General features: G+C 46.1%; 3 protein-coding genes across 8 annotated transcripts; 1 reads left to right on the top strand and 2 right to left on the bottom strand.

Annotated features, from left to right (window-relative positions):
- Positions 1–8,338: 8,338 nt before the first annotated feature.
- On the top strand, positions 8,339–165,458 carry ABTB2 (ankyrin repeat and BTB domain containing 2; the record flags this gene model as incomplete). Its single annotated transcript, XM_084247455.1, has 17 exons — positions 8,339–9,221; positions 124,410–124,556; positions 133,448–133,661; positions 150,808–150,960; positions 152,039–152,204; positions 154,904–154,993; positions 155,433–155,534; positions 157,124–157,220; positions 157,489–157,624; positions 159,080–159,309; positions 160,597–160,775; positions 161,134–161,239; positions 161,412–161,514; positions 161,957–162,047; positions 164,159–164,227; positions 164,752–164,865; positions 165,261–165,458. 17 exons carry the CDS (start codon positions 8,339–8,341, stop codon positions 165,456–165,458), a joined length of 3,078 nt encoding a protein of 1,025 aa, XP_084103581.1.
- Positions 165,459–170,457: 4,999 nt separating this feature from the next.
- Positions 170,458–202,102, bottom strand: NAT10 (N-acetyltransferase 10; the record flags this gene model as incomplete). 2 transcript variants are annotated; one of them, XM_084243637.1, is made up of 28 exons in its annotated part: positions 170,458–170,585; positions 172,097–172,180; positions 173,461–173,534; positions 173,925–174,023; positions 174,407–174,526; positions 175,027–175,199; positions 176,089–176,199; positions 176,276–176,378; positions 178,687–178,735; positions 178,928–179,061; positions 180,147–180,263; positions 180,795–180,869; positions 180,965–181,066; positions 181,563–181,658; positions 182,441–182,537; positions 182,810–182,960; positions 183,365–183,489; positions 186,197–186,333; positions 188,907–189,005; positions 189,153–189,246; positions 190,327–190,460; positions 194,882–194,989; positions 195,084–195,198; positions 196,549–196,610; positions 198,162–198,284; positions 199,328–199,499; positions 201,242–201,333; positions 201,995–202,102. In XM_084243637.1, the coding sequence occupies 28 exons, from the start codon at positions 202,100–202,102 to the stop codon at positions 170,474–170,476; spliced, it is 3,066 nt and encodes a 1,021-aa protein (XP_084099763.1). In that variant the 3' UTR covers positions 170,458–170,473. The 2 variants fall into 2 exon arrangements, with proteins under 2 accessions (XP_084099763.1, XP_084099762.1); XM_084243636.1 differs by having other exon boundaries at positions 181,563–181,679.
- A 6,935-nt stretch (positions 202,103–209,037) lies between these two features.
- CAPRIN1 (cell cycle associated protein 1) lies at positions 209,038–243,804 on the bottom strand (the record flags this gene model as incomplete). Of its 5 annotated transcripts, XM_084255147.1 has the most annotated exons (19): positions 209,038–209,102; positions 210,603–210,666; positions 211,069–211,169; positions 211,641–211,835; positions 215,686–215,836; positions 217,575–217,724; positions 218,209–218,319; positions 218,793–218,854; positions 220,649–220,757; positions 220,839–220,991; positions 223,289–223,375; positions 223,460–223,512; positions 224,932–225,069; positions 228,270–228,352; positions 228,438–228,676; positions 232,238–232,324; positions 232,438–232,500; positions 243,235–243,453; positions 243,738–243,804. In XM_084255147.1, the coding sequence occupies 18 exons, from the start codon at positions 243,451–243,453 to the stop codon at positions 209,038–209,040; spliced, it is 2,130 nt and encodes a 709-aa protein (XP_084111273.1). The 5 variants fall into 5 exon arrangements, with proteins under 5 accessions (XP_084111273.1, XP_084111270.1, XP_084111269.1 ...); XM_084255144.1 differs by lacking the exon at positions 243,738–243,804 and having other exon boundaries at positions 220,649–220,730; XM_084255143.1 differs by lacking the exon at positions 243,738–243,804 and having other exon boundaries at positions 211,069–211,166.
- Positions 243,805–288,358: the final 44,554 nt, after the last annotated feature.

Below are 288,358 nucleotides of genomic sequence, written 5' to 3' on the forward strand. Positions count from 1 at the left end.
GAAATTCATATGGAATCACCAAAAACCCCGAATAGCCAAAGCTCTCCTGAAAAAAAAAGAAGGGAATGGAGGCATCACACTCCCAGATTTCAGGCTATACTACAAAGCCATAATCATCAAAACTGCATGGTATTGGAACAAGAACAGACACACAGACCAATGGAATCGAATAGAAAATCCAGAAATAAACCCACAGATTTATGGTCAACTAATATTTGACAAAGGAGCAAAGAATATGCATTGGAGCAAAGAAAGTCTGTTCAATAAATGGTGCTGGGAAAACTGGGTCGCTCCATGCAAAAGAATGAAGCTTGACTACTACCTCACACCATACACAAAAACCAACTCAAATTGGATTAAAGAACTAGACATAAAACCTGAAACCATAAAATACATAGAAGGAAATATAGGCGAAACACTACGTGATTTGCACATCAAAGACATCTTTACAGACACATCACCCAAAGCAGTGATAGTGAAGGCAAAGATAAACAGCTGGGACTACATCAAATTAAAGAGCTTCTGCACAGCAAAAGAGACAATAACAAAAACAAAGAGAAACCCCACCAACTGGGAGAACATTTTTGCACACAACACTAATGATAAAGGATTGATCACAAAAATCTGCAAAGAGCTGATGAGACTCAACAACAGCAAAGAAAATAATCCAGTCAAAAAATGGGCAGAAGAGCTAAAAAGAAACTTCTCTGAAGAGGAAATGCAAATGGCCAACAGGCATATGAAAAAATGTTCAACATCACTTGTCATCAGGGAAATACAAATCAAAACTACCATGAGATACCATCCTACACCAGTGAGAATGGCACATATTAAAAAAACTAGCAACAACAAATGTTGGCGAGGGTGTGGAGAAAAAGGAACTCTCCTGCACTGTTGGTGGGAGTGCAAACTGGTCCAACCACTATGGAGAGCTGTGTGGAGATTTCTGGACCTACTAAACATAGAGCTTCCATAGGATCCAGCAATTCCACTCCTAGGTATTTACCCAAAGGACACAGAAACATCAATTCCAAAGAACACCTGCACCCCTATGTTTATAGCAGCACTGTTTACAATAGCTAAGCTTTGGAAACAGCCCAAATGCCCAAAAATAGATGACTGGATCAAGAAGATGTGGTACATATATACCATGGAATATTACTCAGCATTCAAAAAAGATAAACACATGCAATTTGCAGCAACATGGATGGCGCTGGAAGGAATCATGCTCAGCGAAATAAGCCAGAAAGAAAAAGAAAAATACCGGATGGTCTCACTCATAGCAGGAATCTAGAAAACTTAAATAAGGGACCAGGAAAATGAATAACTATAAGAAAGTGAAAATCAAATTCAACAAAAATCTATGAACCAGAGACACTTTTGGGGGGGTGGGTGGAGGGAGGGGAGGGATTGGGGTCAAAATGGGGGGGTTGCAATTGTATGGGGAATATAAAAATAAAATTTATTATAAAAAAAAAGGTCAAGGGTTCGGGAGAGAGATGAACAAATAGAACACAAAAAAATGTTTAGGGCTGTGAATCTATACTGTATGATTATGAAAAATACATGTCATTATACATACGCCCAAACCCATGGAATACACAACACCAAGAATAAACCTTAAGGAAAACTACAGAGTCTGGGTGATAATGACATGCCAGTGGTGGTTTATCAATGGTGACATTGATGGAGGTATATTTCATCAAATGTACCTCTCCATCAAGGCTGTGCTTCTGTGAAGGGAGAGTAACTGGGAAATCCCGATTTTTCTGTGAACCTAAACTATGAAAAAAAAAAAAATGCAGATGACAGCAAAGATAGAGTTGCCTACTCAGTACTATTACATTAATTACTCCTGAATTGTTTCATAAAGCAGATTTTGTGGGTATTTAGAAATTCTTTGTCATAAAATCTTAACAAGCAAAATGCGTGCAGCTGTTGAAGGGTGTAGGGTAAAGAAAATATCAGGCTTTTCTGCCCTTCCGCCATCAGGATAGATGATGGATCCTTGTCCTGAATGCATGCCTGATGGCGGGCACCTGGAATAGGGTGTGGGCATAGGTAGATAGGAGCTAAGACTGTGCTTTTAAGGGCGGCGTCACGGGGACGCCAGCAGCAGCAGTAGAAGCCGAAGCAGAAGCCGAAAGAGAAGCCGAGAAGCAGCAGAACGAACGCCAGAAAGCCCAGATAGAGTGAAGACTTGCTGGGAGCTGGGAGGGCTGCCAGCCTCCCAGCCCCCCAGCCAGCACCCCTGCCTGCCATATGCCTGGTGAACCCCAATAAAGGACCTGCAAAACTACTGAGGACTCTGACTCCTCCTTTACCCGGTCTGCATGGGATCAGAAAACCTGCACTGTGGCCTGTCCTGCCCTTACAAAGGGGTTCAGAACAAGCCTCCCTAAAATATACCATTGTGGTAAATTTTGAATGGAGGACCCAGAAGACTCAAAAGCAACTTTTTACCTCCTCTTAAGTACCTAAGAAATTTTACATAGGAGGTCTGACCCAGAGAAAGAACCAACACTTTTATCTGGATGACCTAACAGTACGGCAAGGCAAGCATCCTAGTCACCAAACATCTGTTTTTCTCTTTGCCCTGAATCATTGTTCTCCCCTTTGAAGTCCCTCAGCTGAATTTAATGGAACAATTATTTATTGAGTGTCTATTCTGTGTTTAAAGTGTGCTAGGCTCTTGAGGAAAAAGGATATGAAGCAAGAAGATATAAACAGGGGTCTTTGCCTTCAAGAAATAAGGGTTGTAAATGAAAAGAAAAGTTATACACCTACGAAACAATTCAACCACATTACTGGGCACATGTGATAAATGTTATTCATTCATTCACCAAGAATATGAAATGTTTCTTATGGGGCTGTGCTAGGCAGGAGCTGGAGACACACAGTCAAAAATGAAATAAAATCTCTGCTTTCAAGGCAATTACAGTAAAATAGGAAAAGGAAAACAAACCACATAAATAACTGTTACACTGCATCATGACAAGTTACCCTCAGAGGTAGATTTATGGTTGTTAGTATTTTATTTTCATTTTGTTTTTGCAAATCCAAAATTTAAACAAAGAAAGACATGTAAGAAATAAAAATAAAGTTACTATCCTAAATTGTTAGTATAAACTTTAAAAGCTCCTCTTTTCTTTGGGGATTATAATGATTTAAAAACCAAAACTCATACTCAGGGGAAAAGAAAACATTTATTTTAGCATTTCTCCATTGTTTTATAGATATGTACCCCTTTGATAAAAGGGGGTAGAATGGCTTCAATTCAGAAAGAAGGAAACAGAATAAACCTGATAACACCTTTTTACATAACAAGGGAAATTAATGCCTAACAAGTATAACTTGATCCCCATGATGGAGAACAGAGTCCACAGTTGTGTCTTCTTGATTTAGGGGGTTTATTTTATAACCATGAGGTGTATTTTCTTAATATGGAACCGTCAGGATTCAAGGACACTGCCATTAGGTATGCCCAAACCACTGAGTCTAACCCCACAGTTAGACTTTCATGGATGTTATTCAAAGTAATGATATCTGAGATGTTCAAAACACTGGAGATCTTGCTTTTCAATCCATCATCTGCTAAATTAAGACACATATTTGCTGCCTTAATTCTGCAAAATCAATTGCAGTCAAAGTAATTGTGATTGAAATGGCTAAAAAGATCACTGTCTGAACTCTGAAGATCATTCCTTCTGATCCTATCTACAAGTCAGCCATCTTGTGATTGGGACTATCTGCTAACACTACTGATATTGACCATCCTTGCTTACCAGCAGACAGAGAGATCTTCAAACTTTGGAAGGAAATAATCAATAGGAATAGTTATTTGGTCCCATTTCTATCCACTTGGGAGATCTGAAACTTTTTCAGTCCTCCTCATGGATAAATTGACATTTTAGGTGCAAGTTTTTAGTAAAATGAGTGAGCACGCCACCTGCTGGGAATACCTGGACTTCCTGTACTTGTGTATTGAACCTCAAGATTCCTGGACTGCTTACATTTGAATTACCTGAGACCTTCCTGTTAGAAATGAAATTTAATAGACTCTCTAGGCTCTAGTCCATTGAATCTTGGCAGGTGGAGCTTGAGAATTCACATTTTTAAACAAGTCCTCACTCACTTTAAGGTTTAAGAGCCAAATACCTTAATTCTCCAACTTATAAGAATCATGAGAAAATGCTTGCTTAAAGTACTTTTACCTGGATCACACTCCAGGCTTCACTGATTCAGAATCTTTAAGAAAAGGACTTGGGCTTTAAATTTGTAAAAAGAGTGTCAGATGAGTCTTAAAAAATGAACATTTGATGAGCTAAAAGAGGGGGGAAATCCCATCTACATCAAAAAAGAGTTAAACACCTAGAAGTAAACTTAACGCAGGAGTTGAAGGTCCTATACAAAGAAAACCATAAGACGTTGCTAAAAGAATTAGAAGCAGACACAAAGAAATAGCAAGATATTCCCTACTCATGGATTGGAAAAATTAACATTGTCAAAATGTTAATCCTACCCAAAGCAATATACAGATCAATGCAATCCCTTATCAAAGTCCCAATAGTACTCTTCAAAGAAATAGAATGGACACAATAATAATGGCAGGACCTTTTCTCATGCACTTCCATGGAGTCTACCACAGTAGGTTTTCAATAAATGTTGGGAGAATGTACCAAAAAGGATCCACAAAACTTGGCCACTCTAAATTCAAGGCCATAATCTACCTTTCTCATAAAAGGGTTCGGGCTACATAAATAATTGGGAGCATTAACTTCCTCCCTTTCAACATAAATTCAAGGGCATTTTGTCCCCAATCTTTAGATTGTTTCTGATATTATAAGACACCTAGACAAACATCAGACCTAGCCCAAGTAAAGGTTTCTAAATTTTACTTGAAGTTTCCTTATGTAACTTTTGCACTGGCAACCCCAGATTTTTATTCGTTTGCTCCACTGGGAATTCCCCCAAAATGTGCCAGGGTTTCATCATGCTCTGTTCAGCTTGTCCAGATACGTGACAGTTGTTTTTTTCCAAAAATTATGTTTGGGCCAGGCCCGAGTTGGGATAAAGCTTTCTCTTCCTCTAATATTATCTGCATTCCTACGATTAAACATATTATGACTAGATGGATTTAATCAAGCTCACCCATGTGATTTCTTTCCTTGATCCAAAGTTTTAAAATGTATGTGGTCTGCCAACTTCCAGAGAGACTAACTGAAATCAATCATTTCTAAAATGACTTGGTGCATCTCGTCCTCTCTCACTCTCTTCCTCCTTCGCTTTCTCTCTTATCACACAAAACACAAACATAGACACACTCAGGCTGACTTTGTTCTTTAGCCCTCAAGTGAACTATAGAAGACTTGAGGAAATATGTTAAGAGGAGAGCTACAGTTTTCATCATCTTTCACAATGCTGTAGCCTGTCTACCAGATGTTTCCATAAACTCTTTTCTTCTTTTTTTTAAATAGAGAAAAACAAAATACCTGCTTTGGTGTTTGTCTCTGAAATATAAGCACATTTAACAAACATAGCCACACCTTCCATTGCCACATCAGAAAAGTAACAATGATTTCATAATAGCAAATCTTCTGGCCAGCTCTGGATTTCCCATTGTTTCATAATGTCAAATGTTTATTGATTAAAAAAAAACCCTGAAATCCAGATAAATCCCACACCTTGTGATCGGTTGCTTAAGTCTTTTAATTCTCTTTTAGTGAATTGGTTTTCTCTCCATTTTTCTTTTTCCTTGTAATGTACTTATTCGTGGGACTCAGTTGTCTGTGAAGTAGCCTTTCCCAGGTCTGAATTTGGCTGACTGTATCCTTGTGGTGTTAAACTGGATTCTGACATTTAGCTGTAGGCACGTTTCATTTATCTTGATACGTTTAAATCATCGAGTAAATTGAATATATAAGATAAATCCCATTTTCTCTTTACCACGAATACGTCAGATCGTTTCCAGATAACTTCTCCATTCAGTAAGGTCCCTGTTGTGAATTTTTTGTTAAGTGATTTTGTCTACTTTTTTATGACTTTTTTTTTTAGAGGCATGTATTTTTATTTATTTATGATTTTTTTTATTTATTTGTTTGTTTGTTTTGTTTACACATGCACTGGGTACAGTCAGAAGCACGGGAGGGTGAGAGAATTCACCAGAGCCAGAGCAGGGAGCAGAGCAGGCAGAAGGACCGAAGTACACTGCTGAGGGGAGCAGCGGGGGCGCGAGGGGGGTATGGAGAGCTGGGGAATTAATTCCTGCAAGACATCCACTAGAGGGAGACATTTGCCTCAATATTATACTTCCCCTAATGTTAGGGGGAAATGATGTGCACCCCGTTTTGTATCGGGCTTGCTCTACAACACTAATAGTTTTAAGTTGCATCAAATTTGTTTTCTCATTTTGACAAGTCGATCCTCATTACCTGCTTTGACTTAGGTTCTCATTTCCATAAAATGTAGTCACATTTGGTGTCCTCTGTTAATTTCACCTCTGCGGACTTGTATCTTTCATATTAGGTCCATCTTTGACTCCATTTCCAGCTACAGCCAGGAGGTGGTGATATTGCATAAATAAAAACCTGCAGACAGGCATTAAGACGCGAAACTGCCAAATAAAAAGGAGTTTCACGAGGAAAGGGGCCATTGATTTAAGAGGAAAAGAGACAAACCAGACATTTCTAGTTCGTCTCCAAATCACGGCCCAAGATACAGTATGAAGGGGCCTTTCAGGAGCGGGGGAGGGTGACTTGGGGGAGTCGCGTGCACAACCTCCTCCTTGATTTCCACGGGCGGGTGCAGATTCACGCTCGTGCACGTGCGTGTGAACAGTTACAGGGCAGCAGCGAGCACCGTGGACTGGGGCGGAGCTGCTGGCACCAATATCGCCCTGACTCAGCGCTCCGGACACACGCTCTGAGCCAGGTTTACAAAGGTGCTGCTCAGAGGTCAGCACTCTGTTTCACCTGAGGGGGCACAGGGCTCGCCCACGGGTACCTGGTTAGGAAGTGGGGCATTCAGCCAGGTGTGCTGAGCCCAGGCCAGTGGGCCTGGCCAGAGGGTATTCCTCACCTTGGCATTCTTCCTGCAAACGGGCCCCCCTCTTCCACACGCGCTTGCACACTCTCACCCGGACAAAAGGCATTCACCTGACAGCGAACAATGTGTCCGGAGAGGACAGGGAAGTCACGGGTCCTTCTGCAAATTTGCTGCAAGAGTAATACTCAAACTGCGTGCTTGACTTCACATGCGGGGGTGGGGAGGGGTTCACAGGCCTCCTGGAGCTCGTCCATTTATCAGCTCGCAGGTTAGGCAGAAATTCCGTTCTGCAGCCCATGCAGCAACGTAAAGAAAACCAGACGGATTTGGGGCGAGAGGCAAGCAGAGGAGTCCCTCCTTCCTCCCAACACGACGGGAGTTTCATCTCGGAGAGCAGGAGGGCCTTGGCGCACAGTCCCGGAGGGTGGAGCCCCCTCCCCCATCCGCAGCCCCCCCCAACAAGCTGGGGACCCGCACCCCGCCCCCCGCGACCATGCTCCGCAGCGGAGGCTGGACAGGGAGCCTGGACGGGGGATGGGGCAACGCTCAGTGGCTTTTCCTTTACGTTTCACTTTTTTCAATCGCCAGTTCCCGAGCTTAACGTCTCGCCCCCCCCCCCCCCCCACTTTCGCGGTCCCGGCGCCTCGCCCCGCCCGCGCCTTCCCCCCGCCCCGCGTCCTCCCTCGTCCACTCGGCGGCCGCGCCCGGCCCCGGGCCCCCAGCCCCGCCCCCGCCGCCGCAGGGCTGCCCCCGCGGCGGCGTGGAATCTGCATAGTAACCGCCCCGCTAGGAGGTCATTGGTGCAGCCCCGGCCCATGGCGGCCAGCGATTGGTGGCCCGCCCCGGTAATTTGCATGCGGGCCGCGGCCGGGTACCCAGCTGTGCGCCCGGCCGGCGGGGCTCAGAAGTTTGCGGAGCGCGCGCTCGCCGGCTGCGCCCCGACTCTCCTCCGCGCGCGGAGCCGCCGTCCCGCCGCCCCCAGCCCTGCCTGGATTTCTCCTCTGGGGAGCAGACGCTCAGCCTGCGGGACGTGGAGGTGGACGAGGGGCAGTGCCGAGAGGGAAGGCGGGGGGCCCTTCCGCTGACAGCCCCCCGCCAGGACGCCGCGCGCGGGGCGCGCCACCTCGCCGAGGGTCTCGCCCACCTCCCCGCGGCCGGCGGGCGGGCGATGCGGCCGCCCCGAGGCAGGAGGGCGCCCCGAGGAGCCTAGAGCTTCTTTCTGCCCCCTGGAGCAAGGAGACATGGAGTTGTGAGCGCCCCTTGTTCGGCGAGGCCGCCCCCCGGGAGGCTCCCCATGGCCGGGACGTACAGCTCCACTCTGAAGACGCTGGAGGACTTGACCTTGGACTCCGGGTATGGGGCCGGGGACTCGTGCCGCTCGCTCAGCCTGTCGTCCTCCAAGTCCAACTCGCAGGCGCTCAACTCTTCGGCGCAGCAGCACCGCGGGGCGGCCTGGTGGTGCTACTCCGGCTCCATGAACAGCCGCCACAACAGCTGGGACACGGTGAACACGGTGCTGCCCGAGGATCCCGAAGTGGCCGACCTCTTCTCCCGCTGCCCGCGCCTCCCCGAGCTGGAGGAGTTCCCCTGGACCGAGGGCGACGTGGCCCGGGTGCTCCGCAAAGGCGCGGGCGCGCGGCGGCTGCCCGCCTTCTCCGCCGAGGCTGTGAGGCGCCTGGCCGGGCTGCTCCGCAGGGCGCTCATCCGCGTGGCCCGCGAGGCGCAGCGCCTGAGCGTGCTGCACGCCAAGTGCACCCGCTTCGAGGTGCAGAGCGCCGTGCGCTTGGTGCACAGCTGGGCGCTGGCCGAGAGCTGCGCGCTGGCCGCGGTCAAGGCGCTGTCCCTGTACAGCATGAGCGCCGGCGACGGGCTGCGCCGGGGCAAGTCGGCGCGCTGCGGCCTCACCTTCTCCGTGGGCCGCTTCTTCCGCTGGATGGTGGACACCCGCATCTCCGTGCGCATCCACGAGTACGCGGCCATCTCGCTCACCGCCTGCATGGAGAACCTGGTGGAGGAGATCCGGGCCAGGGTGCTGGCCAGCCAGAGCCCCGACGGCGGAGGGGCCGGGGGCGGGGAGGTGTCTGCGGAGGCCCTGGAGATGGTCATCAACAACGACGCTGAGCTCTGGGGCGTCCTGCAGCCCTACGAGCATCTCATCTGCGGCAAGAACGCCAATGGTAAGGGCACCAGGGGACTCCACGCGAGAAATCCCTCCCAGGACCACCCTGGGAGTGTAGGGGTGGTGGGTGCGCCGTCAGCTGGAGGAAAGCGTTTGGTCTGAGGGTGGAGTTCAGCACGTGATTCTTGGCATTAATTGCTCGCGTGGAGATTGAGTTTTGAAGGATAAAGTGGTCGATCTTGTTCTGGTGTAGCGTCGCTATCAGCTGGGGGCTGTTCACTGATCGAGGCTCTTAATCAAGTCTCCCAGCACTCTTGTTTGGGTCTATAGTTGGCGTGTTTTTCTCAACAGCTGTGCAGATTGACGGTGGTGCTAACGCTGGATCGCTCCTGGCCAGGAGCAGTACCCAGTGTCAAAACTCTGAGACCTGAGGCTTGGATGAGTGGGATGGGAGCAAGAGAGCCTGGGTTTGCTGGGCTGCAGGAGGTCCTTCAGGTCTTCTCCTGCAAGGTGGAGAGGTAGTAGTGGGTTATTGTGTGTCCAGGAGTGATGGAACCTGGTGGCTCCTGAACTCCCTTCCCAGGGCCTGACTTTCTAACCTGTCACCAACCAGGTGAGCGATTACAACTTCGTTGTGTTAAATGTACAACCCTATGTACTTTCCTGATAAAAACCTTGACCCAGGAAACCATGTGATGGGAAAGAAGTAGGGACGTGGGTAATGACCTGGTGACAAGTCTGGGAAAGGATAGTTGCACTTCTCTAAAAGATGACATAGTTTCAGTGCACAGGGTGGAAGGAAAGCACTTGACCTTCTCCCTGGTAAGGTTAGGGTGTGACATATGTTCTACAGCAAACTGCCTCCCAGACTCCAATTTCAGGAGTCAGCAAACCATAAATTATTTAGAATGGTGCTATGACTGGACAGCCTTCCAGTCAGATCAGAAGGCCATTTGGGGGGCAGCTTTCAGTGGCAAATAAGAAATCAGTGGAAGAGGCCAGGAATTTAAGAGAGGAGTACTAGCAAGGGCTAAAGGTAGTCAAACACATATGGTTTGACATTCATGGGAGCTAAAACTTAAAGTGAGTACTTAACTATGTGTCGGCCTCTGTCCTAGCATTTTATGTTTGCCCAAGTAATCTTACCAACCCTACTGAGCACCTAGAGTATTGTCCCCATTATGAAGATGGGGAAACCAAGGTACCCAACAATTAGGTAATGTGCCCACAGTTACACAGATATTAAGTGGCAAAGCTAGGATTTGGGACCAGGCCATCGCCACAATTCAAACTTTTATCCCCTAGAAGAGAAGAAGCAGCTTTGTTTGTGTTAGTCCAATTTCCACAAACAACAGTTGACCTTTGGTCTCATTTTGAGGACTGTATGTACCTGTATGGCTGACTTTGACATTCATTTCATTTTTCATTGTGGCACTTCCAAAGGAGATGCCTAGGTTGGGAGAACGTTTGTCTTTTAATTTTGTCCTCTTAGATCAGGGTTGAGGTCAGTTCAGAACCTCAGTTGATGATGTCACTAGCTGATAATCATGCTTTGCCCTCCAGGTCTGTGGCATCAACACCAGGGACACCAGTTCCAGAAGAGGAAGTAGAGGGTGGGGTATTTCCATGCACTTCTCATAGCCCAGAGGAAGATTTCTGTACTTGAAGTGAGGGGGGAGCCCAGCCTGAACTCAAAGTAGAGTCTTAGGAGAAAAGACTGGCCCTGACTCTATAACCCAAACAAGGTTAGGTGCCAGTCAAACAAGCAGAACTTGCCCATCATGCATAGATAGTGCCCAGCAGGTTGAGGAACTTCTTGTTTTTTTCCTAACTGCAAATTGAGGCCAGTATGAGTAGTAAGACCAGTGTACCCCAAAGATGCCAAGGGGCCAGAATTGTGAGAAGACCTTTAACTTCTATGAAGGTGCGTATCCCAAAGGGCCATTTCTTATCTAGGGACCTTGCTCCTTGGGATTTTCTTTAAAGTTTTTCACTCTGCAAGCTGACCTCTTCCCTACACACACACACCCCTCATTTTTGTCCCCTTGTTAGGGGGAAATGATGTCCTGAGATAATTCCATACAGGCTTTGTGGACCCCACCCCCACTCCAGACTAAAGCCATCAAGACTCTGGGAAAGACAAATCCCATCACCACCAAGGGAGGGTGGCTGGGACCTGAGGGTGGAGTTGGGCAGCCAGGTTGGATATAAAAAACCAAACACGTGGGCCTTGGGCTCGCTCTCTGGCTCGCGATCGCTCGCCTCCTGGCTTCACCGCTCCTGGCTGGTGGCCAGCTCTCAGAGCGCCATTTTGGGATTCCTGATCGGCAGATCGGGTAGGACTCACTTAAAACTTTGTCTCCCACTTTTCTCCCTGAGCTGTACATTTCCTCATTTCCCCTTCCCTTGTAAATAAACCTTTTATTAACCTTTCGCGTGTGCCTGCAGTAGAGCATTGATAAGTCCTTTTAAGCGCGCGGGTGAGGACCCACTGTCAGGCACCCCGTTTTGTATCGGGGTTGCTCTACAACACCCTCATTCTAGTCCTTCCTAAGCCATTATAGTCAAGAGAGATGAACTCTAGTGACAGGAGAAAGCTCCCTGGATGTTCAGAGTCACTGTCTCCCTCCGTGTATTCCTGGTCCCAGCCAGGGAACTCTTGCAGACAAGGTGGCCACTGACTTCTTAGTAACATGGATGCTCATTTTTTATACATGACAACCTGGGGTGGCCTCAGTAAACAATAACTCGGCTGATTTATTAAAGCTCTTTAGACAAAGTGGAATGACTGTTTAGTAGAGGAGCAATGAATGGCTGATGCCTGAAGGCTGCCTTCAGAGGGAAGCATAAACTGCTCAGGGAAGAAATGGCAAGATCCAAAACTTGTTTCTCTAAAATAACCCCAAGGCCAGCCAGCTTACCCTTTGCACAGGGAAGACCAAATGCAAATGGCTCTGCATGGGAGGGAGAGCTCTGGTTTGTGTTCTTGTCCTGCTGGTCTTCCCCTTAAATTATATATTTTTTGTTGTTATGCCTGCTAATTATACAGCATCGGCACATGCATTTGACTCAGCTATATAGGGCTCTTAAAGTTTTAATGTCTTCCAACCAGGAATTTAAGGGCCCTAATCCATCTATCCCTGTCTATTACTCAGAGTGCTGGGCAGATATGGTTTTGCTCAGCCCAAGATGGATGATAAAAGTTCTGTAGTGTTTATAAAACATGATCTCAGCTTCACAGAGCAGCAGGAGTTATATATTGTGTGCTCATTTAGTATTGATGTCCGTGTTCCCAGGGCAATGTCATTAAGCGATGATATCTTTGTGACTGCCTTGTGGGAGGCAAAGAAACCAGTGTCATAGAGTAGTATTTCTAAACAGGGAGCTGGCAGAAAATAGAAACTTCTCCCATAGACGGAGTGCTTGTATTCACTCATATTCAATCTGTCTCTGTCTCTCCCTCTCCCTCTTGCCACCCACCTTCTCTCTCCCTCCTGTTTGAAGTACCTTTGAGTTTCTTCTCAGCCATTATTTTCACAAAGCTTTAATGAGTTCCATGGCATTTGAGAATATCTTCAATTCTGAGGCTGTAAGTTAAATGATAGGATTTTGGTGAGAATATTCTTACTCTACAGCTGTAACCAGGATGTACTTGTGGTAAAGAACATAGATTCTGGAATCCCCAGTGTGGGTTTCACACTCATTTCTGCGATGGATATGAGTGTCCTGGGGCAAATTTCTTAACCATTCTAAGCCTCAATTTTGTCATCTGTAAAATTTGGGGGGGGGGAGGGTAATAACAGCACCTCATAAAGTTGGTATGTGGATTGGGTGAGATCATAGATTTAAAGATCTTGGCATGTAGTAAATGCTCAGTAAATAGTAGCACTTCATTTAACAACTATTTATTGAGCACTGACCCTGTGTCCACCACTGTTAAAAGCGCTGCAGATTAAATAGTGAAGGGAAAGAGGTTCCTCCTCCCATGAAGCTTAAAACAAGTAAACAAATAAGGATTTACTCTTAACAGAAAGAGTTAATTTAAAAAAGACATGGTAATGGGTTGTGTGATAGGGCTAATTTAAACGGCAGCCCAGGAAGGCCTCCTGAAGTTTCATGAGTAATAATCAATTATATCAATACTGCTGCTGTCTAAGGACATCTTGGCAAAAAAAAAAAAAATAGTGAGGAAAGACTTCTCTGAATTATTCAGTTATTAGTTGAAACTAGTCCCAGCATACTCACTTGCAGCTGAGAAATTAAAGGGCTACATCTTCAACAGGGAGGAAAACTCTTCTAGTTGGAGGATGCCTTTCCATTGAGATAACTGACTCCAGAAGTGTGGCTTCCTTGAGCTGCTGGTTGCTGTTTAATCCATTTCCACACCTGGACAGCCTGAGGGAGGAGGGTAGCTTCCCTGTTCATTGACTATTTGAAGCCAGGGGAACTGGTAAAAGTAAAAACAAGCAAACTTTGGAAATGGGAACTTATTTTCCTTGAATGCCTGAGAAATGCATCCCTAGCCTTAAGTTAGAGGAATAAGATAGAGTTGTTCTGCTTCCTCCAGAAAGCTTTATCTGACTCCTGCACCCTAACTACAAAAACTGGAGGTTCCTATGCCACCCAGCACATAGTCCTGAATCATCTTCTGTTTGCATCTGTCTCTTCCATTAAATTCTGAGCTCACAGGCATCCTTGTCTCCCTGGTACCTTTCATATGATTAATCCCACTATATGGATGTGTCGTGTTAAAAATTTAACTTAAATTCCCTGAAGACCTTGGAAGAACCTTCCCCACTGCCTACCATGGACATTTCAAGTTGTTACTGAAATAGAGGTAGCATTTTTGGAATACCCAGACTGTAACGGACATCACCCATTCTTTAAAGATTCTAAATTCTCTTCAGTTTCCCAGGACTAGCTATGATGAGTGGGTTGGGAGGGGTTTCAGGGTGGGGGGATTCCTTTAGTGGGAGGTACCCAAAGTGGGGATTCCATAGCAGAAGTCTAATAGGCAGCAGATAAATCCACAGGAGATAGAGTTGAATGGCAGAGGCAGTTATTTCCCGTAAGAATGGCAACACCCTGAAGAATCCCCCTCTTACCAGAAGAGCTTGCCAAGGGGGCAATCTCTGTTGGTTATATTGCTCAGAAGAGATTTCACCTGTGTCCCACCCCCACCTGCCACCAATCTGAGACGAACCAAGGCAATTAACTGCTGAGACCTTCTTGGGATGCATAAACACTTAAGGTTCTGAAGCAAGCCAGCCACTTTGATGCGAACCCTCAGGTGGGTCCTTGTCCCACCTCACCATCAGTCTCTGCTTTTGCCCAGGAGGACAGTAGATGGATGCATTAGCCCCTGTTTCCACTACATGCAACTAATCTTTGTGCAACCTGTAAGTGAAATGATCAGGCTTTTACACCTCTAGCCTCTGTGGCTATCGCCTGCGGCCTTGAATGCAGAAAGGGCTTGAGAGCGTGAGCTCAGGGCACACGTGCCTGATGGTGGACACCTGGAGTATGCTGTGGGCATGCGTAAGTGTGTACACTTGAGCCTAGAGGCTGAGGTTAAAAGGGCTACACTGACATGTCAGTGGTGAGAGGAAGAAATACGAGAGAATGCCAGAGAGAACCCAAAGAGAAAAGGTGAAGATTCAGGGGCTGGGGGGGGGCCTGTCAGCCTCTGGGTCCCTGATCCCCCCACCCACTCTTTGCCTGGTTACAGGCACTTCAACTCCCTTAAACTTTTTCTCGTGTGATCTCGTTGGGTCCCCATAAAAACTCATTGAATGGAACGCCCTTTCGCAAAGGGGTCTCTGGGAGCCCAGATTTCCGTGTAACAGCTGGGCCAGAGCCAAGCCCATATTGCTCAAGTCCCGGGCCTGTGCTTTTCCTGTGAAGAGTCACAGAAACAGAGGTGGTGAGGCACAGGTCAGTATTTGACTCTCTTCCCAAGGCCACGAGGGTCAAGCTCAGCAACAGCGGTGCTTATCATGGACCCTGTTTGTTAATGATCTGCTGTGTCCAGGCACTTTAAAAGCATGTGGAATCCGTTAGGCCAGTGAATCTTCAAGACCACGGTGCAGCCCAGAGGTGGGTCTGTCTTTCCTTCAAAGGATGCTGTTGCTCGGTGTAAAATGCTGCTTGCTGACTGTCCCAGAGTGTGCCCCGCAGGGGCCATTGATTTTTAGGAGCCATTATTGCTGTTCCTGAGGGGGCAGGGAGCTCTCGCTGCCCAGAAAGGGCCTTCCAGTGTCAGCTGCTAGGTGATCAATAAGCTTAGCCATGGGGAAAGACTGTGTACGCCTCCGATGTTCTCTCTAACGAGGGGGCGTCAGCTCCGGGAAGGAGCTCGTGTTTAGGCTGCTCGTGTCAGGAGGCTCAACTCACTTGCAGAAGTGACTTGGCAGAAAAGCCTTTCTAAAGGGGGCTTTGATTTCCTAGAGCCCACCACAGCATGTCCGGTGGCAGGTGAAATCTGCCTTCGAGTCCTGCAGGGCCCCTGCTGAAGTCGAGTTCCCCATTGCTCTGCTTTTGTCACCAGACTCAAGCAGGTCCATTCAGGGCTCCCTCTCCTGTGCTATAAAATGAAGAGCAGGCTCTTCCACAGGTGTGGCTGTGCCTGGTGCATGCGCTGTGCTTGAGGACTTTTCTGGGGCTGGGCATTGGGAGCTCAGCACGGGGTGGGGCAGCCTGGGTGTAATTCCTGGAGATCCCATTTGGGAGATGTGTTTCCTGGGCAAGTGGATTGACTTATGTGCTTTTGTTTCTTCTGTAACAGGGTTTCTCGGCCTTGGTACTCTTGACATTTTGGACTAGGTAACTTCTGTTGCAGGACTGACCTCGTCATGGAGGGAGGCTGAGTAAATTTCCCAGCCCATACCCACCTCATACCAGTAGCGGCTCCCTTCCCTCGCTGCCAGTTGTGACCAAAAAATGTCTGTGGATGTTGTTCGATGTTCCCTGGGGGGCAAAATCACCCCTAGTTGAAGAACGCCATTCTATGAGGACTAAAATAGTCCCCAACTCATAGGATGGTTGTGAGGATTTAACAAGAGCCTTTTGTGACTTTGCACTGTGACTAGCACATAAAATATTAATTGTAATTATTTTGCAAACTTGTGACCCAAATCCCAGGGTATCAAGGATTAGTCACATGGCTTCCTGGTGACTAACAGGTAGGAAGAAGTGATAAAATCTGAAAAAGGCACTTCACTCAGTTATGGCACAATTGCCCCCAGATGAATGGAGTGGGTGGTTTGATCAGACCCCTCCCTCCCATCTCTCCCTTTTATGCCCCCCACCCAGGATGACAGCAATAGTGCAGACTCAAAGCTCAGGGCCCAAGGGAGCAATTTTATTGCAGATACTAGACCCTGCTTGCCGCAGCTGCCAAGGCTTGAGCTCCAGGACAGCAGGTGTTTTGTGTTTTGCTGGCCTGTCATGTAAACACTTTGTGGTTGTCTTGCTTGTTTTAAAAAAAGGCCTAATGGTTTTGCAGCTTTGACGATATGTTAGGAGCTGCATGCTGAATTGGGAAGAGAAGGCTAAGATACACAGCCCAAGTACGCCTGAGAAATGCCACGTTGGCCTCATTGATCAGCTGCTTACCCAGCACCAGCTACACACAGGCTGTGGAGACAAACTAGAGAACAAGAATTGACCTTGCCTGTCTGGGAGTTTAGAATTTAGCAGGGAAAGCAGAACACACACATGGCTCCTTTCCTATATGTGGGTCCTTACAAAGAAGTTAGTGGTTGTTGAATTCCAATAGCAGTGGAGATGATGCTGATAGCTGCTACTCCCAACTTGACAGTGCCCATCACAGGACTTTCCAGGACCTGTTTGTTTTGCTCCTCCCAACCCCTCTGTTGAGTAGATGTCCCCTAGATGGGGACCTTGAGGCCGTTGGTGACTGGACAGCTGAACGGGCAGAGATGTGTCCTGGGTGAGTGGGAGGGCGTTAGGACTGCTCTGCAGGGATGTGGCAGGGGAGTCAGTGGGCACTTGGGCAGGCAGAGGTGAGACTGGGGAGGGGAGGTGGTGCAGAGAGCATGGACGCTTCCAGACAAAGACAGCAGGGTGAGCAAAGACCTGGAAGCCAAAATGTGTGTGTCAGAGAACAGCAAGTAACCCTGTTGGCTGGAAGGTTCAAGATGCATAACAAGGAGGAGCAGGGCAGTTAACACAGTAAAAAGGAAAACTTTCCCACATCTTTTATCCAGATGTTAAGGAGCCTGCCAGAGTGCAGGAAAAGAGTTTTCCAAAACTTATTTTTATAATTCAGAATCGAGTGTGTCTGCTCCCCAGTTCTTCTTAACCACAGCCCCAGACCGCCCATTACCCCTCTTGTTGATTGAAAGTTTGACCTCAAAAATGCACCCATCCACTGTCCTAGCAGTACAGTAATGAAAGAAGACCTTAACTGAGTAAACTTGGGTTGAAAGGGCTTGAAGAACGCGGCTTCGATCAACCTCGACTTCTCCCTTTCAATTTGGCTTCTCCCATGGCCCTGAAACTAACATTTCAAGCCAAAGCAGACCCAGTATGGAATGAAGGTCAGGACCGGCAAACTCGTTAAGTGAGGCCATTGGGTTGGCTCTTGCCAAGAGTCAGCTGACTCTTATCTTTAAAACGCGGAGGTAGAGAGGACATAAAATAAGATGCGCTAAGAGGGTCTCAGAACTTTCTTTGGTTATAAGTCTGCCCTGATAGTCAATTTCTAGTTTAGAAATTAATTTTGGAAAATAACAGCTCAATTCTCAGAAAGGCTTAATCACTTAGCAGTTCTTGGCCAAGGTGTTTGCAAAGCATTGATGATAAAGCATTGATGATAAAGACGTCAGTCATTCTAAATGTTTGATATTGTGGAACCACCTGACAGCTCAGTACCATCTGGATTGGATTCCCAAGGGGCCACTGACATAATAATTACTGAAGTAATAAATGATAGCTCATAAATGGCTTAGCTAATAACTCGGGTATTAGTGTTCTTTCTGACCCTCATATTATACAGGAATTTCCTTGTCATTTGAAAGAGAAATCTCATGATTATTTTGCGTGGATGCATAGGGAGTTGTTCATGGCTAATGACTTGATGCCCATCATTTGTTTTCTACAAGAGAACTGAGTGGGGTCAGGCCCACAATGGAAAAATTGAACAGGAAAACTAATGTACTGGATGTACAAGTTTAGGGCTTGGGAGAAAATAAATTGGACCTTAAAGACTGTTGAAGCAGGCCTTTTGGTGTATGTAAAATCATCCCTAAAGCTGAGGCCAAGCTTTGGTTGAAAACCTTAAACTTTGTTTTAAGTCCATACCTCTTAAATTATAAAACATCAGTATTTGCTGTGAGGAGAGCTGTTAATGAACACAAGCCGAGGCTCACACACCAAGCCCGTCTCTGTACACAAGCTTCGAGGACAGTCCAACTCAGAGAGCCAAGGATTTGGATCCAGAAAATTCTGGGTTGGAACCTGGCCCCTTCTGTGACCTGAAGTGAATCACTCCATCTTCTTGGCTCTCTTTCTTTATCTGTGGTGTGAAGAGGCTAGACTTGATTCTCCAAGGACCATTCTGTCTCTGATAATGTTTCAAGACCCCCCATGGACACTGTGAAATCATTTTCCTGAGGTTGAGCCCATCAGGATCCTTGGGAAGGAAATGGCCCGGGATGGAGCTGGGCACTCTCTCTGAAGACCTGACCTCGCACTGGACTAAGCCCCATCCTTGTATATTGGGATTAACTGATTATAGGTTCCCCCCGCCCCCACTCCCTTTCCTCAGAGGGATGAGTTCTGTCTACTTTTGACCGACCTAACGCTTCAGCTCAACAGCTGGGTCTGAGCCCTGGCAGGCCTATGTTAGGGTGAGATCCCACTCCGAGGTGACTTCACACAGCCGGTGTTTGCAGGCCGCCTACCCAGACGTGGGTATTTATAGCCGGGGAACAGCTAGAAAAAAAATTAAATATGCTACACCCTTCCTTATACTATGTGGGACAGAGACAGGCATTGTGAGGAATTTAGAAGGCAGGGCTGTATAATCCAGCAAGATATTTTTAAATGCTGTGTGTTGCAGTTGGCAGGGCCGGTTTTTCAAAGAGGAGGGAAAGTGAGAGTAACAGAGGATGACAGGCTGCCAGCGGTTCTGAGTTGTGGAGCCCCGCACTCCAAGGTGCAAGGATTTTCTGAGCCCCAATTTATGTCATAGCCACAAAGCTCAAGCTGGGCTTGGGAAAGTCACCAGGCCGGGCTTGGGAGGCTGGCATGTGGGCAGCTTGTTGTCTTTCTTTCCCTCCAGACCGTCCGCCTGTGAGAGTCCCCAGGGTGGAAATTAATAAAATGTTCTGGAGAAGGCAGAACATACGGCCAAAAAAGTTACTTCTGTGAATACCCCAGTGCCTGGGGCTGCTGCTCTAACTCAGCTCAGCCGCTGGGTAAGGGAGGTCTTACATGAGGGCACAAAGGAGAAGCGGTCACTTGCAGCTGTTTCTCTGGACATAATCCTCCCAGGACCAACTGGGCAGGCCAGGACTGTGCTGGGGCCCAAGTCAGTAGCAGGTGAGGGAGTCTGGGGAAGAGAGAAGCCTCTGAAAAGGCATCACAGTGATCCCCGCCTGTCCAGTGAAGGCTTGTCAAGTAGTTTTTTACCCCTTAAACAACTCGAGTTCAAGGTACAGATGGCCTGGGCTGTTGACCGTCCTCCTGTAACTTATAGTTGATCCTCTGAATCTGCGGGTTACCCATCCCTACTGACATCTGAGGTTGGTCGAATCCATGAATGTGGAATCCTATAGAAAAAAACTGCATGTAAGTGGCCTGTGGAGTTCAAACCTGGGTGTTCAAGGGAAAGCTGTGTTTTAGAAGAGGCTGGTATGTTTTCTACTGTGTTGGTCTTTGAAAAGACAGATGGGGTTTCGATGGGAGGCTCTGGGCATTAGGAGCAGTGACAGGCTGAGTTTAGTCTGGGGGTATATCTACTTGGTCATTCAGCACCTACTTCTTAAGGACTTCCTGTGTACCAGGCGCTGTTCTGGGCCTTGGTGGTTAGAACAGATGAGTGTAAGAGACCTGAAGGAGGGGAGAGGAAAGGCCTTGGAGAACAAGGGAAAGGAAGGCATGCTGAAGGAACCATAGTGAAGCCAGGCTGCCTGGAGAAGACAGATCCAAGCCTAGGGAACATCAAATGCCCTGTGGGTTCCTGGAGACCAGTGTGACTGGTGGAGGTGGCAAGGACTATAGTAGGAGATGCCATTGGGCAGGGAATGATGGGCAGGTAGGGACTTGTAGGCCATTGTGTGACATCTGTTGGGAGCCATTGGAAGGACTTAAGCAAATAGTCACATGATTTGATTTGCATTTTAATAATCACCCTCTCTTTTAAGAATGCAGCATAGCATTAAGCATAGAAGTAGGGTGATCACTTAGGAGACTTTGCTGTAATCCAGTTGAGAGAGGATGATGGCGTGGACAAGTCAGTAGAGGAGGTTATGGATGCATTTTGAAGTTAGAGCCAACAGGATTTGCCTACTGCTTGGATGGCATGAAATACTGAGGTTTGTGATTCAGTACCTGAATGAAGCCAGTGGTTTTTGTTTGAAATGAAACAGCTATGTGTGGAGGAAGCGGGATCTTGTCAAAGATTGGTGTGATTCTGGTTGCTTGTCTCAAACTTAGGATAACTAACCTCATTGGTGTGAGGACTTTTTTGAACCCCTCCACTTCTCCATCTTAATCTACTCACCATGAAGATGATGAGGATGAAGACCTTTATGATGATCTACTTATAGTATTATTAGTATTTTCTCTAGTTTACTTTATTGCAGGACTATAGTATACAATACATATAACATACAGAATATGTGTTAACTGAAATTTATATAATCCATTTCTAGTCAACAGCAGGCTCTTAGCAATTGAGCTTTGGGAGTCAAGTTATATGCAGATTTTTGACTGCATTGAGGGGGGGGGCAGTACACTTAACTCCCTCATTGTTCAGGGATTGACTGTATGTAGAGATGGCAAGTAGATACTTGGCCTCCAGATCCCTTTGACTGGGAGGAAAGGCCTTCTTGAATATTCTGTCACTTGATAGATTAAAACTTTGCACTTCAAGAGGGTAGGCACATCTGTAGGGGTGAGGAGGACCTCAGGCAGTAGAGATTTAATTTTCAGTCTTATAATTCTTTGGTTGATGGCCTTAAGAGCCGCCTGATTTTTGCTCTCCTTCGAAGGCGGCCAGAAACCTATAATGAAGGTCATCAAATCTGCTGTTTCCTGTCATTAGCATGGGGGTCTGTTTAATTAGGTCCAGTTGTTCTGTGGATCACTGTGACTGTGCTTGTGTCATTCAGTTCCGGGAAAACGAGACTCAATATTCAGGCAGCTTTGGCTTCCTGAGGTCAAATATGGGTCAGAAATTTAACCAGAAAGGGAGCCCTTTTGGGTGGTTTGCGAAGGCACAGGGGCCAGGAGTGGGCTTGGAAGGCTTTAGGAATATCCAAGGGCCCATTAGATGGTTTCACCTCCATCCCCCAGGAGGATCATGGCAGCACAGAGTGGCTAAGAGCTGGAACTGGAGAGTCACCACTGCCTGACTGCCAGCCAATTCCTTGGTGTCTGTGAACCTGTTTCCCTCTTCTGCTTAATGGGCATATTGTGGAACCCTATTTCATAGATTTAGCCCAGTGGCTCATAGCCCTGTGTTCATATTAGTATCACGTGGGGAGTTTAAAAGGGTATGTTTGTGTGTGTCTTATGCTCTGGAGTGAGGCCCAGACCATGTGGGTAGAATTCTGGACAATCTGGTGCTCAGACATTAGCTAGTATTAGTGGTAAAAGAATCATTGTCTGGAGTGCTCATTTCTGCCCCACCCAGGATGCTGACTTTTCCTTCACCTCACAGCTAGGCTGTGAGGCTCTTCCTCATCTGCAGAAACTACCAAAAGTCACTCAGAAAGAGCTTGAATTGTTAGGTTTGCATGGAAAGAGCAAAGTTAGACCTACACGGTTGTGATACCACGTAATGTTGTCATTAACCCAGTCGTCCATCAGGTCGGTACTATTAAGTCCATCTTTTGAAGAGGAGAAGCTGAGTCACAAGGGGGTTTAAGTAACAAAGTCACAAAACTAATAAGATAGTCTGTAATCAAATCCAGGTCGTCTTACTCCAGATTCTCTCTTTCTGGACACACTGGGTTCCCTCCCCAGCCAGAGAAGCCAAGAGAATGAATTCTCACCTTTGATCCCCAGCACATACCTATACTACTTGTCGAGCCTTCACAGAGTACCTGACCCTGTGCTGCCTGTTCCACCTGTATTATATCATATCATTCTTAAAATCAAAGGAGGCATGCACTCTTCTTACTCCCATTTTTTACCAGGAGACTGAGGCCCAGAGAAACCCAGGTCACATAGGTAATAAATTCAGAATTCACACCAAGGGGTCTGTGAGCTCCAAAGTCCTCATCCATCCTGCTGGCCCTGTCCTTCCCAACCTTTCTATCCTGTCAGGAGTGGCCTGGGTGGGGAGGAAGCAATTGCAGTGTTTTTGTGAGCAAAGAAATTAGTGGGTTGGTCCCAGAGGAAGAAGAACTAAAGCAAGGCCAAAGCATTCCTCACTGCTTCTGAACAACTGAGCATTTAAGGGCCCGAAAATAGTACCATCGCTCAGCTGAGACCAACCTGACCGACCGGGGTGCTTGTGCTGTAGGTATTTGTTTCTCTGCTGCATGTTTAAAGATACCTCCTGCCATGCACGTTACTTCTCCTCTGCTGGTGTGAATGAAATAATGAGATTGTGTTGGTTGCTTAAAATAGTTGAAGAGGAAGAATGTTTGGAAGCTGTTAGCTCCTTGAGTCTTTCCTCTTGATTAATGACACCGTAGAGAATGCTGGGCCTCCTCTTGTTTACCTTCTGACTTTTCCTTTCCACCATATTTTAGCTCTTGTGTCATCAAAAGCTAAAGGAATTTGTCACCAGAAAAATTGACGACCTTTCCTAAGTAATTTAACTGGGCACTCCTTACACATTTAATCTTTTATTTTAAAAGGAAAAAATGAGGTGAGGCCATTTATTTTGGAAATGGCCATTTCTCTCTTTGAGCTGCTGAGATTCTAAGATCATAGCTATGGCATTTGCTCTGGGACAAGAAGAATTGGTTTTATTTTATTCATTCATACAAAATATGCTCTGGGATGCTGTGAGTTTCCTTCTCGCCTTCATTGAGCAGTGCTCTGGGGACCCAGCAGGAGTCGATGAACTGCCCTTCGATACCAGGGCCACTGGCCATGAGAGGCTGTTTCCATGTAAATTTAGTAAAATTCAATAAGGTTAAAGAATGTCCCCTCAGTCTAGAAAGTCGTATTTCTCGTGCTTCCCTGTCACTTGAGGCTAGTGGCTACCCTAATGGGCAATGCGGATAGGGAATATTTCCATCACTGAAGATAGTTCTATGGGACGTGTGGTCATTCCAGTGGGTCAGTGGTGGGTCACTTGGGGCCAGCTTTCTGGGTTTTCGCAGGTCTCAAAATGTTAACTATTCTCCAGCCTCTCTAAAGCCCTCTGTTTGCAAAAACAAGAAGATTCATGGAAGTGGAGATTAAGGCCATTGATTCTTGTGGCTCTAACCTCTGAACCCTTGACATGAGGTCAGGGTTTATGGTTTCCAAGCTGCCCAGCCTAGGGCAAGTCACTTCGCTCCCTGAAGTTGTTTCCTTGTCACTGAAACGTTGATTTAGAAATGCCTCTTGGGATTTTGTGAGGATTAAATAAAACACTTAGCAGAATGCTGGCCACATAGTAAGAACTTGCAGGGTTAACAAAGCTTTCCATCCTTTTTCTCACTTGAGGCACAAGGCATTCTCTGAGCTAGATTTTGTTGCCATTTTCAAGATGATGAAGCAGGCGTCTGGGAGCCAGACTGCTCCTGCTGCTACTGAGTCACACTTGAACTTGAGTTCTGCTTTTTTCCTCCAGGGTTTTTCTTTCCTCCTGGACTTGTTGACTGGCCGCTGGTAATAAGTCAGAGAATGATCTTTTGAACTAGGAACTCTTGAGTTCATGTTCATTCAGGAAGGGCCTGTCCCCTGCTCTCTCGAGAAGTATCTCACCTAGAAGCAAGCCTGCCTAGGTAGCCACCAGGAGTGCTACTGCCATATCCCTGGCCTCCTTAAAACTTGAAGTTACCGGGCCTCCGCTGGTGGCGTAGCGGGTGAGCGCTGGGTTGCGAGGCTGCCTACAGCCTCTGCAGCGCCAGTTTGATTCCCAGCCACCAGCGAAGGTCCCACCAAAAAAAAAAAAAAAAAACAAAAACACAAAAAACTTGAAGTTACCCCAGAGGCTCTAGCGGTTTTTAGGGCCTTACCTGCCCTGTGGTCTGTGTGCCTCCTTTGCTGTTGAGTCTGAGCTTAAGAGAACCCTGGCAGCAGAGAGTGACTTTGAAAGGAGCAGGATGCAGAGTCACCTTTCTGATGCGCAGAGAGTTCTGAGGGGGTATTTACTCATCCCTGGGTATTTATTCAGCCCAACTCCACTATTCACTCGCCCAGGTCCTACAGCTAGTTGCTTTCCCTTTCTGTGCCTCAATTTTCCCATCTGTAAAACAGGGATAATGTGAGAACTTACCCAGCATGGTGATTCTGAGGCTTAAATGAGATGATGCAAAATAAAGCACCTCTCTCAGTGTCTAGCACCTAGCAAACCCCAGGCCGTTCCTTCTCATCACCGCGGCTTCCAGGCAGTGGCTTTTGGTGAGCTTTCACTTTCATGTGCTGTCTGCATTTTCTACTTGAGGATGTATTATCTGTCTAGTCAGAAAAAGTGACTGGGGGGCCTCCTTGGTGGCGCAGCGGTTGAGCGCTGGGTTGCGAAGCTGCCCGCAGCCTCCGCGGCACCGGTTCAATCCCCGGCTGCTCCCCGGCCACCGGAGGAGGGTCCCACATGGCGCGCAGACCTCTCCTGCCGCCCGCTGCTCCCCTCAGCAGTGTACTCCGGTCCTTCTGCCTGCTCTGCTCCCCGCTCTGGCTCTGGTGAATTCTCTCACCCTCCCGCGCTTCTGACTGTGCCCAGTGCATGTATAAATAAATCTAAAAAAAAAAAAAAATCTATAACATTTAAAAAAAAAAGAAAAAGTGACTGGGAAGGTGTTAAAGTGAATGACAAAATTAAATTTGTGTATCATGAGTCTTCATGTGTTTTTTTTCCATCCCTATTCCTTCCTTCCCCCAGCTGCCCCTACCCCCACCCCTGATGGTGGGGGTTAAAGGTGTGACTGCAGTTGTCAGCTATCATTTCTGCTCTCTCTCATATGGCAACCACCAGCTTACTTTCCTCCTCCTGGTTTGGGTTGTGTAACCAGTACCACCCCATAAACAGTGTAATTACAGCTGGATTATTTCTATAGGATTAATTTGTCCTGTAAAATGCCCATATAGTTATGTAATTGCCACTCATTTGCCCACATCCAGAATGTGCTAAATCTGCGGCTTGTATTGAAATCCAGATAGCTTGGAACCACATGTAGGGGATCCAGTAATTTTCATCACAATTGTTACAAGAGATGGGCTTCAATTAGGGGAATCCAAGTTCCATGGAGAAATGGTGATTTTCCTGTTTCTACATATGGTTCTACTGAGGGAGGCACCGATTTCAAGGAGACATGAGAGAAGAAAGGAAGGACAGTGGTGGGTTTTTGTGAGACCCTCTCAGGCCGCCAAACCTTGGGCCTTTGTGTGGCTTCCCTGGCACTGACAAATCACTCACGGTTAATGGATAACTTGGACTTTCTTCTTAGCAAGTCGTTGCTTTGTTATATGTGCTGTGGGCTCCTCTGTTATCAGCATGGCCCCTCAAATCTCAAAAGAGTGAGAGAGAGAGAGAAAGAGACTGTGTGGTTAGGACAGCTAAACAGGGGGAGATGGAATAGGGTGTTGCTTTGGAAAAGGTAATGGCAGAGGCAGCCGACATTTATGGGATGCTGTCTTGTCTCATACTCAGCCAAGAGCTTCACAGGCTGATATTTGTTGAGCACCTACTCTGGGATAGGGTAAGATTCTAGGTGATTTCTCCTGAATTATCTCACATAGAATCCGCACGACAGCCTCTGGGGGAAGGTACTTTTACTTATCCCCACTTTACAGATGAGGCAGCTGAGGCCTGGAGGTGGTTAAGATAACTTATCCAGGGTCACACTGCAGGTAGCAGAGCTGGGATTTGAGGAGAGTGCTGACTGGAAAGCCCATTCCTTCCACTGCTGGAGGCTCCTAAGGCTATCAGGAGTGGGTAAAATGAGGATCCTGTGTTGTAAGTGGAACTGTTAGTTTTTCCAGAAAAGACCTTATACCATCTTTCCTCAAGGCATGGTGCTTTACCCTTTCCGGCCTGACTTTCAGAGTCTGGTTATTTGCCTCCACAGACCAGGTCCAGTCAGTGATGACGCCCTAGCTGGAGGCAGTCTGTGTGTTGACCTGCTGCTCCTTCTTTTCACCCCCTTCCTCCTTTCCAACTCAGCCTGAAGACTGCTCTTCTCCTAGGAGAGAGGCTAGAGTTGGGGCCTTCCTCAATAAATAATAAATAAATCTGGGAGATCTGCACAGGTGAGAGCTCAGCACGTGTGCATGCTCAGCACGGGCCTCATTCTCTCCAGCTTCTATCTGAGTCCCCTGTGCTCAGATGCTTGACATCTGTGGCCCATGCAACATTAGCTTTGTGACTAAGGGGTGGTGTGCAGCAGGATTGCCAGAATAGAAATCTTGGATCTGCTACTTCCTTGACAAATTTCTGTATAGACATGTGTCTCAGTTTGCTTGTCTATAAAATAGAGATATTGTTGCTTTCCTTATATGGTTGTTGCACTGATTAAATGAATTTACTTTCTAAAGTGCTTGGGCAGTGCCTAGCATGTGTGTCTAGTTCCTCAGCCGTGGTAGTGGTGGTGTAGGTGATGACAACTATTTGGGGTAGGGGACGGGGTCTTTGGACACCCTTCCCTTGGTATGATGAGTGAGCCCACTCATGTGAGCACATCCTAGTGTTACAGTGGAAACATCGAGTACTTTGGAGACAAATCTGGGTTTCATCCCAGCAAAGCTGACTTTTTAATGTGAAACTGGACAAGTCCCTCAGTCTGTTTATTTTGGTTTTTTAATCTGTACGGTGAGAATGACAGCAATATCTGCCTGTGGTGTGGAAAAGTGAAATGCAAAAAATGTAAACAAAGCTTCTCACCAGGCGCGTGAGCTCAGCTGGCAGTGAATAAATAGGAGAGAAAATAGGACCTCAATGCATGCATATGGCATGCTACAATTTTTATAAAGTTAAATATATGTATGGAAGTCATGTCACAGGCACAGTACTACCAAGGGGGAAGTGAGGGATGAACACAGAATGGTGATGTGTGGGGAAAGGGAAAGGTTAAACTGAGGAGAGGAACACGTAGTTAGATCCAAAGGGTTGTCAAAGCTCTAGCTCTTGTGTTTGGAGGTAAGTTCACATTATTAGAACTAAATTTAAAAAATGGTCATGAACCAAGGAGTGTGATACAGCCAACATATGCACCTGAGGTTAAAAAAGTAGTGGGTCTTCAGAAGGTGGAAGCTATTTATGCCGAGACACCTGGACTGTGCCACAGGCCACCATTCACACCCTTTGACATCGCCTGTCATCTGTGCAAACTACCCTGAGAATGCGATCTCCTGCCTCCAGCCACAGTGGCTTCCACATGGGGGGCACAAAACAGTAGAGACATTTAAGTTGCCTTGTTCCTTAGGTTTGGTGCAGGTTTGGGCATAAGAGCCTGTGTGTCTAAAATAGCCCAACAAAGACAGAGTTGTTTTGTCCTAGCTGTGCCAGATATAAAGGCTTTCATTAAATTCACTTTAGAAGCATTCATGTAGCCAGGAGGTTTTCTTTCCAAGGGAAGGGAACGTTTGGGTTGGATCTGATGGTGTTTGCCTTGGTATGATCTGAGACCTCTCTGCTTTTATTGCCACCACCAAGCATCTTGACCTTTGCCTGTGGCTGTTCTTACCTGTGGTTCCTTCTCAATGGAAAGGGAACCCTTGAGGGCATTTGCAACACCCCAGCTTTTTAGTTCCATGGCATTGGACTATAAGTGCTCCTTGCATCCTGCCCCTCTCATCTGAATTTGTACTTTGAGCAGCCTGGTTTCAATTATGGGATTTCATTGTGTGATTTCAGAAGAAGCATTATTTGTATTTCCTTATTTTAAACTGAGGTGCATCGAGCGTAGAATCTTAACCGTATAGCTTGATGAAAGTGTACCTAGGCATACCCTTATATAAGCTTCCCAGGTCAAGATCAAGATCCCACCCCAGGAAGTGCCCACAGGGCCTTTGCTTGTGAGGCACCCATCCTTCACCTCAAGGAACCATCATTCTGACTTTTGTCACTGTCAAGTTGGCCTGTTCTTGAACACTTAGGGATGGGTCCATTCTCAAACCTTTCTGAGGCTGTTTCTTTATTTTTAAAAGCAAACTTGTGGTGTTTGTGTTATAGCTTCAAGTTAAGATAATCAAAGGAGACAGCACCTTTAAAGTCACTAGTAAAATATTTGTGAAACAGTTAGCACTTCATCAGGTAAAGCTGTTTATTTGTTATTGCCGTTGTTGACTTCAAAGTCTGCCTTTTCTCACCCAGGCCTTGTGCTTCTCCTGCCCTTCCACGCCTTCTGGCCCTCTGAACACACTTCTGAGATGGGCCCATTCATTTCTACTGAAACCAGTTCTCCTTGCTTAATAAGGCAAAGGAAATGGGCGGGAAAGCAGGGCTCTGCTGCTTTGCCCCTTTTCCAAAGAGGGTCTGTTTGCTCTATTAGCAAAGTCAACTCAACAGAGGCTTTATTGGGCAGGGCCTGTGCTGAATTGACTCCTCTAGGAAGAGGGGAGGGGGCTCCCCCAGTGCCAGGTTTGCTGAAGTGCCAGGAGTGGTTCGCTGTGAGGCTTCAGAAACATTAGGAGGAGCCTCCTCTTCCAGCTTCTCCTTAAAAAAAAGGGGGGGGGGCACAAAACAATCTACCTCTGTGACTGCCTAAAATTCTACAATTCTGCAATTCTAACCTCCCGAGTTGAACTAACTGCAATTAGTAAGTGGCATTAAAGAAAGAGGAGGCAAAGAGAGGTTGGAGGCAGCTTCTCTGGATGTATGATGTGCTGTAGGACTAGGACTGTCTACAGACTATTCTGCATGCACAGAATACCTGCTAGATGTCAAGTGTTGTGTCAGAATAGAAGCAAAAAGTTGCAGTCCCTTGCCCTTGAGGGAGAAGCTTTGTGTTAGGCAGCAAGAATTAAACAGGCATTTGTCATGCAGTCTGTTATGTGCTGTACTTGGAAGAGCATGCCCCTAAACCAGATGGGGGGCACAGGGTTATCACAGTCCTGAAAGCATTTGGGTTGAGGACTAAAATATAAAAGGAAGTTTAACCCTCAAACAGCTGAACTATGGGACACAGCCGTGTATCCTTGGGATTCTCAGAAAATACTTTTACAAGGACAACTTCTGTCCACCCCGGACATGAGATCTGGAACTACTTGACACTTGCTAGTGGCAAACCCACAGAGATTTTTTTCCAGCAATAGAATTTTGAATACATGGCTTTGCAAAAGATTTTCGTTTCCCTACAAGGTGGGTGGGAGAGGTCCATTTGGAAGATGAAGACTTAAGTTTATGAGTAGGAGAGTTACCCTGCCACAGAACCAGAAGAAAGACACATGGCTGTTATGGAAGAAGACACCGCCTGGCATTACTCACGTGGCCGGCCATTGCGTATTGGACCGGCACGCCAAATTTCTCCAGTTACCATGGGACCCAGACTTAGACAGGAAATCATGGTAGGATGGGAAAGAGTCCAAAATACACACGGCTGGTATACAGACTGCAGTTAGAAGAGAGAGAAAGAGAACAATCTATCTATTTTCCTGAACGAGTACTGCAAAATCCAGTGGGGTTGTTTTTCCAAGACTCCTTACATTTTATGGACCTGATTTTCAAGCTTTAATTTTTTCCACATTAAGCAATACTTAGGTTATTTGAAGTGACCTTTTGGTATGTTGATGATGAGTTCTTCTAAAGATTGTTATGTGGTGGCTTTTTGTTGTTGTTGTTGTTTTTTAAAGCTTCCAAACTGAAAAAGAACCAGACTTGGGGGACTTTTTTCCTCCATCACCTAGAAGGAGTATCTTCCTGGTTTTACTGTGGTTTTCTCTTTCCTGCAAGCAGACCCTTTGAAACCTTGCACCCCCTCATTATATGGGATGTGCCAGTGGAAAATAGGAGGGGTCCACTGCAAGGCAGCACTCCACACAGCTGGGGTTCTTGGAAATCTTTGCCACCAACCAGCAACTGAAACTTCTCATTCATAAGAAGCACATTTTCATCCTGTCTGTGAAGTTGTTAAAAGAAAGTGAAAAATCAGGAAGGGGATCTTGTGGTTTTGCAGATGTAACTCTGGAAAAGTTCAGAAGGGGCTGGACTATTCACAACTTGGGAACAGTTCCAGGCCTCCAGAGGAACATTTAACAGGTCACTATTGATAGCATTTTCCATGAACTGCCCTGATATATTTCTTGGGGAATGTGCTAAACTGTTGAAGAAATGACAGTTATAACATGGTTTGCATCCCTATGCCCATTGACAACTCCCCCCAACCCCCTTGTTCTCAATTTTCTCTCCTCCTCTCCCCCCCACCCCCTGCCATCCCATGGGTAAGGTACAATTTATTGGTTGAATTCATTTTATTGCATGTTATTGCCTTAACCCCACAGTATGATACCATAACCATGGCCAGTGTGGGAGTGAGAGGTGATGATGATAATCCCAATATGGGTACTGTGCCTTATGGTTTTTATAAAGTACTTTTACATTCTTATTTGATCTCACAGCTATTATGACTAAGATTCATTGAGTCTCTCTCTCTCTCTCTCTCTCTCTCTCTATATATATATATATATATATATATATATAAATATAGCTTTGCAAACTTTATTTAATCCTGAAAATGATTCTGTGTGATGATACTCATTTCCATTTTGTAGATAAGGAAACAGATTCAGAGATTAAGTTTTTACCTGAGATCACATAGCAAATGTAAAGTAGGTACTGGAACCCAGATCTACCTGACTCAAAGCCCACATCACTAAATACCTTGTGAACTGCCTCTAGTTCTCCCTGTGTCTGAAGAAGCAGAGGCCAGGAGGGTTTGTGTGAGCAAGGGGTCCAGCTGGGGTCAGAAGTTGGGTCTCCTGAGGGACCAGTGCTTTGTCATTACTCAAGATGTGAGCAGTCTTACCTGAGTAAGTCACCAGCATTTCTAAGCCAGCAGCCACGTGATCAGAAATGGCCAGTCCTATGCACCTGTTCTTAGGACAGGCAGATGGGAAAGAATTCTGGGAATCCAGTGTGTTACTCTCATACTCCAAGTATTTTGACTGAAGCTAAGAAGTCATAAAGTTCGTACCTCTCAGTGTTCTTAATGTTAAAAATTTCTGTATCAGGACTCTGTATCATGCTCTTTAAAGTAACAGGATACTTAAAATCCTAAGTTAGTAAGGTCAAGTAATGCAAAGTTGAATAAGTAATTGTCTTATGCTGCCTTGCTGAATTCTCTTACCAAAAATATTTTTATACTTTCAGTAACATGTTAAGCGTAAAAATAAAGGTAACAAGAAATATAAAAAAAAAATAAATAAAATCCTAAGTTAGGGTTGGCTTCAGAGGTATGCTTTGATTTAGGGTTCAGTGATGTCTTTAGTATCCTATTTTCTCTTGCTTGCTTATTCCTCTGGATTCTGCTCTTGGGTTGGCTCCATTATTCAACAGCCCTAATCTTGTGATTACAAACTACTGCAGCAACCTCAACTTTCGGATCTAATAGAGGGAGCAAGTCAGCTTGTTGATAGCTGAAGTAAAAACCTAGATTTGAGGGACACTGGCTCTGGTTGACCTGGATTAGGTCAAGTGGCTGCATGGAACCAATCACAGGGTTCACATGCTCCACTCATGCTCCACTCACACTGGGAGGGAAGGCTGGGAGAACTGGTCTAGAACCATATGTGGAGTGTGGAGACCAGATGATGGGATCGGGGAGCTGGGAGGCGGAGGAAGGTAGGCTGGGAGATAGAATGGAAAATCCAGCCTTCTAGAGAAACACGTCAGCTACATTAGGCTAGGCAAAGGTCACATTTTTATTAGGGTAGAATTTCAGCCGATCATTAATGAGAATAAGAAGCTCACAACTATCTTTTTGTTGCAGTTATTAGAGCAATTATTTTTTATTATATTCACTGGCTTCAGTGGATATTTCTTCTAATATAACCTTTCCTCTCTGGGAGAAAAGCACTTCTTTGGAGTCGCTCTTAAATATTCAGATTATAGGTTTGAGGGAGAGAGTCATTTAGGTCCTGAATGGCTGGCAACTGGGATGATTTTTCTGCCTTAATGGTATCTTAAATTATGCTAGATGAACTGAAGTGCCACTTCCCTTTTCTTCCAGTCTGCCTCCAGCTCAATGCCATCTTAATGTGCTTTAGGTTTTAGGGACACCCTTTGGTCTAAGCTACATGTTGTTCAAATATCATAGACAAATTCATCTCACAGATTCTTGTTTTTAATCAACTGCAGACGCAAATGGAAGGTGTGACAATATCAGAGACCACATGCGTCCAGGATCTGGGATGGCTGGGTGGCTAATTTACTTTCCATTTCAGAACTAAACCAGACAAGCAAGGCTGTTATTAAATGCTCCGTTTGAAGTACCTACAGCTAAGTAGATCCAGATAGTGCAACTATTTAGCCAACAAGAGTTTCCTTGAATGCTTGCCCTGTGGCCGGCATCTTATGGGCATCATGGAGGACATAGAAGGAGTGGTTTCTGCCCTGGAGGAATGACTGATCCTGTTGCAGTAACAGCAGGAACTATTTATGCAGCACATGCTTTGTACTAAAGCAGTGCTAAGAATTTGACATGCAACACCAGTGTGAGGATTGGCACTATCCCTGGGTTTGCAGAGGAAGCAACAGAACTGGTGGGGAGAAGCCAAGGCCCCCACCACAGCAGCAAGGACGCAGCAGCAAAGCCAGGTTCACACGGACTCTGCAGCTGTGACACCATGTCCCTCACCCAGAGCCGTGGATAGAGACTGTCATGGCAGCATTTCTCAGTCAGAAACCGAGTTCTCCCTGATAACAGATTTCATCACTTGTGAAACTGCAGGCCTGGGAAGAAAGAAGATTGCCTGCCTGCTGAGGCCAATGGATTTCCAGGAGGAGACTGGGGGTGGGTCTTCCGACAGCCTGCCCGGCCCATGTGATACTTCCATCTGTCTGACTTTTGACTCTGAGCTGCCACTCCAGACTGCCTGCAGCCCCCCAGAGCTGGACCCGTCCAAGCCTGGATCCAGTCTTTAATTCCAGAATTGGGAGCGTTCAGGGCTGCCCAGGGCAGCTGAAGTCCCCTTAATCTTGGTATTGTCACACACTGTACTAGATGATGCATTTGAGAGGCAGGCAGCGTGGGGGCTGGAGGTGTTAAGCAGACTGTGAGGAGTCAGGTCTGGGAGGCCAGACGGCAGGCAGGCGCATCATAGCCACACACACACACACGCTGCCGGGGGCTTGTTTAAAGCAGACTTTGCCAAGGTCGTCCAAGCTGTAAACACAGTCCAGAACCCCCTCTCCTGGGCAGCGACACCCATTCGGTTTGTAATGTTTTTCCTGGTGGTGTTTCTCTGGGGAGAAATATATCTGGGAGAGGCAAAGGAAGAGAAATGCAGAAGATGGAGAGGGTTGAGGACTTACCAGAAGGCATGGGAGGATGGTTCAAGGCTGGGGATGGCCTTTTTGACAAGGTTATTGGCTCCTGTCACTTGTAGGGTTGCTCTTCCTCAAAAGCTAATTGAGATTGTGTCTGAGAGCAGGGAGTGAGAGCCAGGCTGAGCTACCGCCCGCTCTGGCAGCTGTGGGGAGTAGGGTGGAGAGGAGAGAGTCCTCCTTGGTCACTGCCACCCCAAGCCCCAGAAAGTACATCTTCTCTGCTACTGTGTATAAAAGCTAGTGGTATAATGTCCACCTTTACTCCTGGTAATTGTCTTTGAAGTCTGCTTTATCTGATAGCAATGACAGCTGCTCCAACTTTCTTTGGATACATGTTTTGCATCATCCTTTTTCCTTGGACATTTAATTTTAACTGGTTTATGTCATATACCAGTAAGTTTCTGGTAAACAGCATATAGTTGCATTTTGGTTTTTATCATTACAATCTCTGTCCTAGCTGATGTGTTTAGACTATATTTAATATAATTATGGATGTATTTAGACCTACAGTCAACTGTTTTATTTTCTTTTTGTCCCCTCTGCTGTGTTCTCTTTCCTGTTCCTCCCTTTAAATTATTTATACATTTTCAGTATTCCATTTTATATTTTTGACTCCGCACTTTTTGTGTAAGTTTGTTGGGGTTTTTTTTTTTTTTTTTGAGTACTGTTAGGTTTAAAAAAATACATCAATTCTATGCTCAGTGAAATAAGCCAGAAGGAAAAAGAAAAATATCAGATGGTTGCACTTATAGCAGGAATATAGGGGAACCAAATAAGACATCAGTGTAAAAAATAATAATAACAACAGTACAAAACACAACAAAGCAAAAACAGACAAGTATAAACCAGGGACATCCTGCAGGGGAGGAGGAGGGAGAGGGATCAGAGGAGGAAGGGAGGAGCACAGGGGACTGTGGTGATGGTGCACGGGTGCCTTCGGGAAGGAGATTCTATGGGGACTCAATCTGAGGGGGTGGGAGGAAGCAAATATTGTCTAAAAAAAGTAAAAAATGATAAATGAAATAAAAAAATGAAAAAGAAAAAAAGAAATATTGAATTATCCTTAGGGAAAAAAATACATCAATTCTCACAGTCAACTTAGAATCAATATTTTCCTAGCTCAGGAACAATGTGAAATATTCACCATGCAGTTCCCTTTACTGGAAAATCTAACTTTGAAGGAAACTATTCTAATCTATCAATCAGATAAATGTTGAGAGGAAGAAAAACTGGAAGGACTGCAGTGTGATTTTACCGTGTTAATTCACTCGGTAGCTCTTAACCCAGCATCCGGTCAGGCAGCAAAATCCCCTTGCTTCTGGGTTGGATAATCCAAGGACTAATATTAGTAGGAGGAGTGTAATGGTGATAGCTATCTGAGCACTTACTATGCACTGATCTAAGTTCTTTACAGGCTGTGCTGTTATTCCAGCAACCCTAAGAATTAGGTATATGTATTTGTACCTTATAAAGGGCAAAACTAGGGCACTAAGAATTTAACTTGCACAACATCACCTAGCCAGTAAACAGAACTTGGAATCCATTGATTTATCCCATTATCACAGGGATTTTTATCTCATTATCCCTGGGAAAAGAATATACTGGAAGGTATACAAACTCCTAGCTCAGTCTAAGGGAGCTTGTACTCGCCATCACATTCAGTCTTCATCTGTTGGAGCCCAATGTGGTCCACTTAAGAGACCCCTTTGTTTCTAAAGTGGTTTTCTTCTTCCACCTATAAACATACATAGGTGACCTGCTCTGTGCCAGGGTTTAAGCATATTCCACCACAGCTCTGAAAATGGACCATGAATCTGAACTGGGAGGGACTCTGTGGCCTAAGCAATGCACTTTTCAGGTCTGGAATCTGAGGTGGGTGGGGATAAAGCAGGAGAGGTGTGGGCACGCCAGGAGAGGCAGCGCCTGGGCTGGATGTGGCCCCTGACTACTCCTTTTGGTCTTTGAGCCTTTGCGTGCTTTCTTGACCAAGGTTATGGGAAGCTGAAGAGTAGCAGGCCTGGAAATTCTGATCTGCTACTGACAGGGACAGCCAGCAGTCTCCACTGGGGCGCTCTTCCCTGCATGCCAAGCCTCAGAAAGCTTTGGCAGCTAAGCTGTGCTGTTTAATAACCTTCTGGAGGCCGAGCCAGTGATCTGACAATACCACTCTTCAAAGTTTATTTGGAGCTTTAAGTTTTGCATTTCCTGAAGAGGCAGGAGTGGACCCCAGAAAGAACTTTTGGAAAGGCAACAGAGTCATACTGGTACCTGTCTTTTAATAGCAAGACCTAGAATGAGAATGGCAAGTAGATATCACCTCGTGGACTGAACCTAATCAATAGATGATCATTGCCTGAAGCACTGTGTTGATTGAATCCAGGCTCAATAGAAGGAATTTAGGGATCCATTGGGTGATTCCAGCCCAAGAACAGGCTGGAAGTTTGTCTGTCAGGTATGTCTCCCTGGATAATAATCATAAGATATTGTGAGTATTAAATAAGAATATATGTAATGCTCATTAAATGGTGATTTTCTGAAATTGTTGGAAGGGCTTTTAAGGAGAGAGAAAACTGTTTATTCCTTTGAATATGTGAGTGGCTTCTATATGCCTGTTGCTGATTTGGTTCTGGGGAAAGATTGTGCAAGATATCCCAGGTCACTCTCCTTACAGTAATTGTTCTCGATGGAAAAAATAGAAATAACTAGTAAACAAATAGGCTAACTTCAAGTAGTGATAAGAATATTGAAGAATAACAAAATCAAACTAATAAGATAAATAAGGATTGTCAGGGGTTGGGAGGAGTCAGTCCTAGTGAGATGACATTTGTACAGAGCCTGAATAATACAAAGATCTGGGAAAATATTCTGGAAAGGTGAGGGGAAAGTGCAAAAGAAGTAGAGGAAACATTGTTTGAAGGCATGGTAAGCTTTCAGAGGGCCAGGTCAGAGATATTAAACCTACTTACTAAATATTTAAAAATTTTTGTTATAAATCTTTTTTCAAGCATTTAAAAAAGTAGAGACTGATAATAAAACTTCTGTTTGGGGTGATGAAAAAGTTTTGGAAATAAGTAGTGATTTTTGCACAACGTTGGGAACATAATCAGTGTCTCAGAAACATATGGTTTAAATGGTTAAAATGGCAAAATTTATGCTGTAGGGTTTTATAATGGACCACTGTCACCGCATTCACCCAGATCCAGCATTTACCACCACTTGACGCTCTCTTCATGTCCTCTCCTTTTCCTGGGTGAAGTAGATTAAAGTCTATACCAGACATCATGACATTTTTATCTCTTAGTACTTCAGCATGTGTCCTTTAAAAACTTAAGTGTTGGCTTATTAATTATCACAATGTCATCATCGTGATAATAATTCCTGAATATAATATAGTTCCTAGTCTGTATTCAGATTTACTGATTTGCCCGCAAAATATCTTGTAAATTGGTTAACTTGAGTCAGGTTCCATGGAGACCAGGTGCTCATATTACAAATTGTCATTAGCCAACAATGCATTTTCATGATGAGCAGATGAGAAAGGTATTTGACTGAAGCCCTGCACTAGTGGGATCTTTTTTACAGGCCCTTCTGTTCTGGTACATAGTCTAAATTGTTAGAAGGCCTGGAGGCCTGTGAAGTAGGTATTGTTAGGTTGCCTCCCACACTGACATTCAGAACCCCCTGCCTCATCCTTTGTTCTCACTGAAGACTGCAGCTCTGTTCAGGAATCAGAAGCAGCATGTGTCGTGAGACTGAACTTTTCCCGTTGTCCCAGAGGTGAGCCCCGCTGTCTCACAGTGACTGATGTAGAAACGGGCACGGGGCGCAGGTCAGGCCACTGAGGAGGTCCGCTGGTGGGGTTGTAGAGTGGGTTTTTCTCTCCCAGTGGGATGACCTAGGTATGGCATCATCCTCTTTTTAGATGTGGATGTTCTGTAAGGATATTTGGACTGTGGCAACAATCAACTAATGACCCTGTGGGGAAAAGTCAGACAAAAATTCGCCATCCTGACATAGATCTAGGGGAAGAAAAGGAAATCACTTGGGTCCTTGATAACAAATCTGAGCCACAGATCTAACCCAATCTGAAACCACCCTACCCAGGACTTGCTACAAGATACCACCTTACTCTTTAAGTAACATTTTGTTGCTTTTTGTCATTTGTGTTATACCCATGGATACATATTCCTAGTTCATGGCATCTTCCTGGGTAAAGTGTTAGTCGTCCCTAGTACGCTTAATTTTCTTTGGGTCACAAAAGGGCCTTCAAAGTCTTATCTATTCACCAGAGGCTGCCTTGTAAGCTACTTCTGAAGTATAACTGCTTGGGGTGTGTTGCCCTCAGCCCATTGGTGGCGTGTGTCTGACCCCAACCTAGGTTCCCCATCCCCTGCCTCCTAGGCACTCGCCTGCCCAGCTGTCAGCTGGTCCTGCTTGGACCTGCTCTACTATGACAAAATTCGAAGAAAACCCAAATGAGCCTTGCTGAGTATTCTGTGACCTTCTCTCCTGGCTGTGGGGTGAACATCTGGAGCCCCGGAGATTGCGGGGGGGGGGGGGAGGCTTTGAAGCAAGGTTTCCTGTCTATGAACCCTGCCAGTGGAGCTTTAATGCACTCTTGCCCCAGTCTTTTGCTCCTAGGCTTAAGAGTGATCCCGGCTTCGCTGCTATTGCTGTTACTCTTCATGGCTAACAGGATGTTGTCAGTGGGTTTAGAGCCTTAGCTGTCACTCTTGCTAAGGCAGTGCTGGTCTCTGGCCTCAGCAGACTATGCTGGGAATGAGGTACATTTGGCAGTATGGCTGCTTCAGACTGGGGCAAGACATGCCAGCTTCCTTCCTTAACTCTGACATGATACTTCTTGGCATTTCTTCATCAACTTGTTTCTCTAAAATGCAGGTTTTGTGGATTGGCGGTTAAGCTGCCCAGGGAAGATCTGAGAGCAACGTGTTGTGTCCTTATCACACTCTGGGTCACCTCCCAACTTGGAGCACTGAGTTCTATCTCCACAGCTGGCACAGACTGGGAATCAGCCCCTGGGCTTGTGGACTCTGTACTTACTTGGTGAATCACTGTGTAGTAAACCTACCTTCTTTCAGATGGTCCAGAAACCAAAGTGGGAATTTCGATGACTACTCCATTGTGTAGTTAGTAACAGCCCCAGTCATGTCCTGACTCTGCCACCAGCTGGCCCAGCCAGTGATCTTTGGTCAGTCCCTGGCCCCCTTAGCCTATGTTTCCTTCTTTGGGAAGTGTTGGAACTTGATTTTTCCAGGTGGTCTTTAAAATTAGCCCTTCTTAATCTTGTTGATCAACAGTTCCTCTTTACTATTCCTCTTTCAATTTTTCTCTCAGTCACTACCTCAGTCACTCATTAAGCAGTCTGTGGGCCGAGTTCTGTCATTGCAAGTAAGAATACAATGTAGGGGAGAGAGGACACATTCCAGCACCCGTGCCCATGGGAGATTATGGTCTCTGGGGTAGACAGGCCTGTAAATATGTCAGTGACCATGATGACATCTGAACAGAGGGCAGTGGACTCAGAGGTCAAGGATTGCCTAAGCTAGGCCTTGTCAACAAATGTAGAGCTACCCAAAACAGGTCATGGTTTTATTAAACATCAAACTGTCCACCCCATGAAGTAGCAAGAGTCCTTTTATGCATTTCTGCTTGAAACTAACTCCAGCCCTGTGACTCCAGTTGCCTACTAGTAGGCACTCCTTTCCTGCCCAAAGCTTCTCCTATGTTGTATTGTTTGACACTGATGAGGCCTAAGTGTTCCTGTCAGGTCTTTTATGTTCTTTCCCACATGCCTCTGGGGCTTTCCCCAATGAGATCATTAGCATGTGGAGAGTGGGGACTGTGTCATAAACTGATCACATATCCCAGGCCCCCATATTGCCTAAGGCATGCATGGGTGCTTAATGTAGTCAGGACAGGCCCAGCCAGGTTTTATTTATTCTTGGAGACTCTCTGTGCAGTTTTTATTATTGCCATTTTATCACATTCATGTACACACTACATTTTAAAATTATATATATGTATATATGTACTGAAACTCAATTATTGCTAAAATTGGGTTTCAGCAGCGAAACAGTAAGTAGGTGTTGCTATTTTTACCACTTGGTCTGATTCATTTGTCATTGATGACGAAATCCTTGAGGCTATGTTTGCACTTGGTCACTGACGTAAGGAATTCATGGGGGAGCAAAGGAGCAGAATGTAGATGATCCAAAGAGTGTCTTTGCCTCCTGAAGCATCAGGAGCTCAGATCATGAGCTGGATTAGACCTGGAGCTGAGTTGAAGTCATTTCTTGGAAGGGAGAACTTACCTACTCAGGAGTTCTTGTCTATCCAGAAGACCCCAAGTTGCCATAGTTAGAGAAAGGAGAAGAGGGAGCACTTGCTCCTTTCCATATACCCATGTGTCAAGTGCTGCTGTGATAACAGAGACTGGGGCTGCCCACCCCAGAACACCATCCCTCATTGGATGCCCTGGGCTGAGACCTGTCACCATGTGACTTCTCTCCTCCACATCCCCACCCCCCTCATCAGAGGCTGGAACAGCAGTTCCCATCCTGCTGGGTGGGTGAAGCAAGTCACATGAGCATTTCTAGCTGTTTTTACAAATCTTGTCACTTGATCCCAAAGTTGATTCTTTTTCATGTCAAGTGTTGGGTCAATGCAAAACATTCTTTTTCTTAAACTTTGAAGTGCAAACTGGAAACTTTAATTGCAAACATTAAATTAGCAGCCTGCTACTGATTGTTTAGAAATGACTGCATGAGCTGGCTGGGCCACACTCTACACCACCTCAGGGCCCTGCTCTCAAAGGGACTGAGCAGCACAGTGTTGGGTGATCTGTCTGTGGCGAGAGCCCTGGGATCCTGCCGTGGGAGACAGTGTCAGTCCTGAGGGGGGGCTGCTCCTGACACTTCTGATATGAAAAAGGAAATTGAATTTGAAGAGACCTGTGCACTTAAAAACAGACTCATCGCGAAAGAAAATGACTGAGAACCACAGGCAGGCAGCCGAAGTGCTGGGTCTGCTGAGGCTGTAGCTGAGCTGGGATTTGGGGAAAGGATGAAATAGAGAAGGGAGCTGAATGGGGAGAGGAGAAAGTGAACCCAGAACACTCCCCTGGAATCAGACTAATAGTTTCCATTCCTCCTCATGAATATTTGGGGCTATATTCCCCCAAAGCTCTTTGGCTGCCCAAATACAGCTTTCCATTGTTTCAGAGTTTCCCAGAGATTTTTTTTTTTTTTTTTTTTTTTTCCAAAACCTGGGCAAGCCAAACCCTAGACCCTTCAGAGCCCCAGGTCAGAAAGGCTCTGGATGCAGGTAATTTCAGATGGGCTCATTTCTCTCCCTCAGCAGAAGCCAATCAGCCTGAACTGCGTGTGTTTGTTTGGGGAAATCCAGGAACCTCAGGCCACTGGTTTTAATCAGGACACTTGCTCTGTGGTAATTGGGGCTTCTTAACCAAGGATCTGGTCCCACTTAGGTTTCCAAATGCCAGGCGAGCTTGCTTCCACAATAGTGTCTGCGGCTCACGTGGCCTCACGCACACGTAGACTGTGCAGAAGACAGACTCACTGATGTGCAGGCCCCTTTTAATGTGGAATTTTGAACTCTTCTGGCAGGAATTTTTCCAGTCTTTGTTTTTTGAGAGGAGGGTAAGATAATATGTGCTGGCCTCTCTGGAGAAGTCATTTGGAGAGATGACTGGAACTTGGCAAAACGAAAATCGATGGGGCCACTGTAGAGCTGGTTCTGCCTTGTAAATAAATTCTGTGCCTCCCCCTTGGCTTATTAGGGCCGGCCTCACAGGTCTGCAATCTGGAGGACCTCATAGAGCCCCCACTCAAGGAACCCATGTTAATAACCTCTTGCTGCTGCCTTAAATCTTAATTTTTGAATGAGCCCCATTCCCCTTTTTCATTTTTCCTGGGCCCCAGAGTCCTTTAGCCAGTCCTCCTGAAGATGGTTTGGACCCTGGGGTGAAGGTTGGGCTCTGCCCCTTACCAGCCCTGAGACCTGGGCCACAGGAGACACTGACTTCTTAGTCTCAGTGTCCTCCTTTCAAATGAGACCCCACCAGTATTTCTCCCCTAAGCCTGCAATAGAGAGAAGAAAAGGAATTCCCCGCAGCACTTAGCACATCATGTGGCAAGAGTGGACCCTGAAAACACACATGTTTGGCCTGCCTTTCTAGTCATTGCTTCCTTCCTGCAATTAATACTATCAAACAACTACACTGTGGACCAAATTGTGCCCCCTAAGTTCATGTGTTAAAGCCCTAAACCCCAATGTGAAGGTATCTAGAAATAGATAGGGTCTTTGGGAGGTAATGAAGATTCAATGAGATATAGGGGTTTGGTCTTAGAGGGAAGGAGACATCTGTCATGAGCTCCTGTTAGATCTTCATCTTGGACTTGCCAAGAGAAAGTAAATTTCTCTTGCTAAGCCAATCACTCTGTGGTATTTTGTTATAGCAACCCCTGACTAACACAACATCCTGTGTGCCAACACTGGGTCAGACTTGGAATATAGATACCTCATTAAAGAAAGCAGACATGGACTCGTAAGCTGAGACTCATGCACCCCTCCCCAACCAAATTGCAGAGGTGAGCCCAGAGGAACAGCTTCGAAGTCTGGTGGGACCGTGCAGGGGACCTCCAGGGTAGGTGCTTCATCCAACCTTGCATATGTCCCTCTAGGATGGCCTAGCTGTGTTTGGGATGCCGGGCAGCAAAGATTTTAACAAAGTAACCTGCTTGGGAAAACCCCAGGCAGTATTTTCCCATCATTGCTCTGTCATTGGCCCCTCCTCTTTTCTGTTGTAATTTTGGAACCTCAGGATTTATCTTTGTGCCCTTCACCCCAAAGCTGTGTGTAGCCATGCCCCCACCAGGAAAATTTGGCCTGAAGTGGGTGATGCTGAGAGAGTTCCCTCTTTGAGGCCAGTGGGGGAGTTGAGATCGTGATAGAGTGAATCTCTGAGTTTTTGCAACTCATTGCAGGGGTGGTAATGGTATAAGGAGAGCTAGCAGCACTTAATGGGGATGAGGGCCAGGTACTTTTCAGGGTGCTTTACCCATATTGGCTTTCCCATAGTTGCAAAGTCCTACTGTTAACACAGTTTCACCGATGAAGAAACCGAGGCAGGTGACTCCTCACAGTGGCATCCCTCCCATTTACGTGGCTTGACTGATACCATCGTCTGCTTGGCGTGTGCACATGCGACACCAACTCCCACTCTCTCCCAGGGTGTTAGAGATAGCGTCCTCCAGATAGGCGCCGTCAGATGACCTGGGTTGCAGTGACTAGCTTGTTTACAAGGGCAGGAAGGGCCTGGACCTGGAAGCCTGGTTCCAATGGGGCAGGAGGCGGACTCTCTGCTGAGTCTGATGGTGAGGCAGGCTGCAGCTCAGGTGCTGGCTCACCTCCTGAGCCAGGTGGCCTGCAAGGAGCTACCAGACACTTGAAAGAATGTGGTCAGACCACATCCTACTCAGGAGACAGCCCAGGCACTGGAGAGCCAGCCAATAGGGAGCTCCCGCTGTGAGCCAGCCCTCTGCAGCAGAGAATGTTTGGGGTGTCTGGTTGTCTTCTTACTCCTCTTCCCACTGCCAGTTGCTCTCCAGCTGCTGACCTCATTCCACAGACGGTTCCAGAACTCCATGCACAAGAAAACGCATATGGACTCCTGTATATATTGCCTCACTGAAAATGAGTTCTTATTCACCTTTTTGGTCCCTGGCCCATTTCCAAATCCAGAATATAGATTTGATTTTACATGTATGTACATCTCACTTGCTAAGGAGAAGAAATTCTTTATAAGTTACTTAGCCTCGCTGAGGCTTGTTTCCTCTCGGAAAATGAGAATAATAGAAGCTATTATAGGGTTGTTAAGAGGATTGAATATTACAAGGCCTGAAACTCACTTGCATAGCCCTTGACTTGTTAGTGCTCAGTAGGCATTTGTTGTGCTTAAGCACAGCCTGAGATAGTTGAGAAAGAGGAGAGGTGTTAACTATGAGGACTGCAAACTGTTTTTGTTAGAGGGAGAGGATGTCCTGAGCAAACTCCATACAGGCTTTGTGGACTCCACCCCCACGCCACTGGGAACTACAAATCCCAGGATCACCAAAGGGAAGGTTGCCAGGACCTGAGGGCAGAGTTAAGCAACTGGGCTCTCTGTTTGAGTGTTTAACTGGCCATGTGGCTGGGGGATAGGGGGGGAATTGGGGGCTTGGCCAGAGGTATGTTAAGTTTTTTCACCAGCTCAGTGGGTCATTGGGATTCCAGGTCAGTGGAACGGGTAGGACGCATTTACGAATTTATCTCCCTCTTTTTCTCTGAGTTATTCATTTCCCCTTCCCTTGTAAATAAACCTTTTATCAGCCTTTTGTGTGTGTCTGCAGTTTAGCATTAATAAGTCCCCTTTAAGCGTGCGGGTGAGGACCCACAGTCAGGCAACCCCATTTTATATCGGGGTTTGCCCGGTAACATTTTGATCTGGGGAACAGTTTGGAGTGATCTCTGTGTCTAGAAATAAGAACATACCCAACACTTTATGGAGGCTCTAGTGCTGCAGATATTCATCCAACCATCCAACCATCCAGAATACCTGGCAAAGTGTGTCCTTGAGACAACCCCCTGTGATCATCACCCTCAGTTTCCAGTTGAAAAAACTTCCCTGCATTTGCAAATTTAAACGGAATCTTCTGACACCAAGTTTAGCATTTCTCATCAATTAGAGACCCTCTGAAAAGGACTGGAGAAGATGGGTTTCTTGGGGTTCCAGTATTGAAGCAGCCAGGGGACTGGGGTGGGTGTTCAGGACTGCTCCGTCAGCTCCAGGACGCCTTTCCAGGCAGAATGCCTGAGAAGCTGTAGGATGCTCTTGAGTCACTTTCTCTGAATGAACTGGCAATTAGAAGTCCTCCCCGAGCAGAGAGAAGTGTAGTGGCTGATTGCACCCTCCTTTACTCAATAGAGAAATGATGTAGTTACCCTAAGGCAGAATGCTAGTAACCAGGACTGTATTCACAGAATTGTCTTCCTCTGAGAATAGACACCTTATTAAATTTTTTTTTCTTTTATACTCAATCCTGGAGAGCAACCTCAAGTACTATCCCTAAAAGAAATGTGTGTGTCAATTAAAATACCAGTGGCAGCTCCAGAATTCCAGCCAGAGAGGTTGAGACCTCTGACTCAATCTGGTTTCAGGGAGTGGCTAAAGGATTGACTTGAAGCTTCGTGTGCATTGCAGGAGGTTTTCTTTTAGAGTAAGTTGGTTTAGAGCTAAGGGTAACCATGAGGACAGCTGAGGCCTTGTCCCAGCCACTCTGGTGCTTACACAATTCAACATCACCTTTAGTATTTTTAGGCCTTTCTGTGGCTGGTAAATTTAGAAGCACTCGCAGCATGCCTTCCTGGATCTGTGGCCTGGAAGTGTTCTGTTCCTGTGCAGCTCATCACACAGGTCATGGGGCTCAGAGGAGGGAGGCAGCACTTCCGGGGTCTGACAAGCCAGGGTGTGTGTGACGCCTGCCAGGATCCACTGGAATGAGGCCCAGGGCCCTGGGGCAAGCTGACATCGAGAGAGCTCGGCAGGCAGAGGTCAGAAACAGAGAACAGTGGAAGGGTGGGGCTGTGCATGAAACTTCAAGGAGATAGAGATGATCTGCGCAGTTTCCCTCAAGACCGAGTATCTTCCCTCATGCATGGGCTGAGGAGACTGACCACCAAGGAACTGCCCTTCCAAAATTATTACATCTGTGCACATATTTGTTCCAGAAACTGTTTTTGCATGTTCTGTGTGGGAGGAGCTGGAGACAGAACATGTGGAAGGGCAGGGTGATAGTCCACAGGTTTCATGGGGGGAGATATGCACTAAGCAGCAGCCCAACCTGGAGGAGAACCATGTGCTGCTTGAAATGGGGGCGCCCAACCACATGGGCCAGGGAAGGTTCCTGGAGCCAGCCTCTGAGGTAGAGAACTTGACTAGGGACTTAAAGACTAGTTTGGCAGAAGCTAAGTATAGGATTCCTATACTTTTATTTAGAATACTTAGTAACATTTTTTAATAACTTTATTGTGAGAACACAATACAATACATATAAGATAAGCTATACATTAGTCAACGGTATTGTCAGTAAGTCAGCAGCTGATTATTTGTAGTAACTTTTGGGGCAGTCATAAGTTACACCCAGATCTTTGACAGTAGCAGGAGGGAATTCAGTGGCCCTGACCCTCTAGTCAATTATAGATAGTTGGAAGGACAGAGCACAGTAACAGATCTGGAGAAAAGGGTCAATCAGGATGTAGATTTCTGGTTTTCAAAGCAGAGCAGACACTGAGGCTTTAATGAGAGGGAGGAAAGGATCAGGTCTGGGAGGAAAGACTGAGTTTGTTTGGGGGTAGGCTGAGTTTGGGGTATCGGTGAGATTTTTAAATAAAGTTGTAAATGACAAGTTGGATAATGGATCTGCAGATAAGCACTTGTAAGTAATCAGCATATAGATGAACTATGTGTAGAGGTACTTCTTGAATCCTTCCTGTGCTCTCAGACCTGTCTCTGCCTATCTCATTTCATTGACAAGCATCACACACACACTTGTTTCTCCCCTTTTAGAGCCGAGACTGGAGGGCCCTGTGGTGTGGAGGAAGGAACCTCCCAAATCACATGGTAATTAGCTCAGGGTCAGGCTCATATGCTCAAAGTTCATGCTCTGCCACCATCCGTTTCAATCCAGGATTTGTGTTTTTAAAAAATCCACAAAGTAGAAATGCAAGCTGAGGTGTTTTTTAAAAAATATTTATTTTTATTTATTTATGCATACAAGAACTGGGGAGTAGGCTAGAGGTGCAGAGTGTGAGAGAATTCACCAGAGATAGTGTGGGGAGCAGAACAGGTGGATCTACTGAAATACACTGCTAAGGGGAGCAGTGGGTGAGACAGGAGAGGTCTGCTGCGCCATGTGGGTAGCTCCCTGGCTGGGGAGAGAACTCATGCTGCAGTGGCTGGTGATAGCTTGGTAGTACTGAGACTGTAATAAACCCCTGTGTCACCAAAGAGGCCTGCAAAGTGAGGTTTTAATGCAAATATTTATTTAGAATGAGAAAAATACTGTAACACACCTGTAAAAAGTGACACACATTCCCAAATCCAGAAAAAATCATTGACTGACTGACATATCATGCTAGTACTTTCTCCCCACATTTTTGGCTTTGTTCACATCTTCATAGGACCATGATTCTATACTATTTTCAATGGGAATAATGCAGCCCTCTGTTTAGAATGGTAAATCAAGAGGTTGTATTTTTGTTTTTTGTTTTTTTTTCTATTTTTAAAATTTTTATTTATTTTAATATTTTTTTATTTTTTACATCATTGTTCATTTTTTTTTAAATAATAAATTTTATTTTTATATTCCCCATACAATTGCAGCCCCCCCCATTCTGACCCCAATCCCTCCCCTCCCGCCCCCGCCCCCCTAAAAGTGTCTCTGGTTCATAGTTTTTTGTTGATTTTGATTTTCACTTTCTTATAGTTATTCATTTTCCTGGTCCCTTATTTAAGTTTTCTAGATTCCTGCTATGAGTGAGACCATCCGGTATTTTTCTTTTTCTTTCTGGCTTATTTCGCTGAGCATGATCCCTTCCAGCGCCATCCATGTTGCTGCAAATTGCATGTGTTTATCTTTTTTGAATGCTGAGTAATATTCCATGGTATATATGTACCACATCTTCTTGATCCAGTCATCTATTTTTGGGCATTTGGGTTGTTTCCAAAGCTTAGCTATTGTAAACAACAGATTTATGGTCAACTAATCTTTGACAAAGGAGCAAAGACTATGCATTGGAGCAAAGAAAGTTTGTTCAATAAATGGTGCTGGGAAAACTGGGTCGCTACATGCAAAAGAATGAAGCTTGACCACTACCTCACACCATACACAAAAATCAACTCAAAATGGATTAAAGAACTAGACATAAGACCTGAAACCATAAAATATATGGAAGGAAATATAGGCGAAACATTACGTGATTTGCACATCAAAGACATCTTTACAGACACATCACCCAAAGCAGTGATAGTGAAGGCAAAGATAAACAGCTGGGACTACATCAAATTAAAGAGCTTCTGCACAGCAAAAGAGACAATAACAAAAACAAAGAGAAACCCCACCAACTGGGAGAACATTTTTGCACCCAACACTAATGATAAAGGACTGATCACAAAAATCTGCAAAGAGCTGATGAGACTCAACAACAACAAAGAAAATTATCCAGTCAAAAAATGGACAGAAGAGCTAAAAAGAAACTTCTCTGAAGAGGAAATGCGAATGGCCAACAGGCATATGAAAAAATGTTCAACATCACTTGCAATCAGGGAAATGCAAATCAAAACTACCATGAGATACCATCTTACACCAGTGAGAATGGCACATATTAAAAAAACTAGCAACAACAAATGTTGGCGAGGGTGTGGAGAAAAAGGAACTCTTCTGCACTGTTGGTGGGAGTGCAAACTGGTCCAACCACTGTGGAGAGCTGTGTGGAGATTTCTGGACCTACTAAACATAGAGCTTCCATAGGATCCAGCAATTCCACTCCTAGGTATTTACCCAAAGGACACAGAAACATCAATTCCAAAGAACACCTGCACCCCTATGTTTATATTTTTGTTTTTTTTAATCACTGATTGCATAGAAAACTTAATTTTGGCTTTCTGATTTATTGACAATGTCAAGTATTTTATAGATTTGTTGTCAAATTTGGGGTAACAACAGTCACTTTTCTTTAATTTATGAGTGATGAGATTTGAAAGAACTTCCCAAAGACCAGCTTTGCCTCTGTGAACTTTGAGCTTCTGTTCTCTGCCACTCCCCACATATTTCTGGTGCTGAACGTGGCAGTATAAGTTAATATCCTGATGTGCCCCATGCCCCTGTATCAGGGCATGTTGGACAAATTGGAGTACTTCAGGATGCCATTGGTACACTGGTACAGCTCGTGAGAGATTACCTATATGTGTAAATGACTGCTAAGTACTAAACCCCGCCGACTGTATCCCTAACTCAACTTCCTTGCACTAGTCTCCTGGAATGCACCGGATGCCTGGGGACATGGCCACTTCAAGTGAAAAGAGACAGTGGTTTTAACTGATTGGGTTAATCTTACCATGGTCAAATTTTATGCAAACACATGACCTCCTGACTATATTGCTAGAGCCACTGAAGGTTCTGGAAGGAACCCATGCAAGCGGGAGTTGCCTAAAGTTTAAGCTTCCTTAGCTTTGCAGAGAAACCTGTCTCTGCTGAAATCTCAACCCATCAGACCAGGGGGTGCAGGTCGTCCATCTGCACTCTCATGTTCTCTAAGCGCCCAAACTCTGTCATTAGAACAACAATTTCTTGCCATTTAGGACCAGCATTTTAAAAGCATTTGACACAGTTTTCTGTTTTCTAGAAAAGTAAACTTATCAACATGAATGTGTTCCTGGTGGCTCAAGGTTGTCATCTGAGTATTCTGACAGCACTGTGCTTGGTCTCAGGAACTGATTCACCCAGGGACCCTAAGATGTGGCCAGGTGTTGAGCCCAATACTGCATGACTCTGCACTCAGTCTTGTTTGAAGTTTTTACATCTGTTTTCTTTTCTGGTGCATTTTTAAGCCCTTCTAAAATAGTTCGGTGCCATTTCTTGTTTTTAAACAAGCAATGGTCTAAGAAGCAAAACCAGCCAGCTTCCTTTCAGTGGGCTCTTAGCATACCTGCACACCTGCTAGGGGTAGGAGTGCACATATATGCTTGATAATAAGTTATGTTCATTGATTGGTTGCTCTGATTCAGGTGTTCTAAACCCTTCCCATGTGTCTACTCATGTAATCCTCATGGTAATCTCTGAAGTGGGTGCTGCTGTTATTACCACCTCTTGCAGGTGAAGTGGCTGAAGCTCAGAGAAGTGAAGTGACTTGTCCAAGGCCACAGAGAAAGACATACAGGGCTGGCATTCCATTCCTAGTGAACTGGTTCTAGAACCACCCTGTTGACCATTATGCTCCATGGCTTCTGTATGTAATCTCTTGTCTCACAACACCCTTTATAGATTGTATTTTAAGTATAAAGAAATCAAAGCTCATAAAAGTTAAGTAACTTGCCTGAGGACACCCATTTCAAAACACCCACCTTTTTTCAATTCCACTGTGTTGTACCACAGAGATTCATCTCCTTTGGGATCAAACTCATAACACTTGTAAGAATCAGACCCAGAGAACGTGATCTGCATCCCCTAGGAAGTGACACTCTTGAATGCGTGTGAGAGGAAAGAGTTGTGGTGTGCAGGAAGAGCTGGGCTCCAAGGCATTTCTGACTGCTCAAACACATATCCTTTCTTTCCTGGTCACTGAGTTCTGGGTTGTGGAGCTTGCTGACGAGCTGGGTTCTGGTGGTATCAGGAGGGATCTGGATGGCTTGGGACATCCTTGTGAAAGTGTGTAGTATTCCGAGCTCTGAGTAAGTGATGCGTTCAGGGAATTATTCATGCAGGAAGCTACCCCCATACTCAATGGTCCCATTCTGTCCTGCTTGAAGTTTTGCTTTCTTTTCTTTTCTTTTCTTTTCTTTTCTTTTCTTTTCTTTTCTTTTCTTTTCTTTTCTTTTCTTTTCTTTTCTTTTCTTTTCTTTTCTTTTCTTTTCTTTTCTTTTCTTTTCTTTTCTTTTCTTTTCTCTTTTCTTTTCTCTTTTCTCCTCTCCTCTCCTCTCCCCTCCCCTCCCCTCCCCTCCCCTCCCCTCCCCTCCCCTCCCCTCCCCTCCCCTCCCCTCCCCTCCCCTCCCCTCTGTCAGATACCCCTATCATGCTATTAAGTGTCACTAGGAAACCAAGTGAGTAAGCTTTAATTCAGTGAGGCATGTTTGAGTACCTGCTGTTTTGTTGGACTCATCGAAACTCTCACAGTGGAATTTTTTAAATAATAAAGGTAATGTATTTTTATAAAACAGAATACATAAGAACTAGGCAAAAACTAGACTCTCTCTAGTCTTTTCCAGAAGCAGAAATGCTTTTAGTGTATGGCGTAAGGCAAGAACACAAGCTAATAGTGGAATGACTTTTTATTTTATTATTTTTTAAAGATTTATTTATGCATATAAGAACTGGAATACAGGCTAGCGATCTGGGGGGTGAGAGGATCCACCAGAGACAGAGTGGGGAACAGAACAGGCAGAACGACAGAAATACACTGCTGAGGGGAGCAGCGGGCGAGTCAGGAGAGGTCTGCTGCACCATGTGGGTTGCTCCCTGGCCGGCCGGGGATCGAACTGCAGAGGCTGTGGATTGCTTCATAGTGTGGTGCTTAACCCCTTGTGCCACCAGGGAGGCCCCAGAAGTTGTTTTTAAAAAGTCATTCCAGGGCCTCTCCTGACTCGCCCGCTGCTCCCCTCAGCAGTATATTTCTGTCATTCTGCCTGTTCTGTTCCCACTCTGTCTCTGGTGAATCCTGTCACCACCCCCCGCCCCCCGCATCTCTGGCCTGTACCCCAGCTCTTGTATGCATAAATAAATAAATCTTCTTAAAAAAATGAAAATAAAAACAACTTCCCAGCTGTGTAGTGGGATCCATACACTCTGAGCTTTAGCTTCCCTTCTGGTTCTGCCATGTTGTCTAATGAGAAAATTAACTTCGTGTCATGATGCTAGGACCTTGAAAATACTTACTCATCATAAGAAAGTTATTCTATTCACCACATTATACTTAGTGGACTCTGGTACATGTTAGAACTAATTTTCCCTGTAACAGATTAATTTGATCCAAATTTTATCACTTTATTTATTTGGAGTGTTACACAATGTTATTAGAAGTAAATATAATATGGACTGATATTAGGTAACATTATGTCTGTTAATGTTCTCCATGATGACAGTGTTATATAGAAGCATTGGCCTTGGGAAGTACTTGCCAGGATGTTTGATAGAGAGAAGCCACATTTTTGCATTTTTCAAGTGGTTCAGCAAAAAACAAAGAGAAAATAAATGTGGCAAAATGTTGACAGTTGGTGAATTGGGGTGAAGGATATATGGTATTTATGTATTCATTGAACTGTTATTTCCATTTCTTTGTAAGTTTGAACATTTTCAAAATGAAAAGTTGGAGGGAGAAGAAAGTACAGTAGGTACAGTTTGGTTTCCTTATGCTGATAAAAAAGATTCTACATGTTTCACTTAAAGTCACACTTTCCAAGAACAGTAAGTGAAGACTGTCTGTAAAATCCTACTCCTTTTGTTCTCCAGTTTAACTGCATCTGAAGGCAAAAATCATCATGAATGAAATATATTGAGATAATAGATCTTTATCTCCTCCTATTCCTCTAAGGAATAAGAAAGCCTCAAAGAAAAAAGCCACCAGTAGCATTTTACATGGTGTGCCAAGATTATTTTCTACCAGGAAGACAAAGCCTCAGGAACTGCTCCATTGACCTGATTTTTCGGTTTGCTGGGAAAGAGGTCCATGGGCATTCCTAACCTTGGTGATGTCTTCTTGAGTATCAGGTGTTCCAAGGCTTTCTCCCTTGAGGACAGAAAGCATGCCGTGTAAGAGCAGGAATGTGTGCACTTGGGGATAAGCTCATCCTGAGAAAGACTTCGCACTCACAGGCTTCAGGAAAACGCTGCCTGGAGTTCCCGTGTGGTCCCATGCCAGGTCTTGTATGTGCTACTGAGTCTAGTGTGGGCACTCAGCTGGACATTTTGACCTTCTGTCAGGGCCTGAGCAGACCTCTTCTAGATCCAGTGCACACCTACCTTTGTGGCATTTTCATTTAGAGTCGACATTTTCTTTGACCTGATGTGTGCATGGATATGGATGATAGTTGATCACACTTTCATGCTGTTCCAAACACTGCTTCTAAGAAGGCTTGTCTTACCTCAGGCTCAGCCTTGGGCTCTGACGTCAGTGCACACAGCAGAAATCACATATAACCAAAATGTCTCCTGAAAGTCCCTTACATGGCTCATAAAGTCTAGCACAGGCTCATGTTCTTGATCATATTCATTCTGGGCCTCTTCCCTTTGGCAACCCAAGTGCCAATTTGCAGGGCCATGCCACTGTGTGGTAGGTTAAGAGGCTCTGTTGTTGGACTGCCCGGGTTCCAATCTTCACCCCACCACTTCCCAGCTTGTGTCCCTGGGCAAGTGAATTGACCTCTCTGTGCCAGTTATTCTCATCTATGAGACGGGAATCACACCTAACTCTAATAGGATATTATGAAGAGTGAATGAACTCAGTTATTGAGCATACTTGCAGCACGCTGGCACATAATTAGTTTCAAGAAATATTTGCTACTGGTATTGTTTATTCCTTCAGGTGTTTATATTTGAATTCATGTAGGTGAAATGCACTTAAAATGCAACTGCACTTAAAAGGTAGAGAATGTGCATTGGGACTGGCAGCTGAAGAAAACATTTGATCGCGTCCTTCTACACTACACTGTGTATTCTTTGCAATTGATTAAGGTTGCCTTAGATGTGAAGAAGCTGTTTCTGATCCTCTTATCATAGCATAAAGTGAAACACGCTTGACTGTTCATAAAAGTGAGAGATGGAGTAAGACAGGAAGCATTTGTAATCTGGGAGGTGGAACTTCCCAGAACAGCAGCCCGTGGTTGACGGTTGGCTGACCTGCGCCTGGGTCCTACTCTGAGGAAGTGCTTGGCACAGAAAGTGACCTTTACACTCACTTTTTCTGCTCCTTCTTGTGATTTGCCCCTTGATCAATGAAGTGAGCCGACCACTGCTCACATCAAGCACCCTAGATCCAGTAAGATGTTAGGGAAAAGGAGAGGCTAAATGTATGGTATCTCTGGTTCCCACCTGAGAAAGTGTCCTGTAGCCTCTACCTTAAGTCAAAGACCCAGAGGACAGAAATGTTGGGAATGAAACCCATTAGAATAAATCTGCCAGGGCCTTGAAATTAAGTTGAAGGTGTCCTGTCAGGCACTGATCTTAAATTAACCCTGTTTTCCCAAAGAAGAAGCAACAACCCGAGATTCTGATATGATTCCATTTACAACAGGAGGTTTGACAGCTCCAAACCCCAGAGGAGCCCAGAATCCCCTGGGGAAACTGTGATACCTCCTGGGTAATAAACCCAAATGCCAGGAATGTCCCAGCTCCCATCTGACTGAGGATTTGGGTATGTTTCCTCCATTTAAATGCCCCTTTACAAAGCTTCGTGAGGACCTGTTTCTGTACGATCAAGGATCCTTAGCATGAGCTGGTCACAGGGAGAATCTTGCTTTGCTTGTTGCCCAGAGGTATTTTCAGGGTCCAGACATTGCACTGGTGATGGAAGGAGTGGGTCTACCCCAGTCTTTGAGTTTAGGCCACGGTAAACTTCCTGATATATCTTGAACCCCTCTGTGGCCAGGGGAGCCTGTGGGCCTTCTTATACCAGACACACCATCATGGGAGAGCACCGGCCCTCAGGTCTCCCCTGTGGTGTATCCTTCAATGGATTTGAATCTGTCTGGTCATGCATTTCAGACAGAAAAGTGAGAGTTTAATTTCAGAAAAGAAGCCAGGGAGATTTTTTAATTCTTGTCTGCTTATCATCTGAGAATGGTTAAGTAAATCTTGGCATATGGATATGGTGAAATTTATGCAGCCATTAAAAAAGACACTTTTGAAGGAAAAGTAATGGCATAAGGGAGCACTAGTCAAATGTCCAGTCATGGCAGCAAGAGGGTGGGGATAGGAAACTGTGTATACTGTGGTCCAGTTCTGTAAAAACATATAGGAAAACATATAGTCGTGTGGAAACGGAGCAAGTGTTACTAGTGGTTATTGTGGGTTGGAAACACACATGATTTTTATTTTCTTTTTTATACATTCTAATATTTGTCATACTTTACGCATGTTGCTGAGCATGTACTGTGGTGAGATGTTTTCTCGTGCTAAGTGTACTGTAGTGAGGGTTTTGAATACTCAGGATGGATCCCTCCCTGGATTACAGACAGAGGGTGAAGCTACAATGTGTTCACCAGAATGACAAAGCTCTGAGGCATTTTCCTCTTCCTTTCAGCTCTGAGGCTAGGCCTTCATGCTTTGCTGGTGGATGTGGTTGCACTAATTTACTTAAGCTCTTGTTTATGTTAGCTTTTTGATAGGCAGGAAAAGTACACATTCGTTGATTAAAAACAAAATCTTGATGTAGGCAAGATAGTCATTTGGAAGATCCAGTTCACATCCACAGACTGTTATCTGCAAACCCATAATCTGGAAAACACTGAAAGCACCATTTATTCTCTTCAGACCTATTGATGGTATGATGGGGGGGGGGGGGCAGAGCGGGTGACCTTTGAATGGCAGTAGCCGCTGGAAAAGAGGGATGTTGAGGATCATGTGGTCAGATTCCTCTTCCCTGGTATCCTTTTGACCAGTGACCCAGGTTAGCCAAGTCACTGTCAGAGGTCTTCAAGGTGTGAGTTTGTTTTCTGTAACAGCTCTGCAGACTGGAAGGCTGACAAGCTATAGAATTGGACAGAAAGATAAGACCACAAAATGCAGGTAAGTTGCTGCTGCTTCGTCTTTCTTCATGCTTCCTTGTTAATGGCAAAGATTGAAGACAAGCATATCTACCCACTGGGGTAAAATGGAAGTCACCTTCCCCCTCCCAATAAATTGGATCTATAGAGCTATAAGTTAGCCCACCTGGGAAAGAGTTTACAACTCTCATTCATTTCATGAGAAACAAACAAAGGCAGAGCAAAGGAAGGAAAAGAAAGGGTAGACACATTTACAATTTTTAATGGGGTTGTTGCAACGTAAGACCTCTTCTCTTTATTGAGTACCATGGTGAGTCATCCCATAGTCCTAGTTTCTTCTTAAAAAAAAAAAAAAAAAGATGAAAAAGCTATGTAGGAATCTATGAGCTCTGATTATGCCCAATTACATTTGGCTAGCCCAAGACAAAAATTAATGGGACCAGGTTATTCTTGTGCACGAGATGCAGTATTGCCCAGCCTAACGATTTTAGCTCTTGCCATCCCATAGATCGTCAAACAAATTAATAGCATGCTAATGGGTGCTTTTCATGCTTCTCGTTTATATTAATGAGTTCCACTCCAGCCGATAACCAGTGATTTATAGCACTGGAACTTGGAGCCTGGCTGTAAAGATTGTCTTTTGTCACTCTTTCTGGGGTGGAGCAGCCAGCCTAACAAGCTAAATGGTAGGGTTTTGTAATTGAATTCTAAAATGTGAAACGCCTGATGCGAGAACATTTCATTCTGATCATGGCTGTGGAATTGAAAGGCCTTCAGCGTGTCTCCCACTACCCGGAGCTGAATGCAGTCTGATTTGGGTTTCCGCAACTTGTGAAACACAAGTGTGACATGATTCTTAATGCAAGGGTATTCATGCTGAGCTAGCAGGCAGTTAGATTCAGTGGGCTGTAAAACAGTTCCTCGAAAAGAAAACAATGTATTTTTAAGAGCCATAAAAGAAACCCCTTCCTAAGCTTGAAAATGCTCCCACCCATCAGCTCCCCCCACCCCATGAGTAAGAGGCAGGGCACTATGTGCCAGGCACTATGTGAACTATTTTGTTCTTGTCTCATTTAATCTGCCCAGTGTCTCTAGGAAGTAGGTAGCAAGTAGTAGTCCCATTTTACAGAGATGAAGCTGGAGCACAAAGAAGCTAAGTAGTTGACGCTAATTTTTAGAGCTGCTAAGTGGTACAGCCTGAATGCTGACCTGGGCGACACCTGCTGTCTTCCAGACCACCCCCTTTTTTCCTTCCCCTAGGAGAGCAATGCAGACTGGGAGCCCCAAGTGAGTAAACTCTGAACGAGGCCCCAAAGTGTAATGACTGTCAGTTTGAGCCTGGGACTAGAAAAGCCGGTCACTGATGAAAAGACCCATTTCCTGGAGGCTTCAGGCAGGGGTCATTTACTGGCCATCAGAAGTGGGGGGCTAGGCAGGTTCCACATGCAATCTCCTTGGGCTTTGCAAACAGCCTCCTCCTTTGTTTTCCATAAGGAGTACACTGTCGTGACTTTCCAAATGCAAAGTCCTTCCAAGCAATTTCAAACAAGGGAAACCGATCCCCTCGGAGATTTTGGCTTAAACATCACAGGAACATCTTGCTTAAAATGATTATTTTCTTACATCAATTTCAATACATTTTCCCTTGCCCATGACTACTGTGGATAGCCATGTCCTCGAAATGATCCGAAGACAGCTTATTTTTCATTAGCAATAGTCTGGAAATTTAATTGATAGGCCATTCCTGCCTCCCAATCCAAGCCCCGGGCCAATCCATTCTCCTTACCTGCTTTGACTTTCTGTTAGTTATTCCTATTTTACCATCACCGGCCACTCCAAAAAAACATCTGCTAAAAAGATCTATCCCCTGTAGTGGGAATTAAGTACATATTTTAACTTCAGACAATTTTACTTAATGTTTTCTCCATTGCGTAGAGCAGAGGATTAATGCAGACGTCCCTGAAAAGCTCCTATGAAGCCTTAAGCTGCATCTTCAATCACTCAAACCATTCAAGGGCCGGAATTTGAAAGAGGGTGAGGAAGCACTGAGAATTAAATTAGAACAGGGATCTTTATTAATTTAAACATTTATGCAGGCCCAGTTATGTGTAGGAACCACTAATCTCTCCTGCTTTGCTGTACCCAAACCAAACACCATGATTTGTATGGGAAGACCAGAAAGTAACGTGGCTTTTAAAAGTAATTGACTTCAAAGAAGAGAAAAGAAATGAGATTTTTCCACCCCAAATTTCTTTCTGTAATCTGTTTTAAAGGCAGACATTAAGACCTGAGTTTTATGTTATGGGTATGCCAGGAGCCATTGACTCAGGTTGGTCATACCGCAATGAAATGTGACATACTTTTTGTGTTATCTATTGGAGTGGTTGGTTAGTTGGTAGCCAAGAGTCCTGAATTCAGCCAAGAGTCCTGAATTCTAGCTCTGTTTCTCATAAGCCGGTGGTGAATTTGGTTAAATAACTCAGCCTCTCTGAATCTGAGTGAGATGAAAAAAAAAATGGATAAATTGCTCACAGTCAGCTTGAAAATTCCTGCTTATGGGATGTTTTCATTTTAAGATTGTCTACTCTATAAAGTACATTGGGAAAAGTGAGCTAGCATTTGACTGGCATTATTTACATTAACCCTGGAAGAAAATGTATGTAGTTGAAAAGACTAGAGGGGGGACAAGCACCAGGGATAAAGGCTTCAGAGGGGTGAGGGGTCTTTAAGGAAAAGCAAATTCATTCCTAAAGTCCCAGCACATCTGCCATGTGCCAGGAAAGAGGTAAGGAAGCAAGGATGCAACATGAAGTCTATGTAAAGTGCTGGAACTCCTTCCTTCTTTGGTGAAATTCTTTTAAAAGGTCTTTCCTTTGCTTGAACCACCTACACATGGCCCAATTATCTTTGTAAATAAAAGCCTGACTTACTGAAAGTGTTCTTAAAACTCACAAGTGATGGTAAACTTTTTTTAGCTTTTGAGCAAGTCAAAGTTGTCCAAAAGTCCAACTTGAAAAAAAAAAAACCAACAACTTTTTTTTCACCATCTTGCTATAATTGAAACCTGCCCATGTCTGGCAGACAGTGCACTCCCTCTGGCCTAAAAGCGGTGGTTGTTTCTTTCTGCCACACTCTGTGTACACAGGGCCTGGAGACAGGTCTGGATTTCCATTCCTTATTGTCAGCCACACGTTTCCCTCTATTTTCTCCTACAGCGTTGCAGACGATGCCCCCTGCCATCCAGCCTTATTTTTGTAGCCAGTGTACAGCACTTTAGAGCCCCACCCACTTCCTTGAAAATGTAGGCCTCAGAGAACACTTGCATCTTGGGTCCTTAATGGCCTCACTACTGTCCTTTACCTGACTTCAGCAACCTGCCATTAGGGTCATACCTTTTAAGCCTCCCTCTTACTACCACCCCATCTGTCAAGCTAACACTCTTGGTGCTGACACTCTATTCAGTGGCTCCCCCATTCAATGGGACCCCCCTCCCCGCCCCGCAACCCACTGACCTCACTACCCAGGAACACCCTTCATCCTACAGCAGTGCTTCCCACCACCTCAGCTTTTATGGCTCTTCACCATCCTCACTGCCTTGCCTTTCACTCTATTTTATCCTTTCTGGAAAATCCTAACCTTGGTTAAACCCAACTCTGCCCCCTCCATGCTAGCACCCAAGCAGCTCAACGTGGCTGGAAAAGAACACACACACCCATCCTAATTGGATTCACTTTCTATTTATGGCTGAATACCTCAACTGAGCTTTATGCTTTGCTTGGCAATCCCATTACATTCCATAGTTAGTTAACGCTTGTAGTTTCCTACACCTCCTCTCCTCTTTGAAACCTGAAACACCTTTCCTCTTCACATTCAGCTGCTGGCTTTGTTTTATATATCACTGAGAAAACAGAACCAATCAGAAGGGAATCTCCTTATATTTCCTTTGCCAAATCAAATGGTCCCTGTGCCCATGTGCCCCTTTCGGAGGTTGTCTCAACATTTGACAAGGCTGGTCCCTTTTTCCTTTTTGGAGCAATTCCTTCACCTGGCTCTGGGATACCACACTCTGGCTTCACAGTCCTTTTGTGAGTTCTTCCTCCTCCCGCTCCTGAGCTCACCCTTGGAGCTCTCCAGAGCTCACCCTTGGAGCCTCTTCCTCTGTGCTTATTCCCCGGGTAATCACATATGCTTGAGACTCTCACATTATACCTTCAGCCAGAACTGACTCCCTCAACCCCACTCTTTGCCTGTCTCCTCAAGTCTCGTTTAAATGTCGCATGCCCTAACTTGAGGTCTTGATCATACCTTCCCTGCTTCTCACCCAGTGTTCCCCATGTCAACAAATGGCACATTTTAGTCACTGCCAAGAACCTAGAGTCCTTGATTTTTTCTTTCCTGAATCTCACATCCTGCCCATTCTCCTATTGACTCTGCCTTCAAAGACTCCTCTACTGCACTGCTATTATTCTAATCCAAGTTTCCTCTCTCATCTTCTATGTCAGCATCCTCCTAACCTGTTTCTCTGACCCTACTCTTGCTTCCTGAAAACCAGAGCCTCCCACGCCACTCCCCTTGGCCAAAGACCTGTCATCACACTCAGAATAAAATCCAGGTTCCTTCATGGCTTATATATCATTTGCGATCTGTCCCCTGCCCTCCTGGGTGACTCTGTTATTACCCCTTGGGACTTTTTACCTGCTGTACCCTCCACCCAGACCACCCTTCACCCTGGTGGCCTTGTCACAGTCTCCCTCACTTGGTACAGATCTCTACTGCCACCTCCTCCAAGAAGCCCTCCCTGACCCACCTAAGAGGGAGCTACACTCCCCCTTCCTTCTCCATCTTCTTTCCTTGATTTGTCTTCATATCCACAAATTCTACCTGCCATCTATGTTTGCTTATTGTCTATCATCCTACCCCTAGTATGTAAGACCCTAAAGGTAGGACTTTTGTCTGTTTACTATAAAATGCCCTGGAACATAAGAATAGTTGTTGAACAAATAAACCAGTGCTGTGCAAAGGCAAATGACTGACAGTATTCTGAGAAGAGTGACGCTGGCCAGGTTGTCATTTTCACAGACCATGATTAAAAGTATCCTCCAGTAAAGCTGGCTGGTTTCAGGTTAAGACCAACACCTTGCCAATTTGCAAAAGTAGGAAAAATCAACTTGTGCCACAAGGCAAGTACCTTCTTGCAGCTGTTTCAAAAGTTTTCAAGTGAGTCTTTGCTAAATCATTCCCAGCCCTCTCGTAGAACACTGTGGTTTTCCCTCCATCACTGGGGAGGGAGCATGGTTATTGGCTGGATGGAAGGAATGCATCCTTGGACCCGAGCCAGTGAACTTTAGACCAGGGTCTCAAGCAGAATGAAATATCTATTTGATTCAAAGTCCATTATATTTGCGTCCCAATTTCCCCAGATCACTAGCTCTAGAAAATATATGAACTGGGTATGGGGTTCAACAAATGCATACAATGCCCTACCTTTTAGATGTGTAAATCAGTTAAGTTCAGATTCCTGGTGCATTTATTTCAGTGGTACCTTTGCATTACTATTTGTGTAATCTGTTTGCAAAGTCTTTTTTAAAAACCCTACCTCTAATTCGCTACAAACCATTTTGCCTAATTCAAATCCCATTTGTATTAAATGATATGAAAAACAATTCTAAAAATTCAGTATAGCCCAGATGAGTTAGAGGAAGTCTTCAGTCCTGTGTCCCACCCCCAGAGAGTATGGAGCCATGTCTGTCCTGGCCTGGGATCTCTCAGAGTAGAAACGCCAGTTTCACAGCCCATGTGTTCAGCTGACAAAGGGCTCTGCAGTGCTGCTCTTTCCAGTCTGAGACTGTTTGCATCCCATTCACCACACCGTTGTGAGAGACTGGCAGGGAAGCAGAAGCTGGTCCACTTGGGATGAAGACATCAAAGTGGATTCTGATCCAATTAGAAAAAAGATACTATTGTCTGCTGAATTCCCAAAGTTAGCGGGCAGTTATGAACACTTAGCCAGTTTCCTTGGGGATCGCTGTGGCGTGGAGTTAGATCTGCAACTCATTGATATGCACAGATAATGACAGACCCCAGTCTCCCCGGTGTTCTGGGAGCCTGGGAAACCCAAGGAGCACTTGCTCCCTTGCTGCTGGGTAGATGAAGTTTTTCAGGGTTTGCACAGTGGCTATAAAATGCTATTTTTCCTCAGTTGGTCTTAAATGAGTGTTAGTCTCTTGCGTCTTAGAAAGTAGAATGCAAACACTTTATTGGGGAAAAAATGTATAACTGTTTCCATTTATAGCACTTCAGAGAATGAACATGGGAAATAGTTTAAGCTGGTAATTTTAGCTATTAGTCCTGGCTGTGGAATTCCCAGAGACACTTATCCGTCTGTCTTCAAGTTGCAATTATTCCATCCTCTCTGGCACATACTTTTCCTTTGTTCCTTTTTTCCCCCTCTGATGAAGCTTTTCTTGAAGGCCACCTGTCCTTGATGATGTCTTGATGATTTTCATATCTGCCATATGTGGCTAATGAGCTTCTTAAAATAGCTTTCTTCTGTTACTGCCACCTATCACAGAAGAGAACCGAACTTTAAAGTTTAGAAAGGCTTTTTCTCTGGCATCTTGGGTAAGAATGGGCTGCTGAGGTTAGGGAGGAATTAGCTACCTTAACAAGAGAAACTTGGGCTCTCTCTGCTCTTGCTCACCCTGTAATCCTTCCTTGCAGCTACCATCTTGACAATGCAGATGATTGATTGCAAATGGGACTCCAGGGAGGGTAATTACCTGAGCCTGCATCCAACCCCACTCTGGAAAGATACTTGTCTTAGTTCAGTTATTGCTATGCTTCATCATTTCATGATTCTATCCATCACTAAATATCACTCGACTATATTTTACTCAATATTTTTATTTAAATCAATTTTTAAAATTCAGCCTTGTTTTGGGTGATACTGTCCATAACACTTTTTTAAGATTTATTTATGGATACAAGAGCTGGGGCACAGGCCAAAGATGCAGGGGTGAGGGGGTGGTGATAGGATTCACCAGAGACAGAGCAGGGAACAGAACAGGCAGACTGACTGAAATACACTGCTGAGGGGAGCAGAGGGAGAGACAGGAGAGGTCTTCTGCGCCATGTGGGTAGCTCCCTGGCTGGCCAGGGATCGAACTCATGCTTCAGAGGCTGCAGACTGCTTTATAGTGCAGTGCTTAATTAACTCCTTGTGCCACCAAGGAGGCCCTGTCCATAACATTTTGATGACCTTGTTACATTTTTTCTAACACAATATAACATTAACATTTTTGAAACTATTACTCCAGGGACTACTAAATTTCAGGCACTATATTTAGAATAATATTTCTTTCATCCTGTAGTATAAAGGCTATTTTTCTACAATAACAATTTAGAAATAATGTTGGGGGAGTCAGAAGGTATTTAGAGTATACACAGACGAGAAGCCCCATTCTGATTTCAGAAATGCAGAAACTCAAGACAAAAAATACACAAAGCCCATTATAGTACTACACAAAAGTGAGCCAGGGCCCTCTCTGAATATAGAAAAATAGAACATTTACAAGCATTGTGCAAGATAGAAACAAAATAAAGATTAGAATAGAATCATTAGGGGTCCCCACACTATTTAAGTTGTTTAACTCAAAAGGAAAAATAAAAGGCTAAGAAAATGGTTCATTCAATCCAACCATCTGTCATGTGCCCCACTACTTAGGTTTGTTTTGATATTTGGATCTCTCTTATTCTTGCTCCCTTACAAATAAGCATAACTTTAACAGCCAGCACGCTGGCCCAGGTGTCTCAGATGGTGCCTCTTTTGCCAGCTGCCCTACACATACAGTCATATCTCACCCAAGCAGTTCCTGTTATTGTATGATCCCATGTCCTATCCTGAGACTCCTGCTAAACTTGACATTCTTTTTTTCAAAGGGAATGTCTCTACTGATTTTTGTCTAACAATATTCAGACATTGTAAAAACTTATAGAGAGAGCAAGTGTATTCCATGGTCCTGCCTTCCAGAGCTGTATCTAAACTTCAGCAGTATTCATTGTAAATAAAATAATTTTTTCTGTCTTCACTATCTTTTTTGAGCTGTGGTTAAGACCACAAATTTAGGTTTTTAACCCTTTTTAGTAACCATTCAGTTAGAAGTAAATATATTTCCCTTGTTGTGACACAATTCTCCAGAACTTTTTCATCTTGCAAGTCTGAAACTCTGTACTCACTGAACAACTCCCAGTTCCCTGGTAACTGCTCAACTTTCTGTTTCTATAAATTTGAGGAGTTACTCAATCATACCATTATGGAATCATAACAGTATCGATCTTATTGTGTCTGACTTACTTCACTTGAGTTCTGAAGTTTTATCCATGTTGTAGCATGTGGCAGGATCTCCTTCCTTTTTAAGGCTGAATAATATTCTATTGTACATAGACTTTATGCTGCATTTTGTTTATCAACTCTTTGATTGATGGACATATGGGTTGCTTCCACCTCTTGGCTGTTGTGAATAGTGCTGCTACAAGCATGGACATGCAAATACCTTCTCCCAGACCCTATTTTCAATTCTTTTGGATGCATACCCAGAAATGGGATTGCTAGATCATGTGGTGATTCTATTTTTAATACTTTGAAGAGCACCATACTGTTTTCCACAGCGGTTGTACTATTTTACAATCCCACCAGGCAGACCTGGGTCAATACCAACTTCACTGCTTGCAAGTTGTATAGTTCTAAGGAGGCACATTGCTTTGTCTCTCTAAGCCCGATCCATATCTACCTCTGAGAAGGAGGATAATAATGACAATGATAAACAGGTTGTCGTGAGATTGAATAAGACAATGAAGGAAAGTGCTTACTTAGCACAGAGCACAGCATTTGTCAGTCCTACCTTAGCTTTAACCATGTCTGCAGGGACTTAGAGGCCTTGTGGATGTAGCATGGTGAACTCCTAAAATTAATTACAAAATGTTGGGCTAATAGGCACTTTGTTACTCCTGAGGGGAAAAAAAGTTATTAACAGTCATCCAATTCTAAAGATGGACCAAGAGAAGAGAGAGTGGGACCCTGAAGTGAAGGGACACTGAGGAAGCTGTCCCAGGACTCAGATGTTGAAGAACTGATAAGCATGACCCCCTGGGCCTAGAAGTACAAAGTCAGGCTAGGTTGGCTCCTGATGCCATGAGCCAACTTGACTCATCATAGATTGATGCCATTGACTCACTTTCTTCAAGAGCAGGCCCAATTTTCCAGGTGGTGCCTATGTTAAAATTGAAAAAACAGATTTCCATTCAGCCGATGCAACTGCAATCAAATAGCCACGTTGCTGCTGTTTGAAGCAGGGGTCTGGATGAGGGGTAGGTGATGAATAACCCCAGAGGGACTGTGAAGGTCATGGTGGATGTCATGGCCAGATGCAGGAGTGTCCAGAGAAAAGCTGTGCTTCAAGTTGGGGTGATAAAGTGAAGCATTTCCAAGAATAATCTGCTACAATCCTTCCTGCCACCTTCCTCATGCACTGGGGAGTGATTTCTGCAGCAACACAGAAGCCTGACTTCTAAGGGAGTGGCTTGGAAATGTGGCTGAATGCTCCTTCATTGTCATCCCTCTGGACCGTGAGCTCCCCAACCACCCCCTCCCACCACTTTCCTCCTGGGCAGAAAACATGACTAAGAAGACTAATGAGGCAGAGGGGAAAATGCATCCAGTGCTCAGTTCGATTCTTTCAGACTAATTCAGAGTGCTCAGAAAATTCTTCCAAGGTGCCTAGCTTCTGTGGGACCCAGATATCGGAAATCACTAATTATCTGTGCACTTACGGTAGCGCTACAGTGTCCCCGTCTCTACAGTGTCCCCATCTCTGGTGTGTGCCCTTTGTTTAAGCAGAGGGGTGATTTTAGATGATTGGATAGAAAATGATGAAGAAAAAATCTGGATAGATAGAAGGACAGACAGACAGATGTGGTAACACATAGCAAAGCACAAGTGATGCCTGTGGCCTACTTTAGATGGCCGTTAGGGTATGTTTACTCATAAAATGTATTGACCTTAAATATGAGAAAAACAAGTTAGCAGACAACTGAAATTTTGTTTCACATTTGTTAGGAAATAACATAATTGCAATTCAGGCTACACAGATTTAAGCAGAAACCTAAAAAGTGTACAAGGAAGAACATATCCCAGGTTAGGTGGTCTTAGAGAAAAAGAAAGGTGAGGTCATTGAGGATGAGGTGATAGATGAAGGAATCACAAATTAAAATGGAGGGGTCGGAAGGTAAAAAGTTTGCTTTCACACAGGAGGTTCTCATTCTTGTTGGCTTCTTGGAAAGGTAGCAGGAAGGCCTAAGTCTGAGGGTGAGATCCAGTTTACAGAGGACAATGAAGTAGCTTTTCCTGTGGTAGTTTTCTCTAGCCTGATTTTAATGTGGCTCCAGAAATGCCAGCTTTTCACAAAAGCCTTCCGCTTTGTTGTATATTTGAAATTTTTAATAATAAAATGGGGGAAATTTGTTGAAATATTTGGGTGCAAAATATTTAGAAAGTGGCAAAAGAGAGTTGTTATGGCTGGTGTGATTCTATCTTTCCTTTGTTATCCCTTCCACCCCCATGGCTTCCCACTTTATTCAAGTGTTGTCTTCATTGTGTATTCACTCCCTTTTGGTTACCTTAAGGTGTTCCAGGTGACGTTGATAATGATGGCAAGGAAGGTGATTCTATGGCCATAGAACACACATTCTTTCTCTTGGGGAGCGAGGAAGAGGTGGGAGGGCAGGCAAGGGATAGTGAAATGTTTCATTAAAAAAATGACAACTTGGAACACAGGGAGGAGCGGATTGAGCTGCAGTGGATAGAAGGCACTGCCCTGCAGGGATGGAGGGACAAGTGTTGCAGGTGGGGAGCAGCTGGGGCAGAAGCCCAGAGGTGAGCACAAGAGTGTGGTATTTGAAGGAAAACGAGAGTAGAAAGGAGTATCTGGGAGCCAAGGTCAGGGCTCCCAAGCTAGGCCTAGACTGTTCCTCTGATTGTAGGAGGCAGCCTTGGGGAGGGGACTGCAGACCACTGGGCTGATCTCTGGGTGCCCCTCACACTCTGCAGGGTGAACAGCAGTTCCCAAAGTCCAGTAATGCATGGGGAGGCCCTAGCAAGGGCAGAGAAGCTTGTGTGTGTTGTAGAAAAGCAGTCTCAGAAATTGAAGAAATTTGAAGTGGCTCTATTTAGTGACTGGGATCAATCAATCATTCATAATGGCAGAATGTCCCGACCTCTGTCCCAGGAGAAGATCAGTTCTGTTGGCGCATATATTTTTTAAATTATCACACAGTAAAATTGATAATTGGCAATGGGTATACCGTGCATGTAACCATGACCACAGCCAGAATGCAGAACAGTTCTAACACTCTTTACAGCTCCTCCTGTGTGGTTTATACCCACAGTCCCTGACCCCCAAGCCCCTGACCACCTCCAGTCTGCTCACTGCCCTGGGAGTTTCAACTTTGGACACTGTATATACATGGAATCCTACTGTCCAGCACCTTTGAGACTGGCTTCTTCCATGCCGCAGTCCTGCTGCATGAATATGTGAATATGTCTTCAAGCCTTCAAGGGGCATGTTGAGAAGAATAGTTAAATTTTACTCTTGTTTTGCTGGGAGTGAGGAAAGGGGAAGCAGCAGCAAGAAAATGGTGATGGATGGTAAGAACCCAAAACAGGCACGGGTGCCCTAAAGGTGGGCCCTGGGGCTGCTGGGAGAGGAACATGGGTTTGTAAAGGGTGAGCTTATTAAGTTGTCTTCCAGTGGCACGCAGTGTAAATCTCCTCTGATTTCCCCCAGGAAACCGTCAGTACCGTTGGGTCATGGAGTTGAATTTATTTGAGAGAATGATGTGCCAGAAGGCCACCTCCTCCCAGGGGCATGTAGACCGAGGACAGAGATGCCCTCTGGGTTCTAGTTCGTCTCAAATATAAGCTGCAGGGGCACAACTTTGGGCTCATTGAAACAGGAAACAATGAAATAAACAGGTCAGAGACTGGTTGCCTCCCTCTGTGCTGGGTCCACATCCCTGCAAAGCTGTGTAACCAGCCCGCCAGGCGCTGGAGCATCTGGCCAGAGAGGCGCTGGAAAGCACTGCCCAGCTCTTGGGAAGGCTGGACTCTCTGAGTTTGTGTAACAGTTTGTGCGCGTGTGTCAGGACCAAAGGTTAGGTGCCTGCCTTCTCAGCAACATTCAAGTATCGACCCAACTCCAGCCTCCCTGAGATGACGTGTAAGGAACGGCTTTGTAGACTACAAGCCTTTTGTAATCTTTTTATTGTTACCGGCCATTTCTGTCCCTTCATGGTGAAGGGGCTTGCAAGATAATTAAAGGGGGTGGGCGGCAACCTGTTTTTCCATAGGCAAGGAGGCGTTGCCATGTTCCTCTGGTTACCAGCAGAGCAAAGCATACCCTGGGCCCTGCTGCATAATGGCAAAGCCCCTGAGACGCCCGATAGTGATCGATAGCACCCGCCTGACTCTGGGGCCTGCATAATGAGCTGTGCGGCCCTGCCAGAGTCACCAGCCAGCCTCAGGGGAAACCTCCCCTCCCCCACTGTCCACAGCCCTGACAAATGCCCCCCTCCCCACGAGCCACCTCGGTTGGGTTTCCCTTTGATTGGCAGAAGCCCTGTTACTTCCGCCTGGGTTGTCTGACAGCCCCTCCGCCTGGTCTAATTATGCTGGGTCTATTCTTGGGCCATGGCGACCCCAGGAAGGCTTTATCAGATTGTCCAACTGACCGTGACCAGATCTCCAGCACCTGCCTCCCTTGCTGATTGAGGATGGAAGGTGTTTATACACAGCAGAGCCGGGTGTGATTGACTGGCCAGGGTCCCGGGCTGCGGACTGCCCGTCTGAGTGTCAGTGATGAAAAATGGAGTCGCCTCACCACCCAGCCTCATTAACGCCCCTCTGGAGCCAGACTGCATCAAGTGGGGTGTGGCAAGCACGCCGCCTGCTGCCATTGTTCAGGGGCCTCTGGACAGGTTTCCTCCAACTGCAGCCATGTAACTTGCATCCATCTTATTGTTTTTATTGTCCTGCTTTCTTCACCTGTCCTGTTAATTCTTCTCTAGCTCATTCCTCACCTTTGCCTTCCATTTGCACACTTTTCTTCTAGTGTCAGCTTTCACAGAAACCAACCAGTAGTTACTATTTGGGGGGTTAATTTATTGTTGTCATGAGTGTACTGTTTCTGAATGGAATCTTTAGCGTGCCTGCTTTTTTCAAGCACCCAAAGGTGTTTCTGGTTTTACAGAGAGTTCCTGTCAGGCAGTCCAGACATTGGGGCCAATCCCTTTGGTAACTGTGGCAAATGACCCATTTTGATAGGAACATTAAATCATCAAGGTCCTTTAGGGATCCTTTCAGATCATTTGCTAATTTCATCACTACTGGCCCAAGCCAAGCAATTTCTCTCCTCCTGGATTATGGGATTGGATTAATTGTCTCATTTAACTTCAGCACCCCTGGGCTGAGCCTAGCTCCACTACCTGAGAGCTGTGAACTAGGCCTTACTGCTCCAAGTGTGGTCTCTAGACCAGCAGCATTGGTATCAGCTGGGAGCTTGTTGGAAATGCAGAATCTCAGGGCCCATCCGACCTTCATCAGAGTCTGTGTTTTGACAGATCTCAGGGATTATAGTGCAGTGGGAGAAGCCCTGGGTAAATCCGGGTCTGGGTGCCTTCCTTTAGATTTACCCAGAAGTAAGAGAACTCAGCAGCTTACTTTCATAAATCTGACTGGTAAAGAGCTCTCCCTTCCTTCCAACTCCAGAGGGGATCTTGTTAGGAGAGAAGAAAACCAATATGCAACATGGTTACTGAAAATAAGGAACCAAGCGTGGGTCTTGAGTCCTCTATACTGAGCTTCTAGGAACAGCTTCTCCTTACTCTCAGGAGATTCTTTGGCACTGAGAGAAGGAATTGGAGAATTCTTTTTGGTGTACTCCAAAGGGATGTCTGAGCCTGTGCATCGGAATGGGTGCATACTCCTGGTTAGGAAGGGATCCTGTTTAGTGTCACACCTTTGTTGACACCTAAGGTGGTTGTAAGGGTTAGAAGTAATGACATATAAAGTATGTCATTAGTCTCTGGCTGGATAGAGGGTGCTTATATTGTTCATTATCCCTGAGGGCTTAATGTAGTCTAGTCTGTAAGGATTGACGGATCTTTGTCTGTAAGCAGATCCCACTAGACATGCCTGTTAGGTTAGTAATAGGGACCCTGAGGTCAAAAGTCTTAGGACAGCTATCCTGCCTCCCAGACCAGAACTGGGAAGACAATCACCGCTGAGAGGACGTAGAGTTGTGCCTTTCTGAAATGGCAAGGAGAGAGAAAGAGGGGCCAGGCAGCTCTTGCAGCCTGGAAGGCTCTGAGAAGGCAGTCTTCAGAGGAGGGCATCTGAACCTGCTTAGCAGGGACTGTGTGAAGTCCTGCTCTCTAGCCTGTGTTGGAATCAGCCTAGCAGCAGCCAGGCAGTAGAGCCATAGCCCAGGGGCACAGGCTGGCCTCACTGTCTTAGCTCCAGCCTCACCATGGCCTTCCTTTGTAAAACTGTGGTGTAGCTGTCAAGCCTGCATATGGCGGGGCCCAAGCCAACTCCATCCCTCCTGCTGTGTGACCTTGAGACAGTTCTTAACCATTTTGTGACTCAGTGTTTCCATTTGTACAGTGGGGTTTCCATTTGTACAAGTAACTACCACACAGGGTCCTTGTGAAGATCAAATGAGCTTATAGTGCTCACTAGTGTCTTCTCTGTCTTAATACCTCATTCTTTTTTTTTTAATCTTTTGTTTTTTTTAATTTTTTAATTTTTAAAAAAATTTTTAACATTTATTTATTTATTTATACAAGCACTGGGGTACAGTCAGAAACATGGGAGGGTGAGAGAATTCACCAGAGCAGAGAGCAGAACAGGCAGACCAACGAAATACACTGCTGAGGGGAGCAGCGGGCGGCAGGAGAGGCCTGCGCTCCATCTGGGACCCTCACCCTGCTGCTGGGGATTGAACTGGCGCTGCAGAGGCTGCGGGCAGCTTCGCAACCCAGCGCTCAACCGCTGCGCCACTGGGGAGGCCCCATCATTTATTCTTGAGAGCAGAATCCCTGATGGACCCATTGAAGCCCCCCAGGACGTACTACAGAGTAAGGATTCCTAAATATTCGTGAGATGGACAGGTGGGAGAAGCTCAGGCAATGGTCCCACACAGACCTGGGTTCAAATTTTGGCTTTGTCCCTAACACTGGACATTTGATTTCTCTGACCTCATTGCCTCATCTGTAAAATGGCATAAAGTTGCAGAATCCTTATGGGGTGAAGATTAAAGGGCACACAGAGCGTTTGGCAGTGCTGAGCTCTCAGGAGTTGGCAGCACTGGTGCTGGTGGATGAAATAGTGCCTCCATAAAGCTCATTTTACCACATTAAGTAGGTGGTTCATACATTTGTTCAGGTTTCATTTTGGAAGTAACAGCATGATTTCTGGTTTCTGTTTAGTTTTCCCCAGTGACTGTCAGAACACTAGGAAGAAAACAGAATCCCTATGTGCACACACCACTGCCCCATCTCCCACAGCTCTGCTGGGTGGGGTGGGGGGTGATGCATTTCTGAGTATACCTTTCTCAAGCCATTACTAGACATCAGACCACCCTAGAGTTTCATTGTGGTCTACGGAGTCCACTGTTCATCCATGGTGGCCAGGATCATTGGACATGTATCTTCCCAACTGTGTGATGGGAGCCTGACTTGAAGCATATCTCAGTATTTCTGAGTCGGTGTTGAGTCTCCTTGGAAATGCCAGTGCACAGCTTTGTGTGTGAGTGATTTGGCTCTCAGCAAGGCACTGGTGAAATGTCACTCCCACTAGGGTGTTGGACACTAGGGAGACCTGGCAGACAGTGTGTTGTGTTACCAACAACTCAGACACTACACGTGCTGTGGCAAGTCAGAGAGAGGACGTGATTCTGTATCCACAGGGGCTGGAGATGCTCAGCTGTTGCCTCAGAGCATAAGCCAGCATACTAGACAGCTTAGTTTCCCTGTCTCTGAGTTGGGAGTGATGATTATTAACCGGAGGACTTAAACATCATCCAGTCCCCAAAATGATTCTCACAACACTTTTCACATGAAAAGATATCACAGGAAAAAGTTTCCATGGCCAAATATGTTTGGGAAATGTGTCATACTGCTATTTCTTGGTGTTTTATATTATAATACAATTTCCCATATTCAAAACTGAGAATTCCTGCAGTAAAGAAGTTAACATTTTTTAACTGACAGTGCCCAACTCAAAGTCACCATGACCACTTTTATTTTGCCATGTCACAACTGTGAGCATCCCCCGGAGCTAAGTAAGAATCCTGAAGATATTCTGAGCTATCTACTTACCCTAAAAAGGTTTATAGTAAGTGATATGTGAATATTAAGAGTCTTATCTTCGTAATAAGACATTTAGAAAATGGTGGAATTAAAAGTATTTGGCAAAAAAAATACCCATTTGGTATTTTTTTGGTTGCCAGTATCTTCTAGATAGAAGCCAGAGGTACGGGGGTGAGAGGATTCACCAGAGACAGAGTGGGGAACAGAACAGGCAAATCTATTGAAATACACTGCTGAGGGGAGCAGCAGACAAGCCAGGAGAGGTCTGCTGCGCCATGTGGGTCAGCTCCCTGGCCAGGGATCGAACTCATGCTGCAGAGGCTGCGGATAGCTTCATCGTACTGTGCTTAACCCCTTGTGCCACCAGGGAGGCCCTGCTTTTAGGTTTAATCATAAATATTCAATGTCTCACCAACTCCCTGTCCTCCAGAAATACCAGGGCAGTAACACACTGGAAGATGAAGATAAACTTTGAGATTCCAGAGATGCTTTTTACAAGGCCCGGGATCAACTAGGGTTGTGCACTTAAGAAGTTTCATCTGAGTCTTTAAACACAAATTCTCGCCAAGCAGACATCTCCCAAGCCGGTGCTGACTCAGTTGTTATAGCTCTCAGACTAAACTTTGGAACAGGATAAAGTATCCAGGGTGCTAGGTTTATCCTGAAAGTGTTTTTCATATATTTTCACTTCTTAGGCAATAATACAAAATTGCCTCACATGGAATTGCTTTGATAAGAATCATTTGCAAATAAGAGCATCCTCATAATGCTGCACTGTGGAATCGCGATGAATTACCAGACCCCCCTGAGCCTCATTGCTCACTTCCCAGAATGTTGTGGCAATGGATAGAAATGTGGACTGCAGGTCAGCTTTATCCTGGATCTGAGAGGCCATTCGGCCACTTCTGAAACCTCTGTGCCAGCAAAACGAGAAACAATGGATCCTCCACAGCCTTTGTTTATTATCATAGTCTCCAGTCATGCATCCCTCTCACCACGTCACTCCTGTGGCTGGTCAAGCTAATTTGATTTGACATCCTGGCATTTGAGATTTGTCAAGTATTGTAACCCTAAGCGGTACTAATATTGAAAACCATACTGAAATTTATGTAATCCAGATGTGCATGCCAATAAAGCAGAGAGATGAAATGGCAAGCTTGGGGGGAGTGAGGGGGTTTGGGGGTGGGCGGGGAGTGTGTGTGTGTGGAAGAATCATGTTGCCCTATAGTTTTTCCACATGGTATATATAGTCAAGAAGGATTTTATGTATTAATATTTTCCCCTAAGAGTAGTAACTGGATTATGAAGTATAACTTTAACTAGGTACCAGCATCGTTTTTATTTGCAGCCAAGAATAACTTTAAATTTTGGGGAGCAGGAAGGAGATCTATTTTAAATGCCTTTAAAAACTTTTAAATTGGTCAGGACCCTTCAACAGCGCGGTCTTGGGAATTATTAGTCACACCGAGTCAGGGTTTTTGACTTGATTCTCTTTAATGTCAATTTTTTTTCTATTTGAACATGTCATCTTTTTAGCTTAAGGGCCTGTGGTGTCATTCAACAGCTTCCCCCTCCCCCCAACAAGAAACAAAAGCTTTGACCGGAGTTGTCATCCAAAGTCACCCTCACTGGTAATGCCCAGTGCTATTTCTACTTCCTAGAAGCTCACTGAGTAGCTGAGTTAAAAGTGGAAAAGTCTGTTTAGGTGTTTGCTGGCAGCCTTGCTTGGTGGACTTGCTGAGAGTCTCTTCCCTCTGCCCTGAGCTGTGGCCCCTTGTGTCATACCCACGGCCTCACCCACCCGTGAAGAGGACCACAGGGCTTTGCCCAGCTGACCAGAGAGGAGCAGGTCTCATAGCCTGCTCCACAGGGAGCTCTGGGTGGAAAGTTTAGGTGTCTTGACATGAAAGAGTGGCGGATGTATTATTACTCCTTAGCAGGCTGTACTTAATTAACAACTACCCTTACCTAGACCTGGTAGTCCAAGGAAAACTGGTCATACCAGCTAGTTAAAGCAGATGAAAAATGATACAGGAAGGGAAGCGCAGAGCTGGGATGCACCCGAATAGGGTGACTTCGGGTAGATGGGGTTGTCCATAAAACCTGCAGTTGGTACCAGCGTCTCTGTCACTTTCTGGCAGGAAATCAAGGGCCAGCTTGCTATTTTAGCCCCTTCTGAGGGCAGAATAAAAGGGGAAATGATGCCCGGGATTGGGGGGAAGCTGCGGCATGCTGTTGTGCCCACAGTTCCCCTCAGCCAAAGGGCTTTAGGGAAAGTCTAGTGTGTGTCATGTCTGCAGCTAGGACGGAATGTTCCTCCCCGAGGTGGGAAAACCGTTTTCAGCTTTTTCCTTTGTCAAAATGTATAACCCTCATCCAGGATGGCAAGGGGCACGATGCCTATAACTTGACTCCTTTAGCAGCCCCTCCGTCTCGGCTCCGGCCCTGTTCTGACTCAGGTCTGGAGTGAGGAATGCTGTCATGGACCCATGCCAAATAGATTCCAAATGATGGAGTCTGATTTTTTTTTTTTTAAGTTGGTTTTGAGGAAAGGGAGTCAGTGTGAGGTGTGATTAGGCCCGCATGGTTTTCCTCATGAAACTGAGGGTGCGGGAGGAGGGAGGGATCTGCAGCAGGCTTGGCCAGCATGGAGCATAGGTGAGTCATCACCCCCCTCCCCACCCAAATGTCCACCTCTTCTGGGAGGTTCAGTGTGCGAGGATTGGGCCCCCAGGCAGGAGTCAGACGGTCAAGGCTGCCGGTCCAGTTCTCTCTACTGATGTCATCACCCCATAGTCTGGACCAGCTGGCAGCCTCGGCCTGGGGGGAGAGAGCCGGCTGGCAGTGGAAAAGCAGGAAACGTTTCCCAGTTGGGAACTCACCATGGACTTTCAGGGCACGTTGCACAGAACCGAGCCCAGCTGAGCCAGTGTGGGCTGACCACACCACTCATAGGATCCCAGGGCTGAGATGGAGTCTGCAAAGCCACTGGTCTGACCTTGTGCCTCCCAGTCCAGAACACAGAGACCTGCTTGGCTAAAAAAGAAAAAATGAGCAGGATTTTCCTTTTGTTTTTAATGTTCTCCAGCTGAGGTGCACTGTTTATTTTGTTTCAGTGTCTATAACCCATTTCAATCCACTTCCTTATGCAGGGGTGCATAGATCATACTGGCAGGATTGTAACCAGAACTGAGCCAACCATAGGGTCACAGCATTAGCAGAGGACAGAATGAGAGCCCAGCTAAGAACTGCCAGGGGGTGGAGGGTGTGGCCTGGTGACTGAGAGCCCCACTGTGGGGGAGTGCTTGAGCCAGGTCTGAATGCTGGCTAACTCTGGCTTCCTAGCTGTGACCAGCTTTCTGTTCTCATACTGTGCGATGGGTGATAGTACCAAGTCATAAATCGGTCAGAACTGAGTGCGCCTAGTAAGTAAATGTTAATAAATGGTAACTGTTAGCATAATTACTGCCTGAATGATGCCTGCCATGCAGCAGAGTATGTCTGATTTCCTTCCTCTTTTCTAAGTCCTTGCTTGGATGCCGGTTGCATTAGTGGGGGAGGGGTGTAAGTTCTTAGGAACTTTGACCTTGAAGCCAAATGTGTGGCTACCCTCAGTTCTCCTGTGGGCCCATTTCACTCATCTGCTAGTGTTACTTGGCCATGAAGCCCACCCAGGGGGGGATACCATCTAGATGGGCAGAAGGGTCTTTCAGAGAAGGTGTGAGCACTCTGGGGTGCTGTCACCTGAGGCCACGCACTGCCATGGGTGGGGCTGAAAGGCCAGCAGAGCCAGCCAGCTGGGCCCTACCCATGTCCCTTGCCATAAGTGGTGAACTTGCAGTCGGCCAAAGTTTCCCTAGACCTCAGACCTTCCAAAGCAGACTTGGCCCTAGACAGCCTGAGTTTCCTCTCAAGATTGTAACATGGGTTTCTTTCAAAAAAAAAAAAAAAAAAAAAAAAAACCACAGCAACAGAAGCAGACCCCTGGGCTCCCTTGGTACCCTTCTGGAAAGCATCATGAACATTAACCAAAAAAGGGCCTGAGCCCCTTAATAGAATACAGGCCAAGGTTATTCCCCTCCCCCTTCCTGGGTCTCAGGAATAAGTAAAAATAGTGAATTAATAATAGCTAAAAGTCAGAGTGTCCTCCTGATACTGTTTAATCACTTTACTTATATTGTTTAATCTTCCTAACAACCCTATCCGAGAAGTGCTATTTTTGTTCCCCTTGTAACTGCACAGAGCAGTTAAGTAACTTGCTGAAGGTCACACAGCTAGTAATGCCAAACCAGTTTTAAAACTCAGACTGTCCAGAATTAGAGACTGTGGCTCTATATAATTAGTTACACAGCCCTGTACAACCTCTTATGATAGTTATAAATTATAAAATAGTTGTAATTATCAAAACAAACCTTTTATACATGTGACACAATGCCTTAGAGCTATAAATACACATTGTTGTAATGTCAGTTTGAAAGTGTGGCTGTTATACTATAGCTGTGTAGGATGTAACCAGCTAGGGAATTACCCAAAGGCTACTAGTCCAGGACCTTTCTGTACGATTTTTACAGCTTCTTATGAATTTATAATTATTTCAAAATGAAAAGTCCAAACAAATAAACTATGACCAACATTGTATTGAATTCTTGTTGTGTCAAACAGGGTGCTAAGTGCCTTGCATCCACGATTTGATTTAATCCTCCCAATATCCCCTTTAGGTGTGGGTGCTTTATTATCTTCAGTTCCAAACTGAGGTTTGGCAAGATTAAATATGTTGTATAATATGCAGAATGGTAAAGCAGCTAGGTCTTTCTGATTCCAAAGCATGAACTCAATGCTTGGTAGAAGTTGGAAAACTTAGAAGGTTTGCGATGTGGGCCAGCTCTGTGTGGGGTTCAGCTGCAGAGTGGGTCAAGCCCTTCATTTGACAAGAAGCTCCTTGAGCACACTTGAGAAGGAATGGAATCAGTCCCTTGCCATCATCTTTCCTCTTTCACCACCCTTCCTCCTGGCAGCTTCCTTTCTTCCCATCAAGCCAAGTAAGTTCCGTGCCCCTTGGGGGCTCGTCTTTGCAAGTGATCCTCATGTCCCAGTGAAAGAGCAGATTTCAGACTTCGGTTCCCATGTAAATTGACTTCCTTCTAGCTTTTTGGGCTTGAGAAAGTTGCTCACACTTCCATCTGTATGGCAGGAATAATAATAATACCCCCACCTCCTTGTTTTATTACAAACATCAAATAGAACAAAGCACCTGGTATCTGAATATGCCATAGTGTTGATTCTCGTGTGCTTGCTCAGCAATCATTGAGCCCTGCTCAGTGCGCCCCACAGTGTTGCATTAGCCAGTGGAGTCCTTGCCGAGATTTGGTTCATAGGATGTCAGAGATACAAGGACGACGGCAGCATGGTTCCACCGCCAAGGAGCTCATTGTGGGTTGTGATGCAAAGGCAAAGTTACAAGTACTTAGAGTGTGGCTCAGGAGGGGGGCGCCTGCCTAGCCCAGAGCTCCTTCCTCCAGATTCTGGATGTTGGACCCAAGCCAGGGATCTTCCTGGGATTCAAGGACACTGCTGGGGGTTAGAAAAGAAGCATTATCAGTCACTGTGTTGGGTGGCATCAGTGATTATCATCTTTGTTTTCATCAAAGGTTTCTGTGACAGGAGATTGCCAAGTTCAATTTTGTCTGAATCAGGACATGGCAAGGACTTACTTTCTTTTTCTGCCCTGGGCTGAACCCGTCTTGAATAATTCAATATTCATTTACTTTCAAACACAGAACTTTCTTTTCCTTTCCTGTACTGCTTTATTCAGGGTCATGTGTTTGCTTGTTTCTCCCTGTCTCCTCTCCAGAAACCCGCCCTTCCCCACCTCTGGTTGCCAGAAATGATGTTTTTAGGAGAGGAAAATCAACTTTGTGCATGTGTTATAAGGTGATGTCGGCTGCCTGTAATCTTGAGACCGGCTGCAGGGCCGAGGCCATCCATGGTGACCTATAGAAATCTTTTTATCTGATAGATCCTATGACTTAAGAGTTATTTTTCTATCATCTAAAGATTGGGGGATTTCCAGGTCAGCAACCATTGCCTAAGGCTAAGTAACATCGGCCCCCTTTAGATGGGGCAACTATGCTCCAGTTTTTCTATAGTCTCTTCCTCTCCCAACTTCATGCATTTACCTTGCATGCCTGGACCCCATAAGCATGTAGTTGTCTGTTTCTAACATAGACAAAGATGATAGCCAGTTGGGTACCACCCCATCTTCAAAGGGGTAGCCAGTGGCATGCTTCAGGAGCCAGTGGGCCACAGTTGGTCCTGAAACTCTGATTGCTTTGTGGGAATGCAGAAGAAGCAGTGGGAGGCTGCTCACCTCCCAGCCTTGTCTTGGGGCAGTGTCACTCCTCGTCCTCTTGGTTAGGAAACTGGGATTCCAGAGGAGAAATCTCAGCTCGGCCCAAATACCCCAGTGTGGCAGGATTCTTGGGAAGGTAGCTTGGAGGATGAGAGATGCTGACTTGGGGAGTTGGAAGTACATCCATCTGTGGAGAAATACTTGGCTGAGACTATATTGGGATGATGTGGAATATTAGTGAGGGTACCAGACAAGCAGCCAGATGTTGGAAGTTTCAGGCTGACTTCACCACTTGCTAACTTGACTTCTTGGTGTCTTGGTTTTCTCATCTCTAAGGGGGGAATAATGTGTAATGTTCCTACCAACAAGGTATATAAAAGGAGCAGGTTACATGAGCCTATGAAAAACGTTATGAAGTATAAAATGATACTGAGTTCCTGGGTGATTTAGCAGCAGTGTTGTGCTGAGGAAGAACACCCAACCTCAGTGACATTTGGTAATATGTCAAGCAAGGGTCAGCAAGCTGGGGCCCACAGGTCAGAAGTCTACCCTTTAAGAATGGTTTCTACATTTTGAAATAGTCGAAAAACAATCAAAAGTCAAATATGTACCATGCCACGTAGACTTTGGATGAAGTTCAACTTTCAGTATCCACAAGGTTTTATTGGCACACAGTCACACCCATTTGTTCACATATTATCTATAATTGTTTTAAGGCTACAGATAACAGAGTTGGGTTGTTGTGACAGACCAGGTGATCCAAAAAGTGTAAAACACTGACTCTTTACAGAAGAGGCTTGCCAATCCCTAGGGTGGTCATAGACAGTGACTCTGCCACCCAGATTCAGCTGCAATGGCAGGTAGGTGGCTGAGGAATATTTTCAGATTATGCAGATCCTCCACGGTCTACCCTTCATGACAAAGCCAAGAATTTCTCTTGATTTAACTGTCATAGAGCAATGCTTCCATTTTCTAGGCTCCAGCTAAGGGCACTTCCTGATGAAAGCCACAGCATTCTTTCATAAAACCAATCCCCCTTTTAACAGTAACCACAAAAAGAGAAGAGGCTGCTGTTCCTGTCACGGTGGGCATTTTGCCAGCATATTAACCACCAAATGGGCCCGACAGAGCTTCCTCCCCTCAGCTACCAAAGGACAGAAAGCAGCTACCACTCCTATAAGCCCACAAGCGCAGTGTGAAGGCAGAATTATGTCCCCAAAAAGGGTTATGAAATACTAACCCTTAGACCTCATATGTGACCTTATTTGGAAAAAGGGTCATTGCAAGTTTACTTAGTTAAGTAACATGAGGTTCTTACAGAGTAGGATGGGCCCCTTTCCAATATGACTGGTGTCCTTATAGTGAAAGGCCAATTTAAATGCAGAGAGACACATCAGAGAACTCCCTGTGATAGTGGAAGCAACATGCTGATAAACAGGAGTGTCAAGGATGGTAGCCACCCTCAGAAGCTAGGGATAGGCAAGAAGGGATTTACCTGGAGTGTCAGGGGGAGTCGGACCCTGCTGACACCTTTATCTCAGACTTCTGGCCTCTAGAATATACAAGGGAATAAATTTCTGTTGCTTAAAGCTGCCCAGTTTGTGGTATTTGTTACACAGTCCTAGGAGACTCGTATGGGCAGCTCAGAATGCTTACTGCAGACTTCTAATGCCTTTTCAACACCTTTGGCATTATTTTCATCCAACATAGATATGGCAGTGGATGTGCAGCAAGTTTCAGCAATGTGCTTGAGGTTTTGGCAAGTGGTAGAGCAGATTCAAACCCAGGCCCTCTGGCTCCCGGATGCTCCAATGGCTTGGCCTTCTGGCTGGTCTGCAGCATCCCTGCAGAGGGCAGGGCGTGCTGGTGCCTTCTGCCTTGTGAAGCTCTCTCCAGGAGTTCCTTGTAGAGAATTTCTTTACTATGTTCACCTGAACTTGTTTTCTTGCGCTTTCAAATATGTTAGAGGAAAATCCATAGCTAACTTTCAAAAAGAATGGGAGGGTTGATCTATTTTGCATCTGTATGTGTGTTATTTACAATTGTTAAATTAGGAGAAGAGTAGACTGTCACTTTCTTAGTCTCCTTTCAATGTATCTGAGGAAGGCGCCTGAGAGCTGTTCGCGGGGGCACCCCAAATAAAACCTCTAGTTGGAAGGTGGTTTAATAGGGGAAGTCTCCAGGGGCCTCCTGGAAAGCAAAGAACACTGATACTTCTTAGGTAGCACCTGGCTACCCCAGCTCTAGTGTAACAGACGCAGTAAAATCAGCACCCAAAGGTCCAGACAGGCTGTCCCTCCCTCCTCTAGGCTGATTCCTTTACATCCCAGTGACACCCTGGGATGAAACTCCCTGGCAAGTGAAATCTTACCAATAAAAGCCTGGTTTGTTTGTTTTTTTCTTTATTATGAGCACTTTCAGGCATACAGACCAATGTAGAGAGCTGTATGAAGAACACCAGCATGCCCACTGCCCAGGCTTGGCAGTGATCCTGCTTTTGCCCTACTTCCCGTATTGCTTTGTCCAGCTTGCCACTGAAAGGCGTATCCGGCATCATGCCGCTTGCCACCTTCCTGCTGTAGTTTGCAACTTTTAAGAAAGTGTTCTAAGCAGTGACAGGGAATCCTTGCTGTCAGTGCACCCCGCTGCATGTTCAGAGTTCAGGTCCTACACTTCAATTACATGTGGAGGGATGTGGGTGAGGACAGGTGGGGAGTGATGCCATTAGGATGGGCTAAAGGCTGGAGTGGTCCAAGGAAGAGCCTGAAAGAAGCCCTCTCCGACTGCGAGGGGCCTTGCAGAAAGTCAGCAGACGGCTATTCCTGCCGGGTAGAGTCTTTCCCCCTCTGCAGAGTGACCCAGGTGTCTCCATGGACTCCCGCCAGCATTGGCTGGCCCTCCTGAGGGCTGCTGCCTCGTGGACACCCGAGAGTTGGCTGCCCGGCCTCACTGTGGAGGACTCAGCGTCCGTGACATATGGCTGGCAGCGCCCTGCTGGGTTCTTCTAGTCGTTGCCAATAAAGAGAATTGTTTCTTTCTCTGAACAGTGTTCGTTTACATCCAGAGAACTTCCCTCTTCCACCTCCAAGGCCCCCTCTTCAGAAAAGTGGGGGGGGGGGAGCTTTTTTGGAATTTGCTTTTAGTGGGCTCTCTCAAAAGGAGCTTTATGTTTATTTTTTGAGGGGCTCTCTGGACTGTTGCGTCCATTTATCATGCCTCACTACCAGCCCTCCCCCATCGCTCCTTTACTCTGCAAACCTAAACTCCATCAAACTGCTCCTAACGACTACCACATGTCCAGGGGGGTGCGGGGGGCGGGGGAGTGGGCGCTGGGGAAGGACGGAATCCTCCAAGGAGCACAGTAGCATATTAAAATTCTATGGCTTAGTCATCAGAGTTTTCAGCCCAAGCACTGAAGAAAAATAAATGAATGGTCTATAACAGTCTTGTGGATCTCAGAGGAAGGGGGTGGCAGGGGGAGAGAGGGAAGGGGAGGTTGTGGTTTTTAGATAGAGGAGTTCATGCTGTAGAGAACAATTAGGGCCTTTGCTCAGAAATAACAAGACACACCACTGTTTCCCCGCTGGATAGAGGAGCGACAGTGCCAGGGCTAGAACGGGTTGCCCTGATCGCCAGCTCAGCTCACAGATGAGGAAACTCAGTCCTGGACGGGGAACCTGACTTCTGCAGGGCCCTCTGACCGATGCGCACTAGAGGTGGGGCAAGATCACAGGCCTCGGTGCTTCTCTCCCCCCCATAGAGGGCATTTTCCTTTTGCTGATGGGCCTGAGTGGAGTTTCTAGAGGCGGGACCCCTCTGGGCTTCCTGTGGGCTTTAAGAGCATTGTTGTTTGGGCTGAGTACTGCCAAGGTGTCCCAGAAAGAGTGGGACTCACCCAGGCCTCTTTGGAGCCTTGTAGGAGTGTGGATAAGGCCTGTTCCCGCCTCTCTTCTCTCTCCGCGGGAGAGCGGGGACTGGCAGGTAAAGGAGAGCTGATTCCCGTGGCCCGGGTGCTGAGGACCGTAAGAGCCGTTGACTGGTTGCATTTGCTTCTAGCCTTTCTTCCACCCCCGCATCTTCCTTAGGAAGAGCACGCCAGATTGCCCTCCCTTTTGTGGTTCTTAGATGAAGCAACTGAGTCATGAGGAAGTAAGATAACGTGGTAAAGCTGACTCGTGGAAGAACCGGCTCAGTCCCTGCACACCCTCCGCTCCCCCAGCCTCCCTTCTGGTTTAAGACCATCCCCATTTTGGTGACCAAAGACACTGAAGGGTGGAGGGATTGCAAAATAGGCTGGAAGGTTTAAAGGAGAGTAGAGCCAAGCTCCTTATTCTGAGGTCGAGGGAGCAGAGCCCGGAAGGACTCCAGTCTGGGGTCTCAGATGGTATCTCAGGACAGTAGCCCTGGGACATACTTCAGACAGTTCAGCATCCCCAGGGATCTGAAGGATGTCCAGACTTTGACCTCCACTGCTGATCCTGTTCAGGGGGAAGCTTTGTAGCTGACCAGAGATTTTTATTCTCTATTTGAGTTTCTTTGATCAACTTGAGGTGGGGGGTTCTGAAAGAATGAGGTAGAGAGTGACCAACTAACTCAACTCCATGTTGGCAGGCAAAAGTCAAACAAAATTAGATTTTCTGAATAAGTTTGGAAGATCCCCTAGAGTACCTGGGCAAATGTCCATGAATTTGGACCATCAGTGTAATTTCTAAAGTCTTTAGTCCACCGTCACTTCCCTGAATGTTGTAGAAATCCCAGCAGTGTCCAGATCTCTTATTGTTCCTCTTCCTCTCCGCAGTACCAGGGAGGACCCATGGTCCACATGTCACCACGTGCCCTTGATGTGCCCTGTGTAATCATAGGGGCAGCATAATCGAATCTCCCATTTCACCAGAGAGAATTTAAGACTGAGAGTGAAAGAGGATTGTACCCAGGAAGAGTCTAGATTAGAATCCCTGCCTCAGGCTCTGCCCACACTGCACTCCCCTCCGAACTGCTGCTAAAAGACAGGTAAGTCTTGGAGGCCCTCTTAATGGACCTGGAGCTGCCCCCCTTTTTGTCTAGCTGTAGAAGCTCAGTAAGACTTGGGTTGCCTCCCTCAGAGAAGGTACTGAAATCTTTCTCTGGCAGACCGTTGATCCTACAGAGCAAGGCCAGTCAGACTCCATGAAGATGTAGAAAGAAGAGCTGCCAGGGCCCACACTCCCCTAAGCAGCCTTGTTAGCAGGTGTCATGTTCTCCCACCCCCCAACCCCTCCCATCACACCTGCCCAGCAGATGTCTTGAGGGGGCTGACATGGATCAGGGTAGTGGTGGTGTGCATGTCAGATACACCTTTAATTTCTGAGCACAGTCTTGCTCTGTGCACTTGGGGGAAAAGGCTCCAGGGACAGGTGTGGGCTCCTGCATCTTTGTTTCCCCACTAGGGCTAGAAATGAGCTCTGTCATGGAAGGTACTTGTGACCTATTAGAGTTAACAGGGCATAGTTGTTTCCCCAGTTCTGTGCATCTGCCTGACTTTGCAGCCTTCCAAGAATGAACCAACCATATTATGAATGGGAATCTACCTCTTCCAACACAGATATGCTTTCGCTACCTTGGCCTCTAACGGGTGACAGTAAAGGTACAGCATGAGCTGACCTGCTGTGTGAAGGTAAAGGTGAGTCCTCTGTCGCCAGAGATAGGCTAATTAAAAACTGAGAACTAGCAGAAAGAACTTAGGTTTAAACCCCAACTCCATATCCACACTTCCTCATTCTGTTGGTTATTTTGGTTGCAATAATAACCACCTATTTCCTCTACTGAGCCTTTATTCATGATTTTTAGCCAGAACCCCAAGTTTGGTGCTGTGAAGGGATGAACCTGCACTTATGCAACCATTTGTACACCTGGACTCCCACATGTGAGCCTGAACACACAATGGCTCCCCTCTGCATCCTCTCCATCATAAGCTCAGAGGTGAGCCTAACCTGTCAGGGAAGGCTTCCACAGGCTCAAAGTGCCTAATGAAAAGCAGAGCTTCCCCCAAAGCATTCCTGATGCTAGAGCACTCCCCGGAGTTGTTTAGTTATGAGCTCTGGGCTGTGAGTGAGCTCAAGTTCAAAACAAACCTGGGGTCCATTATCTGCTTGTCCTGGTTTTGTCTCCTGTGGTTGCCTCGTTAGTCCTCTGCTGGTACTCTGATGTGTTGGGGCCTTCTCTTCTGTCCAATTTTCAAGGCCCTTAAGAACCTAATAAGATGGCGGGTAGGCAGCATGGAGGGGGAGGGCAGTGCAGGGTAGCAGCGCCTTCAGGAGCTGAAGGTTTGCAGGTGAAAACCTGCAGGCGGCAGGAAGTAGCCTGGCATTGGTCTGGCAGGCCCTCATGGAGGCCCTTGAGAAAACAGTATTGCATTATTGTTACCATTAATAATAGCTCTTTATTTGAGCCTGGCTAGGACAATGCTCCAAACAAAGCCGAGAGGAAGAAATGGTCCCTGCCGAGGGGCCTTGCCATTTATCAAGGCTAATGGAGGAAGAAAAACCCACTGGGAGAGGTTGTGGGGGTGCCCAGGGATAGATTTGCTAGTTGCTGGAGGTGTAATTGGAAAATACCCACAGCCTTGCTAAGCATCCCTGTTTGCTTTGTTGCATGATGTTTTCAGCCTTTCCTTTGTCTTGTCTGTTCCACTTGTTCTGAGACTTTTAAGGCTCGGAAAATAGAGAATAAAGTCAGGCTGACTAAGGTCTAAATCTTGGCTCCCATGCAGCAGCGTGACCTTGGGCATATCTCCAAGATCCCTCATCTGCAGGAGAGCGCCCAGATCAGAGACCCTGGGAGTGTCCGCCCCTTGCATTGCTAAAGCAGTAAGAGCTACACAAAACAGACGACAGGAGTGTTGATGAAAGAGTCCTTGCTAGAAATGTCCTTGCACCCTTAGAGAAAGGCTCCAGATGCACAGCATGGTCCTAACCAGTGCCACCATTTATCAGGAGCCTGCTGTGTGCTGAGCACGAACCTGTTGCATTTCTGGGCCTCATTACTTCTCCATGAAAGACTCGTCACAAGAATGATTCCCTTCATGCTTTTTTAGATAAGGATGTGAGCCTGGGTCATTCTCTTGCTGGGGACCGTGTATACCGTGCCAGGGGTGCAGTGGCATGTGTGGGCTGGGGCGGGGGGGGGCTCTGTGAAAGCCAGCCGCCCACCCTGCCAAGTCGGAAGTCGTGCTGGTGTCCAGAAACCTGGCAGCCAGTGGCTGCAGCTGTGTTGCAACAAGTCTGATTTAATTTAGGGGGTGGTACCGACAGCACTGTGTGGTGTTTGTTAAAAGCCAGAAGAATGTAGCTTATTCACCAAAATGTGAAAATGGCTATGCCGGGGACAGGGGCGCCAGAGGAGTGTGGGATAGCATTTTTTTTCCCCAATGTTTTTTTGGGTTTTTTTTTAAATATATTTTTTGCATCATTTTTCATTTTTGCACAACGTATGCATTTTCATCTTGGTTATAGCATTTTAAAAGAGCGAAATGCTGAGAATTACAAATTGACTGTCAGGCCCACGTGTGTTGTCTGAGTGGATTAATTTATTACAGCCCAGCCAGCGTCAGAGTTCCTGCAGGTCTCTCAGTTTTCTCTTCTGACCTCCCTAACCTGCAGGGTAATCATTAATTCATTATTTGTCAGTAACCATTATCTTCCGTCACCGTCCTTTTATCACCACCTCAGTTTCTCATTAATAAAAATCAGGGGGAAAAGTACATTTTTCATGCAATGCAGTTGGTATAACCCCAACAATGTGGGAGTGGGGAGATTTTTGTAAGTTAAATCCTCTTTCAAATGCATGAGAAAAACAGGCCACTTACTGGAATCCTAGGATAAGTAGTTCTGTAAAGCAGCGAAGCATCTGTGTATTTAGGTAAACCTGGATTTGTCATATTACACAGTTTTTACACTGTACTCAGGCTAACACAGCACCCATTCTGGCAGTAGTTTTGTTTTCCTGGTCTCTTATCTTCTCTCTGGAAAATGTTTCAGGTTATTAAAGCTAGGTGAGAGTGACTGAGGCAGAAGGTATGCAAGAGCCATCGGAAGTATCCTTGGACTTAAGGCTGCTATAAACCCCCAGGACAGGAAAAGGCACTTGGAGGAAGTGTGTCTGTGGGGTCAGGTGGAAGGAAGCCTGAGCTCCCCTCTGCTCTACCCTCACCTTTTGTATGACCTTGAACAAACACTGGTCTCCAGGGCTTCCGTCCATTTCTGTATCTGTAAAATGAGAGTGTTTGGATTTGAAGGTCTAAGAAAACCCATGAAATAAGGTGCTATTGTGGTATTTTTTTCAAGGAGGCCAGGTTGGGCCAAACATCCACTTAGAAATCCCTGGCATCAGTGTAGCTTTATTCCCTGGAAGGGTGGAGGGGTGTTTGGGGGGAGAATTCTAGGGCCTTCTGAAAGCCCCGCTGTTGTGTGCTCAGGGGCCAGTGCCCTGCCCTGTGCAGGTGCTTTATGGGTTGTCATCGGGGAGGGGGGGAGAGGGGGTGATTGAATTCAGAAAATGCTCATTTTGTGTTCCCTGACTTCTCCCTGTTGCACTTGACCACAGTCCTCATAGGCTCTAGGGGCCTCTGGGAATTTTATAGGGAAGCCTCAAGTGGTCGATGGTGGGGTGCCAAGGAGGCAGTCTTATTTAGGGGTGCCAAGGAGGCAGTCTTATTTAGCAAAGACTTTTTTTTCCCCCAAACTCATTTTGGGGACAATCTCTGGGGATTCATCGACTAATCCTAACTCTCTAGGGGTGCCAAGTTTTTGAGGACAGCAGAAGGACCCAGTGATCCAGCTAGTTCTGAAAAGCCATTGATTGGTTCTATTCCCGAGCATCTGAGTGTCACTAGTCACCATTCTGTCAGGCCCCAGACCAGAGGTCCCCTGCTACAGGGAGGAAGGAGACAGAAACCCCGCAACCCAGATCTTTGAATGTCAAAACCAAAGACTGAACGAACGGAAACAAGTTTGTTTCTTGTTTCTGGGACAGAAGGGAAGTGACTAGGGGGGCGATTTCAACAGAGTTGTACAGCCTCCCCTCCCCCCAAACGGAAATCCAATCATCCTTTAGAAGTTTCTAGGACAGTTCTTACCTGCTCTTCAAATTATGTATAGGATTATAGGGGTTTCTGGCTGCAATTTCTTCTCTTTTCACCCACCTTGCTCCAGGTGTAAAATCTTCATACCTAATTCAATGCACAATGGTAAAATCTGACCCATGCAGCGTCATTCAGGCTCAAAGGAGGATGCCATTGGCACACAGCCTCACCACAGAGCACAGAGCAGAGGTTGGGCAGGGATGGAGAGACCCACCAGGCAGTTAGGCCAAAATGCTGGCAAGCCTGACACCAGCAGTGGTGGCAATAGTCATGATTGATAATGGCACCAAACACATTTGAGCACATGAACCTCACACATAGGCTAATACATCCAGAAAGATGATTTATATATCTATATAACCAGGCACATAAACAGAGTGATGCCCCTTTTCCTGCACCACATACACTTCACAGCCTTAAAAAATACATTAATCAAAGGTATATTGCATTGTAACGGTATATATGTATCAGGCGTGCACCATTTAAAATCAACATGTATGTACCACATTCAGCTCACTATTCAAAGTCCAATTCTGTCTTTCATTGGATATTTGAGCCCTTTATTCCAAACTTTCCACCCCTTTTCTCCCTGCATAGACACGTCGGTGGCGCTTTCTCTGCGCTAGATACAGTTCTAAGCACTGTACGTATTTTAACACAACAATCCTAAGAGGCAGGTGAGGGACCTTCCTGGTGGCACAGGGGTTAAAGTCACAGTGCTATCAAGGTATTGCCAGCCACTGCAGCATGAATTTGATCCCCAGCCAGGGAGCTAACCTCTATGGTGCAGCAGACCGCTCTTGTCTCCTGCTGCACCCCTCAGCAGTGTATTTCAGTAGATCCGCCTGTTCTCCCCACTCTGTCTCTGGTGAATCCTCTCACCTCCACACCTCTGGCCTATGCCCCAGTTCTTAGATGCATAAATAAATAAAAATAAATCTTAAAAAAAAAAAAGAGGCAGGTGAACTTGCCCAAAGCAACACAAGGTTATCCTGTCTTCTACTGGGTCATTAAGTCCACCTCTACAAACCCTTAACAAATGTTTCTCATCTATAAAATCAGTGTGGTGGTGCCTCTCTCTGTGAGGATTAAATGGAAAAAAATATAAAGTGGGATGCAATTCATAAGTTCTCTTTACCCACATGAGCTATGGGGGAACTTGTGAGAGGCAGACAGTGAGGAAGAATAGCTGCTGGAATGAGCAACCTAATGCTTATAGGCCAACATGACTGCCCATAAAGTATGCCATGGGACTTCATCTTAGCCTTGAGATTTAATGGGGCTAAGCAGGTTAGGGGTCTTGAGGGGGCACCAGCTGTGGAGTTTCTGGGGTCACTCTGCCAGGGGACTGTCTCTCCTGGGCCTCACCTCCCACAGGAGCTCTGGGCTGGCTGGGGAGAGGGAGGCAGCATGGCCCATGACCAGTCGGGACATGCTTCAGAGGGATGTGGTGACTTGTGTGAGTGCAAACAACCCTCTGGTAGATACTGTCACCTCTTCAGGGTCCATCTTGGCTAGAAGGCAGCTGCCTCTGAGAAGGCCTCCTGGGTTTTGTGATGGGTATTCTGGGGTTAGAAGATGAGAACTTGGCTAGTGACCCAGAATACCTGGGGTCCCAGTGACCATGAAAGGAAAAAGAAAGAATATGTCAGGTAGATTTGCTGGAGACAACTCAGTGTTTTTCATAAACAGTCATTTGAGGTTTGATCTTCTTATTGTGCTGTCTACAGCAGTAGCCACCAGCCTCATGTGACTATTTAAATCTACATTTTAATTAATATTCATTACAATTAAATTTTCATTTCCTCAATCACATGAGTCCCTTGGTCAGATCTCCATAGCCAGATTGGACCGGTAACCACTGTGTTGGACAGCTCGGAGACAGAACATTTTCATTATTATTATTACCTGATTCTTCTGGGAGATGACAGCTGGTCTGCTCTTTCTGAAGCTGGGTTTTGTGGTCCCTTCTAATCTAAAAACTCCTCTTCCCTTTGTGGAGTCCCAGTGGCCTCCTGGGCACTCAGTAATTGCTCTTTGTTGCTTTTGACAACTACCAATTCTAGATTTTTCTGTTGTGTGTTTTCTTCTCTGATGCCAAAGATCCAGGTCCTCTTGAGTCTCACTTGGTTCTTGGGTTCGCTTTTAATTTGTCCCTTGCAGTGTTTGTTCATCACAAGCAGTTCCCCTCTGTCTGTGTTCAGAATGGGCTCAGTGTAGTCACGTCACATGGACATGTTGGAATTCTTGGTCTTTTAGGGCCTGGGAATTACCAGTCTTCATTTTTTTTTTTTTTATATATAGAGGCATGTTTTTATTTGTTTGTTTGTTTGTTTGTTTGTTTGTTTGTTTATACATGCACTGGGTACAGTCAGAAGCGTGGGAGGGTGAGAGAATTCACCAGAGCCAGAGCGGGGAGCAGAGCAGGCAGAAGGACCGAAGTACACTGCTGAGGGGAGCAGCGGGCGGCAGGAGAGGTCTGCGCGCCATGTGGGACCCTCCTCTGGTGGCCGGGGAGCAGCCGGGGATCGAACTGGCGCCGCAGAGGCCGCGGGCAGCTTCGCAACCCAGCGCTCAACCACTGCGCCACCGGGGAGGCCCCAGTCTTCATTTTTAAAAAGCCAACTTGCAAGATCAGGACCCCCAGCTTGCCAAGCTGGCTCTTGGGGATCCTTTCATGTGTGAGGAATAACCAAGTGTTATTGTATATGTTGAATTTTTAGTTTCTTAACTAAGTTCCTGTTTAAGCAGCTGAGCTCCTGAGAAAACCTTTGACTGCTGTGAGTGGCTTATACCGGGGTGAGCCGTGGGGCGGTGGCAGTTGAGAGCAACCCAACTCTGTGCTGCAGGCAGGGCACGGTGGTTCCTTCTTGCAGCCGCGGTCGCCACAGTCCACAGAGTGAAAAGGAGAGCTGACCAGCAGATTCTTCAGGATGTCATTTTCCTTTTGGATAGCCCAGTGCTCCCCCACTCCATCCCCTCTGGAGGAAGGGACTAGGAAAACAGACTTTGTGAACATGTCTCACTTGGGGAAGACTCACTGGCAATTTGGCTTTGAGTGTCTGGAACCTGACACCAGCCTCGCTCTCCGCCCTGGAGCCTCCACATGTCATACTGTACAGGTTGCCATTGCTGCGTCTCGGTACTGACTTGATCCTGCCCCCCAACGCCCGGCCTCCTTTCCCCAAACAAACCCCTTCCATCTCGAAGGTCAGAACCCCGGACAGCTTTTTACACAGCCACCATATGGTGTTTGCTTTAGCATAGATCCACAAATGATGTGTTATTATAGCGGAGGTGCAGAAAATTATATGACAAAACCGGGTTTGTTTCTCTGCGAGAAACCCGAGGCTGAAATACGGCAGTGGTGCTTCAAGTCTGACTCAGAAGACGAGAGGGAGCTTTTCCCAGAATTAGGGGGCATTCACCAGAGACCAGAGGGGGAAAAAAATAACATTGCGCTGGTCACTAGTGGCTGGGCTGGTGGTTTATTTTCTGTCTGTGTTTTATTAAATTCACACTTTCCACTTGATTGTACCTCATGTGATTTATTTCTGCCTCTAGTTGTCCCCTTGCTCCCCAGGAGATTATAAACTGTGGTATAAAACTATGGCATGGTGTGGTGTGGGCATAGTATGATTGTAAACTGAGATTATAAACTGGCATATGGGCATTACAGTTCGCTGAGACTCGTGGATTGTCTTTTATGAAGAAACAGGAGGAACAGGAATGGGAATAAGCATTGAGTTAGTGCTGGGATATTTTGTAAGGACTTGATGCCTGCCCAGTGGATGATGCCGCTTTTGGTCAAATGGGTATCCCGAGGATTAGATTGATCCTAAAGGAAATGATCAGGACTTCAGTTTTATTTAAGGAAGTGTGTCCTTGGAATGTCCTGGAGGATACTGGGGTCATACTCTCCCCACCCCCCAGTTGTGGTACCTAGGACAAGTCTGCTGGAGGAGGGATAGAATGCATTCAGTTTCTAGGAGCCTCGCTGGTGGCACAAGGGGTTAGGATGCAGCACTATGAAGCTGTCCGCAGCCACTGCAGCCTGAGTTCGATCCCGGCCAGTCATTCCACCTGTTCTGTTACCCACTCTGTCTCTGGTGAATCCTCTCACCCACACCACTGGCCTACACCCCAGTTCTTGTATGCATAAATAAACAAATCTTTAAAAAAAAAAAAAAAGACTGCATCCAGCTTCTGCCTCACTTTCTTCATTTTCAGAAAAGTAATTTGGAACCACACAGAAGTTTGGAGGATCTTGAATCCTGACCACCTGTCCCTTTGGCCTGAGGAGACCATGCCCCTATCTCTCACGCCTCTGCTGTGCATGTCCCTTCCTCTTACTCCCCAGTGTGTGCGGGGGGGGGGGGGGGGGGGGAGGTATGGTGGGGGTGGTGGTGGTAAAAAAAAGCCATGTGTCAAGTTGAAGGTAGAGCCAGAATTGGGCTCTGTCAGGACCATCTCTGTCTGACCTTAAGGCCAGAGGCCAGGATCTGGAAAAGTTCATGTAGGGGAAATAGAGAATAAACTGTTGGGAACTTAGAGAATAAACTGTTTAATCCAATTCAACTTGAGCAAATCTGTGAGCTTCAGCATTCTCATCCTTAAATGGGTTAACTGCTTTGCCCATGTGCCTGCAAATCGAGTGATACAGTGTCCAAAAGTGCTTTGTACAGAGTCTGATTTTATTCCCATGTCCACTATGGTAACCACTAGCCACATGTGACTGTTTAAATGTAAATTAGGTAAAATAAACGGAATGTAAAATTTAGTTGTGATGTTCACTGGTCTCACGGGCACACTCGGCTAGTGGCTGCCCTACCCCCAGTGCCACCAAATGTGAGTGTAAGGAAGTAGGTGGTGAAAGAAACTGTCCTTCCTTCTGGGCTCAGAAAGTGGGGGCTTGTGGTGAGGAAAATACAGCCATAGGACGTGGGAGGTCACCTCTTCTTTTCTGAGCCACATCTGCTCGTCTGTAGCAGGGAAAACAGAACAGTGCTTTCCTTACAGGACTGTGGTTCCATGGAATCGTGTTTGTCAGGCCATTGGCTCAGTACCTGGCATTTCAGTAAGTACTCAGAGGATTTCCTGAGCACTGAAGTTATTACTTACGAAGCTGTGGGCCCTGCTATCACCGAGATTTCTATACCTTGTAAGGAAATGCAAATCTACAGGGCCTGCACCCTCAAGGTCTACCCAGGGAAGGGGCAGCAAGCTTGACAGAGGGAAGTACGAGGGGGTGATGACCGAACAAGGCAGTTTGGTCTCAAGAGCCATGAACCCCACAGAAGCATCCTTCTTTGGGGGACAGTGAGGAACACGTTGAACTGCCTTCCAGTGGGTAATGGAGAGAGGGAGGGGCACTGCTCCCAGGCAGGAAGAAGTGAAGATAACCACTTTTGCTTCCTCGCTGGCTGCCTGGAATGGGTCTGGCTGGCTTCAGTAGCAGGGGAGGGCCCCTCCGTGCTGAGCTGTGACCATCTGTGGTGAGGCAGGGCCGTGAACCCTGCTCCCAGTCCTTCTGAGGCCTCCTGGGGATATGAGTGACGGGGATATGGGTAAGAGATGGGAGATATAGAAGTGACCTCCCAGCCTGGAAGAGGCCAGGGCTTTGATTTAGCCACAGGCAGCCTTGCTGTCATCTGAGAAGAATGCAGAGGAGAGGTAACTGGGGCTGGGTCTTCTCCAGGTTGGAGATGAGGATTAGCTGGAAAGGGAAGGAGCTCTCCAGGTGTCCTGTGCTCCTCACTCCCTGAGCACTCAGAGTGGGAAGGGGTGAGGAAAGACTCTCCTCCTTTGGCTCCGAGTTGTTCTGGACACAGGCAGAAGTGAGCCAACCCAGCGCCATTCAGTCTCTTCCCTTCTTCCAAGCTCTGGTTTCTGTGGTCTGTCGTGGTCATCCTGGTCGTCCTGGTAATGTGTTTCACTTATTTCATGAGGGACAGCTGTGTCCTCCACTCCATTTTCCATTTCTCGGGGCCTTCTACGTGGATGTGCTCCAATTGGAAGTGCTTTGCATTTGGAGGCTCATAGAGATGCATATAGTATGAAATAAAGTCAGTAGGTACATCTCCTTTTCTCCGCTCATGTCGCTCTCATGGTGTGTGAGAGTCTTCCCCCAGGGCACCCACCTCTGTAGGGCAGGGAGTGGCTGTCAGCAGTGACCGAGGGAAGGAGGAGGACAGGCTCTTCTCAACTAAGTCAGTCACCCAAAAGCCCTTCGTGCTTGGGGGAGATTGTGTGTGTCTATTTCTCTGTGCATTCGCCCTTCCTCCAGGAGCCTCCCCTTCTGCAGCTCTCATGGCAGAGCAGAAGTAGTGCCAGAACTGTCTGAGCAGGCACCTCGCCCTTCACCGAGGCATGATTCATGCAGGAGTGATGCCCTCTGAAGTCAGAGCGTGGAGCCCACACCCACCTCTATTTTGCTTTTGGTTGTCCTAGTAGACTGGCAGAGCCACCTCCTGGCCTCTGACAGGCTCCTCCTACCTTCCCTCTCGGCAGCCAGGGCTGGCCTCTGCTCCTAAGCCAGGGTGCAATGTTCATCTCAGCCCACCACCTTTACTTGCTAGTTCCGTGGGCACCTGTTCTCCTTCTCTTCCTCCTTGGTATAGTGCCAGTGATTCAGAGGGGAGATTAATAGAGAAATTAAAAACATGAAGACAGACTGGTGTTAGCCCTGCTCTGCCTTTCACCAGCTGTGTGACCTGGGGCAAGTTACTTAACCTTTCTGAACCTGTTTTTGCATCTGTAATACAGGATGATGGTATCCACCTGTCCATGTGATCCTGGGGAGAAATGAGTGGGGGTGGTTTGCAGAGTGCCCTACACATGCTAAGATCACAGTGATGGCAGCTGCAGTTTTATCAAGGGAGGCACTTGATCTTCCTGCTGCAGAAAGAAGCATGGGTACTCTGCCTCTTTCAAGAGGGCATCCCAGTGAAGGCTTCTGGAATTTGGGAGGAATTGGTGTGGAGACCAGAATGATTAAGAGTCTTTCTTGCCATGACTTGTTCACTTTCCACATCAGCCCCCCTCTCCCAGAATGAAGTTTTGTCCCCAGTGTAGACAGAAAGCTGACCCCCCTGGGGTCATTTGAGCAATGGCTTCAGTTGATCAAAACTCTGTGATATGGAAAAATTATAAAGCCTTCTTCTATGCCCCTCCCACCCCCCCGCCGCATTCCCCCAAGAAACTCTTGCCCATTGGTCCCAGGGGGAAGGGATTCTGGATCCACCTTTAGCATCCCCTTGTTCAGCGGGTACTTATTGAATGTGCCCCATGTGCCAGGCTTTTTTGCAGGTACAGGGCTGACTCTCTGAACCCTGTGGAGCTCAGTATAAAATAGTGCCAATAGTAGTCTTTCTCATAGAACTGTCAGGAAGATTAAGTGAAACCATCAAGGAAAGTGCTTAGCAGAATATCTGGATTGCAGTAAATGCACAAATCAGCTATTGCTGTGGTCAGTGGTAAGAGTCACTGGTTTGCTAAAACTTGGCAGTTTGCTTTTCGGCCCCAGTCAACACACGCTCCTCAGTACAGGGGTCTGGTGTTCTTCAGCTGTGGTTGAGGGGAACAGAGGCAGTGGCATGAGAAGCTACAGGACAGCCCATAACAGTGGGGCCCCAGCTTCCCAACAGGCCAAGACTGATCCACACAGGTGGCCTCAGCCCAGCTTTTTAAGAAACTGAATTTCTCGCAAAATAGTTTATTTGTTGAGCATTCCAAGACTCGATACAACAAAACTGTTTGTGTGATATAGAGAGGGCGTGGAAACCTGAGAGAGTATCTGGGGAAAGGGAACCGCCTGCATCCTAAGCACATGAGTGAGATTTTCTGTCATATGAGGGTACGAAGAAGTTGGAACAGGTAAGTATGCAAACATTGAAGAAAAGACTTAGGGAAACAAGGCCTGTCTTTAAAAACAAGCCAAAAATTCCTTTTGTGGCAGATTGGACAAGAGCTGGCCCAGCCCTGGCCACTTGTTAAACTTGTTTAAGAAACTCACACAGTCGCCTGATTGGCTTCTTGCTGTTCTGTTTGGCTGAGCGTCTCCATTAGAACAGAATTCTTTTTTCAGGAAGGAAAATAAGGATTGACAGCCAAGTGATATCTCCTGTTTTAAGGCCCTTAACCCTCCACTGTTCCAGCACACCCTATCCACAGCCCTCATATCCTGCTAGGGGTGTGTGCCAGGCACTGCTCTGGGGTTTGGGCCATGAGTAAGACCTACTGCACGGTCCAGGTGCCCAGTGTGTCTGGTGGGAACCAGCCACTTCAAAACACAGCTGAGCTCTGCTGCCAAGCTAGATCCCAAGGGTCTGGATGTGAAGGGCATTACCTGGGGCCAGGTGTGCGCTGGGAGTAGTAAGGGCATCAACTCAGGATGTTGGCAGGGGAGAGCAAAGGTGTAGGTCCCAGCCAGCCCCTCTGTTCTTCCTCTGGCATTTGTGTGGGAGGTCTGCTGATGGATACACATTGCTAGAAACCAGCAGCAGAGACCAATCCATAAACAATAGAAACTTGCCTCACCTGACACCTGAGAAAGGGCCCAGGGAGCACAAGGCCTCTCTCCTGTGTGGGGGTCCATGTGCTCCTGTGGCTGCAGGTTCTTCCCTGATTTGTCATGTAGTGCACAGCAGCAAAGTGCCTCCAGACCCGGGGGCGGCCTTGGAGGGGAGCTGTGGAGGCACCTGGGCTTTTCAGCCCTGCCAAGATGTTTTTCAGGTAGATTTTTCACCAACTTCCTACAAATGACACCAAGCACACTAATTTTTAGAAAGAAATCTGCTTGGAGGAACCTTTCTGTCCCTCAGAAGAGGTGTTCGTCATAAAATTTTCCAGAATTGGTGGTCTAAGGTAAAGCAAATCGGGTCTGAAACCAGGCGGCTTGTGTTTGCCTGGCTTTGCCTCTTAGCCGTGGAAGCTGAGCTGAGTAATGTCACCCTCTGTGCCTCAGTTTCCGCATCTGTAAGTTGAGGATGGTGATATAGTGGCAAACGCTTAAAGATCATTTTCTGCATGCCTGGCTCTCTTCTAAATACTTAGACTTAATTCCTTTTTTCCTCTTAACCAGACTATGAGGCAGTCCCACTGCCATCACCTGTCTCTATGGAGAGGCATGATGTGTCAGTGATAAGCAGGCAACAGCAGTGCCTGGTCATACTGAGTTCCCAGCAAATACCACTCACTAATTTCGTATTTCCTGTTGGCTGCCCCCTTTCTGTCTTTCAACCTCATAGACAGGGTTAGACTTGGTTTATTCTTTGACTTGAGAAACCTCAGGGGCCTGGCTGATGAGAGATTTTAAAGGTCAGGCTGCAAAGAACAGCTCTCTCTCTGTGATGGAATTTCCAGCTCTGCCATGAAGATGCCCATCAAGGCTGCCAAAGCACCTTGATTGGCCAGTCCCGGGACTGGTGTCGTGAAGCTGGAGGGGAGCTCAGGGACTTTACCCTCCTTCACGTAGACCCTGGCTGTCAGGGTGCCATGCCCTGCTCTCCTCCTTTCTCATGTATCCCTCAGGCTCTAGGGCACTTCCCCAGGCCCCTAGACTGAGTGGGAACCCTGCTCTGAGTGTTCACAGCACCACCTCCTCCTGTTTGTCTGTAGTACTCAGTCATTCATTCAACAAATGTTTACCAAGTGCCCATGCTGTATCATGCACCATTTGGGTGCTGGGGTTTGACAAAATGCAGGGTAGACCTCTGCCTGTACATCCCAGGGAGGTGTGGGGAGGCACGAAGACCACCTACAGTGAACACGTGAACTATATGGTGTGTGAGAGGTGCCTGTGGTGAGAAGTGAGCAGGGTAAATGACACCTGGGGATGCAGGAGGTGACACTGGAGTTTGAAATAGTATAGTCAGAGTAGTTCTTCATGACTGTTGACACAACCTCAAATGAGGTGAGAGAATTTGCCACATGGAAACCTGAGAGAGTATCTGGGGAAAGGGAACTGCCTGCATGAATTCCCAAAGGCCTGGAAAGTTCCAGTGAGGACCACAAGGGAAGTTCTGGGGTCCATCAGCATTCTAGACCTGATAGGGCATTTTCAGGACTTGAGTTGAGTGAGACGGGGAATCCTCAGAGAATGCTGAGCAGAGGGGTGACACTCTCTCAGGTATCTGTTGAAGGGGATGCTGACTGCTGTCTGCAGTGTTGAAGCCAGATTCGGAGCCACCTCATTAGTAATTGATGTCTTGACTCTATCTCTCTCCTTTTAGACTGTAAACCTCATGTGGGAGTGGCTGTGGCCTTGTTCCCACTCCGACACCAGCAGCTGGCAGACAGTCATTTGTTTTCCTTGAATAAAGGAGCACTGTGCTGAGACCTTTTGTCACAGGTGTGCTGGGTGTGATCTCTCACCTAAGGATGCCCCCTTCTCCCTGGGGGTGGATTAGCTCTAAGTTCTGCTGGAAGAAGCCAAGATGTGGCCCAGTGGTCAAGGTACAGGCAGCACTTCAGCAGAAACTCCTATTTGTCTTACTTATGAGACTCTGATTTGGAAGGGAGCCTGGGGGTGTAGACGTGTACAAAGAGGCAGTGCAGTGGCTGGGAGGTCTCCCTGTGAGTGACTCCGACATCAGCTCCTGCTCCGACCTCCTTCAGCCGCCTTTGGACCAGAGGAGGGAAACAAACGAAGCCCAAGGCCACTAGAGATAAACTGCTATTTCAAACACAGTTAATCGCGCTGTACTTCCAATGTCTAGGCAGCTCAGGAAAGCCATCCAGGCCTGCTGCAGGTAGCTGAGTGCCAGCTTAATCAAGAGCCTCAGGTTTGTCAGCATTTCTAGAGGTGGGTCTGCAGTTTGCTCTGTAGCAGGATCCCGAGATGGGTCGCAGCTCCTGGAAGGTTTGCTTTGGGAGCTGATTTTCTAATGGGGAGAGTCAGCAGCCCTCTGCCTTCAGGGAAGGTTTTGTAGGGAGCTGACTCCAGGGAGGCAATGTAGGGAAGCACCTTGCACAGAGGAAACTGGACCAAGACTGAGTCAGTTCTCACCTTGGCAAGTTTCAGTTTTATCATGTATAAAATAGAGATGACACATACATCATTATCATCATCAACATAGCTAACATTTATTGAGGACTTGTGTCCCAGATCCTAAGTCAAGTTGTTTATTTGAATTTATTTACTTAACATTTAAGGTACTCTTTTAAGGTCGGTTGAACAGGGTGCCTGAAGTCCCACAGCCAATAAGGTGGGTTAAGGAAGGTGAGAGGAAAAGAATATTCAGAATAACCCATCCAGCCTGACTGTAAACCCTCACTGTGTATCACTAGGGTGAATAGTAGATGAAGTTAAATGAGGTGATCTATGTGAAAGACTCAAAACAGGCACAAAGTAAGTGTTCACTCAGTTGTAATGAAGGCCACTGGTTATCCTGGTTTCCTGCCTGCTTTATTATCCTGCATTTTGTCTCGGGACCCAGCTGCAGATTATTCCAGTCACATGCTAAAAATGTGCAGGGTTTTCAGTCTCTTTGTGTTGTGGGTGAAACTGCTGTTTATCTGCTTTCCTCCTAGGCCTGCTTCGATTTTCGCTTTGAGCTTTCACAGGTCACAGCAGTCCTGACAGATGGGCCTTCTATTTCCTCAGTGGTTTAGAGCTGTGTGTTCATTTAACAAAGTGACATCCCCAGAGCTCAGCATCCAGGTTTCCAGGCAGACCTGCCAGTACCAGAGCTGGCTGCTTAGAGAGCAGCCCTTCGTGTTTCTCTTTGTGTTTCCAGGACTAGGGCAGGACCTGGCCTGGGCCAGGTGAGGAAACAGGCTTTGTGAATTACAGCAGTGGGGCCATTCTGCAAGGCTATAGGGGGGGCTGATTCTTCCAATTCCATCCTCTCTCTGGACACATCAGCTCTTCTCCTGGGGCACAGAGGGTCTTGGCCATCATTCGGGCGGGGGGGTTTCCAGATTAAGTAGCCAGTGAAATGCCCTATGATGAATCACTGTACAGTACCTGGGCCTGGCCTGTGTCCTGGAAGAAAGAACCCTGCTCTCCGCTCTGAGTCTTTCTGGCTCCCGGACCCCCAGAGCTGTCCATGTGCTGCAAATGTTTACCTTTCACACCCTGAGTCTGTGCCAAGCACATTCCATAAATGATCTTATTAAGTCATTTATTCATAGACATTGATTCACAGAAGCCTTATAAGAAAAGCAAGATTCTCACTTTCATAGATAATGACCTTCTGTACAGTGGGGGTAAAATTAGGACGTATCTCCTAGGGTTATTTTTGAGAGTTAAATGAAATATTGAATGAGAAATATTTAGCAAGGGTGGCTAGCATGTAGTATACTCTTCCTAGATATTAGTGCTTTCTGTTGTGGGGCGAGGGTGGTTATATATGAGGAAAAGCTGAGGTTTGGAAGGGTTAAGTGATTTGCCCCAGATCCTGAGGCCGGGTCATCCTTGGCAGAATTGGTTTGTATCTCACACCTCTGTTCCCCATTCAGAGTGGAGATAACAGCCTCACTGCCTGCAGCTCCAGGGTGTTCTTGAGAAGCCAAGGTTATCTTGAGTGTTGATGACTCCTCAGAAGGTACAAAGTTCCTCTAGCAGACATTTTCCCTTCCTCAGTTCCCGCTTCCTTATCAAGCTCCCTGATGTGGGCTGCCAGTGTGGGGCGTGGAGAGAGATTAGAGGGGAAACCTAGAGTAGGGGTGGCAGAGTCCCAGGTCAGGAGGAGCCAGCTCCTCCCCTTTCTTGACCCTCTTGGGGTCAGGTCTGAGGCAAAGTCCTCAGTAAGTTACCTGGAATTCCCCACTCGGGTGACTTGGGCAGGTATTTGCTAAACTTCAGCTCCCTCTCTGGAAAATAAAGACAATGGAGGGTGGGGCTGGGGGGATTGTATAGAGATTGGTGAGCAAAACCTGCTCAGTGTACACTCAGACCCTTGACAAGCATCCCTAAGCTGGGGGCTATTAGTTAGCTCTGTCACATGATCATGTAACAGGGAAGGCCGCTGTGGTCCTCTTGCCAAAGTCTACTCCCTCTACTCCCCTAGGATGCCAGTACCTCTCCTCTCAGTTGCAACTGCTTACAGTGTCCTTACCCCTCCCACCACCTCCTCTCCCAAAAGGAAGCATTTCCTTGATCCAGCAACAGCTCGCCAGCACTGAGCTCTGTGTGGAGTGGTGCGTCGCCAGCGTGATGCAGGTGTTTGCTGAATCATCACCACGCCATCACCACCACGACTGTCAGCTCCTGTGTACTAAGCACCTGACAGTCATCTCTTGTAAAGACCAGGCCATACAATTCAAGAGTCATAAGCAGCCTGGGAATTCTGAGTGATGAGAAATGGTGTCCTTTGGCCCCTGCGATTCAGGTTCTATCACAAAGCCTGCGATCAGGAGGGTGTGGTAAAATCTGACTCATGGGTGACACAGAGCTACCTCACAGACTGGCGCTCCTAACCTGAAGGCAGAATCCAGTTCCATTTACACAGGGCACAAGCCCCGTCGTCATGTGCAGGGTCAATGCAGCCTGAGAGGTTGGGGAATTCCAGGAGCACACTTAGGGTAAGGATGCCTCTGCAGAAAGATTTCAAATGTGTCTGTTTTTGAGGGGTGGAGGCAGCACCTCTGCTTTTCCACTTTCTCATTTGTTGGAAAATGAGGGGCTGGGACACCTATGGAGCCTTCATAAGACACCTCAGAAGGCCTTAGCTTCTCACGGAAGCTTTTTGGGAGCTGTGGCCTGTTTCTCACTTCAACTCAGCCTTGGATCCTGAAAGCTTGTCACTGTTCAGTGATGATGACGTGGAAAATGCTTGCATCTTAGAGCAAAAGATAACTAATCTTCCATTCTATCCAGGTCAACCTGATTTTTAAAAATAGTAAAACTGGAGTTCTGAATGTCAGAGATGCAAATCACACCTGCAGGGTTCTTTTCTCCTCTCACATCTGGACTTATAGAGAGATGCCCCTGTGGTCCATTATGACCTTCCATACCTTCCACTACCTCGTGGCCTCACCCCTTCCATGGAACTTGGGCCACAGGGATGTTGTCAAGTAGGGAAATCAGAGGGTGGCAGAGGCACCCTTGGGCTGCACTAGGTGAGCACCATTACTCTCCTTACTCCCTACACAACCCTAGACACACACAGAGTATTTATTGCATTCTCTGTTTCCCCTGTTAGGTTTACCAAGCATAGGTATTCACTCATTCAGTCCTCCCAGCACCCTCTGAAGGATAAGGAAATGGAAGCAAGGAGAGGTTTAGTCATTTGCCCGAAGTAACTGGTAGAATTAAGACTGGAGCCCAAGCCATCGGCTCGCAGATCCTTCCTTTACCTCTATGCCGTAAATGCCGCGCTTGCACAAAAGAAGGCAACTCTGACTTAAAAGTCTCCAAACTCCCTCTGTTTTGCCCCCCCAAACTCTGTGAACTTGGCCTCTCCAAAGATAATCAACCCAAGCATCAAGAACAGGATCCTCTGACAGGACTGGGCATAGGAGATCGTGATCTCAGCTTCTATTGATGTGTGGTTAATCCATTTATTAGAACATCTTCCCTGCCTCTGACTACCCAGTGCTGATGGGGGACCCTCTTTGAGAGGCTGGCCGGCAATGAAGGGAGCAAAAACTGAGTTCTAGGGTGAGGTCATCCCATGTGCTCCTGCCAGACGGACCTCCAGAGTCCCCAGGATCCTGGCTTCCAGCCTTTGAGCTGTTTCTGTCAGCAGTGTGGCTTCACTGCCAGCAAATGTAGCCGCTTCATCAGATGGAAAAGTTTTGAAAACTGTGGGAAAGAGAGAGGGAAGAGCACACACAACTTTTTCTTCCCAACTGTTCTCAGAAGACCAGGAATAAAATGGGCTGTGATTCGTAGCAATTCAAATCATGATGATTTTCATATGAATTGTCAAATCTGTGTCCATTAACTACCTTTTGTGGTAAGGAAATTGACTGATTACCTGAAATAAGATACTCCCCCTTTTAAGTGAAAATTCAGTCCCTCAGACTCTCCCCAATATTCAAAAACAAAAAACAGTAACACTGTGGGAGATAGACAACTCAAAACAGTAACACTGTGGGAGATAGACAACTCGCTTGTCTGGGAAAAGGGTCCATTCAGACTAGAATGTCTTCCTGCCTTTGGCTGGAGGTAGAGCTGTAGTGGGTCCTAGCCAAGAGCTGGGGGCTGTGGTAGGGGGAGAGTGACAGCTACAGTTAGCCCCGCAAATGTCACTTCTTCCCGTAGTCTCTTGTCAGAGAGACTTACCTTGTCTACAGGAAAAGGCCTGTCTTGTAATGTTTGGGTAGTTTGTTCTTTGTTGGCAGAAAGCCTAGAGTGGAGGTGGATTGGGAAGGAAAGAGGTAGAAAGGCCTGGCAGTGAATTCCTGGTCAATTCAGTGTTGAGTAAACTGCTTTATTTGCTCCTGAAAAGCTCTTTAGGTGGGAAGGCAAATGCAGAAGCTAGCAGATTCCCACTCCACCCCCACTCAGAGACCACCTCATCTGTACCTTTGTCCTTACCCAGAAATATTCATTTCAGGGTTACTGAGCACCTCCTGGTACCCAGCACTGTCCTGGGCACCAAGGATGGAGTTGATGCACTGGGCACACACAGCCTTGGCTCATGGAACTTTCAGTCAACAGGCAAAACAGCTGCCAATGACCACAGCAGGACATGTTGAGTCAGAGGACCAGACACTATAGAAAGAATAATAGCTCAACTCAGTCAGTAGCCCATGTCTCAGCTTCATCATATTTAAGGTAGGGGTCAGGGCCTTCCTGATGGCCTAGGGGTTAAGCCTCAGAACTATCACCTCTATGGCCTGAATTCTATCCCTGGCCAGGAAGCAAACTCACATGTGGCGTGGCAGACTTCCCCTCTCTTGCCTGCCACACCCCTCGGCAGTGTATTTCAGTAAATCCACCTGTTCTGCTCCCCACTGTGTCTCTGGTGAGTTCTCTTACCCTCCACACATACCTCTGGCCTATGGCCCAGTTCTTTTACAAAAAAAAAAAAGATAAATAAGACAGGAGTCAGGTCTCCCCTGATAGGCTGCTACCAGGCTTAATAGGATTGTGTCTGTTAAGTGGCTAGCATATGGTAGGTACTAGATTAACAACTGTACAAACATAGATGAATGTGAATATGGTCATGACAAATCTCCATTCATTCACCACTTATTAAGCACCCACTATATATCCCAGGCACTGTTTCAGAATATATCAGTGAATAAAGTAGACAAAAACCTTGTATTCAGGGAGGACAGATAATACAGTTAAGTAGAGAACATAATTGTATTGATCATGATCAGTATATGGAGAAAAATAATGCAGAGAATTTGAATAGGGAGAGAGAGCCAGAGGTGGGCAGATACAGGTCAGGGAAGATCTGGCTGAGAAGTGACATTGACGAAAAGTTCTGAAGGAAGTAACCATGTAGGTATCTGGAGGGAGGAACATTCAAGAAAATGAATGACAAGTTCAAAGGTCCTGTGGCCACAGCATGCCTGGGAAGTTTGAGAACAACCAAGGAGTCAGTGTTGTGTGGCCGTGTGGGGGTGACACAGGGTTTTGAGACCAGTGGGCACAGGAGGGCTTTCAGTTGAAGAGGGGCATGACCAGCTTGGCTTTTTGGTTTTAGCAGGATCCTTAGTCCTTTGGGGGATGGAGCACAGAGAGAGCAGCGGGGTGGGGCGGGCGAGGTCAGCTAGACTATCGCAGGGAGCCAGGTGAGCAATGGTGGCCTCTTGGACCAGGTGGTGTCAGGGAAGATGGGAATTGACCTCTTGGAGGTACGTACATTTCTGGGTAGAAGTGGCTGCTGTCTCATTCTAACTTTCCCAGATGCCAGAGGAAGTGGATGGCAACCATAATTCCCTGACCCAGGTTGCCTTGACTCCCTGCCAGCACACTATTGAGGAAACCAAAATGGTTCCAAAAGTTTTTCTCTCCAAGGAACAAGAGAACTACAGAAATACATAGAGGCTAGAGTTGACCTGCCTTGGATGGGTTGTTTCCAAGATTTTATTCCTTTGGTTGTGGGTTTTGTGTTCCTGGGGACACCTTTCACAGGTGTTTATACCTGTGGTCACATGCTTTCCACATAGGCAGTTGTAACTTAGGAGATGGTGGTTTGAAATGAGAACACCCATATGTAATATAGTGAGGTTATAGTGGTGGTAATTATTAGGAGAGCTGCCAATATTGAGTGATTATTCTGTATCCATTAGCACATTTAATCTCAGTTAACAGCCCTGTAGAGGTGGTGCTATGGACTGTTTTACAGAACACACACACACTGGATTCATTGTACACACACACACACACACATCCCTGGCTTCAGTAACTTGTCTAGAATGAGTCAGAGGTGGATGATCTGTCCCTAAAGCCCCAGCTCTTGGCCATGACTTCCTCAGATACCTCTAAACAGCTTGTTTCCTTGATAGAGTTTAAATGATTTTGTCTCAACTTTCTCATAAACTTGAGGATCACAGATTATAGCTGTCAAAGCATTTCCACAGAATCCAGAGAGAATCCGAATCCCTGAGGGGTCCCATATGGCCCTCTCGGACCCAAGATGCTGAGGCTTTCTAGAATGATTAGGGTAGGGGAAGGTGCCTATCCATCAAGGAGAGGCACTTTGCAGCTGATGTGAATCATTTATCTCCCCTCCTTGCCTCTTTGTGTCTTTATCCTCCAGGCCCTGCCAACAGGCCTGATGTATTGGCATCTCAATCACTTTAGTTCCTCTGGAGATCAAGGCCTGGCCTTGGGCCCTGAGGCCTCCCAGAGCAAATCAGTAATTGGGGGGAGGGGTACAGGGAAGCTATCAAAAGAGAATGGGGTCCTCTTTGCTCCCAGCTACCTATAATCTGCTGCTTATCATATCCTAAAGATGGAGAAAAAGGATCCCCCATACTTGCAAGCAGCTAGCCTGGGAACAAAGTCTGTTTCCAGTCCTAGAAATAAGCCCCATAGAGGAGCCTGCCCAAATCAGAGAATTTTTTTCTTAAAAAAATACATTAAACTGAATCCAGTTTTCCACCCTTTGCACACACAGGCCAGGGGTAGAAAATAAGTGAGTTCTCTAAACTTTACTACAAGAGCAAGGGAAGGAGAAAATTTCCATATTTTCTCAGCAATTTCAAAATGCATTTTTTTGATTTGAGATGAAAGACTGTTCCCAATGACCTCTTCTTTCAAGGGAAATAGCTTGTTCTATTTCAATTCTTTAATGTTCCTCCCCCGTTTCTCCAGCTTCTCTCTCTCTCTTCCATTTTTAATCTCCCTCTCCCTACCAGAATCCCCAGGGACTTCCCACCAGAACACTCCTCTGCACCTTAGAGCTGACCCACAGTCCTGGCAGGTGGTCCCTGCTGGAGGTCAGCCTGCCCCTGGGGCTGGCAACAGAGGAGCCAGGTGCCACCCCTGCTCTCACTACAGCTCTCTATTGAGGGCTTTGCTACCTGGAAGTTTGGTTCTACTCTGCCTTCCTGGCAGCATCTGTTATCTGGAGCCCAAAGACAGTTCAGTCAGCTAACAGAGACCTCCTGCAGCTGCTTACTGCCTTTAGCTAAACTGAACAGCCTGCACCAGCCTGGACCAGGAAAAGCTTTGCAGAATGGCAATTGGTGACGGGCTAGGAGTGCTGTCAGTGGAGTGTGGCTTTCTAGCCCAAAGGGGCAATCGCTGTTCTGATAGGCAAATCCTCTTAGGGAGGTGGGAACCTACGCCCCTGTTCTTTTGACCTTCCCTTCTGGTGTCCTCTTTCTATGGGGTGATTGAACTAAAGCTAATTTATTAAATACCTGGGGTGTGACTGGCTTTTTTTTTTTTTTAAGATGTATTTATTTATGCATGCAAGAACTAGTGTGTGTGGGGAAGGGGAGAGGATTCATCAGAGACAGAGTGTGGAGCAGAACAGGATGATCTACTGAAATACACTGCTGAGGGGAGCAGCAGGCAAGACAGGAGAGGTCTGCTGCTCCATGTGAGTTAGCTCCCTGGCTGGCAGGGGGATTGAACTTGTGCTACAGTGGCTGGCAACAGCTTGATAGTGCTGTCTGTAATCTCTGGAGTATGACTGTTAACTGAAGCGTCCTGGATCCTTCTCACCCCGGATGATAACAAAAGTCAGGGTGGGGGGATGTTGTGCAACCATCCCAGGTCAGGTAGGTTAACCATCGGTTCAGACAGCCTGAAAAAAGAACCTTGGAGTCCTTAGCATCATCCCCACAGATTTTTAATATTTAGTACCCAGGGGAAATAAGCCAGCAGGGAGGCAGCAACTTGGGCCCCCTGCGAATCTCCATAGGCTCTTTTCTCTGGGCTCCCTTACGTTCATTCCCTTGTGGTCTCTTCTGCTCACCGCTCATCCTCTCATAGCTGTTGCACTGTAGCGGTCTCTGAGTAATGCCACCCTGTATCCCTGACCTCTAGGCTAGGTGCGCACACTTACGCATGCATGCACATCCTTACTCCAGGTGTCCACAACCACACACACATGCCCCACGACCAGCTCCCAAGCGCCCTCTGAGACTACACAGTCAAGGCCCACAGGGAATAGCCACAGAGGCCAATGTGAAAAAGTTGGACCTTTCACTTACCCTACAGGGGAGTATTGGTTTATTGAACTCTTAGAGCTTTGTGTGCATTTGTCTTGTTCTTGTCATGACCACTGAAGAGAAAAAATCATTTTATAGGCAAAGAAACTGAGGTCTAGAAATCAAATGACTTACCCGGGGTCACAGTCAAGCAACTAGTTGATGGCATTTCTCTTTTTCCCAGAAAACTTTTATTGAGTATCTACTATGTATCTGACTTGGGTCAGGCAACTTTTGCCATGAAGTTGACATTTTGGAGGGGCTAGCCAGGTGTTGGGCAGCTAGACAGATAAACAGCAATCTAGATAAATGCTTCAAAGGAACTGAAGGGCTGTCTTCCATGGCAGAGCCAGGATTCCAGAGTTCTCTGAGGTTGGCAGGAACAGATAGTATTACCCGGAATCTGGAAACCTTGTCAGGAGACAGTCACCTGAACGGTGCAACGCTTAATGTGGTAGCCTTGCATTTTCATTAGGAAATGATTACGTGCAAAGAAAATTGGCCTTGTTTCATGAGAGGCAGACCAGAGCTGGCATTTGGGGTGTTCCCACGCTGCTGGCTCTTTGAGGCACAAAAGAGAATTGCACCTCCTCTGCAGCAGGGAGCCAGCCCCAACTCCTCCCTTGCAACCTCACCCCAGGTGTAGGTAGGTAGTCTTGTTCTCAGTGAAAGTAAGCCAGGAATCTCCCTGACAGGGAAGTCCTGGGTAATTTACAGTGGTTCAGATTCCAGATCCAGCTTCTGTTCTAGGCCTGGGGAGGGGAGAAGTCATTTTCAGATATTACTGCTCCCTCCCTACCTGGAAGCCCCCAGCCCTTCCCTCCTGCCACACTGAGTCAGCGCTCAGCTGGCCCCGCCAAGGTGTCCACAAATAGCTCCTCAGTATGATTTCACCCCAGAAGATCCTGCCTGACTCATAGGCACTGCCTCCAGGGAGAGACTCCTATCTCTGCCCCAACCCCAGCAGGGGAAGAGCCAAGAAAAGGGGAAATCCCTTCCAGAGTCATGTAGGAAGCCAAGGCACCCAAGGTAGAAAATACCTGAAGGCCCAGATTGGCTCTGCCTCAGGTGCCCTGACTGCAACCAACCATTGCACCAGGCAGCTGAGAGGCAGGCACCTGTTGTTGACAGTTCCAGTTTGAGGAGGGGATTGTAGCAATGAGGGGCCTATAAGGTCAACTTTAGGGCCATCCTAATCTCCTAGGACTGAATTCATATTAAATGTGTGCGTTTCACTGTGCTTCTTCCTCCTTCTAAGGAAGCCCATTCTAGCATGGAATCATTGCCAACTACTTTTTTTTAAAAAAAGTCACATGATGAGATATACACTAGGATGTTTAATGAAAGAGACAGTAACAGGTGTCGATAAGGGTGTAGAGGAATTATGGGACCCTCATCTACTGGGGGTAGAAACAAAAAGAGGTGCAGTCAATGCAGAACACAGTTTGGTGCTTTCTCAGAAAGTGAAACATAGAATGCAATTCTGTATCCTTAAGAGAAATGAAACTCTATGTTCTCACAAAAACCTGTATGTGACTTCACAGCAGCGTTATTCATGATAGCCACAAAGTGGAAGCGATCCAGTGGGCACCAAGAAATGAACGAATAAAATATGTCAGCGTCATACAGTGGAAGCTCATCAGCCTCAAAAAGGAGTAAAGTCCTGATACAGGGCACAACGTGGACGAACCTACAAAACATTATGCAAAATACCTTATTTTGTATGGTTTATAAACTGTCCAGAATAGGTAAATGCTTAGAGACAGAAAGATTACTGGCGGCCAGCTTTGGAGGTGGGCATAGTGGTGAGATGGAGAATGGGGTGTCATGACTAACGAGTATCTGGGGTGTCTTCTTGGGTGATGAAATGTTTTAGAATTAAATAGCGATGTGGTTTCACAACTCTTTGAATATACTAAAAACCATGGCATTGTACATTTTAAAAGGTGAGTTCTTTGGTATGTGAATTATGTTTGAATTTTTGTTTTAATCAACCAATTTTGACTTATAAATGCTGGGTCTGGGTTCCCTATCATGGAGCGGTGACACAGGCTCTGCTGCTTCCTAGCTGTGTGATCTCAGCCAAGTCCTTTAATCTCTTGGTGTGGGGCACTTTGACCACATGTTCTTCCTCCATGCCCTCGCCTGGTGCAGCTACCTGCTCCCTAAAGAGGCAGCTCTGTCTTAGGTATGAGATCTTGGCTTTGCTTCCTACCCCCACAGGTCAGCCCCTCCATTAAAACTGCCCCCTCCCGGGCCTCCCCTGGTGGCGCAGCGGTTGAGCGCTGGGTTGTGAGGCTGCCCGCAGCTTCTGCAGTGCCAGTTCATTCCCTGGCCGCCAGCGAGGGTCCCACAAAAATAAATAAATAAATAGATAAATAAATGAATGAATGAATGAATAAGTGAATGAATGAATAAATAAACTGCCCCCTCCCTACTATGGGTGGGTTGGTGGTGGGTGTACCATGGTGGTCATGCCTGATGAGGGTATCCAAATATCACCTCAATTAAAAATAAATAAATTAATTTTAAAAAAAATAAGATTGAAGCAAAAAGTAAAAATAAAAATAAATAAAACTGCCCAAAGACGGGTCTCCTGGGATGGTGGTGGGGGTGGGGTGGGGTCAGAGCAGAGCTTCCTCCCAAACCATTTCCAATGTTTATTTGAAGAAATGAAAGTTAAATTGGCAGTGGTTTGTTCTAGAATTTGTAGTTAATGGAAGTGTCGGGGGCTTTGTAGCTCAAAGCCTTCCCATAGCGCATGTGTGTATTTTTTCAGGCATGTTCTTCTCTCTCTCACTTTCTGCCTTCTCCCACCTACCTCTCCCTCTCTGTGTCTTTCTCTCTTTTTAAGGGAAAGGAGAAGGGAAGCTGTGAGCCAAGAGGGTGGGCTCTGCAGTCTGCAAGCCCAATCCAAGCTGTTGTTTACACCGGCAACCTCACCAGCACAGCGGCGGCCCGACAGACCACACTCTGCTCAGGGCCCTCTTCTTTGGATCAGGACCAGGACCGGGGAGGGCTGAGGGTGGAGGCCAGACTGACACGCCCTCTCTCTTTCCATTCTGCCGTCAGGGCTGTGCCAGACCGTCAGGGCCTGTGGGCCGCTGCCTTCTTGGAAGTCCACCTCCTAATTGCAGGAGACGGGTGTCACAGATAGTGGTTTGTTCTCGCATGCGTAAGGCCTGCGGAAGCCCAGGCCATCATATGTTTTGCCCCAGTGTCCCGTTTTCACTAGGGCTTAAAGCTAAAGTAGATTTGTTTTATTTGAGCATGGGGCTTGCAAATGTTTAAGCACTTAACTCTGTCTTGGAACTCTAGAGATGAGCGAAGGAAAGAGGGCCATGAAAACATAGCTTTTCTTGACCTAGCCATCTCGTAAAGGGTTGCCACAGTCACAGATAAATCCTTCCTGGACCCCGAGAACCAGGTCGAGGAACAGAGTGCAGTGGGGGTTACAGATGAGAATGAGCCCAGTCGGCAGGGACAAGGCCCCTCCATCTAGTGGGCCCACCTGCCGGGCCCTGACCGAGCACACTGTGCAGTCTCACTCTTGTTCTTTGAAAGGAGGTGTTAGCCCATTTCACAGATGGGGAAACTGGGACTCAGAGGAGGTGTCTCTTGTCCGAGGCCACATGGCAAATAAGTGGTGCCGGCTCCACCTAACTAGTGACCACTGCACTGTTGGCAGGGGAGGCCCTGTGAAGAAGATGTCTTTGGGTCGAAAGAGGTTGGACAAAGACTGGGAACGTCACCAATGTTGAGGCTGCTGTCATAAACATGGCAGAACTCTGAAGGCGGGGCACCGAGCACCCTCTTTTCTATTGAACAAATCAGATGGACACAGCATGTCCCAGAGCTGTGCATGAGTCCTGGGCTCCCAGGTTTAATGGAAAAGAGATGTGGCACACTAGCCGAGGAAGGGCTAGGTTTACTCATGGGGACACAGGAAAACCGGAGGGCAGAGGAAGAATTGGATGAAATAAGGACTTTGTAGTAGTTGGGGCTGCACTGAGCACTCTTAGAGGACCTCATGAGTTTGTCCCAGGCACCATTTCCTCAGATGACCTCTGCAAGGATTGCATGGTCAGCTGGCATGCTGGGTGTTGGGGAGTGAGGACAGATAAGGCACTGGCAGCGTATTGTAGATGGATCACAGGTAAACATGAACAGGGTTGGAGGCTTTGTGGTTTCTCTAGTCCCTTCCAGCCTTGGCTGCATAAATATATGTGGTAATCTGGCTTATTTCAGGGAGTGGTGTGGGAGAAGTCTAGTTTGTGTTTGTGTCTGTGTTTTAATAAAGCAGTGGGACCGAGAAATTATCTCCTAAACTTCATCAAGGGGGTTAAAAGATTTTGATTCTTTCTCATCTTTGCCATCTGGCTGGTGGCTTGGAGGGCTTGGGGGTGGGGGTGGATGGTAAGATTTCCGAGGTGACATATTGCTTCAGCCTGGGTGTAATTGGGGACGTGCTGATCAGTCACTGATTTGAGTAATGAGACTGAAGCTGCCGTGCACTCACCCAGGCCCACCACCTTGGAAGTGTGACCCCTCCCAGGGGCCCGAGCTACAGAATAGAGGTGACAGGGCCAGAACAGGGCCACCCAGGCAGAAACAGCCTGTGGACAGATAAGGTTAATCCGCTCAGGACTTGAGTGAGAATGTGGGGGGGTGGGGGGTGTTGGCAGCAGTCTCTGCGTGTAGTGATGATTGGGGAGGGGGGATGTAAATAGAGCTGGGGCGCTTCAAATAAAGAAGTGAGAAAAGACTGAGGGGAACAGGATTGCAGAGCAAAGCAGCAGCGATCCTCTCCCTACCCCCCCCCACCCCCTTCATCAGCTGTGCTGCTCAAATCCAGAAAAGATCCAGCCCAGCTGTCTGGGAAGGACTTCCTCGAGCTGCCTCTTCTCTGGCCTGTTGCCAAGGCAGCTTCATTGGGGAGGGCCCAGGAAAGGGGTTCTGCCCCCAACAGGCTGATTCACTATTTCCACTGGGTCCGAGCCACCTTGGTGGGCAGATCACACGCCAGCCTCATAAACTCACTCTCCGCTTGTCCGTGTGACGTTTATAGCCCCATGGGGAGCTGGCTTTTTAATGAGCCTAATTTGAGACTGTAAGTAGGAGTTTGTAAAACAAACAACGAGGGACTCCGGCCAAAGCCCAGAGTTGCAGCTTAAGCACACAGGGTCACACAGAGCTCTACAGACAGTCCGAGACCCCGCTGCTTGCAGGGCAGCCGGACAAAGCTGCTCCCCAAGAAAAGGCGTGCCTTCCAGGAAGCTTGTTGCATGCACAGTCTTAACCCCGGAAACCCATGGAGATGTCAGAAAGAGATATTCCCACTTTAGTGGAAAGCACCAGAGCGTCCTGGCTTTACCAGTGGAGGAAAGGACCCCAATGGGAGTGGGCTTGTGTGCAAGTCAGGGTGAGATGTCAGTGGACCAGAAGGCATCAGTGCTTCCCCACCTCCCCGGCCCCCCAAAAGACACCCCAGAGCCAGCCCTACATAGGAGGCCTCTGAGAGTGAGTCTATAATCCAGACACCTGTGAGGGAACTCCTTCTCTTCCTTAGCTTTAATTCCATTTGCAAGAACTGGTTTTCAAATTAAGAATGGGGGCCTCCCTGGGGGTGCAAGGGGTTAAGTCTCAGCACTATCAAGCTGTCACAGCCACTGCAGCACGAGTTCCATCCCCGGCCAGGAGCTACCCACGTGGTACAGCAGACTTCCCCTGTCTTGCCCGCTGCTCCCCTCAGCCGTGTATTTAGTAGACCTGCCTGTTCTGCTCCCCACTCTGCCACTCCCCCACACACATACACATCTCTGGCCTGCACCCCAGCTCTTATATGCATAAATAATATTTAAAAAAATAAGAATGGGAGGGAGGAGGCAGGTATCTGGTGGGACATCCCCTCTCTATAAATGGTCCAGAAGAGGAGGAGGTCCCTCACCTCCCCCATCGCTGCTGAGGGCTGGGTTTGAGGCCTCTCTTCAGAGCTAGAGGTCTGGATTGGATGTAACTCAGGGGCCTTACTCCCCCCAAAATCGTAATACAGGGGTCCCTCCTGACTCACCCAAAATGCCAGCAATAGGTGAGTCTCTAGATGGCGCCTGCCTCAGCCACTAAGAGTAGTGATGAGAAACAACATCTGGGAAGACAGCCATGAGACGCTGCTAAGAGGGGGAGGTCATTCAAGTCATTCCTTTTCTAAAATTGAAAGTACATATATGGACACTCAAGCATCTGTGCATATTCGGAAGTCTGAAAGACTGTCAAACCATAATGTCAGTGGTGGTTATCGCTGCATAGTAAGACTATGGTGAATTGTGTTCCCCTCTTTTTGACTCTGCATTTTAAAGGCAAACTGTAAGTGAAGATCTACAAATACTCAGCTGGCCGCAGCTGGGAAGGGAACTTCCAACCCTTATTTTGGAGCTGAATGAGGGCTGGAATGGATGTTGCTAACCCAGGCCCTCCAGGAGCTTGGCTTCCCAGGCCAGAACCATTCTGTTGTCAGCAGTCCGAGGGGCCATTCCACGGCCAGGTGGGGTGGATGGGGGCTGTGAGCAGTCGTCTGCAGCCTCCATGAAGATGTTGAGGCCTTGAGCGCAGGGAAGTGGCTTTCTCATCAGATTTTCCATCCGATTTCATTTGAAGAAAGGGTTTCATGGTTTAAAATATCTTTTTGAATAAAGGTTTACAGAAACCTGATGTAGTAGAGAGAGAGCTTCATCTGCAAGTTACAGAAAACCCAATTATTAGGGTGTGAATTGTATCCCTCCCAAATTCAAAATTTATACCTGGAAGTCCTAACCCTCAATACCTCAGAACGTGACTGCACTGGGAGGTAATGAAGGCAAATGAGGTTGTCTGAGGGGTTAGGGGGTACTAATCCAGTATGACTCGTGTCGTTTTAAGCTAAGACTCGACACAGAGGGGAGATGCCATCTGCCAGCCAAGGAGAGAGGCCTCACAAGTAACCTACTTTGCCAACCCCTTACTCACAGACTTCTAGCCTCCAGAATTGTGAGAGTAAATTTCTATAGTCTAAACCTCCTGGCTTCTGTCATTTCCTTCTAGAGCTCCAGAAAATGAACATACTTAACAATAAGGGGGGGGGGGGGTGTCTTTTTTTTTTTAATATATAACAAGAAGGTCAAGGGCTGCAGTTGCAGTTTCTGTGGTGGTTCACTGCTCCATGAGACCAGACCCTTTCTACCCTCTGCTCTGCCATCCTAAGCAGGTTGCCTCTGATCTTGCTCTTGTGCCTTCATGCAGACCCTTTCCACTGCAGTGCCGTGGGAACTGGGCCCGGGCTCCGGCCTGGACAGCACATGTTCTGCCTCCTGGTTGCACAACGGCTGCTGCTGCACCTTCTTCCAATCATGTGTCACATTCACGGCAGTAAGAAGAGCGAAGGTCCTTCCACCCAGCCCAACAGCCTGTCCTCTTAGATCAGGGAAAGCATCATTCCAGACCCCAGAAGCTTTGCATTGATGTTTCATTATCCAAAACTATGTTGCACATCTGTAAGGGACCCTGGGAAGGGGTCCCCCGTGGCTCATCTTGCATAGTCATTCCGGACAGAATTGGGGTTCTGTTTGCCAGGAAGGAGGAGTGGCGCTGGACACGTCATTGGGAGGCCCAGCATAGTTTCAAGCATCAGTTTTTGTGTATCTTAGCAGAGAGAGAGCTTGGTGTCCCTCAAGATCCTGGGAGTGACACAGGGAAGTTTGAGATGGGCCCATCTGGGAGTGAGCATTCTGCAGGGACTTCCTTTCCATAAATGACCTTCCTTCCCTGTGCCGCCTCCACACCCTGCAACCCACATTGTCTCATTTTGCTCAGCTGCAAGATGGCCAGCAACCGTGCTTCTCAGAAAGTCTGTAAAATCCCCTCGGAGTTCTTGGAGTAAGTGGGGGCTTTCTGAAACATCCTGTTATTTTTTCCTCCCTTGCTGGTGACCACATATGGACAGAGCCCTCTCTTTAGACTCCTTTTAGGCTTTTAGTACCAGTGACAGACCCCTCCACTAGTATTTTATCATAGTGCATTGGAGTTCTTTGTCTACGCGTTTCTCTCCCCTAGGAACCCGGGCCTTACCGTTGTATTCCCAGCGCCATGTTCAAGGTAATTAATAGGCAAGTGAGGGACTTTAAATAAGTAAATTAATGATGCTGAAATTTCCCTGGCCTGTTCAGATACTTCAAATTTGAAGCCATCAGTTAACCATGGACAATTTCCAGGGCCTTAAAGAATTCTCTGTCTATAGGGGGTGGTTCACTGCCTGCAAGCAACCCTTTCTGGGAGGAGGGGCCGGGAGGTATGTGTGTATATGCTGTGAGTGTCCCCAGCACACCTAGCTCTGGCTTGTCCTTCTTCTGGCCCAGATTTGAGGTAGGTATTATAAAAATACTGTTCTTTGTGATCCGCTGTTTTGAGCCATGAAGGCTAATGGGTTGAAATCTGCTACGTGCTTAACATTGCTTCAGGAGTGTCACCAATTTTAAAGGTAGTCAGATGTCGTTTTCACTTACTTGGGCTTAAGAATTAATGCATCTTAGTTCTAAAATACATATATTATGTGCTTTCTTGAACTAAGATACCCAGGCAGAGGCCTGGGTGGATTTTTGGAGTATGAATCCCACTGGCAAAGAAGGTGTTATCAGCCAGCAGTGGGGCTACCCTCCATCCTTTTCTCCTGCTGCTGCCTGATTTACCTGTCTAAATGTGCCTGGGACCTCAGTGCTCAGCTGTTCACCCCCTAAATCCCTCCTGTGGGTCCTCATTGCCCTCAGGACAGAGTCCAAGCTCCTTGGACCCTAGCATCTGCCACCCTCCACGCTGGCCGCTCGCCCAGGCCAGTCACATTTGACCCATTACCCCAGCTACCCCCCAGTCTCTCCAAGGGGCTCTGGGTTAGCACAGGGGTCAGCAAGTCTGGCCCAGGCCACAGCTGACCTGCTGCCTGTTCCTGTATGACTGGCAAGCTAAGAATGAGTTATACATTTTCCGATGGTTGCTAAAAATTTTAAGGAATATTTCACGACTTGGGAAGATCCTATGAAATTCAAATCACACTGTCCCTGGAACAGAGCCACACTGACTTGTTTACATATTATCTTTGCACTCTGCCCTGGCAGAGTAGAGTAGCTGTGACAGAGACCACCCGGACCACAAAGCCAAAAATATTTAGTCTCGGACACTTTACAGAAAACGTTTACTGACCACCCTGGCTTCGTTGTCTTTCCAAGGCTGGTAGCAAGAGGGCAGTGACCCCCGCTGGCCACCTCCCAGGCTGCCCCAAAGAAACACAGTCTAAGTACAAGTAACGTGCTTGTTCTACACACACAGTTGCATGACAAGCCCTGTAGGGCCCCTCTCCAACCTATCACTGTCCCTGTACTTTCCAGTCAGGCTTTTCCTCTACTCAAAAGATCCGTCCACTTCCTCCTCCAGACTGATACCTTCTCAGCATTAGCTGAGATGTCCTTCCTCCAAGAAGCCGTCCTTGGCCACTCGACTGGGTCCTCGGCCTTACAGACCCTTCCTCTGGCCGCCTCGTGCTGACTTTAGCTGTGTGCACACAAGATAGACTTGGCTGCTAATCTGGCTTTCCCCGCTCACTGGACTGCAAACCAAGGAGGTGGGGACCCTGTCTCATTCACTTTTATGTCCCCAGAGCATAGCTGCTTCTGGCACATTCTTAGGTCATCAATAAACAGTTGTTGAATAAATGAGTGAGAAGCTGAATGCAGACTAAATGACCCATCTGTGGAGGGTCACGAATAAGAATATTCCCAATTACTACATGTATGTATCTGGCATTTTGCTGAGTGCTTACTTACTTGACCTCTTTAAATCCTCCCAACAGCCCTATAAGTTAGGAACTATTGCTAGACCTGTTGCACGGATGAGCAAATTGAGGCTCAGAGAGGTTAAGTAACTAAACCAAGGTCACACAGATAATAAGAGGCAGAGCTGGGATTTGAGCCCTCGTTCTCTAACTCATGCTATCAAGTCATTTGGATCATCTACTTCCTTTGGAAGCCAATGGAAGCAGGTTATTTTTACTAGAAGGACTCTAGCATGGTAAATTTCTGACTAGTGCACTCATGTTCTATTAATATTTTGCACATTTTCCCTGTACCTTGTAATATTTGCTGCTTTTTTTTTTTTTTTAATCCCAGGGAGTGACTTGTGCTCGTACTGTGTGCTCTGGGTCATTTACCTTTCTCCTCCCCTCTGGACTTAGGGACTTGGCCTGCTCCTTTCTTTCCCGCTAGCACCACTGCTCCAGGGACAGACATGCAGCTGAGAAATCATTTATGGCACTGTCTTGGCCTCCTCTTCGACCCCCCTCACCAATGCTGTACCCCTGTCCCAACATTGGTGAAGCTCCTTTCCCATGGTGGTGCTTTTGGCCAAGTGACAGGAGACTTTCCCTAGCTCTGCCTGTCGTCGGACAAAGATTACTAAGTCGTGTCTGTCTGTCTGTCTGTCTCTCTCTCTCTCCATCTCTCCCCTCACTGTACCAGTGATCAGTGATGCCCTGGACTCTTGGGAATTGGTGTGCTCACCCACCATGGGAGTGGACAGCATTGAACAAAGGACCATGGTCATGTGGATTTTTCCAACACTCATGACTCTGGGTCATACAGTTCTTGATGTGTTACATCAACTCTTTGGAGAGAGGCCACCCAGAATCTCTTAAAAAATATTCTACACACCACGGAGACCTTTTTCCACAGGAAAAAGCTGCCTAGTTCACATGTGCGACTTATGCTCCACACTGCCCAGTGTTGTGACTATTACTGGTTATTCCAGAGTTCACCTTTAGGTTTAATTTCCTGAAATTGATCTACGTGGTTACTCTGGCTTTAGTTTACTCTCTTGCAAAGAAGAGAAACGTCAGTGAACAGATTGAGTCTTATTAGGTTTTTGTCTCCCTTTCTTCCCACCCCCAAATTAAGCAGCAGGGCATGATCTCTGCTAGTTTGTTCTCTCTCAGTCACCCACCGTTCTCTGGGTCTGTGACAGAACCAGTTTGTGCCCTCATGAAACCAAGTGTCAAAGTGCCAGTGAGCCAGGGTTCTTGGTGGAAATTCTGGGGTTGCCCTCATTGCTTTCTTGGGCTGTGAGTGTTTTTTGATTGTCCTTCTTTTCCCCTTAAATCCTCACCTCGCCCGGACCACCCCTGAGAATAGGGTGGCTGACCCTAAGGGAGAGGTCAGAAGTGCTGTGCCAGCTAAATGGGTGAGGCAGCCCCCAGGCCGATGCCCCTAGCAGGCCCAAGGCTGTCAAGAATTCCAAAGGGAAATGAATCCCAGCCCAGAATCCGTGGTAACATTTGCTTTTTTACCATCTTTTTAATGAGAATTGGAGGTGCTGGCAATGAGCATGTTGTACTTCAGCAGCCTTTGATCCTTCTCTGGCCTCTCTGGCCCCAGCTCCCTGGGCAGCCCTCAGCGTGCATTCTTATTCACCGTTTAATACTCAGCTCCCGGCCCTTTGGGTCTGACCTAATGCAGAAGGCCACCGCTGGCCACTGGTGTTCTGATAACTTAGCCACGCTGTGGTCTTAACCAGAGCCTGATGGACTTGCCTTTACTTTTAAGAAGGAGGGCGAGGTGCAGTGCTGATCAGACTGGTGCAGACGGTGGTGACCACTGCGGGCCCAAGTGTTGGACAGGCTGATGCTCACCTCTGCCATTTTCGAGCTTTAGGGCCTTAGCCAAGTGACCTGCCCCATCAGAACCGCAGTTAGACTAGGGTCTAACCCACTGCCAGGGTCCTCGTGTGGGTTCAAAGCCGGCTCACCCCACCCCTGGTGTAGAGTACTACCGAGTACACAGACGCAGTCTCCCTTCATTGTCAGCCCTATCCCCGCTCCCCAAACTCCCCCCATCTTTCCTCTCCTTGTCTCCCAACATTTTCTCCTCACTTGAACTCTTGGGCCTCACTGTAATAGGGTTCTGTCTTCAGATGGGTTCTAGCCAAGCACTGTTTTGAGTTTTCGATTATTCTTGATGAATCAATTTTACACAGATGACCGACAACTCATTGGTCAAGCACATTTCATTTCACTTTCAGGGTTTCCCTCCTATTTCCTTCATCTCCCCCTTGCTTTAGTAACCCCTGCCCCCCTCCCAGCACTGTGAATTTAGAATGTCAAGGCCACTAATAACGTTTTTTTTAGTTCTCTCTCCTTAAGTCCCATTTGGGTCTCTCTGGAAAATACTCATGCTTCAAGTTTTCAGCACTTGGTTTCAGTGTGACTAATGTACAACAACTGGACATTAAACATACTATATATAAAATTCCAGCTCAGAGAATGGAAACACTTTTTTAAAAAATAAAGTGGGTTGGATTATGTGGGCTCTTTGGAAGTCGTTCAGTGGGGCAATATAATTTTTATTTTCAGAAGCTTATGGATTGAACCCCACCCAAGCTTTCAGCTCCTAAGAAAACTGGCAGAGGACGCCCTGCTGAGTTCCTCACTAGGGCAGTAAAAGAGTAATCCTCTGTGTCCCGGCTTTCATTTTAAAGAAACAGGAGACAGGCGGCGGCCTTTGCTGCCTCCACACACGAGCTTCCCTGAGTCTGGCAGACAGCGTCCGGGGCAAGTGGGGGGGCGTGGGGGGGACTGGAGGAGGCAGGGGTGGAGGTGGTGCTACACACACGGCTGGGACAGGCACCTGGGCCCACCTTAGTCACAGTGCCCCACGAGTCTGGGGGAGCTCTGGGGATGGGTTGCTGAGTTGGCAAGGTTGTGTTGCCAACAGTCTCGACAGCTTTTTTATGACTGATCAGAAAAGCTGAGCTGGAATATCCAGTTTCCACCAAAAAATGGCCTCTTCTTTAAATTTAATATTGTGGGGATGGTGGGGGCTGCTGTGAAGCTGTGGGGGCAATTCAACCATGGAGAGCAGGAATAACAGAATCTATTTGTTCCCACTGTTGACAAGTCTGAATTCAATGGTGGAATGAAGTGGGGGCAATGTTTTGAGGGGCACACACATGGGCCAGTTGGAGTGGCTCTCCCCCTGGAGACGACTTGAGAAGCCGCTTAATTGACCCCCATGTTTTGTAGAGAAGAGAATCTAATCCCGTCTGATTTGGCTTGTGGGCTAAGCCCTGCTTCTGAAAAACCCTCGCACCCTAAGTCTGTCCACCCAGTGTGCAGTCCATCTGCTCTGGCTTGGTGCTTACGTGGGGGATGCAGTGCCTCTGCAAGCTGACCCCAGGTTGAATTCCTAACAGGCAACCCCAACTCGGAGTCACCTTTCCCAGCCTCTGCAACAGGCTTCCCACCTGAGGCAAGGGCGCCCTCTCTGTGCGCTGGCGGAAAGGCCCAGGGAGAGAAGGAAGCCTGCTGCTTTTGCAAACCCAAGGCTGGAGCAGAGCCAAGTGACCGGCACTCTGCAAACAGCTTAGAGAAACCGGGATCAGGTGTGCGTAGGCTTCTTCGCTCAGCTGACTTCCTGTGAGGTGTTGGGAATTCCCCATTTACTAGAATCATTTTCCTCCATACATTGCAAAAAGAGGGGCATAGCATTTATTCTGAAATATAGAAAGGAGTTCGGACTTCACGAGAGCAGGGGGAGCCCCTTGAAGAGAACAAAGCCAGAGTTGTGAGAGCAGAGTAAGGGATATTGGGGGTGGGGTAAAGCTAGAGGCAAGCACCACCACCCCCTCACCCCAGGAGGCTGCTGCGGTGTCCACTGAGGGGAGATGGTGGTCTAACTAGGATCAGAGCAGTGGCAGATTTTTGAGCTGTTAAGGTACTAAAAGCAGCAAGGCTTGGGGGCTGAGTGGATGTGGGGTGGAGGGAGAGCTGATAACGATGACTCATAGGTCTGTTCTTGGGCAACCGGTGGATGTGGGGCTGTGCTCAGAGAGGGATGGTGGAGGCGGTGGTGGCAGCTTTGGGGAATGAGATAATGAGTCGGAGATTCAGGGGTTGGGCAATCAGATTGAGAAAAATTGAGTGATGGAAGATTAAGGTTCTGTGTGTAGATTGAGAAACAGGGAAACTTCACATGCAGTCAGAGCACATTGGAGGGGAGCGTTGTTTCCACAGAAATACTGACTTTACAGAAGAGGAAGCAAGGATCACTCCATCATGCTTCACTCTGCTTCACACTCAACAGTACAGTTCAGCTCACTTCCCAGTAACGTTCTGAGCGATGCATGTGGGTTTTCTCTGTAACTCTACAGAGTCCACCAGGGACTGACTTAGGGCCTCCTTACTCACGAAGAAGTGAAGCATCCCGGTGGGCTTGCTTTTCCATCATGACTGAAATAAACAATTTTTCGTAAGGATTTTACTAAATGGCAAAAAGAGAGATGCCATCTCTTTCATTTCCTTGAAAATCCCTTTCTCCAGAATGACCTTGCCCCTGGCCCAGATCATAAAGCTGGAAATTTGTGTGGGGAAAAGAAGGTGTTGAGAAAACGTAGGGCAAATATTTTCCATCTCCAATGAGAACTGCTTATGTAGGAGAAAAAAGAATTTTGGATTGACGTAAAGAAGGTTTTCTTAAGGGGCACATTGGGAAGAGTTGCTGTAGAGCTGTGTTCTGGAAAGATCAGAGGGACTAGGGGAGACAGCCTTCCATCTGCAGAGTTTCGTGGGAGGCCTCCAGGGACTCTTGGTAGGAGGTGCCTGGAAACCCATTAAAAGGAAAGTGATATTTCTGGATCTTACTTTATATTTCCTCCTATCAAACCCCAGGCCCAAAGACAACAGAACCCTCCTTCTCGCAAATATACTGAAGGACAAGGTGGCCAAGTTAGAGAGCCATTTAGTTTCAACAGCTTGAGATCAAGAAATTGAAATTCTATCCCCAGTTTTTTGTTTCCAACTCTCAACAACCAAGTCACTCAACTTGTGGGATCAAGTCACTCAACTTGTGGGATCCCTTTGGTTTTCTCATGGGTGTAAGATGGCTGCAAAGTGAATGTCCTGATGTCTTGGGGGTCACATAAGAGCATGTACAGTTGTCACAGTGCCCATAGTTAGCCCTCAGTACAGGTCAGATCTGGCTGTTGCTGCTGAAGAAATTCCCTACCCCCCTGGCTGGGGGAGTAATTGCTCACTATTAAAAAAAGTCTCTTAAAAGCAAAAGGTATTTTGTCAAGGTTGCAATGCTATCAATGAGCATTATTAGTAATAGTTTCATAATTACTTTTGCCATAGTGTTAAGTGAAAGTCCCTTTGGGTGGGTGATGACTGGAAATGGGCACTGTTATTAATGGATCTGCCAGCTCCTGTTACTAGATCTATTGACATAATATTCCTTTCTGGGAATCCTTTGACAAATCAGCTGAATTTCCTATTCCCTGGCCCCAAGCACTGTAAATTTGATCCACATGTCCCCATGTTGTTTCCGTAGATTAATAATGGAGAAAAGAGTCTGCCCAGGACTCGTGGATATGCATGGGAGTGCTCCCAACTGTTGGGCTTTCTGTGGGTTTTAGCTTATAGTGGGGTGGGGGAGAGGAGCGTTCTCTCTTTTGTTTGACTCATTTTCATACTCAGAGCCAACTCTTCCTAATGTGTTTGGGTACTCAGCTGTCAAGGAGAGTTTCTGCTTTGGGGAACAGGGCCCTCAGTAGGGGAAGGGGAGCCAGCCGGAGGAGGGCCCAGTCACGCCCTCCATTTCTTCCTCCTCCCACTGGAAACATTGAGGAAGTGCTCTGATGCTGTGCTTTGCTGAGTCAGCACCAGATGCAATGGGAGAACCTCTGCCCTCCTGGAGGGACCGCAGAGAGGGTTGGGGGGCAGAGCAGAGAGGCAGCATGGAGGCGGTTGGGTCAAGAGAAGGGCAGGCCGTGCGGGCAGAACTGACTGTCAGCTGAGCCTCCAAAGTGGTCAGAGAAGAAGGACTGCCCAAGGGTATTTGCCCCAAGAAATAGAAGCAACCTAGGCTCAATAGGGGAGGAAGGGATTCAGGGGTAACTGACTCAGGCCAGCCCTGGGTTCACCCCATTGGTGTGCTGGTGGATCTGGCTTACAGAGGGGCAAGTTTGCATGTTCTAGAGCCCCCTCAGACTCGAGTTTGAATCCTAGCTCTGCCACTTAGTTGAACAAGATGCTCGAACTCTGAATGTCAGTTCCCCAAACTCTAAAATGGACTCAGCTGTGCCCACGTTGTTGAAAGAAGAAACGAGATGCTGTAAATACAGCCAACATTGTCAACACAGTGAAAATGATAGTGACAGCAACCCCCAGAGCACTTAGTCTAAGCCACCCACCTGTCATCCCACAGTTCAGTCAGCTCTCATTATCTGCCCTCAGCACATGAGGAATCTGAGGCTCAGACACGTCAAGTCAGTTGCCCAAACTCACCCACTGGCTAAGTGACAGAGCCAGAATTATGAACCCAAATTTCCAGCTCCAAGGCCCTAGCTGCACTGCTCGGTGCACACTATGACTGCTGTTATCTGTGGTACGTCTATGTTCAGGACAGGAGGTTCTGACCCAGGTCCAGCCAGGGATCTGTGCCAGAGCCCCTGGGGCTCTCCAGGGATCTCAAAAAATTTCAAGAGAGCTCCCTCAAAGTGACGACTAAGATTACTGTGGGTGTTATTCTTTGCATGGGGGGATGGAGAGTTGGACAAAGACGTATCTATCCAACAAACAGCAGTGACACAAGTTGGGAGGCTCTGTGGACACATGCTCTTAAGAACCAACATGTAATTTAAGTCAGTCTGATTTTGCCTTTCTGGTGCTTCCTACGAAGCCACGCCATGAGGTGAAGACACAGACAGGCTGTCACCCTCTGGGATTGAATCTCACAGCTCTGCTCCTCTGTCATCAATGTGCTAATGAAAAACACTAATTGGACTTGGACAGTGGTTGGGCTGTATCCCTTTCTTGGGGCACAGAAGGCAGCACCCCTTTCTCCACGGTGTCTCCCAGCCCCCTGCTTGGCTGAAAGAAGGAAAGGGGCATTGGAGGACGTGAGAGGACTCTGAGGTGATGCTGCCTTTTGGGTGCATGGGGTAGACCTTTGCACCCCCGAGCTTCACAGAGACAATGCTGGTCTCTGTGTCACGCCCACATCCTGAATGTAGCACAATGCCTGCCAGCCAGGCGCACTGTAATCGCCAGTGAATGAGGAAGTAGAGGAAGGAATGAATTCCTCTGTGGCCCCTGAGCCTCTGTAGACCAGTTGCTCTTGCAGCTCCAAGAAAGCATGCTCTCCACTTGCTGAAAATGACATCCGCAGCTGGGCCTCGCCTCATTCTGCCCCGTAGTACCATCCACAGTGAAAAGTCCACTCACAGCAGAACCTTGAGACCTGCCCCTGACCCCCAGGAGAAGGAGGGCAGGACTGATACCCGAGGATCTTGGCTTCCTTCTTGAGGTGACCTGTCTGCCTTGTCTCCACACAGGTGTCCTGTCCCTCCCCGCATACTTCAGTCCCTACAACGGCAGGTCGCTGGGCCACGACGAGCGAGCCGATGCCTACGCTCAGCTGGAGCTCCGGACCCTGGAGCAGTCCCTGCTGGCCACCTGTGTGGGGAGCATCTCAGAGCTGAGTAAGTGCGGCCTCCACGTCTCGCTGATTGGATGGGAAAAGCAGGCAGGAGCTCACCCTCTGGATTCTGGCCTCCTTCTTCTTCATACTTCTTGCCTTCTCTGAAAGCCAGATCCTTCTAGGCTGGAGTTGGCACACCTATATGGTCTGGCCACATGTGGACTCAATCACACACAAATCTGAATTTCTGGTTTCTCTTGAAAAGTCAGATCATCTGGTGACACTACCCCCGGTTCCTCCCTGGCAGAGATGTGGAAGCTAAGTAGCCACCAAGTGGACAGTACCTATTCCCTGCTTTGTCACAAACCTTGTCACTTTTTAAAAATCTGAATTCAGTTTAATTTCTAGCTTTCAAGTGTGAAAAGACTGGCTTTACAGAAGCGAAGTTAGAAATAAGCAGTGAGTCAAAATACATGTTTCTCTTTCATTTTATTTTAGAAACAAGAAACACCTCTCTGTGTTCATGAATTAGGAACCCTCAAGGCAGAGGGTCCACTGGAGAGCACTTAGGTTTTGTTTTGCATTCTATCATTTTCTTTGCTAGAAATACGACTTTAATTGAAATAACATTTCATTGCATTCTAACATTACCTACGTTTCAGGCGTGCCTCATTACATGCCTTGTTATCTTATAGTTGTCTCAAATATTTGTTTTATTTTACCTGTCTTAACTACAGACTCTGACTTGACTGGTTGTAACCAGTATTCTTTCTGGAAAGAAAAATCCCTCCTGAAACCCCACCAGAGAAAAAGGAAAATGAGAAACAGCCGCTCTGGCTGAAGGAGGGGTGAGCAGGACCTCAGGACCCTGGAGCACTCTTGGAGACCTTTTGGTCCAGGTCATTACTGTTTGATAGCAGTTTCAAAAGCGTGCGCTTGGAGGCAACAAAGTCCACGCATCTCCTGATCGCTCCCTCTTGTACTTCAGTTACGCACAGTCTTCCTCCTCAGCTGTCCCTCTCTGTCCTGCTTGCCAGTGGAGGGAGTGACACAACCCAAGTCACAGCACTCAGTACAGAGCCAGATGGAGCTCCCCTCCACGCCGGCCTTTTCCATTTGTGATTTCTTTGAGTTTTCTGGTCCCTGAACTATGATTGACAAGCCTTTGTGTTTCTTCAGGACATAACTTCCTTCTTTCCTCCCTGAATTCTTCCTCCTTCCTTGGTCAGGAAGTGAAGGTGCTGGTTCAAGGTCACAGAGCACATTGGTAATGGGACAGGGAGAGAAAAGGAACTTCCTGCTCTCTGTCCCTGGGAGCATTGCAGCAGCCTGGGCCGTGACTGGCGCCGGTGGCAGGCATGGCTGTGTGATGTGGTCTCCACCCCTGACGAGTGTGCATGGTGCACATTCTGTCTTTGGTGAACCCTCTGCCTTGAGGACAGGGAGAGATGCACTCAGCCCTTGGGCCACTGGAGAGCACTTAGCTTTTGTTTTGCATTCTGAACATTAAGTGAGCACTGACTTGTGCAAGGCACCGTGCACAGCACTTTCTTTGCACAATCTCATTTACTCCTCAGAAGAACCAGGCCAGGTGTGTTCTGAGAAGGAAACCAAGGTTTAGAGAAGAAGATTTTTCCCTAAGTCAGGTCACCACTACTGAGCAGAATGAGGGCTTCACTCCGGAGGTGTCTGGCTCTAGAGGCCTCACTCTTAATTGCTTAGGACCAGGGGGCTTTCTTCACACTGTAAGCAGTCCAGCCCACCAGCTCTCAGGGCAGATGGGGGCGAGCCTGGAGTCTGAGTCTGCCGTCCCACGGCTGCCTCCTGCCCATTACGGTCCAGTCTGGCACAGAGCAGTGCTAAAACTCCCCTAAGAGAAAGAACTTGTCATCATTCTGTCCTTACCATTCAGCCCAGGGACCAAGTTCTATTAAGTCTACCTCTAAACTAAAACCATTCCAAGTTTTAATTTGCTCCTTTCAACATCACCTCTCCTACTCACTCAGCCCAAACTGGGGCCATCTGAAACACACATTGAGTTATGTCAACTCATTTGCTCACTCGGTGAAACCCGGACTCCTCATCATAACCCATGATCCAATATATAATCTGACTTTATTCCCTACTACTCTTTTCTGGTTGACTGTACTCGAGCCAGCCCAACTTTCTGACTTGGTGCCTCCTACCCCAGGGCCTTTGCACTAGTAGTTCCTCTCCCTGTGACCTTCCCCTTTCATACACTTGTCCTTCACTTTATTCAAGTCTCTGGTCCAATGGCACCTTCTTAGACAGACCTTCCCTGAGCACCCCCTCTTACTCCTTTGTCTCCCCTCTCACAGCTTTGGTTTGTTCAAAGCACTAATTACCACTTGACATTTATCATATATTTACTTGCAAATAGTTGTCAACTCTCCTACCTAGACTATCCACTTCATGAGAATAGACTTTCTCTGTCTTGTCCCCTGCTCTGTGTGTCCCCACAATTACAACAGTGGAACCTGATGCTGCGTGTATGTATATTAGTGGGAATAAGTTCTTTATTTCTCCTTCAACTCCTACAACTGTCTTTATTTGGATAAAATAGAATTGATATAATGCAGAGATACCAGTTACCATAAAAGATAACTAAAACCTATTCTTATTCTGTATATTGGCCTCACAAAATTGAGTTTTCTGTCTATTTTTTTTTAAGATTTATTTTATTTATGCATACAAGAGCTGGGGTACAGGCCAGAGATGCGGGGGGGTGAGAGGACTCACCAGAGACAGAGTGGGGAACAGAACAGGCAGACTGACCGAAGTACACTGCTAAGGGGAGCAGCAGATGAGACAGGAGAGGTCTGCTGCGCCATGTGGGTTGTTCCCTGGCCGGTCAGGGATCGAACTCGTGCTGCAGAGGTTGCTATTGCTTCATAGTGCTGTGCTTTACCCCTTGCGCCACTAGGGAGGTCCTCTGTCTAATTTTTTTAAAAAGATTTACTTATGTATACAAGAGCTGGAGTGTAGGCCAGAGGTGCAGGGGGCATGAGCGGATTCACCAGAGACAGAGTGGGGAACAGAACAGGTAGACTGAAGTACACTGCTGAGGGGAGTAGCGGGCGAGGCAGGAGAGGTCTGCTGCACCCTGTGGGTAGCTCCCTGGCTGGGGATCAAAGTCATGTTACAGTGACTGCAGAAAGCTTGGTAGTGCTGAGACTTAACCCCCACTAGGGAGGCCCCAGTTGTCTGTCTAATTTTTGACAGACATTGGGAAAGAGCTCCCTAATATTTAAAAAAAATACCTTTTGTTTTACAAGATTTTAGGACTTCTACTTGTTGCCCTGATGTTATAAATATTTGGTTTGGGAAACTGCATTTGTTAAGGGAATATAAGTTCTTCTTCCAATGTTTGCTTCTAAAACCCACCTAAGCTGCATCTACCTCCTGACCTACCACCTGTCAGGGAAAAAACATCTCATGCTATCTTCCCACGGAAGACCCAGGTGCCATGTTGCCCCAGCACTCTCACTCTGAAACCAGGGCTGTGCTAACCCAGTGGGAAGAAGGGAGGACACAAAGGTGGAGCAGATACTGCAAGTTTTCTCTCCCAGACTAAAGAGCTTAATGAGGCTAATGATACTTGGCACTGAGCCCCCTGCACCCAAGAGCTCTCCCCAGGCTTGACGTGCATTAGCTCCCTGCACCTCTTCAAGACCAGCCTGCCAGGCTGGTTAATAAGTTTCATTCTTGTATCAGGTCCAGCTGCCCAGGGAGCTTGGGCCTTTTCCTTTTCTCTGTCCCTCTCTACCCATGAAAATGTAAAGGGAGGGAATAAGAAATAAACAAAACACTTCTTTTAGGGGCCTCCCTGGTGGTGCAAGGGGTTAAGCATCACTATGAAGCAGTCCGCAGCCTCTGCAGCACAAGCTTGATCCCCCATCCCCAGTCGGCCAGGGAGTGGCCCACATGGCACAGCAGACTCCCTGACTCTCTGGCTGCTCCCCTCAGCAGTGTATTCCAGTCAGTCCACCTGTTCTGCTCCCCACTCTGTTTCTGGTGAATCCTCTCACCCCCACCCCATCTCTGACCTGTACCTCAGCTCTTGTATGCATAAATAAATAAATCTTTAAAAAAAAAAAAAAAAAACACTTCTTTTAAAGGTAGCCAGATGGCATAGGCCTCATTGTGAAGAGAGTGCTAAATTCCAGACTCTCGCCTGCTGTTTTTATTTGATGGCTCATAATGAGGGTAGGCCAGACCAGAGTGAAACCTGTAGTACCTCTCTAACCGAGGCTCTCAGGATTAACAAGCAGAGAGGGCCTGTTTTTCCATGCCTTGTGGGTGTTTCTGGGCTTCAGACTGAGCTTTCATTGAGCTTAGAATCAACTGATTCTAAAGCACAAGAATATTCCAGAAGCAGCTCTGAGTGCCCACCTTTGTAAGCCAAATGCACAGCCCAGTCTGAGCCATGGCCTCTCAAAAACTAACTGTGGTGACAGGCCAGAGATTACCACTCCACCCCTTCATTACAGACTGAAATTGTTACAAAATACAAAGAAAGAAAAATGAAAATCTAGAAAAATAGAGTAAAAGATATGTAAGATGCAAACCATTTTGTTTTAAGATTGATTGATTGATTGATTGATTTATACAAGCACTGGGTACAGTCAGAAGCGTGGGAGGGTGAGAGAATTCACCAGAGCCAGAGTGGAGAGCAGAACAGGCAGAAGGATCAAAGTACACTGCTGAGGGGAGCAGCGGGCAGCAGGACAGGTCTGTGCGCCACGTGGTACCCTCCCCGGTGGCCGGGGATCGAACCAGCATTGCAGAGGCTGCAGGCAGCTTCGCAACCCAGCGCTCAACCACTGCGCCACTGGGGAGGCCCACAAACCATTTTTTAATTAAACAAAATCACTCTGTCAGATTGCTCTGTCAAATTTTATTTTTTTTAATTTTTTTAAAGATTTATTTATGCATACAAGACTGGGGTACAGGCCAGAGGTGTGGGCTGAGAGGATTCACCAGAGACAGAGTGGGGAGCAGAACAGGCAGACTGACTGAAATACACTGCTGAGGGGAGCAGCGGGTGCGACAGGAGAGGTCTGCTGCGCCATGTGGGGAGCTCCCTGGCCAGCCAGGGATAGAACTCATGCTGCAGAGCCTGTGGATAGCTTCACAGTGCTGTGCTTAATTCCTTGTGCCACCAAGGAGGCCCTTTGTCAAATTTTAAAACTGACTCTCAATTTCTGAAGTAACCTTGTTGTACAGCCTCACCATTCACAGATTTGTCCGCAGTTCCCAGACCACGAGTGGTGCAGTAGCAGACATTTGGGACACAGGACCCCACTTCAAGTTCTGTCTGGTTCACTTACTACGATAGTTAAGCAACTGGGATAAATCACTTAATTCCCATGAACCTGTTTCCTTGTCCACAAACTGGGAATACCTCCCTTGTACATGGTTGGAAAGATTCAATGAGATTTTGTCTCTTTTCACATCTCTCACCAAGCCTGGAAAACATAGGTGGCAGGGAGGGAAACGACCTTGGGAGGACATCCAAAGAGTGGCTTTCTTGGGCCGTAAAGGAGGCGGCATAGCGTGTAAGGTGGCAGGTGGCTGACCAGAGACTGGCTGCTGGGCTTAGAGCAAGGCTGCAGGACCTCTGTCTCCAGCTGCACTCTGCTGCCTTCCTGCTTCCCCAGGCCTTCCAGGAGGCCGCCCTCCATTCCTAGTTTCCCCTTAGGGAGCTCCAAGGAGGTGCTTCCATTCATATACATATATATATTTTACATCATTGTTCATTTTTAAACATTGTTTGCTTCCCCCACCCCTGCCTCAGGTGTAGTTCCCTGCGCTGCTCCCTCCCTGCCTCCGACCCCTCTCCCTCTTCTTCCCCTGCAGGATGTCTCTGGTTTATAATTGTCCATCTTTATTTTGTTGTGTTGTGTTGTGTTGTGTACTGTTATTATTTTTTTCCCCCGATGCCTTATTTGGTTCCCCTATATCCCTCCTGTAAGTGAAACCATCCACTATTTTTTTTTCCTTCTGACTTATTTCACTGAGCATAATTCCTTCTAGCTCCCTCCATGTTGCTGCGAATGGCATTAGCTTACCTTTTTTTGATTGCTGAATAGTATTCCATTGTGTATATACACTTCCTTCTTGATTGTCTTGCCTGCATTCTGGCAGCAAAATGTGCTGCCAAGGGGTTCTGCCGACAACAATGAAACAATCACAGGTAATTGGTGATAAAGACTTCTGCCTTGTCAAGCCTTTGAAATGATACTTCAACAAGATCTCTCTTTGATGCTGTCTCAGACTCTGACTTCTCTTGTGTGGTCCTGCCAAATATCAGGACCTTTAGACCTGGCGAAACAGGAGCCAGGTTTCAGCTCATTGCCGCCAACTTAGCTGTATAACTAGCTGCTGCTAGGCAGGTTGACCTGGGGGTTGTTTGTTCCAGTTTCTACCACCCAGGAGCCCAAGGGCAGGGCTGGGATCTGGTGTTTCAGGGCTGGGAATGTTCCCATCCTGCAAATGTGGGGCAGCACTGACTGTAGGCAGAGGCCCTGGAAGGAAGAGCAGCGCAGAAGGTGGCCAGTAGGCTAGAGGAATATCCTTAATAGGACGGTAATCACAATGGCATGGTAGCCTTTGCCAAGCGCCTGCTCTACACCAACCATTTTAGTGCTTTCCATTTATTATTTTGGATCCTCAATAACTTTAGGTTAGACACTATTATTTCCATTTTACAGATGAGGTAACTAGGGCTCTGACAAGTAACTCACCTGAGGCCCAGGTTGGTGGTAGCAGAACCCCAATCTCAGGCCAGCCTGATGTGGCTCTGGAGTCCACACTGTTTCTGATTCCCTGGTGACTCAAACCTGAGAAGACATTAGATCCACCAAGGGAACTTTTACAAAACACAGATGCCCAGGTGTGCTACCGCAGAACAATGAAATCAGTCAGGGGATGGGAGCCAGGCATCTGTGGCCACTCGCCTCCTCCCTTCTGACCCGGGGTCCTCGGGCTGCAGGCGGAGCAGAGCTGGCCGTCAGAGAGGAGGGCAGACGGGTGGGGCCGTGGAGGACGCTTTCCCAGCCATATCCAATTCCGGGGCTGTTCCTGACTGCTCAGAAGCCAGATGCCATCACTGTGGCCAGCACAGAAGACCCTGGAAGCTAGTGAGCTCAAGTCAAGCTGTATTTTAAAATGAAATGAAGGCGGAAGGCCAGTTCGTCACTCTCTAAATGTTTCTGAGTACCTGTTGTGCAGCAGACTCTGGCCTGGGCACAGGGCCCTGTGGAACAGAGGACCAGGCTCACAGAAGCCTGTGTCTAAGGCCGAGTAATTGCATAAATGAATGACTGGATTCATCAGTGAATGCCACTTCACTGGCCAAATCAAACTGCTCAGTTCTCCTGTTATAGAGCAACCCCGATATTAAACGGGTTCCTGGCTGTGGGTCCTCACCCGCGCGCTTTAAAGGGACTTATGAATACTCTACTACAGACACACACAAAAGGGTTAATAAAAGGTTTATTTACAAGAGGAAAGGAAATAAGGAAAATGTACAACTCAGGGAGAAAATAGGGAAATAAAGTCTTTAATGTGTCCTACCCGATCCGACGACCTGGAAACCCAAAGTCACTCCCAGAGCTGGCCGGACGCTCCGCGCTGGCCGAGAGCCCAAAAATGGAGAGCCCCCAAAGCCCACGTGTCTGCCTTTTGTATCCACCTGGCTGCTTAACCCCACCCTCAGGTCCCAGCCACCTTCCCTTTGGTGGGGATGGGATTTGGAGTTCCCAGTGGCTTTGGCTTTGGCCTGGGGTGGGGGTGGAGTCCACAAAGCCTGTATGGAATTTGCTTTGGGACAGCCTTTTCCCCCTAACACTCCCACCTCATTTCCCATACTCCGCCATGCCCAGAGGCTTTCTCTGAAAGAGACTATCTGTAAGGAAACTGACTACGGGGGTGGCCCCCTGAGTTCTCAGGCCTAAGGAGGATGGAAGGCGCCACTTTGCCCACAACAAGGGGCTTGCAGGTGTCTGCAGCCGCTTCACCCATCCTTTCTCAGCATTGTGGCCTTACACAATGATGGGCTGCTTCCTGCCCGGCTGGTGGGATGTTGAAAAGACAACTTGGACAGAAACACAGCGCAGGATATGGGGGCCTGAGGACCCACAGACTTCAGTAGGGCGGGCTGCAGCCAGGTCTCGGGTCAGGTCATGGACTCTGGAGTCAAACAGGCCTGGTTCAAGTTTGGTGGACAGATTGGATTGCCTTTTGACTACCAAATCTGGACTCTAGCATTTATTCAGCCACAGACCTTGGCTGGTTCATGTTTGTGCATCACAGAGGTACACAACTACCCCATGACGGGGAGACACCTGGTCAGTAAATGTTTCCCAGATAAGCCTCGTTTCTTCATCTGTAAAGTGGGAATCGCACTCAGCCCCTAGCATTGTAAGGATTCCTTAAACCCTGTGTCTAGAGTGGAGCACTAGGCGCACGGGGAGCACGCAGTGCAAGATGGGGAGGGCGTGGAGGTGCCTTCTCTGCTGCAGGACCGGGAGCTTTTGCCCAAGACCGCGCGGGAGTTACCACAGCCTGGTTATTAGAGGCTGGGAGAAGAGGCCCAGAGAGATTCCCTTGGCCAGAGCCAGAGAAAAACCCATGCGGTGGCAGAGAGAATGAGGATGTTGAAAAAGAAACCACATTAGCATAAGTTCTGAAGGCGCTGGGCTCAGCCAAGTGTTTAATTCAGTGGTTAAGGCAAGACTAGAAGTGAAAGGGAAACTAAATTGCTATTGTGTGTCTAGGTGACAGTTGCCACCTCCGCCTGTTGGTTCCAGGGTAAACAGTAATTATGCACATAGGCAAAGAGCTGTCTCTTTGCTAGGAGTATCCTTGGAAGAATGCAGGCTCTGAACTCACTTTGTTTTCTCTTTGTCTTCCCACCTTCCGCTGCAGGTGACCTGGTCTCCCGGGCCATGCACCACATGCAGGGGCGCCACCCTCTGTGCCCCGGCTCCAGCCCCGCCCGCCAGCCCCGCCAGTCTCCACAACCCATCACCTGGTCCCCTGATGCCCTCCACACGCTCTACTACTTCCTGCGGTGTCCACAGATGGAGTCCATGGAGAACCCCAACTTGGACCCCCCGAGAATGGCCCTGAACAATGAACGGTAGGAGTCTTCCTTGGGCCGTACACATGGTACCAAATGTGCGTTGACTGACTGACTGACTGACTGACTGACTGACTGCCATGGTGAGAGAAGAGCCCCCAGTAGCCAGCCTGCCTGTGAGGAAGCAGCTGACCTGGGGGATAGAAGCAGGCTAGGTAGGAATTGAGAAAGGTGAAGGACTCTCCCCCCGCACCCCCACCCCGCTGATGAAACATGGGGTTATTGAGACTCAGAATGTGAACGTTGATCCCTGTCTTGGTCTTGCCAGATCTGACCCTCACTAGCTGAGCTTTCTAAAACCCAGTTGTTTCTTCATAAAATGAGGTGATAGTGAGACTCAAGTGAGCTAGTGCTCTGCGAAAAAGCAATTAGAACAGTCTGGGTGGTCACTGGCCCTCCGTCTGTGGTAGCTGACACCTCCTTTGATGACAATGATGTCAGTTATCATCATTTTTGTGGGGGATCTTAGGCATGTCTTGTCCTGTCCCCTCCTTTTACAGGTGAGAACGTCATGACTCTGGTAGATTATTTGATCTCCAGAAGTTTAGTCGTTGAATGGCCCCAGGGTTAAGGCTTCCTGACTCCCTTCTAGTATTTTCTCTGTAGACACTTAGCCCAGAGCAGAGCTGCTAAGAACAGATGTATAGTTGTGCACTGCACAAAGGGACTCAGTGAAGGGCAGGTGCAAAGGTAGCTGTCAGCACCTTCTAACTTATTAAAATCAGCCTTATAAAAACATGGGAAGCCTTGCAGACTTTGGGAGCTGGGAATGCAGGGGCCCAGGTGGCGGGTAGCAAGTGGCTCCTCTGGCATCACGAACCTTGAGTTCTTCGGGCAGGTTCTGCACCTCCCAGCCTCATCCTCCTGGGCTATACACGTGGAGGCAATGATGAAGCGTTGTCAGGGTTCCATAACAGCAGTCACATATCTGAGCCTTTGTGGTGTGCAGGGCGCTGCCTGAGCATCTGCCCGTGCATATGCATCAAACGCACACACTCTGGGAAATAGGTGCTCCGCTCAGCCACATCTTACAGATAAGTAAGTGGAGGCCCAGAGAGGTTTGGTGATTGCCAAGGCCACATAGGCTCCACTCATAACCCCTCTAACTATCTGGTATTACAAAAGATGTGAAGCCATAGGGACGCAGCACACACGTGTATAGTTCCCGGTGAATGCTACCACTGCTGTTGCTGCTAGGGTCACCCTTAGGTCATCATTGCGGTCTTCTTCTGGGAAACAGTAAACATTTTTTTTTAAAGATTTATTTATTTATTTATACAAGCACTGGGTACAGTCAGAAGCGTGGGAGGGTGAGAGAATTCACCAGAGCCAGAGCGGGGAACAGAACAGGCAGACTCACGAAATACACTGCTGAGGGGAGCAGCGGGCGGCAGGAGAGGTCTGCGCCATGTAGGACCCTCGCCAGCGGCTGGGAATCGAACCGGCGCTGCAGAGGCTGCAGGCAGCTTCACAGCCCAGCGCTCAACCACTGCACCACCAGGGGAGGCCCCAAAATTTCAGATTTGGACACTAAAAGGACAACAGCCTGAAAACACCCTGGCCAGCAGACAGCTCTGTGGTGGCCTGGTGCCTGGCTGCTGACGCAGACCCTGTTGGGCTTGGACATTTGCTTTGACAGGGCAGGCACTTGGCCAGCTTGGCTAACCCTTCCTTGGGGCACTGCACTGAAGGGCAGGCCACTCAGACTGGGCCATGTGTCCCAGACAGTTGCCACCACTCCAATACCCTCACCAGGAATCTGGGGGGGACCTTCCTTCCCTGTGCATGAAGCAGCTAGGGTTTGATGGGCCTGAGGAGTGTCAGCTTTTCTGAGTTCGGGGATGTCTGTCTGTCTCTCTCCCCACCCCACCCCTTAAGCATCTCTCTCTGCCCCACGGTAGGTACAGGGGCACTGGGTCCACCCAAACAGAGTTGGACAGAGCTTCTGGCTTGAGCTATGATGGAGGGTTTGTGGCCCCGGAGGCCTTCAGTTTGGGGATATGCTGGTTTGCTGAGTCCATTTGGGAGTAGGAAACCTTACTGGGGTGAGCTCAGTTTGGGGGCATGGGTTTGGCTACATGGCACCCTTGATGGTACCACTCAGATCAAGGCTCTGTAGACATAACACTCGGTCCTGACAGTCACCCTGTGAGGTGCGGGGCTAAATGAGTTAACAGAGGTGGCACTTCTAGAACTGTACCTGGGACACAGTAAAGGCTATGTTTCAGCTACCGTGATGATTAGCAGCATTACCTGTATTAGGCAGAGGGGGTGGCACTTGCAGAGACCGTGGGTATGAGGGGACCAGGTGCCAGGGAAGCAACTAAAGGGGCAGAGTGGCCGAGCAAGAGGACAGGGAAGCACATGCAGAATGAAGCCGAGGCATCGGGGACCGCATGGGCGGATGAGGTGACCTGACCTTGTGGCCAGAAGGGCCGTCCCAGAGGTCTGCTTAGGGGTTCTGTGACTGGCTACATTTAAAAAAAAAAATGAACAGATGACGTAAAGCACGTTGTATATTTTCACTTTCCCCTGTACACTCAGCCACCCCTTGTGTCCCACGTGCCTCCACCTTCCCCCGCCCTCCTAACCTCAGAGCCCTCAGGGTGCCTGATGTCCAGGAGTGTTTTAAGGTGCTTCAAATTGTTGAATTGTCAATTATATTATATGAATGTCCAGTATTTGGATGTCCCAACATCCAGGGTATTTTTATCATTCTGTCTTGTTTTACTACATAGAATTTTTTTTTTTCAAATTCCCTCCATTTTGTTGAAAATAGCTGCATGTCATCCTTTCTTGTGACTGTGGAATATTCCATGGTATGTGTGCCGTACATCTTTTGGATCCACTTATTCGTTGAAGGAGATTCAGGCTGCTTCCACGTCCTAGCTACTGTGAACCGTGCTGCCGTGAATACTGCAGCACCTACGGGCCTTTGGTTGATGGTTTCATGCTCTGTGGGTATATGCCCAAGAGTGGGATTGCTGGGTTGTATACGGTAGTTCCATTTTTAATTGTTTAAGGTAAACCCAGATTGCTCTCCGTAATGGATTCACTAGTTCTCACTCCCACCCACAGCTGACGGGCTTCCTTTCCTCCACGTCTTCCCCAGCACTTGTTGGTGGGCGTCTTTGTGATCTGTGCCGCGCCCACAGGCGTGAGGGGGTAGCTCGTGCCGTTCTAATTTGCATCTCTCTTGTTGGAAGTGGTCAGGACCATTTTCTTCATATTTTTTTAGCCTTCTGGATATCCTCTTCAGTGAATTGTCTTCATATCTGTTGCCCATTTGTTCATTGGGTTATTTGGCTTTTTTGATGTTGAATTTTTGGAGTTTTTTTATATATCTTAGATATTAATCCCTTATCATTGTGTACTTATTTTTCTCATTCAGTGGGGTGTCTCTTTAATCATCTTGTATTTTCTTTTGCTGTATAGAAGTTTTTTAACAAGGTAATCTCCCCTTTTTGTTTTTAACTCCCTTGCTATAAGGGTTGAGTCACCAAAAATATGTCTATTATTGATATCGTGGAGTGTATCGTCAAAGTTTTCTTTTACCTATTTTTTGGTTGCAGGTCTTATATCGAAATCTTTAATCCATTTATGATTTATTTTTGTGTATGGTGTTAGCAAGTAATACAACTTCTTTCTTTTGTGTGCCTTTCCAGTTTCCCCAGCACCATTTATTCTACCACCACCCCCCTCCCAGTACCATTTATTAAAGAGACTGTCTTTTCCCTGGTCATGGATATTTTATCAAAGTGTGGTTCTCAAGTAGCATCTGGATTAGTAATACCACTACTATTAATACACTCACTAATACTACTACCACACCTACCACTAATTCATGCAACTGCTAAGGCTACCACTACTTACAAACACTACTAGTGATGACAGCTAGCACGGTAGAGCACAGTGAAGAGGCAGATGCTATCTTAAGTGCTTTATTTATCGATGCATATTTCTCCCTGGACTTGTGTAGATCAGCAGGGAAGGAATAGTAAGAAAATTATAAAGAGTGGCTTATGTGATTGAGTCTCCAACCTAATGAGGGAAGCAAAAACAAGACGGAAGAAAACATGAGCACCAACCACCAGACAGCATAAGAGGAAGCTGGGGTGCATGAAGATACACTGGGTGAGCCTGCAGACCCTGCATCATGGGTACAGCCCCAGCACCACCACTTACAAGCTCCGTGCCTCTGGCCTCAGTTACTTCTTTACTGTAGAAATTGGTTGATTGAGTTAATATATGTAAAGCACTTAGGACAGTGGTGGCACACAGTAGCTGTCAGTCATCCTCATTATATTCAGGGGGATCTTTGAGAGTTGGGGGGTTGGGGGAGGCATCAGTACAGTCTGGGGTTTTAACAAGGCCTAAAAGGACAGCTCTAGAAGACCCCAGTGGGAGGAGTGGCTCACGCAGCAGAAGTCACAGAAGGACATTCGTTCTTTCAGTTTGCATATTTTGTGACAGAAATGGATCTACATTTAAAAACACAAGAATTGGGTAGCATTTATATCCTCTCTGATTGTTGTTTATCCGGGCAAGTGCTCATTGTGGGGCTCGAGTAGTTTTGCAGTCAAGACCTGGTCTGCCTCAAGGACTCTGTCATTGGTACAAGTCTCATACCTCGCTCAGCTTCCCGTTTAAAGGGAAGATCCAAGCCGTGCCTACTTCCTAGGGGGGCTCCCCAAGTTATATGGAAATGCCTCCGATACAGATGAGGCACCACAGAGGAGAGGCACCTCTTTGTTCCATTCCAGATGCAGAAGGGGGAATGTTTCCCCTCAGATGAGCATTTTACATAAATAAGAAGTGCCCCATAGGCTGTGTGCTCAGTCTAAAGAAGCAGGCTCGTTAATCTTTTGCTCAGCTTGCGAAAGTGTTTTCTTATCAAATAATAGAGATGATGGCTGTGGTGGCTTTATGCTACTGACTTGTGGTTCCCTTAAATACCATTTCAAGAAGATTTGCAATGTTAAGCTCTTTTCTCTCTTTTCTTCTCCCCCTTTTTTGTGCATTCAATCTCCATCTGTTTACCCAAAATGGAAGTAAACGCAGTAAGAATAGCTGTTGGGTGAGCTAAGTACTTCTTCCATGTATTCCCCAGCCTGGGGCAGTGACCTCGGCAAGGATTGTCTATGGTGTGTGGTGCACCTGGAGAGCGGCCCCCCACTCTTTTTCTCCTCCCTCTTCCCCTTTTTGTATTTTCTTCCAAGTCCCTTCCTCTATTGGAGGCTACCTTGCTTATTTATCTGTTTACTGGCTTGCCTGCCCGCCTCCTCACCCTTCTAGAATGTAACCCTGTGACTTGTCCTTGCTCCCACTGTGTCTTCAGCACATGCAGTAGACCCTGGCACACAGCAGGCAGCTGCATATTTGGTGCAGCTACTACAATAGGCCGTAGAGCCTACAGGTTGGGCTCTGAATGTCAAACCCCCTTGGATGGGGTCTCCACACACTGCAATGTACTAGCTGTGTGCCTTTGGGTTAGCGGTTTAATTTCTCAGGCCTCAGTTTCCCCAGCTTTAAATGGAAAATGATTTATACCCAAAGGTTTTCCTAGGGATCAAGTGAGATCACACATTTAACGGACTTAGAACAGAATAAGCTCTTCAGGGAAGGTGGCTGTTTTCATCAGTATAGTTGCCATTATGATAAATTTGTGGGAGAACTGAAATGAAGAAATCATTTTAATGCATAATTAATCCAAAGGCAGTGGTGAATTTAAAATTCACATTTACTCAAAATGCGTGTTTTCTCTCCCTCGCACACCTCCTCTAGCCCTGACCTTAATTCCTTCTTATTCCGAGCCTGACAGGAACCAGGGAACCAGCAGTGACAGAGAAGATGAGGTAGACCAGATGTCACAAAAGACTAATCATGGTCCTACGTGAGGGCCATTTGGGACAGACGCATGTACAGATTTTAGATTTCTCACAGCCTCCACCCAAAGATTTCAGGGAACTCTAAAAATTAGATTTCCGTTGATTCAAAGACCAAGCTGCCTGTCAGACAGGCTGGAGTTAATGGTGCACCCGCATCCTTGGCCCTTGCCTGCTGCTTTGGCCATGATCTCTACACACAGTGGGCTGCTCTTGGCAAGTGTGAGGGTGGGAGTGATGTAATCTGATTTAATTTCATGCGGGTTAGAAGCACCTAAACAAGTTCACAGTTCATAAAGCGTATGAAAGCTGTTCTCCAAAGACCTGTACCATGGCTCTTGAGGGAAGCCCTTACCACTCCCGGTTACAGATGAGCAGACTGAGGCCTTGAGAGGGTAAGAAGGGCGCCTGTGGTCACAGACAAGCAGAGGGAGGTGTGCGCTCAGGCTGGGAGGGCCCACCCGGGAGGGCCCACCCTTCGTGCAGGAGAAAGGGGGCATGACCCTGGGAGTGCGTATCTGGTCACCACCTCCTGCCCAGCTTGCTCTCAACTCCTCAGAGCTTCCTCTCCACGACTTGAGTTCATGGGCTTTGGGTGGCCAGCAGAGGGTGGGCATCTGTCCACCTCCCAGAGGGGGTAAGCAGGATTAGTGGCAGACAAAGGAAGAGGCAGTGCCAGATAACGGGGATGGAAGCAGAACAGGATCCTGGCCCAACCATTGACAGGTGCCCCCAGGGCTGCTTGTGTGCTCGGCTTCCTGTCCCATTGTTGACTGCACAGGTCCTCACAGAAAAGGGGAAAACGGAATTGCCGGGCCTGAGGCTAATACCTTTGTCGTGTTTTTGTAAGAGGGCAGCAACAATCTCCTTTGTCTACAGCACTGCCAGGATCCCAGAGAGTGTCTAGTGCTGGGAAATCCCACCTCTAAAGGGAGCGGAGTGTGCTTGCTTAAAGAGAGCTCGATGTGGCTTCCAAGACTGGGCTGCTGACTTTCCGACACCAAGAACGGGGCAGGATGAGAGCCAGACTGATTTCTGGCCTGCTGCTGCTTGCCTTTTGGGCAACTCTTCAGACTTCCTTCTCCCACAAGACCAACTGCCTCTGGCAGCTGTCTGTGACTTGCCACGCATTTGCTACTTTATTTAATATTTGCAGATTCGGGGAAAGCAGGCTCACTAGGATCTAGAGTACACCCCCAGAGGCTTTGCCTTCCTGCACGCCCTGGGTCTGATGAGACAGTGGGTAGGTACAGTTGCTCGAGTGTGGGCCGAGCAGTGAAGTGAGCCCACTAGGGCGGAGCTTTTTCCATCAAGACCACCTTCCATCTTCTGCCGGCCAGCAGGCGCAGAGCATTTTATGTGTGTGGCTATTTGGTCGTGTTGATAGCCAGACAGGTTGCCTTTGACCAGTTATGAGACATTGGGCATGTGTCTAAACCTCTCCAAGCCTTGGTTTCCACTTTTGTGCAGTGCAGACTGATAACTGTACCTCCCTTGAATGGTGGCTGTGCAGAGGGTAATGTATCATTACATAAAATGACCTCATGCTTACCTGGCAATTAGTAGATGCACAGCAAATCCTGGCAAGTCAGAAGTCCATGCAGAGTCTTCCCCGAGGCTGTATTTGGGATGCGGGTGCAGAAAGCAGGGTCATGCCCTGGAGCCTGTACTGTCTTTTCCTGAATCTTTGGCTCGATTGAAGTGACCCCCATCTACAAGTCAGGTCAAAGCCATTTGTTGTGAGTCAGGAATTTGCTTTTGCTCATGTGTGTCTCTGTCCGACCTCAAAAGTCCTCTGACCCTACCTCTTCCTAGAAGTTTCTGGAAACTCTACTTGACAACTCTTTTTGCTTAAACTCTGGGGGTGGAGAGGCCAGGTGCTGCACGATTAGACTCAGCTGAATCCAAACAGAATCCCTTCCCCGAGACCCCCCCCCCACCCCTCCTTGCCGCCCAGCAGGTGTCTGTCAGGTAAATGAAGCAGAACAGCTAAGCCTCGGGGCTTCCCAAGCCCATCTTTACAGCAGAGGCCTGGGGTCGTGGCCAGTGTCCTTGGGAGGGCGTGTATTTGAACAGGTTGGAAGCCCTCACCCCTCTGGCTTTCCCGTGGGGAGAGAGCTGTGTGTCCTGTCAGCCTCCACAGACACGAGCATGGAAGAGAAAGTAGGTCTCTTGCATATGGCAGAGCAAACCCCATGGGGGAGTAGTGCAGTTAGGCAAGGAGCCACACCCCAGGGGAGAAGAGAAAGGCCTGCTTTCACACCGCCCTGTTCCAGGTGTGTGGGAAGCAGCGATGCCCTGCCCGCTGGACCAGCCTCCCACCCGCCAGGTTGCTGTGCTGGGAGCTTGGGCCTGAGAAATGGGCCAGATGCCCTGGACTTCCCTGGACCCAGAGTCCTCCCTTCGTGAGAAAAGGTGGAGGGGTGGTAGTGGCAGGCAAAGTTCACTAGAATCTAGACCATCTCACCCACACGAGATGCCACCCTGGAGTGAGGCCCAGTTACTGAAGACATAGATGGCTGTGTCCTCTGCGCCGAGCCAGGCCACACTGACATCTGCAGAGCCACGTGTGCCATCGCCCTCCCTGAGAAGACTCCCTCCCCGTGTCCTAGCTGCCCTTCCAGAAGCTGCCTTAGCCCCAGTCGGCTGAGCTCCCTACAGGAAATTATTCCTGGCTGGAAAATTCCCCTGTGAAATGCTTATCTTTTCATCTGGGAGATACTTTCTTTTTTCCTAAGAGAACCATTTGCTAATACTCAAGCCAGCTAGAGCCTCCAAGAATGGAAGGTGAAGCATTTCCCATTTCACCAGCTCATAGGCCTGATTTAGGACTCTGGAGCCTGCAGAAAGTTCCAGCATAAAAGCCGGCCCTCTGAAAATACGTTTTGCAGCCAGAGTGCTTTAGGAGGGAGAAACTTGCCTTGTGTTTTTAAATTCAAAAGTTGAGTTTCTGACCCGGGATCCTGTGCCAGGAGATGGGTCAGTGAGCAAAACAGCATCTGCCTTGAGAGATATTAAATAAATCCAGCAGAGGAAACAAGGACGTGTACAGATGAATGAAATCATTACAGCGGGGTGATGAGTGCTGTGAGGGGGCAGTGCTGGAGGGAAGAAGGGAGACCTACTTCCTGGGGGCAGGCGGGGAGGGGCCCCCACGCCTGGAAGGGCCAGCACGAGCAGGCAGAGGCTCTTCATCCAGTGGCCCTAACACGAGGGTGACCAGATGTCCTGGTTTGCCTGCGACCTTGTTTGTCCCTGATGCCCCGGTACTGTGGTAGTAGGTGTCCTTTTCCCTCCCAAAAGTGGTCCAGTTTGGGTGACAAATGATGTTGCTATTGTGCCTCATCCTCATCATTTCTTTTTTTTTTTTTTAAGATTTATTTATTTATTTATACAAGCACTGGGTACAGTCAGAAGCGCAGGAGGGTGAGAGAATTCACCAGAGCCAGAGCGGGGAGCAGAGCAGGCAGAAGGACCGAAGTACACTGCTGAGGGGAGCAGCGGGCGGCAGGAGAGGTCTGCGCGCCATGTGGGACCCTCCTCCGGTGGCCGGGGAGCAGCCGGGGATCGAACCGGCGCTGCAGAGGCTGTAGGCAGCTTTGCAACCCAGTGCTCAACCGCTGCGCCACCGGGGAGGCCCTCATACTCATCATTTCTAACATGAAGGAATTGGCGTGGAGTACCCCAGAAAACAGAAAGTGGGGTCCACTGAACTGTGTGGCGGAGGGATGTACTGCTCAGAAGCCTGGACTTTGGCTCAGGCACGTACACAGTGTGTGACCTGGAGCAAGTCGCTTCCTCTCTGCAGTCCTCGGTCTCCCTGGGTATGAAACAGGAACAGAAGTAGCACCTGTTGCGAGGAGAAGCTTGACTGCGTCCACAGATGTCAGGGCTTAAGAGAGAGCCAGGTGCTCATTAGTGCGTCTGTATTATTCCTGGGTGTCCAGTGGCCACCTGATGGCACTTCCATCCCACTGCTAACTTTTAGGGTTCCATGGGGCTTGAAGAGCAGCCACTGGGAAGAGGCAGAGACATCATCCACAGCTAATCACGACTTGGAGTCTAAATTTATGCCCATCTGCATATCTGAGCAAATACCTCTAATCTGTACCAGATGAGTGGTAATAAGGAACGTGTATTTCTCCCACAGAAAGCCCTAAATCCCGCCTCTGACAAGTCACCTGACCCTGTATGGAGATTCTGCCATGGGTCAGTGTGGGGTCTGGGGCAGCTGGAGAGGACAGATCTGGGACTTAAGAGAGAGATGGCAGCCCCACTCTGCCTCCAAGCTGGGCCAAACCATTCTGGTTTACCAAGCTATTATAGAAAAATAATTAGTCCAGGATGTGAACCTGACTAGAATTGCTTCCTTTGTGCTGGGAGTGGAGTCTGACTTCGGTGGGACAATGTTGGTTTTATTCTACTTGGACAATTTGGCGTGATGCTAGGCCCCAGAGGCGCTCCAGAAAGCTTCAGGAACCTGTGGTGAGGGCCTCAGAGCTGGCACAGCAGAGGCGACCTTGACCCTCCCAGAGAAGCGTCTGCTTGTAGAGCTGGGAAAGCATGGCATCCCTACAGGCTCCTGGCACTGCCACTTGCCAGTCCCAATCTAGACAGCAGGGCCTCTAGCAGGATAGTAGGGGGAATCACCCCACTCCACCCCAGGACTTGGCAGCAGCTCCCCCTGGAGATGGGCAAAGTCAGGGGAAGGACTGAGCGCTGAGAGGGGGGGACATTGCTTGCCTTGGTTATCACATCTGTCCTTCTCTGGCTGTTTCTTTGAGATTCTTTTCCTGGATTCAGGGGGCGGGGTGGACCAAGCTTAGCGGGTGATGGGAAATCTCAGGGAGCAACTGTCAGGCAAGATGACTTCCCCACACCCTTCCAGCCCTGGAGCCAGCCACTGCCCGAGACCTCATGCTCCCAGACGAGGGTGGAAGTTAACCTCAGGCCTGGTCTCAAGGCCCTGCCCAGCCAGTGGGCACATCTGTGGTCAGTCTAAGTGCTGGCCCCACATCTGCATGGGTGGGTGCAGAGGAGACATACCCTCTGGCTGCTGCCCGCCATTTGGGGACAGAAGCCCAAGGCCGCCTTGTGCCTGAGGCCCAGGTTACCCGCCTCCGGTTACAGGCCTCTACCCCATCTGCCAACCTGACTCTCTCCCTGAGGCCCCTGCCCACCTCAAGGAAGAACAGAGCCTGCTTTGAGCTGGAAATTGGAGGCGTTTCCTGTACCATGTTGTTAAGACACTGCTTTTAAGACTGTAATCCCAATAAATCATATGCTTGCTAAGCGGGCAGGGTTTATTTTTTTTTTCCAGGCTGCAGGGACCTCTTAAAAGCAAGACCTTAAGAAGTTTATTCTCCTTTCTTTTTTTTTTTTTTTTTTTTTGATGGGGAAAAACGGCTTTTGCAGGCCTGGTCCTGTTGAAGGGCCTTGTGAGACCGTTGGAGTGACAGAAGCAGGCGCATCTGTGTGACTGAGATAGTGAGCTGACAAGAAACGGAGCCTGACACGTGGCTCTGGGCTGCTCTGTGACCTTGGGAGAGGCGCTTGGCCCCCCTGGATCTCCTTTCCCCTCTGGCAAATGGGGAGAGTTGGTCTGGGGGTGGGGGGCTCCTTTTCATGTAAAAGACCTGTGCACCAAAGACCAATGCTACTCTTCTAAGTGGCTGGTTGTCACGGTAACAACCCAGCCGGCTGTGTCTGTGTGCGCGTGCCTGCGTGCATGGGTGTGCGTGTGTACGTGGTGTCTCAGGTTAGGCCTCCAGAGCACGTGGCGCTGCGGGAGCGCAGGTCGCACACAGTAACTCCCATCACCTCGCACGGTCATGGCCTGGGACCCTGGGCCTGTGCCCTCTGCCTCTGCCCCGGCCCCGTGCAAGGTTCTTGACGGCCAAGGCCCAGAGCCTGCCCTGCCTGCCAGAAACAGTTTCCAGACCCCGCTCCACATAGTGGTTGCATTTGTTTTCTCTGTTTTATGAGCTGGGGTGGAGTGGGTGGTGGGCAGCTTGCTGGCAGGTTTTTGCAAACTTTACATGTTTATACTTGCTGGAGGGCTGGGGTTGGGGAGAGAGAATTGGCTGGACTTGAAGAAGGCTGTTGCTGAGGCATTTAATAGGACCAGATTCCTCTAGCCTTTTTTTGCTATTCTATATTTTCTCTATCAACAGATACTAAAATAGCAATAACAGTAAACCTCGAGAGCTGTGCCTCAGCGCTTTGCACACACACCTCTAGCTGTCTCACACGGTGGTCCCGGTGTTCATAGCCATTTTGCTGATGGGGCAGCTGAGGCTGAGGGAGCTGAGGTAACTTGCACATTACAGTTTAATTCACTGGGAGTCACTGGATTCCAGCCATAAGCAGTCTCCTTCCAGAGCCCGAGCTCTGCATCGCTTACTTGATCAAGGTACAACTTTATCACATGAAGGCTGCAAAATAACAGCAGAAGAGCTTCTCACTCTGGAAAATGCCTAGAAACCACTGACTACGAGCTCCTTCTTTAATAGAACAGGCCCAGCTAGGGTAATCATCTGCCCGAGATGGCAAAGCCAGTTTAGATGCTTCCAGAACACTAGCACTTTCTCCCAGTGAGGACTCTGCAGGGAACGGCATAGGAACCCGGGGCCGCGTCCTGTCTCCCCAAGAGCCTCCCTGTCTTAGATCTGCTACCTTCCTCAAAGGCATCGGTCCTCTCAGTGTAATCTGGGACCCCTGTGGTTCCAAGGTCAGGCTTCTAACTTCATGATGATAAGGTCTTAGCTGCCTTTTCACTCTGATTTTCTCGCAAGTGCCCAGGGGAGTTCTCCAGAGCCGTGTGACATGCGAGAACCGCGGTCTCGCTCTGACAGCTGGTAGGATGCGAGCTCCTGTGTTCAGATGCTTTAACATTTTCTCAGTTTTAATTCCCGACACAATAAATATTGATAGAATAACACAGAGGAACAAACGCTCTTTGAGGTGCTCAATAATTTGTCAGAGAACAAAGAGGAACCTGAGACCAAAGCCCTCGAGAACTGCTGCTCCAAGGTACCGACCCAGCAAAGGGGGAAGCTCTTGCAGAAGGGCAGACAAAGGGGTGCCTCAGCCCAGCTGCGTGCTCTGCCCCTGGCACTGCAGGTACCTGCACTCTGGCAGCAGAAGGCTTGTGGCCAACTTAAGCTTAGGGGAGAGGCATGAAGAGGAAAACAGTCTTTTTCTTGGTGCCGGAACAAAGCAGAGCGCCTGGGGGTGATGCCATATGAATCCTTCCCAATCCCTGTCCCTGAAGCCCTTTCACCCTGAAGATAGGACACAGCCATGGCTGGTACAGATGGGAGTTTTTATAGGGGTTTTCCAGAATGTCCAGTAAGGCAGTGGATTTCTCAGCATGCCCAGTGGGCTAACTGAAATTACTGGAAAGGAAATAGTAGACTGGAACTCACAGGCCAAGGGAAGGGTGTTACTGAGAAAATCCAAGAGCTGCTAGTCATTTTACCTTCCCGTGGACCGCAGGCCAAGGAGGTGGGCCAAGGAGAAAGTCAGTTTGGGGACCGGCATGGCTATAGGTGTGGACAGGTGGGTTCTGTGCCCACCCCAGGGGGAGAGGGACAGTCTTATCCGTGGAGGATTTCTGCAGGTCGAAACTATTAGTGTTTAATTCAGGAGGCAGAAACCATATTTTCGTAGGGAGGGATCTACTGCTGGGAGGCAGGTGCCAAAGGAAGCCCTGGAAAGGCACACGAGCAGGTTGGGAGCTGGGTCTCCAGAAATTACTGCAAAGCAAATGCAGAGCTTGTCCATCAAGGGGCTGTTCCCTCTGAGACACGGAGGCTGCAAGCGTGACGTCTTTGCTGCTGCTTCCACTGGCACCCCTGCTGCCTCCAGAGGCCTCGAAGGTGGAATATGGACACTGGAATACTCTGCAGGACAGAAGACCTCATGTTTCATGACCTGACTTGCTGGCAAAAGATAAGCAAAGGGGCACAAAGGTGACCTCCACCTCCTTCCATTTATCAGCTCTCATGCAGCTGCACTGTAACAGTGAAAGCTGATTTTCATCCAGAACTCCAGCTGCAAAAGAATGTGGTTTTCAGTTTCCCCTTCTCCCACGAGATGGTGAAATGGAGAGTGAATGAGCTGAACCCCATGACCTAGGCCCACAAGGTTATCAGTTTTGCATTTTTTAATGTGCCAAGTTGTAAGAGGCGCAAAGCAGGAGAATGAATCACAGCCCCAGCTGACGGGACTTCATGGTTTCCCGAGTTCCCGCTTGGATTTCCCCGATGCAACGGGGAGATGCCGCTTAGAACCCCAGGAGCCATACCTGGCACTTTTGTCTTGCCTGTGGGCCACACGAGGGAAGAAGGGCTCCCAAATTCAGACTATCCGCTTACACGTCAGTCTCCGATGCTGGCGGTGTAGATGAAACCTTCCCCTGAGATCTGAAGGACTCACACCTAACGGCGTGTCTCTGGGCCTGCCTTCTAGCATTGTAACGTTACGGATTATAAAATTCAAATATATTTGGGGAGAATTCAAATGGGCACTTATTATCAGGGAAGATCTTGTAAACAGGAGCAATTCACAAATCAATTGTTGTTCCTTCGGGAATTCTACAAGTTCCACCACAGAGTCCTGGCTTCTCAGCCTAATGAGTCAGCGCTGGGCCTTTCAAAATGATGAGCCTTTTTTTTCTGGGCAGAAGCAGGACTTGGTCCAGAAGTGAAAACTTGGATTCCTCTATTACACTGTAAGTTCCTGATGCTCAGCCGCAGTCTGCCTGTGAGGACCTGTGGGGCCGAGACTGGCCTGTTCTGGAGAATGTGAAGATGAGAATGGAATCATTCCTGGCCTGAAGAGGGAGAGTCTTTGGGAAGATGAGACACATTCATGGCTGGAGGAGAGAGTACTAAGGGATCTTCAAGCAGAAAGATGGTCAAAATATTCTCTCTCATTAATTTGTTTATACAAGCACTGGGTACAGTCAGAAGCGCGGGAGGGTGAAGAATTCACCAGAGCCAGAGCGGGGAGCAGAGCAGGCAGAAGGACCGAAGCACACTGCTGAGGGGAGCAGCGGGCGGCAGGAGAGGTCTGCGCGCCATGTGGGACCCTCCTCTGGTGGCCGGGGAGCAGCCGGGGATCGAACTGGCGCCGCAGAGGCCGCGGGCAGCTTCGCAACCCAGCGCTCAACCGCTGCGCCACCGGGGAGGCCCTCTCATTAACTTTTTATCGACAGCCACTGATGCACTGTTAGCAGAAGAAAGAGATCACTTTCTTTGCAGACGGCATCTGGGTAGGCTTCTGGGAAGAGGTGGCATTGGAACTGAGTCCTGGAGAATGACTGGGAAGTACCGGCAGAGGCTCAGAGCTGCTTCCTTCTCATGAGGCGGGGGACGGGCAGCGTGAACTTGGGATTGGCGAGTGCCATGTCCAGTGGTCTAGTGGATCCTGGGAAAAGGTATGAACTGAGTATTAGGTTGGGGTAAATAAGGTCCTGGGCCCTGAAGGTCAGGTCCTGGTAGGTTCTCCGGACCTGTGGCCACCTCCTCACCACACTGGTACAGAGTGCACCAGTTAAATCATTCCAACCCAGATACATTTGAGGAAGTGACAGAACTGGAACACCAGAATAACTTTCCAATGAAGCTCCTTCAGGATCCCATCTGATTGTTTTGTTTGAAAAATAAATACAAGCACCTTTTGCCCTCAAGGAGAGAAGCTTTTAAAGCGTTGAAGATGACTGACCTAAGTTTTGGGACATAAGTAATCTGCAGGCAGCCTCTAGCTGACTCCCTGAAGTTGACTGAGCTCAGCTGAGGAGAGGAATGGAGGTCTTTTTCCTGCCAGCAGAGCCTCTCTGCATATCCAGGGCAAAGACAGCGGTGACACGGGCCTCCCCCGTGGTGCAGTGGTTGAGCGCTGGGTTGCAAAGCTGCCCACAGCCTTTGCAGTGCCGGTTCGATCCCCGGCTGCTCCCCTCAGCAGTGTGCTTCGGTCCTTCTGCCTGCTCTGCTTCCCGCTCTGGCTCTGGTGAATTCTCTCACCCTCCCGCGCTTCTGACTGTGCATGTATAAACAAAACAAACAAATAAATAAATAAATGAAAATACATGCCTCTTTAAAAAAAAAAAAAAAGACATCGGTGACAGCAGGGCTCAGTGCTCAAGGAGGCACTGTCAGCTGCACACGCACGGTGTGGCACGGTGTGGCACGGTGTGGGTGTTTTCCCCCACCTCACAGATGAAGAGGACAGGGTCTGCCGGCCTGGTTTTCTTCCTTTGCTTTGTGTCTCTACATCTCACATATGCGCAAAGTCATCCAGGATTTGTCTTTCTTCTGACTTGTTTTCCACTTAGCAAAATCCCTTCAGGGTCCTTTGATGTTGGCACACACGGCACGCGAGTGCATGCTCTTTGAGGTTGAGTAGTATTTCGCTGCTGGGCACCAGGCCTTCCTTATCTGCCCGTCTGCTGTCGGGCACTTCGGTGTTTTCCATGTTGTGCTGCCGTGAGCTGTGCTGCGTAAACACGGGGGTGTGTTCCGATGAGCGTCGTCATCGTCTTTGAATAAATACCCAGACGGGGAATGGCTGGGTCAGGTCTGGTTCTGTTCCATAGTCTGGTTTTCATTTTTTGAGAGCCCCCTGTACTGTTCTCCACAGGAGAAAAGGGTAGAGCAGGTAGGTGGTGGGATGATGAGATCTTTGGTGGCGGGTGTGGCGTGTGTGCCCCTTTGTGGAGGGGTGAAGCTGTGTGGCTGAAATTTACAGTCTTGTAAACCGATGTTAACTCAATTTAGACAGCGGCGGCAGCGGGCCGGACCGAGCGCGTCTGTGATGCTGGAGGCAGCTGCTAATGATGAAGCTGAGTTCTGAGTTCGGCGCTTGAGTCTGTTTGACCCTTTCCTCTGTGTCCCCCCCACCCAGGAGACAATCTCCCCCGCCCCTGCGGAGAGGGGCTCCCAGAGATAGTGAATTCTTGGGGGGAGGGGGAGAAACCCCCATTTCCACGTGTTTCTTCCTTCCTTGGCCGCCTGAGGTGCTCACGGTCTGCTTCTGGCCCGTGACAAGAATCCTCCCCTGACAGATTTCTGTGCATTGGGACGAAGTGGGGTGTCTGCAAGGAGATGGATCCAGTCCCCCCCATGCCTCCGGCCTGAGGGATCCAGGGTGGTCATCCTCCATGGCCTTTCTCTGAGAGCATGTGCTGAAAGGGGTCTCTTCTGCCCTGCAGGGAGCGCTCCACCTGGGCCTGACCCCCTCTTTCTGTTGCCTCGCAGGCCCTTCATGCTGCTGCCGCCCCTGATGGAGTGGATGCGCGTGGCCATCACCTACGCCGAGCACCGCCGCAGCCTCACTGTGGACAGCGGCGACATCCGGCAGGCGGCCCGGCTGCTGCTGCCCGGCCTGGACTGCGAGCCCCGGCAGCTCAAGTAAGGGACGGAGAGGGGTGCGGCGGGAGGGCCCTGTGTCTGTGCCCAGGCCCCGGCGGGGGTCAGGGGGTGGGCCGCAGTGGGGTCAGACTGTCCTGCAGGTGCCCGACCTGTTCAGGCTGATTTGTCCAGAGCAAGACGTTGCCCAGATCATTTTGTGCAGCGCCGCTCTGGTACAGAGCAGACATTCTCGTGGATGTTTGGGGGAGCGGGTATGGCAGAGTGGATCACCCCTTTCCTCTCTGTCTTGTCACTGTTTCCTGAGCACGTCTAGGCAAGTGCTGTTTAAGTACATGGTTTCCATACCAGGCCTGTGCTACCGAAGGGGAAGCTGAGGGCCAGGGGACCATCACGTGCCCACAGATGCTCTGCCGGCAAAGTGATCACACCTAGATTTGATCCCAGGTCCACATGACCTCAGGTCTGGGCCCTTAATTTCCTTCCCAGAATGCCTCTCTTGTATTGGGCTGACCTGAAGTGACTCCAGAGGAGGTTCCCTCGGGCCATGCTTGGCCCATGAGAGGTCGTTTTCGACCCCCTGCCCAGGTTAGTTAGGGCCTCCTGTGTCCAAGAAAAATGGAGCCTCATCCTAGGACATGGACTTGCTGCACTTTGACCAGCCAAAGCTCCCGGCCAAAGCCACAGTGGGCAGGCTGTGGTGTGTCCTCTGTAGACACAGGTGTTCTCTGGGACTCCCTGTGGATGGCTTACTTGCGCTTGGATTCTGGCCTCTTTCCACTCTCTCTTCAGTTCTTCGAGGCCTCCCCAGGAGTCCTAGAGGATAGAGAATGGACAGCTAAGAACTTGCACTTAGCCACAGTGACCGTCCTCTAGGCCAAGGGCAGCCAGGCACAGCCATGTGCTATGGCCCCAGCCAGGCCAGCCCACCTTCCCTACTCGGCAGTCCTCTGGTGGATTGTTTTAGTTGGGACTGTTTCCTGTCGTTCGTGGCCCTTTCCACCCCTCTGACCCTACCCACCTGTCAGCCCAGCATAGCTTGTGGGTCTCATTGAGAGGCAGGGTCCTAGCAGAAGTGCACGTATGGTCACACTCACACACCTGGGTCTCTTCCACGCAGGCCCGAATGCTGTTTCAGCTCCTTCCGGCGGCTGGATGCCCGAGCAGCTACTGAAAAATTCAACCAGGACCTGGGTTTCCGCATGCTCAACTGTGGGAGGACAGACCTCATCAACCAGGCGATCGAGGCCCTGGGCCCCGACGGGGTGAACACCATGGACGACCAGGTGCGTTCTGAGTGCTCCGCTGGCCGGGTGTGGGGACCAGTCAGGGACTCGTGATTGCCAGGGTGGGTGACAGTCCTTTCTGTCCCCAGCCTGACACCTGCTCAGGTCTGTGTTTCTAGCAGCAGCCTGCCTCCCAAATGGTGACCTGGCTGTTCCACGTGGGGGTCCCGTGGAGACTTCCCTAGCACCTCTTTAAAAACCTTGGAAATGGGGATTCTGCTTTCTCGCTGGAAGGCTGGAGACTGTCCCAGATGGTGCAGGGCTGGGATTGTCCAGAGGATTCAGCTTGGCTTCAAGCTGTGCACGATACCCGCTAGGACTTGCACGAGAGCGTCTTTTGAGCCCACTCTGTGCCAGGCCCGACAAACCCTTGCTGTCACAGAGCTGCCATGCTAGTGGGGGAGACAGACACGAGGGAACAAGCATGCAAAATCCCGAGTACACCTTTAGATGTGTTCAGGAATAAAAGCCAGGACAGGGCATGGAGGTACTGGAAATGATACGTCATTTTAGATAGGATTTCACTTAAGTTTTTTGTTGGCTTTGTTTATGCTGTGAAGCACTAGCGTGAGCAAAACACCATGTGCCAGGCGTTGTTCTAAGCACTTTGTACAGATTAACTCATTTAGTCGCGACAGCAGCCCTATGATGCAGGTAGTTACTCTCCCCATTTCACATGAGGAAACCGGCGCAGAATTGACTTATCTAAGGTCACACAACTAGTAGGAGCAGAGTAGGGACTAGAAGGATGTAAGCAATCCCATGCCAGGCTCTCGACGTGGAATAATAGCCTGTGCGTTTCTCTGACGCTGTGGCGAGTGCGTGCAGTGTAGGTAATGGCACCGTGGGCTGGAGGACACAGAAGCTTGCGGGATGACGGTTAGATCGAGGGGTTAGGTAACGCTCTCGCAGGGTGTGATGATGCACCCCCAATGCACTGTGAGGCCCAGGTGGCCTTTGACGGGGCAGGCAGGAGCAGCCAGGGAAGACTTCCTCCTGGACAGTCTGAGTCAGGCATGGGGGAAGGACCGTGGGGATGCAGCAGAGGAGGGGCAAAGCCTTCCAGGGGGCACGATGGGAGCAGGAGTGATGGGGGTGGGACAGCAGACGCATATGTGAAGCAGGGAGACCAGGCATCTTGGGCGGGTTGTCTGTAGCCACGCAACTGGGGAGGTGACAGGCTGGGTGTCAGGTCTCCCAGAATTCCCCTCCCCGCCCCCCCAATAACACAGATTCCAGGGCTTCATAAGAACTTTCATTCTCGGGGAGTCATCTCCCCCTGAATTCAGCAACGCCATGGTGACACCTGTGGCCTTGAAACCGGACACACAGCATCAGAGGCGGGGCATCTTGGGGGACCTGTTCCACCTCTCCCGGCCCAGTCTCACCTCCAACATGGGGGAGAGTAGTAGCTCCTGCCCAGTTTGTTGGGAGACCTTCATCTGGCAAATGTTCCATAAAAGTTCATTCTGGGTTTGTTGCTGCTGTGATGTTTGATTTAGCCACTTAATATTACCTGGACTAGAGATGGGGCCAGAGGGGGAAAAGTTTCTCCTCACAAGGCTTATAGCCTGGCTTACTCCGGATTGTGTGCAGATGTGTGGAGGAAAAAGCGTCCAGTGTATGCAGAAGGGAACGGCAATGCCAAATGTTCCCGCTGTGGCGGCTGGCTCTTCTCTATGTGCTCGATCCTGTTTGCTCCTCAGCCTCGGTATTTACAGAGCAATCTGTGGGTAAACAGTCCTCTCACCGGTGATTAATCTCAGGCCATTTCTTTATCTCGGGGTACTAGGCTAGGATTTATGAGGTAAGGAGATCTCGTCTACACACAAATAACCTAATAAATAACATCGCGGGGCTCCAGACAAATGCTTGCCAGGATCCAGCTGTGGAATAACACTTTCCACTGCTGCCCGTGTGTTACTGGCCACAGAGAGGGATTCCCAGCCAGGGAGGCAGTCCCTTAACCGCCCACCTAAACTCAGGGAGGGATTGGACCTCAGCTTTTGGAAAAGCTCTGACAGGCTCAGTCGAGTAAGATGTTAAAATCAAACACCCCTCCACCCTCCACCAGGCGCCCCAAAGGCTGAAGTTCACTGCTCAGGAAGACCTGGGTACAATGGGAGTTGCTCTTGCTTGTGTGATCTTGGATAAGTTAATTGCTCTCTGCTCCTCAGGGGGCATAATGGGGATAGTAATAATGAGCCTGAGTAGGGATGTTATGGTGATTAAATGAGGTGGTGCACGTCAATCACTTCTCCAGGTCTGGGATAACGCGGAAGCCGTAAGTTAGTGTTATGCTTTTAATTTAGTGTGACCAAGCTGGTCCTGTACTAAGCACTTACACATAGGAACTCAGACGCCGGACAACCCTGTACAGTAAATACTGCTGCTAGTTCCATTTCAAAGATAAACTGAGGCAGAGAGGTATAAGAAATGTGTACCAAGTTTACAGGTTTCCCGGGCAGAGGTGGCCTGTGCTCTTCACACCTCTGGGGGCCTGCAGTGCCTGTGGAAATGTCCCCTATTCACCCTTTAGGTATTAGATGTGCAGGGGGAAGGGCAGGCCCACCCAGCACAGGATCCAGAGTCACTCAGGGTGAGCAGCCTGTCAAGCAGGGGACCAGACCTTTGGTTCCTGGGACAGAAGCCGGTGGCCCAGATGTCAATGTTCAGTTTCCTGCTTTTGGTCCATGTAGGGTATGACGCCGCTGATGTATGCCTGTGCTGCTGGGGATGAAGCGATGGTCCAGATGCTGATTGATGCTGGAGCAAATCTGGACATCCAGGTGAGGTAGCCCCAAAGAGTTGTGCCTATATCCCTGGCCTAGCAAGGAAGCACCTCAAGATCTCCATTGGCGATGCTGGTGCAAGGTTTTGGACAACTGGGTAGATGTTTCTGAAGACTGCAAATAATATGCACGAAAATGACATTTAGCAAAGAGGATCTTTCCTCACCATTCGGGCTTTCTTGTCTGATAGGTGAGCTGAGGGGGAAATAGAGAGAAGGTGGTCATAATTATGTTACCATAGTACCTTCCCCTTTACCAACCATCCCTCTCCTCACCTTCCTCTGAGGTATAAGATGCTCCTGGCAGACATTACCAGTCAAATGTAGAAAGCACTTAGTCACCATCCCTGCAGGGTACCCTCTTAACTCAGGTGCCTGTCACCTGTTCAGGAATGTCACTCAACCAGGAAACACTGATCATTTGTGGTATTTGCCAGGTTCCAAGCAACTCTCCCAGGCACCCCTCCATCCACCCTGACAGCAGACACTGGACATCACTGACGTTCGCTGTGCTGCATGGACACATCTCTGTGGTCCAGGTGAGCTCCTGGCAGGTGTGCAATATGCCCCAGCTTTCCAGATGGGCTGAGCCCCAAGTGTCGCCCCAGGCCCATGTGGAATCAGAAATGCCAGAAGCAGAAGTACAGGCTGGCTCACCTGTCAGCAGGCAGAGACACACCTGGCTTGCCTCAAGGAGAGGCATGTATAAGGGTACATGTGGAATTTTAGGGCACAAGACCCAGGTCCAAGCAGTACCAGGGTGCCAAGAGGCTCATCTGGTATCTCTGCACCTTTCGCTGCATGCTAGAATCTCTGCAAGTGTGGACAGAGCCCTGGCCACGCTGCCACTCGACTCCTAGGCTCCTTTGCTCCTGGGGCCACAGGGTTTTCAGAATTATCTCATCCCATTTTGGGAGTCCACATAACTCCCTCACTGTCCACTTGATTGTGAGTCCTCTGAGAGCAGGGGTCACACCAGCTCTACCCATCTCTGTCATTGAGTCGACTCCTGCTACAGGCCCAGGCTTAGTTAAGCGGGGGTTACCGAGCAGTGCCACACCAACCTGCTTTTCAGTTACTGCCCTCCTAAGAACCTATGCAAAGTTCCAACCCAGCCCAGATGAGCCTGCAGGGTTGTGCCATGGACCTGCCTGGACTGCTGCCCAGTTTCATCTTGATGGGCAGGCCTCCACATCTGCCTTGGCACATCGGCACAGGCGATGGTGCCATGGCTGATTTCTAATTGACAAGAGCCTCCTCCTGATGCCCCACACCCCACCCACTGTGGTGGAGTCTGAGAGGGTGGCCTAGACGGGCCCCTCACGCCAGTCTCTGGGTGAGGGGCAGGTGGGTTTCCCAGAGATTGCCAAGCATAGACTCTAGGAGCGATTTGATCTCCAGAAACCTGGAGAAGATGGAAGGTGGTTTCCTCCAGAGCAGCCAGTCAGGAAAGGTGAGACAGAAAGTCACCTGTCTCGCAGACACCACCCTGCCCCAGGGCAAAGCCAGCCCAGCTTAGCTGGAACTGCTAGTGTCAACCCTGCCCCATCTGTCCGTGGCAAGGCCCGCCCTTGCCAGATGGAGAAAGGCCACCCCACTACTGGCTGGTGTGCTGAACCTTTCTGATGAGAACCCTAAAAGCCAGTTTTTGAGTCTCTACAGAGAGTTGCGCACCATTTCATTTAATTCCCAATAATGCTGCAAGGTAGGCCTCTCCCCGTTTTTCAGATGAGCAGGACTACGGCTCAGGAAGTTGAGGCAGCTGCCCTCGTTGCTCACTGGCCAGCCCCGGCCCTCAGCAGTTCTGACTCTAACGCCTCTGCCTTCCCCCCAACCTCTGCTGCCTCCCAGAGCCTCATTTTCTGCTCTGCTCATCTACATGAACTCTTACAAGGGTCATTGCAGCCAATTCATGGGAAAGTGTTTGAAAGAAATAGCTCAGAGTTCCAAGCAGCTTAGGGGCTTGTCCATGGCCACAAGAGTGGCGGTAGAGCCGTGCAGATAAGCTGCCGTGCCATTCCGTGGCCACCTTGGTCACAAATCTGGAGAGAACTAAAGGCCTGCTGCCTCCTGCACATGTCTCAGCCACTCCCTGCCTCACTGAAAGGTCCTCCTCTGTGCCCTGCAGCTGCTGCTGGATGCGGGAGCCCACGTGGAGGGCTCAGCAGTGAATGGTGGTGAGGACAGCTATGCGGAGACACCCCTGCAGCTCGCCTCTGCGGCTGGTAGGTACACCACTGCCCGCAAGGGTCCCTGATTGCCACTAGGCTTTGCCTGCCCCTCCCCAGTGTCACCAGCCTGGCTGGCTCTGTAGCAGGACATTTCGCCCCAAACCCCCAAGACTAACCTTAAAGCCCCTGCTTCTGGGCTTCTGAAGGGCTCCCTTTGCCCCATCCATCCGTGTTTCTGCTGAGCTCAGCAACCAGGTAGGACTCAGCAGAGGGCTTGGTGACATGGGTGGTGGCAGCATGCTCAGTCCACCTTGTCTTTTAGGGAACTACGAGCTGGTCAGCTTGCTGCTAAGTCGAGGTGCTGACCCCCTCCTCAGCATGCTGGAAGCCAACGGCATGGCCTCCTCCCTCCACGAGGACATGAACTGCTTCAGCCACTCAGCTGCCCACGGCCACAGGTACCTGTCGGGGCTTGCTGCCCTGTGTTTGTGGGGACATGACACCGGCTCTCAGGAGCTCTGGTTCCCCAAAAGGGAGCAGAAGAACTAGGCCTGGAGGAGAAAGGGTGGCATTTGCATGTGAGTCAGACAGAAAGAGGACACAGATCCCCAGCCAGCACATGGGCCCCTGATGTTGGAGACCAGGGACTAGAGTCCTGGTCTCTCAAAGTGCATACCGTGCAGGACACACCACCCCACAGCCACCTCAGTGCTGGCTCTCCGGGGCCCGCAGCCAGATGCTCCAGGGGCTTCCACAGGGCACATGGCTCCTGGTGAAGCTATAGGAAGTCAGGTTCCACTCTAAGAGCTCACGGTAGCCTTGCTCCGTGGGGCCTGTTCAGGGGCAGCAGCGGGCAGCTCTGGAGACAGAAGAGTCACTATAAGGCAGAGAAAGGGCCACACTCTGCCCCAGCATTTTTCTCTTTTTCTTGGGTGACCCTGTGCCCATGCTCACCCGCTCAAACCTGCCTCACCCAAGTGCCCCTGTATTTTCTTGATGGGCCCTCTTCGCCCAGCGTGGGGATTGCCTGCTGGCTCGTGTACTCCCTGCAACATGGGATCCTCAGGACAGCACAGGTCACTGTCACATACCCGTGCACACCACCCCTGGGCTAGCACAGCTATAGCTGACCCCCAAGGGGTCTCTGGGCCGTGAGGTTGGCTGTGTCACACCATGGCTCTCATCCTGGGGAGGAGAAAGGGCTCCAGAGAGGAGGCTCAGCCCCCAGGTGACCTTTGCTGCAGCCATCCAGTCCCAGGCCAAGGATGTGGGTTTGGAGCTGAAGTCCTGGGTTCAGTGCACTCTCCCACTATGACCTTGAGCAAGACCTATTGATCACCTGAAAATGGTGATGTTCAGGGGTCCCACGCGCCGGTACACGGGATGAGTCCTGTGTAACATACCTCCTCACGTCAGCCTCATCAGTGCAGGAAGGGGAACAAGTATAAGCTTGTCCTGTGTTGCCGACAGTTCTGCACATACAGTCAGCAGCTATTATGTCTGTTGTGCATCAGGCTCTGCATTTAGTGCGGTCACAGTGGCCTCATATTAACCCCAGGAAAGAGTAATGCTGAGCCCTCTTCAACAGATGACAAAGCTGGCAGGCCTCAGAGGGGGGTAGGATAGCCAGTCTGAGGTCACACAGCTCGGATGGCGGAGCCTGCTTGACCCCAGAGGCTGTGACTTCTCAGTCGGTAGCACCTGGATAATTGAGGGAAGGGGCGCCTGCATCCTCCCTGCCAAGTATCTGTGCACAACCCCTGGCCCAGTCTCCCTGGGAGGGGTAGGCTATGAGGGCATGAGGGCTGTGTGTCCACAGATGCCCCGTAGCCACCCAGTAGGGCCACGAGGTGCTGGAAGGCAGTGCAGAAGGGCACTGACCTCATGCATCACGCCTGTCCCTTGTCCCACAGGAACGTCCTGAGGAAGCTTCTGACGCAGCCGCAACAGGCCAAAGCAGACGTGCTGTCCCTGGAGGAGATCCTGGCTGAGGGCGTAGAGGAAAGTGATACGTCAAGCCAGGGCAGTGGCGGTGAGGGGCCTGTGCGGCTGAGCCGGGCGCGCACGAAAGCCCTGCAGGAGGCCATGTACTACAGCGCTGAGCACGGCTACGTGGACATCACCATGGAGCTTCGGACGCTGGGTGAGGCCACGCGGGCAAGTGCGTACATGTGCACACTCACACACCTATACTCTCGAACAGGCGCACACATACTGCTGCTCTTTGGCAGGCCAGAAGCCAGCAAGGTCCACTGGCAGTGACAGGCCTGCAGCTTGGTCAGGACAGGCGATGCCATCCTCAGTCAGTCCTCAAGGGGCACGCATCACCCCAGCCCTCGTCCCTCAGGCCCTGGACTGCTCTGTAGCGCCAGGCACATCTGCTGCATCTGAGTCATGGCTCCGGCCAGCTGGAGGCGCTCTGGGCCCTGGGCCAGCCTCACTCACTCGTTAGACCTGTATGTCTGTGGACCTTCCTCTCCTCAGGGGAGGCGAGGCAGGCAGCCTGGTGGAAGGAGACCCCAGCTGTGCACATCGATGCTGCTTATCTAAGAACGTGGTCATGCAAAATACAGGCCCAGACTGGCTCACCATGAGTGCCCAGCGCCTAGTGGCACTTCCTTGCTGTCCCGGGGCCACGGCTCACAAACGCTGAGAGCACACCGCACGCCTTCCCACGGCACACCCGGGCTCTGCCGTCCTCGCTGAGGCCAGGACCTCACCCACCTGCAGTCATAAAGCAATGTGCTGTTTTCCCCTCCACCCCCTGCATCATCCTGGCCCTGGGGAATGCCACTGGGGCATTTTTTTAATCCACAGTGAGGCTAGGGGGTTAGCAGCTCTCTAATTACCAGGAACATGACTAGCTTTTGTCATGACCTTCACCGAGTAGTTTTAAATGGTTCTGTGGCCTCACTGACACACTCCAGGTTGCTGGTAAACAGTAATTATGTGCCACTGGATGGGCACTAACTCCCAGTGACCTGAGTGCAGGGAAAAGCCTCGGTGACAGGACCAGGTTCACTGGGGGGTTCCAGACAGGCACAGGGCCCATGTGTCCTGAGGACCTAGGGCATCCGCATCCACCTGGCCACCCCTCATAATAATCCTCCCCAGGGAGTAATTGCAGGGCCCAATAAGCAGTAAGGCCAGTGTGGGTGCCAGGGTGACACCTGACTCCCTAGGCTGGGCTCTAGATTTCCAGAGCTTGGGCTCCCTGCACCTCCTCTGATGGGAACGTGGACTCCCACCTCTCAGAGAGGCCTGTCAGGATAGAAAAGGGGTCATTTCAGCACGCAGACAGAAGGGGGAATCTAGGGGAAGGGGTGGCTCCCCACCCCCACAGACATCTGGTGTATCTCAAGAGGCTGCTGTAAAGGGGGTCCGTGGGGGCACTGACAGGAGCTGACCTCTGCCCTTCCCTGCCACCCAGGAGTGCCCTGGAAGCTGCACGTCTGGATCGAGTCTCTGAGAACCTCCTTCTCCCAGTCCCGGTACTCCATGATGCAGAGCCTCCTGCGGGATTTCAGCTCCATCAAGGAGGAGGAATACAATGAGGAGCTGGTGACCGAGGGCCTGCAGCTCATGTTCGAGATCCTCAAAACCAGCAAAGTGAGTGCTGCCAGGCAGGGCCCCACCCCAAGAAGCCCAGTTAGAGAGCCACAGCCCAACCCAGGCTCTGGGCAGGCCCCACACTGAGGTGGGTGCCCACCCAGGCCTGCACTGCCTGGCAGCTGAGGGCAGAGGCCACGGATTTTTCTGGGCTGGAGTCTGGCCAAAAAAGCAATTTGGGGATTCATTGATAAAGGAATAGGCGGTCTCTTGCTAAGCCTGATCCAGGAGGAACAAAAGACTAAGGCTGCTCTAATCCTGGCCTGGACTTTTGAAATTAATCTGAAGTATCTGTAGCTGTAAACAGACCACAGCGAGTAGCGTGCTAACTGGCCTCTCTCCGCCTCTCTCCCCGCAGAACGACTCTGTCATCCAGCAGCTGGCCGCCATCTTCACACACTGCTACGGCAGCAGCCCCATCCCCAGCATCCCAGAGATCCGCAAGACCCTGCCGGCCAGACTAGGTGATGGGCTGCCCCACCTGCCCCCCACATCTGTGTCCTCCTTACCCATTCCCAAGTGCCAAGGCCAGGGCTCAGGTTCTCTGTTCACACCTCTGCATCCTCCCAGCTCACTTAAAAAAATGCCTGGAGGTGGGCTACTCAGTCATTTCCACTCTCTCCCCCTCTGGCACAGATCCTCACTTTTTAAACAACAAGGAGATGTCGGACGTGACCTTCCTGGTGGAAGGAAAGCTGTTTTATGCACACAAAGTCCTGCTGGTGACGGCTTCTAACAGGTAGGTGCCCAGGGGCCAGGCAGCTGCTGTCAGATGACAGACGTGCTGGAGAAGGGTCCTGGGCGGGGCACCCCACAGCCTTGGAGCTCCCACCAGCTCCAAATCGGAGCAGAAGAGAGACAGTGGGGCTGGGCCCAGAGTTCTCAGAGACGAGAGTGCTCTGGCCATTACTTTTGAATATTAGGAAAAAAAATCACTGTTCCGGAATGAAGTTGGTTTTCCAGCCCCAGGTGTCACGGTCACTCGTGGGGCGGGGCTTGGCAAGCTGTCAGCCCAGGGGCCTGTCAGTGTCACTGAGAATTATGGCTTTGGGAGCACGGCGGTCTTTTGTAGAAGCCCCACATCCTGGTGAGGGGTCAAGTGCTAGACGGCGCCACCGCCACACAGGGAGGGGGTAAAAGGCGCATTCGAGACCCACCTCATTTCACCTCCTTTGCTCCAGGTTCAAGACGCTGATGACCAATAAATCAGAACAGGATGGCGACAGCAGCAAGACCATTGAGATCAGCGACATGAAGTACCACATCTTCCAGGTGGGAGCTCCACGCCGCACGCTTTTCAGGGGCATGACCTCTGTCCGTCTGCGCAGACATCACCGTCAGTGGCATGCCATCTGCATTTGGGGACACCAGTGGTCAGGTTATATAGAGTCCAGGTTTTTCCCTGTGCAAAGTGGCTACCGTATGTGGTTTTTTTTGGGGGGGAGGGGGTGCGGGAGGTGTAGCTTCAGAGCCATCTCTCGCATCCTGAGCTCAAGCACTGGACAAGGGGTCTGTGGGGACAGACATGCACTGCCCAAGGAGTGCGTGGGACCCTTGCTCCTCAGGTTGGGCTCCCAGCACCACTGACCTTGTCGGAGTGCCTGGTGCAGCTCAGACGCTCAGGTAGGGTGTCAGCAGGCCAAGCAGAAAGGCTGTGATGAGCCCATCCTGATGGTAGCAGACGAGGGTCAGGTCTTGCAAGCTGTAGACTTTGGAGCACTCCAGAGGCTGTGTGATGGCGACCCTAGACAGGCTGGTTGCCAGACACAGCAGAGGGTCCAGGAGACTGCTGGGAGCGCCTCCCTGGAAAGTGATGACTGTGTGAGGGCTGCAGTGGGCTCCACCCTGAGGGCCTGAGGCTGTACCAAGAGGCTGCTGGCGTGTGGGTCTAGAGCCTGGCCCCCCCCAGGATGAGCCTAAGGGGAGAGACAGGGCCTCAGAAGTGCAACGACTCACCATCTAGAATGTCGTGGTCCCTCTCACACTCCCTTTACTCACAGGCATTGTGGGGACGGAAGTAAACAGGATCATGAAATAGTGTGAGGCATGGTGGGGGAGCACTGGGAGAGCAAGCAATTCGAGGCATCTACACCAAATGTGAGGAGAGGAAGTCACTTCCTGCAGGTGTCAGGGACAAGGCAGCTGGCCTGTTACCAAGAGCTGCAGATAGCAGGACCAGTGCACCCAAAACCCTAGTAGCCAGAGACCATGAGATGTTCAGCAATGCCCTCTAGTCTAGTCTGGGGAACAATTCAGTCAGAATATCCAGAAATGAGTCTTACGCTGCCCCAAGGAGCCATAGCCCAAGGCTTGGGCTCTAACCCAAGGACAGGTGGATCCTACAATGAGGTCACTGTCATCACTAACACTTGTCTAGACATGTGTCTCTATTCTCAAGTTTCACAGCACTGGCCTAGGAAGGGGTGGGAGGGAGTCAGAAGAACAGAGAAGTTGAGTAACTTACCCAAAGTCACACAGCTGAGAAATGATGGAGCCAGAATTCCAACCTAGGACTTGGAAGGTCGAGCTTGCATTTACAAAGTTCATTCTAGAGTGCTAAGAAGGAAAGTATGTCCTGAGCAAACTCCATACAGGTTTTGGAGTCCACTCCAGTTGTGGACTCCACCCCTACTCCAGACCGCAGCCATCAAGACACTGGGAATGACAAAGCCCATCATTACCAGAGGGAGGGTTACTGGGACTTGAGGGTGGCGTCCACAAAACCTGCATGGAGTTTGCTCAGGACATCCTTTCCCCCTAACAATTGGTTGGAGGGGCATCACTGCAGTCATTGATTACAGGGGCCAGGTTGAGGGTCGACGGTGACCAGACAGTGGCAGTGGGATGGAGGGGGAGTGCCTGGGACTTGGTGACTGAGCCCCAGGGTGTGGGACAGGGTGTAGGATGAGTCTCCCTGCTTTTGTCCCCTGCAGCTGGGCTTCCTCCTAGACCCTCTGGTGCCTCTTCCCAGTTCTAACAGCGCCTATGTCAGCTAGAACTGTGTTTACTTACATACTTGCCAGCGCTTCACCAGGGCCTTTTCTTTGGCCAGCCAGGGAAAATCATTTTTCCTTTTCCAGCTGGGACCCTCCCCAGGCTCCAGCACGCTGGCAAAGCACGTCTAAGTGTAGCTCTCCCTCCCCAGTCTCCTTGTTTATCTGCTAGGGTCCTTCTACGCCTAAGTGCCCACTCTGGGCTCGCTTTCACCCCCACATGGAGCCCTATGGCCAACAGGAGAATTAGAGGTGGACTGCTGAGGGCAGCCAGTTAGATGTCCCCTGAGCTCCCCACCTGCATAATTAGGATTTTGGAAAAAGGAGAAATAAGCAGACTTGGGGGCTGCGGGTCTGTTTGGTACTCACCTGGGCCTCCTCCCGCTGCAGATGATGATGCAGTATCTGTACTACGGAGGGACAGAGTCCATGGACATCCCCACTGCCGACATCCTAGAGGTGAGCAGAGGGAGCCTGGGTGCCAAAGCCCACGTCTCTCCATGTGGAGACATCTGCCAGGTCTGAAGCCTGCAATCAGAAGCACAGAACATGTGTGTGTGCTTGGGGGTCGGGGCTGCTGCAGGACCTCCTGGGTCCTCTCTCTCTGTGGCAGGAAGGGCTATTTGAGAGACTGGGAATTGTCTGCCCAGTCTAATCTCCAGGGTGAGGCCCAGGGATCAGAAAGGGACACCCCAGGTGGGGCTGGTAGGCCCCGGAGGACCAGAAGACAGCTGGGCCTTCTACTCACCCAGCTCGTGTTGATGGAACCTGTATCTTATACTTAAGCTCCCAGCCTGTCACCCTCCTGTGCCTCCCAAGTTGTCCCAGCAAATGCCTGGATGGCCTAGATCAGAAATAAATCAAGGCTGTTAGACTTAACCCACAAGTGGGCAGGGCCCCTGAGGGTCTGTGTAGGAAAGCTAAGGCCACAGGCCTGACTGTGCACTCTGGTCAACCCCAAACTGCCTTTGTTACCCCACCAGCTGCTGTCCGCTGCCAGCCTATTCCAGCTGGATGCCCTGCAGAGACACTGCGAGATCCTGTGTTCCCAGACCCTCAGCGTAGAGGGCGCTGTGAACACCTACAAGTATGCCAAGGTGAGCACCCCCACCTTCCCACAGCTGCCTCATTCTGCCTGGCCCCTGGCAGCTTTGGTGAGCACAGGGAGCTGTAGGTGAGGGATGATCGCTGCCCAGCAGAGCAGCATGGCACTAGGCAGTTGGGATTTCAAGGCAGGTGGATCCCAGCTCACCCCCGGGCTGGGTCAGAGAACGGAGGCAAATGGCTACCCCTGAGTCAGATCAATTCGAGTCTTACCTGATTTTCTCCCGTGTCTCTCCTTAGTCCTCTCCATCTTAGTAAGCGGCAGTTACCTGCTAGACTCAAAACTAAGGCATTTTCCCCTTATAAATCGGTGGGGGTGGGAGGGAAGTTTTAGATGAAGTAGTGCTATGCTGGAGTCTCACCCCCTTATCCCCACTTGCTCCCACAGATCCACAATGCCCCAGAACTGGCCCTGTTCTGCGAGGGCTTCTTCCTGAAGCACATGAAGGCCCTGCTAGAACAGGACTCCTTCCGGCAGCTCATCTATGGCCGCAGCAGCAAGGTGCAGGGCCTGGACCCGCTGCAGGACCTGCAGAGCACGCTGGCCAAGCGTGTGCACTCTGTGTACATCACCTCCCGGGTGTGAGGTGTGGGCTGGCTGGTCAACATGCCCAAACGGCTCTGGGCCAGGCCTCTGGCTTCGGCCCACCTAGGGGTGGGAAAGGCTGGGCACAAGAGCACTGGGGGCGCCCTGGTTACAGGCCAGGCTCACGGGCTTCCATCTCCCCATCCTTCCCAGGCACCTTCACAGGTGCTGCTCTGCCTGTGGGGTGGGCAACCCCATCCTCAATCCCTCTGCCCCAGAGCTGCTGGCTCACCTAGGGATGGGTAGAGGTGGCTAAAGGTGGCCCTTATCCCCTCCTAGAGGTCAGCAGCTGCATGGGAGAGCCTGGTGGCCTCAGCTTTGGTTGCTGCTGCTGTTTTAGGGGCCAAAGCAAAGGGGTCAGTTTGAACCCCCAGGCCTAGATTTAGGCTGCGTCAGTGGGCTCAGGAAGCAGAGTCTTAAACCCCCAAACCCAAGTCGGGTCTCTCATGAGAGGCCTTTCATTTGGATCGGAGAGCGGTGCGCACTTCTTATTAGGTCTTAGGGATCTAAAGGGTGGGGTACTGGGGGACCTTCTGCTTTGTCCCCTCCCCCTACCTGCAGTCAGTAGGCGCCGACTCTCCTGGGGTGCAGACACAGCTCAGGTCCAGACACTGGGGAGCATTCCCGACAGCTTGCTCTGGGTGTAGCCTTCTTCAGCTGCCTGGCCGTACCTTAGAAATTATTTATTCACCAAAAGCCCCAGAGATTTCAGGAGGTGTCACTTTGCTCACCTTGAAAAGCCCCTGGGGGCTTGCAATCCTGGAAAATATTTTCAACTAGCTGCTTGAGCTGGATGTACAAAGGAAAAGGTGTTATTTTATTGCTGTAATATTGTATGATATTGTAACTATACATTAATGTCACCTATTGTAAATCTACCATGGTTTTATTAACAATAAACACTCATTAACAATGACCTTGGCCTCACTGCTCCAGGAAGAGGGATGCTCAGAGCCGGGGTGGGGAGCCCATTTAGGACCAGAAAGAAAACCCAGAGCCAGTGCCTTTGTTACTCGGGGCTCCCGGCTCTGGGGGACAGGACCCCCTGCCAATAACCTCTCCCAGGACCTGAGCCTGGGGATCCCACCCCAACCACTGTGCCACTTAGCTGGACAGAAAAAGTGTCTGCGGAGGGACAGGACCTGATGGCAAAGAGCCGAGATGGCTGTTGGCTTCTCTGATCTTTCCTGACCCTGGCGTGGGAGCTGCTGTCTAAATAGTTTGTAAACCCTTGCACCGTCCAAAGCTGTGGCCCAGGGAGTGGGGGGTACTGGCCTGACAGGAGGCCTGTCCCTGGGCGGGGCCTGCATTGGGGCCCTGCTAAGCCAGAGCAGACTATACCACCTGGTAATGGAAGGACAGTGAACGGGTGACTTGGGCTCAGGAGTTTTTCAGAAGCTGACTGTGGTTTGTTTTAGGTACAAAGTACAGGCATAAAGGTTTTTAAAAGAATCCTTGCCTGAGGCAAAGAGACACATTCCTAAGGTCACTGGGACACTGACCCAGAGTAGCTGTGATTGTGACTGACAAGTCAGAACTTCCCAGCTGAAAGACACAAAGACCGCTGCCGGGCTTTGCTGGGTGGGACCCAGGCCCTGCAGCTAGAGGCGGAACCTGAGCCTGCCCTGTGTGGGGAAGGGGCCGTGCGTGGACCCACAGCGCCCCCTGGTGGCCGAAGGGAGGAGACACACACACCTCAGCTCCGTCTCAAGGCAGTTGGACCTCAGGCTGGTTGAGGGACTCTCCCCTGCTAGCTGTCTGGAGCAGCCACTTTCCCAAGTTCCTGCACCCCTGTAGGACACTCTCAGCCAGCCACCTGGCCTAAAAGGTGCGGTCTAGTTGCCAGCTGGCTTCAGACTAGAGGCCCAGTGGTTTCCTTTCTCTCACTCTCCAGGGACAGGTTAAAGGGAAGTTAAGGAGGGACAGGGGCCCTTCGAGCCTGTGTAGCAGAACACACTCTTAAGCACTTAAATTAGAAAAAAAGTACAACTATGATGGAAATGGGGTGTGCGATCACTTACCTGGTATCACACCTCCCAGTCCAGGCAAAGCAGCCATTTCTCCTCCAGCTGCCTTCCTTGGCTACTGGCCAGAATAACATGGACTCCTGAGCAGGAACGCCTGGGTAACAAGGTGCTGCGGCATCAGTTCTGTACTTGAGTCCACTGTCCTCATCCCTGAAGGAAACCCCCTCCGGAGAGGGTGCTGCATCAAGGTCCAGGCGGCAGCCCCGCACTCCTGTACTTCACTTCTTTCTGCTCCCTGCCCACCGCCACTGGCCAGGCGCCAGGTCAGCATGGCTTTCTCCCTGAACCCGCCAGGGAACCAAGAGAAAGCCTCAAGGCTGTCCCTTTCCAGCTGCCCCCACTCCCTTGCAATGACAACAGAACTGAGGAACCCCCCCCCCTCCCAGTTTGATGTCTGAAATACCTTTTCAGGCCCGAGATGCCCCCGCCCCACCCCGCAGACTGGCACATGGGACTGGGTGATGCAGTGGCCTCAGATAACAAGTCTACATTTTCCCAAGGTGATGGTCACTTCTTTCCTCCCCTCCCCCAGCCGCCTGGGCAGCCCCTTTGTGTCTGTCTCCTGGTCACTGAGTCCTCCGGGGCCGCGGGGCCAGATGAGCAGCGAAGCACAGAAGCAGGCCAGCCGCAGCCCTCCCAGCGCGGAGGGATGGAGACCATTTAGGAACCTCCTTTGTTCAGCCCCCAGCCTGGCCTGGTGGCAGCATTCATCACCAGTCTAGCTGAATTCATTTTGCAAGTGAGATTTCCTGAGCCGAGCTTTACAGATGTCACTCTGTCTGGGGGCCAGATGGTGAGGTCTGGGGGATTCATGCTTTCTCAGGTTTGGAGGAGAACCCAAGATCACCACAAGTACAGAGGCTGCCTAAGAACATACTCTTGGCAAATACAAGGCCAGGACTGCAAAATGTTTGCTTCCTTTTTGAAACAGAGGAGAAGGCCTCTCAGAGAACCCCCAGAGTTTATAAGCCGTGAGTGCTCTCATGACCCGGAGCTGGCCAGGCCCAGGCGCGTGGCTGCTTCCACTCGGGAGTGGCAAGCGCCAGCCCTTGCCCAGGCTCAAGCTCAAGTGACCTCACATGTGCAGCAAACCCCGCTGTGATGGTGCCCAAGCCCAGCGATCTCCCGAGAACCTGCCGCCTAGCAGGTACTGCGCTCAGCTCCTCACAGCAGCCCTGTGACAGGTGCTGCCACCACACGTGGGCCTGCAGGGCGGGCAGGGGAAGGGAGGGGGCCAAGGCCACAGAGAGGGTCAAGGCAGAGCTAGAGTCAAACCAGGCAACCTGGAGCTAGAGATGCTGCGCCAGGGCTCGGCCCAGGCTGGGCCCTTCTGAGCCGGTGGGATGATGAGCCCAGATCACCTGAATGCACCACACAGCTCTGACCCTGAGTCTGCTTCTGCCACACTAGGAAAATCCTCAAAAGACCCAGGCGCTCACCTGGACGCTGATCAAAAATTACTTCCGTCTCTTCTCAGACTGCCTGCAGACTTGCCACAGGGTTTGCAGGCAGGAGCCACAGATCCAGGAGACGAAGCTCCCGCAGAGCCCCCTATTAGAGGCAGGCCATGGCGGACCAAGGTGCGGGCTGGCAGCATTTGCTCTCCTCTCACTGAACCTGGGCTAGCAGTGAGGTATTCTGGTCCTCTTCGGTCCAGAGCTCCCTTTCCTTCTCTGTCCTCACACTAGGGACCTCCACATTACATGCCTGGGAGCCCAACCACACATTAGGACCTAGGGAAAGTTCTGTGTGGACTCAGCAAATAGCGGTGTTTTGAAAAACCCAGGAACACCAGTCACCAAGGCCACCACATGAGTGCTTTGGATAGAAACACCACTGCAGAAGGTGCACCACAGGCAGCGTGAGGGTGGCCATCCACTTACGCACCACAGCAGGTAGAAAGGCACATGAAACCTGGGCGCGACTGACCTGGCTCCCACCTTGAGCTGTTCTTGCACTTGATCACGTGGATAAGGAACAATCTACAGAAACCAACAGAGGGTCAAGTTGTCAACAGTACAGGATTTGGGACTTGGAAAGTGGATACCATACAATATACCAAAGCACGTTTGAAGTCACCAGATCTGTCCCCTGCAGGCACCAGGGACCAAACAATCTGGAGGGAACTAGGCACAGAGAGGGGCTGGCTTCTGGCTTCAAGTCCTTGGAACAATCCACTGTGGTCAACAGTCAGTGCCTGCCACTCCCGCAGGCTCCAGGGTTTTAAGCTGCACTGTTCACCTTGGCCGGGATTCCCTCATCCACCAAGGTGCTGACAGCCAGCACCCACCCTAAGAAACAGAGGGAGATGCCACATGTACCTACGTGAAGCCAATGAGCACCCACAGGTAACAGGTCTTTTCTAGATTATTTATTAAAAATAGAGTCTCTAGCTGTCTCTTGCCCCTGCTAGCAAAAGACTTTCCCAACATTTTTTCCCAAATGGAATTAATAAATTTAGAGAACTCAGACGTCATCTCTCCTGAGTCCAGAGCTGTGGTTTTATGGGACAGTGAGGCAGCAGGCCCACAGGAGCCAGGAGTGGGATGGAATAAGCAATGCCAATCCCAGCATGGCAGCCTGACTAGACTCCTGCTGCCCCAGGCCTCAGGGTGTAGGACAAGCCCATGAGCAAAGGTCCACGGTTGCCCCAACAGACTCCTGTCAGCGTGGCTTCCCCAAGGAGCCAAAAAAGCTGGGCCCAAAGGAAAATATGAACTCATGGGAAAGGAGCGTCTGGACTGGGAAGAGGCAGCCCCTCAGCAGTGCCAGAGGTTTGCCCAAATATCAAGTTCCAAGCAGACTCATTCAGAAGGGACACTGCCTTCAAGCCAGCTTGGCCCAGAGACCGAATTCCCGGCCAGCTCCTGGGTTTGATGGGGTTCTTGTTGCTTTTAACAGGCCAGGCTGCTGGCCAGTCCAGCAGAGACAGTTCAGAAAGGCAGAGTGGCTCCTTATAAGTCAGCGCCAAGGTCCAAGTTTCTCTCGCTATTTCTTCCGCTTCAGTTTCATATCTTTTCTGCTTTTCATCTCTCTGTTTTTCTTTAACTTTTTGTTCTGTTTGGGTTCATTTTTGGCTTCCAACTTCCTTTTCTTGTCACTGAAAGAAGAAAAGCAGGAATAGAAAGAAGAAGGATAAAATATGGCATCATACGTTTCCCTCCCACCATGCTCACCGCTCAGATTACCCTGGACGCCAAACATATTATCTAGTGACCTTGACCTGAGGATAGTCCCTCATCTAAGCATGAGACTCCAAGGAAAAAAATCAGTGCTTTCTGCTGTGCTGTTGCCGTAATTTTCCTAATCAAGAGCCCCAGGGAGTAACTGGGCTGCACATTTCAGTGGGCCCTTGTTGACCTACTCGGGGATCACTCAGCAAAAGACTTTCCATCCCCCTTCCAGGTTAGATACTCCCCATCTAACTCTCTGTAACGCCGTGTCAGAGGGCACCTGGGAAATGAGGCAGCACTGATGCTGGAGCATTCGGTGGTGAGGGACAGGCAGAGAATATCCGACTGCTGGGATCCACAGCTCCCAGAGTCACAAGATTGTCTCTTCCCAACGTTTCCAACATAAACTCTTCAGGAGACTGTCAGTAACTATGACAACGCCAAGAATGCATCCTCCACACCAACCCCATAGGTGGCGGTAGAAGCCTCATCTCCAGAGGCCCAAGGCCGGGAGGTCTCATTCGCTGCCCAAGGGAAACCACAAGAAAGGTTCTAGCCCAAGGAACTGCTGTGTCTACAAGTGCACTCCTGCAGCGAAGCAGCTAGAGGCCGAGGTATTCAAAGAATGACCTAGGACTCCTAGGGTCCCCAAGGGCCTCCCAGGTGGTCCCCAAGATCAAAATTATTTTCCTAGAGATACTAATACATATTTGCCCCTTTCACTTTCATTCTCTCACAAATATTCAGCTTTCCAGAGGCTACCAGACGTGCGATAGCACCACAGATTGAATGCAGAAGCAGACATCAGAATCCAGCTGCTTCCCATTACACTAGATAGAGATTTGCAAGAATGTAAATGTGAAACAATGCCACTCTTCTATTTTATGAGAAAAGGATGTTTTTTTAAAACCACTTTAAGTCCATAATATTTAATTTTGGTAAGTTATACTATCTCAGGTTTCCCGTTCTAATATGAGAAATGCAGATACACACAACCCACATAAAAAATGCCCTAGAGGTCCTCAATGATTTTTGTGATATAAAGGGACTCTAAGACCTGAAATCCTTTGAGAACGACTGGCTCAGAGGAAGGAGTATGGCCAGGTCCTACTCTAGCTCAGCCTCTTCTAGGCAGTACACTTCCTGGGAAAGTTACTTAACCCTCATAGCCTTGGTCACTTCATCCTCAAGCACTGAGGGAACCAGGGCAGTGATGAAAGCCCCTGAAAAAGAGCCAAGTCAGTGGCAGCTGTGGACCATCCACTCCAGACCGTCCTCAGGGATGGCCCCGCCCAGCTTCAGACGGAGACCGCAGGGAAAGCAATGGCACTCGGTGGACAGTGCCCACAATGCTCTCCTCGCTTCTGCTTCGAGGCAAGTCACCAGAGAAGCAAACAGGCCAGAAGACCTCCCTGACAGGTGTACATTAGGTCCTCACCTTTTGAGGCTGACGATCGAGGCGTTCTGCCCAGCTTTATTCAAAGCTTCATTCCACTCCTCATCATCCCCACGGATTATGTATCTTTAAAAAAAAAGAGAGAGAGATCTCAAAACCTGCTTGAAAGAGGCAACTGCTTAAAAGAAAATAAAATGACAACATCCTTATCAGGCAAGTCCTGCCACAAAAGCCAGGCCAAGTTGTGTCGGCCTCTGCACAGCAGAGACAAGGGGAACAGGGGCAAAATAGGGCTGAGGTCTGTAGACAGAATTTCGCAGAGCAAGGAGAATCACCAGGCCTGCCAGTGGGGGTCAGAGACAGGACAGTTCTGCATAAAAGACAGTCAGCCCAACTGCCCTCCTGATTCATTAACTACACCTCAAAAGTCTCCTGTCACCCCCTCATCTTCTTGCTCACTCCATCTCCAGACAGGAGCCTGTTAGCCCTTGAATTGGGCCTCTGCCCACCCATCTTGCCCCACTTCTTTGGATCTAACTGTCTTGGCAAGTCCAGGTTTTGATATTGAAAAGCTGAGGGCAGATCTCAAACCCCTGCCCAGGGTCCACCTGGTCCCCTTCAGCTCATGGGTCCAACAATCACCAATGACCTGGCAACAGGACTGCAGGTCAGGAGGCCTGGAGTTCACTAATCCTGCAGTCACTGTTCACATCAATCTGCAGGGCGGGGCAACACCACTCAAGCTCAGCTCAAAGAGACCTAGGATTCCGAGCAGAGCCAAGCACGCTGTTGGTTGGTCCGTGGCAGCAGAATCCTTCCTTCTAATAAATGCACAGACAAAAAGCTCAACACAGAAAAGTGGCCATCAGGGCCTCCCTGGTGGCGCAGGGGGCTAGGACACAACCTATGAAACTGTCACAGCCACTGCAGCACAAGTTCGATCCCCTGCCAGCCAGGGAGAAACGCACATGGCGCAACAGACCTCTCCTGGCTCACCCACTGATCCCCTCAGCAGTGTACTTAAGTCAATCTGCCTAATCTGTCCCCTGCTCTGTCTCTGGTGAATCCTCTCACTCCCCTACACCTCTGGCCTGTGTCCAGCTCTCGTATGCATAAATAAATAAATCTTAAAAAAGGAAAAAAAAGGGGGCCATTAGAAGTCGATGCTCATCACTCAGCCTCCTTCCAGAGGGACCAAGGCGTGACTCGGAACCCTAGGACTCCAAAGGGCAGTGTTGATCTGGGGAAACCAAATCTGACAAGATCGTGTAAACAGTGAATTACGAGGTTTTAAATATCAGTGCTGCTCAGGGTATCCTGAAAGTGATTAGAGAAACCTGCAGCTCCTGAGGGCCCAGAAGCTGAGATGGAGCCTTCGCTTCCCAGAAGTAGTGAGGGGACCTTACTGAGAGAGGTCCATGTCCTTCAGCTTCCCCACTTCTTTCTTGTGTTTCTCCTGGAATTCCTTCGCTGCTTCATCCTGCAGACAGAGTAGGTCAGAGTGAAGCCAGGGACAAAGCACAGAAGAGTGTCCCTCAAGGAGCAGACATCTTCTGCTCAGTCACCCCTCCTCTGTTAGAGGCAGCCTCACTACACACACAAATACAAATGCCTACTCTGGAGAGTCACAAATGACATACAGGACGTTCACAACAGCGACTGCAAGGCAGCCTGCACACACCTCAGTAGGCGGCCTGAGTCTTGAAAAAGACTCAGATGTACTCATGCACACGCGGCGCAAGCAGATGTGGGAGTGACGGGGGGGGGAGGGGGAGCCCAAACACCTCCAAGGTGTGCATGAGTGCAAAGGACTTGTCCCAAAGGGGAAGGGGTATGTTGTGTGCTCTGACAAGGCCTCCAGGGAGCTTACCAGGTCATCACTCAGGGTCTTCATCGTGGGCTCCATCACCACATCCTTCACTGCCACCATCTGCTCCTCGATGGCCTTTTCCTGTACTTCATTAAATAGCTAGAAAAGACAAACGGCCGAGAAGCAGAAGTGAAGCAACAGCAGAAACCTAGTCATTCGTTACCAAGTTACTCGGCACATGCGCTCCTGTGGTTTAGAAACACACATTTACAGCAAGAGCAGAAAAATACAAACTAGGCAGATATCACATTCCTAGCAGTGGTGTCTCTAGGAGAGAACAGGAATCATTACTGATATAGCTCAACTCCCCTATCTCTTTTGGGGGGGGTATGGGGGGGTGGGGGGGTATGGGGGGGGTGTGCGCGCGTGTGCGCGCAGACCTACAACAAATACAGCCAGATGTTAGCATCTGTTCATCTTGGGGCAGGGAGCAGGTCTGTTACATTATTCCAGAGCAAAACCCTGCCCTTGGCTAGGTTTACCTTCACCACTTTGCGGATGACCCGGTTGAAAAGTCCCATCAATTGTCCCGAAGGCAGCTCAATTTCCTTTTCCAGCTGGTCCACAGATTTATGCTGCAGGCCAATCCCCAAGAGAAGAGCCTGGAAGACAGAAGAGCTGCTGGAATGGCCCCAGGGCAGGCCCATCCCTATTAACATGATTCAGGAACCAGAGTTTTTTGACCAAAGCAATCTCGTAGAAAATGTCAACAGGCAATGACTATTTGGGAATCTTTTTCATCGTGTTACTAAAACCACCAATAACTGAAATCTGCAAACTCACTCTTCATTCTGACAAATACCTGCTTGACAACTACTTTACAAGTATGGGTACCCCAGACCTCTGCTAGGATAGTCAGAAGCAAGGCAATATGGAAGGAAGACAGCACATGGGCTCAAGCTGCAACTTTTCTATATACTAACTGGATAGCAAGGCACAGGACCTTGCAGCACGTCCTCACCTGGGAAACGGAGGCCACTGCCTATCAGAGCCACGAGGCTACATGCATAACCTTACATCAAAGTGTCCAAGCCAATACCTAGCACATAATTCGCCACACAACCCATCTTCCTTTCCAACACACATGTAGCAGGTGACCTACCGACTGTGCAGCAGACAAGGCCAGGTCCCCCAGTTGGTTGAGGAAATACATCCGGGAGATGGCCGGGATCATGTCCATGATGAGGTGATAGTCGACCATGTTCCGAGAATACATCTCCAGCCGCTTCAGATCATAGGGCAGGAAGAGTGCTTCCAGCTCCTCCCGGCGCAGGACTATACATGAAACAGAGCCAGAGCAGTCAGGGTGGCCGGACGCCCTGGCCAGGCCTGATGGGATTCCTGGATAGGGTGCCATCTCAGGACCGTGATGTGTACCAACAGCTGCTGGTCCTCAGGACCTTAACCACAGCAGAGGTGGAAGAGCCACCTGCGTGTGCCCACCCACTGAAGCAGCACACTGCCTGGGCAGCCCTGACCTAGCGGCGCTCTGATGCACCTGCAGAGGCAGCAGGTCAGTGTGCAGCCCTTGCAAGTTCCCAAACCAGGGGAAGGCTCCCCACGCCCAGGGCTAGCAGAATACATCCACACTTCATCCCCACTGTCACTGCTCCTCGGCACCCAGAAAGTGCGTATGCTCAGACCAGATTTTCCATCAAAGTGTAATTGGCAAGAGAAAAAGGAATATATACAAACACAATTAGCAACAGGGGGAAAACTTCACAGCTGTTAATACTAATGATCCCTTACACGTTTCTGTATTTTTAACATTCAGATGGAATTTATAAGCCCAAAGCACTTCGAAGTGTTGGCCACAGAAAGTTGGCAGCGTATTCTTATTACAGCTTCACTAATGAGGAAACTGAGCCTCAAAAGATTGAGCCCGCTCCCCCAGCTCACAGGATTTAAGTCCGCTCCATAATTAACTAGCTGCATGACCTTATTATTTGACATCTCCAAAGTCAAATCACATCCCCAAAGTCTTGTTGCGAAGCTGAAGGAGGTGTGTGTGACCGTACCCCTAAGGCACAGCAGGGCCTCCCAAGTGGGGGCGGCAGTGGAAGCCAGGACTAGAACCTGTCCCGATTACGAGCCCAGCCCGCCTCCCGCTTCCATGTGGCCAGGCTGCTATCAGCCCCCGCTGCCTCCTGAAGGCCCAGCTCACCTGGCTGCTCTGCCTTCCCGATGTTCCTGTTCTGGATGATGTTCAGAGCCAGGGGAGGAGAAAAGGTGCTGAACTGGTACGACAGTAGGGCCAGGAAGCGCCTTCGGAAATCTGTGGGGTATGACCAGAGTCAGAGGTCCGGGCCCCCCGCCCACCACCTCGCTGTCCCCACTCCACTCCAACTCACCTTTCCAAAAGGCTGAGAGCCAGGCTCCCTGGTCTGCCTCGTCCTCGTCCTCGTTGGTCAGCATCTTCAGCATGATGCACGAGTGTTCTCCGGTCAGGTCGTTCTGGGAACCACACACTCCTAATTAGCATCTAGGGTACCTTTCCCAGACAACGTCACTGCTGAGATCATGTGCGCAAAGATGAAAGGCTCCGAGCTTCCGGCTGCCTTTCCTTTTTCCCTGGCCAGGAGACGTGCCCTCGCCTTCACATTCGCACACGGTCTCACTTCTGCACCGCAGCTTCCAAAGACCAGTTTGTCCTGCAACTTCCAAGCAGGAGCCACAAAAAATGGAACAGAGCCGTCCAGGCCTTGGGAGTGGGCCACTTGCTCCTGCCAGGTCAATTCTGAACCCAGTCGCTGCAGCCTAAACTCCACACCATCCAATCCACATGTTCTAGGTGTCCTACAGCAAAAACTTCCTAGCCCAAAACCCAGGCTTCCCATGCTTTGCAAGGGTCAGCTCTTCAGTGCTTTCAGCAGCAACTGTGAGTTTCCAATTTTTACCACCCGAGAGCCCCACACAAAGCCCCACACCAGCAAAACATCTGATGAATTTCAACTGAAGAGCTTTCCTATAACAAAACACCCACACTCACTAGAGCAGTGGGCAGCACGTGACTGAGGGACCCACGAGTCTACACCCCGCTCAATGGCCTGCGTTCTCTTTGCTGCCAACCGCCAGATTTCTCTCATCTCCACCCAACTCAAGGACAAGGATCCAGCCTATCTACATGCTGCTCTGTGCCCCAAAACCCAGTGGTCTCCACCAGTCCCACTTTAAACTCTCAAATGGGCACTAGCTTTGACTACTGGCTTTGCGCTCTTCAAAAACCAAACATACAGTGCTCTTCCTGCTCAGCTGATGACCACTCCTCACTGAGAAAACGGAAGCAGTCACACAAGAACTTCATCCTTCCAACTCAGAATGCACCAGCAGGTGGACATCTTGGCTAATCACACTCCTGGCCTTCCTCCTGTTGTGAAGGATAGGGCAAACTGCACTCTAGGGCCCTCCCCAGCTCCCCCAAAGCCTGCCCTCCTCCAGTCAGTTCCCTCACCTGTATTATCATTTGCACGATCTCTGCAGCATCATACCATGCAGCAAACAAACGTTCTAGAATCTCCCATCTGATAAACCCACCTTAACTCCAATGTCCCAATAATCTCTCCTGCCCAAGCTCCTCCTTGAACTCCTGACCCCAAAAGTCAACTACCTACTCCTCATCTGGATATCTCACAACCATCTCACTCACACTTTGTATGCAAAAAAATAAATTCCTACTTTTCCCTCCAATTCTGTTCCTCCCTATCTGGGTAATAGCTCAGCAAACAGCATCACCAACATCCAGTTTTCACAAACCCCTGTCTCTCAAGCCAAAAATCAAGGAATTATCCTTGATCCTCCTCATTTAATCCTAGGTGGGTTAGATCTAGTTCAACCTCCAAAACCACGTCACATCTGGCCCTCTGGCCTCACACCTCTTCTATCTTCCACCTTAAACCACGCCACCTTCCCCTCACACTCTGCCTCTCCTCCTGGACCACTATGACTCACCATCAGACAGCAGCCACAGACCCTGTCTTCTGATCTCTGACAGAATGGGGCAAAAATGCCAAGTCCTCACCTGGACCTCACTGCCCCTTTCCTGTTAAAGACTCTTCAGCCATGCTCCTGCTTGAGGCCTTCTGTCTCCTCACACAACCAAGTCCACATCCACCACAGGCCCTTGTGCGTGCTATGTGCTCTGCTTAGCCATGCTCTTTCCCTCAGGCCTGTCACGTGACTCTTGCATTCTGATCATTCAGTGTAAAAGGCTGCCTGACCAGCTCAGAAGCTTAGCTACGCCTTACACTACAATTTCAGTGCTTGGTTTTCTTCACTATCAGTAATTTCTTACTTGTTCACCTTTTTTATTGCCTAATTCTACCCATTAGAAAATAAGCTTCATGACTTATCTTGCTCGGCACCTGAGTCACTGCGGGTGGCTAAATAGGTTTTAATGAACTGGCATCACTAACTCTCAACTTCCCCAACAACCCTCTACATGCGGCTCATCCACACAGCTGCGGCCCTGCCGTCAGATACCAACTCTCAGTGGAATCTGCACAGTGACCCTTCCATCCTAAAACCACCCCTGAGGGCCTCGCCTACAGAAGTCCAGAATTTGATGACCAAGCCCATGTGTACCTCTGCCACACTATAGTTAAGCACAGGGCTCGCACTGCCTGGCCTTTCCTTGAGGATGGCTGCTTCAGGGGCCATTAGAATAAGCCTCCCCCAGGGGGGCACCAGAGCTCTGCGCAAGGACCAACCTGTCACCAACCACAACTGCAAACCCACACCCTCCTCTGCCAGAGGCCTCACTCACCGGGGTCTGCCTCAGGTAAACAGGAACAAACCCAGCTCGTTTCCAGAACCTGCAAATAAAGCAAGCAGGTCACCCTGCACATTTTCTGAGGAGCGGCTGACAGATAGGAAGGGCAAGGAAGAGCAGGGAGATGACAGAAGGCTGACACAAGACAGCAGCTGAAAACGCAAACTCACAGAACTTTTCATGTTCAGCACGGCCCAAGGGGGTAAGGGAGGAGGAAGAGCAGGCAAGTCCTTACTTGAGGAGCCTGGGGGTCAAGCCATAGGACACACCCAGGTAATCCAGGCGCTCAGCAGGCCTCTCATTCAATTTGAGGAGTAAAGGAGGAAGGTCTTTCCGGGGAGTGACAACCTCTTCCAACAAGCTGACAGCCTAAAGGATGCCGGGAAAGAACACAGTTCAGCCAGCAGAGAGGGAAGATGGTCAGTGACATCCCCAAACACTCCTGCCACAGCAGGCTCTGGACTGAACACAAGCTAACTAGGGAGAGGTTTTTAAGCTTATTCACACGTTTTTTAAAATAAAGGAACACCAGTAGGTCCAGAGGTCATTCCCAAGTATGCCAAACTCCTAAACATGCATGGACTCACACTGCTTGGAAAGCAGAATGCAGAAAAATATAGTTACAAAACCAAGATTCACTGAACCGAGGAAGGGCTCAGCAGTGGGGGCTGAAGATCCAGGTCTCTTATCGATGACTCCAGTAACAGTGACAAGCCCCCTGCACACTTCCCCAACAGGAATACAGTGAGAAGCAAATGGATGCACAGAGAGCGCCACAGTGTCTAGCACTATCGTTACGACCAAGGAGGCCAGCACCAGCCGTCCTCTGGGGTCAGCATTGAGAGGAGCTGGAAGAGCAGGGTCTTAGAGCTAGGGCGCCATCAGCACCACCCGGGAGCTTGTTAAGACACATTATGGGGGCCCCACCCCAGAGCCTGATTCAGCAGGTCTGGAAGGAGGTTCAAGAATCAGTTTTTAACAAGTTTCCAGGTGATGCTGAGGATATGGCCCTGAGGAACTCAACCATTAGGATGGAGAAAGCAGCAGCCTCTCCAGAACGGGAGGGAAATCTGCCGGGAGCGCCCAGACCACCTGACAATTTTTTTTTTTTTTAAGATTTATTATTTTTTTTATACAAGCACTGGGTATAGTCAGAAGCACCAGAGGGTGAGAGAATTCACCAGAGCCAGAGCGGGGAACAGAATAGGCAGACTGACAAAGTACACTGCTGAGGGGAGCAGCGGGTGACAGGAGAGGTCTGCGCGCCATGTGGAACCCTCGCCCGGTGGCCGGGGATCAAACCAGCACTGCAGGCAGCTTCGCAACTCAGTGCTCAACCGCTGTGCCACCAGGGAGGCCCCACCGCCTGACAATTCTTGACGATGCGCCTGAAGACCCAGAGAAGGACCCTCCCAGCAACCAGGGGCGCAGCTTGCCCTGCAAAACAGACTTACCTCGCTGCTGACAGTATGAATTTCGTGGGATGTCTCAAGGACCTTTTCCTCGAGACAAGGGAACCTGCCCTCATAGTACATCTGCAGCAGCTGCAGAGCGCGGCTACCATAGCCCATCTGCAAGAAAACATGGCAGAAAACAGGAAAAAAGAATTTTCTCAATGTGTCCACCCACTTCTATGCCCCTGCACGTCTATGTCCCAGAAATTCTTCACTCTGGGTCAAACTGCAGCTGGCAAAGAGAACCAATAAAAATCCCTCAGTGAGGTCAAGTCATGACCCTTTAGTGTGCAGCGCACAGCGAGCCCCTCGCCTTCACACTCTTAGCCCATCGTGAGCAGTCCACAGGGCATCTGGCAGTGCTTTCTGGTCCACAGATCAGTAAATGCAAACTGAAGGCTCTACAGCTAACTCCACAGTGGGATTTCCAGAGAAGGAAGTGATCGCAGACAGAAGATCCAGGTCACAAGTCCCCGGGTCACTTATGACCACACTTTCCACCCACCCACCCCCAGCCCAGGCCAAATTCTCCACAGCAGAGAAGTGCCGGGCTCTGCATGCTCTGATAGTTTATTTACGTAATCAAAGACACCTGCCCCATGAGCTGCCCGCAGCACTCGAGGTTTGAGAAGCCCAAAGACACGTTACCCCTTGATAATCCGGATGAACAGCAATGCGAACGACTCTTCCACCTGAAAGGCCACCAAAGTCTGGATCTTGGAACTGTGTGGGAGACACAAGCCAGCAACTTAGCAACACAAAACATCCCCTGGTAGCACCAGTTTCACTAATCAGACATGCCAAGGTAAGTGTGTCACCTGCTCTGACACTGTCCATGGAATCAGGTCCCCCGAAGCCTTCTTGCCGCGAGACAAGCTGTTCAAGATGGACTGTCGAGAAATCTCCCCCTCAAGGCACACCTATGGGGGAAACAGGACAGTGCAGGTACGGGGCGCCCAGTACAGAGCCCGCCCACAGATCATCAGCATCCCCTGTGCCTTCAACTAGCCAGCTGCTTCTACTCCAGCTGAGGCTGAGCCCTGTAACTGCCTCGTCCATTTCCAATGGACGTTCCATTACTGTGCCCCATGGGCATCCTGACGCCCTCCTGGCCCAAAGAGTAAAAACCACACTTCTGCCAAAGACAGTTCTCATGCAGTGTGCATGTGGGTACACCAATGAAGACACAGACTGCTCACACAGCTCTGTACAGAAACATGCAAATACACAATGTACATGTCTACAGGACAATGTGAACACCACACAGTGCGTGCTATAATGAAACATTAGGCAGCTAAAACTCATGCATATTGTGACTATTGATACACTGCAAAAAAAAAAAAAAAAATGAAAAAGCCCCTTGAGACCTAAGAAATTCCCCATATAAGTGCCACAAGGACCCCTCTGCTTCCGTACCTGGATGACAGCGAGCACTTCAGGAAGGGCATTCTGGGTCGGGGGCACGGGAGGCAGAAGGCAGAAGAGATGGTGGGCAGGAGCATCAGAAAGCATCTGAAGATCATTGGGAGAGTTCTGCAGGGACACGCACATGGGTCAGCGAGAGCCACTCCTCAAGAGGCTACTCTGGGATCACAGGATGACTGAATACTGCCTTCCCCAAAGCCCAGGGATAAGCTGCAATCCAGCAGTGCACCTTTCCAGCTCCTTGGCTCACCAGCCTGAGACTTCACATGGCTTACGCGGGACTTAGCGTCAAATGTTCAGTTATGTCATCATAAGTGCTAAGGCTGCAAAGCAGGGAGGAGAACTGCTTGGTTAGCACTACTTATTCCACAGCCCGGAAGGAACTTCCTCTTGATAAGAAAATCTGACACTTTTAACACCAATTGTCAGCCTCCCATTGAAGGGAGGTCACAAAACTGCTACCCAGGCACTCAGAAAGCTCCTTCCCAACATGGCCTGAAGATTTTCAAATATTCTAAATGCTCTAGCTCACTGCTCCTTAAACATAAACAGCCCAGAGGGACAAGGCTGGTCTCAGGTCAAGGAGGACCACAGGGTTACAGCTGCTGTCATCTCAGTCTATCAGTTTAGCGGAGGTGAGATATTCTAAGAACCCTTTCTAAGATGGGCAAAGCTTCCCACCCAGGACAAGTCTGAACAACAACGGGAACTGTACCCCCTCCAGCCAGACCACCGGACATGGCCGGCCTCAGAACACTCAAGTACCAGGAGAACGGTGACCCGAGCCACCAGGAAATAAAGGACGTGAAGAAAAGGCAAGTGTTGGATTTCAATGCTAAAGGTCACCCAAGGGCTAGCGGGGCAGGTACCTTGTAGTGAGAAGCCACATAGAGGGCCATGAGCCGTTGGAGGAAAACTTCGGAGGCCTTGTGGTAGCAGAAGAGAGTATCTCTGTTAACATAGTAACTGGGTCTAGAGTTAAGCAGCCAAAACAAGTCAGAGCCAGTCCAAAACAGCATGTCCTACTCCCCAGGCTGGATTTCCCTTAAGTTGGGAAGAGGAAGCCCATGCGCTAAGCAGAGACAAGTCAGGGAGGGAAGAAAAGGGAAAGTGGGATGCTTGGCTCCGCTCCCCGCCGCCCCCTGAAGGAGCAGCAGAGGCAAAGAGGCAAATCCTTTCATTAATTCTTTCATCGTGCCGTCTCCCTTTCAGGGGGCAAGCGAAACACAAGAGGATACAGTTCGCAGGCTTCAGGCAAGGGGCAGCCCGACACTATCCGAGTGATGTTGAGGCAATCCAGGCACAACAAGTCATTGAGCCACTTCTCCACGGCGTCCCCGGGTGCGTACCGGATCGACTCCTGCAGGGAAACCTCGTGCAGCGTTCGCGCTGTTCCCAAGACACAGGTGCAGCAAGAAACAATGATTAAATAGGTTTTATCGAAAAGAGCAAGACAAGCGTTCTGCTTTATCATTCTCACCTGGCATCCGCATAAACAATTCACACTGAGTGATTTCATGCTATTTGGGTGGCTGCTCAACACGCCATGACACCATCCCAAAGGATCTTACTAAGTCACGCAACCACGCCCTGAGACGGGGATCAATGAGAGTCTGGCCACCCGAATGCCTGGGTCAGGCTCCCAGCTGCCCCTGGCTTCTTGTTCCTCACCCCTTGGGGACTCAAGATCTCTGAGGGCAAGAAGGCTTGGTACTACCCATGATAAAGAATCCAGCAAGAGTCTGGGGAGACTTGCTACAACCTGCAGGGCCCATTCAGAGCTCTGGGGGTACCTGAGGCCAGTCTGGCTGTTGTCGTGGTCTTGTTCTCAGCGGTGGTGCTGATCTGGCTCTGGGCACTCTGTTGGCGGAGCTGCTGGATTAGCTTGAGGGACAGTGACCGGCCAGTGCCCTCGTAACTAGGAGCAGAAACAAAGGCAATTAGGCACAAGGCTGCAAATCCACTCTCTAGGAGACAAAGAACTATGTTTCTCATGCCACTGAAACCCCAGTCTCCTGCTCCTCAAGGACAGTACTGCTCACCCCTCAACTTTCAACACAGCATGTACTAGCCCAAAAGAGACGGACAGCACTGTGGCTCAGCCAGAGTCAAACGGCCTGGGCTCAAGTCCTAGTTCTATTTAACACCTCTGGGCAAGGAATATCACCTGTTAGCCTCATCCTCAAAAGAATACTATTCTACACACCTCACAGGACTGTGCCATGAACTAAAAAATTAAGGACTGGAAAGACGATGTCCAGAAAGCCTTTAGCATAATGAAACTGAAACAAAGCAAAGGGGTCAGTTAATGAGCATGGCCATTTGAAGTAACATGCTTGAAGGTATGACAGACCATTTCCAGTTTAGAAAAATCAAGATTCAACAGGTCCACCACCCCAGTAATTCTTTTCATTACTTTATTCAAAAGGTAATATAAAATAACTATGAAAAAAATTGAGAAAAAGCATAACCTGATCACTGAGTCAGCTCTGTCATTCCCCCTTATCTTGAGTTGCATAAGTGACTGGTGGGTGCAGAATGTTCGGTGGGTTTTCTTTTTTCAGGTACCATTCTTCCCTAGCACTCACTGATAGAAATATTTCCTCTTATTCAAATGTTACTTTTAAAGAATGACCCCAAAATGGCATTTATAAGTATCCTACCCCCCCACCCCACAAAATAAAGCTTTCTCAAAAGAGTTCCATTTACTGCTTAAAAAAAAAGAAAAAGAACAACAACAAAACTAAATGTTCTGTACTTCAAAGAAAATTATGAAAGTGGAAAAAAAAAAAACCAGAATGGGAGGAAATTTTTGTAAAACATGTCTAATAAGGGCCTTGTATACAGTATATAAAGAACCCTTAAATTCAACAATAAAAAGACAAATAGCCCAATTAGAAAAATGAGCAGAGAGCAGAGCATCTAAATACATGTCTAAAGAAGATATACAAACAACCAAAAAGTACCTAAGACACCACACGTCAGCCATCAGGTAAATGCAAATGAAGACCACAATAAGATACCACTTCATACCCTCAAGGATGGCTAGGTCAAAAAGGACATCAATGAATATCAACAAGGAACTAAAAACTGGACATATACTATAGGTGTGGATATAAAAATGGTGCAGGTGCTTTAAAAGGCAAACAGTCTAGTGGTTCCTCAGAGTTACACAGAAGTTACCAATCAACCTAGAATCCCACTGCTAGGTGTATACCCGAGAGAAGTGGGAGCACATCCACATAAAAACCTGAACATGAACGTTGATGCAGCATTAGTCCTAAAAGCCAAATAATGAAAACAGCCCAAATATCCATCAACAAATGAATGGAAAAACAAAGTGGGTAGGGGCATACAAAACAATTCTATTTGACCATAAAAAAGCTACATGGGTGACCCTGGACACATGGTAAGTAAAAGCAGTCAGTCAGAAAAGAACACACACGGTATGAAATGTCCAGGGAAGGCAAATCTATAGATTTAGAAAATAGATTAATGGTTCCCTAAAGCTGGTGGGTAGGGAGGGACCCGAAAATGATAGTTCAAGGGTTTCTTTTTGGGATGATCAAATTGTTCTAAAACTGCAGTGATAGTTGTATATACTCTGAGTATACCGAAAGTCACTGAATCATATATTTTAAATGGATGAGTTGTATGGTATGTGAATAATATCCTAAAAAAGTTATTGCCAAAAAAAGAGACTAAAATCCATTTTACTTAAATATTTTCAGGTTAAATAATACAGTCACAATAATATATCTGTAATACAGAATTATAACTCCAAGATGTGATTTCCACACAGATAATATGCAAACCATGTTATGTTCTTGCTCAAAATGAAATATGGACAGAAAATGTACAGCAAAATTCTCTCTAGGTGGCTGAATTACTGGTAATTTTTCTTTTTTCCAACTTATCTCCAACAAGCCTGAACTAAATATTTCAATTATTTTTTTAATACTTTATTTTTTTATTGACTTATTTATTTATGCATACAAGAACTAGTGTACAGGCCAGAGGTGCGGGGCCGGGGTGGGTGGGGGTTGTATGACAGGATTCACCAGAGATAGTGGGGAACAGAACAGGCAGACTGACTGAAATACACTGCTAAGGGGAGCAGCGGGTGAGACAGGGAAGGTTTGCTGCACCATGTGGGGAGCTCCCTGGCCAGCCGGGGATCGAACTCGGGCTGCAGATAGCTTCACAATGCTGTACTTATTAACCCCTTACACCACCAGGGAGGCACTCAATTTTTTTTTTTTAAAAGATTCTCAAGTGCTGATAAATTTTCTTACGACAATTATAAGTTACTTTAACACTATATTTTCACATCTTCCTAAGATATAAGACACTGATAATCACCATTCAAATACCCTTTATGTTCTAAATAGGGCCCACTGACAGAAGGGAATAGCCCTACCTGGTTACAACTTCAGCCATGTGCGACATCCACTCACCATCAGACCACAGGCGAAATCCAGTTTAAGAAACCAGCCCCCATCAGTAGAAGCCCCAAGAGTCAGCTATCTGCCCAGGCCCAGGCCACACGTGTCACCGGCCCTCTAATCCACAAGAACCTCCACCGGAACAAATGTACCCCGTGCTTCCCAACCATGGAGCCTTACCCGTTGATGGTGGATGCCATGAAAACAAGGTAGGGGCCCAGTAGGCTTTTCACCAGGGGGAGAGGGATGGCAGCAGCTTCATCAATCACCACAAGTTCAGCCTGGCCCAGCTTCACAGCATCTGCAGGATGTATATACTGTGGGAAAGAAGATTAACATTGCGCTGGCCACCTACTGCCACAGCTGTGAGCACTGGTGAGGCATCGTAAAGGCCACTCTCTTCCCCTTTCATTCTCTCTCAGTCCTCCTTCCCACTTTCCCATGGTAGGGCCAAAATGGAATGGCTTGGAGACTCCTAGGCCCAAATCAGCACTGGTGTGACCCTGGAGGAAAAAGTTACCTGACGGCTGCTTGAGAAACAAATCAGGTAAAAATGTAAAAATACCAGGCCCGGGGCCTCACCCAGTGCTAACAGGTTTATCTGTCTCTCTCTTTCCCTCTCCTGTCTTCTATGCTTGTCCCACAAGAACTCTGGCATCCTTGTGTGTGCAAACAACCCCTTCCATTTCTTCACGGCCTCCTGCTATTTTTGAAACTTGCAAAAGGCCACAAAGAGATGTTTTACAGGAGAGGACACCTGAATAGGCCAATTAACACAAAGATACTGAACCCACTAGTGACCAGTGCAATGCTGGAGAGAGGAGATCCCACGTCACACACTGACAGGAAGACTTAAAATAGCACAAAACACTCAGTGTTGGGAAGGATTTGGGGAAACAAAAACAACAACAACAAAAGTTCTTGTGTAAAGGTAAGTCAGAACAAACACTTTAAAGGAGAATTTGGCAAAATTCAAGAAAGCTGGAAAACCCAACAATTCCACTTTTAGAAACATAAATAAACTGTAGGCTATGGTGCTTAAAATCAGGAGATCTACAAGCTTCAGTTGGGACAAATTTTGAAAATAAATATGGAGTTAAAAAAAGGCAAAGCGAAAAAGGGGACTATAGTATGTTACCATTTGTGGACACATAATTATGTAGTAAAATATAAACACCTGAACTGAACAGAAACACACCAGTCTCAGAGCTAGGTCACCTATGGGGAATGACAGAAGGAAATGGGATAAGATGGGGTTTGCAAGAGGGACTTCAAGCATGTCTGTGACGTTTTACATCTCCAAAACAAAAACTTATGAAACATGAAACACTGGAAAAAGCAAATGCCAACATTTCTTTTTTTTTTTTTAAGATTTTTTTTTTTTAATAGAGGCATGTTTTTATTTATTTGTTTGTTTGTTTTGTTTATACATGCACTGGGGACAGTCAGAAGCGCGGGAGGGTGAAAAAATTCACCAGAGCCAGAGCGGGGAGCAGAACAGGCAGACCAACGAAGTACACTGCTGAGGGGAGCAGAGGGCGGCAGGGGAGGTCTGCGCACCATGTGGGACCCTCCTCCGGTGGCCGGGGAGCAGCCGGGGATTGACCGGCGCCGCGGAGGCTGCGGGCAGCTTTGCAACCCAGCGCTCTACCGCTGAGCCACCGGGGAGGCCCCCCAACATTTCTTAAACTGAGCGGTAGACATCTGAGTGTTGTATTGGTCTCTATTGTTCTGTACATTTGAAGTATTTCATTATAATAAGTAAGACTTTTAACTGCTTTGCCAGAAGTTGAGTGGTCAGAGAGACAGTGACCTCACTCACTGCTAACAGCAGGATGCACAGCCTCGATAGGGTCTCATGTCTTGGATTGTTAAAGGAAAAAACTAAACAGCACCTCACAAAAGCAGCAGAAACCAGCCCTCTGGGGAAGGCACGGGAGACTTGAATATTCTTTTTCTCAATTTCCAACAAGAAGGAAGAGGCCTCAAAAGGGAAATAAATGAAGCCTCATAAAGTCAGGTCGCCTTCTCTATGCTTGAACTCCAGTCTGGAGACAAATGGACCCTGGGAATACGAAAGGGTCTCTGATTACAAGTTCAACGAGCAGCAAGAGCTGAGCCAGGGAATTTCAGGCAAAAGGTTTCCATCTTAGGCTTTTTCTTTAGTTCTAGCAGGTCTCTATATTCTCACTGCCCGCAGTCTGCCCTCCACCCCACCATACACTCCAACTCCAGTCTTTCCACTTCTGTGCTGAGGGACTAAAGCAAAAGTGGAAAGAAATGTACAAAATGAGGAGATTCTAGAAAGACATAGTAAGGGAAAAAGATTCTTGAGGTAAAAAGGCTTAACATCATTTATAATCTGAACTCTATGATAAAAGGAATACCTCCCTGATGGGCATAAAATCATTCTGGCTACAGAGGACTGGAAGTTTATAGAGCTTTTGGGTAACACTGTCAAAAAAAAGGAAAATGGGCCACTGACTAAACCACAAAGATTGGAAGTACATTTTACAAAGTTCTCTTTTCCTTTTAAATGGCAAAGTTCTTGTTCTAGTCTCAGATGCACCATTTCAAAACCTGCAGTAACCAAAAGCAGTAAGAGTTGAGGTCAGAACAGTGGGTAGATTTCTTTTAGCTCATTAGCACGCTCACAACCCCACTTATTCAATTTTCAAGGGTCAGCTTTCTGGCTGCATAGTATTCCTTTGCCTGAATGTTTTTCTTTAGGATGAGGCTGAAAATCTGGAACAAGTTCATCATAAATCAACAACACTTTAACAGACATGCAATTACACAGGACACAAAATGACTATGAAAAAACCTCCTTCGTATCATTTAAATCTATCAGGACAATGGCCCCCATGGCAGAGTTTTCGACAAACCTCACCTGAATAGTCTGCCTGTGTTCCCGGAAAACATTCACTCTGATCACTGCTTTGTTAAATTCTGGATTTAGAGACTGAATAATCTCATAATCTAGATGCTCCTGATGAGAAAAGAGACAAAACAATGACAAACTTCAGGAACAAGCTTTAGAAACTAAATGTGAATAAACTAAGCAGGCATGCTAAAGATTTCCTCTGGATTTAAACCCAGCACTGAATCAAAATAAATTCTTATTCTAATGTCCTACCTGATACTGCAGGGCATCAAATCCTTTAAACACAAATTCAAACAGAGTGTGGAGGTTGTCTGGGCTGGGGGAGGTAACAAAGATATTGGAGTACCTATGGAACCAAAGAGGAAGGTTTTTTAAATTAGTAAATCTAACAAATGTTTAGAGAACTTAAAAAAAGAAAACATTTTTGTTTGCCCCTATCACACCAGTGAAAAAAAGTCCTAACACTTTTTGGGAGGAAAGTAAAGAAAAGCCAGACCTGAGTTTATTTTTCCTCCCAGACTCATGAAACCACATTAACGACTTGAGGGAAGCACATCCCCGCAATCAGCTACCGACAGCTCTGTCATCACGCCACCCAGGCTCTGTCTGCGCCAACAAGCCGTCAGCACGCAGAACTGGCCTGCTGCTCCCCAACCTGCGTCCTGGCACAACAGGCACAGCTCCCCATTCATCACCAGGGTGCTGAGAGGGTTTCAAACTGTGAAGCCAGACAGCTCTCCACCAGTGGTCAAGCCAAGGCCAGAGTGAACCTCCAAGGTATCCTTGCCCGGTCACTGAAATTCCCTGAGCTTAGGTTCATCCGTCTATGAAATGTACAAGGAGCTGTTAGGAACACCAAGGAGCTACTACTGCACATAGAGAAGGAGGTACATTCTAAATACATCAGATATGCCCGCAAAGTCAGAAGCATGGACTCCAAGGGAGTTGTATAAACCTTCCACCCAGGGCAAAAGAACAGAAAGTAACATCACATTCCAAAGCTGCACCTCAGAGGCAAACAAGATCTTTGATTGATCGAAATCATTAAAAATGTCAAACCTGTACTTTTTGTCAAACCTGTACTTTTGTCAGCAAAGCTGCCCATATACATTCTCATCTCAGGAGTTTTAGAGTTTCTTACCCCCTTTCTTTGCTTTTGCATGTTTGTTCAATCTTTAAAAAGTGATCACAAAGGCCCCAGGGGTGTGTTTGTGAATGTGTGCATGTGTCCACACACATTCGTGTGCACCTCTAGGAGGGGGCTGGGGGAACAGCATTGCTGCTTTCATCCAGAAACCCACGACCCTAGAGATCTCACACCAGGAGCCCCCACACTTAGGAAAGGTCTCCGCATACTGCTCCTACCCCCGCATACAGTTCCCGTAGAGCCCAAAGTTCCTAACGGTGGGGTGTCAGACCCCCTTACCCAAAAGCCACCGCTCCGGCAATAGCCAGCCCCAGGGCAGCAGACTTGCCCCTTCCTCGGGCCGCTGTGAGCGCAACAGTGCTCCTCAGGGTCTTTTCAGAGATCCCCTCAATGAATTTCAAGACAGCCTTGGCCTGTGGAAAGAAAAACACTGCGTTAGGTAGCTCCCGGAAGGCCAACTGTGAACCGTTTGCCACCACCAGGGGGGAGAAGCCAGATGACACCAAGTCTAAATAAAAAGGCGGGGTTTTTTTTAACCCCAGTTAAAGAATAATTCATTTCCAGCATCATTTTAGTTTCACCTGAAACTGTATACATGGCAAAATGGCCATCACAATAGGTCTCTTCACTATCTTTTCGCAGAAACTTTGCAACCTGCAATAAATACCATGTCACCGAACAGCCTCCCGGCTGTGCACCCGAACTCCTTGACGACTCTGCTGTGTACCTGGAAGTGGCGCCTCTCAGTCCAGGACAGCTCACGCTGCTGAAAGCCAGCTCAGTACTTGGGCTTCTACCTCCTGGGTCAGCTCCTCCTAGCCTGAGGCTTTAAATACCAGTCAGCTGTGGCTTGCCCCCCACTCACATCTTCACTGCAGATCACGCCATCACACCAGACTCTCATTCGCACAATTGCACGTTGCCCTCGTACCTCTAACAGCTCAAGCTCAAAACCAAACACCTGATGACCTCCCCAACAGGCACCAGATACCCTCCCCCATCTCTACCCAATTAGGTCAAAAGTCTTCTCTGCTTCAGCCCAGACCTGAATCACCAACAAATTCTGCCAGTGATCTGTTCAAAACAAAATCCTCCATTCCTCACCACTGTCCTCCTCTCTCTCCGGAGGAAGCAAACATCCTGTTCCGCTTCCATTATTCCAGTAGGCTCCTAATTAATTTTTCTGCTTCCCCTTCCACTGCCTTACGGTCTAAATTCAACAGAACAGCCAGAAGGATCCTTTTAAAATTAATCCAGGGTCTTTCTGGCAGCTGTGCTGAGAAGAGCCCCTAAACATAAACTCCCCCACGTGCCCCTGCCCCGCACGGAGTAAGTGCCAGCGTCCCTCCAGGAGCCTAAGTGGCCCTGTGCCCACCCCCAACCTCCATGTTTTCCTCTCCGCCTCTCCTGCTCCAGCCCAACCTCCTGGCTAGTCCTCACACACACCAGGGAGACGCCTGCCGCAGACCTACGTGCTTGCTGACCTCTCTGCCAGAAGCACTCTCCCTCCAAGAACCACATGGCACATTTCCTCAATTCCCGCAAGTGTTAGCTCAAACATCTCTTTTAAATGAGGCTTCTGTCATCACCATCCAGAACCCCAGCAAGCCATCCTCCCCTGGTACTCCCTAGTGCCTCCCCTTTTGCTCCTCTGAAAGCTTCTCCATCATATCTAGCACCTTCTACTACCCATGTGATGTGGTTATTTCCTTGATCCACAGGCTTTTCCCACCAGAATGGGGGGACAAGCTTCACGAAGCAGCTGGTATCCTTTTTTACTGCTGAGCCCAGTGCTGAGAGAAATGCCTGGCACCCATGAGAGGGAGTAAGATGCCAGCAGCACGGAATGAGGAGGAAGCACAACACTACTCGGGGGGGCCAACCTCTGCTCCCCCAGGGGCTCGACACCAGGACATTGAAACTGGGATGGTAGGGCCTGGCCTGTCCGTGAAGCGTTTCCTTACACATGCAGCATGCAGAGGTGACGCGAAACCATGCAGAGACGCAGGTCCAGGTAGAGGAAGGAAAGGAAGCAGAGGGGCTTCAGGAAGTCAGTCTTTCCAGGTGGAAACACTCAGAGGGGAAATGCTCAGAGGGGATTAAACCTACTTGCTTTGTTAGCCTTTGCTGAAGGCTTTGTTTTACCCTTTTTGTTTCTTCCCTTAGGGTACAGAAGTTACAAAATCTGATAAATTGTAACTAGAAAAACTGCACTGACAAAACAAATGCACAATATCTAAAAATGCATTCTAAACTGAAATTCTAAACCAATTCTAAACCATTCTAAACCAATGCAAAAAAGGAGACCGGTCTATTAAAAAAATATCAAAAACAGATGACCGATAACTCTATGAAAAAGGTACCTGATTCTCTCATAACTAAAGCAACAAAATTGGGGGAAGAATATAAAGTAACACAAATTAAAACAGAAATCCTACGTTCCCCATCAGATGGGTATAGACTTAGAAATTTAATAGTATCCAGTGTCGAAAGGCTGCAGGGAAGAAGTTTGTAGGGTAAGGTAAAAGTATCAGGCTTTTCTGCCCTCCCGCCATTAGGATAGATGACAGATCTGCGGTCCTGAATGCATGCCTGATGGCGGGCACCTAGAATAGGGTGTGGGCATAAATAGATGGGATTCACCTGGGCTAAGACTGGGCTTTTAAGGGCAGCGTCATGGGGACGCCAGCAGAAGCAGAGAAGCAGAACAAACAGGAGAGAAGTAGAGAGAACACCAGAGAACACCGGAGAGCCCAGAAAAAGTGAAGACTTGCTGGGGGCTGGGAGGCTGGCAGGCCAGCACCCCTGCCTGCTGTGTACCTGGTAAATCCCAATAAAAGCCTGCAAAAGCCACTGAGGGTTCCAGGATTCTCTCACTCCTCCTTTACCCAGTCTGCTGGGATCACAGAAAACCTGCTCCGTGGACATTCCTGCCCCTACAAGTTTCACACACTATCAGTGGATCCACAAACTAAAACAAGACTCATTTTAACATACACACTTGCAGGGTAAGTAATGGTCAGGCTTTTACGCCACTGGCCTCTGTGGCTATAACCTGCAGCCTTGAGTGCAGAAGACGCTTGGGAACGTGGGCACAGGGCACGCATGCCTGATGGTGGACACCTGGAGTATGGTGTGGGCACACCTGAGTCTGGAGGCTAGGGCAATAAGGATGGGTCACTCAGAAAATGGCTACAGTGAACAGGCCACCTCTCAAGAGGACGAGATAAGCTGTGAGAAGAGATCACAAGAGAACGCCAGAGAGAGCCCAAAGAAAGAGTAAAGATTTGCCAGGGGCTGGGAGGCCTGCCATCCCGGTTCCCTGCCCTCCCTGCCTTGCCAGCCTGCAGGCCTGCTCCACAACAACTGGCATAGAAAGAGCATTAAAGCCTGAAAAAGCCACTGAGGCCTCCAGGAATCTTCTTTACCCATCTGCTCGAACTGATAGAGAACCTGTCCTGTGCATGCTTGCACAACACCCTCACCCAGCAACTCTGGCAACGCATCCCGGAGACCACGCCCGCGCACATACCTGCAAGAGCATCCGAACAGCACAGCACTGATTAACACAGCAGGAACGACGGGATCAACCCAAATGTCTAACGGGACCAGTGCCCCGCCCAGCGTGACTCCTCTGCATATTGAAAACACGCCCCTTCACGGGCTCAGAAGGAGCTGCCGGACTCACAACAGAGGAGATGCTCCCGTGTGCAGCGCCAAGTGGAAAGGCCTCTTTCGACTCCTAATCCATGTTGACAGATGTGGGTTTTTTGTTTGTGCTGTTTTTTGCCGTGGGCCATCTTGCCCGCTGTATTTCTATTACTTTATTTACTTAGATTCTGGTGCGCTATAATTGACCCAGGACACATTTGTTTCAAGAGCGCCACACAATGACTGCAAAATGACCACCACCCTCAGTCTAGTTAATAATCGTCACCACACACCACACACAGTCACAGATTTTTCCTTCACTGTGGTCCTTTGTTTCGTTTTTAACATTACCATTGGTTTTGTAGTTTCTCCCTCTTCCGCCCTTTCCCCTCCCTCTCTGTCATCCCACCCCCTGGAGAGAAAACGGATACCAGCGAGTATTCAAGGCCTGGGCTGCAGAGGGCGCTCTGGAGCTAGAGATTCTCCTCCCAGAATGAAAAGGGAACCCAGCCTGTAGACACTCAGGGCCGCATGGAGGCATTTACCGTAGCTGTTCCAGCACGAGGGCAGGGCCCAGCGCCACAGGGCCAGTGCTGCTGCTCAGGCTCAGGCAGGACAGAACCGTGAACACGCCTGACAGCTCGAAGGCCACTGGGGCAGGCCCAGTCAGCTCCAGCATAGCCCAGGAGACACTGGAGAAGCCAAGTTTACTGGCCCTGGGCGCCTCCAGGAGCACAAAATGGCAAACTGGCAGCTCTAACCAGCCTGTGTGCACAACACCCAGAGGGCCCTGAGCACACCTCTCGCTGGAACCAAGAAAGAACAAGAGGCCTGAAGCTAGCCTCTCTACAAAGCTTACACACAAACCTTCATGGTACGAAAACAACTAAAATGAAAGAATGCAGATACACCACCTTCTCTGGGAAAAGGGCCAGGGGATGCTCTTTAAACTCAACCTGCAGCTCTCTGAACTATTAACTCAGAGTGGAGAGGGGACGTGCTGGACTTCTGTGCTGAGCGCTGAGCAGCCTTGCTGGAGCTGCACATGTTGAGTGCTAGTGAAAAGGCCTTTCCCCAGGGAGGAGCCAGTCTTGACCCATCCTAACTCAGCCCATACTGCTTGCTGTACATGCGTGTCCCCCTGCAATGTTTGCACCGAGTGGGAGGCATTGAGGCCACTCACCTGGTCGAGGGTCTTACAGCAGTCCACGAGCACGCCCACAGGCTGGGTGTCCTGCAAGCTCTCCTTCAACTCTCTCAGCTCCAGCTCTGAAGGACCGAGACTCTCATCCTACCAGAGAGGAAAGGAGGGGAAGGTTTGCCACGGGAGAGTCAACACAGAAAGCGCGGCCTCCCCCAGACTACCCGACCCCTGGCAGACTCACAGGGGTCTGGGGAGGTAGGGCCTCAATGCTGGCAGCGTGGGAGGAGATGGGCAGGATGTTGAGCTGGTCGTCGATGACAAGACACTTCTTACAAGAGGCCAGAGAGAGAATAAATCTGAGGAACAAACCACCACAATGAGGAATTGGGTGGGGACCCAATGTCTACACAAGCATAGAATCATTTGGAAAATCATTTGGCCCAAACACTTCTAAAGGAGCAGAGAAAGAGTGGGGTGACGGAGTCTCCTCTGCAAGGTCCCTGCACAAGCTTTTACAGCAACAAGGAAACCAAAACTCTCTTGAGCCTGATCACACACACACACCCCTCCTGTGTATCTCCACCATTCCCCAAGTCATCTGGCCCTGCCCATGGCCTCCCCTAGGCTCACCTGTCAGCACTAAGGTGGGTCAGGCTATCCTTAGGTGGGGAATTCCAAACCCACCCCTCAGGATCGCCAGTCACACAGGAAAACAAACACAAATGGACAGACCTTCTGTCATAAGGGGAAAAAATATAAAAGAAAAAAGAGGAACTCTCCCTTAAGAAACATAAATGTTCCTGGGTATAGAAAAGCCTGTTTCGCTATAGATTTCAAACTCCTTCCCAACAGCAAGGAAAGGGCCTCATGCACCATTTCCAGCCTTGGTTCCATGGGGTAGCACAGCAGCCTCCAGCCTGATCCTTCTCCTGAGTAAGCGCAGCAGAGATGGTTAACATCAGAAAGGTCCCGGGCAGATTTCTAAACCTAGCACTGCAGACATTCCAGGCCAGATGATTCCTTGCTGAGGGGCTGTTCTGAGCATTCCAAGCAGTTTAGCAGCATCCCTGGCCTCAACCCACCAGATGCCTGCAGCATCCCCCTCCAACCCAAGTCGTGATGATCAAAACACATCCAGACATTGCCAAGTGGCCCCAGGGGCAAAATCACTCCCTTGAGAACCACAGTTTCTAAGATCTTTCACGGACCACTAACTGGTCTTTCCTAAAAAGAGCTTTGCAGTCAAGTTGATTTGGGAAACAATCAAAATGATCCCTGCTGCTGCAAGACTTTTCAGAGGCTACAAGAGACTAATGTCAATCATCATAAGGAAAAAAGAGTAATGGTGTTTCTCAGGCATATTTGGCCAGGAAACCCTTGTGCTAAAGTTCTTATCACAGCAATACTGTTCGAGGAAGCAGTGATGCAGACCTATCATCCTCTGACAGGAGATTGAGCTACGCGCTAGAGGGAGACATGGAGAAGGCACAAACAGACAGAGCTGGTCTCTTGGCCCTAGCTCTCCATTCACGTCCACTGTTCCCACTTAGCTTCTCAAGTATCCCTCCAACCGCCAAGGCTTCCCTTATGGGCCACTGCACAACCTTCCCTCACACAGAAGCAGACAGTGGTTGGGTTCAAGCTCAAAATATTCCTCCCACTGTGGTTCTCCACAATGAAGGGGCTGAGATGTGCTACAAACCCACCTCTCGTTAAATCTTCCCACCACATCCTGATGGGCCTCGGTCCTGTATCTTGAATGCACATCCTGAAAGAGACAACACCCATTAGCAGAGGCATCCAGTGTCGGCACTCAGCAAAGGAGGCCCAGGGAAGTGAAATCCACTCCAACAAAACCTGCTGTGCCAAAGTGGCCCAGGGCTCCCTGCTGGAACTGAAGCAAGTAGCAAAAGTAACGGCTCCTGTTACAGCCAATTTCCCCTTACTTCATCTCTTGAGTTTTTCTACCTTTTAACCAGCATCATAAAATGGATTTCTGCCCAGGTCAGTGCCAGGCATGCTGGGTATACTCTTCCAGGGTCTGGGAAAATACCAGCAAGGAACACAAGTTCCTGCTCCCATGGAATTTAGAAACTACCACAGGAAGACAGACAATAAACAAATATGTAACTTTAGATCAAATGCTCTGAAGAAAAAAAAAAATCAGGTTAAAGAGTGACAGGCAGAACCATCTAATCTGAATAGAGTGTGAGAGAGACCACACTGTCAAGGTGACATCGAACAGGGCCTCAAATGCAGTGAGGCAGTCAGCCATGTAGATATTCCCTTGGGAACAGCTAGTGCAAAGGCCCTGAGTGTAGCATGTGCTGGGCACGTCTGAGGACCTCTGAGGAGGCCATAGGGACTATAGCAACAATGATGACATGTGGGGTGGGGTCAAACAGGTACTAAGAGTTGAAGAAAGCCCATTTTACCAGATGAACACAGTTCACAACACCCTGAGGCCAATATTAATGCCATTCTTGAGCAGTTGGGCCTTGGGCATGACTCAAAACCTGCCTCATGGAAGTTCCACATGGCAATTAGAATATTGCCATTCCACACTCCATTAGAATATGGAGTCCTGGGCCTCCCTGGTGGCGCAGCGGTTGAGTGCTGGGTCCGCAGCCTCTGCAGGGCCGGTTTGTTCCCCGGCCGCCGGGCGAGGGTCCCACATGGCGGGCAGACCTCTTCTGCCGCCCGGTGTTCCCCTCAGCAGTGTATCGTCAGTCTGCCTGTTCTGTTCTCCGCTCTGGCTCTGGTGAATTCCCTCACTCTCCCGCGCTTCTGACTGTACCCAGTGCTTGTATAAATAAATAAACAAACCAAAAAAAAAAAGAATATGGAGTCTGAGAACAGCTTTGCATCCAGGGACACATGCATTGTTCTAACCATGTCCTCAGCTTTGGGAGAAAACTTCTCCACCCAGAATTGAAGTTCTTGCCAAACCAGGAACGGCATGAGCAATGCTACATCATTACCCACTCGGATGAGGGCCAGTGAGGAAGTCCGTACCTGGTCCCTCTTTGCAATATACAAATTTGCACTGGCACGACTCTGCAGAATACCATTTCTGAAACTGAATGAAATAACAGCTGCATCATCTTTGAATATCACAGGAGTAAGATTTGCAAATATCTGAAAGCAAATGCAAAACTCAGGGCCACAGAGATTTCTCAGCAATGTCTTTGTCATTGGTTTTAGTCAGAGAGTTCCCAGTCCACAGGTGCTCAACAAGAATTCATAAAAGAAAACGAGCCACAGCAAAAACACAGATTGATTTGAAGCCCCACAACTAAATTAAAAAGCAGACACTCACCATGGTCATCGTGTACAGCTGCTTGAGTGAATTCATGGTCCGCAGGAGGATAACCACCAGTCCCCCACCTTCTACCGTCTCTACAGTCCTGGCCAGTAAGTTTGGAGTTAAGGCTTCAAAGTCCTGGAAAAAGGACAACTTAGAAAGGGATGGTCATGCCAAGAAGCTTAACCAAGGGCCCAGGACTTCAGAACACAAAATGAAGACCAACTCCTATCTCACAGGGCTCTCCTCAGCCCCCACGAGAGCCCAGCCCTGGAGAATAGCTGTACCTGGCTTTATAGGTCAAAGCATTTCTCATAATCTCTGAGAAAATCCTATGTGGAAAGATGTCCTCCAATCTTCACTGATTCACACTTGAATTTCAGAAATATCTCAAATTCATTTTCTGACATGTCTATAGTCTGAACCTGCCTGACAAAACTCATCTGCACCACACGGGGGAGCTACCACTTAAAGAAACCATCATCACTGCAACTGACAACAGGGGTCACAGAAACACTCCCTGTGATCAGAGGAGAGTGGGGCACAAAGTTCTTTTCTGGCTTTAGAACATCTAGTCACAATATCTCCTCTCATTTCTTAGTTTACATACATATTGTAAGGTATGATTCTAAAATTTAGGTAACTGCAGGCATCATTGTACATGCTTATAATACAAACACATCGAGATTGATGCCTAAGCATCTGGGGGGGAGTCACAGGTATCAAGAATCAAAGATCGCTAGAACTCAAAACAAAAAAAAATGTGAAAGTCTATTAAACTGCCAGGCAAGAGAAGTGACACCAGTAAAGAAATTTACCAAGTAGTTCTCTTCTGAGGGGAAAAAGTGGGGAGAAGGGTTATACTAATCAAGCACTCTGTATAGGACATGAGTGCACAAGTCTGTGCCCAACGAAGACTTTGGTTAGTTCTACTAAGGATTTGGGGTCCTAAGGTAAGTAGAAGTTCATGCTGCTAAATTTATCAGCTTTAGGATCTCTAAGCAAGGGAATTATCAAATTTCCTTTGGAAAGTGACCAAACCCCCCACTGGTAATGCTTGGGGGGGAGAGGGAGGATTGTGAATCATCTCTCTTTAATGTACACTGTTCTTGTGGGAAACCAAGCAGCCCAAGCACCCCTCAATGCCCTGGCTCCAGGCACAGGCTGGAGAAGTCACCCACCTGGAGAACACACATGCCAAAGGTATTGCCCAGGATCTTGTGGGTCTCGTTGTAGTAGCAGTAGCGTATGTTTGTGGCCGCTACGAAGAGTTCAAAGGGGTCATCTTGCTTTATGTTCAATGTTCCATTCTTGATTTTTTTCTGTAGCTGTCGCATTCTTTTCTTCCTGTGACTGCAATCACCCCCCACCCCCACAATCCCCGGAGAGTCAGTTAACCAGTAAGGCTGAAGAGTCGGGAGCAGGGGACAGGCTCAGTGATCACCCACTTAGACCTTCAGAGCTAGAAGAAATCTTGGAAATTGTGTGGCCAACACCTCACTTTAAAAGGGAAGACAACCAGAGAGGAATTGAGCAGAGCAGTTTAAAAAGATGGGCTTTGGAGGGAGACAGTAATAAGTCTCTGTGTGAACCCTGCTTTTCTGTCACCTGCTACAGATACTTCACTTTAAAAGAAGGGTAAGGATAGGACCAAAGCCTCACAGAGTCAGAGCTTGAAACCAAACTAAGTGGCCTCATCTGAGACTCAAGTCAAAGATTCAATGACATGGTGCCGCTCCCCAGGTGATCTGGAAAGGGCAGGGTGACAGCAGGTTACTTTATTCATTTGTTCTAAATTCATCCACCTCCTTCCCTAGACTGCGCAGTTCTGTTCTCCAGGGAAGCTCTACACTATGACAATACTTATACAGGATACCAGGGCTAGAACGAAATCTGGACATCTCTCAGGAATTGCTGAATGGCTCTTATGACACCCCAAATATATAACTATCATTTACCTCTTTCTTTTACAGAAAGTGAAAACAAGAAAGCTCCAGAATTGAGTATTAGAGCAAATCAAAATTTTACCATAGTTCTCTAGTGAACAGCTAGAACCAAGGAGAAGGGGGGAGAAAAACTGTTGTATTTGACATTAGGTTAATGATGACTTTCAGTGGCATAACTTGGTTAGAAGGGAAAGTCAGACAGCAAAGAGGGTGGCTAGAAAGTGCAAAAGGCTTCTGTTTCAAAGTGTCTGGCAGGGCCTCCCTGGTGGCACAAGGAGTTAAGTCATAGCACTATGGAGCTATCCACAGCCACTGCAGCACAGCACGATTCGATCCCCAGCTGGCCAGGAAGCTGACCCACAAGGCACAGCAGACCTCTCCTGTCTCGCCTGCCGCTCCCCTCAGCAGCGTATTTCAGTAGATCTGCCTCTTCTGTTGCCCACTCTGTCTCTAGTGAGTGACACTTCTGGCCTGTACCCTCACTCCCCACACTTCTGGCCTGTACCCCAGTTCTTGTATGCACAAATAAATAAATCTTAAAAAACAAAAACAAAGTGTTTGGCAATAAAAATAAGAGAAAATGCTAACCTGAGTAATAAAGCTGGCTATGTAGGTAGTCACTTGGAGAGGGTGGGGGATAGAAAGTTGAGCACATTTACAGGGAAAAGGAGAAAGTTTCAAAGGAGAGTGGAGTGGCCAGCACAGGGAAAGCGGTAAAGCTCCTGAAGAAGGGAGAGAAGAGACCCAGAGTACAGAGAGGGATTGGCTTTGGACAGGGGGATGAGACACAGCTTCCTCAGAAACAAAATGTTAAAAAAAAAAAAAAAAAAAGAGTGAAGACGTAAATTTGAGGGAGGGAGTGGCAATTTAAGGAACTTGCATTAGACAGGCTTACTCAGTTTTAAAAGGAAGAAAAAATATCAAAGAGAAAGCCAGGAATTGGGCTGGGAATTTAATGAATAGAATTTGAAACTTATTGTCAGGAATGAAGAAAGGACATTGGCTCTGTTTTTCAACTTGAAAGTGTCCTCAGACACAGAAGCTCCATAAAAAGAGCCCTGTAACACTGTGTCAAGGAATCACTTCCTGGCATTTAACTAATGAGGAGGAATTGTAAATGGTGTGGGAGACTCACAGGGCCAAGCTCACCTGCTAAAGCCCAGCTCTTTCTTGTAGCACCACAGCACTGAAGGTCGAGCCTTCACAGTTGCTTTGGACAACATGTGATGAAGAATGACCACCTGTCAAAGGAAAAAAAAAATCACAGAGGGCCTCCCCGGTGGCACAGCAGTTGAGTGCTGGGTTGCGAAGCTGCCAGCAGCTTCTGCAGCGCCGGTTCAATCCCCAGCTGCTCCCCGGCCACTGGAGGAGGAACCCACATGGTGCGCAGACCTCTCCTGCCGCCCGCTGCTCCCCTCAGCGGTATACTTTGGTCCTTCTGCCTGCTCTGCTCCCGGCTCTGGTGAATTCTCTCACCCTCCCGCGCTTCTGACTGTACCCAGTGCTCGTATAAATAAATAAATCTTTAAAATAAAAAAAAAAAAATCACAGAATCTCAGACAATGACCTCATTTGAGAAATGTGGAGACTAAACTGAGGGCCGGTGAAAGGAAGTGCCCAAGATCACAAGGAAAGTAGTGACCAGGGTGGTGTTAAAAACAGGGACACATCTACTAAGGCTTGTGCTCAGTCCAACTGAATCATAAAAAACTGTTAACTTCTCTGCTAAAATTCTAAATGCAGACGCTTTATCACTTCCAAATGCAAAGGAAGGTTCTCTCTAGGTATTTTAATATAAAAGAAAGCTAGCGAAAGGGACCTTAATGTAATTATGTGCCAAACCTCCCAGAGGTCCCATAATGTGAGGATTCTTTGCAACAGGACACAGTTACCAAATCTTACCTGGTCCTTTCCCCGATCTCCAACTACAACAAATAGAGATCTTTGCCGCTCAGCTACCCCATTCTCAATGAGAATGCGGATCCGGTTATCTACTTTCTTCCGATGCATGATGGAAGACTATCACTAAAACAAAAAGAAAAGAAACAACTAGACATGAACACCAAATTCTGGGAGAACAATATTAGTAGACTTCCTCCTGTGAAGCCAGAGCTGTTAGGCATATTTATATGCGTAATCTCACTTAACTTTCAAATATCTCTCCAGGAAAGGCATCAATCTCATTTTCAAAATTAGGAAACAGGCTTTTGAGATGAAAAAAAAAAAATGTTCCCTCAAAATGGGAAGTCACCTCTACTGAGATGTTTTTTAAATAGGAAACGATGTTTTAAAAAGTAGATTAAAAAATATAATGGATTATCTGTAAGATATTAAGACATTTTTCAAAAATATTTTCAAAAATTGTGGCTACAGATGTTTATGAGGTGATGTGGGAAGCTAAAGTATGACACCACTTTTTATACACATACATAACAGACAGAAAACATCAAAATACTGTTATTTCTGGATGGTGAGGCTGCAGGGGATTCTGACTGTGTTCCTTTATTTTTTGGGAGGTTTCTGTTTATTTTCCATCTCTGTGGCGGGCACGCTGCGAGCTAGGTGAGCTGGCGCAGGAGACAAGCCCTGACCCTCACGGCTGAACGGCGTGGACACGAAGGAACCTGAGCCGGCGCGGGCCCAGCAGGCAACCCCGCGGCCGCGAGGCGCTGAACCCCAGCCGCCCGCCCCGACCCCGGAGCTCAGGTCGCCGAGGGCGGGGTCGGTCACGCAGGCCCGCGGGGAGCGCGCCGGGCGGCGGCGCCTGCTCGGGAAGCCCCGGCGCACCGAGCGCGCGGCCACGGGCGACAGCCGGCGAGGGCCGCGGAGCTGAGGCCCCCGATCCCGCCACGCCCGGCCCCGAGGACCGACACCAACAAACCTCCGCACCCTTCCCCGCCACCGCAGCACGGATACCTGCGCCCCGCGTCCGCGCGCTCCCAGCCAGCAGCCAGGCGGAAGCACGTGGGGCCCCCGCGAGGAGGGGGAGGAGGGCAGGGCTGGCCGCGGCGCCCGCCGGCCGGCCCGCCGCGAGAACTCGCCCTGCCCCGCGACGAGCCCCCGCCCGGGCGCTGGCGGCGCCTGCTCGCAGCGGGGGCTTCCCTCAGCCCCGTCCCTGAGAAATGACGTCAGGCCCGGGAGGCGGGGCTGCAGCCGAAACCGCAACTGCGGCTGTGCAGGTTCGTGCGCTCGCGGGCCCGGGGACGCCGGGGGCACCTGTCTACACGTCCGCGTCGCGCCGCCCAGCTGGGGGGAAAGGTAAGCAGTAAGCAGCCCGCAGCCCGCGCCCCCGCGCCGTCACTGCTCGAGCGGTAGGTGCGGGGCAGCACACGGAGAGCAACTTTGCCTGGTTTGCGAGACTGGCTCCAGGGACCTGTGTGTACCTTTACCGACCCTTTTTAAATAGCTTCCCATTTTAATGTGACAAGATGGAATTAGACGAGCAGACATTTCACTCGACCCTCCACACCCAGTAATGACCTTGTAGACTCGTTCTTAACTGTTGGGTATTCTGCCCACCGTTGCGGGCGCTGTGTTTTGCAAAGTCCCTTAGGCCTGTATTTGACCATCAGAAAAGATGGTGCTCTTCTGAAAACCTGCTGGGGGTTCTGCTCTAGGTTACCCCCTCCCCCATACCCCTTACCCCAGTTGAATTGGCCCAAGCACAAAACTGTAAGGGCCATTATATGTATTTTTTACATTGTCTTTGGGTCATATTGCTAAACCTCAAGTAAATAAATCCAACTACTTACTTGACATTTCTCCTGTGGTTACAAATTCAAAATGTTGAAGTCGAACTCATTTTCCTTCCCCCCTCCCCCTTGAAATTGAAGCTCCTTCTCGAAACAACAAAGGTTTTTGTTGCTACCCTATTTCCCAAATTTCAGTCGTTTGAAATCACACCTAAAGTTCTAAATCGGTGGTCGACGTTCCCTAATTATCTGGCCTAATTTCCTACTGTTGCTTCTTTGCGCAGTACTCTGGATGCTTTTATTTACCTACCTTCCATTCTAATGCAATCGGCACCACTGTCCTTTATCAAATTACTCAAAATATCAATTTGCCATGCACAAGGGATAGTGACCAAACGCCCTTCGTGAAGCTTACATAATTCTAGATGAACATTTAGAGTACCATTAAGTAAAAAGTATCCAGCAAATAAAAAGGGTACTGTTAAGAGATGGATATGGAAGGTCTCTGAGGGGCGACACTGGAGCGAAGAACTGAATCACAAAGACTGAACCTTAGGATTATTTGCCTGAAACACCTTCCTAGGCTTAAAATGTAACATGCTATGGGGCAAATCCCAGCAAAGCATCCAGAGTAGTGCGCAAAAAAAGCAACAGTAGGAAATTAGGGCACGTAGACCACAGATTTAGAACTTTAGGTGTGAGTTCAAACGACTGAAATTTGGAAAATAAGGTAGCAACAAAACCTTTTTTAAAAAGCTCATTCTGGCTGTTACGAAAGTTACTGCGTAAGAGGGTAAGAGTAGATGCCGGTATAACCATCATAAACTACTGTTGTTAAACCTGTTTTAAGCTGGTACTGGTGGTGGTCACAAGTTCTAGACAACTCTGTATGTATTTTCAAGGTAGAATCATGTACATTTGCTTAAGAACGAGATACACCGTGAAAGGAAATCAAAGATGATATCCAAGGTATTTACCCTGAACTGGATGAAACTAGGCTACTTAAGTGGCTAATTTGGGATATTTGAAACATTCCTATCAAGATGGTGAATGAGCTTGTAGTTTGCCTGAGTGTTTTGGACCTAGAAATATTCAGGAGTGACTGGAGGGCTGATTGTTGGAGCAAATTTAAAGTTAGGTGATTGAAAGAGATCACCTAGAACACAGCTAAAGATGAAGTATGATAAACCAAGGCCAGGGGGGAAAAAAAATCACAAAGGTTACTGAACAGTAGCCAATGAAATAGGAAACAAGGTAGAATCCATTCATCACCACCCTCACCTTGTAACCATTAGGCCTCTACAAGAGCCGTGCCTTGCCCAAATTTCTCAACATTGCAGTGTTCTTTGAATGGCAATTTTATTAGGTCAACCACCATCCTCCCCATGCCCAATACAGACAGCTTAAAGCTCTTCAACTTTCCGTTAAGATATAAAACTTAACATGGTATAGAACTATAAAGCTACCCATAGCCCTTACCTGTTTCTTCAGCCTCTAACTCTACTAAATCTGCATTCCTTCACTTGAGCCAAACAGCCTGTCACTTAAGAGTGCACCTTTGAACATGCTCTTTCCACATCTTTGCCTAATTTACTACTCCCCTCAAAGTCTTTCCTATGTCCTTGAGGGGACATACCCTACTCCTCATGATCTTACTACATGGTGCTCCATAATGGCATTTGCTACACTTCCGTATCACATCAGTATCTTACTATGCAGTGAAAGCAGGAACCAGTGGTTGTCACCACTAAATGTTTAGTGCTTGGTTTGATGCCTAACAAATACTCAATTTGCTGAATGAAGCCTTAGTTCAGTGACTTAATACCGGGTTTGCTATTATCAACATTAAATAAAACTAGTACTTACACTAAAAATTGCCTTTACTAGAACACTGCCTATACTCAAAAAGCCAGTTTTCTACATGACTTTAATTCTGAGCAGCTATAAGGTATTGAAATTCTGAAAGTACATAGCAGTCTAGTCTTGAAAGACAAGGCTACCTGAGATTTAATAGCTTTCTCCTCTAACATTCCTAGTGCTTTCTTGGGTGGTATATACAACTAAAACAGACTTCACAGACATTAAGGAACCCGGTTTTAATGTTCTGATCTAAAACATTCACTAGTTTTTCCCCCAGAACTCAAAATGGGAAAAGGAATAGGAATGAAACTTAACAATTGTACTTTAATTTTGCCGAGGGTTTTTCCCAAAGGGATGTCAAGGGCAATACTGCTTCTTTTAAATATGATTTATAGTCAGTAAAATGAGTGCTTAATAAGATCCTACCAAATGTGATGAGGATTCAGGAGCTTAAAGACAAAATGAAGGGTTTGAACTTAGTGCTTACCTGTATTCCATTCCCCGATTGGATATATTATTGAAAATATAATAAACAATACAAATTTCCTAAGTTACTTAGGAGTCTGACTAACTTAACTACCAGCTACATTTTATGGATTGGTTGTCAAGAGAGCACCTCAGTTAATGAGCCTTTGAGAATAAACACACATTCTCCTGTCTCTTAAAAGTGGAAGTCTCCAATATAACAGGGTTGCATATATAGGAGACAAAAGAACAGCAAAAGTTAATTGATTGAAAATGTTTAAGGGATATTTAATATCAACATACAATGATTGGAAAAATTCTTCCATTTTCTTTCAGGATAGAAGAACCTGAAAATAAAACTGCCCTAACCAAGGTCATCATTAACATTCTACCTTAAAGCTTTAAAATATTCATTCTCCCTGTGAGATGACTGATACTGTGCAGTTACAAAAGCGTTAAGTGGAGTCTTGTTGTACCAAGGGGCCAGTGATATATGTGACAATCACTTCCTTGCAACTTGGCTAAAATATGCTAAAAATTTAACCAAACAAAAGGTTTTCGGCAGGTAGGAAAAGTATTCACATATTATACAGAACACTTAGTACCTCAGATCTTAATGGGACTTTTTAAAAAGTTCTCATCCTCATAATGAGGCACTCCTTTAGAAAATAAAGTCTGAATTGAGGCATACAAGCTTTACATTTACACTGCAATGGTAGAATGTAAAAAAAAAAAAAAAAAAAAAAAAACCCCACCAAAATTATTTCAAAGAGAACGATTCCTTTTAAAACATACATAAAAATAAACCAACAACTTTACACATTCAAAAGACCTGCACTAATGCACATAAGTTTGAAACCTAAAAAGCATTTCTCCCCTTTCTGTCTCTGAACTGATTCAGAGGTCATTGTATAAAGAACTTAGTTACTTGAATTTTGATTTTAAATGTCATGAAATTTTCTCCAGATATAGCAAATTTAGTCTAATATAGGGGAATTGTAGGCATCTAGGGATTATCTGACATATTTTCTCTACCCTCCTAAAATACAGCTAACATATGGTTGTGGTACATCCCAGGCACTGTCATTTAAAGCACACAAGGGGAGGTGCTAGCAGAAGAAATACTTATTTGCAAAAGTAAACATATAACCCTTCCAATATGATGTACCACAACCACACATGAGAGTCAAGAACTTGCTTTATTTTAAAATAAACATTGACGGGCCCCACCCCTTGTGCCCACCACCCTACAAAACTTTTGAATGTGGAATGTTCAACACCCTACCCATTTTAGGTTACAAAAAACAGCGAAAGCTCCAGTTGTATTATGAGGACAGTTTCAGAACAGGTTCTTTGTGTCTTTAGTAGCTGAGCACCTACTGCAAAAATTCCTTAGCTAAAGGCTGAAAACAAAATTAAATCTCTGCACAGAAAATTAACTATTAGTAGCCTTTGCTTTGTAAGTGGGATTAATTCTTCATGAAGTCAAAGTGGGATACCATAAGCAGCATTAAGTTCATAGGCACGCAGAACTAGTGCTCAAACTGCTAGCACAAATTCCAACGTAGACATAAATTACTAATTGTCCATACAACTTGTTACTCTCCCTATACATTTAAGGGGAAAAAATCAGCACTTTGAATATAAATGCCTCTGTGAGAAATGGATAATTCAATCGGGGTTAGATAAAAGGGCAAGTAGTAGAAATAGCTAAAGAGAACCATAAAATTTGTAACACTAACAATGGGGTAAACCACATAAGCTGCTAGCTGTTGAACACCAGTGTTTCAAAATACAACTTTTATAAACATGTTTTATTTGTTTTGCTTATACCATCAAGAACTGAAACTACTGGCTGTCATTTCCCTAAAATAGGGAAATCCATCTAAAACACACACTGGTGCTTTTCAAAAGATAGCGATTTAAAAGGGTGGTAGCAGCAGGCATTTGATAACTTTTTCTTTTAAAACCTTCAGGCTGCAGGAAAAAAACGTAACCAAGAGTGTTATAATTAGCCATTATGCAATTTTCATCAGTACCTGTACCAACTTAGGTGATAATACAGCAAGATCCAAAGGTTAGTGACAGACAATGCACGTCATAAGGAATGATATATAGTACCAATCCTTACAAAAGTCATTGTCAAAGAAACTGTTAAGTGTTCAAAAAGTATGTAAATATTTCACATTAAGTACAGAAGCGGCCATCCAGGTTACATCCCTTATTTGTTGCATATTTTTTCAAAAAGTGCCAATCAAAGCCTAATTTTGCATTTTGGCTTTGTCTTATACTGTATTAGCTGTTAAAAAGCAATTTACATGTGTTTTTAACCACAGTCGTTTGGCCAGAGGAGGACTAGTGCTGTGTCAAAGCTGGTAGCCAGCCTTAATATGTGTGAATACGGGCCCATGCATAATTTGGTATGAGTCTAAACGTTCAGTGCTCCAATTTAACAGGAAAATCTGTGAAATGCACTTGTTCTGCCAACCACACTCCACTCCTTCCATCTTCTTTTCAAGGGAAGTATTTTAGTTTTGTCAATTACCATTGAATAACTCTAGGGCTGATTTGTAGATTTTATCCACTATCAAAAGTCAATCTTTCTTGTTCCAAGCCACTTCAATTAACTATGGAGATAATATCACCCCATAATGTATATGTTTTACTCCTAAGCAAGGGTGAGGAATCTGAGTATCATGTGCAAGGCTCAAGATGACGCTTAGGACAGAACATGCAGAGTAAAAATAGTTTCCTTTCATATCCAGGTAATATAAAGCTGACAGTTGTAGTCCTGTCTTTATGGGATGAAAACAGTCCCTTTACAATAAGTTTCCTGAAAGGGAGAACAAATAATAACTCTTCTGGTAACATATTATGGTACACTGGCCAGTGTGTTTTTGGCGTTTAAACATAATCCTGTGAATCAGATTAATTCACTTGCTGAGTGTTCATTTGCGGCATCCCTCTGTTGGGTCTTGGGGGCCCTCCACGACCTAGAAGACAAAAATGGCATTTGGTTTTTCTTTCAAATATTATTTGTTTTGCCTTCAAGCAGATTTTCATCTGAAGTCAAGAAGCATGTGGGCAGCTTGTAACCACATAATTAGGTTTAAGAGGTCAATTCTTCAGTGTTCAAGTTTCACCTGTCCTGGAAGTTGTCATGCGCAAATTTGCTCATGTTCTCTAGCTAGAAGAAGAGTAGAGCTAATGGAGTATCCCACCAGTACTCATTCATTCGTTCGTTCAACAAATATTTATTGAGTGCCTACTATGTGCCAGGCACTGTCATCAGGCGTTGGAAATAGATACAGCAGTGAAGACAGACAAGGTACCTGCTCTCATGGAGCTTACATTCTAGTGTACACTCTAGCTTACATTTCAGTAGTAAGTAACATCATACTATCAAAATTAAAGCACCAGAATGAAAAACAGACCTTATTACCTAAACTGTTAAAAAGAAACTACATAAACATTCAAAATTGTATAATGACTTGTAACAGATAAAATAACTTTTTTACATGCTGTTAAAACAGATTATTAGCTACCAGTCAACTCAACTTTCATAGAATATGCTACAAGGTGAGAAAGAACATAACCCACATTCACATGCAAATATCCTTTGACACTTAAGTCAGTAATTCCCAAATGATCTATTAATTTAAAAAAAAAAATGCACCTTTTTGCTGGCCAGTTTCCACTAGCATTGAAATCAGAGTACTTCATAATTCCTCCTTAATATACATTTTATACATGTTATGGCCAATATCTAGAGGAAACCTACTCAACTTAACTTCCCTCAAATCAGAGAACCATTTAGAAGTTCATAGCATATGAGATGCTGCCTCTAATTATTATTATATAGACTGATTCCCTATCCAAATAGGAAGTAGTCAAAAAACTGATAAAGTCTGTAACTGTATAATTCAATAAATTAAGGTTTTGGATGTTTTGTTTAAAACGCAATGTGATGTATCACTAGTAGTGCTCCAAAGGCATTGAAATTTCAACTAGTTCTATCACTTCTAAATGGTTCTCTAAATGTAACTATGGCTTATCTGGCCACTAAAGGGTTTCTGGTCCTAAAATATAATATGCATGTTTCAAAAATGAAAGAATAATAAATTTATATAAATGTTCAATCTCATTCCAAAAATGTCTTACAAAAATGTTTCAGTAAGTACTTCCTAAAAACATTTAGCAGGTTTTAGGACCTGAAAAATAATTTGCAGTTGGAAAAACACTTTTTCTGAGAAGGAGAAATGTTCTAGTTTTCGAGACAGTTTTATATAGTAACAGGGAAAAGTCATTCAAAAAATTAAATTTGGTTCAAGGTACGTTTTAGAAACAGAGCATTTCTTTTAATCCCTAGGAACAAGTTTGGAAATGGTAAATGTATTCCTAACATGTGACCTACATGCAGACTATGAACAGCTCTTCCAAGGCCAGAACAGAAGCTCCACTTAGGAGCTAGGATCACCACCACAAAATATTACCTCGAGGGGCTCCCCGTGGTCCACTCTGCCCAGAGCCTCGCTTGAAATTCTGCTGATATCCATCCTAAAAGACAAGCTCGTTAGTACTGAAGAGAAAACAAGGTACTTTTTCTCAAATGTTTAACCATCTATCTCTACTCTTACAGTTTAACACTTGCAGAATAAGCAGCTTTTTTTTTTTTGATATTCCAATTATCAGAACTAAGTCGTTCTGTGTATTTTTGTCTCAAGAATATTCAAATTAGGTATTTCTGTGCTCTTAAAAATCATTCAGACTATATTAAATGAGTACCTGTACTGAGTGCTAAGAAAAGTGACAATCATTTTACATAACAAAGGCATAAAAATAGCCCCTAATCACCAATTTACTGAATTACATTAAACAACTACATTGGTCCCTTTCATTGGCGGTCCCTTTCATTGGCGTTTTTTATGTTAGGTTTGTATTTTAAAACAATTTACCTACCCGCTGATAGCCAGAGTAGTCCCGGGGAGCACTGAATTGAGATTGTGTATAACCACTGTTTGGAGTGTTAGAAAATGAAGGGCGATAACCATCATATCCTCCTAAAATTTGGGACAAAAAACAACGTTCTTATTGTCACAAGAAATTTTTATTTTCTTATTATTGACCGAGGGAAGAATTGAAAAGTAATGTTACGCCAGTTATTTAAGTTAATTTCTAATGTCCTACTTGATCCAAACAGCTTATAAATTTCAGTGCATAGTAATGGCCTTAAATGATTAAACTTTTAACCATCCATGTATACGAGCATATACGCGCACTCACACAAAACAAAATCCCCATCATATCTAATTATGTATAGAAAACATATGCCCTAAAGGGCAGTAGTAGACATGCATTTGACAAATATCAAAAACACTCATTCCCAATTTTGACAATTTAAATGGTCCCAAAACATACTAAAATGTTTAAATTGTACTTAAGATATTAATGCAGAGAGTTACCAGTCTTTCCTAAAAACCATGTGATAGAGTCCTATATATTTTACAAATTGGAAATGAGCTATTTTGTACCTCTAAATCCATTGGCAGGGCCCCTGTATCCATTCATCAAGCCTCGAGCACCACGAGAACCTCCACGGGACACACCACGGCTATTATAATAGGGCTGACTACTACGTGGAAAGCCAGTGTTCTGCTGGGGAGGCTGCTGATGGTTACCAGTCACCTGATGGGACTGGTCCTGGGAACCATGGTAAGTGCCAACCACTATAATACAAAGGACAAAAAATTACACATATACACACCCCTTGTTACAATTTGTTCTCCCACATGCTTTCTGGTTAAGAAGTGTCTTATATAGTCTCTTCAAGGTTTAATTCTGTCTTTAAATAAATTTTTTACTTTAATAATAGAGGCAATTACAAATGAATGAGGTTTTTTTATCTTTCTCCTACTCATATGTTAAGCTAAGCAGAGTAAAATTCCAAACCTCTGAAAGCACAAAATTGTGTTAGCACACAGAATTCTACCCCTCCAAATGATGTGAATGGTTATATTGACAAACATCTTCTAAATGCATCTGCCTGCCTGCACAAGAGATCCACAATAATTCAAAAGAGCTTACATACTGACACACCTGTAGTACAATTACCACTTTGTACCATTCAATTAGTGGGAGAAACTTTCATATTCTTTTAAATTTCCCTTGATGTTTAGGTGAACATACAAAACCACACTTTCCCATCATAGCTAAGCAAGTATAATGTACAACAGTATAACTAATGTACAAAAGTATAAGCAAGCATACTTAGAAAAATAAGTCAGCAAAGGCCTTCATCAACTTATACCCTTACACCTTAATGCCTGATTCCACTTCAAGTGCTTGTAAGTATAGTCAACTTAGAACAATTTATTAAATTAATCACACTGGCACTCAACACAGTGGAGGGAAAGACCTAGAAAGTTCATAATACCATGTGCTCACACACATGCACACATACCCTATTTTCTCTCCCCTGTACAAAAGTACCTTTCTGGTACCCAATGTTCATAATTCAAGAGGGAGTTTAAAAAAAAAAAAGCAGGGTGTTAAGAATACTTTGAGTGGTGAGGAAGGCATGAATGAATCAAAGGATAGCCCATATTCCAGGAGCAAAACCAGCAGCAACCACAAGTCAGCCCAAACTTCCCGTTTTGGGTAGAAAGAAAAGGTTGTTAACTCTTAAAAATCTTTATAGGACCTATTTTATCAAGAAACCTCAAGTAGGGGCCTCCCCGGTGGCGCAGCGGTTGAGCGCTGGGTTGCGAAACTGCGCGCGGCCTCTGCGGCGCTGGTTCGATCCCCGGCTGCTCCCCGGCCACCAGAGGAGGGTCCTACATGGCGTGCAGACCTCTCCTGCCGCCCGCTGCTCCCCTCAGCAGTGTACTTTGGTCCTTCTGCCTGCTCTGCTCCCCGCTCTGGCTCTGGTGAATTCTCTCACCCTCCCGTGCTTCTGACTGTACCCAGTGCATGTATAAACAAAACAAACAAACAAACCAGCAAACAAATAAATAAAGCATGCCTCTATAAAAAAAAAAAAAAAAAGAAACCTCAAGTACATTCTTTAGTTCTTAAAATGCTATTTTTGCAGTGAGAAGCTAGAGAATGCATAGAAAGAGGAGTCATGATTTTTTTTTTTTGAACTATGTAATGGGCAGAGTAGCACACTATTTGCAATGTGACCTTTCCACATAGATTGCCGTTCCTCTGCACGTAGAAAGTAGTCAAAAGAACTGAATTTTCAATTCACTTTTTATCTGAAGAATCTTATGACTCCTGGTCAATTCTCACTGCAAGTAATTCATTAAAGAACAATTAAAGTGCAACCATTATTTTAAAATGCTAGATTTCTATTAAGGGGGTAGAATTCTTTGTAAAGCATAAACGCTAATCCATAAAAAACACCACATATCCTTGCCAGATCCTTTTTATATGTTGTTCCTGACTAGACACTACTAATTCATATTAAAATGAAAACTTCTGGAATGACAGGACACACTGATTTAGTCAACAAACACCAGAGTGCCCTCAATATGTCAGGCAGGGTCCTAGACATAAGGGGTATTCTCAGTTACTAACTTATACTCCTTAATGTGAGATAGTAAGTGCTTAAAATATACATACAAACGGCATTTATATTTTGTCAGATAATAAGTGATGAGGAAAAAAACAAAGTAGGATGAATGAGGGCAGAGTACACTAGTTTGACAAGGTGAAGGGAAGTCTCTGTGAGGTGATTATCTGGGTAGACCTAACAGACCTAACAGAAGAACCAAGTTATGCAAACATTAGTGGAAAAACAGTTTCAGGTATGAAATAAAATATAAAGATTCTGGAGAATAGAGACCTTGCTATGTGTGTGGCTGACATGGGTACTTAAAGAAAAATATAGACTATACCACGTGATGAAGACAAAGGCCAGATTTTTTGAATCTTGTAAACCAAGGTAAAAACTTTGGGTTTCTTCTCTAAATGTAATGATAGTTTTGAACAAGAGACATCTGATTTATATAGTAAAATGATCACCCCCTGGCTACTATATAGAGAATAGACTGAACTGAAAAAATATAGACAAGGAGACAACTGCAATAGTCCACATATGAGAATGGCTGCCTAGAGTGAGTACGAAAGTGTTTAAAAAGTCAAAGTGGGCCTCCCCGGTGGCGCAGCGGTTGAGCGCTGGGTTGCGAAGCTGCCCGCAGCCTCTGCAGCGCCTGTTCGATCCCCGGCTGCTCCCCGGACACCGGAGGAGGGTCCCACATGGCACACAGACCTTCCTGCCGCCCGCTGCTCCCCTCAGCAGTGTACTTTGGTCCTTCTGCCTGCTCTGCTTCCTGCTCTAGCTCTGGTGAATTCTCTCACCTTCCTGCTCTTCTGACTGTACCCAGTGCATGTATAAATAAATAAATAAATCTTAAAAAAAAAAAAAAGTCAAAGTGACAGGCTGATTGTTCATTTTTTAATTGAAAGTATCAGTAAATGTAGTTAATTTTTGTCGGTACTGCATATTTTGAAATGGTTAGCTAAAAGTTATCTAGCTGAAATGCATCACAGTCAAGTTTAGCAAACTGGAACAAGAGAATTTCAAATCCACTAGCACAAAGAGCAAAATGAACCAACTCAAATGATAAGTATATAACTACTTTTAATTTTATCAGACCATCTGAAAAACAGCAAGCATGTCATCACAATGTCTAAAGACCCTAAAATATACCTGCTCAACAACTATCTTACATGGCTATTAAAGGAAGCCCAGTTTAATCATTCAGAAAATGAGGACAGGTAGCATAAATGACAAACTTTTACCAAATTATGGCTGATTCAACCTCCCTACTGATTAGTGAATACTAATGTTACTGAAAATCTGTAACATTGATCATCAATAAAATCAACAATAGAACATTTCCATTTTTTTAATCAGTCCGATAAAATTAAAGCATTAACTCCATTTGCTCATGTGTTGTAGGAGCCCAATTAAACCCCTAAAATTAAAAAACGAAAGACCTAAAAAAAGGTATTTCATGTCTCATAAATTTGAGAAATCTGTATTATCATGATAAGGTAACAGGTCAGATTACCACATTACTTGCTTATTAACAATGACTTTGTTACAATGTAGTCTACCATTTTTTGCACAAATTTTACTATTAGCATATAACACCCAGCCAATTTTCCTTATTGCTTCCTAATTTTGTATAGCAGTCTTGCTGCCAGGTATCATCTTCATTCAACTCAGAATTAAAAAGCTGGTCATAAGTCAAGTAACAAGTTTCAACCCACTAAAATCATATAATGCTATGGGGATATTATGAAAGCTCAATGACCCAAGAAAAATGAGCACAAGTTCTCCAAAAATTGCACATAATTCACATACAACAAACATGGACTTGATTTCATTCAGGATCAGCAATGAAAAATTTTAGGTACTAGTATTAGAACAAAAATTTTAGGTACTAGTATTAAAACAAAAACTCTTGTGGACACTACCACTCTAAAGTCTAAACTACTGTAACACTACACTACCATTAACTGCATCAGAAAGTAAGTAGTTAAGGAAAGTGAGACTGGTTTTCCTACCTGTTTGAAGTTGTTCTTGCTGAAGTTCTGTTTGTTCTACTTGGTGAGGCTGACTGGAAAAGCTCTGGTTATAACTAGCTTGATACTGATTTTGCGGTTTTAAAGCTTCTGGTTCATTAACAGGAGGAACTGGTGCATTCATATTGAACACCTGTAAGTAAACAAATGATTAGTTCATCCTGTTGTGCTAATAATTTCCTTAATTTTAATATGGTAGATCTCAGTGATGATTTTACCTCAAACAAAAGGAGCATTAAGAAGTCTCAAACACTCCAATACCATAAACACACACACCCCCCTCCCAATTAATGTAGTTTAGTATTAGAAAAAATTATGGATCTATCAAATAACATTTAAACAAGAATTTAAGAGGGATTAAATCTAAGACACACGATTAGCAGCCTCAGAAATGCTATTAGAAAAGATCTTTGGGGGCCTCCCCGAAGGCGGGGCGGTTGAGCGCTGGATTGCGAAGCTGCCCACAGCCTCTGCAGTACCGGTTCGATCCCCGGCTGCTCCCCGGCCACCTGAGGGGGGTCCCACATGGCGCGCAGACCTCTCCTGCCGCCCGCTGCTCCCCTCAGCAGTGTACTTCGGTCCTTCTGCCTGCTCTGCTCCCTGCTCTGGCTCTGGTGAGTTCTCTCACCCTCCCACGCTTCTGACTATACCCAGTGCTTGTATAAATCAATCAATCAATCAAAAAAATTTTATTTAAAAAAATAAAAAAGAAAAGATCTTTGGGAACCTCCCTGGTGGTGTAAGGAGTTAAGATGCAACCTATGAGGCTATCTGCAGCCACTGCAGCATGAGTTCGATCCACAACCAGGGAGCTAACCCACATGGTGCAGCAGACCTCTCCTGTCGCACCCGCTGCTCCCATCAGCAGTGTATTTCAATCTGCCTGTTCTGTTCCCCACTCTGTCTCTGGTGAATCCTCTCAGCCCACACCTTTGGCCTGTAGCCCAGGTCTTGTATTTTTTTTTTAATTTTTTTTTTTTAATAGAGGCATACTTTTATTATTATTTATTTATTTGTTTTGTTTGTTTATACATGCACTGGGTACAGTCAGAAGCGCGGGAGGGTGAGAGAATTCACCAGAGCCAGAGCGGGGAGCAGAGCAGGCAGAAGGACCGAAGTACACTGCTGAGGGGAGCAGCGGGTGGCAGGAGAGGTCTGCGCGCCATGTGGGACCCTCCTCCGGTGGCCAAGGAGCAGCCGGGGATCGAACCGGTGCCGCAGAGGCTGCGGGCAGCTTCGCAACCCAGCGCTCAACCGCTGCGCCACCGGGGAGGCCCTTTTTTTTTTTTTTTTTTTAATCTTTGTAAAAAATTCAAACCCAAAGTATCACAGAGATTAATTGCATGAACTTTAAATATTTACTGATATTTTAATCAAAAGTTAGTATTTTTAGTGTTTAAATCTATGAACATTCCTCTGAGCACCGATTTAGCTACATGTCATTTATTATTATATTTTATCATTTTATAAAAATTTATAATTTAGAGATGCTTACTAAAAACCAAAGAGATAAAATGTCTGAAATTTACTTTGAGATACCTTAGTAAAAGAAAACCACATAAATATGGCATATATAAACACTGTTAAATCTAGGTAACGATTTTCTATTAGAGATGTATTAGTCTACTTCTTGCATCTTTAAAATTGTGTTAATCTAGTCAAAAGAGTGAAACTACAAAATAAGATGAGCACATCTAACTCCTGAAACACAAATTTATCTCTGAGAGCAAGAACAATCAGTTACATTCAATTAAATACACCCTACAGTTAGGGTAGATGCAGACTCCACCAGACAGTTAAGTGAAGAATTCTTACTGAAATTCTCAATCGATAGCACAAGACCAGGTACATAGTTGAATTAATTTGCTTACCGTTTGCATGGACTGGAATGGAGCTGCATTTACATTGATTCCACTGCTATGTAAAGGTTTGCTTGTCCCAGCCTGGAATACCTGAGGCTGAGAAGCAGCAGGAAGGGATGATGATGCAGTAGTCTGGTCTGCATTTAAAGAGATTGTTGCCTAAACACAAAGTAAAAAAGATGCATTTTAGGAGTAAACTAAACTTAGCTGACTCTGTATTTATGAATTAACAAACTCAACTATTTCTTGAAAGCAAAATACTGTCTTGCATGCATTAGATGCAAGATTCAGTGTATTAACAGAAATTTATCTCTGCCCTATTCTTATGTGGCTCAAGTATACATGATCTGGGGCAGGGGTTAAAGTCTCAGCGCTATCAAACTATCACCAGCTACTACAGCACGAGTTCAATCCCCGGCCAGGGAGATACTCACATGGCTCCACAAATTCCTATCTCACTCACTGCTCCCCCACTCAGCAATGTATTTCAGTCACTCCACCTGTTCTGTTCCCCACTCTGTCTTGGTGAATCCTCTCACAAACATCCCCTCCCACACTCTGGCCTAAACCTCAGTTCTTAAATGCATAAATAAAAATAAATCTTTAAAAAAAAAAGTGGATATGATCTGATAATACAACTTGCCTGAATCTGGTCAATTGGTTCCTTCTGTGGTCGTTGTTCTGCAGCATGAGATGGCTGATACAAGGGTTGAGATGCAGTATACCCCTCACTTGTAGATGAAACCAAAGGAACCTACACAGAAGAAATAAAAGCTCCTTTCTGTTATAAACCAATTCTAATACAAATAGGGTTGAAAAATAGCTGTATCCATTAGACTATAAAACTTAGCAAAGGCAAAAAATATATAATTAAAGCTCAAAGTTAAATAAACCCTTGTCCAATTATGAAGTCCCCCTAAGTGTGTCTAAAATGGCAGTATCTGCACTAAATTTCATAATTTTAAACTATGTCTTCTCAAATTCTACTCAGTTCAAAATTTAAAAGGCTTCTTCATTATGATAAACTGTTATGAACACAAGAATTACCAAAAAAAATTAAAAATTTCAAAACATTCAAAAAAAATGTAAACTTGGAACTAAAAGCTGTCACTAACCATATGAAACTAGGACAATGATCAAATTCATAATTGACTTTCATAAGGTAACTGAGAGACCCAAGAACTGAGTAAAAATTAACCTGAAAAAAAATACGTGTATCACTCTTACCTGTGTAGCTTCCGGTTGTACAGGGACTTGATTAGGTTGAGCAAGTCTAGATTCAGAATGAACTGCAAAATTGATCAATATTATTATCCCAAATCAAATTTCTTTCGAATGATACCTACACTTGGATATTAAAGCCAAATTTCTATAGCCAAATCCTAAACTTAACTAAATTACAAAGTATAGGTAGGAGTTTAGCTTTCAAGTGAGCATTCTGATATACCGGTAATAATTAAGTCAACTCATGTGATTGTTCTCAAGTTTGTGCTTTTCAAAGACAAAGATGTTAGAAAGTGCTAGTAAATAAAGCCTCTAGCTATGGGCCTCCCTGGTGGTGCAGCAGGTTGAGTACCGAACTGTGAAGCTGTCCGCAGCCTCCGCAGCACCAGTTAGATTCCCGGCCAGGAAGAAACCTACATGGCATGGCAGATCTCTCCTGTCTTACCCACTGCTCCCCTCAGCAGTGAACTTCAGTCCATCTGCCTATTCTGTTCCCCACTCTGTCTCTGGTGAATTCTCTCACCCTCTCGTGTCTCTGGCCCGTAACCCCAGTTCTTGTATAAATAAATCTTAAAAAAAAAAAAACTATTAAAGCAGTAACTATAAAGGAGCACTATTTTTACTCAAGACTTAGGTTAATAAAAATATAAATACACCTTTAAAATAGCCTATATATACCCCTTGGTATATGTATTATTACCAACTTCCATGATCCTTCCACTACTTTCCCTAACTATGGGTAAACAAATAATCAAAAATATAACATCTTTGGTTAGTCATTTAGAAATCATCCCCTTTCACTGGAGAATCTAATGTACTCAGCATTGCCTGAGTACCTAAAAAGCTTTATAGGTTCTATCAGTGCTGCCTGTACTAACTTTGACATAATTTATCAGCTAGGAAAACCATGTATTTTCTTCTGATAGAGCTCAAGAAATAAACACTAATAACTGATTCCTTCCTAGAAGGCTTAAACCTTCTGTTTTCTGATTCTTGGTAGAGATATGAGAGCAATAAGCTCCCTTCACTTTGAAGAAATCCTAACAACCCTGCCAAATTAAGTGTCATTAAACAAACTTTTACTAATCAACTCCTTTCATGACATTTAACATTATATAACATTAAATGTGTTACTTTAAGAAGTTCCACTTTTGTGCCCTTAATGCTGACATATTCTAGGAAAAAAAACAAGATTCAAAATTAATAATGGCCCTGAAAAGATGATCCACCTTGCTCAATACAAGGCACCATTCTATTAGTGCTATTTCAAATAATGGTATAAGACTAGTGAGAGTTTAAAACATCAAATGTCTTCTAGTCTATCTCTCTCCCTTTCCTCATGAGCATTCCCTTACCTTCACTTATATTTAATAGAATGTTCAGAAATTCTCCTTGAAAGCTATAAACATCCTACAGAAAAAACAACTATATTATTTTTTACCCCTAGATTAATTTTGAAATTTAAAAAGTCAACCAAATTTCATTTATACAAATTATAAAAACTGTCAAAATTGGTCTAGTCAGAAAGTAGTTCCCACCGGCTAGAAAAGATGGTGACTAGTACTTCTGGGATAATGGTAATGTTTCATTTCTGGTTGCTAATATGTTCAGTTTGTGAAAATTCATTGAACTCATTTGCCAAGTACTTTTCTATACATTTATATGCCAATATTTAAAAAAAAAAAAAAAACTATGATACTACGGGTTTTGTTCATATTATAGGAAAAGTTATCAAAAGATACAAGATCTCAAAGTTAAACATGAAAGAGAAAAACAAAATTAACTTTCACAAACTTTATGAAGCCTAAAAACTCTGGCCCTACACTTTATTTCTCATATCTAAATATACCATTACTAACCTGGAGGGCACACCAGCTGGGGCATGTCCATGTTTTGTGTTGGATTCATAGGCTGTGCAGATACAATGGCAGGATCAAGTGTCTGATTTTCAAAATCCAGCATTGAATCCTAAAAGTTAAGATATAATGGAATTAGTTTAAATAATATAAACATGTAAACCTTCTGATACAGTGTTTAAATTTCACCTACCTGTATGAAATTATAGGGTCCCTGCATTTGTGCCATGAGGTCCTGTACTCGCTGCCTTCGAACAAGGGGATCTGCCTGAGCCACTGGAGTCAAAGAGTGGGGTTCTGGTACTGAAGGAGATGCAGCCTGAGGCTGCTGGAGTGAATTTACCACCTGAAAGTGGGAGCAAAGCAGGGAGGGCATGAAGGAGTTCCATTCATTACTATCATGATTATGGGCCCCCAAACAACATGCCACCTATACTGTAAACACAATAGTAGGCGCTAATATATTTACTCAAACTGACCATAATTCTGTCAAATAACATTGACTAAGGCTGTTTCTTTTACATTAGTCTCAATTTCACAGGATCACCATGCAGAATGTGATTTACTTTACAAACTCTTTCGACTACCTTTGTCTACCTCATAACATTCTCTCCACCAATACCACAGGATCAAGCTGTCACCGCATCTAAACTTCTACAAAAGCCAAAGCTCAGATTACCCTTTTCTTAGTTCTAGTAGAAATTTTACTAATGATTGTTTTTAACAATTCCCTGGTGTACTGTAAAACCTTATTTTTATTCCATCAAATTTATAGTCTTCTGTTTGCCTTCAGCCTGGGTAAGTCATAACTATTTCCATTACAAGCGGTACTGACAAAATGATTGCTACCTACGTTATAATGAAGACCAATGAAGTTATAATGAAGAATAATGATCTGCTATTCTATTACCAGGTTGCACCAAAAGATCCTAGAATGCTACCTGGATAACTTTCAGAAAGGTCCACCTACTTAAGGTATTAAAAACAATGCCAAGGGCCTCCCCGGTGGCGCAGCGGTTGAGCGCTGGGTTGCGAAGCTGCCCGCGGCCTCTGCGGCGCCGGTTCGATCCCCGGCTGCTCCCCGGCCACCTGAGGAGGGTCCCACATGGCGCGCAGACCTCTCCTGCCGCCCGCTGCTCCCCTCAGCAGTGTACTTCGGTCCTTCTGCCTGCTCTGCTCCCCGCTCTGGCTCTGGTGAATTCTCTCACCCTCCCGTGCTTCTGCCTGTACCCAGTGCATGTATAAACAAAACAAACAAACCAGCAAACAAATAAATAAAGCATGCCTCTATAAAAAAAAATAAATAAAATTAAAATAAATAAATAAAAACAATGCCAAGTACCATTAAGTAGTAACTTAATTATTAACCTAAGTAATAACATACACCCATATACCCAATCCAGTCAAGAGCCCACAGATTTGCACCCCTATCATATAAATCACCATTCTATAGATCTTTTTAACTAATTTTACTTTTAATCCTCCTTCAAAATTTCTGAAGTGCATTTCTTAATTTAACAGATACACACTATCTTACTACGGTTTCATCTTACTAGGCAACTTTTTGGGGTAAGGGGAAAATTCTTTACTCAATCTATCAACAGTACATTTTGGCACCAACAAAGAGGTGAAGCGAGGGCACTGGTATAATGATATCTTTGGAAAATAATCCTGATAGATAACATCAATAGAGAAGATGTGCTATTCACAGTTCAAGGTTTTTTTCCTACACTTCTGCAAATATCTACAAGAAAGTACCTACAAAAAGATGGAAAAGAATACTTAAGACCAATTTTGGTAAAGCCTTTTGATTTTATCTTCTAGGTAATAAGGCACTACACCAAAGTTCAAGTAACTTAATCAAAACTAACTTTTCCAGTAATTAACCTGACCAGAATGGCCTGGGGCAGTCAGAGAAGGGAAATAACAAAAAGGTGCCTAAACTAGAGATGAACAGCTGAAAAATGGTAATGGAAGTTGAATGATAAATCAAGAAACACTAAAGAAGTCCAGAGCCTGGTAACCAAACAGCACTAGGATAGGGTGAAAGAGAGTCCAAGATGTCTCTCATACCCCTTGAAGGTGGGTCTTTCTGAAGGCTATCCATAGAAGAGCCCAGACTTTTACACAGCAGCCTGATATCAACACAGAGAAAGCATATACTTTAATAGAATAATTAACCCTAAATTATACAGACTTTTTGTGTAATATTTTGTAATTGTATCAGCAAAGCAATGATTCTGTTAAGTATCCACAGGGATAAACAAATCACTGTTTTATTTATTTTTTGTTAAAGATATATTTATTTATACAAGCACTAGGTACAGTCAGAAGCGCGGGAGGGTGAGAGAATTCACCAGAGCCAGCGAAGGGGACAGAATAGGCAGACCGACGAAATACACTGCTGAGGTGAGCAGCAGGCGGCAGGAGAGGTCTGTTGCGCCATGTGGGACCCTCACCAGCGGCCGGGGATCAAACCGGTGCTGCAGATGCTGCGGGCAGCTTCGCAGCTCAGCGCTCAACCATGGCGCCACCGGGGAGGCCCCCAACAAATCACTGTTTTATACATTAAATGATCTTACTTCATTCTTAGATTAAAAACTGCTAAAAGGCATTAACTCTGCAACACAAGAGAACTCTTACCTCGACAGTTTCAGCTGTCCATTCATCCACCTGCTCCTTTTCACCGCTGCTGAACTGTGTTTCTGCCATAAATTGTCTATTTACATACTGTAAAGCAAAGCAAAAATTTGAGACTTCTGTTTCTAAGGCAAAAAGGGGAAAAGAGTCTTTAAAAAAAAAAAAAAATCATACCTCTGTGGATTCAACTTCACTTTGTTCGGTGTATTCTTCAGCTGGCTCGGGTTCTAAAAGGTTAAAAAGTGGTCAAAAGAATTTAAGAAATCATAAAGTCAACAATTTATTTAAACTCCAAACTTCAACTGAATAATGAATGAAGAGTTTCACCATCACATAATCTGAATTTATGTATAATATATTAAAAAAGTTTTCCTTTACCATTTATTCCAGAATAAATTACTTTAGTTTTAATATTCTGAATCCATACACTGGCAATAAAGAGCTATTGGATTGTCAGAAACTTCATGATGTATTTTTTGTTTTCTATGCAAATATCCATGACTTTTTCGACAACCCAATAAATTAAAACATCTATCCTTAGTAGTAATATTATACAGCAGCATACAGATTAAAATCTTTACTCTGTAAAAGCTTTAAGAGTTGAAGGGGGAAAAAAACCCTGCCTTATGTTCATCAGTAACCACAAATTACTCCAATGTGCAATCTTCCCATCTAGTTTCAACCTAATAGCTAACACATAACTGCTTACTGTGTCAGGTTCTATATACATACTTCAAACATTAATTCTAAGAGTTAAAGCCAGTATTTTAATCCAGGCAGTACAATTCTAGAGTCCGTTTTTTTTTTTTTTTAACCATTACTAAACGTATTTCCCAACGATGCTGCAATTATACCCAGAATTTTATTCATCAACTTATCATAAACGTACCCATAGTAATTTACCTACTCTCATGCTTTGTGTTCATTATAAAAGATTCCTTGTCATCAAAGAATTTATAGTTCAAAATTATAGGCGCCTCCTTGGTGGCACAACGGGCTAAGTCACAGCACTATGAAGCTATCTGCAGCCACTGCAGCACGAGTTCAATCCCTGGCCAGGGAGTTAACCCACATGGCGCAGCAGACCTCTCCTGTCTCGCCCGCTGTTCTCCTCAGCAGTGTATTTCTGTATATCTGCTTGTTCTGCTCCCCATTCTGTCTCTGGTGAATCCTCTCACCCTCCTGCACCTCTGGTTTGTACCCCAGCTATTGTATACATAAATAAATAAATCTTAAAAAAAAAAGATCATGGAGTTACAATCTCTCATCGTTTATACATATATGAATTATTCACCTCATATACTGGCAACGCAAACAGCAATCAATTTGGGCATGTTGGCCAAAAATTTATTTGAAAAGCCTTACAATATTTGCCCTTCATCCAGACTCCAGCCTAGCAGTGCTACAGCAAAAGAAGTATCAATTCATAACAGTGATCAAAGACCAGAAAGATAAATGACCTATACTAATTAATACCTGGGACTGTCTCTTAATGTAACTAAGTCTTAATATTTTGTCATGCTTCAGGTTTCTTTAAAAAACCTGAGTGTACATATGTAACTAAATAAAGGTTTAGCATGAATTTGTGGCAAAGGAAAACAAAACCAGGACCCGAAGCTAAAGCTCGTATCCACCTAGGTACTCACCAGTCTCAGCTACCTGGTCTTCAACTGTAGGTGCAGAGGCCGCCTCTTCTTCCTCACATAACCCATTCTGGTGGTTGTGGGTGCTGTCGAAGTAGTTTGACTGGAAAACACGCTCAACAATTTCCTTTAGAGCTTTATCTAAAAGAAAATATGAATTCGTGTTAAGACTGTCAGAGGATGGCAGACTTGAAAAAGATTTACCATTCTATGTGTAACTACAGTTAAAAAAAAAAAAAAACTGAACTGTTACTAAAACACAGTGAACTCCAAGAACAGAAATTACAAATACTTCAAGTATTTGAAATAAATTAATTGCCCCCAAATCTGACATTTAACATATATTCACTCAGTTAGTAAGCACCTAACTAATATGGCAGGCAATACACTAGAAACTGGGGAGATCAAAAGACATTAAGAAGATCCAGGTCTGGGCCTCCCCGGTGGCGCAGCGGTTGAGTGCTGGGTTGCGAAGCTGCCCACAGCCTCTGCAGCGCCAGTTCGATCCCCGGATGCTCCCCGGCCACCGGAGGAGGGTCCCACATGGCGCGCAGACCTCTCCTGCCGCCCGCTGCTCCCTTCAGCAGTGTACTTCGGTCCTTCTGCCTGCTCTGCTCCCCGCTCTGGCTCTGGTGAATTCTCTCACCCTCCCGCGCTTCTGACTGTACCCAGTGCTTGTATAAAGAAATAAAATAAATCTTTAAAAAAAAAAAAAAAAAAAGAAAAAAAGAAGATCCAGGTCTGCCCACCGTAAGCTAATAGGGTGAGCTTAGCAGTTGTCAAATATGCACAAAACAATACAACTGGATCAGTGATAAGTATTACACAGGTCCAATAGATTGGACCTAGTCAAGGAAAAGTTATATGAGGCTTTCCTGGCATTAAGTGTTGTAAAAGGTGAGATCTGGAAGATGAGTAGAAAGAAGTATTTCAAGGCAGAGGTAACAACATTTACAAAGTCCTATACAAAGGAGAAGGGTGCCAAACACAGACAATGACAGTATGTGATTGTATGTAATGACAGTATATGACAGTATGTGGCTGAAGCACAGGGAATAAACAAAACAAAAAACAGCATAAGGACAAATGAGGCAGGAGAGACTAGTTAAGGGTCAGAAGACACAAGGTGAAGATATGGCCAAATGTAGACAAACTGTAACTAAAATGAACTCATTAAAAGATTTTAAAGGATGGGAAAAATTCCATTAGACAAAAAGAAGATAAGTATTAAAAAAAAGAAATAGAAATATCAAAAGTATTTAAAAGGCAAATAAAATGGTCAGAATTTGGGGGGCAGGAGGGAGGTAGAAGGGATGTTCCAAAAATGTGTGTCAAGAATTCATCTCAGGGCCTCCCCGGTGGCGCAGCGGTTGAGCGCTGGGTTGCGAAGTTGCCCGCAGCCTCTGCAGCACCAGTTCAATTCCTGGCTGCTCCCCGGCCACCGGAGGAGGGTCCCGCATGGCGCGCAGACCTCTCCTGCCGCCCGCTGCTCCCCTCAGCAGTGTACTTCGGTCCTTCTGCCTGCTCTGCTCCCCGCTCTGGCTCTGGTGAATTCTCTCATCCTCCCGCACTTCTGACTGTACCCAATGCTTGTATAAATAAAAATAAATAAATCTTTAAAAAAAAAAAAAAAAGAATTCATCTCACTTTCCTGGCCATTTTTAGTAGATGTACAGCATATATAATAGGGCAATTTCACAAAAAGTCACTACACAGAAAAACAAAATTTCAGGGGCCATATCATACCAAAGTATTGTAAAATTAAAACCGTTAACAAAACTGCTCACAACTTTTAAATACTGTATACATCATGTTTTCCTTCCCTTGCTTCAGAGGCATATGACTCAGAACTATGTTTTCAAAAAAAAGTCACCCATGAAAAATAAATGCACATAGAAACACTAAATTTTAAGTACATGAATCCCTCCCCTTCCCTTTAGCTCTAGAGATGTTACATATTAAGATGTGGGAACAAGATTGGGTAGGAAGTTAACACCGAAAGAAGCTACAAACTGAGATGTTTAACTTTTTTATTCCTCAATAATACTCATGAAAATTTAATCAGGCACAATCTAAAACACTTTTTTAAGCTAACAAGCTTATACACATATCAGTTACTTTCCAAACAAATTTCAAGTAGTGAATTCACTGCATATTTATTACAGAACTCAAAAAGCAAGAAGACATATTTATAACAGAACTCAAAAAGCAAAAAATCATGATTTTTTACAAAGAAACGTGGACCACGCAATTCAACAACCAACTAAGAAAAATGACTTCTGACATGAAAAGTCATAGGCAGATTGGTTCCTCATACCTGATTTACCTATTCCTTAAAGCACATACACTCCCCCAAATCATCATACAGTTCTGCTAATTGAAGCTTAAAATACAATTCCTTTTTAAGCAAACAGCTAAAAATAAGGTACCTTACTATGTTCAAACATCTACTTTCCTAAATCAACTTTATAACTAGGTAGACAAGAATCTACTCTGATTTACTAAGGGGTTAAAACCTACAATTCCTAATTTACTAAGGTAGTGAAACTTAAATGATGCCCCCCACCTTTAAATCAACAGTTACATATTTGAGATTAAGGGGCTTATATACAGAAAACTAACTAGATACTAACTTTCTTAAAGTACAAATGAGGGACCTCCCGGGTGGCACAAGGGGCTAAGTCTCTGCACTATGAAGCTATCCTCAGCCACTGCAGCACAAGTTCATCCCCCGGCCAGGGTGCTAATCCACAAGGCACAGCAGATCTCTCCGGTCTCATCCATTTCTCTCCTCAGCAGTGTATTTCAGTAGATCCAACTGTTCTGCTCCCCACTCTGGTGAATTTCTCTCTCCCCTGCACCTGTGGCCTGTACCCCAGCTCTTGTATGCATAAATAAATAAAATAAATCTTTTTTTAAAAGTACAGAAAAGTAGTGCCTAGATTCGTAGTAGACCAAGGAAAACTAAAGAAAGAGCAAAGTAATGACCATGAATAGAATATGAAGCACAATAAGTAATTTGCACAAAATTTCAGACATAAGGAAAAGAAAAAACCCAGTTCCAATCTAATACCAAAATCTCTAAAAAGTCAATTTGGTATCCACCTTTTAAATCCAAAACCATATTGTTAGGACTCTCATCTTTACATATTTTGGCTGTTGACACTATTTTAACTTACAGATACAAATGTCAAAATACACACACACACACACACACACGAAATAAACAATGGATGATTGTTATTTATGCGAGTTTGAAATTTCTTTAACATTACTTTTAATTTAAAAACTAAAAAATTAAAAGTCTTAGCTATAAAATCAAAGTTATCAGTGATACTCACAGGTTGTTCCACATACAGACTTTTCTTTCCCTTCCAGCAAGTCCCACAGGTGAATGGAGGCATGTTCATACTGCTCATTTAACCTTGTAAAAAAAATAAAATAGCAATTTAATCACCTTTCAGTTGTCCACTACATTTAGAAGTTTCTATCATCAAATATCACTGTACCTCAAGCTCATGTCTCGTTCAGGGTCTGCTAATTTGTAGAATTCATCCAACAATGACAACTCCTCTTCAGACAGTATTGGCACTCCATTCAAACCTTGTTTCAGGTCAGTTCGCACTTCATCATCTCCCAATTTGTCCAGTACATATTGCAATTCAAGTACAGTTTTTAAACGTTTCTGTTCAGCTTCCTCTCTCATAAGCTGCTCTCGACGTGCTGTTTTCTTTATCGTTTTCTGAATCTGCATAAGAATAAATACAGCACAGAGAAACTTTACAAATTCTTTTTATCAATTTCAGGTGTAATGTAATACATATTTTGCTTAATGAGTCAGATGTGATTCCAATAAACAAAAGGATGATTCCCAACTTACAAAGAGTTTCAAACATTATGTTCTGTAAGCAATTTTTAGAAATTCAAACCACATTCTTCCCTAGGAGATATTACACTACTGAAATGTTGCTGATGAAACATACATTTGGGATTTACTTCAAAATATTTGAGCAGACAGGGAAGCAAGAATAGATATGAGTATATATGAAATGACTTTCCATGAGTTAACTACAGTTGGGTTTGGGTACATGGGAGTTCATTAAATTCTTTAGTTTTCACATTTTCCACAATAAAAATCAAAAATTTTTATTAAAGCTGAGTCAGAAAAAAATCCAACAATAAGAAAATCTTACTTGTATCTGTCTCCTACATGGAAAAACGATCGAAAGTTCTAATGTTAAATATCTACTACTGATTCACAAGGAGATACCAAACCCACCGGTGGCTCTTCACCCCAAACCATCCACTGCTGCTATTATAAGACATCCCAAGATATTGAAAATAGTGGCCAAAAACTGCTTTGTTTTTACAAGGGAAGCTAGCAAAGAAAAAAAAAAGGAGGCAGACAAGACAGGCAAAGGTATGACTGTATGAACGCATTTTTCCTACTGTTCTTTTCCTTCTAATACTTTTTCTTCCCTAGGGACACTGAAAGAACATCAGCGAAACTCACATATTCCTCTCCTCATGTTAGCGTTAGCTTTTTTGGGGGGGTGGAGGGGGATGTCAAAGAAACATCAGTCTTTTCAAATCACAAGTGTTTTCTTTTTCTTCTCACCTCATAAAGGCCCAATAAAACGTTCCCAGAAAAACCCAGTATTGAAACTGAAGCAGAGGATATATTTGAAGTTACAAAATGAGACAGTAGCTTCAGAAACAGACTCAATATCAAATTATATATCAATCCTACTGCTATGACCCAAATTTCTCAAAAAAAAAAAAAAAATACAACTAGAACATGGTATGGTTCATTAAGCCCGAGGCTCTAATCTAAGAAGCTAAATGGGAACAAATCTCTACTTGGACCCAAAATTAAGTTTCCTTTATGTTTGCTTTGAGGGATATCATCAGCATTTTCCACTGTTTTTCAAATTTTATAAGTAACAATAATGTTAAGTGCATACATGTCTGTTATGTGTCAAACACTGTTTTAAGTAAAATTCTATGATGAAGTGGGTACTACTATTACCGCCATTTTACAGATTAGAAAAATAAAACAGTGTGACAGATAGCCTTTCCTCCCTCTCTCATCCTTCTCTATCCTCTGGTTCTGTTTCTCCGGAAATCCGACTGACAAGGAACAGAGAAGTTAAGGAACTCACCCAAAGTCATATACTATTAAAGTGGAAGAATCAGATTCAACCAGACAATCTGGTTCCAGAATCAGTTTTTAATCTCTGTATACTTGTCTTTCATCCCAGAATAAATTGTGTTGCTTATTCATCTCACCTTATCAGAGGCAACTTTATATGTCACAATGCTAGGAAGCTGTCTGCAGCCTCTGCAGTGTGGGTTCCATCCCAGCCGAAGAGCGAGAATCCCACATGGTGCAGCAGACCTCTCCTGTCTCACCCGCTGCTCCCCTCAGCAGTGTATTTCATCAGTCTGCCTGTTCTGTTCCCCGCTCTGTCTCTGGTGTATCCTCTCACCCTCCCGCGCATCTGGCCTGTACCCCAGTTCTTGTATGCATGAATAAATAAATCTTAAAAAAAAAAAAAAAGATTAATGTTTTGTTCTCAACTATCAAGAATAATTTGACTTTGCTTGTATTTTAATTTTTGTTCTGGTCCCAAAGACTTCTGCCATAGCGTAAGATGTATGAGAAAACATTACTTTGTGGTATCAAGAGGAAAGGTTATCAGTCTGCAACATCCATTAAGATCCCTTATGAAGGGCCTCCCTGGTAGCACAAGTGGTTAAGACACAACCTATGAAGCTAGCCACAGCCTCTACAGCACGAGTTCGATCCCCGGCCAGAGAGCTACCAACATGGTGCAGCAGACCTCTCCTGACTCACCCGCTGCTCCCCTCAGCAGTGTATTTCAATCAATCTGCCTGTTCTGTTCCTCACTATCCCTGATGAATCCTTTCACCCCCCACCCCACAACACACACCTCTGGCCTGTACCCCAGTTCTTACATGCATAAATAAATAATTCTTAAAAGAGAGAGTGAGTGAGAGAGAGAGAGAGAGAGAGAGAGCGCCCTTATGAAGAGGGTGGTTACCAATTATATTAAGACTCTCTTCTGAAAATGAAATTCTAAGATGGTCAAAGGCATAAAGGGACATATGAAAAACACCTACCGTATCTATATAAATTTGCACAGCTAGTTTTTTAAACTGGTAAGATGTTAAGGAACTACTATACGCGTTTGTTGTATGTGAAACTCAGTTCTTTAAAGACATCTTTCAGATGTCACATTCAACTTTTCAAAATTGGAAAGCATCTTAGATATAATTGAACCAAACAGTTCACCTTGCAGAGAGATGAACAACGGTAATGCAAAGACTAAAACCCAAAGAAACCAATCAAAAAGGGGTAAGAGGACTAAATATGCATCTCTCTAAAGATGACATACAAGATGGCTAACAAACATATGAAAAAATGTTCTTTACCACCTATCATCAAGGAAATGCAAATCAAAATCACGAGATACCACCTTACACCTATGAGAAGAGCCTATGACAAAAAGACCAGAAACAAGAATTAGCAAAAGATTTAGAGAAAAAGGGAACCCTTGGAACACTGCCGAAAATGTAAATTGGTCCAGCCCCTATAGAAAAAAGTACAGAAATGACCCAAAGTATTAAAAATAGATCAGCGCTATCTATGATCCAGCATTTCTACTCCTAGGTATCTAGACAAAGAAATCAAATCACTAGTTCAAAGGGATACTGCACTCCTACATTCACTACAGCACTACTTAAAATAGTCTGGAAACATCAACAAATGAGTAGATAAAGATGTGGTATATATACACAGGAGAATACTACTTGACTACAGAAAGATGGAATCTTACAAATCTTGGCAACGTGGATAGGATTAGGATAAGCAGAAATAAGTCAGAAAGATAACGACAAATACAGGATGAATTACTCATATATGAAATATACAGAAACAAAACACATATAACCAAACCAAAATAAACTCTAGAAATCTGACAGAATTGAGGCTAGCAGAAGGGGAAGAGAGGTGGAGAGTAAAGGCTGGAGGGGGCCCAGTAGGCTATGGTAGAGGATTATGGGTGCTTTGGTGGTGAGAATGGTGTGGTAACATACATCTAAAGAGGTGTGAACATATACCCCTAAATCACAGAGTTGCAAAACAACATACCTCAATAAAAACAGACACAATTTTTTGAAAGGGGAAAAACATTATAAGCAAATTATGTACAGACATATCGAATCATTAAAAAAAGTTTCTATCTTCTTTAGACTATTTCATAGACATATGTTATCTTTTACTTACATCTTGACTTAATGCCATGAAACTCCTCTGTAATTCTTTAGCGAACTCCAAGTTATTTGTGACTTCCTGGTACTTCGACACAGCATCCTAAAAGTATAAAGAGAGAACTCAATTCTACTGATAACAAAAAAGTCCACAAGACTAATTTTCTTATTAAAAATTGTGAGCATAAACTCTCTAAGAGAATGCAACATCTTTACCAGTTGATCTTGATTAAGTCTTTCCCCTTTGTTCATTCGTTCCTGGTAATCATCAAGTTTACCCTACATCAAAGGAAAAAAATAGTTAACAGTTCATGTTTAAATTACATACCAACTTACCCAAGCTAAAGTAACAAAACCCAAAAACTCCTCTAAGTTTGTTTCAAACCTTGCCCTGAAAATACTTTTTCATAAACTCTATACATAAAATAACTTCATTTAATAGTAAGCTAAAAATGAATTTGTCTCTTGAATACCAAATATTGTATTAAAACCACAACACAACATTGTATATTCTTTAGGTTTCCAAAAAAGATAGGCATCACAGGGCTGAGGCATATGCTTCCAACCCATTGGGGTGAAGGTGACAATATGGTTAGGAGCCTCATTTCATATTACCTACAGGTAGTGTATTAATTAGTAGTTTTGCTGTTATGGTCTCACAAATGAAATTAAATGTGTGAAAGTAGGGGTAGAAAATTAACCAACATTTTGCTAAGATGAAAACTTTGTGGAGGTTTCCCATGCTATAACATTAGATAAGATATTCACAAAAAAAAAAGAAAGAAAGAAAGAAAGAAAAGAAACGATATTCAGGTAATGCAGCAGTCACAAATAAAGTTACTGATTTAAGGGTCCAAGAATAGGGAATAAGCAGAAACCTAAACTAATGGGTGGGGGAGAGAAGCAATAAAAAAACATTCAGAGACACAGAAACAAGTTTAAAAACAATACTTGTAAGTTGTTCTAGGTCAAATGATCCATTTTCTTTGAACTTGAAACGTCAGTCAATTCACATAACCATTTCACCCTCATTTAAAACCCTGTAACAATTCCTTAGTTATACCGGGGATAAATAAAACCAAAGTAAGCATTAAAGGCAAATGCAAGTATCCAATTTTATTTTTAAGTGAACTAATTCACAGTCAAGAAGCCTCTAGGGCAAACAGAAAATTCAAGTCTATTGGTTAAAAAGTCAAGTTTTTACATTGATATGGCATAACCCCAGTTACAAAATATATGCTTAACTGCCTCAGAAACCTCTGAAAATCACCACAGTTCATTCATTTTTAAAAGGACAGACTTCTTTTAAGAAATAAAAAACTAAATGATTTTAATAACTTAAGAATTTAACAGCATTATAGTTAGAATTACTCAGAAATACACAAATAGCAATCACAAATTTTCTAGAATGGTCTGAAATTTAATGTTAATATAGTTAAAATTATGAATTAGTTACTAGACAAAAAAAGAAAAACTGCTTTCCTTTTTATGGTATGATACACTTTTCAAGCAATTGTAGCTGAATTACAAATTACTGTATAATGAATTTACCATACAGCCCTCATAAGGTTATATATCTAGCTTAACTTTATCATTTAATATCTTTTATGTCTAAAATATAACTGTCTATAATTTTGTCTAAAATCAAAACACAGCTCAAATCAAATTCTTAATAACTATTTGTATATACAAATATGAAAATATTTTTAATGTTAAAATGGTACCTGAATGGCGTAAGTACAGGTGGAACTCTTTTTTGCTTTATCTACATAATCTGCAGTGAGCACAGTAGGCATGATAAAAACAAGAAAATGTCATGTTCTATATAAAAATGTCAAGATTGACAGACTTCAGAATACTGTCAGAATTTTTACCAATAATAATCTTGAGTATCAAACAAATTATAGTACAAAAGCTCCAATTTTCTACAGTAGCACACTTAGTGCTCAACCTACTTAGAGATCTATGGTAGATTACATTTTCCAATGATGGCTCTGTATCTGCAGTCCCACACATGCAATGTTACCCTTGCATTCCCCAAAAGAAAACCAGTCCAAATCCCCTCCATTGTGAGCTTCAACCAATATAATGCAGTGGAAGTGATACTGTATGATTTCCACTGCTGAGTTATAAATGTAATACATCTCTGGCCTGTTTGTTGATGACTAAAAACACTTTGTTTAGAGCCCTGAACCATCATTTAAGAGTGCAATAAACCTGAGGTTGCCATGCTGCAAGGAAGCCAAATCATAAAGAGGTCTATCAGAATTCTAGTCAACCACGAAGTACTGAGAGTCATCTCTAGTCTGGGCTTCAGATGTGTGGGTAAACAAGCCTTAATCTTCCCAATCAAGTAGATATCACCAATGTGTGCCCTGTCCTAATCCATGACAGGCAAAATAGGTGGACATAACGAAAGTACTGGAACAATCTGTTACTCATCAATAACTAAAACAATATATACGGGAAAAAGAAAAGAAAAAAAAAAGAGGACAGTTCCTTATGCCTGTTAACTTGAATGAATGCATCTACAGAAATCCAATCAAAAAATAGAATCAGGGGCCTCCCTAATGGCGCAAGGGGTTAAGATGCAACCTATGAAGCTATCTGCAGCCACTGCAGCACGAGTTCAATCCCTGGCCAGGGAGCTAACCCACATGGTGCAGCAGAGCTCTCCTGTCTCACCAGCTGCTCCCCTCAGCAGCGTGTTTCAGTACATTTGCCTGTCCTCAGCTCCCCACTCTGTCTCTGGTGAATCCTCTCACCCCCGGCATCTCTGGCCTGTTCCCCAGCTCTTGTATGCATAAATAAATAAATCTTTAAAAATACATAATCAAATGAATTACTATAGGTCTTTGTAAAACATTTTCTAACTATAATAAATAAAACAAATATTTCATCACAGCCATTACATTTGTTCCTCTATAGTTAACTTTCTACACTACAGTTAATAAGTCTCCCCTATCCTTACACAAGCTTCCGCAAAGCAATATGCTGAATCTGGTGTAAGTTGCTGTGAAACAGTCCTCATTTGAGGAAACATCAAAACTTAACTAATGTCTACATAGCAGAGATGCTGTGTTAAGCTTAGGTCAGTGGTTCTCAAAGTATGATCCCCAAACCATAAACATCAGCATAAACATTTTTTAAAAATCTTTCACATTATTTGCATATATGAGCATAGTTTAGGAATTTGATGTGACCTCCTTTTTATTGGCCATTTGTGTTTTAAGTTTGAGACACTGAAAGATAAAGTCACCTTTATCTAACTTTACAGGAATGCAGATTTTTCAGGCACTACACCCCATACTACTCAATCAGAAATTCTGAAGGTGGGAACCATCAAATTTGTTGTACCAAACTCTGAGTGATCCTGATGTGTGCTTAAGTTTGAGAAACACTCACCCGGGCCAAAGACAGTACAATTCCTTTGTAATATTAAGTCCAGTAGAAGACAGAAATAAGAAATTATTCTAAATCAACTGATACAAATGTGGCCTGAGAAACCATTATATGGTTGCCTCAATTTGGAAATAGGTTGCTTAAAACACTGACTTTTAAGCAACTCAAAAAACCTATTTAATAGGCATTTTCTAGACTAACTTATATATTTAATCTATTTGCACAGCAGCCAGGCAAGGTTTAAATACTGAAGGGTCACTACAATCCATTCATAAGTGATGCTCTTATTAAAACTTGTATTTTTAGCCAAAACTTCTTAAGTTAAGAGTACTTGGTGAATACCATACTTCGCAATAGAAAGAGTCGTCAAAGGACTATAGTCATGTGGTACTGAGAAATCATTACCCCAACAAGGACAGCGCAGACCCATTTTATCTCCCATTTGTTACCTACAATAGCTGATACTACGTGATGGACATCAATTTAGTAATTTGTGCAAAGGTTAATAAAGAGGCCCTTTAAAAAATAACAGTAATAAGGCCTAAGTAACAAAAGTAGCTGTAACATAGTTATACTTTATGACTCCTGACCAAATAAATGACTTCTACTGTAGTTAACCCTTTGCACTCTGCTCTCCCCTCTCAGGGGATATTGGCAGCCAATGTCCAGAATGGTTCGGAGTGCAAAGGGTTAAAAAAACCTGTAGAAAGACAAATTAAAAAACAAAACACTAAGGTTATCTTTTCCTCTCAACTTATCATCTTCAGTGGTCTTTCTAAAGTATTTTTTCAAGTCCCCAATCTCTACATTTCTTCACCTAGAAACAGCAATTCTGACTTTGCCCACATAGTAGTAGGCAGTTGACCCTGTCTCCTATTCACCCTTTACCATTCAATTGAGAATTGCTAGCAAAATTCACAGAAGATAAAGGATAGTAAGAAACAAGTGGTTCCTCAATTTTTTAAATAGACTATTATAGCATAATCTGTTAACAGCTATCTTTAAATGCTAGAAAAGCATTTAAATCCTACATTCTCATGTAGGAGTCTAAATTGTTGGGGGGGGGGTGATTTATAATAGTGGTGAGGGTAGGTGGTAACAAACATTAAGAGTTGCCCAAAAATAAAAAGAGAAATGAGTATTCTACCAGGTCTTAGTAGACTAATGTAGACACTGAATGAACACCTGAAAAATAAAGCATAATTCCTGAACACTAGAACGGCAGAAGGAAGCTAAATTAAATGTGATCCAAGGTCCCACTGTAAGTTAACTTTTCAAGTAGATAAGTAACCTGGAGTCTAATCTGACAACTTCGGGGGGGGGGGGGCCAGGGGGAGGCAAGGAATAAAAGACAGTCCTATAAAATCCCCGGATTCCTTGTGTGCAGGTATATGAATTAACATAACAGGTATATGAATTAACAGATTCCTAACTGTGCAGGTATATGAATTAACAGAAGTTCCTGAAGCTAGCAGGAAAATAAAAATATAATGTTAAAGGGGTCCAGCATCACCTACATTGAATTAGTCTTAAAATCTAAAGATTGTGCATTTGAAAAACAAATGATCACTGATACTCTTAACAGGTGTCTGCTGAATTATTAGCTTTCCAGATTAGGATGAAATTGGTATAAATGAACAATTTACACATTCCTTTTGAGTTCAGTGTAAAAAGATGTGAACTGTAGGTTCATTTAAAATGGATACCAAAGGGCTGGGCTTTTTCTTAAGGCTAAAGTGTACTTGAGTCTTTTCTATTTGCATAATAGTATTTAAGGGCAATATAATAAAATTTCTAACGATTTACAATAGTTCAAAATCCAAGAATCATCTACACATGCCTTCTGAAGACTGTTCACAAATCTTGTTCACACTACACTAAGATTTTAAAGAATATTCTGCCAATATGATGGGTTATCAATGACTCAAAATTTTTAAAAACAAATTTGCCTACTTATCACTTCCATTTAAAAATAAATAAAAATACATCAGGAAAAATCCTATTTCAATAAAATATTGTAACTAAATTGCTCTGTGTAAAAAGCATTTTCCCTCTCATGGCTCATTCAACAGGGTTTTGTTGGTGAAGCTACAGATATTTCTATGTAATCACTGAGTCAAACTAGCAAACATATAGTTAGTGTGAAAGTATGTATTATATGTGCAAGGCATGTGTGATGTTATTAACAGCCTTACTACCTGTTCAGAAAAACACGTAAGGTAAGAACATAAGGCAACATAAAAATGTCAAGGAAGTGTAGTGACAATAGGCAGTACAGGAAGTTAGACTACTTTAGTTGAGCATGATCAAGAAGGACACCTTCCCCTTTCCTCAGGAAATAAGAACACTGAACTCTACCCAGTAAAGATTTGTTCATCTGTTTTTGCATTTATATTTTACCCAACAAAAGCACTAGCACAGCAAGCAGGAGAAATAAAGAAATGAACAAAAGCCAGGCAATTTACAATTGTAGTTTTGATTCTATTACTCTTCTGCTACTCCTCATTCTTCTGTACTATATGCATACACACCAATATACAGACTAATTAGAAAAAGGAACTGTTTACTAAAATCCAAAAGCTTAAGAATATAATTAAGATGGAAAGGTTGACACACCTCCCACTCTTCTCTACCATAATACCATAGTGCTTTTCCCTATTTTTTCTGCTTAGAACATACCAAGCTGGCAAATGTGTACCTGGGGCTTATCTAAGCAGAGACTTCAGTTTAAACTTTGAAAGTTCATTTCATTACAACAATATGGATATCCTAATGATACCAGACACAATTGGACTTTACCTTTACTGCTATTCTCAGGTCCCCATTCCCTGGACAGCCTACAAACATGAATTTAATGAGACATTAATAAAGATCCAACATAAAGAAATGGAAACTTTTTTCTTTTGCATTCAGCTTTTTAAAACAGAGGAACTCTAAAAGTAAGGATTGGAAGTAAAAGACTTTACAAGATCAGTTTAAACATGAAAAATTACACTCATGTTGCTGCACATTTATACAAATTCTAACTTACCCACACAAAACATCACAAGCCACCTTGGAATTCACCCTTCCCAACATGGGTCATTTTACATAAGCCCATTATCATTAAAAATCTTAGTTTCTTTAACAGAATGGGAATAAATTAAGGCAGTGTTCAAAGTTGACCCTTTTGCAAGTATTTTTTTTGAAAGATGAAACAATATTAATCATCTAGCCCTAAATGTAAATTAAGAAATTAATTACACAAACTTACAGGAAACTATATACTTAATCTCTTTTTTTTTAAAGATTTATTTATTTATTTATACAAGCACTGGGTACAGTCAGAAGCGCGGGAGGGTGAGAGAATTCACCAGAGCCAGAGCAGGGAGCAGAACAGGCAGAAGGACCGAGGTACACCGCTGAGGGGAGCAGCGGGCAGCAGGAGAGGTCTGCGCGCCATGTGGGACCCTCGCCCGGTGGCCAGGGAGCAGCCGGGGATCGAACCGGAGCTGCAGAGGCTGCGGGCAGCTTCGCAACCCAGCGCTCAACCGCTGCGCCACCGGGGAGGCCCTATACTTAATCTCTTAAGTCACCCAAAATGTATCCTGATACAAATTATTTTCCACATGGAAATAACCTATGGTAAGATAATGTGACCAGGTTAAAACACTCCATTCTTATTATAATACTTAGAATTCTCCACTCTTACCCCAGAAAAAGAAAGAGGTACCTATATCATCATGAAGGAATTCACAGTTTTATCATTTGAAATTCAAATTTTAAATACTTCCCAGTCTTCCTCCCTCCCTCTCTTTTCCTACTCACACACCCCCCCCCAAGGAGGCAGAGGGAAATAAATTAAACATTAGAATTTTTTTTCTGTGCAAGGTGAATGCAAAACAAAGTAATCTAGCCCTCTGCATTGCAGAGGAATAGTTCATGCAAACAGTGGAGAGGCTGACACATCAGAGATGTTAACTGTCAGGAAAAAACTTCAGATGTTAGCCCTAAGACAAGATTTCCCTTATAAAGCAGAGAAGAATGCTTTTATTTGAAAATACTTAACAAAGAAATCCCGGTACAATAGTTGCATAGAAAATTCTAAGTAGAGGTACCACTGCAATGCTCTGGAAAGAAATACTAGACTCTAACACAACAGTAGCATCCTTTTCATATTAACTGCAAAGATAGAAATTCAAAAGTCTTCAGGGAACAGTTTGAAAAACAATACTTTGACTATCACTCTGGTCACCTATTTGGTACACAAAGCTGTCAAGCTCTTCTGCAAGAGAATACTGGTTAATCTTTTACCTGACAAAGTCATTTGTATCTAAAAACCATCATGTTTAGAGAAAAAAATGCAACAATTTTAAATGTCATCTATTAAAACACCCTTTAATCTCACCAAAACTGATTACATGTTGCCATATTAAATGAGCTCTCCAGTTAAAACTAAGACTTGGTTTCAAAATATTTTGCATAGCCTAGGGCCAAGTTCTAAGCCCAAGAACCTAGTGTGAAGCAGGTAATCTCTCAATTCAATACTATACTTTAATCAGTTCAAAGACTTGTACATGGACTTTTACACTTTATTCCTTTTTATTACACCTGTATTTCTTCTATTTGCTAAGAACGCATGTAGTCTTTATAAGCCCAAATATCAGAAACTACCAGGCAACATTTAGTTGTATTACATAAGATATTTCATCAACATTAAGCATGCATTCTCAGTGAACAGATGCTTAGTTTTCCTCTAGTGGCTAGACTTATGAGAAAATTAACAAACTATTTTCTAAATGAAGCACAATAAAATTACTTCATTCTCTGTGCCTTAAGAGAAGTGACACTACATACCTAGCAGTAATTTTGGTCAAGGAAACTTGACTTTAGAATCCATGGGAAAAGATATTTTGTTCCAAAAGGCTACAATATGAATAGGTCAAGACTAAAATACAGCTCAAACATAAGTTGCTAAGTGGACTAAAGTAAAAAGAAATTCGATAGATAGCCTACTTTAGGTGTAGTAAAAATGCTCACTCACTACTGAAAAATCAATCAGTTAAATCCTTTCATACAGCAAATCATCTGCAGAAAAAAATAAATTTAAATTAGAAACCAGATATGCTTAAATTAGGAGGAAATCTAAATGCCTCAAGTTCCTCAAGTAAAATGTAGTTTTAATAATAATTAAGTCACATCAGTACTGCCAACTATTTCTTTATTATCAAAAAGCCTCACTTAACTGTAATCTGACCTTTTAATTATTCATGTATAATGTGACCTTCCAAAAACAAGGAAAACAATCTGAATATATTTGTTACTTTGTGTAGTTTATGTCTCAGTCTTTACAAGGAAATTTTTCACTTACTAGCCTACTTTATAATTTCTGTAATAACTACTTTCTGCTCTATAATTGAAGGGGCAGGGGAGTAAGCAATGTATAGTAACATAAACCTATACACTCCAATTGTGACCAGTCATGGTTCAGATTCTCATGTATATAAACTTCATTTTTTTCAGATACACTTGAACACTAGATCTTCTATCAGTCACCTAACAATGAAGTTGGCTACTAACTGGTGCCTGATTTTACATTAATACCTTTGAAGAATTATCTATCACTGAAATGTATGTTAAAACACCTATAATTAAAATATTACACCATCAATACTTATCTCCTGTCTCCAAGAAGAAAACAGAGATTTCCTAAGAATTGTGAAAACCAAACCAAACAGATTGATAAGACTGTTTATTGCAGGAAGAGGCCTTAAAAAGATAAGTCTCAATTTTATTTCGGGCATCAAAAACCCAAATTAGTTGGTGGACTTAAAGAAAACTGGCCCTAGGCATGCTTATTCTAGCACATGTTTGTATGCAGCCACTTTACAATTACAATTACTTTTGTTTATTTGATACTGTTAAATGCATTATTTCAATCATTTAAAATAAAACCCATTTGTTTTATTTTAAGGATCAGTGCAAACTAGAAATCCACCGTTAGTACATCTCTCAATTTCACAATCCATGAAATTCTAGTAAAATTCCTAACTTTCAATATAGAAGATGAGAAAGAAGTATCTTTAAGGCTTATCTTTTAAACCTCTCCCAAGATGCAAAAATCACTAAACGATTAAAATAGTTATGGCCTAAATATTGTTAGTTTTCTCAAAGTTATTGCCCACAGCCCAAATTTTAGCGAAGTAGTTACTATCTCAACATCTTAGGAAACACTACTAGGTGGGTGGCTAAATAAACACTTTTAAATGACCTCCTCAAAATTCAAGATACTACGTAATAAATACTTTTTACTAGTCAAACATGCCCCAGTTATTGAAGTTATTTTTCTTTTTAAGGTAAAAAACAAGTTTGCAAAATTTTCACAGATGTAATTACACCATTTTTGGTAGTACTTTGTTTCTCCCTTTCCACCTCCAACCTTATTGGAAGTTGAATTATTCACTGCCAAAACCCTTTCTACACACACACACACACACTCTCTCTCTCTCTCTCTCTCTCTCTCTCTCTCTCTCTCTCTCTCTCTCCCTCTCCCTGTGACATGAATTTGTACACTGTCTTGTGTGCTGAAGACAAAAAAGGCTGACTTGAAGATAAACCTCTGAGTGACCTAGAACGGCTAAACATTGAATCTAAAAAATTGTGGGTGTGGCTCGATTTTGGGGGGGGAGGGGGCGAGGGAGGCCAGTCGGGGCGGCTGCCTGGTCTCTGCCCTCCCCCTCTGCTTTCGCTTTGTGCTCACAATGCAGCTCCTGTAAAGCGCTTCCCTCTCCCCGCAGCCGCCGCCATGTTAGACGCTCTCTCCATGTGCAGCGAGACCTAGCGATGCCCCCAGTCTAACCGGGACCCACCCCCCACAACGATCTCGATCCTGGCAGTCTCCCTCTCACTCCTCTTTAGAGTTCCTTAAGGTCAAAAAGCCGCTGCAGAAAATCTTGGGATCGAGCTAAACGTGAGGCTCAGGGGGGGGGGGCACCTAGACAATTGAAACAAAGAAGGAAATGTAGGGGAGCCCATCAGCTGGGGCGGAGGGTAGCAGAGCGAAGACCTGCTCAAGAGACACACGATGGAGAAGACATTCCGGTTTAAGATCCTAAATACACTTCTCTCCCAAGGGAGAAGAGGGGACACTGAAGAGAACTCCAGGACGTTATGATAACGGAGCAGGCAAACCCCAGGGCTATAGGACGTAGGCCGCCCCAACTCCACGAGGCCGTCAGTTGAGCCCTGAGCCCCCCCATATCCGGACTTCATCGCTGCTCCCCGCGGGCACTGGCCAAAGAAATCGGGCTTTGCTAACGGAGAAAAGGGCAGCGGCCAGTCAACTCTGGGGACAGGCTAGGCCTCCCTTCCTAACGCCCCACTCCCAAAGGCCAGAAGCCTGACCCCCGCAGGAGGAGAGTCACAGAGGCCCGGGGGACGGCGCCGGTCAGGTGACAAGCACCTCCCCTAGGGGCCCATTTTCTGGGCACTGAGCTCCCGTTTGCCGTGGCGACCGGGCGTGGGGGGCAGGGCTGGGCGGAAGGAACAGCGGCAGCCATCGGGAGAGCGAGGCTGCAAGCAAGGGTCAGAGTCCCCTCGGGCCCCCCCCACTTCCCCGCCAACTCCGGGCACCTTTTTCTTCTCCAGGTTCCGAAGTTTCTTGTCGATCACCCCGAGAATCTGCTTCATGGCCTCCGTCTGGACAGCGCCGGTGCCGGTCGCCGGGTGCTGAGAGGCAGGAGCCGCGGCCCCGGCCCCCGCCGTCGCCGCCTCGCTGCCGGAGGCCCCCGACGGGGGTGGCGGCCCCGATGACTTGCTGCCGCTGCCGCTGTGGCTGGTGGCCGAGGGCATCTTGAGACCGCGAGAGGGGAGAAGAAAAAGCGGGAGGAAGGACGAGAGCGGCGAGTCAGGCGGCGGACGGGGCGAGACGCGGGACAAAACGCGCAGCCGGCGGGAGCCTGCGCGAGCCGGTGGGGGTGGGGGTGGGGGTGGGGGTGGGGACGCGGCCCGGCGCGCGCCGCGAGGGCAGGAAGGGACCGCGGGCGCGCGCGCGCGCGCGACCCGCCAGCGGGGCGCCCGGCCGGCCTCGCCCCGCCCCCCGCCCCTCCCCCGCGCCGGCCACCGGCTCGGCCTACCCGCCCCGGGGGCACCGAGGCTCGCGCCAGGGGCGGGGCCTCGCCGCGCCGGCCGCCAACGGCCAGAGCAACGGTCCCCGCCCGGGGAGCCGGCGCGCGTCTCCTTCCGCGGCCGGGAGGGAGGCGAGAGGTCGCGCCGGGAGGCCGAGGAGAGGGGAGCAGGGCACGGGGAGGGGTGGCCCGGGGTGGGGGGAGACTGGGGGGGACGAGCCCCTCGGGAAGGTCCAGGCGGTCCGGAGGCAGAGGACACTCGGGCAGCGGCCCTCTTCCCCGGCGGCGCCTCGGGCCGGCGTGGCGCTCACCGTGCGCGCGCGGAGGCTGCTGAAGATCCCGAGCGGGCGGCTGGGGGGGCGCGGGGGGCGCTGCGTTCCGGGCAGAGTCGTGCGCTCCGTGGGCGCAGGCCGCTTCGCCCTGTCCCCGCTGCACCGCGAGCCGCTGCTAGTGAGGCGGAGAGCCGGGCGCGGGAGGGACTTAGCGAGCCGGCCCTCTGGGGCGGAGGGGGCGGAGAAGCCGCGGGCGGGGGCCTTCAAGGCCGCTCGGGCTGCCCGGCGCGAACGCCTGCGGGGAAGGCCGCGCCCGGCCGCCGCGCACGCCGCCCCGGCCCGGGCCCGAGGTGGGGGCGGCCGCTCCGCGCTGGTCGGGGCCGCCCCGGGGAGGCTGCCGGAGCGGCCCCTCGGGTTTGGAGAGACGGCGGCGCGAGGGTCCTTCTGGCAGCTCGCTTGACGTCCGCGCGGGGACAATAGGTGTCAAGCAGCTGAATCTGAATCTGGCAACTGCCCGGTGAAGAACCCTTATTTCGGGGGGGGGGGGCTGGGGGGGGGCTGGGGGGGCGGGGGAGGGCAAAGGTTTCCGCGAGTGAGAGTGTGTGGGGGGTGGGGGGTGCACCCCGACTTCTAGAATTTCTTCTGTATGCAGAGCAGGCAAACTCCCACACCCCAACAGTGGGAAAAAAAAAGGCAGCTCGCCACTTTCCCCACAAGACAATCCCCCAGTAACCTAGGAGGGCTGAAGAGCGCTTAGGAAATGAGCAAGATGGGTGGTGGCTTTCCAAAGTCTTCAAACTCCGGGCCCGTGTTGAGAATGATGTGGAGCTACCTCAAGATGGCATTAGCCAGTGGGCCTGAAATAGGAGCAGATTATACTTGCTTTCCTTTATTTTAGGTTGCCATAAAACTTTTTAAGAGAATGTTCGATGAAATATAAAACCAAAATTTCCCTTTTTGCTCCAAGGGAGTGATTCCGGCTTTGTAATTCACCTAGGAGCAGGGTGGGTGTGGGTTGGGCAGGGAACCGAAAATTAGAAACCAAGGGATGGAAGGAAATACAGTAAAAGGAATACAGTCGATGGGAAATTCAGCAACATAATGTTGTATGACAAGAGTAAAGGACCAATTCATCATTTAAAGCCCATGAATAAAGGGATTTAGAAGAGGATTCTACCAAATCCTCAGTTCACTGGGGAATAAAATGAGTAATGCTGGCAACCGGGCGTCCTGAGGGAGCCTGAAGAAACAACAGCAGCCTTCTGTCTCAAGGCATTCCTGCAAAGTATGTTATCTATTCAAATGTTGATTGAGCACCTTACTATGGGTTAGAAACTCCAGTGCTAGGGATTGTGATCACACACTTTGGTGTCTGTCTGCATGGCATTTGCATCTTAAGTAGGAAGAAGACAAGTAAATTCTCTTGAAATAGTGATGTGGTGTAGGAAAAACACAAAACCGGGTTGTCAGGAAAAACCTTACTGACATTTCAGCTAAGTCTGAAAGAAATGAGGAAGAAGGTTAAGCATTTATCTTGGAGGAAGAATTTTCCAGGTATTGGGAACATCAAGTGCCAGAATCTGAGGCGGGAGTGTGTGTGTGGTAGCCTCAGGGAACAACAAGGTGGTCACAGTGTCTAAAGCAGAGAGTAGGAGGTAGGCCAGAGGCAAAGAGGGTCAGTCTTAACAGGCCACTCTGATTTCTGAGTGAAATGGGGAAGTCCTTGCATGCATATTTTGAGCTGAGAAAGGACACGAACCACCTGTTTCAAATCTTGCTGTTCTATGAGCAATATTTGGGGAGTACATATTGCAAGTAAGAGGGAGGGTGGGCCAAGAGCAGAAACTGGAGGCCCAATTAGGCTGCTGACATGATGCAGCTCAGAGATGGTAGTGGCCAAGGTAACACTATCATGAACATCTTAGGCCCCAGGTAAGAATTAATAAATTTAACTACTGGGCCTCCCTGGTGGCACAAGGGCTTAAGCACAGTACTGTGAGGCTATCTACAGCCTCTGCAGCACAAGTTCAATCCCCGGCCGGCCAGGGAGAAACCCACATGGCGAGGCAGGCCTCTCCTGTCTCTCCCTCTGCTCCCCTCAGCAGTGTATTTCAGTCAGTCTGCCTGTTCTGTTCCCCACTGTCTCTAGTGAATCCTCTCTCTCTCTCTCTCTTTCTCTCTCTCTCTCTCTCTCTCTCTCTCTCACACACACACACACACACACACTCCCCACACCTCTGGCCTGTACCCCAGTTCTTGTATGCATAAAATCTTTAAATTTAACTACATTTTCAAAGATCCTTAGTTGAGTTATATGCACATTAAAGTTGGGAGGGAAATCCTTTATTCCTCAGAACTTGACCACATTTCTAAAATTATACATGAATTACTCTAATAAGCAAATTCCCACTTGACCTACACAATCAAACTCCAGGGGTGGAACCCAACCATCTGTTTTAACAAGCCCACTGAGTGATGCTGATAGCATGTTAAGGTATGAGAACCAATGGCTTGGAGACCTGTAATGATTCAATTTTGACCTGGAGAGGGCTTGTGATAAGGTGTCAAGAAGGCAAGACCCTCTTCTGCTTTTCCTTGGCAAATAACCCAGTAGCAGTTATTGAAGCATAAAGACTCATAGAGTCAGCAAATTAGGCTTTTCTTCAAGGAAAAAAGATTGTTTACAGGGAGTAGGATGACAACACAGAAGGTAAAGAGTCTCTTTTGGGGGGCGGGGCATCTCACAGCCCATAGATTCTCAAGACTGGCTGGTTTTGTGACTTAAAACATAACTGCAAAATATAGTCCTAAGGTCAACTGGCCATCTGTTTTTGTAAAATCTTTGTTGGGACACAATCACGTCCATCCACGTACATATTTTCTGTGCCACTTTAGTGTCACAGCAGAGCAGAGTGAAGTTGCAACTGAGTGTGGTATGCAAAACCTAAAATGTACCTCATACTTTATTGAAGTTTACCACTCTGACAACACAAAAATGAGACACATGCATCATGGCTCAGCAGAGGGCTCTGCTCACAGCAGTCAATAGATTCAGGCTGATGGAGAAACCAAACCACATCTGGATGTCCATGGCATAAGAGAACAAGTAGTTGTTTGGATACGCCAAACAGGTAGACTTGTATCACGTGTGTTCACAACTCATTGGCCAGAAAAAGTCTCAAACCCCATCCAGCCAAGAGATGCTGTCCTGTCATATGCATGGTAGGTAGCCAGGTGAACTAGAAATAGGTGATGAACACACATTAACTATCATGCTCTCACTTCCAGCAATACATTATCCCAATCCCATTTCTTTGGTATTCAGACACTTGTCATTTTTTTAATTAGGGTTAGCAAGTCCAGAGAGATGAATTAATTTAAAGTGTAGCAATGTGTTTAGTCTGACCTCCTACCCAATGCCATGGTTTCAGCAAACCAAATTTATTTACAACTTGACAGAAGGGGGCGGGGTGCAGGCTGAGGCTATGAGAGGTTCTAATACTTCACTGTCGTTTTTTAAACACTTTCCTAATCCAAAGGCACGTAACAGCTTGGAGTCCTATGTCACTGAAGAATTAGGAAAAAGAAGGGCCTCCCCAGTGGCGCAGCAGGTTGAGCGCAGTGCTGTGAAGCTGTCCTTTGCAGCCTGGGTTTGATTCCTGGCCGGCCAGGGAGCTACCCGCATGAGGAAGCAAATCTCTCCTGTCTCCCCGCTGCTCCCTTCAGAAGTGCTTTTCGGTCTGTCTGCCTGTTCTGCTCCCTGCTCTGTCTCTGGTGAATCCTCTCACCTCCTGTGCCGCTGGCCTATACCTCAGCTATTGTATAAATAAAAAATAAATCTTAAAAAAAAAAAAAAAAAGAATTAGGAAAAAGCGTTTCTCACCAAACCAGTGGGAGAGCAGGATGTCTACAAGTGGAAAAGACTTTCTTCGAATACATTGGTATAGAATTTATACCCAATATTACTATATTTTCATAGCACAAATATCCCAAGCTGACATTCACTTATTTAATTCATTAAGCCACACCACTCTGAAGTCTTCACAGTCAAGTGAAATAAATAATTGAACCTGCTGATCCTGATCACTTTAGCAAAGTAGTTCTATTGCTTCAACTTGAATCACCCAATAAGCTAATAGCAATTTATTTGTGACAAAAGAGAACTTTGATCTGAACTACATTAATTGCCTCTCTGTATCAAGTTGACTGTGAGAAGCTTGACCTAGATGTGAACTAAACTGCTCACACAGCATTTACTACAAGTCAACAGTAGAAATTTTCTCAGTACTGCCTGTTTTATTGTTATTCAATCAATGTCATAATTATGTGTGTGAGCAACCATTAGACTTGGGACTTCTCACAGAAAAAAGCAGTTGTTTTTCTATCTCTATCTTCAGAATCAATAATATGCCTGGCACAAATGTTTTCTCAATAAATACTGCCTACTGTATTAATATCAGAAAGTATTGATGATATTGGCCCATGCTGCCTCTTTGCTCTGTTACATTGTAGTCATCGGCTGAGGTAACATTTCTTTTCCACATTTTCCTCTACTTTTTTCTTATTGTAATATTGCATTTAGAAAAACAACTTCATATTTTGTTCAATATGAAAATACAGTATGTCCAGGGTAGTTTTTTTCAGATTACACAAAATACTTATTTCTTATTGATCACTCTTAGAAGCTATGCTCTATTTTTTTTTAATTTTTTTTTAATTTTTTTTTTTATAAAGGCATGCTTTATTTATTTGTTTGCTGGTTTGTTTGTTTGTTTTTGTTTATACATGCACTGGGTACAGTCAGAAGCGCGGGAGGGTGAGAGAATTCACCAGAGCCAGAGCAGGGAGCAGAGCAGGCAGAAGGACCGAAGTACACTGCTGAGGGGAGCAGCGGGCGGCAGGAGAGGTCTGCACGCCATGTGGGACCCTCCTCTGGTGGCCGGGGAGCAGCCGGGGATCGAACCGGCGCCGCAGAGGCCGCGCGCAGTTTCGCAACCCAGCGCTCAACCGCTGCGCCACCGGGGAGGCCCGCTATGCTCTATTTTCAACATAATAGCAAAAATACTTTGGGGCCTCCCTGGTGGCAAGGGGTTAAGTCTCAGCACTATGAAGCTGTCAGCAGCCACTGCAGCAGGAGCTCAATACCCAGAGAGGGAGATAACTCACGTGGTACAACAGACCTCTTCCATCTCACCCACTGCTCCCCTCAGCACTGTATTCCAGTCAATCCGCTTGTTCTGTGCCCCACTGTCTCTGGTGAATCCTCTCACCCCCCCACCCCACACACCTCTGGCCTGTACCCCAGCTCTTATATCCATAAATAAATAAATCTTTAAAAAAATTTTTAAATTTTTTTTTTTTGACCACATGCACTGCAGGGTTCCCTGTAGTTACTTATGTGAATTGTATGTTCTCTTAACTTGATGTTTCTACTTCACTGGTTGTTAACCTGTGGCAGCTTTGCCCTCCAGAGCTATTTGGCAATATCTGGAGGTACTTTCAGTTGTCACTATTTGGAGGAGGGAGGTGCTACTGACATCTAGTGGGTAGAGGCCAAGGATGCTTCTAAACATCCTACAAGGCACAGGCAACTCAGAATTATCCTGGTCAAAATTCCAATAATGCTAAGGTTGAGCAACTATTTAATGAAGCCAAAAATATAGTCATTTGTTTTAGGTCTTTACAAATAGAAATATTGAGATGACAGTGGCCAAAAAAAAAAAAATCTTTAGAGAGAAAGTATGAAAGAATGTAAAACTCAACTGTGAACAGGATATTTTACATCTTGGTAATTGATGCACCATCATGGTCTTTTTCAGGCAATGTATAATATATATTATCTATAATATATATTCACTTCTCCCAATATACAACCCTCTATGAACAATAATCTTCTGAGAAAAGGAATTCCCTTCAAAGTGACAACTGCTCCACAAATTTTATAAGGAATAAAACCTTATGTATCTCAAAGCTACATAAGTATAAAGATAATGAGCTTACTCAGGATTGTTTCCATGTAATATTTCAATAACTTCCATAACTAGCAGCACAACTCCTACTTAATGGTTTACCTTTCAGGAGTTAATAACATTTTTGTTTTAATCTTGAGAATAAGAACATGATTTAAAGGTGTTTCCTAAGCTCTAAATCATTAAAGACATGAAAAGTGTTACAGAAAGAAGTAGGTCTTGTGTTACTTTTTTTTGTTGTAGATTTCCAGTGAGCATAGAATTGTCAAAAAGGAGGGGCATACAATACCTCCTCCACCCTAACAATCTTTGCTTGGAGTTTAAGAGGGTAAGGTCCACCACCTTCAAAATCACCCGGAGAACTTGCGAGAATGAAGATTGCCAGGCTCCACCCTAGACATTGCATCTACATCCCAGAATCTGAGACCTAAGATATCAAATTCCCCTCTGTACCATCAAGTTTGTGAATTGCTGTTCCATAGAAGTAGCACACTTATTTTCACAAAAAATAGTATCATAAATGTTCAAACAAGAATTCCCCTTCAGTTCTCGCTTCGGCAGCACATATACTAAAATTGCAACGATACAGAGAAGAATAGCATGGCCCCTGCACAAGGATGACATGCAAATTCGTGAAGCATTCCATATTTTTAAGACATTTCTCCAAAGAGGAAATGCAAATGGCCAACAGGCATATGAAAAAAGGTTCAACATCCGTTATCATCAGGGAAATGCAAATCAAAACTACACTGAGGTAACACCTTACACCAGTGAGAATGGCACATATCAAAAAAACAAGCAACAACAAATGTTGGCGAGGATGTGGAGAAAAAGGAACTCTCCTGCACTGTTGGTGGGAGTGCAAACTGGTCAAACCAACTGTGGAAAACTGTCTGGAGGTTCCTCAGTCTACTAAAAATGGAGCTACCATACCACCTGGCAATTCCACTACTAGGGATCTACCCAAAGGACACAAAAACAGTGATTCAAAAGGGCACCTGTACCCCTATGTTTATTGTAGCACTATTTACAATAGGTAAAACCTGGAAACAACCCAAGTGCCCAAAAATAGATGACTGGATCAAGAAGATGTGGTATATATACACAATGGAATATTATTCAGCAATCAAAAAAGATAAACTCATGCCATTCACAGCAGCATGGATGGAGCTAGAAGGAATTATGCTCAGTGAAATAAGCCAGAAGGAAAAAGGAAAATATTCATGGTTTCAGTTATAGCAGGAATATAGGGGAACCAAATAAGACATCAGTGTAAAAAAAAAAATAACAGCACAAAACACAATAAAACAAAACAGGCAATTATAAACCAGAGACATCCTGCAGGGGAGGAGGAGGGAGAGGGATCAGAGGGAGGGAGGGAGGAGCACAGGAGACTGTGGTGATGGTGCACAGGTGCCTTGGGGAAGGAAATTCTATGGGGACGCAATCTGAGGGGGTGGGGGAAGCAAATATTGTCCAAAAAAATGTAAAAAAAATGATAAATGTTAAATTTTAAAAAATAATAATTAAAACAAAAAAAGAATTCCTCTTTGTAGTATCCTCTCATCTTTCTTCCCAGGTAGTGCTATGGGGAACTCTTAAGTAGGGCATCTTGATAATCACCAGAACAGGTAGAAAAGGACAGGAAGGGGCACTCACATACCAAAATGGGAGAGAAACATGCTAAGTAAAGGATCCAAGCAGAGTGGTAAATAAAGGAAGGTGACTCAGCAAATCTGTGTAGCTACTAATATATATATATATATATATATATATATATATGTATGTATATATATGCTTGAAAAGCTTAAGGCTGAGAAAAAGGAGAGTAAACGTGTGTGCTTCAGAGTCACATGGAGGGCTCACCTGGCTCCATTCTCTGAGACTGAATCTTATGGATCTGGGGCGGGACCAGTATTTCACACTTCTGACCACTTTTCTAGGGATTAGGGAACATATTTTGAAAAGCATGACGTTAGAGGAATTAAAAATTTTTTGAAACTGTTGGAGTGAGGAAAAAATACAAAAAGGAAGAAAAAATATTAAAGCATACGAAAATGTCATGTTTTATACTTGCCACTTGTTTTGTACTCTTCTCTTCAAGAGGCCAAATGAGAAAAAATAGAAGAGGGTATTGGACAAGCTAGTCTTACTCCATTAAGACATTGATTCCAAAAAAAGAAAAAAAGAAGACAAGACATTGATTCCAGAGGGCAAAAACCAACAATTTTTTCCCTAGGCTCTTCTGGTTAAAGCCAGATGCCTCTAGTCTCCCTGTTTACTGCAAGATCATATTCCTTGGCATTTTTTCGAGTGATTGCCAGTGACACTTTTCCTGCTGAATGCTGTGCTAGCATCCACCTAAAGAAAGAGACCAATTCTTTAGGACAGTCCAGTCTGGTTTGATGAGAGAAAAAAGAAGAGGTGATAATATGACCAGACATACATTTGTACAGCCGTTGATAGCCAAAAAAAAAAAAAAAGCAAATCATTTTTTAAAACTTTGATTTTTTAAATCACAAAAAAAATACAAGTTTGTAGCAAGTAATTCATATAAGCAATTTATTGAGAAAAGTAAAACAACAGTTCAGTATAACAGCTTTATTGAGATATAATTTATACAACATACAACTTTTTTCAAGTGTGCAATTGTTTCCAGTTTATTTGCAATGTAACATGACTATTATCTACTTTTACTACATGTTTATTATCCCCCAAAGTAACATGTACCCATTAGTAGTCACTCCCCACTTAGCCATCCCCCTACTCTACCCAGCCCTTATTTACCACTAATTTCTGTCTAAGAATTTGCCTAATCTGGACATTTTATATGGATGGAATCATATATTATATGACCTTTGCATCTTATTTCACTGCATGATATTTTTAAGATTCTGGTGGTGCAAGGGGTAAAGCACAGCACTGTGAAGCTGTCCTCAGCCTCTGCAGCATGAGTCCAATCACTGGCTGGCCACAGAGCTACCCATATGGTGCAGCAGAACCTCCCCTGTCTCGCCCGCTGCTCCCCACAGCAGTGTATTTCAGTAAATCTGCCTGTTCTGTTCTCCACTCTGTCTCTGGTGAATCCTCTCATCCCCCACACCTCTGGCCTGCACCCCAGTTCTTGTATGCATAAATCTTTTAAAAAATTCATCCATATTTCTTTTTTTATGACTGAATGCTATTCCAATTTATGGGTATACAACAGTTTATTTATCCATTCATCCACTGGTGACATGTTGGCTGTTTCCACTTTCTGGTTATTATAAGTAACACTGCTGTGAATATTCACGTGCAACTTTTTGTGTGAACATGTTTTCAATTCTCTGGGATAAATGGTAACTCTATCTTAAGTTTTTAAGCAACTAACAAACTGTATTCCAAAGCAGCTGCAACATTTTACTCTTCTAACAGCCGTGTCTGATGATTCCAATTTCTCCACTTGCTCGCCAATACTTGCTGTCTTTTTGATTAAAGTCTTCTTAGTGAACGCACCGTAATGAAAAATGGTACCTCACTGTGGGTTTGACTTGCATCACTGAATATCTTTAAACAGGATTCATATCTTCTTGCTTTGGGTGGCTAGATATGATTTTGCTAGAAAGCAGTGGAAATGCAATTTGTATTTCAATGTCTCTATTAACTTAAGGGATAGAACTGTCCTAGCTCTGGTGTCTACATTGCTAGTCAATGTTCTGACATACTTAGCTAGGGAGTCCTTGAGAAAGTCCCTGAAGGGTAATACTAGCAGTAGATGGACAATCACATGTGATGATTAGGATTTGACTTAAATTATAGGCAAGATGAATAGTTACCCACCTCAAAAGTTTGAATCTAGCAGTAGGAAGGAAAGCTTCTCAGTCCCTTTTACTTCTCCAGCAATCTGTTCCCTCAACAAACACTTCCTTAATATTGCGTGTATGGCAGGAAATGTACACACTGATATGTAATGCTAAATAAGACATAGACTATAGCCTCAAGGACAGGTGTTGAGAAACACAAGTAAGTGTTAAGTGTTGAGATACATAAGTAAAATTCAGTGTAACATCACGAGATAACATTATGGTCATCAAAGTGGCTGAAACTTAAAAACTGAATGGAGAAGTACTGCTCACCATAAAGACAAACCTGAACTCTATTCATGGGAGTGTAAATTGACACAACCACCTTAAAGCAGTATTTTACAGATCTCTAAAGCTGAATATTCATACACCCTTTAACTCAGAAATTCTACTTTTAGATATATCCCTAATGGAAACACATATATATGGTCACTGAAAGACATAGCAATATTGTTCTTACTAGCCAATAATCGAACCCACTCAAATGTCTATCAATAGTAGAAAAGGACAAAGAATGGTATAGTCATATAGTGGAAAATTATACAGCAGTAAAAATTAACAAACCACTGTTATCAGCAACAATGTGGATGAACATAACATGAATGTTGAATCAAAGAAGCTAGGTATAAGACGATGGGACCTTTAAAAATGGGTAAACTCCTATATGTTAATAGATATCAGGACAGTGGTTATTTATGAGGACATTAGTTACAGAGGTTTACTTTTGAGGCCTGAGGATAAAGCACAAGAGAGGTTCTTGGTGATCCTGGCAATATGCTGTTTCTTTATCAGAGTGGTAGTTACACAGACGTGTATAATGTGAAATTTATTGAGCTGCTACACACTTAGACTTTTTACACTTCTGTAGGTATGTTGTACTTTAATAAAAGTGACTCCATGAAGTATTTCTTTTTTATGGGCAAAAATATGAGCAATACTAGAAGAAACTTGTACAAGAAAGAGAAGTGACTTAGAAATGAATAAATGGGAGTGGGTAACTCTCTACAGGGGGCCATCAGAAAATGCTCTCTGGAACTGTTACCAGAGCTGAGTTTTAAAAAATCACTTTTATAAGCAGACAAAAATGGGTAAAAGAAAGAGGCAAAGAATTGCAGGCAGAGGGAGCAGCATCCTCAAAAGCATATGAGGGCATAAAATCATACAATATGTTTTAGAAATCATCAGCAGTTCTTTATTGTTGGAGTATTAATTGGGGAGGGAGATAGGAGGGAGATGCAAATGATAACTAGTCAGAGAAGCAATGCCTGGGTCATGAAAATTCCTTTTATCCCAGGTAAACAGTTTGAACTGGAACACAGGTCTTAGCCTTTCTATGGAAATGTATTCCCCTAAAGGTCTGATCAAAATTATGGACCATTTCTTTGGGAAAATGCACATAGAGAAGTCTGCATCTAATCCACAATTCTTCAGATGCCCATGCATTGACTCTTGGCTCATAGAACTCAGATTAAGAATCATATCCTGGGCCTCCCTGGTGGCCTAGGGGTTGTCTTAGTGCTATCACCACTGTGGCCTGGGTTCGATCCCTGGCCATGGAGCTAACACACATATGGTGCAGCAGACCTCTCCTGTTTTGCCCGCTGCTCCCCAGCAGTGTATTTCAGTAGATCCACCTGTTTTGCTCCCCACTCTGTCTTTGGTGAATCCTCTCACCCCCAGCACCTCTGGCTTATACCCCTATTCCTCCATGCAAAAATAAATTAAAAAAAAAAAAACATGTCATAGATAGTTCATAAAGCTTTTAACAGACCAGTGCAGGATCAGATTTATATTTTGGAAAGATCAGTGAATGCAATATGGAGGTTGGATTGGGAGTTGAATCAGGGTGACCTGTATAGGAACTGATTAAAATGGGAAAAGAACAAATAAGGGCTTGAAACAACATAGTGTCAGAACAAAATTCTAAGGATATTCATAGGTAGAATCTCAAGAATTGGTAATTGTAGTTCTCCTGTTCTGCAAACTGATTAGTGTCAGAGCCCAGGCTGCTGACCTCCTGGGGTACCCTTTGCGTTTGGGCCTAATGTGCTATAGGAGCAGAGCTGCGCAGGAACAAATCAATTTGCATGCACTAGTTCACAAAGGCATGTAGGTTTTACTTTGGGAAATAAAAGCAGATTCTGATACCTACCAGCACTCCTTATCATGTGTATGAGCTAAAAGAGCCGTTTAAGAAAAGAATGTTGGTCAGAGGCCGACCAAGGCATTGGGCCATCATGGTGAACATAACACTTGGAAAGAAAGATTTTTTTCCCTCCTGCTTCCAGAACTGAAACTCTGTGGACCTAGGTCATCAAAACACTTTCTTTCACTGAATAAGGATTGCCCTGGGTTATTTGGTGGATATTTGTGCCTAGTCACAGCAGATCATACAGCAATAGATAAGACTACTTGAGGACAGAGGACCAAGCAGAGTCTGTTGCTTTACCAACAGTCTCAGCAATCAAAAAGAATGTGAGCAGATTTCTCAGTTCCATTTATAAGACAATCTGAACCTTTGGAATTTGAAGTTATCACACCAGGGAGAAAAGTTGAAGGCTCCAAGTCATCTGATTTGAACATTAAGAGGAATGTGACCTCATTTTGAACCCCAGGGAAGTGAAACAGGATATATTGGTTTAATCAGATTTGTATTTTTAAAAGATCACTCTGGCTGCTTTATAGAACATAGATTGGCAAGGGCCTCCCTTTAACTCCCAGGGGTTAAAGTCCTAGCCCTATCAAGCTATCACCAGCCACTGTGGCAGGAGTTCCATCCCGGCCAGGGAGTGAACCTACATGGCGCAGCAGACCTCTCCTGTCTCTGCCGCTGCTCCTCTCAGCAGTGTATTTCAGTCAATCCGCTTGTTCTGCTCCCCACTCTGTCTCTGGTGAATCCTCTCACCACCTGTAACTCTGGCCTATATCCCAGTTCTTGTATGCATAAATAAATAAAAATAAATCTTGGGGCCTCCCCGGTGGCGCAGCGGGTGAGCGCTAGGTTGCCAAGCTGCCCGTGGCCTCTGCAGCGCTGGTTCGATCCCCAGCTGCTCCCTGGCCACCGGAGGAGGGTCCCACATGGCGCGCAGACCTCTCCTGCCACCCACTGCTCCCCTCAGCAGTGTACTTCAGTCCTTCTGCCTGCTCTGCTCTCCCCTCTGGCTCTGGTGAATTCTCTCACCCTCCCACGCTCTGACTGTACCCAGTGCATGTATAACCAAACAAACAAACAAACAAACAAATAAAAATAAATAAAGCATGCCTCTATAAAAAAAAAATTAAAAAAAAATAAATCTTAAAAAAAAAAAAGAAAATAGATTGGCAGGAGGCAAATATGGATGCAAGAATACAAGAGACCACTATAATCAGTGAAGCTAGAGATGATGGTAGCTTGAACCAGAGACTAGCAGGGGACATAGAGGAAATGCAATGTATTTTAATATGAATTCATATATGTTAAAAATAGACTGAACAGAACATGGTAATCGATTGAATATGAGGGGGTGGTGAAGGAGAGGAGTCAAAATGACAGATGACTCCTAAGTTTCTGATTTGTGCATCTGGGTAGATGGTAGAATCATCACTGCTGAAGTGCCAGATGGGAAGCTGAGAGATGGGAAGTTCAACTTCGTACATGCCAATTTGGGAGGTTTATGAGATATCCAAATGATTTGCTAAGCAGGTATTTAAGTCAGGTCTGAAGTTCAGAGAGAGGGGTCTTGGTTAAACATTTAATTTGGGCTTTAATTACTATCTATATTCAGATATAGATAATAATAGAAACCATGCAGTGAGAGTAAATGAGCCCTATTAGGATATTAAAGACAAGAGGACCCAGGAAAGTATCAACATGGAAAGGCTATATCATTGGAGAACATCAGTGCAGGAAACTGAGAAGAATGGGAAGAAAACCAGGAGAATGTGGCATCACAGAAATCAAAGGAAGAGACTGTTGTAAATACTTGACCACTTCACATGATTCTGAACAGTCAAAATGGAATCTAGGAAGTCTGTTGATGTTAGCTGAGATGGGTTATACTAAAAATATGTAACAACTGGTACAGCTTGGCCACCAAGCTATCAGAATGGATGTTAGCCTGATGTGGGAGTTGGGTGAGGTGGACCCTTGCTGGGCCTGGCATTAACCCCTTAGTTATTGATGGAGCTCAGACCCAGGGAAGGGTTTGAGACAGTGAGCAGAGAGGAGGAATTGGGGTGAGGTTAGGGCAGCTGTTCTTTATAAAACTGGTACAAAAGTATTCCAATAATTTAACATCAAAGTACAGGCATACTTGTGTGACGTGACTGGATGTTTTCTACTATTTAGCAGCAAGAGGTCATTGGGGAGACTGATGGGCGATCTTTCCGTGACAAGGTGGGAGCCAAAGATTCAAGCAGGTTGGGGAAGGAAGGGTGATTGGAGAGCTGAGAGAGTGGAGGTAGACAGCTCTTCCAAGATGTCTGGCTTTGGGACAAAGTGGTGGCTAGAGGTAGAGATGGGGGAAATTATTTTTAATATGTTGGTGGAGTCTTGACCATTTGTGAATGACAGGCACAGATAGAGGGAGAGACCCATTTAGAAGGAGGGATACCTTTTTAGCATAAATAGATTGGAAGGAAATAATTTTATAAATATGGTAGCCAGAACTGAAGGAATTCTTGCATAATGGATTCTTTTTTTTTTTTTCTGTGAAGTAGGAGATGAGGGTTATTTGCTGAGAATGAGAGGAGATGTGAGAGATCAGAAGTTTAATAATAGTAAGTAGATGAATAGGGAGGGATCTGGGAATTTGCATTAGACGTTTCCAGATGATGTGGGTGATGCTGGTTCAAGAGCCATACTTTCAGAGAAAAGTATAGAGAAAGTAACTCCCTATTTGTACACCCTCACATCCTAGTGCCATTCATGCCTTCCTCACAGTAAGTTTTCTAAACATTACCCAGTATGTGTGCTTTTTTAAAGGAAAATCAAGCCATTTCCATCAAGTGCTTTGAACTCAATTGCTTCTTAGAAACAAACCAAGTTCCTAGTCCTCATTTGGGTCTCCAAAGTCTTCTAGTACAGCTTCTGCATAGTTGTCCAACCTCATCTACCACTTTCTGCATTTCAGTCATGCTGTTACCTTGCTTGTTCTCTGACACAAAGCACACTTCCACCTCAGGATCTTTGCACTGGCAATTCTCAGCAGTATGCTCCCAGAGGGGCAGGTGCCTTGGTTCTCACCTCATTTAAGTATTTCCTCAGCGATGCCTTCCCAGATCATTGTCTTTCAAACAGCAAACTACCCCCCCCCTTATTTTTCTTTTCTTTTCTTTTCTTTTTAAAGAAGGCCCGTTTATTTTATTTATTTATTTATTTATTTATTTATTTATTTATTTATTTATTTATACAAGCACTGGGTACAGTCAGAAGCATGGGAGGGTGTGAGAATTCACCAGAGCCAGAGCGGGGAGCAGAGCAGGCAGAAGGACCGAGGTACACTGTTGAGGGGAGCAGCGGGTGGCAGGAGAGGTCTGCGCGCCATGTGGGACCCTCCTCTGGTGGCCGGGGAGCAGCCGGGGATCGAACCGGCGCTGCAGAGGCTATGGGCAGCTTCGCAACCCAGCACTCAACCGCTGCGCCAGCGGGGAGGCCCACCCCCCTTATTTTTCTGTTCCCTTTTCTGGAATTTTTTTTCCTTGAAGTACATATTAAATAATTATATCCCTATTTTCTGCCATCAACCGCCCCTCCATACAGGATATGAATTCCACAGGGCTAAGGTCATGAACTGTTTTGTCCATTTCATATCTTTAGTGCCTATAAAAGTATCTGTCACAAAGCTGACAATCAATATCTGATTTATTGGTGAATGATGTCAACTATGATTAGGATTTGTCACAGTAGCAACAAAAGACAGGGAGGGCAAAGTAAATGACAATATTTGGGACCTCCCTGGTGGCGCAAGGGTTAAAGACAGCACTTTCAAGCTTTAGCCAGCCACATGGCAGCATGAGTTCCATCCCCAGCCAGGGAGCAACCCAGCAAGCCAGCCAGGGAGCAACCCGCATGGCTCAGCAAACCTCTCCTGCCTCCCCTGCTGCTCCCCTCAGCAGTGTATTTCAGTAGATCTGCCTGTTCTGCTCCCCACTCTCTCTGGTGAATCTTCTCACCCCCTGCACCTCTGTTTCTTATATACATAAATAAATAAATCTTTTTTAAAAAATGACAATATTTGCAAAAAGTTTGACTGCAATGATAGGCCATCTGATTAAAGCTGGGTAAGGAAACCAGGAAACAATTACATGAAGAGGACTGGATGGGAATTTTGGGAACTAGATATCCCAAAGAAGTTGGAAAGTGGGTTTTGAAGTAACCCAGAATGAGCCTGACACAAAAGACTTGAATGTTGAGAAGGGGGAAGGGTGATATAACCTTAAAATTTGAGCCTCAAAGGAGTAGGAGTTTTTATGAGAAGGGTGGGGAAGAAGTACTGGTCTAGAAATAGTGTTGGAGAGAAAACAAGACTTGCTCTGTAGTAAACAGATATGATCACCACAGATCCATCAGCACAGAGGACTGTTCCAGAAGAGAGTGGGTTTTAATTAATGCAAGTAAATATGGAGAACATTTCCGGATGATGTGGCGGTGGATACAGAGGTATTTACTGGTTACAGAGCACATGCTCCAGGAGGTATATGGGAGAGCTGGGGGCTGGGGCGGGGAACATTAGAAGAATGGAGAACTGATGTAAGAACAGGGATATACTAAGCATGATGATATTGATGGTAGGCAGTCATTCTCAAATGTTAACATGTATCAGAATCATGGGGAAAGTTTATCAAAACATACATTCCTGGCCCTATTCCCAGAGTTTCTGACTGCGTAGGTTTGTGGGGCTGAGAATTTGCATTTTAAGTTCCCAAGTGAACTACATGCTCTGGTCAAAGGACCACACTTTCAGACCATGGATATAATGGAAGACCTGTGATTAAAGTGGCAATGAAAACAGGGACAAGAGTGCCGAGTGGATTAGTCCCAACCATCTCCTGGTGCGTGTCAAGTTCAGGGCTAAGGATAGAGGGCTTGGCTCCATTCACTTTGGGTAGTGTAAACTTGACACCAATGGCCTTAGTACATTCAGTTTGGGGGTGAGGTGATGGTATGGTCCTAAATGAAATGGAGCCAGCTTAATCCCAGAGAATATATCATGAAGTCCTGGAGTCTTTATTTTGATGCATCCACTTCAGGAATATAGCACAGAGCAGTGTTGTCTTGTGAATTGAAGAATATTTATACTAAGTCTAGTGGAATAAGAGGCTGATCTAAAGCTGCATCCCAGGGGAACTGTTGGGGCTTGGATTGTGGTCTTAGCAGTGATGTAATTTGGAGTCTGGCTCCACTTAGAAGTAGCAATAGTGCTTGAAACAACCACAGACTGCCAGGCAGAGACAACTTAATAAGAACAACAATGGTGGATCATTCTTTAGATCTCAGACTTCACAAACTGGATTATAAAGATGAAGTCACAATTATCCTAAACTTGATGTTCCAAGACCTTACCTAATTGACTAGCAGTGATTCAAACTGTTTTCAGGGTTTTCCTTAGAAATATTTGGGGAAGTTTGGAAAACTGAAATTTGAGATACTCATGTAAGAGTGTCCTTGATGACGCTTGGCTTGAATTCTGAGAATATTTTTGAACCTTAACTCCAAAATCTCAAGACTCCAAGCCCAAACGCAGGTGATTTAGTATGGTTGCTCAGAAGACAGCATGGTATCTCTCAGATTCTCTCTCTCCTAACATTTGTGAAAATTTCTTAGGGCGAATTACATATGTCCAGGGGTCACTCTTGGCCATCACTTGCTGCTAATCACATGTGTCCTTTGGGCCAGAAAGAGTATAGTGTGGGTCAGAATAATGCCGGTAATTCAGTCTGAACAGAATGCAGGTACTACAGTAGAGAAAGGAGTGGCGTTTTGAGTCAGAGCCCAGCCAGCTCTCCCAGCCAGCAGGTAGAACTTCATTGCTAGCACTGGTGTCCTGAAAGGGTACAAAGAACCTTACAGGGTCTTCAGGGGAGGCTAATAATGAGAAATAACACTAACTTAGACCATTAGTTGCCATGAAAAGAGCAAAACAAACCTCACTTCTGTAATTTCTCAAGATGAAACTAGATTTATATTGGGCCTTTCCCTTTAATTGGCTGTGGGAATGAATTGGGGCCACCCATAAATACCTGTGTGTACTCTGGCTCCAGGCAAGGGCAGGGCAAGCCCTTACAGAGCCAGAGCTCTACTGGGACACAAAATATCAATCTGGTGAGTCCTTAGAAGGTTTAGAGTATTGCGTGCCATGTGCCCTCTGGGCATGCTAAAGTTAACTGGAAATTAGGGCAAATAAGCACAACTTGGCAACAGAATCTGAATATGCTCTCAAAGGTTCTCCACTGTAGGCTTTAGAGGATTGGAAATCCATTCATTCAAATGAATATTTATAAGCACACATTAGAATCACCAGCCCTTCCCCACCACGCAAACAGGTCTTAAGTTTGCTTTGCACAGCCCTTCAGAGGTTGTTTCTTTCCATACTCTATATCTGAAATGTATGTGACATTAAAAAAAGGTTACTGATGGCACCTGTATAGGAACACATATCAAACAGGATGGTTTTTCCCGAGTCTCGGGTAATCTATTAGAAAAAAAATCCTCAGTAACTTCTCTATAGAAACCAATAGTGAAGCAATGATTAATTCTATTAGAAAACATTCCAGAAACAAACCCTAAAGTTGAGTACTCTCTTCTTTATAATTTAAAAAAAAAATGTAGTATGAAGCCTTGTTAGTCTAATTTTGATTCAAAGCCCAAGTAGAAATAATTAAGGCCATGACTTATTGACCACAGACTATGTGTCAAGTACTTCGTGTATGTTTTCATTTAATCTGCACAATAATCTAGTGAGGTGATAGTATTTTACTGATATGAGAGAACAGAAACTCAGAGTTTAAATGACTTGGCTAAGATCTATAGCTACAATTTAGGTGAGGGCAATTGAGGCACTGATGTTGGGCTTACCATTTAGAGAGCAAGGAAACTCATTTTATTTTTTTTTTATTTTTATTTTTTTTTTAGATAATAAATTTTATTGTTATATTCCCCATACAATTGCAGCCCCCCCATTCTGACCCCAATCCCTCCCCTCCCGCCCCCGCCCCCCTAAAAGTGTCTCTGGTTCATAGTTTTTTGTTGATTTTGATTTTCATTTTCTTATAGTTATTCATTTTCCTGGTCCCTTATTTAAGTTTTCTAGATTCCTGCTATGAGTGAGACCATCCGGTATTTTTCTTTTTCTTTTTGGCTTATTTCACTGAGCATGATCCCTTCCAGCGCCATCCATGTTGCTGCAAATTGCATGTGTTTATCTTTTTTGAATGCTGAGTAATATTCCATGGTATATATGTACCACATCTTCTTGATCCAGTCATCTATTTTTGGGCATTTGGGTTGTTAAGGAAACTTATTTTAAAGGACTGTACATTTTAAAGTATTTTTTCTTATAAGATATGTTATCTTTACCTTCCTACCACTGGCTTTGGTGGCAAACCCTCTATTAATATGGGACATTGTGGGCAATATACCAAAATTTGTCCATCTGAGCCTCGCGCTCCTAATTCTCTTCTGTGTGTGGTTTTTTTTTTTTTTTTAAGATTTATTTATCTATACAAGCACTGGGTACAGTCAGAAGCACAGGAGGGTGAGAGAATTCACCAGAGACAGAGTGGGGAACAGAAGAGGCAGACTGACGATATACACTGCTGAGGGGAGTAGCGGGAGCAGCAGAAGAGGTCTGTGCACCATGTGGGACCCTTGCCAGAGGCCAGGGATCGAACCGGCGCTGTGGAGGCTGCGGGCAGCTTCGCAGCCCAGGCTCAACTACTGCACCAGCCGGGGAGGTCCTCTCTTCTGTTTTAAGGATGAATGTCAGGTCCTCTTTCATGGTCTAGATCTGAATCCATGAACTGCAAGTCAGTCTAGAAAGAACAGGCAAACTGTCTTTTCCCTTCTTTTCCTCCCTATCCCCATTTAAAAATGAAGTTTCTACTACTTCTCTTTAGCAAACAAATCTCATCTGACACCGCAGGTTTACTTAGAGCCAAAAGCTTTCTGGGATACCTGTGGCATCAGCACAGCTCGGTTTCCAAAGCTGTGGAGCTGAAAGTCACACTGAACTGCTTGAACCTGAGGTTCTTCACATGTGCTACTGCATTCAACCAGCTATCTCCCTCAGAACCTGCACTGAGTGTAGAAAAGTTTCCACCCAAAGCCCTGGTCCTGGGTATAGGTCCCACTGCCAGCTGAGACCCAGCAGGCCAGACTTAGGACTGTAGCTGAAGGTCTTTACCCCAAGGTGCTCTAAGCCAAGCTCACCCTCAAGTGCCATGACACAGTTCATCATTCTCACTGAGAATGTCATTCTCTTGAATTTAAAGGAAGGTAGAGCCAGGGCTTCTCATCGGCCCAGCACCTTCATTTTCCCTTGTGAAGTAAAGTGAAGCACAAGTGAGCCTAATGGTCCACACTCTATCCTCATGGGGAATTCCATCATAGTGATTTATTTATATGTATGTATGTATTGTATGTATGTATGTGTATATATATATATATATATATATATATTTCCTATCACAGGTATGTTGTAGTGGTTACCCAAGTCTATCATTGCGGGTTTCAGCAACTTACAAACTTCAGAGTAAGAGGGTTGAGCTCTTGATCTTTTCCAGAAGACTAACTTCCTGGAAGGTATGGTATAATAAAATAAGCCCAAAGATACTGGTGAATGTTCAACAACCAGGTCTGGAAGAAAAATGTGTGCATGCGTGTGTGTTATATACATACATATATGTGACTATTGTGTGTTTAAATTTTATTCCTATAGCCAGTCTGTTGTAGAGCAACCCCGATACAAAACGGGGTGCCTGACTGTGGGTCCTCACCCGCGTGCTTAAAAGGACTTATCAATGCTCTACTGCAGGCACACGCGAAAGGTTAATAAAAGGTTTATTTACAAGGGAAGGGGAAATGAGGAAATGTACAGCTCTGGGAGAAAAGTGGGAGACAAAGTTTTAAATGAGTCCTACCCAATCCGCCAATCAGGAATCCCAAAATGGCACTCTCAGAGTTGGCCGCCAGCCAGGAGCGGTGAAGCCAGGAGGCGAGCGATTGCGAGCCAGAGAGCGCCCAAGGCCCACGTGTTTGGTTTTTTATATCCAACCTGGCTGCCCAACTCCACCCTCAGGTCCCAGCCACCCTCCCTTGGTGGTGATGGGATTTGTCTTTCCCAATGTCTTGATGGCTTTAGTCTGGAGTGGGGGTGGGGTCCACAAAGCCTGTATGGGATTAACTCAGGACATCCTTTCCCCCTAACAAGTCAACCTACAGAATTGATGAAAAGCACACAACATACAAATAAGATACTTACTTTTCATTTTAAACTTTTTGAAAGGATTAAACTCTTTACAAGAGAAGCTGATTTATACATAAATGCATTTGATTCATTATATTGACAATAATTACTTAAGCACTTCAAAAGATTTGACAAATAAGGGCTGCACTTTGGTCCTGTAAATTATTTGAAGTGCTTAATGGAAGGAGATATTATGCAAATTTAGTTTAAAATATTTAAATGGATTTAATAACATTTGAAATAAGTTATTTGGGAGACTTTAATCTGTTAAAACATTAAGTAATCAAACCTCAAAAAGCATTACTAGGGGCCTCCCTGGTGGTGCAGGGGTTAAAGTCTCAATGCTATCAAGCTATCACTACCCACTGCATGAGTTTGATCTGGATCCTTTGCCAGGGAGCTGACCCACATGGCACAGCAGACTCTCTTGTCTAGTCCGCTGCTCCTCTCAGCAGTGTAGATCTGCCTGTTCTGCTCCCTACTCTGTCTCTGGTGAATCCTCTCACGCGACCCCCACCCCCCACCACATCTCTGGTCTATACCACAGTTCTTGTAAGCATAAATAAAATCTTTTTAAAAGAATTACTACATTTATTTTTTTTAAATGATTTATTTATTTATGCACACAAGAACTGGGGTACAGGCCAGAGGTATGGGGGGTGAGAGAATTCAGCAGAGACAGAGCGGGGAACAGAACAGGCAGATTAACTGAAATACACTGCTGAGGAAAGCAGTGGGCAAGTCAGGAGAGGTCTGCTGCGCTATGTGGGTAGCTCCCTGGCGGGGGATTGAACTTGTGCTGCAGCAGCTGCAGACAACCTCATAGGTTGCGTCCCAACCCCCTGTGCCACCAGGGAGGCCCCAGAATTACTACATTTATAACTAAAGCAGCAAGACTCATAAGTTGAACTTTAGAACCTAAGAAAACATGAAGGGTTCTTCTGAAGCAAACCTATCCTTCTTGATCATTTAAAACATTCAGTTATTGGTCATTCTTCACACTTCAGGATTTAGTAGAAATAATATTAACTAAAATTTGAGGCCAGAAAACTTTTTCTGGCCTAGTCACAAGACAGTAATCGGTACCTTTGATGAAGCTTTTAAACCTTGTAATGTTCATGCCAAATGAGAACATTTAGCTGGGCAATTGCCCTGGTTCATGGGATCATTTTTATGAGTCCTCTTTTGGTTACCTATTGTTGCATAACAAACAATTGCAAAGCTAGCGGGTTAAAACAAAGTGCTTAATCTTTCACAATTCTATAGGTTGAATGGCTCAGGTGGGTGATTCTTCAGCTCCTTTCCATGTCAACAGGGACTGGTCATTTGGGGGCTTCACTAGGCAGGAATGCCCAAGAGGGCTCACTCACCTATTGTGTATCTTAGTAAGAATGGCGGGAAGGTGGAGCTCAGCTGGCATGCTGGGAAGGCTGGTCTTCTTTCTCTTCCCTACAGTCTCCAGGCTGTCCTTCCCCATGTAGTTTCTCTAAAGGAACAGCCAAACTACTTTTCAAGGTGATGCAATCTAGTCAATGTGTATGCAAAAGATGCAACACCTTTTTAAGAGGTAGCTTTAGACCTGGCTCAACTTAGCTGCATTCTATTGGTTCTATCTGGTAACAGGTCAGCCCAGATTTGTTGTGGAAGGGGCCAGCACAAGGGTGTGGCTACTGGGAGGAGCATTCATTGGGCCACCTTTGGACAACAGCTAGTATACACTTTTTTTTTTTTTTTGGCATAGAAGAACTGGGGTATAGGCCAGAGGCGTGTGTGTGTGTGTGTGTGTGTGTGTGGTGGGGGGGAGGGGTGTGTGAGAGGATTCACCAGAGACATTGTGGAGAGCAGAATAGGCAGATTTACTAAAATACGCTGTTAGACCATATGTGAGTTAACTACCTGGCCAGGGATCAAACTCAGGTGATAGCGCTGAGGCTTAACCCCTAGGCCACCAGAGAGACCCTAGCATGCCTTCTAATGCTAACTTTCTGTGACTTAAATTTCATTCCAGCCTCTACCTTTATCACTACTTCCTAACTCTGGCAGATGGGGCACATTACTTAGTTTTCGATTTTCACTTATCTTAGTGGTTGCATTAGAATGAAATATAAGTGTGTTCATGTATTTTTACAAGTAGCAAAAGGAGAGTGGAAAAAATATACTTTTAAATTTTGATTATGTTTATTTGTGACTTTGTATTTATAGATGATGTATTTTATATTATCTTGTGGGGTACCAGAAGAATTTGCAGAAATAATACAAGAGGTAAGAAAATTTTAAGAACAGAGCATGCAAATGTGTGTGTGTGTGTGTGTGTGTGTGTATGTACAGGTATGTGTATAAAAGCTTTTTTCACTCAAGGGGGTTGTTATTTGTTGTTTTCACTTATGGAACTGCCTTTGGAGCTGGGGATGCTTTGGTTTTAGAAAACTGACCAAAATGGGGGCTCTTGATTTATTTATACATATGGAAAACAATCACCTACTGATCTCCAAGGAAGCTATGCAGCTCAATTTAAATGTGCATGCTGGTGCTACAAGCTGAGGTATTGTGTTCTGCTTAGTAATACAAATTGATCTTGCCTCTAGTCAGCCTGTGATTCTGAAGGAGAAGTGACTTTCTAACAGTTTAGTGATTAGCCTGTTCCGAGAGCAGTGGGGAGTGCTGCTAACTATTATAATCCCCTCATCTGCTTAGGTAGGGTCCGCCTTTAATTTGGAAAAATAGAAGGTGACAATGCTGTCCTTGCTTGGAGCAAACTCTTCTAGATTGAGCAAGTGGTAAATTCTGGAACCTTTCCTGACCAAGCTCTCCAAGTAATTACCAAGGGAAGTAGAAATGGCAGCAGTGAATCAGCATTTCCTAGGATTGCCCAGTTTCTGGAGTGACATCTTGCTGTAGGCCTTGCAGCTAGCACAGAGTGTGTACATCTAAGGGGGGTGGGGGGATAAAAAGGAAGGGACTTACTTGTAAGTTCAAGTCCTTTATCACTGACTGTTAAGACACATGACCTACATTATACTCCAAACTGGTAAAGTGGAATATTTCAGATTTTTAAAATAACTAATCTTTTTTTTCATTAAAATTTTTGTATTTTACTTAAGTACCAACAAAATTACATTTGCAACAGCATATTGAATAATTTTTGTAATTAACATTACCAAGTTAGATAAACTTTCCTTCATCATGAATTTTTTTTTTAAATAATTCAACATTCACAGGGCGTTGCAAAAACAGTATAGAGAAGTTTCCATGTAACCTTCACTTATTTTACCCCATGGCATAATCTTACACAATATTTGTGTTTTCCAAATTTTTTTATAATATGTTATATGTATAATTAGGGAGAAAATGTCTTTCCAGTTCTTGAAAATATTCTTTCAAGTTTTTGTTCTGAGTTAGGTCCTTGTCCTGAGTTATAGTCCATAGAATCTGAATTCTCTGTGCTTATTCCAAGGGTGATTAAAAAAAAACTGATAAAGATATATAAAATCTGGCTCTGCTTTGGGAATGAGTGATCAGAACAGAAGCTGGTCCCCAGAATTAGAGCAGAGTTCTGGACACTCATGCATTAACCCTTTATTGTCTGTATCATGGGGCTATCTGGGAGAGGGAAGAGGGGCGGTGCCATTGATCAGCAGTATAAAAATCTTTAAGTATGGGGATATCAGCCCACATATTCCTATAATGTGCTCATCACATTTCTTGCTATATATTGCATTATTTTCATTTGTCCCTCAAATATACTGTCTACTCTATAAAAGAAAATATTGCGTACCTCATTTGTTGAACTCAAGAGCCCTGTCTGATGCATAGTTCAATATTTGACAAATGACTAATCCATAAATAAAAGTTAGGTTTTGGTCCTGAGCTGTCCTTGAACTAGTTGTGTGAATCTCTGGCTGGAAACTCTGGTCTCAGAATTTCTTTTGCAAAACAAGATTAAATTTTTGTTCCCTCCTAGCTCTAAAATTTCATAAAGAGTTTGCAAGATTTTCAAGATATGCAAGAATAAGGAAAGACTAATGATAAAACAAAAGAATTCCATTTTGGCAAATATCTGAGCGCATATTATATTATGTACAAAAGACATACTTTTTAAAGTCTGATGGGAAAAACTGACAAATCGTCTTATTCATGAAGAAATCAGAGTTTACAGAAGACCACCTCTATAATACCATGATACAAGAGAGAATGGAATAAGGGCTCTGAGAGGTACCTAGAAAAGCATTTCAGAAGTGCAGATATAACTCCTGAACTTTGTAATCAATCTCTTTCCAAAATCAAAAAAAATATTAATAAAGGTTGACATAATATTGGGTAAATAATATTTGAAAGTCATTGTTATTCCTGGTGCATAATATGTTGTTTTTAAGTGTTATTATTACAGTAACTATCATTATTTGCAACTATTCGCAATTTGATGATATTTATGTGCATTGGGCCAGTCTCTTTGTTGTCTTCCACTGATAACTAATAACATAATGAGGGGGTGAGGGAACAGGTGGCCCTGAAAGATTACAGGTCCCAGTCCAGCTACTTGCTGCCTGTAAGAGCATGGGCAAACTTCTTAATTCCTCTAATCCTCAGTGTTCCCATCTGTAACATAGGATGACAACAAAAATAGCATCAACCAGGGCCTCCCTGGTGGTGCATGGGGTTAAGACGCAACCTGTGAAGCAATCCGCAGCCATTGCAGGCAGCCCGAGTTTGATGCGAGGCCAGGGAGCTACCCAAATGGTGCAGCAGACCTCCCCTGACTTGCCCACTATTCCCCTCAGCAGTGTACTTCAGTCAATCTGCCTGCTCTGTTCCCCTCTCTGTCTCTGGTGAATCCTCTCACCTCCCCCTGTACCTCTGGCCTGTAGTACATTTCTTATATGTATAAATAAATAAATCTTTAAAAAAAATAGCATCAACCAAAAGAAAATTAGATGATACCCATAACCTACTCAGCATAGTACCTGTGTGAAATAAGCACCCAACTGAGAGTTACCTATCACATTTTACCAAGGCCCAGATGGTTTCAAAATAATAGAAAACTAAAAGTTGCTTCCATCCAGGTGAGATGCCTATTCAGACCTGCAGGGGGAAAAAAAGTCTTCCTAAAGGACTATGTGGCAAAGGGAGATTTTGGACAATCGAAGGACCTCTCCACAGACCTTAAGAATACTCAGATGGGGCCTCCCCGGTGGCACAGCGGGTTGAGCACAGCACTGTGAAGCTGTCTGCAGCCTCTGCAGCATGCGTTCAATTCCCGGCTGGCCAGGGAGATTCCCACATGGCGCAGTAGACCTCTCCTGTCTTGCTCACTGCTCCCCTCAGCGGTGTATTTTGGTCATCTGCCTGTTCTGTTCCCCACTCTGTCTCTGGTGAATCCTCTCACCATCCTGTGCCTCTGGCCTGTACACCAGCTCTTATAATAAATAAACACACAAATAAATCTTAAAAAAAAAAAAGAATAGATGCTCCTGTTTCATAAACTTGGGCATCTTCACCCACCCCCTGAACCTCCAGATATTGCTATATTGAAAAAGCAACTGGTAAAATATACCTAACATACAATTTACCATTTTAAACATTTTTCTTTTCAGTATATTTTCAGGGATGTCCACAACCCCTCCAAAATGGCCAGTGATTAGTTGGGAGTCCTTGTTTCAAGTCATAGCAAATGCACTTAAGCAACAAAGGGAGTTTATTGGTTTATTTAATGGAGAACACAATGGTGTCTGACCTCAGGTATCTTTTTTTTTTTTTTAATTTTTTTTATAGAGGCATGTTTTTTTTTTTTATTTATTTATTTGTTTCTTTGTTTGTTTATACATGCACTGGGTACAGTCAGAAGCGCGGGAGGGTGAGAGAATTCACCAGAGCCAGAGTGGGGAGCAGAGAAGGCAGAAGGACCGAAGTACACTGCTGAGGGGAGCAGCGGGAGGCAGGAGAGGTCTGCGCGCCATGTGGGACCCTCCTCAGGTGGCCGGGGAGCAGCCAGGGATCGAACCGGCACCGCAGAGGCCGCAGGCAGCTTCGCAACCCAGCGCTCAACCGCTGCGCCACCTGGGAGGCCCCTGACCTCAGGTATCTTTTGATGCAGCAGCTCAAGTGGTTTCAGTTGAGGATTTGTTTCTCTCCATAACTTTTCTCTGCCCTCTGCTGTGTAGGAATCCTCCACAAGGAAGATTCCTTGAAGCTCTATAACCCATACTCTTGGTCATAAAATGACACCAAACAGCTCAGGCCTCTAAACCTTACTTGCTTCCAGGAAAGGGTCTCTTGTGATACTTCTATCAAAGGGAAAGAAAAATCTCCTTTCCGGATGCCCCAATATCTCCTGGTGTCCAGTTATTTTAGATAGTATGGTGTGCCTAGTTTGGTGACCAAAGAACCGATGGTGGCTCAAGCCAATTTCAGTCCATGCTAGACTGCACCTGAAGTCAATCCCACCAAACCCCATGGTCTGTACTTTTCTCAAAGTAAAACCTGGGGGTTATGACTAGAAGAAATGTTAACTACACTTCGTCCTGCCCCTCTTCACCCCCAGGAGTCTCCACCCACCAGCCCAAACAGAACACTTTCCTATGTTTCTTCCACCTCTTCTGTACTCCAGCAGACTCTGCTCCCTTGCTGATATTCTTAGCCTCATTCTCCGCTGCTCTTCATGCAATGACAGGGCAATGAGACATGGATAGTCACTGACCCTAAGAGTTTAAATGTTCAGCAATTCCAGAATGAAGGGGTCCTCGATGAATTGGGAGTTTATCTGGAATTGTCATCCCACCTCCATAAAAGTTGAGTGCCTTGAAACTCAGTGTTGAAAATTGCCCTGGATGTAAACAAAGGTCAATTTTAGAATCTGAAGTCAACTTTAGACTGCAGACAAGTAAAGTCTAATACAATCTTAATCTTGTTGCTCACTCTGAGCTTAACACTCTGAAACAAAGAGCTCAGAATTTTTACTATGAATATGTATGCCATTACAAGAATTGAGCTGGTCTTTTGCTAATTTTTTCAAATGCACAGATTTCTCTGGAACAAGGGACTTTTATTTTGGCTACTCTTGTAATTTTTCTCCTACTCTTTGAGTTGCTGAATTTGTTTCCTATAAGCTTCCCTTTCCAAGGAGGGAGATCAAAAGATATAACAGTTAGGAGCTGGCCAGAAAAATTCCTCAATGTCCCACCGGTTTCTGGGGTGCTGCTGATGGCCTTGCTCCACTATGGCAGGCTTATTGCAGCCCCTTGACACTTGAGAACAGCTTAGAAAACCTAAACTTAAAGACTACATCTACCTGATGGAGCTAAGCCACAAAATTTAATAGATGTGACATAATGGTTTTCCTAGCTTTAGAATAAAGATCAAGGTATCTCCTTCCCAGAGACCCAAATGGACAGTAGGGCAAAAAGACCCTTGCTGAAGCCCAGAGAGGGAAAGCTGGGGCCCACATTTAAACCCCCTGATTACCTCCTTTTCTGTATCCTTCTTCCTATAATACCTTTGGAGTCAGAAAGGGCAGACTTTCTCCCTTGCTCTTCCTCTAGGAAACTCTAGAAACTAGATCTTGACATATACAGGTGAAGATAAAAGATGTGTGATTGTCCCTTAATAATCTGACTTGAAAAGCTAGAGTGCTGCAGCAAAATCCTATTTTTGAGTGCAGGAAGCTGGATATCTCCTTTGCATTCCTCTGTAACACTTTTAATCTCCCTAGGCAGAAGGCTGCCTCAGGAAGACTAGGGTGAAGATCATGTGTTCTGACAAGCTAAATATAAAAATGCATTAATGGTTTTCAAACCCCTGGTATTATCTCCATTCCATTTGTTACCATAGTGTCCTAATTAATACTCAATTACTCATACTTACAATAAAATAGCTGCTACCCAAGGACCAGAGATAGTCTTCTTCCCACAAGGCTGATAATAGTAACGTTTATGAAAATTTGCTATGTTCTCTGTGGATTATCTCATTTAATTTTTGTAACAATCCTATGTTGCAAGTATTATTGTTCACCCATTTTATTGACGAAGAAACTGAGACTTAGAAGGATATCCTCAAGTTCAAATATATCATAAGGGAAGAAATAGGAGTCTGAGGGCTGGTTTTTAACTATTAACTGCTTTCTAGTATTGACCTACTAGTCTATTGTGCTTCCTACCTGGTCACAATACACACAACGGTGAGGTTTCTAGACTGAACTGACCAACTTAACCTAGTGGGAGAAGTCATTTTCCCAGGACCTCTCTTACCAGGGGAAATTAAAATGTGCAGTAAAATCTGAGTGGATGTGTTTATGGCACAATTACAGGTGGCTAATTTAACAGGTTTTATTGCTTCTAGAAATCTTGGCACTAGCAATAGATTAATTATCTTAAGTAGAGATACCAGGTTAAAAATAATGTTGCGATAAGAACAATGCAACCTTCAGCAAGGTATGCTGCAATTAAGTTATAGATTGATAAATCATTGTTCTGACCTTTATTTTCCCTTTGCCCTCATTTTCTCACCTGTATTTTATACTTTTATGTGTGATATTTTTAATCTTCTGCAAATCCTCTTGAAAATGAAGTGGGAAGAGTTAGTAAAGCTAATGATTGAATTAGTGAGTCACTATATTTAAAAGGCAAACTAATAAGAATGTATTTTGTGTACCACTGCATACTTTCACATATTCTTTACCAGCTTGGAACTTTTCAGGAATCAATTCTGCATTCATATTTTGTCACCAGGATCTGTCACAACTCATTCAATAAATATTTGCGGAACTTTAGAGAAAGTGACAGTGCAAAGAGCTTCTGCTCAGAGAGCTTCAATGGAACCAGTAATGTCAGATCTCTCAAAAGAGCTCAGTAAATGTTTCTGAAATAAATCTCACTTCCTGGGTGCCTCCCTGGTGGTACAAGGAGTTAAGTCTCAGCACTGTGAAGCTGTCCACAGCCAATGCAGCATGAGTTCGACCCCTGGCCAGGGAGCTGCCCACATGGCACAGCAGACCTCTTTTGACTTGCCCCACTGCTCCCCTCAGCAGTGTATTTCAGTCAGTCCACCTGTTCTGTTCCCCACTCTGTCTCTGGTGAATCCTCTCAGATCCGACACCTCTGGTCTGTACCCCAGTTCTTGTATGCATAAATAAATCTTAAAAAAATCTTATTGTCCCTCCACAATAGCACTTCATATGAAAAATTATGATTGGTTCTGGTTTTTAGGGAGACACAGAGAGGCAATATGTCTTGTAAGGTAACTTACTAGAAAAAAGGAGAGCCAGCACTCAAATTCATATATTTGTACCCCAAAATCCTTGCTCTTTTGGCCACATTAATATAAACCCACACAAAGCAAGTGGGCATAGGCATTTTCCATCTGCCTAGCATTTCTATGGGCAACTTCCTAGCTAAAGCACACGTTCCAATCAGAAGCCCACGTGTTAAAGGGCATCTGATATTTAGAAATGGGCACACATCCTGCACTGAGCCAATTACTACATGACCATCCATTGCCAAACTTGGCGACTTTCAACAATGATTTCTTATCTCTCCTCATCCTGAGGGCTGACTGGGTGTTCCCATGGCCCGCTCCGCTGGCTGGGTTTATTCATGTACTGCATTCGGCTGGCTGTTGGGCTGAGCTGGGAGTTCTGGGGCATTGGTGATTGATGGCCTTCAGCTGAGTGCCTCGATTTCCTTCTCTAAGCTTCCTTCCATGTGGCCTCTCATACTTCAGGGCTCCCCAAGCGACCCTTCTCCACTGGCCTAGCCTGTACTTCCTTAGAGCATGACAGTGGAAACAGAGGTTGCTGCTCCTTTTTGCTTTCTTTTCTTACATCATTGTTAATTTTTGGATAGTATTTGACTCCCCCCCTCAGGTGTTGTCCCCATAGTTCTACCACCACCATACACCTGTCTCCATCACAGGTATTCCCCCCTAAACCCGTTATGACTCCGCCATCCCATATGCCTCAGATCTATGGTCAGATTGGCTCTTCTAAACGCCTGGACTCAGAAGTCCTTAGATGTCTTTTTCATCCCTTGTATTGGTCAAAGAAAACATGTAAGCTTCAGATTCATGAGGAAAAGGAGCAGAAGCCACCTTTTGATAAGAGGAGGGGTGTGATCACGTAGGACAGGGAAGAAGTATTGGCAACCATTTTGCAGGCATCTGGTTACAGACTCCCCTCCCCCATTCTATTATATAGCTATTCTCCTTCTGGGAAGCATGGATGGCAAGAGTAACCCAAACCCAGGGCTGCTGGGGTCATCTCTGCAGCCACGTGGAAAAAGCATGCTTGAGAACAAAGCCAGCCTCGAGGAAAATAGAACAAGAGGTGGAACCCAAATGGTGACTCTCAGTCTCCACTCAGGAGGAGCAGGAACGGCTACAGCCCTAGACATTGAACTCAAGATCTGGCATCACACCACCTGGCCCTGCCACTTGTTAGCCGTGGAAATTTGGGAAAGTTAACATCAAAAGGGCCTCCCCGGTGGCGCAGCGGTTGAGCGCTGGGTTGCGAAGCTGCCCGTGGCCTCTGCGGCGCCGGTTCGATCCCTGGCTGCTCCCCAGCCACCGGAGGAGGGTCCCACATGGCGCGCAGACCTCTCCTGCCGCCCGCTGCTCCCCTAAGCAGTGTACTTCGGTCCTTCTGCCTGCTCTGCTCCCTGCTCTGGCTCTGGTGAATTCTCTCACCCTCCTGTGCTTCTGGCTGTACCCAGTGCATGTATAAAACAAACAAACAAACAAACAAATAAATAAATAAATAAATAAACATGCCTCTATTAAATAAAAAAAATAATAATAATAAAGTTAACATCAAAAAATCTCAGATCCAATACTTGTAAAATGTGGATAATCACAGTACCTGCCTTCATAGGCTGCTGTGAGAATTAAGTGTGATGACATTTCTCATAAACTTAGCAAAGTGCTTGGTCATGGCAAGACCCCTCAATAAATGACTGTTGTCTATGCTGAGATGTACTTGAAACCTCTCTCCCCCACCCCCACCTTCACATACACACTAAGATGCTCTCTCCTAAGCTTGAAGGTCTCATGTATGATTGAACTGGAAACCCTTTAACAAGCAGCAAAAGATCTTCCATGTCAGGAACCTCCTAATGAACACACGCTCCTTTCTCTTTAAATATATAAAGCCAAAAGTGAAAAATGCCTGACTTTAACTTTTGGAAAAGAGAATGGTGGGTCAAGTTTTATACCATTCTTAGGAAATGTGCATGAAGGAAGCGGTACAGCTGGAAACTGGCACTTTTCATTTATCCCATAAAGTGAACTTCCAGTCATATTCAGCTGCTTCTTAGAAGGTTTCAGTCCACCTTGACAAGGTCACTCAAGGTCACTTGTATGACATGGAATGCTTTTGTCTATTATGCACGATACACTTACAAAACATTTATGTCTTCTATGCATCTCTATCAATTCATAAAGTAACTTGTCTCTGCTCTTTACTGGGATGGGAGTGCAATTTTCTGTCTGGTGGATTAGTGTGAGGACATCAGGGGTCAGCTAGCATCATATTCTCTCTATTGTGATAAAATGCACTTAACAGAATTTACCATTCATTCTCCTCCTCATCTTCCTTCCTGTCCTCTTTCCTACCAAAATGTCAGAAATAATGTCCCCTGTTACTTCGGTGTAAAGATCTGTCTAGAATGGGATATGAAGGAGACTGCTTGAAACCAAACTGGTTTGACAATACTGAGGAATCTGTTGTGTTATCAGCAAGAGACATGGGGCCTGCTGCTTGGAAACCCCGTGTTTCAGAACAGGGTTGTTTGCAGAGGGACAGGCCCTGGAAAAGGCCAGCCATTGTTTGCAAATTGGGTAATTGTATTCTCTTTCCTGACACCACTCTGGAATAGAAATACAATGTTGCTTTTAGATGACAGGGTGTCCATAGAAACATGATTTGATCATCATTATTATCTTTTTTACAGAAAATGGCCTCAGCTCATAAGTGTTTCATATGTTAGTCCTCATGCCACTGATTATTTCTTCACATGCCTGTGGAGAGGGCCCTTTCATCAGCTCCCTTTCATAGATGAAAAAAATGGAGGGTCAAAGAAATGAAACAACTTCTCCCAGAACACATGTCTAGTGAGTTGTAGAATTAGGATTCAGACTCCGTTGTATGTGACCCTAGACCTGTGCTTTTAACTCGTGGCAAATACAGCCATTTTTACTCCACAATGCAAAGTCAGACATAACTGATGTGCAGGCGAGTCTCAGAAGCAAGAGACATCATCAAAGGTGATGTTTGAACTAGCGGAACCCTCAAAAGTGCAAGGTCACTCTTCTAACAGCATTGACAGCCCTACCCCGTGTCTGTTCCGTTCTTCAGAGAGCTGACCTACCAACCCATGTGAGAAGCTGCCGAGCACCTGGGCTTTAATCTCCAGAACTGTTTCACACCTTCTCCCTTTTTGCCTTACTTAGATCCTTAGGCCCTGGTTTTCATCTCTTCTCGTACACTGTTTTCTCTGTCTGGTTCCCTTTCTTAGCTCCCAATTTTGACTCTCTACCTTGACATGCGGTTGGAGCTCCAGCCAAAATTCCTTTCTGGATATGATCTTAATTTTGACCTTGTTGGAGCTGCAGGTGAGAAAAGCTTGGCTCCATATCTCTGTTCCTAGAAACATCCACCGTCAGGACCATGAACCAGGACTCAGAGCCAGGACACCAACTCACATTCAGATAAAGCTTTGTTGTTTACAGAACATTTGAAAGATATCCTTTAATATCTATAGAAGACAGAGCAGGTACTATTTCCCCATTAAAAAAAAAACTAGCACATACATTTCAAGTCTATCAAAGAAATACACAGAATAACAGACATCCATGAACACTGCCTAGATTTGACACATTTACATTAATTTTTTCTTAAATAAGAAACAGATATGATTGGATAGTTTTTCATCCCATTTTCTTCTGTCCTTCCCCAGAGAAACCACTATATTTAAATTGGTTTGAATTATCCCATCCAAGTTTTAAATTTTTTATAGCTATCTATTATCTATCTTTCAGAATTCATAATAAATACTATTATTTTGTGTTCTTAAAAACTTGGACATAATATCATACTGTATGACTCCTTTGCAACTTGCTTTTTCAAAGATATATTTTTAAGATTTATCTTATTTACCTACTAATTCCCCCTTCACACTCCCCTTCCATGTGCACATATAGACACACCTTGGAAATATTTTGGAGTAGGTTCCAAATCATTGCAATAAATAGAATATTGCAAAAGAGAGCGTCACATGAATTTTTTTCATTTCCCAGTGTACACAGAAGTTACATTTGTCTATTAAGTGTACAATGGCATTGTCTAAAAAAATAATGTATGTACCTTAATGAAAAATTAGTTTATTGCAAAAAAGTGCTAACAATTGTCTGAGCTTTCAGTGAGTTGTAATCTTTTGGCTGGTGGGTATGCAACAGGGTGGTCCCCAGGAAAGGGGGAGGTTCCCTGCCCCACCCAAGGGAGGGTGGAGCTGAGCGGGAAGAGGGGAGGCAGCAGAAGAGACTGAGGAAGAAAGGAGGCAGGATGGAGCCAGAAGGAGACCTGGAGGAGGCGCATGGAGCCTAGAGACACGTAAAGAAACTGTGCTTGTCTTTTGGTCGTGGACTGGGTGACACAGATGTGGGTGAGACCCGTGGGGAGGTGACCATGGCAGCTTTTATCTTGATGTTGATTTTGCTCTTTTCCTTCCGGGCTTGTCCGGTTGTTTGTGACCCTTTTCTGTGGGTCCCCACTGGAAGATACTTTAGACTTGTAGCAGGCTTTGGGGCCTTGTTCTGGGCCGATCCCATATGGATGGAGTTTTACCCACGAGGGGATGGGTAACTTTGGGTGCTTCATTTAGAAACTAGACTCTTTGCCTTTACCTGTATTGTTTCCTAGTTTTATTAAAGTTCCTTCCCATTAGGATCTGCAGCAATTTTTTCCAGCAAAGCTAACTTGTCACATTTTCTCTCCCCTTGATACCAACATGGCATACATATAGTGGTAGTAATTTTTGCTACTTATCTTAGAGTCTGTTTTTGCATAACTTCCATAGGGATTTTGTCTGTTTTAACAAAAAAATTGGATGCGAGTTTGATTGTGTGGCTTTGTGTGGAGTTCTTCCAAAAAGTTGAAAAAGAGCTGAACCAAGAAGAGGAGAACCTGTTTGCCTTGTTTGTAGGGTTCCAGAGACCTCCAAAGAAGGTGAGGAAGCTTGCCTCCATTGGCAGGACTGGACAACCCGGCCAACGAAAAGTCCCTGGTACCTTCGAGAAGAGGAAAGCCCAGGTGGAGTCTGATGAGACCAACTTTATACCTGAAGCCTACATCGACTGGCTGCCACCGGTTCGCTCTGATCCTGTATGGAATATTTCAACAAAGCCAGCTAAAAAATTGCTGTTAGTTATTTCTACCCTGTGATTTTATGCAAAAATAGGAAAAATGGTTTAAAAGTAGATTTAATTTGCAAACTTTTGCTATGTTGTTAAAGTTTGGGATCAAGGTTGAGAGAATTCGTTTTTGCATAAGTTGAACCATTTTAACATTTTTTCCCTGTGATTTTGATATATTTGCTATCTTATTTTAGCCAATGCTCCAAATTTTTTTCTTTTGGCTTGGATAATGGACTATTTTTAAATAATGAAACTGTCATACTGGACATTCATGGACAATGCTGCTGACTAATTGTTGCTTCTCTTACACACATTGTAACCCTGAAAAAAACAGTCTCCTAAGACTACACCCTAAGATTGTGCCACCATAGATATGGTGGAATAAAATTAAAAGGGGGGATTGCAACAGGGTGGTCCCCAGGAAAGGGGGAGGTTCCCTGCCCCACCCAAGGGAGGGTGGAGCTGAGCGGGAAGAGGGGAGGCAGCAGAAGAGACTGAGGAAGAAAGGAGGCAGGATGGAGCCAGAAGGAGACCTGGAGGAGGCGCATGGAGCCTAGAGACACGTAAAGAAACTGTGCTTGTCTTTTGGTCGTGGACTGGGTGACACAGATGTGGGTGAGACCCGTGGGGAGGTGACCATGGCAGCTTTTATCTTGATGTTGATTTTGCTCTTTTCCTTCCGGGCTTGTCTGGTTGTTTGTGACCCTTTTCTGTGGGTCCCCACTGGAAGATACTTTAGACTTGTAGCAGGCTTTGGGGCCTTGTTCTGGGCCGATCCCATATGGATGGAGTTTTACCCACGAGGGGATGGGTAACTTTGGGTGCTTCATTTAGAAACTAGACTCTTTGCCTTACCTGTATTGTTTCCTAGTTTTATTAAAGTTCCTTCCCATTAAAGTCTCCAATGTTTTGTGTTGATGCGGCGGATGGCAGAACCCATTTAGAATAGGCAGGTTTGCGGGGTTTGGGCTGCCCCTCTCCCTGTCCTATAACAGGTAGTCTTGCCTCTATGTTGCTCACTGCTGACTGATCAGGGTAGTGAGTGCTGAAGGGTAGGATGACGGTGGCAATTTCTTAAATAAGACAACAATGAAGTTGGCTTCATAGATTTATTCTTTCTTTCACAAAAGGCATCTCTGCAGCATGTGATGCTTTTTTTTTTTTAATAGAGGCATGTTTTATTTGTTTGTTTGTTTGTTTTGTTTATACAAGCACTGGGTACAGTCAGAAGCGCGGGAGGGTGAGAGAATTCACCAGAGCCAGAGCGGGGAGCAGAGCAGGCAGAAGGACCGAAGTACACTGCTGAGGGGAGCAGTGGGCGGCAGGAGAGGTCTGTGCGCCATGTGGGACCCTCCTCTGGTGGCTGGGGAGCAGCCGGGGATCAAACAGGTGCTGCAGAGGCTGTGGGCAGCTTCGCAACCCAGCGCTCAACCGCTGCGCCACCGGGGAGGCCCGTGATGCTGTTTGATAGCATTTTACCAACTGAAGAACTTTTTGCAACATTGGTGTCAGTCTTCTCAAACTCTGCCCCTACTTTATCAACTAAGTTTAGGTAATATTCCATATCCTTTGATGTCATTTCCACAATGTTCATAGCATCTTCACCAGGAGCAGATACCATCTCAAAAAACACCCCACACAACACTTCTGCTCATGCACAACAAGCAAATCCTTATCCATGCAGATTTATCATGAGATTGCAGCAATTCAGCTACATCTTCAAACTCCACTTCTAAGTCTGGTTCTCTTGTTATTTCCACCCTATCCACAGCTACTTCTTCAACTGGAGTCTTGAGCCCCTCAATGTCATTCAAGAGGTTTGGAATCAACTTCTTCCAAACTCCTGTAATGTCGATATTTTGACCTTCTTTCTTGAATCATGAATGTTCTTAATGGCATCTAATATGGTGAATACTTTCCAGAAGGTTTTCAATTTTCTTTGTCCAGATCCATTAGAGGGATCAATATCTATGACATATATAGTCTTAAAAAACGTGTTTTTAAAAAAGATTTATTTTAATTATTTATGCATACAAGAACTGGGGTTTAGGCAAGAGGTGCGGGGGGGTAGTGAGAGGATTCACAGAGACAGAGTGGGGAGCAGAATAGGTGGGTCCACTGAAATACACTGCTGAGTGGAGCAGTGGGCAAGACAGGAGAGGTTGGCTGTGCCATGTGCGTAAGATCCCTGGCCAGGAATTGAACTCATGCCTCAGTGGCTGGCTATTGCTTGATAAGCACTGAGACTTTAATCCCTGCACCACCAGGGAGACCCAGAAAATGTATTTTTTTTATTTTTTAAAGATTTATTTATTTATGCCTACAAGAGCGGGGGTATAGGCCAGAGATGTGGGGGGTGAGAGGATTCACCAGAGACAGAGTAGGGAACAGAACAGGCAGATTCACCAAAGTACACTGCTGAGGGGAGCAGCAGGCGAGACAGGAGAGGTCTGTTGTGCCATGTGGGTTGCTCCCTGGCCGGCTGGGGGATCGAACTCGTGCTGCAGAGGCTGCGGATAGCTTCATAGGTTGTATCTTAACTCCTTGTGCCACCAGGGAGGCCCCAGAAAATGTATTTTTTAAATAATAAGACTTCAGAATTGAAATGACTCCTAGATCCACAGGCTGCAGAATGGATATTGTGGTAACAAGTGTGAAGACAACATTAATCTCTTTGTATATCTTTGTCAGAGGTTTGGATGACCAGGTGCATTGTCATTGAGCAGTGATACTTCAAAAGGAATTTTTCCCCCCTGAGGTATACATCTCAACAGTATATTTAAAATATTCAGTAACCCACGGTATAAACAGAGGTACTGTAATTTAGGCTTTTTTTGTTGTTCCATTTCTAGAGCACAGGCAGAGTAGATTTAGCATAATTCTTAAGGGCCCAAGAATTTTCAGAATGGTAAATGAACATTGGCTTTCACACTCAGCTGCATTAGCCCCTAGCAAGAGAGTCAGTCTACCTTTTGAAATTTTGGAGCTGGGTATTGACTTCTCATCTCTAGCTATCAAAATCCTAAATGAGATTTTCTTTTAAGATAAGGTGATTTCATTTACATTGGAAATCTACTCATCAATTGCTTAGGAGATCATCTGAATAATTTGCTGCAGCTTGTACATTAGTATTTGCCACTTTACCTTACATTTCATGCTATGTTAGAATGATGGCTTCTTCCTTAAACCTCATGAACCGCTTCAACTAGCTTTAGCTTTTTCTTCTATAGTCTAACCTCTCTCAGCCTTCACAGAAGTGAAGAGAGTCAGGGCTTGGCTCTGGAGTAGGCTTTGGACTGGTTTGACTTTCTATCCACATCACTAAAACATAACCTCTCTTGGTTTTCTTTTTTTTTTTTCTTTTTAAAGATTTATTTATTTATGCATACAAGAATTGAGGTACAGGCCAGAGGTGTAGGGAGTGAGAGGATTCACCAGAGACAGAGTGGGGAACAGAACAGGCAGATTGACTAAAATACACTGCTGAGGGGAGCAGCGGACAAGACAGGAGAGGTCTGCTGCGCCATGTGGGTAGCTCTCTGGCCAGGGATTCAACTCATGTCACAGTGGCTGGTGATAGCTTGATAGTGCTGTGTCTTTAACCCCTGTGCCACCAGGGAGGCCCCCTCTCTTGGTTTTCAACATGTCTTCCTTGCTAACTTTAATCATGTTCAGTTTTTAAAGTGAGAGGTTTATGACTTTTCCTTTCACTTGAACACTTAGACACCACTGTAGGTTTGGCTAACAAGTGGCCTAACTTCAATATTGCTGCGTCTCTGAGAAGAGAAAGGGAGATGGGGTACAGCTGTTGGGTGGAGGCATCAGAATATACACATTTTATTGATTAAGTTCCCAAAACATTTATTTATTTTTTTTTTTAAGATTTTTTTTTTTTAATAGAGGCATGTTTTTCTTTATTTATTTGTTTGCTTGTTTGTTTGTTTTGTTTATACATGCACTGGGTACAGTCAGAAGTGCGGGAGGGTGAGAGAATTCACCAGAGCCAGAGCGGGGAGCAGAGCAGGCAGAAGGACCGAAGTACACTGCTGAGGGGAGCAGCGGGCGGCAGGAGAGGTCTGCGCGCCATGTGGGACCCTCCTCCGGTGGCCGGGGAGCAGCCGGGGATCGAACCAGCGCCGCAGAGGCCGCGGGCAGCTTCGCAACCCAGCGCTCAACCGCTGCACCACCGGGGAGGCCCAAGTTCCCAAAACATTTACAAGGTCAATATCAAAGATGTCTGAACATAGATCACCATGATAGATGTGAAAATGGAAAAGTTTGAAATATTGCTAGAATTACCAAAATGTGACACCAGAGACATGAAATGAGCACAGGTGCTGGTAAAAGAGTGCCAGGACAGTAACTGGAGGCATGGTAACCACAGAACTTCCATTTGTAAAATATACATTATCTGCAAAACACAATAAAGTGATGTGCACTAAAATGAGGTAGGTCTGCAGTTACATGTAATACAGGTTATCTAGTTGCTCAGATTAAAATACACTAAACCTTCTGTTTTACTTCATTTTTTTTTTTAAAGATTTATTTATTTATTTGCATACAAGAGCTGGGGCACAGGCCAGAGATGCGGGGGTAGGGGGTGGGTGAGAGCACTCACCAGAGACAGAGTGGAGAAAAGAACAAGTGGATCTACTGAAATACACTGCTGAGGGGAGCAGCGGGTGAGACAGGCGAGGACTGCTGCGCCATGTGGGTTTCTCCCTGGCTGGCCAGGAATCGAACTCGTGCTGCAGAGGCTGTGGACAGCTTCACAGCACGGCACTCAACCTGCTGTGCCACCGGGGAGGCCCTTCCCTTTATTTTAATAGATCTCACTACAGAATTGTCTGCTGCTTTAATCTTTAAAAAAAAAAAAACCCAAACTTTTTATATTGTTGATACTCTTTCTTATCCTTATATGTTGTATAAGGTAATGCACTAAGAATAAATTAATGATGTATCATATAGGAGACCACTCCCTCCTTCTCCATTTAAGATGCTTATCTTTGGAAAAGAACCAGACTTGAGATTTCTTATTTGAAACTTGAGCCTGTGTGTCCATCCATCCATCCTTTGATATAGGACAGTTTTATGGCTAAGGTTGGAATTGTAATTGTACAAATTTCCAGCCTACTCCTTCAGCCCTCCAATCATGTTTCTTACTAATAAGGCCAGATCCCCAGTGAAACAGTTTGCAGATAGCTCAGCACCACCTATTGTTATTGTAAGAAAACTAACAAAGCCCATTGAAGGTGAAGAGTGTCACAGTGTCATGTCTGTTCATGAAAGACAGCCCAATTTTCGGTTGGGGAACAAAGAGAGTATTTGAGGGTGAAAGGCTAGTGAAACAGCTTGGCTGAGTAAATGCTCCTGCAGCAACGATTATTGCCTCATCACTCAAAGGTGAAAGAAGAGCAAAATAAAATGGCACAGATTGCAACCACCAGGTAGTAGATGAGAAAGAGAAGAATACAGTTCATAAGCTAGCAAGTGCCCACATGATTTCCCGCAGATGCTGCAAGAGGACATCTGTACTAATTTAGGATCATGCAATCATATAGAGCACTCAGCCCGCATTAAAAAATCAATCATGATAAGATTTGGTACCGTTTAGATGGATTTAGAAAGAAACATTCGAGAAAAACATCCCTGGTTGACTTTTTAAAGAGAAAACAGGACCAAGGATGGAACTGGTACTAAGTATCTCCCTGTGGGAGGTCCTGTGCTAAGCATTTTACATACATTATCTTAACTTTTCCTTATTAGTCCTTTGAGGAAGATTTTAATATCCTTATTTACAGGATTTATTGAAACTCAGAGTACCTATGTGAGTTATTTCAATCCACATGGCTAATAAGAAAAAGAGCTTGGATTTGAACCTGGGCCTGCTTGGTTATCACTCCATGTTGCTTTAAAAAAAGATGATGACCATAATTTAGCAGCTTAAAAGGTTAAAACTCTGATTACAAGGTACTACATTGAGTCCTTTCCCACATGAGACAATGAAGAGGAATTCTGCACAGATGTTTTCCCTTTTAAAGTTCAGTCTTACAAACCTCTCTTCCCCCTCTACTACATAGTCATCACTATTTAAATTCCCACCAAGTTTAATCTGGAATGGAAGCAGAGCAAACCTGGGGGAAGTGAGTTAATCCAGTTGGTGAATCCTCACTTCAGACACATGGTGAGAAACAACAATAACAGTATTTATTTACATAGGGAGTAAGAAAAGGGAGAGTAGAGAAAGAAAGAGAGAGAACTTACAGGCTGGCACAGGGCCAGATACTGTCTGACCTACCCCATAAAGTGTCCACTGAGCAGAGACTGAGGTCCAAGCCGAAGCTATACATGGCCAACTGGCAGCTTCTCCACTACTTCACTGGTAGTGTTAGGGGGAAAAGGATGTCCTAAAGCTAATTCCATACAGACTTTGTGGACTCCACCCCCACCCCAGGCCAAAGCCAAAGACACCGGAAACTCCAAATCCCATCACCACCAAAGGGAAGGTAGCTGGGACCTGAGGGTGGGGTTAAGCAGCCAGGTGGATATAAAAGGCAGACACGTGGGCTTTGGGGGCCCCCCATTTTGGCTCTCCGCCAGCTTGCAGCATCCGGCCAGCTCTGGGAGTGACTTTGGGTTTCCAGGTCGTTGGATCGGGTAGGACGCATTAAAGACTTTATTTCCCTATTTTCTCCCTGAGTTGTACATTTTCCTTATTTCCTTTTCTCTTGTAAATAAACCTTTTATTAAACTTTTGTGTGTGTCTGTAGTAGAGTATTAATAAGTCCCTTTAAAGTGTGTGGGTGAGGACCCACAGCCAGGAACCCGTTCAATATCGGGGCTGCTCTATAACAGCTTGGCGCCCAACGTGCTTTGCAAGTTTCACCCGTGGTTAACCAGCCCAAAGTAATTTTTCTTGTGTTGGTCACCATAAAGCCAGGAACCCGTTCGATATCGGGGCTGCTCTATAACAGTAGCTACAGCCGAAACCCCAGCCATACAACTGCCAAAGCACCACCTGTTCAACTGCTAAAAGTCCAGCTGCTTTTTAACTGCCAAAACCCTCCCAGCAGGTTCACACCACACCCCATCACCAACTCTATTTCCCACCAGTCATGCAGGACATCAGGGGGTGGAGCTCAGAAAGCTCAGCTTTCTACCACTGAGTTGCCTAAAAATACCACCCATTGGCTTGGAGGTTGTTCCTCACTATTCCTCTTACAGAACCTCTTGTCCTGGCCTGTTGCAAACTTTGCACCTGAACTCCTCCCTCTCCATTCCTTTCCTAATTCTACTCTCAGGTTTCCATCCTCACTGTGATTCTTACCTTCTTTGCTCCTTTGACAGGCCCAGCTTTTCAGGCTCTGAAGACATGATTGCCACCTCTTGCCTGGTTGTGTCACCAATGGCACAGAGGCCACTCTGGCCCAATACCATTCCTGGGACTACCTGTCTGCTACCCCCTCCTGCAGCAATTGGGTACAGTCTCCTATCCTTCTCCCTTGAGTTTCTGACATTCATGAATGGAAATACACTGAGCGTAGTGCCAGGCACAAATGCAAACACTGAGCTGCAAAGATGCACAAGGAAATGCAATGTTGTAGAGGAGTCAGAATTCTGGAATAATGCAACATGTTTTCTAATACAGGGGAGCCTAGGATCTTCACTTGGTGGTAACTGCTAGATAGAGAGCACTCCAACTCCCCCAAGGCTGAGGTGGGGGGTTGGGGCAGGCATCACAGATAAGGTGAAGACCTACCTGTATCTAAGAGGAGTAGGAGTGTCCGTAATTTCCCTCTAGCTGGGTTGCTATGGTGATAGCTATAGTAGGTGACTGAAACTTTTGGAGTAAGGACAGATGGACGGGTGAGGAAGTTAAGGGAAGAGCACCTCAGGACTTTTCATGTCCTCTACATTATCTTTTAAGGTTAAGGAAGTTATGTCTGTGACTAGATTCATTCTGCTAACAGGAGAAACTCTTCTTTCCATTTTGTGAAGACAAAATGGAGGAGGTAGTGGGGAGATTATATGAGTAATTACTTTTCCGGTAATAACTTCTGGTTTTGTTTTGTGCTAGATGGTTTCTTTTTCCTGGGTACAAAGATCCCAGCTCCGTTGTTTGAGGTGCCATCTGCTGGTAAAAGCTGGAAGTTCAGAAGTCCCATTAACCTGTTTCCAGGTCTCCACCCACCTGTCCTTTAGGCATCAGGGAGCTCTGACTTGTGTCTTAAGGCAAGAAATTCAGGTGGGGTTGGTCTTGTTTCCGTGAGTTGATGGCAGAAAAAGGCACTGCTAAATGTGGAGGAAGCTGGTCTTGGTGGTGTCAGGCACAGAGGGACAATTCCCCTACCACTCTGGGTTCTTCTGAGGCCGAATGAGCAAACAAATTTATAGCAGACAGATTAGTAGAAGAAAAGACCAAATTTAATAACAAACATATGGAGAATTTACATGGCTGTAAATTCTGAAGTAAAAGGGGCAAATCGGGAGTTCCCATTTTGCCGGTGAGAAAACTGAGCCATGAGAAAAGTGAGTAGTTTGTAGAATTGTACAGCAGAAATGGCAGTAAACACCCAGAGTTTCGACTACTATGATACCACTGCCTTCCTTCCTCACATGTTCTCAAACTTTCCCAACTAAGTATTACAAACTGTAGAATGGAGTGATAGACTGCCAACAGCAGGCATTGTCTGAGTCTGTTAGAAGGGC

Source organism: Talpa europaea, assembly GCF_964194135.1.
Source record: "Talpa europaea genome assembly, chromosome: 1".
In the NCBI taxonomy this organism is placed as follows: domain Eukaryota; kingdom Metazoa; phylum Chordata; class Mammalia; order Eulipotyphla; family Talpidae; genus Talpa; species Talpa europaea.